The sequence below is a fragment of the Ylistrum balloti genome, unplaced genomic scaffold (genome assembly GCF_031769215.1).
Source record: "Ylistrum balloti isolate Yb309-2 unplaced genomic scaffold, AGI_CSIRO_Ybal_v1 Utg371148, whole genome shotgun sequence".
NCBI lineage: Eukaryota > Metazoa > Mollusca > Bivalvia > Pectinida > Pectinidae > Ylistrum > Ylistrum balloti.
This window is the reverse complement of record NW_026782629.1, coordinates 15664-304021: the sequence shown is the minus strand read 5'-3', so window position 1 is coordinate 304021 and position 288358 is coordinate 15664. Positions and strand designations below refer to the sequence as shown.

The 288358-nt window shown below is 34.2% G+C and overlaps 18 protein-coding genes and 1 pseudogene across 19 annotated transcripts; 7 read left to right on the top strand and 12 right to left on the bottom strand.

Moving 5' to 3' along the window:
• Window positions 1-4657: 4657 nt before the first annotated feature.
• Window positions 4658-48060, top strand: LOC132561121 (sodium- and chloride-dependent betaine transporter-like). Its single transcript, XM_060225851.1, has 17 exons — window positions 4658-4871; window positions 6489-6620; window positions 14791-15082; window positions 18029-18161; window positions 18663-18797; window positions 19518-19621; window positions 20084-20208; window positions 20397-20509; window positions 21807-21938; window positions 22701-22800; window positions 24250-24350; window positions 24945-25112; window positions 25916-26039; window positions 45641-45720; window positions 46776-46859; window positions 47524-47565; window positions 47950-48060. Exons 1-17 carry the CDS (start codon window positions 4658-4660, stop codon window positions 48058-48060), a joined length of 2190 nt encoding a protein of 729 aa, XP_060081834.1.
• On the top strand, window positions 48057-52161 carry LOC132561120 (uncharacterized protein DDB_G0271670-like). The gene is made up of 6 exons (XM_060225850.1): window positions 48057-48639; window positions 48925-49071; window positions 49450-49641; window positions 49881-50051; window positions 50865-50996; window positions 52058-52161. The coding sequence occupies exons 1-6, from the start codon at window positions 48057-48059 to the stop codon at window positions 52159-52161; spliced, it is 1329 nt and encodes a 442-aa protein (XP_060081833.1).
• Window positions 52162-57559: 5398 nt separating this feature from the next.
• LOC132561119 (uncharacterized) lies at window positions 57560-59266 on the bottom strand. The gene has a single exon (XM_060225849.1). The coding sequence runs from the start codon at window positions 59264-59266 to the stop codon at window positions 57560-57562; it is 1707 nt and encodes a 568-aa protein (XP_060081832.1).
• A 10358-nt stretch (window positions 59267-69624) lies between these two features.
• On the bottom strand, window positions 69625-82146 carry LOC132561118 (hemocyte protein-glutamine gamma-glutamyltransferase-like). Its single transcript, XM_060225847.1, has 15 exons — window positions 82113-82146; window positions 81757-82008; window positions 81388-81663; window positions 80467-80597; window positions 79742-79855; window positions 79308-79479; window positions 78194-78329; window positions 77951-78057; window positions 77197-77356; window positions 75239-75336; window positions 74814-74887; window positions 71424-71643; window positions 70812-70975; window positions 70421-70563; window positions 69625-69834 (listed from the first exon to the last, which is right to left on the bottom strand). Exons 1-15 carry the CDS (start codon window positions 82144-82146, stop codon window positions 69693-69695), a joined length of 2223 nt encoding a protein of 740 aa, XP_060081830.1. The 3' UTR covers window positions 69625-69692.
• Window positions 82147-95684: 13538 nt separating this feature from the next.
• On the bottom strand, window positions 95685-99191 carry LOC132561117 (sulfotransferase 1C4-like; annotated as a pseudogene).
• A 2821-nt stretch (window positions 99192-102012) lies between these two features.
• On the top strand, window positions 102013-104452 carry LOC132561106 (sulfotransferase 1A1-like). Its single transcript, XM_060225836.1, has 6 exons — window positions 102013-102043; window positions 102308-102508; window positions 102766-103083; window positions 103369-103469; window positions 103694-103874; window positions 104340-104452. Exons 1-6 carry the CDS (start codon window positions 102013-102015, stop codon window positions 104450-104452), a joined length of 945 nt encoding a protein of 314 aa, XP_060081819.1.
• Window positions 104453-106307: 1855 nt separating this feature from the next.
• Window positions 106308-113755, bottom strand: LOC132561124 (sulfotransferase 1A1-like). The gene is made up of 7 exons (XM_060225854.1): window positions 113716-113755; window positions 111457-111501; window positions 110755-110955; window positions 110035-110352; window positions 109392-109492; window positions 108474-108654; window positions 106308-107225 (listed from the first exon to the last, which is right to left on the bottom strand). Exons 2-7 carry the CDS (start codon window positions 111485-111487, stop codon window positions 107113-107115), a joined length of 945 nt encoding a protein of 314 aa, XP_060081837.1. The 5' UTR covers window positions 111488-111501; window positions 113716-113755; the 3' UTR covers window positions 106308-107112.
• Window positions 113756-116567: 2812 nt separating this feature from the next.
• LOC132561116 (protein-glutamine gamma-glutamyltransferase K-like) lies at window positions 116568-129925 on the bottom strand. Its single transcript, XM_060225846.1, has 12 exons — window positions 129802-129925; window positions 128767-129018; window positions 127903-128181; window positions 127030-127181; window positions 126239-126352; window positions 125431-125608; window positions 123061-123204; window positions 121123-121211; window positions 119003-119213; window positions 118233-118393; window positions 116927-117066; window positions 116568-116709 (listed from the first exon to the last, which is right to left on the bottom strand). The coding sequence occupies exons 1-12, from the start codon at window positions 129923-129925 to the stop codon at window positions 116568-116570; spliced, it is 1986 nt and encodes a 661-aa protein (XP_060081829.1).
• Window positions 129926-133838: 3913 nt separating this feature from the next.
• On the top strand, window positions 133839-142609 carry LOC132561129 (glycine cleavage system H protein, mitochondrial-like). Its single transcript, XM_060225860.1, has 5 exons — window positions 133839-133970; window positions 137632-137711; window positions 138211-138274; window positions 139066-139197; window positions 140273-142609. The coding sequence occupies exons 1-5, from the start codon at window positions 133844-133846 to the stop codon at window positions 140365-140367; spliced, it is 498 nt and encodes a 165-aa protein (XP_060081843.1). The 5' UTR covers window positions 133839-133843; the 3' UTR covers window positions 140368-142609.
• A 3656-nt stretch (window positions 142610-146265) lies between these two features.
• LOC132561114 (uncharacterized) lies at window positions 146266-167114 on the bottom strand. Its single transcript, XM_060225845.1, has 11 exons — window positions 166969-167114; window positions 165537-165686; window positions 158847-158980; window positions 158405-158532; window positions 157381-157578; window positions 152937-153026; window positions 152620-152712; window positions 148546-148671; window positions 147873-148004; window positions 147192-147308; window positions 146266-146379 (listed from the first exon to the last, which is right to left on the bottom strand). Exons 1-11 carry the CDS (start codon window positions 167112-167114, stop codon window positions 146266-146268), a joined length of 1428 nt encoding a protein of 475 aa, XP_060081828.1.
• Window positions 167115-187015: 19901 nt separating this feature from the next.
• Window positions 187016-188529, bottom strand: LOC132561113 (riboflavin transporter 2-like). The gene is made up of 2 exons (XM_060225844.1): window positions 187423-188529; window positions 187016-187213 (listed from the first exon to the last, which is right to left on the bottom strand). Exons 1-2 carry the CDS (start codon window positions 188527-188529, stop codon window positions 187016-187018), a joined length of 1305 nt encoding a protein of 434 aa, XP_060081827.1.
• Window positions 188530-190605: 2076 nt separating this feature from the next.
• Window positions 190606-206584, bottom strand: LOC132561112 (uncharacterized). Its single transcript, XM_060225843.1, has 16 exons — window positions 206540-206584; window positions 205944-205998; window positions 205034-205121; window positions 204054-204124; window positions 199654-199789; window positions 199288-199379; window positions 197948-198125; window positions 196818-197110; window positions 196151-196302; window positions 194448-194636; window positions 193998-194087; window positions 193427-193516; window positions 192722-192844; window positions 191907-192035; window positions 191364-191483; window positions 190606-190991 (listed from the first exon to the last, which is right to left on the bottom strand). Exons 1-16 carry the CDS (start codon window positions 206582-206584, stop codon window positions 190872-190874), a joined length of 1971 nt encoding a protein of 656 aa, XP_060081826.1. The 3' UTR covers window positions 190606-190871.
• Window positions 206585-213943: 7359 nt separating this feature from the next.
• Window positions 213944-216787, bottom strand: LOC132561111 (uncharacterized). The gene is made up of 5 exons (XM_060225842.1): window positions 216763-216787; window positions 215999-216167; window positions 215528-215820; window positions 214428-214579; window positions 213944-214021 (listed from the first exon to the last, which is right to left on the bottom strand). Exons 1-5 carry the CDS (start codon window positions 216785-216787, stop codon window positions 213944-213946), a joined length of 717 nt encoding a protein of 238 aa, XP_060081825.1.
• A 2092-nt stretch (window positions 216788-218879) lies between these two features.
• Window positions 218880-223945, bottom strand: LOC132561110 (uncharacterized). Its single transcript, XM_060225841.1, has 5 exons — window positions 223936-223945; window positions 223230-223398; window positions 222328-222620; window positions 220698-220849; window positions 218880-218951 (listed from the first exon to the last, which is right to left on the bottom strand). The coding sequence occupies exons 1-5, from the start codon at window positions 223943-223945 to the stop codon at window positions 218880-218882; spliced, it is 696 nt and encodes a 231-aa protein (XP_060081824.1).
• A 19664-nt stretch (window positions 223946-243609) lies between these two features.
• On the bottom strand, window positions 243610-245547 carry LOC132561128 (solute carrier family 52, riboflavin transporter, member 3-B-like). Its single transcript, XM_060225859.1, has 2 exons — window positions 244306-245547; window positions 243610-243807 (listed from the first exon to the last, which is right to left on the bottom strand). Exons 1-2 carry the CDS (start codon window positions 245545-245547, stop codon window positions 243610-243612), a joined length of 1440 nt encoding a protein of 479 aa, XP_060081842.1.
• A 4310-nt stretch (window positions 245548-249857) lies between these two features.
• Window positions 249858-287620, top strand: LOC132561126 (neuroguidin-like). 2 transcript variants are annotated; one of them, XM_060225855.1, is made up of 14 exons: window positions 249858-249876; window positions 252298-252411; window positions 275323-275483; window positions 278015-278152; window positions 280064-280148; window positions 280446-280498; window positions 280994-281096; window positions 282014-282138; window positions 282737-282792; window positions 284017-284065; window positions 284679-284780; window positions 285397-285435; window positions 285701-285719; window positions 287536-287620. In XM_060225855.1, exons 3-14 carry the CDS (start codon window positions 275361-275363, stop codon window positions 287565-287567), a joined length of 924 nt encoding a protein of 307 aa, XP_060081838.1. In that variant the 5' UTR covers window positions 249858-249876; window positions 252298-252411; window positions 275323-275360; the 3' UTR covers window positions 287568-287620. The 2 variants fall into 2 exon arrangements, with proteins under 2 accessions (XP_060081838.1, XP_060081839.1); XM_060225856.1 differs by lacking the exons at window positions 249858-249876; window positions 252298-252411 and adding an exon at window positions 274909-274971.
• LOC132561109 (uncharacterized protein K02A2.6-like) lies at window positions 254828-257050 on the top strand. Its single transcript, XM_060225840.1, has one exon. The coding sequence runs from the start codon at window positions 254828-254830 to the stop codon at window positions 257048-257050; it is 2223 nt and encodes a 740-aa protein (XP_060081823.1).
• LOC132561108 (uncharacterized protein K02A2.6-like) lies at window positions 257091-258080 on the top strand. The gene has a single exon (XM_060225839.1). It carries the CDS (start codon window positions 257091-257093, stop codon window positions 258078-258080), a length of 990 nt encoding a protein of 329 aa, XP_060081822.1.
• Window positions 265221-274173, bottom strand: LOC132561123 (caspase-7-like). The gene is made up of 6 exons (XM_060225853.1): window positions 274128-274173; window positions 273811-273853; window positions 272913-273175; window positions 272299-272489; window positions 270949-271081; window positions 265221-269021 (listed from the first exon to the last, which is right to left on the bottom strand). Exons 2-6 carry the CDS (start codon window positions 273840-273842, stop codon window positions 268792-268794), a joined length of 849 nt encoding a protein of 282 aa, XP_060081836.1. The 5' UTR covers window positions 273843-273853; window positions 274128-274173; the 3' UTR covers window positions 265221-268791.
• Window positions 287621-288358: the final 738 nt, after the last annotated feature.

Genomic DNA, 288358 nt, shown 5'->3' with positions numbered 1-288358 from the left:
GTTGGAAAAACTTGCTTCGCAATTGTTGTAAAATAAATAAAATACAAATGCATATTACTATCCTCTTTCATGTGTAATCATGATAACATGACGATGAAAGGGGTTGTGTGCAGTGGACTGTGGTAACAGCCTGTAAGAAAAAGGGGAGATAATCCATAAATTAATTATTAAATCGATACTACAGATGAAAGGGTCATTTTTGGTTATGATATCATACATGTGACTCACACAAATAACTGTACAAACAATCGATTTGCGCTAATTTCTCACAGTTGACAGCATTATGTTAGACTTCCGTGTCACGAGAATTAAAAAAAGCCTTAAATATTTTCTGGAAAATTATGTACAATGTATACGTGTTATCCCCAGCAGATATATTGCGTATTTTCTTGATCACGAACTAGCACTTTCAAATAAACCGTTCCTTGAAAGATACACACTGCACTGGTTTTAGTAACATGTATCTTAACACTGGCCACTCATTGTGAGAATGTACATCTTATTGTTGTTTTCCCGACTTACTCCAGAACAGATTCCCCCTTGTATCCAGTAATTTACTCCTTCTCTTGTAGTTGTGTATGAGGAATCCAATAAACCAAGATTTATATTTCCAAATTTCCTGATCATCTCAGATAATTTTGTGTTGAAATATCAATAAAGCTATTTTGTTGTTTGCTGACTTTTTAAGTAGAAAGTCCACAATTAATCTTGATATGAAAACATCCTTGCGTCTCTTATAATACTGAACAAAGATTTCCCTGGTAGCGCGAGATACAGCCACAAGTTCATTACACTAAAAACAAAGAAAAGTTAGGGTATAGGGGTTGCTAACTTGAGCCCCCTTCCCCTTTATCTTTTGTTTGTTGGAGCTGATGAGAAATATGCAGTAAGTCAGTTATCGCATGTTTTCACGTCTCTCGGAACTTTTTACACCTAGCTGTTGCAATAAATCCCTTGATCTTTACCATGCTCTGACAAAAATTTGTTTATCTGAAACCCGTATTTGATATTTAATCACAGGTAAAAGCCACTCAACCGTTGATGAAATTTGTACGGTATGGATATAGCGACCTGGTATGTAATCCCAGCTACAGCATTGTACAGAAAGGTCGTTACATGATATTCAAGTTACAGTGAAATGCTCGGATGTTTTAAATCCCGATTGACGACAAATCTTAATGCATGCTGTACACCTTCCACAATGCAAAAGTACGAGTAATAAATTACCTACTACCACAGTCCACTACACGCCTAATCCCCTTTCATATGTTATCAGGATTACATGACCGTGAGAGGCGCTGAAGGCATTGATAACACAACTGTAAGAAAGGGGGAGATAATCACTCAGCACTAATTAAATCATTAATACAGATATAGATGATACTTTTTACTACAAACAGCTGTTGTGCCTAATTCTAGAATTATGTTTCTTCCATTTTTCCTTATGCAACAACTGACACATTCTTTATCATGCCTTGAAAAAATACACTAAAGTGAATACTAGAATATCTGAAAGAGTGAAAAAAACCTAATTAATGAAAATGGTTCTAGTATTCTACACATGAAATAATTTCCCTCGCTTACAACAAACTCTAATTCCCCCACTTTTGTCTTATTCCACATTTGATTATTTCCCCCTTTTATCAAAAATATTAGATATTTTGTTTCTCTGACACCAGAGCTTCAGTTCTCCAATTATAAATCCAGACATTATTTCAAATATTTTCCTCGTTCTCCTGGGATATTCTGTGTTGAAATATCCATGATATTCATATTTAGCTGATTTCAAAGCAAATAATAATAATAATAATAATAATAACACAAATCCCCTCCGTAAGAAAAGGAAAATAATATCTTAAGTCCATTATAATGGCTATTGACAGACTGATATCAACACTGATCCAAAAGTTTGTGGTACCGAGAAATACTTGTATAAGTACAAGGAAAATATACTTAAACAATGAAAAGATAGGTTATATGGTTGTCAAGGTGAGTTAATCACTCCCTATTATATTTTTGGAGAACAACTGCGTCAAATAATGGTTGATTTCTCGCCACCCTGGACATATTACACCCTCGCTGACTTACTTTGTCCACCTCACCTCAAAAAAACAAAAAATGGGACTGAAAAAACCTAGTTAGCTCAATAACCTAACTCTTCATTGTTTTTCTGTATAATTTGTCTCTATTTGTATGCACATGTATTTCTCTATACCAGAGAACTCTTGGCGCAATATGGAAAACATTATTCATTAAACTGAATGCAAGGACTACATTTGTACTTCCATAGGGAGCGGATTAATGGATTTTTCACTTTAACTTAGCAAAATATATGAGTTGGTTGTATATTATAGAGACTATTCCGAAATAATCCGGAAAAAGCAAAGTTGAAGAAGAAACACAATATTGGATGCAAGTGGAAAATTTGTTTGGAACTAAAGACAAGAGAGAAAACAACAGTAAGATGTTCATCTTGAGCGAAATAGTTCAAGATGCGGGATATTAAAACCAGAGATGTGCGTTTTGTATATACGCCACTAAAACTATTTTCATACATGAAACATTTTTAGTTATTCAAGTATTTACAGTAAGGACATAGCCACTGGAGAATTTATACTTTCCTAGAAAAGAGCCGAAGGATGCTTGGTATTTACGGGATGGACGGAGTTTTAAAGTTATACTGACAACTGTGAGAAATATGTGAAAATAACGCCATGATAATGGCAGAAGATCCTTACTACGCCGGGATGCCTTGTCTTATTCTCTTTATACGTTTTCAGGAAATCTTTCTTTCATTCTTTTTTTTTTTTTGCCCAAGTTTTATTGACTTTTTGTTTGGATTATGATCATGTTGACAAGTTGGTATTTTTGTTGGTTTCTCATTGGTATGACTACATAAATATGTTGTATAGTTTTACGTTCACTTCCTCTGTATTATCCAATTTCCACTGCACACAGTCCCTTTTCTTGAATATTCAATCACGATTACCAATGAAAGAGTATTTCGTGTGCAATCGTCCTAGGTAGCAAGAGATTTATCAATCACACTTTTCCATGAAGTGAAATCGTATCTTCAGTTTACAAACTGTGGATTTCGTATCAAGAAACAAGCATAGAAACTATGTTTGTGTCTCCGTTTGAACATGAATTTCTTCCCATCATTTCCATGTATAAAAAAACTACAGATGAAGATAATATTATCTCAATGTGCACTGTCTACTGCCTGCTATATACGTATATTACTAATTCTTACTGTTCACGGCCTGCTGTGTACTGACCTCTACCCTGTGTTGTAGGTATAAGTACCTAAAACATTATATGTTTTTTTGATAAAGGTTGGCAGTCAGAGCAAAAAGTTTTAAAACGCTTACAAACTGCCAGTATATAGTGTATATTGTGTCCTTTCGTCATTATGCCGTTATGGCTAACAAATTGTACTGGGTCTCCCCATTTGGTAACCACAGGTATGACATTTTTCTTCTCAAGAAAAAATAGATTGGAACTTTAAAAAACGGAAGGTATTAGTTACCCTTTGGTTAATAGTTTATTTTCTTTACCGATTCATTGTGAAGACATGCTACTAAAAATCCATTCATTATAACTATAACATTGTTTAAACGTTCGTGTATATTTCATTCTTTTTCTGAGCTAATAGAGGGAAGAATGTCGTTTCCTTCATCACTCTCTAAAGCCAAGACATTCGACTCAATTATTAAGATGACTATATGGTTACACATCTAAAAACATACGGAACAGCATAAATTATCATAAGACTTATCATTATCATCTTTGATAATAAGCAAATGCTTATTTTCAGGATGGGCGTACTTAAGGTCGGCTTGTTAAATTTATATAAAAGGTAGGCACAATACTTCAAAATCAACATACAGTGTGACTTATTCAGGATGTATTTATAAAAAAAATCGTTCGAAACTTTGTTTTTCATAAAGAAAAAAAGTAATCTGTGGAACGACCACTGTTATATTCAAGGGTATGAGCAGTGTGTATGGTGCCAGTTGTATCAATAACACTTGAAATGAGCTGAACAAAATATCACAAATGGGGTATATGAAAGCAAAAGGAAATTCCGGTAGTGTTTGTATTGCCTGATTAAAAGTCATTAAAACGAAATTTTACGCTTTGCTAATCATCCATTGACACCGCAATGCCTGTTTTTTTTTTCAGGTCACGTCTAAGGTTATATTACTGTTTGGTCGTGTTAATATCTAATTTGTAATGTAGCGTTCGGAATGTGAACATCCATAGTAATGAGGTAACGTTTTACGCATAATGAATTCGGTATATGTCCTTTTATCATAATACGTTTCAGTTAGGAAAGAAATGTTGTTTACTAGTACGTAAAAGGTTTCAATGACAAACGGCGGGCTGATAAACAACATCTAGACGATCAATTACTTCACTAGAGTTAAAACTATACGATACATTAAATGCATTTTCTTGCCATACATGTGACCTTGTATCAAAGGATGTGTTTTGTTCCATTGAAATAATTGTAAAACAATCTGTGACATTGTTATTATTCAGGTCATGTTCTTCATGTCACTGAAAGTAACACAACCTGCTTATTTGGAGTCGTTTGTGATACTTCTGAGTATAAAGTCTTTCTGGATAACAACTGCGGTTTAGTCTAGTAAGTATGGAGCACTGTGAAGAGAATGGCATGTCCCCAACCAACACTGAGGATATTAGGATCGATTTGCTGCAAAGTCCACACAAGAAACCAATAAAAGAGCCTCCTGAGCGGATCTTCTGGACAAGGAAAAGCGAGTACCTCTTATCCCTTATAGGGTACACTATTGGATTAAGTAGCATGTGGAGGTTTCCATATTTGTGTATGAAAAATGGCGGAGGTAAGTACTATGATATCTCAATTTTGTGATATTAGCGACCAGTGTCATTGTCAGATGTAACATTCGTTTGATCCATTTTTATTTTGTTTTGGCATCTTTTATAATCACTTGATATTTTCTAAAAAGGCGAATATCCTAAGACTGACTTATAGATCCAACGTCGCTAAACATATTCCTGTTTCTGTTTGCCTTTTAATTTTTACGTTATCATCCAGGACTCAGCGAATGCGATATTCCAGAGTTACGAGATATCAGATTGTTGGTTCGAGATACCAGCACTTCGATGCAAGCTTTCACGAAAATTAAACTACTAGACCTGTTTGAAAACAGGCTTTGTATTTGTTCTATACTGATAATCATGATCACAAAACATCTACTGAGATGGCAGAAACATATATCTGTATAAAACATTAAACCTGTTCATATTAACATTCTAACAAATATGATAACAGGTTTTTAAATATATATTTGTTTTCCAAATGAAGTTGCATTTGTAAAAGTAAAATGCCAATTAAAAATGATATCACCCTAATTCTTCTTGCAATGGATTTACAACAAATATTTTTTTTCTCTAGATTTTATTCCAATGTATGTAAATGTAAATTATGGTATTAAGAGTCCAATAGCTCGCATTTCTTTCGTTTACAGGAGTGACTATGTACCAAAAGCTTCGTGTACACATCGTGCATAAATCTTGCGCACACAGTTACTATACAGTATCGTGCACACAACTGTGAGATAGGATTGCACATTTTGTTAAAAAAATGGTTTGCTAATATTACGGATTGAAATTTAAACGGAAAACTCGTGTAGTTATGAATAAATAGCACACACAGGAACATTAAAATTTACCGGTGATTATAATGTTATCATATCATTTTCAATTCGAAAGTTTTCGAAACATCTTTGGACCCTGTTTTTATTAATCTTATAAAACACAGTTTCATACCTCAGACAGTGGTGAGTGGTATGGCTCGGGCAACAAACTCTACCTGTCCATGTTGCCCGTTTAACAAACGTAACAGTTAAGATTGCCTAAGTAGATATGTTTTGTTTACAAAATAATCGGAAAAAATGGAGAAATACTGGAATGATGAAAAAAATCTTTTCTGACGGTATCATATTTTAGGTGTTTCATTGTAAAAAGAGACGTCAATGTGTATAGATTACGAGTCCCTGTACACTCAAGCTAGTCAAGTTTGTCTGTTGTATACAAAACACATTAAATTACAAGTGTGTTTAGCTATTTAGTCTGTATCTGATATATCTACACGTGTCTAACCTATGCATTGATAGCTTAGTGAGGAGATATACTTAGTTGTACATTTACATATTTAGAGATTCTAACGCATACTTATCTATAAGTTATTTCTGAATCTATATCAACCGCGATAGAATCGTGCGCACATCGTACAGACATCGTGGGTTCATCGTGTAAGGCTGTGCTTTCCCACAAATGTATCTATATTTTCTCATTTTGATTATTCATCGTTCCAAAATTGGTTTATGATGAATAATATGTTACCAATAAATTAACCATAATGTCGCTGTTTCACTAGACGGAGAATATTTGCAATCCATGAAAAAAGACACGTGCATAATTATTCTGTTTTACAGGGGCCTTCCTGATACCTTTCACAATTTTCATGATACTATGCGGTTTTCCATTATATTATCTGGAGTTGGCGTTGGGTCAATTTTCGGGGAAAAGTCCAATGGTTGTGTGGAATATTTGCCCACTATTCAAAGGTAAGTATTATATATGGTGTTTAGGTCACGATTTTATTCTTTGTAAAATTCTACTGATAACTGCTACACTATGTAGATACGTAGAAACATGCGAGGACAACGAAACACAATATAATATCGTTCTATATAAGTATAACTTGATTATCTGATATCTATTTTTCTACAACATTTCATAAGAAGGAAAGGCAATAAGTAACAAACCAAGATAAAGTGATGTAACTTGTTCTATTCTCAAACAGTGAGAATGTACATTGTAAATTGCTCTTCTGTACGGCGTTTTGAGTGCTTTGTTAATGAATTGTATCAGACAGTTAAATAATTACACACATATGCATGTTAGAAAATGTTACGCTCGTTAAAGTTTTTTTTTTACATACGTTTATCCATTAGATGTTGATATCTTTCGTAGTTATCGTGATATTCGTAGCACAACATAAAATCCTTTCGTTGGCAAGATGCTATATCATTATCTGAAAATAAGAATTTAACGTTTGGTAAACTAAATTATTCTCGCTTAACTCTTTCCGCTCCGCATGTTCCGTCCGGTTTCCGTACCGGATGTATTGTTTAGTCTCGCCCCCGGCAACATTCGGAATACCTCCCCTCGATTATCGCAAGCTCGGGTGAATGACGTGTATGAATATTTATCAAATCGGTTAATTTCTCCGCCGGAATCGAACGCATTACGTAGTGTTTAAAATTGACGTCTCCTTTTTAATTTTTGTATCGAATTAATGAATTCCCAAAACAACTGAGATTTATGTATGTATATATCAAACCATGTCATATTGACTAACAGATAATTACACTATGCAGAGTAATAGTGGTATACACAGATCGACATTATCCCCGCGTTATCAGTACACATGGTACAGTACAACATCAACGTGTTTTCTAATTACCTGAAAAATAGAGCATGTTCTTAGATTTAATCATTACATCTGTGGCACGGACATTGTCTGTGTTGTTTGGAAATCATTCAAAATAAATTCAGAACAATTAAAAGCATTTATAAGCTGTTTGATCATATCTCGTCGTCATTAGCTCAATGTTTTTTAAAGATCTATTGCAATTATTAGTTTGTCAGTCTCGGACATCTAAGCTATAGTATATATTAGTATATTTGAAGCTAAGAAAAATAAATAAAGATTCATTCAAAACGACACAAAATAACAGAGAACAAACACATAAGTCAAAGATTACTTACTTTCTGTAGATATTTTGTAGATTCCATTTTGTTGAAATGTCACTCTCCGCGTGTTATCTAGTTTGAAGGTAATTCAGATCGAAAGATATCATGCTTGATTGTCAAATCCAATACTCTGAATCCGGCTAAAAATTTATAGTCAGCATTGTAGTAGATAACAAGGAGATGTTTTGGTCTGATTGAATAGCTCGTTGGATCTCATGAGCTATGTTCTTTATATGCAACAAACATTTTTAAAGTCTTGTACCTTTTAAACAGCATCAACGCTACTGCAATTTACGAACTTTTTATCATCTTTATCTGTTTCATATCAGACTTACAAATGTGCTTATATCTAGGTCCGTACATACGTTAAACATTACTTAACAACTGAAAAAATATATTATACCTTATTTGTCCACACTTGAATATCTAAGTCATTTTTCATATTGGGATATAATGGAAGTTTTTAGTAGGGAAATGACACCTTTGACATTCAGACCATAGGCCCGGATATTTGCTTGTGTTGTTTACGTTCCAGATACAGGTACCTGTGTTCAGACTTACTGTACAGTACTTTAAAAAAAAACTGAGGTCATTGTAAGTACTAATAAAAAGAAAGATCAACATTTCATAACTCATTCATGTTTATTGACAAGCGATGATTTGGTAGCTTAGCAAAGGCAGCTCTCAAACCATGGAGAGCGAATCATGCTTTTCTTACAGACACGACTCTAGGTTCAGTTTAACACCTAAACAGTATTCACATGTGTCCTCAAATTTGCATTGAACTGCCCTGTTTTGCGAGAACACGTGTAGCCTCCGTGTGTCACTGTTACAAAGAAGACACTACTCGAAACACACACGTGTCTTTACAGATATGCTCGTTGTTACTGACGCTGCAATTATTAGCTGATTACAGTTATTTAAAGTTTTATGGCACGGTTCAGTAAAAATGTCTTTTCAACTTAATACAGAATTAGATATTTTACAACTTATTCAGTAAATCAAAAGTATGACAACCAAGAATACTTAAATATATATAAAGAGTGTAGGATAACGCCGGTGCGAGTGACCATCTTGAAAGTAGTTCCCCAAAATAGAACTGCACTCATACGTCAAAGGTTAGATGACCCAATAATCGGTCGAGGTGTTCCGATTGCCCCGAAAAGTGTACAAAAATGACCGCTCCGATGTACGTTTTTGGCGTATTGTATTTTCAGACTAATATTTCACAGGTTAGAGTCAGGAAACGTCTTGATTAAAATGTGGAGTTAAAATATATTTTCATTGTATTGTTAATGCTATTCCTCGTCGCGGAGATGTTTTATCATGCGGAAATTCATTTAATGTATCACGAGGTTGTATAGAGAATCTTCTGTCTTGCCGATTAAACTTTTTTCTACGTGGGAATATACAGTGAATTGATATCACATAGGGCACCCATTTGCCATCGCGTGTTTGAAAGATATCATCACCTTGTTATAACAATCCAACTACAATTGATAAAGGACAATGTTACACTGTTTACAGGAAGTTAACTTGCGTTATAAAATATTGCAACACTGTCGAATGTTCTCATCTGCACATATGTACTCTGTCAATATTTATGTCAACTGTCTGTCATGTATCCGCGTATGATGATGTGCAGTTGTAAATATTTCATACGTTTGTCGTTTGAGCAATCAAAATGAAGTCTTATTTGATGTTGGTGATTTTTCCAATTCAATGTCTATGTAAAAAGGCCTAACTAATGTATAAATGTGCAACAACTGCTTCATAAAGACCATTCAACCATACATCCATGGCCAATGCATAACCCAGCTCTCTTGTGCAGTAATCTTTTTTTGTGGGTATATAATGAAACTGTAAAAAAAAGTTATTCTTGAATTAGCATTCAAAATTTAAAAATTAAAGTTGGGAGAAGGGGTGGGGTGGAGTTGTTCTATAAGTTACAAGTATAATATGGTTATAATCAAATGAAATTCAAAGTTTTTCTTCCAATTGTACTATGCTTAATCTATATTATATATACCCAATTTTTTTTTCTTTTTCTGCTCTCATAGATCAGCATCTCATGATACACAGCATTCAAACATTAGTTTAGGATCTACATTGCTGCTCGGATACCAGGAGTGTCGATTTACAAATTCTTGATTTTTGAGAAGAAAAGTGTATTATTGCATTAAATTTCACCAAACTGGACAAATCAAACATTACATTCCATATACTGCCGACCAGATTCAGTGGTACGAGTATAAAGAGTATGATTTAATACAAAATTTCAATTTATAACATATTAGAACATACCGTGTGAGAAGTGAATGCAGTGTATTCTGAACTATCCTCATCCCTGTTTCAGACTTTATAATACAACATACTTAACTTTTTCATTCATTGAAAATGGGATTTCAGTGAAAAACCAATTTATTATCCAATTCACTGGATTAAACCAATCTTTAACAGAGCACGGTGAACCGAGACTTTATGATTTTGAAATATCCCAACATTAATGCACATGTACTTCCAAAAAACCAACATTTTCATTGTCTGAATAGTATTTATTTGCATTTACACCTGACTGCCCTTTACAATGTACTGAGGTTAACACTTAAATTTCATAAATGTGTATTCCTTTGGTGCAAACGGGCAAATACTGCATACAAATCTGTAATGAAATCTGAATGAACAAGATATACTAATGACCAGGAAAAAAAATCCTGCTGAATACTACACACAGGAATAATGCCGAGCCACTTCCTCCGATTCACCTAAAAACTGAGATAAAAATGCATATGTATGGACAATTGGGAATTATTGGACACAGTGTAAAAAGCCACAGTAAACAACGTTTCCATTGCTGTTTTCTTGAGATGTTTTATCTTAAACGTATTCAACGCCAAAACCAATGGATTTCATTGGTTGAAAAAAAAATGAATGATAATTTTTTTTACAGATAACCATTGAACCCTGCTACATTTTAAAATGACGCTATTGCTAAAAGTATTTGTATTCAAATTATTGTTTGTCATATTCTACATTCTACAAATGATTTTACAGTCAGGACAGAATCTTACAAATATTGCGGAACAATTATTTGATATTTACAAGAATTTTCGAACATTGAAAACTTTATCGATTCTTCCTGTGCTGGCAATAACACAATTATCTTGTGTTTTTAATTTCTGATTTATCCAGATTTACAAATTTGATGTGAGAGTTGTGACAGTAGTATAATATTTAATATAATTATCGACTGATTTTTCCTTTTTTAATTTTAATTTAAAACGGCAACATATTTCGAGAAAATTGTTTCAAATTAAATCTAACTTTGTGTATTTTTCATAGAACTCCTTTCATAAGGTGCGTTTCATATGAGAATGTGACTGTATAATATTCAATATGTTGACAGGCTAACATATTTTTCCATTTCGAATTTTCATTAAAAAGGCAACATATGTTTAGTTACTAATTTAAAAAGAAATGTTTTCAAATGAGAATTAACTTTGTGCTTTTTTCATAGAACTCCTTTCATCATCTTTTATAGAAATTGATGATGTTGAAATGCTAGATGACATATATCTACCATAAAGCACACTAGCTATCACGATTGCGACTCATGTTTCATTCTTTGAACAACAGATCAGTCAGGTACGATATCATATAATCAGCATTAGATCTTGTGTCAACATTACTACCTTGCAAACGACTGAGAAGACCTTGGAAAATTTTGAAAATACCACTGACAACAATCATATAGAACAGATTGTTTGAGACCAAACAGTGCCTGATGTTTGCATGTAAATATCAAGTAACAGACCGGATCTCGGGCCAAATGTTAAAAACCATCTTATTTGAACCCTCAAGAAAAAGTATCTGCTGATCCCATTTCCGATTCACAAAGGGACAAAATTCCGGATATTTCGAGAGGATCATCTCCAACATTGAGCCCAATTCATCAGAAATCCACATATTCAACAATAGATCGTATTCCTTAATAAGGAAATGTATCTCATACAAATAGTGGACATACAGATTCTGAAAAAAAGATGGAAAACTCTGATAAGTGGTAACTGAATTTTGAAGCATATAAATCCAAAGGGATTGGTGAACAATAATATCGACACTAATAAAGGAGCAATGAATTCAAACAACAGAGTAGATCATCTAAACATACATGAATACATGAATATCGTTCTATGTGTGATAGGAAAGGATGCCAGCAGTGCCTTAAGATTAAATCTTAGGAGTACAATTCATGTTTCGGGAAAGTAAAGTGGATTTCCAAAAGATATCAATGTGGCATTAAGTAGACTTTGTCTTCGTACGGAAGTTGACGTCGTACCATATAATTGTGTACAAGAGGACATAGAACAGGATGGAGATTGTAAATTTGTTAACACTATGTCTTCTTTCGTTTTGGGTAATGGTGCTATGGTATTCTCTCATTTCCAGAGAGATGGTATACATTGATCACTACCTGGAACATCATCATATATCAAGTGTATTCACAAGATTGCTCTGGTAATACGCTTAAAGTCCAAGATGCATTACTACAGAGATGTTGCAGATCATTCACCAACACATTATAGGAGACAAAGAAAACCTAGGAGGGATCAAATGCCCCATGGCTTCGGTTTCACTCCTAGAAGACTTGCAAGGAGGACCAACTTCAGTGTCACTTGTTGGAACTGAGGTCGCCCTGATCACTTCTCATATGACTGTGGCTGCGTTCAATGGGACACAGACACATCCTGTTTTATAGTTAATGGTCTTGTAAACACAATTGTAACAGGTTTAATGCAGTAACTTTAATATGTGGGTGTGTAAATAACACATAGAATTCAACCAAAGTTGTTTTTGTGAGCAAGATTAATAAAATAATGCTGTTACTGGCATACATCAGTAAGAAAATACTCCTGAACTCCTAGTCGACATGGGAAACAATCATTCCATAGTAATGATAATGTCACCAATATTATTCCAAAACTTATTATTCAAATCTTAATCAACGTAATGTTAATATTTCTGATACAATAATATCTAATATTTACACTAAAAGTCAGTCAGGTATTAAATACAAAAATACTTTGTTGATGCTAGAAATTGTGAAGTTGATGTTGAGCCATTTTTCCAACAGCAAGTGGGGTTTCTAATATAAATTTGTGTCAAAATATCCAAAATCATACATATTACTAGCTAGAATGTTCATCACATGCTACCAAAGATGCACGAAATCACACTAATTTAACAGGAATCTATCGAAATGTAATTTGTAGGTTTAGGTGAAACATTTTTGAGCGAGAATGCTAACTTATACTATAGAAATAAGAGCTCGTGTAAACAAAGCTTGCTGGGATCTCGTTGCTTATATGAATACGTTACCACATCCTGGATTGATGTTTGATGGCATGCTTCAGAAATTAGTCATTGAGAATTTAGATACAATTATTCTTGGTGATTTTGATATTGATATATTTCATTCGAACATAAATAGGAAATGGAATTATCAAAATTTTACCCTAATTGTTAAATCAAACGACTAGAGTAACTAAAATCATCGACGTTATTAGATCACATTTATTATAACAATATAGATTTCATTGAAAATGTTGATGTGCTGAAATTAGGTGAAAGTAATCATTATCCAGTATATATGTTTTTCTTAAAGCCCCAATATACGTAAAAATCACTATAAAAAAACAAACTTTATCTGATTTTCCCCGTAACATATGTAACAAAACAAATACTTTCCTTTAATTAAAGAAAATAAAACTGACTGTTTTCAATTTAAAGAAAAATTGAAAAAATCGGAAAATAAACAATGTGGGACCCACAATAATTCATACATTACCGCTCGTAGCGATGACATTGCGCATGCGCATATTCCGCGTGTGTAAACATGGCAGACACAGTACAGACGTTCACCAGTCGCCTTTTTTTTCCAATCATACATCAGGCCAGTTCTGAATTCTTACGTTATAATTGTGCGTCGTATCGTTTCTAAACTAATTATTCCTTCTAATAATTTCCCAAAAAACTGAATGTTTATCACAGGAAAACCTCAAGTCTACGACAAGACTTCGCAAACAATGTTTGTAAACAAAAACTTACCGTAGACATATCTGCATGTGATTCCTCTATAAGTAGAAACCTCAACTCTCGCGAGATCAGGTCATGAACTTTCCGACGTGGTTCGGCAACAATCGTAATTTCGATGGCGGCGTGATTAAAATGGAGGTGTGTTTACAAATAGCGAGTTTCAACTGCTGATATATCAATACTTTATGCACAAAGTCATGGTAACTATTGTTTGAATAACTTAATTTAAACTATATCTCGGAGAATATCTCAATAATTATGTGTGATTCTACACTAAATTTTTCGTGAATGTTACCTATATTGGGGCTTTAATTCAAGCTCCATGAATAAGACAAATAAATCATAATATTTTGATCACAATGTGATCACTTATCGATGTTTCAAGAAATTTGATAAAGATAAGTTTATCAGAAATTTATTTTTTCAAGTATCAACGATATCTTCAATTTAGGTAATGCTAATGACACCCGAATATTTTTTTAAAATCAAATTCATGAAATTAATTTGATATTCATGCCCGTTTGAAGATTAAGATAGTTAAAACAAATTAAGTAGCCTGAATGTTGTAATGCGGAGACTGGTAAAGCTCGTAAACTAAGGGATAAATATAACAAAATCAAAGATATATCATATATATATATTACCAGCTAATCCACACTAGATAACTAATTAACCTGAATGAATCCAGCTAGTGTCCATCCAAATCAACAGTCTTTTGAAAGGTAATAAAATTGTGTTTTCATATCAAAAGGATCTCAACACAAGTGAAAAAAAGTATGTATATTACAAGATTTTAAACGTTTGTTTTTCTTTCCTTTTTTCATTCAGTTGATTATGATTGCATCACAAGAATGATAGAAATATGACTCTTTATATTTTTAGGTATAGGCTTCACCATGGTAACACTGTCGCTGATAGTTACCTGGTACTACGGGACAGTGATTGCCTGGGTGCTGTACTATCTCGGCTATACATTTTCGTCTACTCTCCCTTGGTCCACATGTGATAATGAATGGAATACAGCACAGTGCGTAGTTGTAAGACATTCACAGCCGCTTGCACAAAACATCTCTTCATATAGCAATGACAGTAATACCACAAGTATGTATGAGGGCAGGTTGTCATCGCCTTCGAATATTACAACAGTAACAACTGCAGCATCGGAGTTTTGGAGGTATATTAGCTCTGTCATAGAATATGGACGTTACCTAATTATCAATTCATAATCAATTTAAAGACTGAAGCTAAGATTTTGTTATGAAATGTTGAAAAATGTCTAGCTATTCAAATTAAGAAAAATATCTTAAGCTAAGATAAAAAAGTGAAAAATTTCTAAAAATTCTTTTAATCATTGTAGTTTTGTTTCTCATATCACAATATATATCTTACCAATATTTTGATATTTTAATCACTGATTTATCAAGCGTTCCTCTGATTTGTTTTTATTAACTCAATAATAAATTGGTTTGTTAGAAGACCTATGTTCCTACAACCATTTTCTGTGCCGACAAATATTACTAAAACATGAAATTCCCTGTTTGGATTGTAACATGTTCTCAAATAACAACTTATGACAACATTTCAAATGTACATAATTTTATGCTATTTGTATTGGCCATTAAGCTTGAACTGTTTTATTCACTCCGAAACCGTAAAATCGTACTTTTTTTTCATATATTTATCTTGTGAAGTAAAACATCCTATGCCTCATATACTTTATTTCACATCGTAAAATTACATTGATATTTAATGTTTTGTAAATTATGTTTATAGCTTTGTTACTCCAAACTGATCGGACTATATAAAACACGTTTTCCATACCCAATATGTTCTTATATATATTCGATCTAATATTCAGTATAATAACAAATCGAAAGACGCATGCATTGGTGATTGTTTGCCATTGATTACGGATTCGTTCTTTTTGTCACGCAGCTAAATTTCCAAAAGGATGAATTATTATCATTATTACATTCTTAACAGCCCGTCAACACATAAAAGGTCATTAGGGCCATCAAACGGTGAAACACACAGCTATAAAAAGAAAAAAAAACATTAAACAAACCAAACGGTAAAAAAATGTTAAAAATCTTAAATAGGTATGTTAACACAAAAGATTAAAATGGTACGTGATAGTCTATTATATAGACCAACATCTTTCAGGTAATGAAGAATTTTACAAATCTCAACAGTTTCAAAAAGGGTTTTTAGACATGTAATGTTACGATAAAAAACATTCCCGAGTAGACAGAAGGTCAAAGCAGTCCAATAAAAAAAACCTATGCACTGAGGATTATCGTCGCCTTTCAACATATATGAATGTGTAAGGTGTGTATGACCTATCCGAAGACGGGCAAGGACAACTTCGTCTCGGTGGTTGTCTCTATAGCGTGAAGACCATCACCTATAACAGGCTTAACGGAGTGCAATTTGTTATTGGTATATGTATTCCATTCCTCCTGCCATTGAGTTTTCAAGATTTGTTAAATAAAATGGTTTAAAATCGGTAAAATGAAGTTTAAAAACAACAGGTGGTAGCGATAAAGCTTCCTTTGCGGTACGATCTGCTTTTTTATTGCCTGGTATTCCCATATGCCCAGGAACCCAGCAAAAAGCAATACGAAAGTTAAAGGCAAGATATAGTATTAATGTATAACGAATGAAAATATTTTCGATATTTCTGTTGCCAAGACTCTGTAGAACAGAAAGAGAGTCTGAATGGATAACAGCTCCAATTACTTTGTTTGTTTGAATATATTCAAGGGCGCGGTAGATAGCTAGTGCTTCCGCTGAGAATATTGAGGCGTTGTTCAGTAGCCGGCATCCATAGTTTTCATCTTGTGTAACCATGGAAACCTTATCATTATCAGTATATAAATGTAGAAATGTTTTATATTTCAACTGCAATTTTGAGAATGATGAAGGAAAGGTGTAAATGTCTGTGTCTGATTTAACCGTTTCATGAAGTGTAAAGTTAACTTCAGGTGAATTCATGAGCCAGGGTGGAATTTCTATCGTTCCAAATGACTGAATTTGGTCACTATCAATATTTGGGCTTTGGTAAAGAGTGGTTTTTGGTTTGTTTTGAAATAAGATTTTATATTTTGGATCAAATACAAGGGAAAAAGCAGGATTGGAAGGATTTAACTTTAGCTGAATGGTGTATTGCAAAGTCAATTTATTTCGACGGCTATAGAGTGATGGTTCGTTAGCCTCTACATTGAGGCTTGTTGTAGGTATGGTCTTAAAAGCTCCGAGAGCGAGCCTGAGACCTTGGTGATGAACAGTGTATAATAATTTCAAATATGAAGGTCTAGCAGATCCACACATGATGGAACCGTAGTCTTATTTTGATCTAATAATAGCTCTATAAGAGTCTTAGCAAACGTTTCTATCAGCTCCCCAATCAGGGAGACAGATTTGGACCGTCGTGTTGTTTCTGAATTTGACAAAAATGCATACAAACTCTTTTTTGATTGTGAAAATTTAAAACCATTTTCATCTGCCCAAATTTGTAATTGATACAAACATCGTTGAAGTTGTCTTTCGATGGTATTCATATGATTAGATCGATAGCATATAATAAAGTCATCAACATAAAGAGCGCCCTTCATTTAAGGGGATAATTCTTTGACAATACTGTTAATTTTAAGTCCAAAAAGTTTAACCGAAAGAATACTGCCTTGTGGTACACCCATTTCCAGCTGATGAACATCAGAAAGGGTCGACCCATTCCGGACTTGAAATGAAACACCGTTTAATAATTGCTAGGTATAGTGGCTGAACTACAATTATAATTCTAAAAAAATGATGTCCGCAAAACACGTTCTCCGTATTCTTTTATTACTGAAGATCAAATTGATTCAGAAAACGAAATAAGTTACAGTGAATTGAAACGATAAAAGTAGTGAAACATATTTATCAACTATCAATGAAACTTGATGCCGGAGTGACAATATTATCATTAACATGACCTCCAGTGATAGTTATCATGTCAGGTGTGTTATCACTATCTGGTGGATATGATTTTAACATAATCTACTATTTCAAATGACTGGACATGTCGTATTTCTAGTCTTCGTTGCCATAATTGTTTTTTTTAAATTATTACCTTCTCTAGGTACAAGGTGCTGAATATGTCGAATGGAATAGAGAACTGGGGTTCTTTGCAATGGCCGCTTGTTCTGGTACTGTTTTTGAGCACTGCTATGTGTTTTCTCTGTATAATTAAAGGCGTCCGATCCGTTGGAAAGGTAGGCACTTTACGTTTATTGATATGTTTTCGATAATACTTTTTTAAACGTTCGGGAACGTAGGTATCGATAATGCTTAATTTAGTTTTTTTCAATTCAAAGGAACAGAATTGACGAAAACCATGGAATGCTTTGAGAATAATCATAATGAAATATGTCATTTCCTTCCATTTTGATCACTTTTCATATGCATTGGATATTATTGCATATAACGATTGTATGAACCTTATTTTTGCGTAGAGTAGACTGTATAATTCAGTTATTCAAAGATTGCACAAAAGACACAAAAGTGAATAGCACCTTTTCATAATTTCGAGTGAGATACAGTAGAGCCAAACAATGAATTAAACTGCATCATACAGCTTTTTCGTCCTTATTGGACTCGTCGGTGATGCTAAGGGCCAAATATCTGAAGCCTAAGAGGTGACTAAGGAAAATTCAAAGTGATCAAAAGTAAAGCCAAACTGAAACGGTATTGAAATGTATTCTGTGTTCCAATAGGTAGTGTGGGTAACGGCCTTGATGCCATATGTCCTGCTTACTGTAATTTTGGTTCGAAGCGTCACACTAGAAGGTGCTGTTGACGGAATAATTTTTTACGTCAAACCTGATTTTCAAAGGCTTCTTCATTTTCAAGTGAGTATAAATTTTACTGTAGTTTTTTAAAAACTATATAGGGGTTTAAATGAAGTCAATACAATTTTAAAACAATGCTTTAAAATGGTGTTTATTTACAAACATTTTCCAATTTACTATAAATCACTTATCATCGGTAAGCAAATTAACATTGCTATTTTATGTATTGACATTAGATGTATCTTTCAGCTAGGGACAAAAAAAAAGATAAAAATAATGAAGAGAAGACATTTCGTCAAGTCATCGACTAACATTAGTGCAGAGGAATAGATGAAATAAAGTTGGATTCATAAAAATCCTTCAAAGTCATCTTTACGTCTCTTTATATCAAATAGTTCGCTTGGAGATCAAATTTCCCTATAAATATACCATAACAGTTGTAATTTATTTATATTCAAAATTCCTTATATCGATAAAACAAATTACCCGCAAAATATATACCATAGCAGTTTTAATTAAATTTAATTCAAAATTCCTTATATTGGTATTTCTGTCAGCTTGCATGTAATCGCCTAGTAATTCATTCCTTATGATGATATCTTAACTTTCAAAACTACTTTAATTGTTAGACCTACAAAGCCACTCCAGACGTATATGGCGTAGTTAAATACCGATGATAACGGGATTGTTTTTCCAATAGATTACTAATAACACTTGACAAATGAACAATAAATGATCTTCAAACTATTTACTTAGTTTAAAATTATTTTCTTATGATAGGTTTGGTGTGACGCGGCTTTACAAGTGTTTTACTCGCTTGGACCAGCATGGGGCGGGGTGCTTACAATGGCTAGTTTTAGTAGGTTCCAGAACAGATGCTTCAGGTAAATTAATCTTTTTAAATATGTCATAGCGTCCGAAATATTCAAGTGTGATTTGTCAGTTTTTGTGTTGAATGGTGAATTCTACATTGATTGAGTTAATATGGTGCTGTGCATATTGTTATATTGTTCACACAAGTGATTAACACCTTTTAACAGAACTTTAGTGTTAGATACAGCAGAGCCAAACAATGTATTAAACTGAATAATAAAGTTGTTATGTCCTACAGGGACTCGTCATTGACGCCAAGGGCCTTAATTTTTAAGCCCAGGAGACTACTATGGACAATCCAAAATAATCGAACATTAAATTCAAATCTAGATGGGGAGGTGCACTAGTCCATAATTAAAATAAATTTCGTAATTTTCATATATTAGATAATTTGAGAAGAGCGTTAAGTACAACTGTTTCTTTTCTTTGCATTTATATATAAATTTTGTCATAACAACAATGATGTTTTGCAGTGACGCAGTTCTATGTGTGTCCATGGACCTGATTACCGCATTTTATTGTGGGTTTGTTGTCTTCTCTATTGTCGGTTTTCTAGCGCATGAGTCAGGAATGAGGGTTGACGAGGTTATAGAGACAGGTAATTCGATAGGTTATGGATACGATGTATATACACATGGTGTGACATTTTGCAAATTATACTCACATTATATCGTCAAGTTTACACCATTTCGAGAAAAAATAAAGGAAATAGATAAATGCTAATGCACAAGACATATTTTGACGCCTTGTTGTATTTATTAATTGGCTACACTCTTCGTGTGACAGGACCTGGTCTAGTGTTCCTTACCTATCCGGAAGCCCTAACAAGACTCCCGCTTCCTCAGTTATGGTGTTTCCTCTTCTTCCTCACGGTTTGCTTTGTTGGCGTTGATAGTCAGGTAAACATGAGCTGATGAGGTATGCTTTGAGACGGAACCATTTGTAATGAAATTAGAATTGGATGTCACAGCAATAAATCAGTATTCCATCTGCATGTTTATAGATCCATCTTTTATTTCCATTGTAAAGCAATCTGGCATTTTTACCTAGCATATTCCATTGTTAAGCAATTTGGCATTTTGTAATCATCATGCAATATATCAATACACATATGATCTTTTATATGGTAAAGTAATAAGGAAATATGGCTTTTATTTATTTTTTGATATATATTTCTCTTTTCTAACTTCATGTATAAAATGTCACTTTCTAATATCACAGAATAAGTAATAATTTGATACTAAATGTATATACTTTTAATTGCTGTATATACTTTCCCATCAGCTAACGCACTGCCAGGTTGATGATGATGTTTTGTTTATATGTCTTGGTTGCTAAGACTATATATTTTCTTAGCTATTTCTAAAGTCAAAGAGGAGATGTTAAGAAATAAAATTTATCCTTTCCGTGAAGAATTTAATATCAGGTATATAAAGATAGATAAATGCTTTAGCATTGATTGTCGTAGGTTAAAGGCTAGTAACTGGATTTTTGTAATCCTGGGAACCTAGATATACATAGAGACATTGTTCTCATAATTATAAATTGTCTTGAATCTTTACACACGAATTTTTTGTTTTCACTTTCATAATAACATAAACAGATTGATGTTACCTAATATAATGTTTCTATTCATTGATCAATAGTGTGAAGAAATAACCATTACATGTATGTTACTATAACTGTCGAAAAGGGATAGTTATAAATAAATCGTCATGTCACAGGAAATCATATAAGACAGAAAATCATATACCACAGGAAGTCATGTAACACAGTAAGTCTTAAAACACAGGAAGTCGTCTTATAACACTGGAAGTCATACAACACAGGAAGTCTTAAAATACAGGAAGTCGTCTTATAACACTGGAAGTCATATAAAACAGGACGTCATATAATACAGGAAGTCTTATAACACCGGAAGTCATATAACACATGAGGTCATATAACACCGGAAGTCATATAGCACAGGAGGTCATATGATACAGGAAGTCTTATAACACAAGAAGTCTTATAACACTGGAAGTCTTGTAACACAGGAGGTCATATGATACATGAAGTCTCATTCTATATATTAAGATACTTCAGTTAAATGGGACGGTGTTTTTATCATTTCAATTAAAAAACTGGAAATATAATAACAGACATGTTACTCTTTATATGATTCAGAAGCAAGTGTGTTCATATGCTGTGTTGTAGTTTGGTATGCTTGAGACTGTAGTTAGTGGAATTGCCGATATGTTTCCTCACACTCTTGGTAAACGAAAGATCCTCATAGTGGGCTGTGCCTTCTTGTTTTACCTACTGAGTAGTTTGGTGTACGCGACACAGGTAAGTTTTCTAATCTTTATTTGAAGGAAACATAACAAACTGAACATTCTATCATGAAAGAATACATGTTGTCAGATTTGGAGTCATGTTTTAAATGTATATATACACTGTAATCACTTAAAGAGTTAGATAAATGTTATACCATTTTTGTGCTAACCTTTTGATTGCAAGCTAATATCGTCACATACCATGAACATGGTGATAAAAACAGCAAAATCTATTCATTATAGTGTAATTACGTGGAAATTTAATAGTCTACGAATTTTGAGGCTTAAAGTTCGACTCTCCGTTAGTTCGAATATACAACTTATTTTACTTCCCGTGGACACTGTGGTGAACAGGTATTGTTTTGCAATAATATCCCCGCTGAAAAAAATGCCCCAAAACTTTGAGAATTAAATACCGCCGACGTACACAGCAAATCATATAAATAAAAGAGACGGTGTTGCTTTTGAATCTTAAAGGTATATTCTGTAGTTGTAACCCTAAGTAAACAGGTTTCTTGAAGTGTATGATTTTCTTGAACCATCCTTACATTTCTCATTGGTTATGACAAATTTAGAATCACGATTATCAATATTCTACTAAGTAGATTCTTAAAAAATAATATGTAATCTAGCTTATTATAAAATGATATTAACTCCAAACTGTGTTTCCTATCCAAAATATCATGAAAGCTAATATATTAGCACGTGCATGTATTCTGAAGAATACAAGATCAATATTATAACTATTTCGGTATAACGTTTATATCGTTTACAGGCTGGAGTGTATATCTTCATGTTCATAGATTGGTATGCTTCCGCCTATTGCATTTTCTTGACGTCATTTTTGGAATGTGTGGTGATTGGGTGGTGTTATGGTAAGTCCTTGTTAGTTACTGTCATTTTCCAGCTAACAAAACGAAGGAATTTAAAGATAAACATATGAATGTAATGAAAATATAAAATCAAATATTTAGCAATGAACTATACTTTTCGTACGTATAAAGAAAAAATGAAGTTAATATCTTTGCAAACAATAGAAAATCAAACATGATAACATATTTCTATTAGTGAATTCCAATTAATGCTTCGGTGTCAAATCATTATCAAAATAAAAAAAACTTACAAAAGATTCATACGGAAATTCCCTGAACAAGTACAAAGGAAATAAGACCAGGTGTTCCGGAAGAGTAAGCATCTTCCGCTTTATCGGCGACACCCGTCATGTAAACCTCTGTCAATCCAAGTAAGTAAGGTCACGTTCTCAGATGATAATAAGATAAACCAATACGCAACCAACACCTTATGAGCATCAAACACGTCCATATCGCACAACGAAGTAGACTATTTCTCAATGAGGTCACTACGACGATCGTAAAACTTCGAAAATCGTGATAATGGGGACAGGTTTTGGATATCGACAATCACATTGTAAATCTTAGTCATGTTCCCATAGTGTAAACAGTCAACAGTCATTTCAAAGAGCACCAAGCATCTCCAGCTTCATATCGCTCAAAGAAATAAAATATTTCTCAATTCATTATGACCATAGAAACACCTCATCAACCTGCATTTCTCGGAATCCTGTTCTGTGAGTTGATCAGGTGTCGACTTCGAAAAATCGTGATATTGAAAACACGCCCTTGGATACTACATAAGAATTATTGCCATCCAGAGATTGAAAACTCGCAATAGGAAAATTGAAATCATTACTCTAACCATACTGGCAAGTAGAAAACTGTCCTTGTTGGTTCCGTTGTAGGAAACGGTCAGAAAAGAAATATATTATAAAAGATAAATAAGATAAATATCTTGTTATCTGAAGACAGGACGTCATCAATAAATCTGAAAGGAATATTGGAAAATGTTGCATTTGTGAACTTTTGAAAAATTCTCCAATAAATTCAGCTTTGTATGAAAACAAAAAACATTGCAGTCAATCACTGGCTGATTGAGTTTCTTTAAAGTTGTATTTTCGGTTATTTAAGTGATTAAACTAAATCAGCGTGCTTTGGTAAATTATCATGTCATCTGCTAAGGGGACGTACATACATTACGTACACCGTAAGCAAATTAAAACAAATTGATCGGAAGCTAATTGACGCAAACATCTATAGTCAATTATAGCACCTTAACGCGTTAACATGATATTCTTTAGGATACTTGTTAAACATTAAAAACTTTTCTATTGATTAGTAATTAATGAAGTCGCTGTGTAATTACATGTTCTTTTAACATTAATAACATTATAATAGTTTTCGCTATATGTCCAAAAAGTGATACATAGTGTCATTAATAATTCTGATGGATGTGACACAATTTTCCAGGAGCTGAGCGCTTTAGTCGTGACATCGAAGTTATGACTGGGATGCCAGTTCATGTAGTCATCCGTTGGTCCTGGTGCATATTTGTGCCAGTTGCTATGTCTGTAAGTAAAATTAATCACATTGTTTTGTTCTCAAGTCATTCATGATATCAAAATTGAAATGTTGCTAAAAGGAAATCATTACTAATACTGAAACCTTCCTCATATAAATTATGGTGTTTCCACTTCGTCTATTATACTCATCTTGTAAGCATTGAGACCTGCTGAACGATGATTCATTATTGAAGAAAAAATACTTCTTATAAAATATTTCTTCAGTAGCTGTTTATCCTTTACAGTACATATGCATTTTAGTATAAATATAGTTACACATACATAAGATATGATATTTAGTACATGGTATTCCCATGGGTCACTAGGCATTTATATCAGTCTTACATGATGGCAATGTATCACTTTTAAACAGACGCTTTCTGGTGTATATAAAGTTTCTAAACATACATTGCTAAAAAAATGCATATAGGGTTTGTTTGAAAGTATTGAATAATAAGTACAAATATTATAATTAATCGATTTTTCGGGGCACAAATCAATCAAAATCTGAAGTATACCTGGATCTGTATGTACATGATCAGATCAATACCTGCTATACATATGGTCCTTATTGAATGGTAATATTGATATTGGTAATTACAGATTGCGTTGGGAATGGCCATCACCAATATGACCAATCCTGTATATGAGGGTTACATTTATCCAGACTATATAGGATTGTTTGGTAATATTGTCGGATTGTTGCCTATCATACCTATCCCTGTCGTCATGGCAATAGAGATACTGAAAGCGCGGGGACCGCTGACGCAGGTAATTATCAGTAGTACGAGTTAAGTTTTTTTTTTTTTTTTTTTTTGCAACGTGACACATATTCCAAATAAAAGTAATCGTTTTTTACCTAGCGTTCATCCATGTTGAGATATTTGTGAATTAAACTATGTTATAATTTAACTTTTTTATCATCTATGAAGGTTTGTTGTGGGCTTTGTTATTGTGATAATTGATTTTACTCGTCAAGATGAAAAGCCGCTCAACAACACTGCCAAGAGATTAGATAATCATAAAACCATTCAAAGCTTACCAGAATTATCAACATTTTAAAAATTAGATACACTAATAGTATATTCACCAAATATTTTTATTCTAAAAAGTATTTTGTACAATCCTGACACAAACAGTGTTTTAGTCAGGATGCTAATTTAAAGATTGTACATATTAAAAATTGCCGATAAAGCAATGGAAAGTTATACAATTTGTGTATCAAATAACAAAAATCATAAGCAAACTTACTTTTTTTCATTTTCATGCATTTCCACATGTTAGTGAATTTGTGTTCTGATGATCCAGTTTATCTAATATATGTTTGTGCGAATTGATCTAAAAGGCAATATCACACGCAACACTGCCTAAATATTGAAGCACGATCAGGTAAACATCGTGGTTTCAGATCACATACTTTAATAATTAACGATAGAGTTGATATTATCGTTATAATTTGTGTTTTAATGAGAACAATGAATCATATCCCATCTAATCAGTAATAAAAATAAAAACATATGAGGTTCAAAAAGAATAGAAAACTGTATTTTATCATGTCCTTTTTTCAATTTCAGAGAATCAAGCTTCTTTTAAGACCGAACGCTGACTGGCTCCCCAATGACGAACAAGCCCGTGAAAGCTATACTATATACAAGTACAGCAATGCAATCGGACGTAATATTCGTATTGATCTCCTTGGTGATCATTTATAGACCCGAGTACTGATATATGATCTTTTCAATTTCAAACGAAGCTAGGCTTTCAAAATCGATATCAGGCCATGTATTTTTCATTTAGTCTGTGATTTAAAATCGTTATGATTAAAAAACTATCGTGCGGATAATGCCATTTCAGCCCATCAGCCCATGCTTCTATGTGTGCCCATAGAAGCTGCTAACAGCTAATACATTCCTGAAACAAGCATATATTTTCACATCACCTCTACAGTTTTACTTAAAAATATATGTTATATTACAACTGGCAAACTCGAATTCCAAAACAAGAACAAACGTAATATGGCATACATTAACAACTGTTAAAATTAAAATTCAGAAATGGTAACTTTGGAGAATATTTTATATACTGTTATATGGCAAAATAATTCTATCTTTATCATATGAAAATATATTTCAAGTCCTCACCTGATAAATAAGAAAGAAAATATAAAGTTGCCTTCTACTTGATACTCTCATTGTAATTAGATCTAATAACAGGAAATGTGTTCATTCGAATATTACATTACATTTTCTTACCTATATGGAAAATGTTACAATTACGAAAGATAATTACATATATCCCTGTAGCCTTTTGTTTGTTTTTAAGATATTGCATGTACATAGTTTTCTGATATACCAATAACTTGTGTTTTGCTCTTACAGTTTAATGAAATCATGTTTTGATCGTTTTGATGTACCTCGAGCAATATTAATCAAGTTTCTTCCCAAAAATAATGTCTGAATAGAATAGTCTTGTCTGTTTTATTCTTTGGCATCAATAAATGCTATATTGAAATCATTTATACCTCTAGTGACTTATAATGATAACCAATGTATTGACTTACAGAAAAGTTAACATAATTCTTAGACAACTTGTAAATTTGCTAGACTATTCTCACCTGGTTGATATTCCTGCCAGTAACCTATTGAGGATAATACACACACATCTTTTTCACTGTCCTCTCCACTAACCAAAGATAACTTCTTCTCAACTCCCTGTCTGAACTAAGTGATTCTATACCACATAATACATATTTCTTAATGGTTTACACACACTTGATGTAAATACAAACAACTCTACTCTCAGACTTATTAAGAGGTTAATCACTGATACAAGTTTCCTTGTCTTATTCTATCTTACCATAAACCTTGTCTCAGGTTTGCATCCACTCTCTATCCTTGCTTATCAGGCATATAATTGTGTATGAATGGAGAGTTAGTGTATGTGTGTATGTTCATCCTTAAATACATCTGGACCGAACCTTGGTAATGTCATTGTCGACAGAGACACCATTGCATACTCTCTCAGGAATCATTGTCCTGAAAATACTGCTGAAGAACGAAATTCAAAATTATTACAATACAGATATATAAAAAGTGTTGTGGAATTTTCTAAAATTGCCCATGTTAAGATATGATCAGCAGTAGAAATCGCATGTTGACATTGGACACATGTGCTTAATTTTGAGTGCATGTTGCGAAATGATTAAGGTAGGCAATTCGTACTACATACAATAATGTATAAGCTACAGACAGGCAAGCTGTATGGAGTATCTTGTGCATTCAGAGGTTACACCATCCATATGTTGAGTATTGTGCCTTTAGAATATTCATATTGTCACCAGAATAGTCATTTACTAGTTAACATTGTATTCAACAAATACACTTTTTTCGTGCAGATGTATTCTGAAATATTTACAAGCATAGAACATTAGATAAATGAATGAATAAACAAAGATTAACAATTAACTTCTTTATGTACCCATTTGTCAATTTTCGATAATTCCAAACGGTGTTGATTTAAATAATTATGATAAAAATACATAAACTTTATTTATTTTACAACAATTGCGAACTTCTTTATGTAATCACTCTGGTTGACGAGTAAGCGCGCGAGTCGGGCAGGTCGGGCACCCCTTACATATGCAATCATATCAATATTTATCACATGAAAATATCGACAAGGTTATTAATTATAAATAGAGTGTTTTGTTTCAGTATGACTTGAGTTGAGAGTCGCAATACTTCTATTTGAATTGAGAATCAGGCACAAGAGAAAGCCTACCAACGATCATAACTGAATTGTTTTTGTTTTCATAAAAGACTGAATTAATCGAAGAGTTTATCTAAACAGGTCACAAATACATTGGAAAATCCTTCAATTTCCCTTTCATGTATATTGATGATGTCTTTAAACAGCTAGAAATTTATACCACGAACCGGCACAATTTCATCATATTTAAATGTAGTTACCTTTTTTAAACATTTTTTGGACACGTAAAAGGAAATAAAACCAAAAACGACAAAGAAGCAAAAACACAGCAAATATGGAAATCAATAAGGCAACCATTTAAGGTTATGTATTCTAGTGCGTGTCACTATTCAATAGATCTGTTTGAGTGCACTACTAGTGCATTTGTTATATGGGACTGCAAGTCATAACTTGAACTGCGTAAAAAGAATTCAATGTTTCGATGCAAACGTGAATTCGATATCTTGAAAAGTACCTCAAAAATTAAACGGACAGTCTTTTTCCATAACTTAAGCTGAACGCTCTTTTGCATGGATGGATCCACAGCATCGGGTACATTTATAGATAAAGACCTATTTGCAAATGAAATCAATATACCAAATATACATGTTGTATTTTGGTCTGCTCATCTCTATGGTGAAGTATATACATCGTGAATGTTTAACAAGGCGGTTTTATTAACAATTATTTTTTACCTATTAAATAACGCATGCGTCAATATATTAGAGAGATACAATATTTTGTACAGCAATGACTGACTGTGCTTCGAAACATTGATGTCATTTATTAAAGTAGAATCAGTTTATTCCTAATGGATATAATTTTTACTAATCGGAAACAAAACTACTTTTTGAGTATCCATTAATAATGCCTTTTTTCCATTTTTAAAATATATTTTTTTCTAGAGCCTAACGCTGACATCGAGTAAGGACTGGAATACCAATATATCTAGTCATCCTTGGTCATCCTTTAGTCCTAGTGAATATTTACACCGGTTGCTACATCTGTAAAGGAAAAGCAATCACACTAATTAGTTCTATTCTCACTTTGGTTTTAACTAATTAGAAATATGTTTACATTGGTTTGAAACAGAGGTTTGTAAACAAATGCGTGCCATCATCATGTTGTGTTAATATAGGAAATATTTACTACTGGGTATAATGCACCAAATCGAGCTCTCAGAATACCAACCGAAATCAGTAATTTATAAACAAAAAAACTAGACAAACATTTGCCATCGATATTTTATGTTTTGTTTAAAAAAGATAATATTGCCTTTCTCACGCAAAGCACACACACAAACTGACAATCTAGTTATATTGCAACACTGGTTTTAAAGGCAGAAATATGTGTATGTAGAAATACCTGTTAGGAGCTGAGGATTAAGATTAATGTAGTCACAGTGATCACATTTATAATTCTATCGATTTCGTTTAAGCATCACATTGTGTTTGTCAGTTATGACAAAGAAGAGAAAAAAATACATTTGCTGTGAAAAGAAATCGCATTTAAAAATTTAGTCAAGAATTAAACTTCACGAATAACGATTAATTGTGGATTCTCGGATAACAAACATTTGGATCGATGGCCCGTTCTGCTTTTGTGCAAGTCTTAAAAAAAGGTATGGAGAACGAATAACTCAGAGACGTGTGACTTTCTTACAATAACCATAACTGAAGGGACATAGTATGAATGTTTCGTATGCAAAGATATGTGAGGTATATATGCTATATGTAAATATTCTTCTCACAAATTAGTATATCAGTAATTATTACATTATTACTTCAATTACATCAAATGCAACTAATTACTGGTCTTCAAAATAAATGAACGAATCCATTTACACATATTCTATTGTTTAAGACCGTGATCCCAATTCAAAACTCGAAACGAACACAAAGTTCGCTAAAAACGAAATATAAGAATGACAGTTGATAAGAGAGCAATAATAAAACTGGATGAGTGTAAAGGCTACCCTTTGTATGCTGCTCCATGAATTACTCATTTAAGAAATATCACGTTCTTAAAAGTACAATCGGGGTGATAGTTTTGTCTATTTCTGATGATACTATGGCGACAAAAAAGAATATCCCCTGTAGGCTTCATCATTATGGGTAGTGTACTGAATCTTTTACTCATGCTTTCGGTATCAACCAAGGGGATCGACAAATTGGGGCACGCCCATGATTATCGATTCAACTTAATTCAATACGTTTCTTTTGGAAAGCAGAACATTTGGCACTCACTGACAGAGGATTTCAAGATCAAAATAATTTGTCTAAAGTTTATAGCTGGTGCTCTAGTGATTGCTGATTTCTTAATATTAAAACGCATTCAATATTTATCAATTACTTTTAGGGCATCGCTATTGACAATGATATCTTTAATGCTCTTTAATCGCTTCACACAAGTAAAAATCAGGAAAGAGATGTTAAATTGTCAGAATTATGTTGATTGTAGATAGGAAGATCTTGCTGCCGATTCTAGAGGTTTATTAATGATGTTACGTTTGCATCCGTATATTTTCTCTTGTCCCTTTTTCTGCTGCTTATGCTGTCCATATTTGTTTGGAGGATTGAATGTTTCGAATGTAAAAAGAATAAAAAAACTCTACTTTAAATCCTAAAGTTATATCGTACATGAGCTATCTATTGTATAATTTTCTTCCTTGAAGACGTGAGTTAGCCATCATAGAGACACAGTTAGTTCTATTCCCCTCTGTTTGCTGACTTGTTTTTGTTTTCATACGAAGCTCAATTTATTAAAGAGCTTATCAACACAGGTCTTGTAAGGTCGTTTAATGCCACTTTCAGATACTTTCTGTGCTACATTAACTGCCTATTTGGATTGTTCCTTCAACAAAACCTAAATAGAAAGCGTTCTACCAAGCTAAGTCTAGTTTTTATTAAATTTGAGATTAGATTAAGATTTCGTTGACCTGTTGGTATTTCTTATTTTTTTGCTTTTTGTTTTATTTCGTTTTTTGTTTTTGATGCATAAAATAAATTAGATAAATAAAATAAAATAGATAAAATGCAAAACGAATAACGTCTGATTGTGATTCTGAAATGTGTCGAGTGTTTTGAGTATATCTAAGTAAATATTGTTTTAAACATGTAAATAATTTATGTCAACATTGATTTTTGTAAAACAAACCATATCTATAACATGCTTAACCTATCCCAAAGGACTTCTTACATACCGGCATGTACATGAAAATCAATAAACTACATGCTAATAGTGTTAGACCACCCTTAGTCGTACATGCTGAATGTTAGAGCACAAGACAAAAAAGTATAATTTGCCTTGCGGAAACGTTTTATTAATGACATTTTCTACGAATGGGACAATGAGATATCTGAAGTTAGCATCATTGCAGCATCGATCTTAGATATAAATACGCTCAGTATATCTGTTCACTATGTTATATGTTTTTGACAACGGTGGGTGTTGAGATGCATGGAGAAATCTATGGAGTAAATATCGACTCTAATGAAATGAATTGAACCTGACAACCTTCTAGTCAACACCAGGCTCATAAATGATGTTAGTGCATCTCATAAAGAAAAGTCACAGATCAATATCTAAACAAATGTTTTCGACACGCATAAAGAATAGTTTAATTAGTTAGATAATTGTTTTCAACATAGGTTGTTTTTTACGTGTCCGCGTGACTATCTTCACATCGCGTCACTACCAGAAACTATGCTCATTAGGCATGCAAGTTTACGACAATCAAAACTTTATTTAGAACTAATGGTAAAACAAAGCGTGCTATAATTGAAAAAAAGACCAGATAAATTCTAACCATTACAATCACATATATCAGCGGATATAGAGAAACAAAATATACTCACTTTTTGTTTTTGTTGAGTGATTTGATAGAGATTTGTTTAAGTGCAAAGAGAGAGAGAGAGAGAGAGAGAGAGAGAGAGAGAGAGAGAGAGAGAGAGAGAGAGAGAGAGAGAGAGAGAGAGAGAGAGAGAGAGAGAGAGAGAGAGAGAGAGAGAGAGAGAGAGAGAGAGAGAGAGAGAGAGAGAGAGAGAGAGAGAGAGAGAGAGAGAGAGATGGGCGGACGGATGGACGGACGGAGAGAGATATCTATTTTTAATGATGAAAACCACCAAACAACAGATCCTGTTACACTGGACATAGTGATAATAATGGTACCAGAGCTATATTGTTAAAGTGGCAATATAAACAAGACTCTAAATTCAAGCAGATGTTTTTTGCAAATGGTAAGACAGTAAGCAAATCAGTTTTGTGATTCCCAACAATAGATATCAGCAGTTTATTATTTAGATTTAGCACTGGTATTTGATGTTGTTTTAGATTTGTTTATTTAGAAAAACAAAATATTTTCAGTCTTTTTCATTCTTTATGAATAAATGTTTTATTGTATTATTAATAACTATATTTTGAAGACGTGTAATTCACAGCAGAAAAAAATGCTTTATAAAGACAAAAAAACATTCGTTTTTTATGTTTTTTTTCCGAGGAAACCGCAAGCATAATATCAGTATTAGATATAAAATTATTTTGTTGTTCTTAGGAATACTGGGAGTTTTAGAGTCTTGTTCTTGACTTCCTCATTTGGCATTGATGTCATTTAACACACTTTTCACGCCCTCATTTTGCTGAAATAGCATGTTAAGCAAAAGTTTGCGAATCTGAATATACATGTGTGAAGAAACAACGTTTAGAACAATGTTGAATTTCTCACTGCTATTGAAAAAAGGGCATTATCTTTAAAATGTCTTCTGTCTCTGGTATTTACACAATGATTTGCAAAAAGAACTATATATGTATCACGAACTAGGAACTTATCATAAACGTTTCCTACGTGTAGTGTATTTATACACAACTTCATCATTCGGCGAATTAAAATTTAGCAAATACTTGGAAATTGTACAAATGTGAGTTACACTTTCATATACAAAAATCCTGAATAAACTGCTAGAACTCGTCATTGATTCCCAGGACCAAAACAGAGTAATACAAAAAGACATAAATCAAAATTCAACTGGCCATAACTAGCAACTAAAATCATACTTTAAAAACTGGTTAAGGAAATAAATGTGAAATCTCAATCAAAACGTATAAACATACATGCACCCATGGATACTGACATAGATCCACTATTCTCCATACAAAATCAAATTTCTCCCCTATCCCATCTCTTACCCAATCAAAAAATATTACTTTTAATCTCGGGATAAAACAGACTGTATATCATAGTATATAGGATAGAATAGACAAATTAATTTCTCTCTTCTCCTTCTAAACCTTAAACAACCCGACCATACTACCTGTGTAGTGACTCTCACTTAAAGTTAATCTATCCTTGATATTGTCATCCTATCATAAGATAATCTACATCAACATGTCTTAACTTGCCTTAACCTTACAAAAACTAAACAAAATCAGCACGTTCATACAAATAACATATATATAATCATGGAAATAGTGAACAGACGTATGCAGTCGGAATGGACATTCGTAAAGTAATCAAGTAAATTAGTCGAACGATTGGATAGGATGGTACGAAAAAAAAAAAAGAAAAAAAAATCAAACGTGAATTAGAATTGCAACTGCCACGATCTCACCATTCATTATTTATCAAATTCCGGCGGACGGGACTTTAAACGGTGGCGTGTGTCATGACTAACGTTACTGGCTTGCAAATTATCACTCTGTGGCTTTCCGGAAAAGAACAGGGCTTAGGGATAATGTTCGGCCATGCAATTTTTTAAGCCTCTGTTGGTCTTAAAAATTACCCTGTCATGAACCATTTAGGCTCTGGACTTGATCATTTCTTTCCACTTCAGAACATATTTAAGATTTCTAGAGTTAAGAAAAGCAATTGTATTATCAGGCTCCAGAGCCGTCTTCTAAAACACACACCATAACAGATTGTTCAATCCCACTGAAAAGGATGCAGATCGCACCTTTATCCCGCCAGAACACTTACAGTCTTCGGTGAGACGTTTACCGGCAACAGGGCGAGTCGCGGAGACGGAAAACCATCAACCATCCAACTAACCAGAGGCAAAATTTGGAAACCTTTTTATCGATCATGAAAAAATGATAGAAAGAAATGTCACCATAATCAAGAAGTCCATTAGTCTCAGAGCTCAATAGCTTTCGAAATGTCCAGGTACCTGATGACTCGAACATTGTGCAAGACATTAGGGAAAAACATCAATAGAAATTTTAATTAGAGCAAAAGAGCCAAATAAATGATCAAACTGCATCATACAGTTATTTTCTCTTTCTAGTAGGGAGACAATGCTTATTTTCACATTCTGCGTATTTCTCACTTAGTGTTGGTACTTTGGTCTCGTTGTCAATTCAGTGAATATGTCATTCATACATGCATGTGGACTGCATGACTGAGCTGCCAAAGTGAAAACTTTTTCCATTTTGCGAAAATGCCATATTTGCTTTCTCCTGATACGTAATAGCTTCAATATATGACCTTGTGAAAATGATAAACAACATTAATAAAGCATGGTCTGTATTGCCACTCACTATGGCAACTACTAAAACATGCGTCACTTATGATAACTACCAGTGAAAATTGCCCAACTCATCTAAAACAATGCAATTCCCTTCCGCTTAGCATCTCTACCATGGATGGTGTCGCGGGTGGATGAAGCGCAGTTGACACGCAGATCAATACCTCCGTCAGTTCCCTAATCAACCAGTGTCGCATTAGTAGGTGTCAGTGAAGAGTGGAATTACAAACGTAAACGTGTAATATTGGTATTATACGTGAAGTCATCCAAGATATTTCCAAAATGGGGAAGACGGTGTCTTTGTCGGGTAAGTGTATTTTTTACACAATAGTTGCTGGAATCATCAAATCCATCTTGTCTGGAAAGGCTATTGTTATCTTTGATTTGATTACTTATTGTTTTTTGGTAATTATCAACCAGCAATGCCAAACATCTTAACATGTATTTGTTCATGTAGCCGAACGGCGCGTGTCAGTGATTGTATATCAATATTCTTTCATTTATTCATAAAATTTCAAAATGACTGAATATATTTTTTCTACATCAAATATTGTTACAAAGATATGTCTGTTCTATGATGAAGAATGTTTTCTTTATATTAGGGGATGCCACACATCTGGCGATTCTAAAGCCCTCTGATATTTAAAACATTTCGATCAAAACAATTATAAACAAGGACAAGCCCGTTCGATTTGTAAATATTTACCCATTGACTTTCTAAAATTGGTCTCTTTATTATCGATTTCATTTTATTGGTTGAAGTATCTAAACGTGGAACAGTGTTTTACAGTGTTTTTCCTGCTGATCAAATCGGACACAGGTGCGTCTGTTATACGCAATTTTACATTACAGATATGCACCCGATAATCCCATTTTAGTCGTTATTCATTAGGATTTTATTTTCTTTGTTTATAGAACTTAAACATGATATCCAAGAGTTCAACATGCTCTCTAAATAAATAAAATAAAATAAATAAATAGCATCCATGCCCAACAAACCATTTCCTCACTTTCAAACCGTGTTCAACCATCGCGACCCGACTACGTTTAATTTTTAATCGTCTACTCGTACCCAGCAGTATTATAAATATTATAATCAGCTTTTGAGGAGTTTTATTCAAATTATCAAAAGTTACTTAAAATGTTTTCCATATCCCAAATGCCATACATCCTTGCTTTATAGCACTGGTATTCAGTATCAATACTAATGTTCAGTGTTACCTTAATCTTTAATTCAGCAACATTTGATAGTCAGTTACATTTAACACATTAAAACTGAACCGACGTAAAGCATATGCAAGAATTGTTACAGATATCCCGAACTAATTGTCTAGCATAATCCTACTTCTTTTTTCAATACGTGAATTTATATTCTTGCTTAGTGGTAAAGAGTAGCTATCACCACAAAATGTATGATTATTTTTTTATTTGAACATATCTTGAGTATTTAACTTGTGGCATAAGTGGTAGCAAGCCTTAGTATTGGTGTGACGGAATTTTTCTTCGCACGTGCACTCTGTTATCACCAATACTTCAAAATGTTGTCCGTTGATAATATTAACAGTACACGTTACTTGTATAGCAATAAGAAAAACCTAGTTGTCCTCTAGCATTGAAAGTGTTTTCACAGCACAGCAATAATGATAGCAACTTGTATCAGTGACATCGTGTAGCTTCTCAAAAAACCAGTGGCATGAATAAAATTGCTGGATACCTAAAATTGAAACTGGAAACAAACACTTAAGCTGACGACACTTCAGAAACATATTTATATCGAGATATTGTTTTTTGGATTCACTTGTGATGTTTGTGTGTGACGGAAAACAGAACATGGTCTTCATGAAATACGCTACAACGCTTATAATAATGATCTGCCTATTTGTATATCCCTTCTGATTTGCTCTGATATTTGACATATTACGGCCTGAAATTTCTAAAAACCTTGTTTGGTCACACCGATTAAGGAAATACGTCTTCGTTCAAATGTACATATTTTACAACATTGGTTGTATTATTGTGTACGTGACCATTTGTGTTTATTAGCACTACTTTTTAACTTTCGATTTTAGTCGTTCACATTTCGCAGATGTCCCAAAAAACTTATGTTTTACTCCGTATAATCCGTATAGTGAGACAGTGTTCTAATTGATATCTCCTGTAATTGGTGTCACAAACTGTATATTGTACACAATAATTATTGTCTTTTTGATTAGTAATGTAGGTGTATCAATTTTTATCAACTAAAACTGCCGTTAATGTAGGAAATAATATGACTTCCTACAGGCATTGACATACAAACATGAATTAATAACTATTCTCTTTTGACATTAGAAAATTAAAGTGGGCGATGTTAATTTTCATCGGAAGTGATGCATGCATCCCTTTGAAGAACGACGAATATAGGTTTAAGCGTTCTCTACATTGATATTCGTATTATCGCTCTTTATTAGTATCAAATATTGATCGTTTGATAATGCTGAATATCTTATTCACCGAAAACACATTAAGTCAAAGATTGATAAAATGTAGTTTATGATATTGACTTAAATGGATGTAACGATAGCAGGTTACATTTCCTTTAACAACTTGATTTGACTGTTAATATATATGTCTTCATAGTGCCAAATACAGCACCATGCCAAATACTGTCAACGTAACGCTTTTTCTGTATACGACCAATTATACGTTTACAAAGTATTTCTTTAATGAGTTCACAAAATTGAATTAGCAATTTTTAACTCTTTATATCTCTGCATCAACAAAATGTTCTTGAGAAAAGGTTTGTTTGTATGAAAACCTAACGTAGGTAAATAGTTTGAAGATATTAATTCATGAAGAAGAAATATCAATTATTAGACATTAAATTATCAGCTCTCAATTTTTACTTTTCAGGATACGAAATGTTCATATAACAACTTTTCAAAAATTTATGAATCAAACCAAGAAAATGATTTATTCTTTAGAAAATATTATTTCAAATTCTTATGTTGTAAAATCAACAGCAGGTTTATAAGATTAATTTCATTGCATTTTTAAACTTCAGAATTAACTTCTACGACTGTGACGAATTGAAAATCTTTCTCTCCTTTGCATGACCTTCAGTGAAATCCAAATTTTCCACGACACTTTCCAGCTTTTATTTATCAAGTTTTGTTATGTGTAAATAGAAAGATCCTAAACATTAACAGTCACGCTGCTTCGGTTTGGAAGATATTTGAGTAAATAATTGACAAAATTGATGTGTTTCTTTTTCAAGTGATGTCCCGTTATAGTACCCACAATTCCATTATTAATTACCTATGTGACTAGAATCAAACTGGTTACCGAAGCGTGACATAAGCATTGTCCAATTAACTGTTGCTTACAAATGGTGTGAACAAGCAAGGGTCCCAATTCAAAAGGTTTTAGTTTGAGAAGTTACACATGGTTATGATGTTGGATGCCTTTTCGATCATATACATATGTTTTAAGACTGTCAGATATGGGCGGAGTGGTGTCGTTCCGTAAAATAAGATATTGATTGATTGATTGTTATAGTAAAAGTGGTAGAAAAAAATTAAAATCTGAAATAATGGTATATTTCTACAAATGAAATGTTGTGTTAATTAAATGTTACATACCAATTGATGAAATGATACTATTTTTTCACTTAGATATCTGTTTATTTCTTACTCATTATTATTATTTGCTTTTTATGTTTCATGAAAAACATCAATTCCTTTGACTAGGTCACAGGATATCTCTAAGTAATTGTATAGTCCTTTTTTACCGTGCAATTACTTTTGTTTAACTGTATATATATATTTTCATATTCCTTCTTTAATGACAAATGATGAAGGTAATTTTTGAAGTGACTTTTTCGCTTCATCATCAATAGTAAATCCCAGAAACAACAAGCCGTCTCTCTGTGGTTAGAGGATGAAAAGAACATACATATGGCATAAAGCATTGCGTTATCTAATGGAATGATAGATGGAATTAAAAAAAAATACAGCAAATTATACATGCATTTATCGGTTCGAGGCAGTTGATCATTCAACAAAGGAAATATCAGGGGTATACAAACGTTTACGTTTACACAAGCTGTGTTCCTCACTTATCAAACAATTTTATGATTTGAGACATGCACAATCAAGGACACAGTAACAGATATTTCACTATGCTGCCATTCTTAGCTGTATAAATAAAAACATGTTATAACATGTGTTTTGTTTTCAAGCCCGTTACTCTGTAGTGAACGAAGATACCATTTCACTATCTTTGTGATTACGTTTTAGCGAATTTTCGATTGTTATCGAAAATATCACATCAATATCATATTATATTATCATTAATTGTGTAATGTTTTATTCTTTATATTCATAGATGATCTTGTACAGATTTGAAAAACACAATCACTCGAGGTGAGAAAATTTGACATGAAAACGGCAGACCGAGTTCATAATTTTATAGTATTAGCATGGATTTGAATGGCTAATTGCTACTTTATACGGTCTTTATATTTATGAGTTTAAGAGAAAAAAATGTAGGTGACACCTGACTGATTACTACAACGACAATATCAAAATCGATATCTTCTGAGCAATAAGGCGATTTATCTAATGTTAAGAAGAATTATTTTATTCTGATATCTTGGCTTTGTAAATCAGTCTTAAAGAGAAATGCAATGCGTTGTGTTGCGTATAGCACAAATAAGTACCTGGTTAGAATGTGAATGTAGACAGCATGGCATTGTTCAATGTTTGTAACGATATCCTAGGTGAATTTGTATGCCTAGTTCTTATATAGCCGCTATCATGATATTGTCTTACTTTCAATATATGGGAGTCTACATAGGAAAAATAACATTATCAATGTCATACGACGGTTGTTGATTAATTGTGAGCATTGTATTGAAAAAGTTAAGCAAGGATGTCCTTTTATAGCTCTATTATTCCCCGACTACTTAAGGCTGTGTACATGAAGACTGATGTTATTTTGTCAGTTTACGTCGAAGAGGTAGCACATAAAACAAACAAGGTAAGTGACTTTTGCAAAATGGACAAAACTGCTGAAAGAGCAGTGATTCAATATTTGCATAAGAAAGATCTAGCACCTAAGGATATCCATACTTATATAGTACCAAACCCTAGAAAATGATAACTCTTCATTTGCTACACTGAAATGGTGGGGCGGAATTTAAGCGTGGCGGGTAGAGCCTTGGGAATGACGCCCGTCGGCTGATAATCCTTTTCCAATTGTGGTGAGATATGAATATGATGGGTACACGGCTACAAATTGATGAAAACTCACTTATTCATCCTTCACATTATTCGCCGCCGAACAGAGAAATCGGCGAATACATGTTATTTATGATAGTGACAGACAAGTTATTCTGTAAAACATTCAGAGAGATAAAATTGTGACAAGTTACTACGCGGCTGTTGATGTACTAAATCGACTTGACGTGTTTTAAGTTTTAGTTCCACATTCACCACTTTAGGTTTGGTATGGTTTTGGTCTCTGATAAGGTCATTGTTTGATGACTTACATGGAAATGCTATTTTACAATAGAAATGAAAGTCGTGTTACTAGTAAAAAAACCTATTCGTGTTTCTGGTTTACTTTTTTTATTTCGGGCATTATGATGATATGCGTTCTTTCTTTTCATTGGCGTAAGTCGACTACAGAATAATTTTTGACTAGTGAAAAATAACACTTTTATCAATGAGATATTTCTTTATATTTCATGAGCAAAGATGCAATTAAAACTCAATGCATAAGAGCTATGTGAAAGCGTTCCTTGCGTTTATCTGGAATACGTCATACAATACACACGTATGATGCTCTTCCTATTTCGGAATATTTTCTTCAGGACGTTAATAATTTAGTCGTTTAAAACTTTTCTCAGCTAACGTTACATGTTTTATTGTATTAGAAAAACGCTTGTATTTTGTATATTGGTAGTGTCAATAGAACAGTACAGACGTACTTATAACACCGTTCACAATACAAATGATGCACATTGTTTGTATTCTGTTTAATCTCTGGGTTTTTTTTGTAAGCAATGAATCTCGATTAGAGTCTCCTACGTTCATCATATACATATATCTTTCAATAAACATATGATGTCCTTAGTTTGTTGTCTGTCAGACCTTTGTTGTTCTTTTGTTACATTGAATATCGATATGATGTTTAATTATGTATTATTACTCCCTCGGGAACTAAGAGCGCTCGTCGGTCGTTCATGTCCTAACCTCATCGTTCTATTACATGTAACATTACACACTTAAGAATGAAGATTTTGACATTCTTATAATACTTATTTCTCTTGTCGTTAGAAATAAAAAAAATTCAATTCTAAAATGACATAGTGAAATATATATCCATGTTACATTCACAATGCCGGATTTCGTGTTACATATGCAATCCAGTCTTTCATATTTTTTGTGGTAAACATATACGTTTCGTTGAACGTATGTTGTACACTGATGTCAAGTATTCGATTCGTTTATAAAAAAGTTACACAATACCTAATAAATATTTGAAAGGTTTGGGGTTATATTTGTAACGCAAACTGTCGGTTGTCAGGTAAAACAACAGCGAATAAATCGATACGTGACATATTCTCTCTGGAAGTAAATGTAGTCAATAGAATGGAGACAGGCTTCTATCACAGAATGAGTTCGCTGTACATTAAACTTCTTGTATGACAATGCTCAAACAAAATTTCACTCACTTCTTAATCAAATTGCGTGACTGGGTTCATTGTTGTTAATTATCTACATTTCACATCATTACTGAATGCTTTGAAAACTACTAATCGTTATTGTGGTATACATATTCAACATCATATAGGATTATGATAAGATGTTTGAATGATAGGTCATCTTTTGTTTATTTTGACCATAGTTCCGTTTACACATGTTCAAACATCCCGGGTAGTAATTCAGACTAGTAAGTCACAGTATCATTTTCTTTGAGATAGCATGTGTTTGACACTGCTGGTGGACTTTTAGTTCCCAAAGTTTGCCATAACCTGACCCCGGTTGTTCAAGGTTAGTTAGAGATAACTAGTGATTAGTGAAAGATTAAAATTTGATGTCACTGAACAAATAAGAGAATACAAAGGCAAACTTAACAAAATATCAGTCTGACCTGTTGCAACAAATCTATAGCTGTAAAGAATCTTCCCAATGTTTAAAATTTTCATTAACCAATGGTTATCTATATCCAACCTTTGAACAACCGGGGCATGTTTGCCACGTTTCAATTTTTTCCAACAGTGGCACGGTTGAGAACATACACAAGTACTTTACGTTGTTAAAAATATCTAATATGTTTAATTATGGAGCTGTTACACCTCTAGGTCTTGATTTTGACTTTTCTTTGGATTTTTTCTCCGTCGCCTCCTATGCTTCAAGATTAAGACATTTCGCATCACTGACGATTACCGGAAAGACAAGATAGATGTATGATGCAGTTCAATTCATACTTTGGCTTAAGTGTATTTAGTTCTAAATATGTATTAAACAAGGCTATCATCTTTTGTATCTTTTGGGCAATCTACAATCACCGGAAAGCCGTAAACTATTTCATTGAACATGGTATTGTTATTTCATTGTAACGAATAATGTGATATAACACAATGTCCAGTGACATTAAGTCATTAAAGATAACCGATTGCGTGTTATATTTCAATAAACTGAAAACCTAATTAATGTTTTCAAGTCCAGAGGTTTGTCTCACAGTTTATGAGGTCATGCAATCTTTCATCGTGTTTATCTTCTGAAGAGTCCCCTTTGGTTTAGATGACATCAACAATAAGTTAAAGATTTGTATTGATTTTCGATATCTGGGGTATTATTCTTAGTCTCTGTCTACCTAGACAGCTCCACTGGACCGTACTAAAAACCCTCGACAACATCTAATTATAGTTGAAGTTGAGTGTTTGCCGTAAATAATTCACGTGTCGTTTATGAATATGTAAATCAACACATGACTTGTTGCTACAACGAAGTGATGTTTGGTGAAAAAAACTACTGTAGAAACTATGACGCAGGTGACGTTGGTTAATTACGAAGTATGCATTTATCACACTAAATTCAGTCATTCAAGTTACCCATTACAAAAATAATAAATGAGTACCCCTTTACATCATTTAACTGATGGAGAAATTAGATAAACATTGAACTTTTTAATTAAATAATACTTCCCTATATCTTTTTTTATTCGAGGGGTTATTTTAGTTGAGATCACAAGTTCACATTAGTGAATAAGCAAATGACTTTCTGTACTTAATATTTTGAAGAAAACGTATTCAAGAAATACTTCTTATGAAATAATTTGTGACACTAGTAATATCATCTTGAACACAATTTTTATCAAGAACTGTGTTAAATATAATCCATTTGTGCGAACTGTGTATCCTTAGTGATATATTTTATGTCCAAATATCGACAGATAAAAAGTGATATTAGTTCTAACAAAGTAATATCTGTCAATCATGATTAACAGGATGATAAGGTATGCTAAATCACTAATGAACACATAAAAGGTTATCAGATATGACACTTTAGAAGTACATGCGCCAATTAACAAATTACAGTAAAGTTTACGACCATGATCGTGTTAAGGTAACACCATCGAATCATTTACATTCCAATTAGTATTTCTTCTACATGATTAATTAATAATGTAGATAGACATCATGAATATTATCTGGTGAAGTTGTGTCAGCATATTAGTCATTATACAGATATTGCCTCTGGGGAGAGAAACGTGAATATGACAATGATACAATTAAAACAGTGTTTTAACACCAGTTCCAAGGGCATTATTGTCAATTTTTATTTGAAGTAAAACAATTTGATAGGTTACTAAACAGCCAAGGAAGCTTCTCAGCAATAGGTCCTATTTGTGTTGATGTTTGCAACGTTTTAATACACTAAATAGTGCACGTTCAGAAATATACGTGTACTTGACGCTATTCTAATATTATGTAATGTATGAACATTATCAAATTTATCTGACTGTGGGGCTGCTGCACCTCCCCGTCTAGATTTTGACTTTTCTTTTGATCGCTTTAGATTTTCCTTAGTCGCCTCTTAGGCTTTAACATATAGGCCCTTAGCATCACTGACGAGTCATAGAAGGATGAAGCAGCTGTATGATACCGTTTAATTCATTTTTTGGCTCACTTGTATCTACCTCTAATTTTTTATGTGTTTTTTGTAGAATATTTCATCTTATGTATGCACGTGAAACATACACTTATATGTTTTTCGTAAAATCTTTCGAGGGGAAAACATATTTATTTTTAAACCAAACAATATTTCTATTCAATATCAAAATCACTATTACACATACAAATTCCACATATGAGATGGGGAAACAAACATAAAACTAATATTTTTTTCTTTCCAAAATCTCATTTTTAAAATGTTCAGCTTTTCAATATCATTTATTGAATATTTTTTTATAGGCAAATTCAACACTGCAATTCATATGGATATTTAAAACGCGAAATAATACTCAAAACAGTATTGCAATTATTTCAGTGCGGTTGTCCCAAATAGTAGTTACACACCAGTAGTTCACAATTAGAGTAAGCACATTTGTGGTATTCTAAATGAGATCGTCTGCAGATAACAACGTTTTGATATCGATTATTTCAGGACACGGTTAGTAAACATGTTCATGTAGCGTGTCGACACTGAAATGTCAGTATACACATGCTAATACAAAGAACTTTTGTATCGCTCTCCTGGAGATTCTATGTGTTGATAGATAAATATTTTTATGCAAGGTCCCAATACCACGAGAAAACATTGATAATCGAAATATATGAGATAATAAAATGATACAGACATTTATGGCATCAAGGGATTCTATATGTTGATAAAAAGATACGTCATAACCTACACTGTTTTGACAGGTTGTTTACAGATTATAGAGCACAATTGCGTCAATGACAGTGATATACATCCACCAAGCATGTCAAAAAATTGTAACATTTCATTGATATCAACACAAAGATTGAAAAAATGAAATACTGTAGCATGCTAAAAGATCTCATGAAGAAAGCATACATATTTAATTGTAATTAAATGTGATATAACAAACCCAAAATGACTCGTGTTTATAACAGTTAAGTATATAATATACCATCATAGACGTATGGGATATGTTCTATACATATCTTTGGATAATGGTAAATTTCTTCTATTTCACAATCTTATTTCATGATATAATTCTAATATTTAAAACACAGTCTTTAATAGAGAAAATGAGAGAGAGAGAGAGAGAGAGAGAGAGAGAGAGAGAGAGAGAGAGAGAGAGAGAGAGAGAGAGAGAGAGAGAGAGAGAGAGAGAGAGAGAGAGAGAGAGAAACAAAAATAATCTGTTTGGAAGAAATATACTCAACATAAGAACAAGACAATTAATACATATGGATTGCTGGAAATGACAGTGTCCTGGAGAGGAACAAATCATAAAAATATATAGATAAGTACAGATTGGAAAGTGGAGAAACTGCATATAATACTCTCCAAAATATGTACGCATGTCAATAACCTTTCCATTAAAAGAAGAACACGTTATACATACTATTTTTCATATCAGCCGTACGTTTTGCTATTGTGTTTTTGTTGCTTATTGAATGCGTTAATATCAACCCCATCCTTGAAATCACTCCAAAAACAAGAAACAGGATGAAGAAGAATATAGATGGAATGGCACTGAAGCTAGAAGTTTAATATTATTAAAGAAATCAATATCATGGAACAGTACTAAACAATGATGAATTATTATGAATAGAATAAGATATATATTTATATACATTGCATAATGTAGCATTGTCTTGATGCATTATCAGATATCACGTCAAAATCAAAAACACACCAAACACATCTTACTACCTATCTAGTAGCCTTGTAACCTGTAATGTTTTCTCACTCTAGATGATTGTTCAGGAAAGACAAATTAAAATCACATCAGCTGCTGCACTACGTACCTGATAACATAGTAATCATGATTTTATTTTTCTCTTTGAAGCACTTTTAATACTGATATTGGCGGTGACAACAAACACCATACTGGCTACGGATTCCTCTGATGGCTGTGATTCTGGCAAGGTACGTTTCATTTATTCAAGATGAATGTGACGATACACCACATTGTACGTGTGTTTCATTTTTTGTTTTTATTTATTTTTGTTTTGTTTTTCTTACTATAGAGATAATCATCAGTTACGTGTCCAAAGTAACAGGAATGATTTGCATTCACACCAGAGACAGCAAGCAAAGAACATAGGCAATATAGACACAAATCTTTGTCATCATTAGAATGTTTTTTGTAGTGCTAATGCATATCTCTCAACTCTCTGGTTTTGCGTCTATTCTTGCATTCAAGAGTACTTTTCATATGCATTGTTTCATCGAAGCAGTATATCATGTTATCGTTATATTATATTATGTTATTAGTTTTTGCTTTGTTTTGGTGTGTTTGTTTGTTTTAGTTTTTATTATTGTTTTGTTTGTGGGTGGGGGTCTTCTAACTTGTTCTTATATCACTTTTTGTGTTGTTTTTCAGTTTTTTATTTTTGTTATACAGGTTCCTTGACATCTTACGATCCGACGTCAAAAAACGACAACGACACTTAAACTCTTACGTAAAATCTACAAGACCCCCCTCCCCCCTCCACCGAAAAAAAAAACAAAAACAAAAAAGATTCAATTGTATACTCAGGAATAAGGGGAAGCAACTGGAGCAAATTTTAAAAGAGGCCTTCATGCGATTCATCCCCGACCTACCGTTTTCTTTCTGCTGGCAGTGCACGCTACTGACACAATCCACAATTTTCACTTTACTTTTACTTAGATTTTGATATCATTGCAGAAGATGCAATGACTTTTCCATTCAAAAGAGAGTTGTAATAGTGTAGACCCAGCCGACGAACTCATTGTTCAAACTGACCACACTGATATGTACTGTGTACAAATCTGAATATATAAAATATAAAAGTGACTGGTATAACGCAAAACATTTAGAAATCTTATATCTATTTGTTTTACGTGTTTTGTATCCATCAGCGGTTATTAGCATCAATTAGATTATATAAAGACTACATATTAAATGCATGCATATCTATTTATAATTTCTAGATTATTCAATTGGCTTTTGTTCCAAGTATGCACTCATCGTATATCAAAACTTTTTCAGACTCTTTGCAAATCCACAGGAGAATGCCAAACAACTTGCGAAGAAGACGAAGGTAATAGTATGTATGGATTTACTGCTATGCAAATGTTCAGTGTTTTTATATTCACTATGAATTCTTAAAAAAGACAACAGAGATCCTAATTTTAGTTCAAAAGTCATGTTATTAAAAGAACATAGAACAGCGAGCATTTCTTGCTGCAGTTTGATAAATATTATTGGAAAGTTGTACTGTCCATGTGTGCGGTATGAAGCTATACGTATTTGCTGCTCGTTAGTTTTCATGCTGGCTAAGTTGTTATTTACCTTGTTCTCATTTGAGAATGTGACATTACTTACTTGAATTGACTAAGATTTACATGAGGGGTATCGTCGATGAAGCAGAAGATACTTATTCCTTCGGAACATCTGGTATTATTCTCATTGTACTTTTTCATGAGTATATGTGTAAACTTTCTTTTGTTTATATTTTGCCCTGGTTTTATGGAATTTGAGATTGGATTAAAATTACGTTGAATTGCTAGTATTTTTCTTAGTTTCCTTGTAAAATGTTCGCGTTTCCTCTTTTGCCATAACCGTTTTTCCTAGTTTATGTTTTTCTACACTTGGTTTGACCCAGAAGAGTTCCTTTGCTGAATGCAGTTATCCTTTACGTTTTGAAATCATAAATATTTCACAGTATTCAGTATATATCTATATGTATTACTATGTGTTGACAGCAATCAATAACAGACGACGACGAAATGCCGGACAAAATTCAGGTAACATCCAATTTATCTATAAAAACTATTAGTCCAATTAATTATCATATCGTCTCGTAAAATATCAATATTAGCAGTATTAATGTAAAGCAAGGAGCTACCTTTCATCATATTTACTATCAGCAGGAATAACGAGTCATTTTATATTGTTTAGCTTTTTTGGTATGTTTGAGTAATTCAGAGGATTCAACGGGAATTATATTTCCTAAGAAATGGTTTGATTTTGATGACAATGTGTGATATCGTATATCTTCTTTGATTGTTGGGACGCAGCCAGTTCCTACAGTACAGCTACAGAAAGCATTTCACCGACACTCACAGAATGTGTTACTTACGGCACAGAGAGTACTCTTTCATACTCAGAAATGACCATCTCCAACACAGGATATACAGTTTCAGTCACAGGAAGCACTGGATGGGCTCCATCAGTTACTTCATCGATACGATGTATATTTCCCCCAACAGAAAGCTATCCATCAACCAGAGCAAGTATGACCACCGTTCAAACATCTGATTCAATCACACCAAGTTCTTCTGGTATGTCAGGAAGTTCGTCCGCAATGCTATCAAGTTCTTATATGCAACAGAGCACTGTTTCCATGTCATCCAGCTCTTACATGTCAAGCAGTACTTCTTCAATGCCATCCAGCTCTTACATGTCAAGCAGTACTTCTTCAATGCCATCCAGCTCTTACATGTCAAGCAGTACTTCTTCAATGCCATCCAGCTCTTACATGTCAAGCAGTACTTCTTCAATGCCATCCAGCTCTTACATGTCAAGCAGTACTTCTTCAATGCCATCAAGTTCTTCGATGCCTGCAACAACTGCGACCATGTCAACTAGCTCTCGTACATTTCCAGCAAGTTCTAGTGCGATATCTCCAACACCTGCATCCACCGCAACGATATCTGCTACTACCACGGGAAGCACTGCTGCATTAGCACCAAGTACCGGGTCCACTTCAACTAGTGCAGCATCTACTCGAGGAGTCAATAGTTCTGTTGTTTCAACAGCTGGAAGTACTTCCTCTATCATAGCAACTACTACTCAACCATTTATGACCAAAAATCAAGGTAAATAGCACACGAAACTGAAAACGTTTAGAAGATATATTTTAATATATATATAGATTTCTGACAGATCTAGCTAGAAATGTTTTTTTAGTTTCCATGAAAGCAGTAGGTTAACCGATGTTGTAATGCCAATTACCTACAGTAGACTTGCTCAAATGATTAAATAAGGAAAATTATGTTTTGCCAATAATCTACTAGTTCGGAATCTCAGAAATTCAAACAATTCAGATGACATTCTTGTAAGATTTCTTATATATATATATATGTGTATATATTTTTTGTCAGAATTTCAATTCAAAATCCAAGGAACTTCAGTGTCAGACTTTATTGGAAACAGTAGCATGGAAGAAGCAAAAGATGCCGTGACGACGACGGTATCAAACAAGTTAAATATCAATAAAACAAGGATAGAGCACCTCACTCTTAAGGATGGTAGGTTTTATTATTGTGGGTTTTTAAATCATGAGGAAACGTTTACAAAAAAAATAATAATAAAGATAATCAGAAGAATCAGACAACTTCGATCCTGAAAAGATTTTTAGATATCAAGATATCTAAAGTCACGAATATGTTATATGCTAAAAGTATTTTTACTTTCCAAACTGTGATAGATTTATCAAAACAATATATTTTCTTACATATTACGTGATAACTGAGTCATTATGATAAGCAAATAAAGGTTTTGTCATCTTTCTCCGTTTATCGACTAAAAACCCATTAGCATGTGCAACAGAGAGGACAATCTTGACTTAATTCATTGTATTTCTTTCGTACAAAAATATATTACAATTATCTTCTGTTCAATATTAGGTTCCATCATAGTCACGTTTCAAATCACACCTGCCTCTTCATCGTCAGAACCGACGATAAGCGAGGTGGATACTCTACTCCGAAATCTTATACTCAGCGGTAACCTCACCCTTACTAACCCAAACGGAGAAGTCTTTACTGTGGACCGATCATATTTTGTGTCAAGAGTTGTCGATGCTGATGGCGATGATGGTAAGTTGTGATGCTGGCTCTAAAAATTTAGATTTTGTGTAGTGAACTTTGGGGTATTATAATATATTGATAACACTTAATATGAGCATATTTTGTATCTATCGATTTGTGAACTATACCTGTACTACCCGCATCAAATACAGATATGCACACATACATAATTATACACGTGTCATAAATTCATTCGTTATTTGTAACAGAGATCAATGCTCTACATTTTATGAATATTTTTTATACAGAAAGAAGACGTGACCTGGTGCCGGTTATAGTAGGGTCGGTAGTAGGGGTCTTTTGTTTGGCTCTGATCTTCATCGTCATCGTCGTTATCATCCTGAAAAAGAAAAAACCTACAAAACACAACTCTTTTGTCTCGCCATCATCAAGCAACGGCAGAAGGTCACAATCCCCTTGTAAGCTATAAGATTATTTCAATTCATTGTAATTGATATAACAGTAGTAGTCGTAGTAGTAATAGTAGTATCAGTAGTAAGTAGTAGTAGTAGTAGTAGCAGCAGCAGCAGCAGCAGCAGCAGCAGCAGCAGCAGTAGTAGTAGTAGTAGTAGTAGTAGTAGTAGAAGTAGTAGTAGTAGTAGTAGTAGTAGTAGTAGTAGTAGTAGTAGTAGTAGTAGTAGTAGTAGTAGTAGTAGTAGTAGTAGTAGTAGTAGTAGTGGTAGTGTAGTAGTAGTAACAGAAATAGTAACAGCAGTAGTAGTAGGAGGAGTAGTAGTAGTAATAGTAGTAAGTATAAGTAGTAGTAGTAGTAGTAGTAGTAGTAGTCGTAGTAGTAGTAGTAGTAGTGGTGGTAGCAGTAGTAGTAGTAGAAGTAGTGTAGTAGTGGTAACAGAAGTAGTAACAGCAGCAGCAGCAGCAGCAGCAGCAGCAGCAGCAGTAGTAGTAGTAGTAATAGTAGTTGTTGTAATAGCAGTAGCAGTAGTAATTGCAGTGATATCAGTTATAGTATAAGTAGTAGTAGTAATAGTAGCATTAGTAGTAGTAGAGTAGTAGTAGTAGTAGAAGTAGTAGTGGTGATAGTAGTAGCAGTAGTAGTAGTAGTAGTAGTAGAAGTAGTAGTAGAAGTAGTGGTAGAAGTGGTAGTAGTGATAGTAGTAGAAGTAATAGTAGTAGCAGTAGTACTAGTAGTATTTGTTATCGCTGTGGCTGTTGTTGTTGATGTTGTTGATGTTGTTGTCTGGACATCACATTAAATGTGACCATCATTTCAGATGGCAACGGGACAAACGACTCCCTTTTGCCGGATAAACCTGGTATTGATAAGCCATATAACGCTGGAACTCAACAGCCTGTGCCTGAAACAGCTCCCGGTACGAGTTCCCGTCCCGGATCTGAATCACAAAGTAATTACATTTTGATATCTTGCCTTTTTTTTTGCTCGATCTGATATACTATTGGTGTAATGAAACGTCACCCAAGAATGTAAAAAATAAGATACTCGATATAAATTTAAATATATTAGATTATTACAAAAACACGCCCCACTTCATCATGTAAATAAACATACGATATTAATTCGTGGAATGTCTACATAATCCCAGCTAGATCGATTTACAAACATTAGCTCGAGCATGCTTTAGCTTTTAGTAAGGTGAATAGAGTTAAATATTTGTGTTTATTTCAAATTCGTCAAGAAATGAGCCACGGAATTTAGATTCCAGCAGAAATTTTCAGTGAACAGCGCACATACCTGTGTATTTATCCAATACTTTAAATGGTTGATCCAGTCAGTGAATTATTCCACAATGTACTCTGTATGCACGGTGTTATTATCATATTGTCAAGGGGAATTCCCACTTACCCAAACTAACCTTAGAAAAGTATTTTGAAGCTGATGACATTAAACGCCTTTTCAAAAAGTTTCACAACAGTACAAACTATAAGGATTTTGTACAGAATATCCCTTTAATGGTGAATGCCTGGGTAGGATATTTTACTATGAAATGATAGGCAGATACGATAGCATGAAACAAATTGAAATATAATTTTTAAAAAATGTATTACGATTTTCAATTTCTTTGTATTATAAAGGAACGGACGTGTAAGAAGTGATGCTGGGAATGCCTAGGACCAACCACCGCTGAATAGACGACAGAATCAATCGAAGTATTTGAAAGCCTCAGGTCAAATGATTTCTTATACGCAGCAGAGACATAAATTTACTTTAATTAATTACCTTGATTTAATATCAGTAAGGAAACACACAACAATGTGTGCAAAATATTTTAAGTTTGATATAAAAATGGGCAATAAGCCTTTATTACAATATTACTGTTGCCTCTGACCAAAATCGTTCGTCGAGACTGATGAAATTGTCTAGACTGATTGTCCAGACTGACGACATTGTCCTGACTGATGAAATAGTCCAGGCTTATGAAATTGTTCAGACTAATGGTCCACACAGATGAAATGTTCGAGACTAATGAAATTGTCCAGACTGACGACATTGTCCTGACTGATGAAATTGACCAAACTGATGAAATTGTCCCGACTGATTGTCTAGACTAATGAAATCGTCGAGAATGATTGACCTGACTGCTGAAATTGTCCAGATTACAGATGAAATTGTCGAGACTAATGAAATTGTCCAGACTGATGACATTGTCCACCCTAATTGTCCTGACTGATGAAATAGACCAAACTGTTGAAATTGTCCCGACTGATTGTCCAAACTGATGAAATTACTCAGACTGATTGTCCAGACTGATGAAATTACCCAGATTAATGGTCCAGACTGATGAAATTGTCCAGATTTATTCTCCAGACTGATGAAATTGACAAAACTGATGACATTACCGAGACTGGTTGTCCAGACTGATGAAATTGTCAAATTTAATGGTCCAGACAGTTGAAATTGTCGAGACCAATGAAATTGACTAGACTAATGGAATTGTCCAGACTAGTTGTTCAGACCGATTGTCCAGACTAATGAAATTGACCATATTGATGAAATTGTCCACACTTATTGTCCAGACTGATGAATCTGACCAGACTGATGAAATAGTCGAGACTGATGAAATTGACCAGACTGATGATTTTAGCCAGACTGATTGTGAAGACTGATTGTCCAGACTGATGAAATAGTCGAGACTAATGAAATTGACCAGACTGATGAATTTACCCAGACTGATTGTGAAGACTGATTGTCTAGACTGATGAAATAGTCGAGACTAATGAAATTGACCAGACTGACGAATTTACCCAGACTGATTGTGAAGACTGATTGTCCAGACTGATGAAATAGTCGAGACTAATGAAATTGACCAGACTGATGATTTTAGCCAGACTGATTGTGAAGACTGATTGTCCAGTCTGATGAAATAGTCGAGACTAATAAAATTGACCAGACTGATGAATTTACCCAGACTGATTGTGAAGACTGATTGTCCAGTCTGATGAAATAGTCGAGACTAATAAAATTGACCAGACTGATGAATTTACCCAGACTGATTGTGAAGACTGATTGTCTAGACTGATGAAATAGTCGAGACTAATGAAATTGACCAGACTGACGAATTTACCCAGACTGATTGTCCAGACTGATGAAATAGTCGAGACTAATGAAATTGACCAGACTGATGATTTTAGCCAGACTGATTGTGAAGACTGATTGTCCAGACTGATGAAATAGTCGAGACTAATGAAATTGACCAGACTGATGAAATTACCCAGACTGATTGTGAAGACTGATTGTCCAGACTGATGAAATTACATAGACTGATTGTCCAGTCTGATGAAATTGGTCGGATTAATGGTCCAGACTGATGAAATTGTCCAGACTGATGAATTTGTCCACACTTATTGTCCAGACTGATGAAACTGAAATTCACCCTAGACTCTCTTCACTTCAAGACATTAAACATGAACAGAATATGCGATATTTGTCAGATGTAGTATTCTAGTGAATACTGTCACTACATTTGAAACGAAATAGGAATTTTCCTTATTGTAAGTTCGTTGATAACAGTATGAGATATCAGGCCATGCATGAGTTTGGGTTTCATTTGGTATTGATTAATGTCTTCTTATTAGGCATAATCATTGAAGGACTGCCAGCTATTGTATGTAAGGCGAGGTCAAGCGTTGAGTGTTTGCATTTTGTTTTTGTAAGGTTCATTGTGTTAAGGCAACTCTGAAACTGACTCTATAGTACTTCATGTACCATACTGAGGTATGCATATCCCCACAGGAGATTCAGATCGTACTGACAATAATCAAATCAATCGTTACAATATCACAACGCTTACCGTCATACAAACAAAAAATAACTGCCAGATTTATACAAAATATATTTCGGCCAGGAGACAGAACTCAAAACCTTCGTCAAGGGGACGAACGATCAATTAAGCTCAAAAGTGAGACTGCAGTGTCATGGCGGTTTTAGGGTAAATAGTTGTTTAAAAGAGAAAATACGATGTTAAGATATGGGTGATGTAATTTGCACCTCTGCTGGTCAGTGTCATATTTCAGGAATATCAATGAATGAAGGGCCTTAAGATGTGTTAAATATGTATTTATCTTTGTACTTATTTTACTAGCCACATGATTGTCATGTTACTCAGTAATTATATATAGGTAATATTTTTGTGTATTACACATGTTTGATATAGCCAATTGAGAAGTCATGTTTAGATAGTTAAATGAAGGAAGTGTGTTCGCAGTAATATCAAATAAACAAAAGACAAGCTACAATATTGACATTGACACAAATTCACTTTTGTACACTCCTTTTCTCACAATCATACATTCAAACACATGCCTTTACACATTCACGCCAACCAATTTTAACACAGTGTACAAAATACATAAGTTCGTATTATCTTAGGCTGACATTTGCCTTCTTCTTTCTAAGACTGAATCAATATATTAACCTCGATTAAATAGCTCTTTTTGTTTTTTTTTGTGATTTTTCCCCTGGCATCTACTTTCTAGTGGTTTATTCAAATACAATTCGCAAAGATGAGAAAATATAAAATTATGTATCCTTTCTGTAAAATCAAACTCCAACTTTCCTGACGAAAACTATCTGACTGAAACAAAATTCTATATCCTTAATCAATATTAAGAAGGGTTACTAAATTGTAAATGTAATCAATGCCCCAATTATTTAGTATCGGTTTTCAACTTTACAATTCAACTATGGTGGTTTATTTTCATCTCCTTAAGAATACCCTTTAAAACTCAAATAGCATAGAATTATAATTCTGCTGTTCATTGACAAACATATTCTCCCGATATCCAGATTGAAGAAATATTTCCGTCACATTCTATAATCTGTTGATCAACCTTGAAATGGAGACTGACGAACGTAACACATTATATATATCTCTATATATATCTAGCCCATGTTGATAGTGATTCAATTGTTTTTGTTGATTATAATCATGTGATAAAAAGCAACTGTGTTAATATATAGTTATGTACATGGATTGTTAACTCAAGACCAGTCGACAGACTTTGTAAATACATGTTCTATTGTAAAATCTTTTCCTTGTCTTTCTTATACATGTCTGATGTCCCGTTGATAACAAATTGCACATAGAATATTTTTGACGACGCATTTGTAAATGATGATTTTTATATGTACATTGTTAAATATATATCACATTTTATATATATCTTGTATCGTTTAATCTGTAGACATACCTATATGTATATGTTGATGTAATGGCCTTGCTTTCATGAATTGTTCGAAATTTAAGATGAAATTTTTCAAAAAATTTTTTAAAACATCAATATTGTTTTTATTAAACATTTTCAACATTCGAAAACTTCAGACAAATTGATACTATTTTCAATATAATGCTATGGGAGCATGCTATCGATCACAACAGACGGATTTGCAAAATTTATTTAAATTAAGAAATTAATTTTAAAATTCCAGGAGATAATGTGAGTTGTATCTGCTTTTATTTAAATAAATTAATAGTTCTTTCTTCCGCAATTTTGTTTTGTATTTTACTGTACTGTGATAACAATCTCTACCAGAATTGTCGTTCCTTAACAGTTACACCACACCTATGTAAATTGCAAAAGACCAATTGACCAACAATAGCTGACCTTGTCAGGGTCAAAGTTTGACGTCACAAGCAACATCAACAAAGGACACAGCTGTAGACTGTTTTCTATGTTATTGATCAACGTAAAATTAATATTTGGGGTTGTTGCGAGGCTATGTACCGCTAATATTGTAGTAGATAGCTATCAGTTATATCTTATGTCACGGTATATCAACATCAATCTCAATATCGGTAGTTGAAAAGTGAAAGTACAAATTCTAAACTTGACGGTTGGTGACTGTTTACTCAAAGAAAATCTTCCGCGTTTATAACCATATGAAGTTAATTAGTCATTTTCCAGATGAACAAACATCTGTTTTCAAAATCATAACACAAAAATAACAAAACAGGTAAATAATGAAATGCTTTGTTATTGGACACAAATACGTTTTCCAAAAAACGTTGAGTGGTTTACAGAGGTGTTATTTGGGTACACCAACGCACTCTTGGAGAGATTGCTTCCGTTATATTTATGATGATTACGCACAGGATCTTATGAAAGTCTACAAGTTTATATAAGCGAGATTATGATAATAAGAGATCTTACCCTGACTAATATATCACACGGAGTCTATATAGGTAAACGTAGTTTTACCTTATCCAATGCCTAAGTCTCTGAAACACATTTCTAATTAGGCCACAAACCAACTTTAGGTATAACACAGATAGTGTCTGGGTTTAAAAAAACTGTAGGAAAACCAGCAGGATGAATATCATACAACGGAGACTGGAAACGATACGTGTTTCAAAAAATGTAGTTGTATTACTATTTAATGGTACTGATTAAAATACTTTATCTCCCATGATAATTAACGGTGTTCGTTGATGTGTGTTTTGGTGTCAATAGGCCCATACGACCCTGAAACGTCACGGAAATGACGTCAGGAACAATAGATTGATTTCAAATATTAATGGCATCACGAATTTTGAAAAGAAAATTCAGCAAAATATCAATACGTAAACAAAATCCTAATCCAAACTTCAATTCACTAAAACTTCGTCAAATATGATAAAAAGAATGGTCTACACGGAGACGTCTAAGAAAGTACAAGGAAAATAAGACCAGGTGTTCAGGAAAAATAAGCGTCTTCTGCTTCATCGACGACACTTGCGATGTACGTCTTGATCAATCCAAGTGTCACGTTGTTAAGTAAGGTATTCGACAACGGAACCAACAAGAAAACTAACAATTACGAAACATGTATAGCTTCACATCGCACAAAGAAAAGGTGTCTGTGTTAGTGAGGTCACTTTGTCGAACATAGAACTTTTTCATTGAAACCAGCAGCAAATGATGATATGTACACCGATGATAACTCTACTGGTTCTGTTATATCATAATTATGCTCTGGCAAATACCCTTTTACTTCCTGCTATTCACGTCGCACGAAAAGCTATATATCACGATATTCTCTCACAAATTTCAAAACAGATCCTCACGTGATTGTATTCAACGAATTATAGGTATGTTAATCATATGACGTCATTTTGTGATCACACTGATCTACGATACGCCAATGCTTTTGCACGTTGCCCCATACAGGAAATCATTGAGATGAAAGTGTTCCAGTATTTAACCTTACACAATAAACATCTTTACTGCTTGATCATGTAGACACGATACTATTTTAGTATAATATCTGAACTGTAAATGACCATAGAACGATTTTTAAAAGTATTTATATTTAACCATTCTATCAACCTATTACCAGGATTAAATTCATATTAAGATATAAATATCTGATTAAATAACAATGGTTAAATAAAAGTGTATATTCGACTGCACTATATATGAAACAGTCAGTGAATTGTTTCACATGCCAGCTACACTGATGCCGGTTTATTTGTCAGTCAAATGATTCTCTACTATATACTATCTCTTTTAATTCTAAATTCATTGGTTCTTCATTTGGAATATCAATCTTTTCCTGACATGCCTTTTCCATTACTGCGTGATATTCAGAGAATTTTGGTACAACAAGTTTCCAGATTTCAGGTTCTGTTTGTGCTGCCAATGCTTTTTCAGGAGGCAAACCTGTCACTGAACATATTGTATTTCGCAGTTTTTGAAAAGCTTCAACGAAATTGTCATTGGCCGTGAATTGGTAAAGCAATACGCCAGTTCCAGGCCGATGACAGGTTTTGTTAGCTGAAGATGCCTCCTCACCATGTGTTTCGTTATATGTGTTGCTTTGACAGTCTCCTTTTGACTCTTTCTCTTTCACTGAATCAGTGTGACTGACTGTTTTGTGGATATTCTCGGTAACAGTATTAGAATCATTGTTTCTTTGATAAACGTTGTTTTGTCCAGAACTTTGAAGAGCTGTTTTTGTTGCGTTATATCTGCAAATATTTTGGAAAATAAGGATGGCTTTGTTCAATATTTGACGCCAGACCTCCATCCACATTATGACACACAGTTCGTCCCTACTGACTTCGTGGGGAAGTCCACTAGGATTCCATGAATACATAATAGGAATTCGGTAGGATTTCCCCCAAGTATTCCTATTTCTCATAAAAAAGGTAGGCATGAGACCAAGTCCAAAATTATCTTTCACATAATTAATTAGATTAAGACTACATTTTACAATGTCTGGAACACCACGACAAAGACCGTCGTATTCGTGAAATAGAACTGCTGTCTTGAACATGTATGATGAAAGAGAAATATTTTTGTTTTGTTTGTTGACATTCGTGCCATCTGTGAGAAGATACTTAAGTATCCTGTAGCACTGTTTGTGAATCGGATGTAGTTTTTGCACCAATACTACCTCTGACGCGGCGAAAGATGTTTGAAGGAAGGGAGTATTGGAATCGTGACCCGACGCCTTGTATATTAAATGAAAACCTTGACTAGTTACAACATCCGCCATATGACGAGGAAATCCTGATAGTGTGGTCGCGAGAGAAGCATTTTCAACACGCACGGCGGGCATGATATCAACGTCAACGGGTAATCGGTGCGCACCATCAAAGGGAATATCTGTTTGTGACAGGCCGTTGAAAACATCATCTCCGGTGTATTCACTGCGGAACCTTATCCATTCTAATTTCAAGGCAAGATGAAATGATCCACGAACTTTCATGGCCCCGTGCGGTGTGATGACTTTATAATCTTTGATTGTATTAAAAACCTCGGTTAACAATCTGTTGTATTCCGCCCTTAAGCCATCAGGATGAATACACCAAACATCTCCATAAAGTTGCATGGCTGTACGCTTCATGTTTTTCGGATGAGACTTCAGAAAAGCTATCATATACCCTGGATCACATCCTTCCTGGGCCTCGATTTTCACTACATCTTCATTGGAAAGAAAATCGAGACAAACCATGAAGTCAAATTCATTTGGAGAACGAATCTTCGTCTTTTCTACAAAACTACCGACGCTTAAAATTTCATTAACCGTGAGACATGGATCAAGTTCACCGATTTTAGCTACAAGATATTGAACAATATCTTTTGTAGCTCTGTACATGTGTTCTACAACAGAAATGTCCATATGAAGGTCACTGTATCTGTCATCAATGTACTGCAAGAAAGCTTGGAGGGCCATCTTGATTTGTTGTCCTTTTCTTTCAATGTACTCTGCCTACAAATATAAAACATACAGGAGAAATTTGATTTAGAAAATGTCAGATATTGTGCTATTTAATTAGATGTATTACCAGGAATATATTTATATAGATTGTATGTTTATATATATATATATATAAAGTAATTATTTCTAGGATTCTATTGTTAGTAAGTGTAGCGGAGACAGAACTTCATTCCTTTGAAACAAGGCATTTTTTGGTATGGATACTTGATCACTATCCATTAAACTTGTTGTTATGTATAACTGGTGTGTATGAATCAGATATGCTGTGTTTACATGCATTGTTTACATAAAAAAAAAACTGTTTATGATTATTTGTCACAATATGTGTAGATCGTGCAAGGCAGATTTTTCTAGAAAGCTTATTAGAATGACCTGGATGTTTCCGGAAGTTTGAAGTTTTACTGGTCTAGAATCATCAAGAAAGGAACTTTCTAGAAACCTGTAGAGTATATAAACCTGATGGAGCTAGCCTGAGCAGCCTTGAGTGAGCTTACTTTGAGACTTCAGTCTGTGAAGTGTGGACTTGTACAGTGATTTAGTGATAGTGCCTTTTGAAGTATTGACGCCTTGAGTGAGCTTACTTTGAGACTTCAGTCTGTATAGTGTGGACTTGTACAGTGATTTAGTGATAATACCTTTTGAAGTATTGACGCCTTGAGTGAGTTTACTTTGAGACTTCAGTCTGTGAAGTGTGGACTTGAACAGTGATTTAGTGATAATGCCTTTTGAGGTATTGACGCCTTGAGTGAGCTTACTTTGAGACTTCAGTCTGTGAAGTGTGGACTTGTACAGTGATTTAGTGATAGTGCCTTTTGAGGTATTGACGCCTTGAGTGAGCTTACTTTGAGACTTCAGTCTGTGAAGTGTGGACTTGTACAGTGATTTAGTGATAGTGCCTTTTGAGGTATTGACGCCTTGAGTGAGCTTACTTTGAGACTTCAGTCTGTGAAGTGTGGACTTGTACAGTGATTTAGTGATAGTGCCTTTTGAGGTATTGACGCCTTGAGTGAGCTTACTTTGAGACTTCAGTCTGTGAAGTGTGGACTTGTACAGTGATTTAGTGATAGTGCCTTTTGAAGTATTGACGCCTTGAGTGAGCTTACTTTGAGACTTCAGTCTGTGAAGTGTGGACTTGTACAGTGATTTAGTGATAGTGCCTTTTGGAGTATTGACGCCTTGAGTGAGCTTACTTTGAGACTTCAGTCTGTGAAGTGTGGACTTGTACAGTGATTTAGTGATAGTGCCTTTTGAGGTATTGACGCCTTGAGTGAGCTTACTTTGAGACTTCAGTCTGTGAAGTGTGGACTTGTACAGTGATTTAGTGATAGTACCTTTTGAAGTATTGACGCCTTGAGTGAGTTTACTTTGAGACTTCAGTCTGTGAAGTGTGGACTTGTACAGTGATTTAGTGATAGTGCCTTTTGAGGTATTGACGCCTTGAGTGAGCTTACTTTGAGACTTCAGTCTGTATAGTGTGGACTTGTACAGTGATTTAGTGATAGTACCTTTTGAGGTATTGACGCCTTGAGTGAGTTTACTTTGAGACTTCAGTCTGTATAGTGTGGACTTGTACAGTGATTTAGTGATAGTGCCTTTTGAGGTATTGACGCCTTGAGTGAGTTTACTTTGAGACTTCAGTCTGTGTAGTGTGGACTTGTACAGTGATTTAGTGATAGTACCTTTTGAAGTATTGACGCCTTGAGTGAGCTTACTTTGAGACTTCAGTCTGTGAAGTGTGGACTTGTACAGTGATTTAGTGATAGTGCCTTTTGAGGTATTGACGCCTTGAGTGAGTTTACTTTGAGACTTCAGTCTGTGAAGTGTGGACTTGAACAGTGATTTAGTGATAGTGCCTTTTGAAGTATTGACGCCTTGAGTGAGCTTACTTTGAGACTTCAGTCTGTGAAGTGTGGACTTGTACAGTGATTTAGTGATAGTGCCTTTTGGAGTATTGACGCCTTGAGTGAGCTTATTTACTTCAGTCTGTGAAGTGTGGACTTGTACAGTGATTTAGTGATAGTGCCTTTTGAGGTATTGACGCCTTGAGTGAGCTTACTTTGAGACTTCAGTCTGTGAAGTGTGGACTTGTACAGTGATTTAGTGATAGTGCCTTTTGAAGTATTGACGCCTTGAGTGAGCTTACTTTGAGACTTCAGTCTGTATAGTGTGGACTTGTACAGTGATTTAGTGATAGTGCCTTTTGGACTTCCACTTATATATATTCAGGGAGGAAACAATTGTTGGATTATTCTTCGGTTTTCTGGACAATCTATTGCGAATTCTTCTGGATTTTGGGGATTTTCACCAAAAGATAAGTTCTGACTTTTGATTAATTAGTAGCTAGTTCTGTTTAACATCGCAATATTTGTAAATTTTACTGTATAAAATTTATTTGTAGTTATTAAATTATTGCATTTTAACCTAGTTGTTGAGTACGAAAGTACGAAAAACATCAAAGATGTAGTTAGAAGATCGCTAAATGTTATCGAATTTCTTGATCATAAGCAGAAGTAGAAGACAGTATGGTATAAAGTAATTTGAAAAAACCGCCATTCTGTAACCTTCCGGTATGACATTAAAAAACCTGGTTGCGATGGAATTTGTTGCATTGAAGTAACCTTTCAAGCATATTTGATTGCATATTGTACTGAATATTCACGTTTGCATTGTAGTCACTAGAATATGTTTTTAAAACAAACTCGGCTAGCAACCTTTGCCATCGAGTATTCAAACACCCATTCCATAATTTTTACATTCCTTCCTCTCTTTACGTTTATAATACACTAAGTAACTTCTTGATACATTGAATGGAAATGTAATCACCAGACTTTAGATTTATTCTTCTTTATAACAGTCAGGATTGAATTTTAAATAATGTTTTTTCCTTGTATCGATCATACTATATTAAGTGTCCTTGCATTCACTACAAATATTAAATCATTGATTTTCTTACCTGTCACTGTCTTGCATGTACTGAATATACAGCTTACAAGTCATTTTATTTAAAGTTTATAGAATCCAAAAACATGAAAATGATCATGGGGTTTTTCTTATCACTTCCTTTCAGGCTACTTTCGATTTGCCTTTAGTTTAGCCACGAAATTAAGCGAAGGAGTTAAATGCGTACACTATTCTTGTTATATTGTTAGACTGATCCATTTATGCTACTTGTAAACTTGGTATCAGTGGGTTGATTACCTATTCTTGCTTCACTGCACACACGTGTACACGTATGGGAGTAAAGTTATCCTATTACCATAATGGGAACTTATTTGTATTCTATATTTACCCCCAAATGCACTCGTTTTACCGCTACCATATCTAAGTCGGCCTTTACACCACTATAATGCTTACATAACCTTCATTCAGTAAAGTTTATCGAACATTTTCTTTGTGCGAGACAGATTCTAAATTGAAGTTTCGAACTTAATATAGATGCTTAATAAAAAAAAAATGTCGAACCATCACGTATGATCAATAATTCATATAACTCATAATTGGAATGGTGATTGCTTTTCATACCTACCTCTTCTACCAAATAGATATGTCAAATTACATTTGATCGACGGGAAATAATATTAACGGATATCAGTAAAGAGTAAGAACGAAGGTATGCTGTTTGGTTATTTCATTTTGGGTTGATGTATAAGGTGTGTGTGTATATATATATATATATATATATATATATATGTGTGTGTGTGTGTGGGTGTGTGTGTGTGTGTGTGTGTTTGTGTGTGATAGGGTATTATTGTGTTATATTTCTAAACACAAACACTACACTCAGATTTATATATGTAAATATATATGTATGTACATGCTGCTATTCATATCATTAAAATAATACAGTCGAACCTCGTTATCTCGAAATAGTTCAACTGGAAGATCCCGTTTCTCGATTTCTTTATAACTCACAGGTCTTCTCTGATTTTTCCTTCAACACTTCGTTTTTGTGTATTTGTTTTGTCATTGTTTGTTGTTCTTGGGCGATGTTCACTACTTACATGTCTAAACTGCAATTGTATTTAAAATAAATATAAAAGGCATTTTTCTATACTGTTGAAAATATTATCCCAAGCGAATTATACGAGACAAATTTTGATAACTTTTCAGGCCTAACTAATTGTATTCTACACAATCAATTCAGTATAAAGATATAAATCATTGTTAGGCTCAGTGTGATTACTCACATACACAATAACTGCCTGTGTTATATCTTTAAGATATCTGCTTTTATTCTAAACGCGACCCTTAACATCAATAAACATTATGATACCTCGTGTACCCTATAATCCCATGTACGATATCATACCCATTGTAACTAAAACTTAATGATCCGTAATTCGTTTAATAGACATCATATCTGGAATCATCAAATAGCTAATCTGTCGACTGTAGTATTTTATAAATACTACTGAATGTGTTTGTTTCAAAATGATTTATTCCAGGTTCTATCAGTATTGATCTCTGAAAGATACATGGATGTTATTTGTCAGAATTGTTTTATGTTGTGTTTTAAGCGTCGCAAATATTTTAACAGTAAACTACGTTATATATATACTACAGTATGTATAGAATACGGACTACGAGTGTTAGTATTAAATGTGTAACGTATATTGCACAAAACTTATAACTACAGGTGAGACAAATCGTTTCAGGATTACAACGTGTAAATGTTAATCAATGATCTTGTATATTTGGAGAGAAATTCACATGTTTATTTAACATCGAACCAGATTTCATTAGTTATAACGATACGGTACAGCAAGTCTGATGAATTTGTATTCCCATGTATCATATTTCATTTTAACAAAACGTGCCCTTGAAATTGCAGTGAATTGAAGATGGAACGAGCAGATCAAACACAGGTATGTTACTTGCTTTCAGACTTCAGTAATCGACCGTGCTTTGTTATCATTTTTCATTTCATGATGTTCCTAAATTTATTTTCCGACATTTGCTAACTGGTAAGGTACATCGACAGATAAGTTGATAAAAGTGCGCGGAGTTTAACTTAAATCGTAAGTTATTAATTTACTTATCTGTTTAACTATAACGGTTATTTATTATCATATAATTGATAAATTATTACAGGTAGTATGATTTTCATTTCCAAAATTAGCAGAAAAATACGTGAACCAGAAATAGTAAAACTCTGTTACCAGTAGTACAATTACTCCATAGAAAATACGTGAACCAGAAATAGTAAAACTCTGTTACCAGTAGTACAATTACTCCATAGAAAATACGTGAACCAGAAATAGTAAAACTCTGTTACAAGTAGTACAATTACTCCATAGTTAATAGGATGTACATGACTACTTTGGTAGATGAATTATATTTACAATATATATTTTAAAAGACACGAAGCCATCTCGTAGAAATGATCTCAATCACATTTTGATTTCTTGGTAAAAGTATATATTGACATACATTTGCTATAGTGAGCATGATGTCGTTAAACGTATGTTGCTGTGTAACCGGTGAAAAATATCTTTAAAGACATAGGTCACTTAATCATGTCATGCTCACTTTTTCACATAATCGATTTGTTTTCAAGTGAATTCACGCAACTACAATGTACATGTAATTTGTTTATATATACATATGTATATATATATATATTCTTAGCTAGGCGATTTGGTGCCGTATATCGTGAGTTCGAGGCCGGGATAGGGCACGAAACAAAACCCTGTTTATTGTGTTACATTGTCAAACATAAATTGATCAGTGTCATAAGAAATTGATCAGTGTCATAAGAAATGAAAACTCATTTAAGAATGTATGAAAGTCAGACGTCCAAGATATTGCTTCATTCTATATTTGTCCTATGTCCTAAAATTAATTTTTCAAAGATAGCAATGGTTTTCTATATGTTTCAAAATACAAAAAGACAGGACCACTTACTCTTTTTTACCTAATTTTTCCCTTGAAAAATAAAGAAATAATCTGAAAGATCAGGGCCCTAAAATTCAAGAAGATGCATTGAACAAGCACCATTTTTAGTATTTCAAATCTGTTTTTCCGTTGTGATAATTCATGCATATGTTTTGTTAAATTCTGCCCAAATCGTCCAGATTTATATCTAGGAGGAACACATTCTGGTATCCTAGCAATGACAAAATATTGAAATTGCAAAAAATCACAAAAGTAGTCAAGAGGCAAATATCTAAAAAAATATCATATAAAGCGCTCCTCATTTTGAGTAAAATCTCAACTGTTAGTAATAGATTATATTTATCATATATCACCGTGAAATTACGCTGTAATTTATGTCTTATTGAACTACTTACTGAGGGTCAAGCATACCTTTTACGCATTCTTAAGATTATATAGGTGTGCCTTTTGTATAATCTTTCAGTGATGGTCATTATCAATGGAAGACACTTTACACTACCAACGATTTGTAACAAGGTATTTTTATGATCATATTTGTCTTTACAGGACGTTTTCCCAGTGTATTCGACCAAATACAGACGATTTATATTCCTGGTGCCGCTATTTTTATTTGTGTTTTGGATTTCAATACAGGCTAGTCCGAACGTCATAGCTCATGGAATGTCAACAAGGCAAGGCCTGTCTATTAATACGCCAAGTAGTACCAACGTGTCTATTCGACATCCCACTGACACAATACATATCAATCACTCCGATAATACAGTGTGGCCGGAGAAATTCGTTAAATATGTATCACTATTGAAAGTTGATGATGACAGCCCCGAGCCAATGAAATATCTGCTACGACATTCCTATAGCGAAGTGCTTGCTAATTCAGGCACAAAGTATATCGTATATGACTGCAGTACTGCAAGGAAAGGACGGTGTGGAGGGTGGTCGGATAGGTTGTCTGGAATCATCTCTACATTCATAATTTCACTGATTACGAATCGTCATTTCATGATTAATCATGACATTCCGTGCAGACTAGAACGATACGTATTACCACATAAGTTAGACTGGCGAATGAATGAAAGCAGGATAGCACATAAAACGTCTAAGTATTATTTTTATAATTGTGACGAGCGCATAAGAGAGCTGTTTCGACATGGTGATCTGAATAAATATTTTTCAGCTGATGTCAGCTATATTCGTATAAATTGGGATTACACGGTGGATTTCAGACTACGAACGGGGATCAAACGTCTGTTACCATGGTTATTGAAATTTAACGTAGCTGACCTACAGAAAGCTATTCTTGAATTCCTGTTTCAGCAATCATTTGAGATAAAACATATTTTGAAGGACGCTACCAAAAGAAGTGTCAAAGGGAAAACAGTCTGTGCACATTTCAGAATTGGGGAAAATCCATCACTTCCTCACGATCGGCCTAGAACTAATGAAAATACTCTTATCGAAATTTGGAATGTTTTAAAAGATTTTGATGTAAAGGGATATACCATATTTATCCTGACAGACTCACAATCTGTTAAAAGAACAGCTCGTAGTAGGTTGGAACATTTCGTGTATGATACTCACAAAATAAGCCACATTGACAACTCGAGGAATGACTGCGAGGGGTTCCGATATATGGTCCTTGACTTTTATATCCTGGTTGATTCCTTGTGTGATGTCATGATAGTAGGGCAAAGTGGTTTTAGTATCAAGGCGGCGTTCATGAGGAATTCTTCAAATGGAATGTATTGTATGAGACGGAACTCGGTAATACCTTGTTCAAGATACACTTTACAAGATGTTTATCCCAACTGGTTCAGACCTTTTCTTGATCATACGCTCCCGGAATATCAGTTGTTAGTGTGATATTTTTCTGTTTTGCATCCCAACACCTGACATGTTCTGATCACATGTATAAAGACTTTGGAAATTTTCAAAAACTTTACAATAGCCCCAAAGTCGTGATTTCATCATTATTTTTGCCACAATACTGTCTTCTTCTCAATACATATCTGTACATATCTATTTAATGATTTTGAAAAGCCAATTTAAAAAAGGTATATTTGGTTTCTTATTCAATTATGACTGCGACTGAAAAAACACGTCATCAAATAACACACAATTGTTTTTAACTTGTTTTCAACCCAACCTAACCAATAAGTCACACAGAAAAAAATAAATGCTTATTTCTTATAAAATTACGATCACCTATGTTACACACTAATTAATCAGACACGTGGTATTTGAGTTACGTTTTATTCAGTACTGTGGTTACACAAAGTTCCTGATTAAGTCCGTCCCCAACTCCCTCTTTTATCCAGCACTGACTTGCCTAGCTCCCTTGCTCAAGTCTCCAATTACTCTTCCGCTACTCTCCAACTACTCTCTTCCACTTGCTATTATATTAATATTAATAATACCCAAACACTCAATTTTAGCCAACCCTCCATTGGATTTCAATAACTCAACCCACGTGAAATATCAAGGCACGTGTCCCCTCACGTATTCTTATCCCCAGTATCTCGTTATACTTTAGCATCCAGCATTCTATCTACTTTGATCAGTGATCCCTCTCGCTACAGTGGCTAAGAGGCACACCCTAGATATCTCAGGACTACCAGACTGTCTGTCCGTCACAGGTCGTTAACCCTGGTCCAGTGCCGGACATTTGACACCAGGCCCCACTTGTATAAAACATCTCAACTTGAGATTTCCTCAAGTCGGGATTTTCCTCAGCAAATATCTCCTCAAAAACGGCTTTTATAAAATTTTCTCAAGGAACAGGAGGAAGTCATCGGCTAGGATGTCCTAAAATTCCTTGAGGAATTTTCATACAAGATATTTTCAAGGAGATATTAGCTGAGGAAAATCTCGACTTGAGGAAATCTCAAGCTGAGATGTTTTATACAAGTGGGGCCTGTTATTATTGCGCCCTGAGGTACTTTAAATCTCTGCTCTAAATTACACTTATACTACCCATCTGGTTATACCTATTTGTTAAGTGATTATGTTTTCTGCTTTTTTATATCTCCTGTTGAGAACAATATTGTTTCGATTGGCAATAATCGTAATTATCACTAGAGCCTTAAAAGTGGACATTAACCCACTTTAAAAAATATATAATTCCCAACAATTATATTTAGCACGAGTAAAAACAGACACAGAACATTTTGATATAAAAATCTTTATTAAAGAAAATGTGTTATAGTGAAATCTAAAATACACCGGTTATTGGTAAAAGTTAAAACATAATTGCATCTGAATGTTTACTTGAATATACGTCAGTTATACACAAATGGCACGAGGTTTTAGTATACCTATTCTAAATATTGTTAAAAAATTTAAGTATATTGCTATTGTATCTAATCAAAAAATTTATCAGAAACATACTGTTTTATTACGATTTTCACAATAAATATTTAAAATGAAGATATTCGAGGTATTTCCAGTAAGTGAAAACAATGTTTTGATAATCTCAGTCATGTTTATACCACTGTATATTAATGGCAGGAAAAATATAACTTTCTGTTCATGCGCATTGAAGCACACTAGCGGATCAATAGCTCTTGTAGAGATTATACAAAATATAGCACTTTACAATAAAATGGAAACTTTCTAAAGCCTTGGATATAACACATTAAGGAGTTGTCTCCCTTATGACCCCATATGTGTTATCTTTGATAATTATAAGTTTTATTAAACTGGTAAAAATGCTCTTCTTCATTTGATTGAGATACATGCTTTCTTTTGTGTTCAGGCGAACAAAATTGTTCTGTATACCTTCAATGAAAAATGCACGTTACATCGGAGTTTAAGCTCTAAGATATTTCTATGCATATCAATCCCCATTAATTAGCGAAAATGCTAATATTTTGTTGATATAGCTTTTGTTTTGCAGGATTTCCAAATATTCTTAACCACTACCAATATATCATTGTCAATCCTGGTGAAAAATCTTATGATATGATTCTTAGACAATGAAAAATCGTTTTTTTTTTCCAAAACAGATGTTCACACATACATTGTGTTCATATGTCATGTTATCAGCCAAACGTTCATGTTAAATCTTTCAAAAAATAATTCACATGTAGGTAAAACGTCAATAATAGTTTACATAACATAATCATAATATATCCAATTAAAGTTATTATTAAATACAAAAATATATGTGCTCAAGTTAATCATAATATCATTAGATGTTCTACAAAACTACATTAGTTCTAAATATATCGCTTAAGAAAAAATATGGTGAAAATACATAATGGCACATTTGAATAAAATCTTAACAAAAAAAAAAAAACGCTCCGTTATTCCAAAGACACACGAATAATCTGCACAATGTCAATAAACAAAAACTACAAAGAACTAATTATAGAAACAAAGTTAAGCAAATACAAATATATGTGTCCGCAAATTGTGCTATATATGCAGTGTGTTTCAATTCGTAATAATGGTTTTCCTAGTAATGTTTGATAACAATGGATATATCACATCACTCCACGATTTCTATCACTTCATTTCCGTAAATGACCGGAAGCTCCTCCGTTTCAAGGGTTGCCAGTATCTGTCCCATTCCCGGGCGAAGAGCCTTCAATTCAATGTCTTTCGTCCACGTTGACATTGGCTGGATGTCACTGAAATCAACGGAATTCAAAAAGGTTTAATAGATCTCATTTGATATGCATCAATAATAAATTATGTAATCTTACAGACATTCAACGGGTTGTCTCATTCAATTTGAATCTTATAATAAGCCGTAAAAGTAAAACGATTAGATAGTAATATTTCATTTAAATATAAATTGATAACAATTCATCCTATTGATCATTTTCTTGCATATTTAACCACTATTCCGTGACAAACATTTTCAAAAATGGTCCTATATGGTTCCACAAGGACAATCACATAACCACGCAATTGTTGGGTCCCAATTATGTCATGTTTTAAAACGTCATTTCCTTTGGGCTGAGTAGGATTTGTGTTACAATTACGGTTTGATGCATGACCAAACGATAATGAAATTCATATAACGAATTCATGATATCGATGAAAATGCCATCTGATACACTCGTGTCTCATTTGTGCTACGAATTAAATTTTCCCTACCACGTGAATGAACTGCTAAATAGAGAAAAGACCATCCAACCCCGGAAATAACCGGCGATACTGTAGGTATTGGTATTCGATTACATCTAAACCCAGCTCTTATTCTACACTTACTTCTGTTTTTCCTCTTTGTAGTCATCGAATTTTTCAGTATCGAAACTGAGGAAGCACCCAGTGAGCTTCAAAGGAAGAGGGTTCTTAACTGTCAATTTCATTTTGACGATATCTCCAACTTTGCATGTCTTTCCTCCTTTGACCTTGATTTAACACGTTAACAGAAATATCATTACTAATATTCTACATAAAATATGGTATAAAACAAAAACAAAACAAAAAAGAGTGAAATTTTTATTAGATATCAACATCCATTAATAATTGTTTGGAAATTATAGCAAAAAGGATTGCAAAATAGATCACAAAGAATTCTTTCTCTAAGTTTGTACCTCTCTTTTTATTTCAAGGAACAGCGTTAGACGATGAACAGAAAAATAAATATATTTCTTACGTGTATTTCCACGATGGAGTCATTTCGGAGAGAGAAGATTCTAAATTCTGGGAAAGAATTTCTAGACTTGGCAACGGTAACTACTGTTGAAACCTGAAATTCACTTTCCTCCATAAGTTTGTCTTTGTAATCATCCCATGTAATCTTCATTTCGAATTTTTGCTCTGAAAATAGGAATTTTCATTAATAATTACCAAATGTTAGAATTCAAAATTAAGGGAAACATTTTAGAAATAACGATTAATTTTCGTACAGTATAATAAGTGAGAGCATAACCAAAAATAATGTTCCCTTAAAAATATTCAAACGATGAAACAATGATTCTTTACACAATACATAAAAAATATTTCATATTTTCAGAAATTTATCATTTTTATCAAATCTAAGATATGTTATTTCATCAAGGTGTCATTTTCTGAATGCCTTAAAATAATATTGTTTACTTTATTTTACGCAAAAGGAGCTTAAACTATTTTAAAAGGAATTTGCATTATTTTAACTTAATCTGTTATTTGCATTTATCTGTATATCATATTTCATTATCCAATTTCAAATCCATTATTAAATCATGATATTTTCCTTCAGTTATTATCAGCATAGAGCAGGAAATACCTTCGTCGGGATTAAGAAAGAAATCCCACTTGTCTAGGATTTTTACAGGAATAGTTGTGGCTCCTGTGTAGTCCATGGAACTGATCTTGCATCTCATGTGGCTAATTTTCATTCTTTTTTCCTTGTCGTCTTTTGTATTTTTCACAACTATGACAACATCTAAGTCCTCACCGACCAAAACCTCATCTTTCTTCTTTTTCCCGATGGTTATTGTGACTTCCTGTGGCAAATATTCATACTTATCAGGATGATAATCGCCAAACATTGTTTTAGGAAAAATTGAATACGAGGGTTGATTGATAAGTTGTGGGCCTGATATTTAAGGTCATGAACTTTGAAGGAAATATTTTGTTATTTTTCAACATAATCCCCTTCAGTATCTATACACTTTTGCCAGCGATGTGTAATGGACTCGATGCTACTTTGAAAGTCCCTTTCTTTACAGTTCAGAAAGACCCCCAATGTATATATGACGTCGTTATCTGGCTGAAACTGGGTTCCTGAAGTGACCTTTTCAATTTTGGTAATAGATGGAATTCTGATTGAGCAGGATCAGGCGAATAAGGCGGATGTTTAATCAATCTCAAGCCACAATTGTTAATGGCAATCATGACAATGACAGATTTGTGAACTGAGACATTGTTCTGGTAGAACAATACACCTATACTGCATTTTCTGGAGCGCTTAGGTTTAATATTTTTCATGATTGTCTAGCAAGTGATGCAAAATATGTGTCATTGATTGTTTGTCCCTTTTGCAGATAATCTACCATTAGAATACCATCAGCATCCCAGAAAACCAAGACCATTGTCTTGCCAGCTGATGAAGCAGTATTTGCCCTCTTTCGCGGGTGTGAACCATGGTGTTTCCATTGATGAGACTGTTGTTTGGCTTTTGGGGTGAAATGATGGGCCTACGATTTATCAATAGTTACAAACTGCAGGAAGTAAGCAGGAACTGCTTCTCAAAGGTTCGTCTGGTGTGGTTCTGATCAACTGTCAGAGGTATTGGTACCCAACAGACTGAGAGCTTCTTTCGTAAGAATACGATGTACCCTTTACTTTGAAATCCGAACTATACTAATTATATCTCTCTTTATAACGCTGTCAGCCATAACAATTTCATGGACTTTATTTGCCATTTCTGGGGGTTGAAACAGTGACTGGCTTTAAGGACAGGCGTCATTCCGAAGGCTCTGCCTGTCACGCTTAAGTTCCGCCACCCGGCTTTTTACTGTAGCATATGAAGGGACATCGTTCACTAGTGTTGTAACCATATCAGTATGGATAGGTGCTAGACGTATGTAAATATTGAATCACTGCTCTTTCAGCGATTTCGCTCATTTTGCAAGTCATTTCCCTTGTTTATTTAGAGTGATTACTCTTCGACATAAACTGATCAAATAACACTAGTCTTCGGGTACATAGCCGTTAAGAATCATGGTGTATTAGAGCTGAAAAAGGACATTCCTGCTTAACTTCTTCAATACAAGGCTCACAATTTACCAATCAGCACACCTACCTTTATTATGTGCCATATATATCAAAAGTAATTGGTTTTTGCCATTCCAGAATTATTACAAACAATACCTTAGTTTTATTATAGTTATTTCATGGTGTCTGTATGAACTGTACGTTCGAACTACCAGATATCAGACGATGGGAAACAGTAAGACATTGCTCACATTCTGGCTGGTGTTTTATATATACTAAACAAAAAAGAGTAAGACTACTTTATTCTGTGATTAATCAATTAACCCCTTCACAAATCCTTACCAATCATGTACGAATAAAGTAATTGATCAATTCTGTTAAAACTGCAGTCATGGTTCATTATAAAACTTTGCGTTCAGTTGCTTTTATTCGACTGTAAAGGATGTTGGGGTCAATTTCAAAGGTAACACCATTAGTAACGGGTATGGCCACCGTTTGCGAAGTAAACAGCGTTGCAGCGTCGTCGCATGGAACTCGTAAACCGGCGGATAATTCGAGGAGAGATGTTGTTCCATTCAGCGATCAAGGCTTGGGCCAGCTCCTGCAAGTTGGACGGCTGATTTTGACGTTCTCTCACGCGTCGCCCAAGAACGTCCCAGACATGCTCAATCGGTGACAAATCAAGTGATTTAGATGGCCAATCTAACACCTGTACATTATTCTGCTGCAAGAAAGTTCTGCTGACGCGACTGGTGTGCATGCACTGGTGCATTATCCGGTAGAAAAATGGCGCCAACGCCAAGGCGTCTTAAGAATGGCAGAACCACTGGTCTTAAAATTTCGTCCCGATATCGAATGCCGGTTAAATTGCCATTTAACACAACAACCCTGGTACGAGGCCCCGCAAAAGCGGTCCCGTTCTGCGACGCAGCAGTTCGCAAAAAGCTCCTCTAGTCGCCTCCACACTCTGCGCCTTCCGTCACCGTGTTGCAGACAAAACCTTGACTCATCTGAAAACAGAACATTATTCCATTGTCGTAAAGTCCAACGACGGTGAACACGGGTCCAGTTACGCCGATTATTATGGTGACGTCGCAACAAATTGGGTCCAGTTTAGGGACGCCGCGCTTTCAATTGGTAGGCCCTCAACCTGTTGCGGACTGTTTGGGGAGACACACGACGCCCAAACAATGTCCTTGTAGTCTCTACTGCGGTTACGAATCGATTGCACAAGTGTATCAATTGTATGCGACGGTCATCCCTTGCGGTCGTTTTACGGGGTCGGCCGCTTCGGGGACGATCGGATGTTGACCCAATTTGGTTTAAACGACTTACCAACTGGCAAGTTGTCTTAACACTGCAACCAAAATGCCGTGCAACTCGACGGCGAAACTCCCAAACGTGGATCATTCCTACAGCCCTTTCTCTCTGTAATTGTGATCTTAGGAACAGTTGTCAGTTTGAATGTTTATGAAATTCAAGCGAAGATACAAGTTAGTCGCAGAAAACCTCGTGCAGCTCTTTCGCTAATACAGACATTCATGCGTGAATGATTATGGTAACCCCCTTGGATTTTGTAATGTAAAACATTACCATTTTCTAATATTGCACAAACGTCATTTTGTTTTCACTCATTTACAGGTGTTCGCCAAGGAAACACGTTAACATTTCTTTTTTGTTGAGTATATATATATATTGGTACTTGCTACATGTATTACAAACGTATGGAAAGTTAAACAAGTCTGTATATTTATTTATTTACCAACTTTTTTCCTCCTGCGAGAAAATATATTCAATACTAAATAATAATTATTTGCATGTAAGTGCTTGTGCGACAGAATTAGTCGATTATTAAAATCTGTAACTATATCTCCATTTTAAACAAAATATCTTTATTGATAATTCGAAAGTTTCTATCTAATTTGAGTATTTTTGAGAAATCAATGGAACCTCGTACCTGATCCACTTCTATCAATTCAGTTCCAGCATGTCTCATTGCTCTCGTCACTGCTGTCCTCTCTTCCAGGGAGCCTGTAGCAATATATAGACATGTACGATGATGGATGCGATATGTTTATCTATAGATCGTTTTCATATTCTTATCCAGACTTCAGTATCTAGTGTTCATGTTTGACTTTAAGTTTTACAATAGAATTGTCTTTGACCCGAATACAGAATTTACAAGAAAACAGGAGGTATACCTCTCAGCTGAAAATAAAATAGAGTTATACTGAAGAACATTATATCTAATTAATGCATCATTAGTAATTTTAAAAAGTTTTAATAAGTTACATGTATATAAAACCATTGAATATATTATAAAAATCTAAGCTTTAATGTATTCATCTGCATTTCGGTCAGTTCGGCTTTACTTATAATTACCTTCCTTGTGTTTGTATAGATCTGTAATATCCAGTCTGCTTCTGTAATATTCAATAGGCTTTCCGTCTGGCGGTTTGGTGCTGATATACTCTCCAACACTAGGAAAAATCAACAGTCGCTGTACTGCATGATGCATTAGTTTTTTTGGTTTTGTTTTCAAATACGATTGATATGAAACTATTCAAAGACAACATTTATTTTATACTTACGTAATCGGATATATTCTATTGGGAAACCTTTAAGGACTTCATTGTATGAGGACCAATGCATTGGCCTGTATTTGTTTCGTCACTCAAAAACATTGTTTTAATATTATATATTATATTTCTGGTTCTAAGTGTCCATGCTGTAGTAGATGGATTTATCGAATAATTGATTGAGGGTTCTATGTGTTTCTTTTCTTTAATTTGGTTCCGCTGCGATCTATTCCCCCTAATAAGATTTATTCTAAAATGCTGGTGTAATAGTGCATGGCGCATATTTGATAAGTTTCCCGATCTTATCACCGATATACTCATAAATCGACAATCCGTTATCACGACCATCATTTTGATGTACACCAGGAATCTGTATAAACAAGAGATATTTCACACAAATAAATCGACGGTTTGACTGGACAGAGGATAGAGCGTCGACAAGTTATCAGTGGTTGAAATGACCGTTTTGAATTGCAAAGAATATTTGAGAGATGTTACGAACAAAAATCTTCGTTGCTGAATTTCGTTGATATTACGATAAATCGTCTGTCATAGACTCATTTTTTAAAATGGGGATGGTATGCTTGTTTGTATCAACCGAGTGTTAAAACATTCATGGTCTTTTTTACGGAATACGTATAAAAGCAGACATACTATCCCCCAAGTAGACTAGAGCCCTTTAAATTGAAGCGTGACCTTTAATTTGTACGCCTATCTCATTCAGGGTATACATGTCACATACTTGCATTGGAAATCAATGTCATTTATTATAACAAAAAATCGTATATGAAAAAAGGTTCAAAAATGAGATAATGAGGTTTTGTAATTTTAAGTGTTTACCACTTAAAATACGACCACGTACAAGCGTTTCTGTAGATACCAATCTATACATCCCTATTATATCATCTGGTTAGCTTTTAGTAATATATAAGTAAAGTATCTACTTACATGTGAATTTGATCAGTGATATGTGAAAAGTGATCATCGATAGCACAGGGGGCATGTAACATTGTTTGTGGGGTAGGAGGTGGTGTATGTTGTTCTATAACTAGTACTTTCAATACGAGTCATCCTTTCCCAAAAACAATGTTACATGTCATTGTGATTTAAAGAGTACTTCCTAAATACACCAACATAAGGATCGTCTTTATACCTTTAACATTATATAAAGCTTTTATCTCATCACATCACAGGTGTTGTAAATTATCTGTATTTTTCGTGATATTAACAGATACTATGTATATGTAGACTTCATCTTTAGTAAGTTCAATAACGTCAAGTGTTTTTTGTTTTTTTTTACATCTATGTCATTGTAAATGTAATTGCTATCTAAAGCACTACAAAGCGATGACCTGAGTGAATTTTAAATTGCTATTGCTCGAAACCTTAACTATTCACAACTAAATTTAGAAATAGCAAATAAGCTCTTGAAGTAACCTTTAACCCATCAGGTTTTCTTCATTGACTGAAGTTCTGAATACGACTTTTGACGAAACAATTAGAAAACACAAAGCCTTAAGTTCATTTGTGGAATTGTTCTTAAAATAATTTCCTGCTTCATTGTTTCAATGACACACTCCGATAAAACAATCGCCAGAAAAAAAATGAATGGAGTTTTAATATCGTCCTTCTTTCTATCGGTACTCCAATTCTCTATACATATAATATAATTATATGAGATTTTACCAGTAGGATTCAACACATAGAATAGCAACCGTTCTAGCCAATGAGTGATAAAACACTGCTGTATTGATCACTTACTGATTTTTCTCTGTTTTAATCTTTTTATATCCATTCAAACTATGCTTGTAATAGATGATGTCGGCGTTTACTTCAGCAAAGACAAAGCCCGTGTCCATTGGCATGTAAGTAAGGCCTTCCCTCACTGCCCGAAGAGGGGCTGGTCCACATTGAAACAATCCTGTTGGACAAAAAACAAATCATACACCAGCAATTCCAATACCGTTAGATCATAATCGATAACATTTAAATAGTATGATAAAATATTCTTCCTTTTTCATATCTGAAAATGTTTTTTCAATTTATTTCAATATCAAAAATTATTTTTGTGTGATATAAATACATTGTTGTAATTAGTTTAATTATAAAGACCATTTATTTGTCCTCTAGAGAAAAGATACAATGCAAAACACACAATGATGGCATGATAGAAAAATGTTTTTTTTTTGCCATGCAAATTATTTCATCTCTTACATATCCAGCAGAAAACACGATGTCCATGTAACCGGCTCGGGACGGTCATTTTGGTATACCCATTATCATTATTTCTTTCGGGTTACAATGTACATGCAACATTTGCGTTGGTGTTGCAAACAAAAAAAAAAGACACGTTTACGTTTTTTATTGTTATTTTTGTATAATTCCATCCCCATTTCCATGCCCAATAAAAAACAAAACCAAAAAATACGAATCGTGTTTCGTGCACGCCACAACACATTTTGATGATATTGGGTACCCAGCCTGTACAGATATAAAACTAATCATGTCATCATACCTTCGCTTGTTTCCTGGGGCGTAGCATCAAAGATTTGCCAGCCGTTAAATTTGTCTTTTATCAGATCCGGTCTGGTCATCCATGCTTCATTCCAGACATGGAAATTCCTTTTCATTGAATTAAAAAAAAAAATCAAACAGCGAAAACATTCTACAGCAACGTCATTTTTTTGCGCTATTGTATATATTATTTATGATGGCAAGCACGTCGCAGAGTAGAAAGAAAGGTTCCTTCATTACTTACCAAATACTGTCATTTCTCAGTGAGGTGATCTCATCATCATCTCCAATGAGCTTTTCTATCGCATTGGTTTTGTCAGCGTCATGAGCAGAAGAATAATTTGTGACACTTCTGCAAGGTATTCCGACGGCTCTGGCGACTGTTTAACAACATAAAGTACATATCACTATATAGGCTGAATATTTAAAGGATGTAAAAATATACACAAATGAATAAAATGTTAACTGCAATTTTATAATTGGTAGCATAAAAGCCGAATAATTTAATAAAACGGTCTCATTCAACAGTTGCGCCCTCTAGGACTCGTTATTTAATCATAACATTTACCTAAGAGATAAACGAATTGCATGCTATGTAACTTCTGCTTGGTGAAATAGTTTCATATTCATCACTACTGATCATGCATTTCAACTTCTGACTTACATGTTATCACCCCGGAGTTTCTTTTTTTGTATATCTCAGTAATGATATAAGCTGTATAGCAGCAGCGTTAAAATTTGGGCTCATAAATATGGCGGAAAGAAAAATAATACTGTATTACATCGGGAAAGTGTTGCATCTATTTCAATTTCGCCCTTTGCTTCCTTGAACAGAGAGAACGATTTGAGATGGGATCTACAGTTTGCTACACTTGCATAATCTTTTCATATAACACACAGAGAAAGAAATGACCTACGTGAAGAATTATTATGTTATGGTACAAGGGCGAAAGTATTCTGATACACACTTATAGATTTTCTATTACTTCAATATATATTCTAATCATTCAATAATCGTGTATACATGTACGTGGAAGATTTTTTTTAAATACTGTAGATGTCTTTTTTTCTATATACTATATATTGCAATATGTGTGATCTATTTTTCACTACTTTTTTAATAATGAATGATAGTATGATATAATTATTAAACTCCGTAAATTTCAAAGCCTTACATATTAATCATTGACGTGAGACATCTAACCGTGTGCAATGAAGAGTAATCATTTCATAAATATCTCACCTATAAGAATAAACTTAAGACAATAAGCAATATCTGTGCTAGATACAACCTTCTTTTGTTCAGAATCTTTGTGAGACACATATTATGTTAATTGTATATCAACAAAAGTTGATACCTGTGACTGCGACAGCAGAAAAAACCCAGCACTGGCCGTATTTTACTGGGCCTTTATCTCGGAATTGTCTCAGGATGGATGTTGACCCTTTCCAAACTGTTGGACGAGTTCCGCCCGGGTAGTCTTTAGCCCAACGACCAATGATCGCACCGTCATTGTCATTACCATTAAGCTATAACAGATCTAAAACGTTAGGGAAACCGGAATTTCCATTGAAATCAATAAAATGGTGTCTGTATTTATCAGGTAAAACCAATGATATCAACGTTCTCGATTTAATTCGCTGCTTCTAAATGATTTTGAAATATCAATCTACTTCCTCAGGATAGAACTCATATCACTTACAACGTACATAATGCATTGGTATTATAAAGAAAACCTGATTTAAAAAAAATAACCAGTAATAGAAATATTATTATTGTGCATTTTCTTACCACTGACGAAATGGCTCTGACTACTTTGATGGGGTTACCCATATCTTGGTTGACGACTCCACCGAAATACTTTCTAATTAACCTCAAGGAGATTTGTAAAATATCTTCATCAAACTGAAATATAATGTTCAAATTTGACTTAATTAAATATCAGCATAAGCTTGTCTTGAAATACATCATTTCTTAGAGACCAAATAATGTGATTTTCGATGCAGTAAACCAGAGGAATCTTCAAATATCATGACAGTGTGTACAGTTGAAATTGCTTAACCCAGCTGTGTTGCATTTAATGATATTTTCCAAATAATTGATTGTGTCCAAAACAATAGCAAAACACAACTAGACATTTCCTATGGTTCTTTTCCTTTCTACAATATCCTTTCAACAACACCCGTTATCATCTAGAGATATGCTTGTTATATTATTTTCTAATGACGTCATCCTATATTGTTATCTTCAAATCGCTCAAATTCTATATGTTTACATGGAGGAAGACTCGTGTTCATTTTATAAGAATGTATCCGCGGTTTAGAATTTTCCATTCAAACTAATATCGATAAGTTCCGAAAGAAGTCATCCTTAGTATTATACTGTTTTACTAGATTATACATTATATCTTCTACTTCATATATAATGAATATGACTTCTAATTGTTTATATTATTTGTCAAAACTCTTGCAGAGTCTTCTCTATCGCATATAGAAATCAGTGACTGCCGAACCCACCTGTGCAAATCGCCAGGGTTTCGCTCTTTGATAGCCTGTATAGACACATCCTGACGGGTTCAAAACGTACTCACTCACAGGCTTAATATCCGACAGGTGGTCCGGGTCTTCCGGAAAATAAACAGGGTCCTCTGTACCACAAAACAACTGTTATTGTATTAATACAGTCTCATGGAAATTATAAGTGAACAAGTAAAAGTGAATTACACCAAGGAGATATACATTCCTTGATGTTTAACCAACGACAGCGTTTTAACTGTGTTTTTATTCCTTTAAATAACACTCTTAAGCCGAAAATTTTCATTATGTTTCTTGTACTTTGATATAAACCCATAGCATGCTTCCTAATTTGCCGTACAATCAAAAGTATCTCTTCCATTGAAATCAATTTCTGTAAAAATATCTTGAAGGAAATTAGATTTCTATCTGTCATCGGGGTCTACATTTTAAATAACAAAACTCTGTAACGTGGTAGTCAATCTGTTTATACTTTGTGTGATGGTCTAGTGTTATGTTTCCACTATCAGATCTCAGATCAGATCAATTGGACCAAGTTATGTGACAAATCGTTAGAGAAAATGTTGCGGTGGCTCTCATGAAAAGACTAAAAATATTTAAGCACCTTAACTTGATCAACAGTTTGTTATTGGTTATCTCCGTGACTAATTTATAATTATTTTCATGAAAACATCTTTTTGCATTTTTTCAAAAAATAAAACAGGGAGGAGGGGTTGCGTGTAATATTATGCTAATGGAAAGTTCTCATTTATAGAAATCTATATTTAAACAAATTAAAGGAAAAGTGCTTAATGTAACGAGCTTTTGTTCGAAGATCGCATTTCTAAAAAGAAAAAATATGCATCAATCATAAATATCTAATATTTCTAACATTTATAGGCATAATAATTAAAAAAAACTGACCTTTGCACCAGGCGTTGAACAGTATGAAGATATCTTGGTCATGTTTGTAATGGAGCTTCTTTGTTTCTCCTCTTTTGTCTTTTGAGATGGTATACACATGCAGGTCCCAGTCTCCGACCACACAACTTGGGGGCGTCAGCACTTCTATCTCAAGTGTCTTAGCGGGCATCTTGTTAGTAACTCGGGCTTGCCACTTTCCACTGTTGTCAAACTTTTTTCCTTCTTCGTCCATAAGTATTGTTGCTTCAGTGCCCCGCAAAACAGACGGATCCACCCCTTTCAACATCATATACAGCCTTTCAACATGCTTTTAACTACAATGTAATTCACTATGTATAGGTAAGATGTATATAAATACGTAATATTTACCAAGTGTGAAGCGTAGTTGGAGGTCGTGTATTTTTGCTTCGTACTCTCGGTCAAAGGTGATGTTGATGCTGAAAACATGACCACGTCTTACCACAAGGGCAGCTGGTTCATCTTTTCCTTCAAACGTCCTTTCTTTGATACATTTGTAGTCAATCGTGTGGTGGTCGGAAGCGTTCTTGATGGTTTTTAGATCTATTGATTCTACATGAAACTCGCGACTGACTTCCTCATCCTCAGCATTGTCCTCTTCATCTTGAAAAGTTCACAAAATATACAATATTTAGGTAAACTTGTCAACTACATGCAACAGTAGATATACGTATCATACAACTTTACTAAACCGAGAAGAGACTTACGTTTAAAAATAAGAAAATAATAATGTACATGCATGTCTTTATTAAAACACATCATCGAAACCACTTATCAATTGCAGAAATGATGATTCGAATTTTTTGTGATAAAGTTAGCACAAAGGCGATCGTCTGTGATAAATAGAAAATAACATATATATCAAATGAATTATTATCTGCACCTTTTCTGAGAACAATATTACCATATGTATTGTCTCCTTACATACCGGTATTGACTTCGCCAAAGAGAGTTTCGTCGTCCAAAAACTTTTTATAGCGGTTGTACGGTTTGTAATCTGCGAATAAAACAAAATCAAATCAGTATTGCTTGGCCACAAGTACCAATCACAGCATTGGTAAATTGATTTATATTAATTGATCAATATGTTATGTTTAAACATGTTCAAGAAAGTTTTTCTGGACAAATTTGAATATATTTTACAATATTTTCTTAGCCTAAGGTAAAAATATTATCTTGTAATGTGAGAAAATAATTCTGGGGATTCAATCAAAGGTTACACATACCACATATATCTATGTCGTATCTATCAATGTAAAGTTCCCGGAAGCGTTTTATTTCCAATAAAACTGAGTATTTAATCTTGTGTGGTCCATATCGCCGAGACTCCCTGTTGCGACGTGGAGGCGAAACTACTCGGCGCCTTCTTCTGATCATCTTCGGTCAGGAAGTGCTGCTGAAAATTGAACATTTTAAAATTAAACTTATTTATGTTGTTTGAATCAAATAATAATAAAATTCAGCATGTTATCGATTTTTGGAATGCAACCTACATAAAACGAAGAATTGATATATCACAATGGTACAAACATAAGTATGATATAGGATTACACATTAGCGCTGCATAAATTTATCATAAATCTGTATCGTTGGATGGAACATTGACCAACATATAGTTTAGCTAAAAAAGCAAAATCATTTAGAAAGATTTTGATATAGTTTTGTTGTCGTTTGTATTTGAGAGTGAATTACTTCAATGAATTGACAAAGATTTTAACGTAGGTGTTGTTGATGAAGCAGAAAACACTTTATACCTAGTATCAAAATTAACTTTATTGTATTCTATACTTTTACCGAATCCATTTCATAATTATCTTAATTATTCAAACAAAATAAATATTTATATCTTCAGTTACAAAATACAATTATATGATGTTACGATTTTGGTAAATTCGGTTACTTTTAACTACCTAATTCAAGTTGTCAATTCCATGTTACCAGTGTTTATAAAATAACATTAATTACATCCAAACATAGAGATAAGCATCGAGAATCTGTGTTCGATATATTTTCTACGTCGTTAGAATCATTTTATAGATAGGTGGTAGTAAGGTCATTCTAGAAGACTTTCTTATGAACAGGTACATCAAGCGTTCGGTATATTGTTATAACTGTTTACAGTGCGTATTTGCTGTATTAGATGAAAGTCGTCGTCACTGTTTGCGGAGGCAGGAATGGATACAGGAATTATAGATTATCAGCAGATAAGTAAGGGATATAACAAGTAAGTTATTTTTGTTTTTGGGAATTAAGTAAAACAGTATGTTAATTTGAAAACAAAAGGACTTTCACCAAATTATTGAGACAGGAAAGGATTGTGATACTCTGAGAAGAAAGATCTTCAGGGAATGGTGGATAGAAAATCTACGGAGTTTTGGACGGTTGAGTTGAAGAGAAGTTCTCTCTTAGTTGAGCAGTATATTGCATTATTTTAATTTTTACCAGGATTTCATACAATTACAACAGGAGGTGAAACAACATAGATGTGGTTTGTTTCAGTCATTATGCAGATAACTGGTCACGAATTTTTCATCTTAGCTTTCTAAAGACTCACTAAAATGATACATATCTAGACTCGTTTCATAAATTCACATGATTGAAAGTCGTGAAATTTATCACAAAGTCAGTCTTTTATTCAGTGAATATGCCCATTTATTAATATTTTTTAAGTGTCAGTTGGATTTTTTCTTGGCGTGCGTCATACAGAATTTTTTTGTGATGTCATAACATGGACAACGTCATTTGGTCCTCAGTTTATTTTTGTCCACCATATCTTTAACCCTGTGAAAAGTGTTCTGATTTATGGGATAGAAAGCATCATTATTTGTTTTTCATTCAAAATAACATTTTATGAAACTCGTCTGGAAGTTTCTGTTTGCTTGACTTGATATGAAATAATTCAAGACACGTATGTTTTTATTGTCCCAATTTGTTGAAGCAGGTTCGTAGTGTATATTTCCTGTAATATAAAAGACTTGTTTGGTATCATAACATTCATTTTAGACTATTATGCAGACCCGACAAAACTGTCGGTTCGGTCTATTTAAAGTGTATGAATGCTAGCCAGACGACAGGTATTGAATAGGTTGAAGCCAACGATCCGTGCAATATATCAGTGTTATTGAGCGTGATCGACTTGGCACTATAGTTTATGGATGCTAGCCAGACGACAGGTATTGAATTGAGTAATTAAAGAAAATATTAAATTTTGTTCTTATTTCAGTTTCATTGTATATTAAGTAACCACTCTGAAATATATTTCAACCTGTCACAATAATCTGTCTTCAAATGACGGACTATTTGCTTGCATGTCGTCAGACGATATGATGACAAGAAACGTGAACTGCTTCGCAGTTGAATTTGTCTCAAGACCAACTCAATTCATCATTCAATTAAATCGACATAAGCAAGATTCAATCCTTTGATATATAATTTCTGATATAAAGCATATCATTATTACATACACCGGTGTTATTAAATCTACAACAGACAGAGGAGACGACGACGTCAACAGTGATAGTATTGATACTGCTGACATGGTAACTGTATGCTAGTTGGCTCGATCGGGATCTGCAGTCTTCCACTTACAGAATAACACTTTAATTATCTATCTAGTTATGATTCGATATCACTTACCTCTCTTCAGTAACGAAACAAAAATCCTGTATTGTGCTTGTTTGTAGACAGAAATAACGTCGTGCCAAGTCGATCACGCTCAATAACACTGATATATTGCACGGATCGTTGTCTTCAACCTATTCAATACCTGTTGTCTGGCTAGCATTCATAAACTATAAATAGACCGAACCGACAGTATGTGCTTTACTGTTTACAAACACAGCTAAGCAACGTCGGTCATGGCCAAATTCACGCAAGATCCGGTGAATGAGGTATTGTGGAAAGTATTTTACCGGCTTGGTTGGAGATATAATCAAGGTTTTGAATTCAGCCAGACTACAACGTTTTGTCGGGTCTGCATAATAGTCTACCATGAATGATACCAAACAAGTCTTTTATATTACAGGAAATATACACTACGAACCTGCTTCAACAAATTGGGACAATAGAAACATACGTGTCTTGAATTAGTTCATATCAAGACAAGTAAACAGAAACTTCCAGACGAGTTTCATAAAATGTTATTTGGAATGAAAAACAAAATAATGATGCTCTCTATCCCATAAATCAGAACACTTTTCACAGGGTTTAAGATATGGTGGACAAAAACAAACTGAGGCGGCCATTTTCAACCCAGGACGTAATGTCATTGTCCATGTTATGACATCACAAAAAGTTTCTGTATGACGCACGCCAAGAAAAAATCCAACTGACTTTTACAAAATATTAATAAATGGGCATATTCATTGAATAAAAGACTGACTTTGTGATAAATTTCACGACTTTCAATCATGTGAATTTATGAAACGAGTCTAGATATGTATCATTTTAGTGAGTCTTTAGAGAGCTAAGATGAAAAATGCGTGACCAGTTATTTGCATTATGACTGAAACAAACCACATATTGTGTTGTTTCACCTCCTGTTGTGTAATTGTATGAAATCCCGGTGAAAAAATAATAATGCAATATACTGCTCAGCTAGGGAGAACTCCATAGCTTGAGAGTCAGACTAGTAAGACAGGGGTCCCTTGTTCGAATTCTAGTGTAGGCTTCGAAATAAATAATGACCTCTGTTACATTGGCACCCATGTAGGAACGCTGGAACATAACTTTGCGTTAATTTCAAACTTGCATCGCTATAACCCCTTGAAGGGGGAGTATGTAACCCTGGTAAAATACTAGAAGCAAGACGCCGCTCGGCTAGAGAGAACTTCTCTTTACCTCAACAGCTTGAGCATCAGACAAGTAAGGCGGGGATCCCGGGTTCGAATCCAAGTGGAAGCATTGAAATAAATAATGACCTCTGTTACGTATACAATATAATTTTCCTATGTGTGGGTCATTTCTCTTTGCAGTATGTTTCACAAATCCCCGTTAATAATAGGAATATTGTGTTTAGTTCACCGTCTTAGGTTTTATAAGATACAATATTTAAAGGTAAAATATCGAGCCTACATAAATTACAATAGCCACTTTTTATGGTGTACGAGTGGTGTGCTTACACGACTGAACAAATATTGATCTTAACGACACATGTGGGTAGCAAGTTTCTATGTCAGAAAACAACATTATGTTTACTCGATAGGCATGACTGGTCATTTTAGAAACCGTACGTAAGGCGTAATACCTTATATACCGCGTCGTTCCTGCCGTAAATGATTACATATATTTCTCAATTGCTTCTAATGCTCAGCTTAGCATAATCATGTATACGCTGATTTGACCACATCTAATAAACAAGCACATATTAGAAAAGTGAAGTGTCAATGCTGCTTCCATATTGCTAGTACCTATCACTCCGTATGCGTATATATACAGCTGTGTGATGGTATGCCCCAGTTGCAACGTCTTCGTTTTTAATCAAATACACGTCAGGACAGAGTCATCAAGCTTACCTTCACTTTGTAGAAAAGCCTCGATCAAAGATTGAAGTTTGAAGACACAAATGGCGTCGATGCACGTAGATATCTGTAGAAAACCCTGGAACAGTGTGCAGATAGTTGACTCCAGGCTTTCAGTACCCGTCCTCTGTTAAATGCAAAAACTATATATAGAATGACTCCCCGTTGTAAGCGCGTTACTATTTACAAGAACAACATAGCAACATCGACCGAGGCCAGGTTCAAGATCGGGTAAATTTAATAGTGTACACAGTATTTGACTGACAGTGATGACTACAGAAAAGACGTAATCATAAATGGGTTGAATTCAGTCTTGCCTTGGGTTGATTTATACAACGCGTTATAAAGTCACTCACCTACTTCAAATCACACGTTGGAATGTCATTTCACAGATATAACTAATAGTTTACGTGGTAGGTTGCTGCTATGATGCCAGTAAAATGCATATGTTATATAGGGACATTAAATGCATTTGTCAATATCATATAAAGATTGCACTTCCGATCCAACTATAGAACGAGGTCCCTGGTAGAAGACCTTAAAACAAATTAAAATATCTAGGATTACTTTTCATTTATTCCTAAACAATTGATCAACTCTGACTAAATATATAGCATGTTTCATTTATGATTTTGATACTTAAAATTCTTCCTTACTCGGCTTTGTTGGATGCGGACGTAAATACATACCATACATACCATAAACATGTTATATAAATATATATCAAATGTCAACAATTATGTGTTCAATTGTTGCGTTGCAGTGCAAAGAAATAACCTCAAACTGCCTGTCTCGTCTACGTTTACATGAAATTTGGCACTTGGTCAATCTTTTTACTTGGATCGTTGACGACTAAATAAACACAAAATAATGACCTGAAACCAGTGTATCTGTAAAATTGTAAAAATGTGATGTTGGGATATGAAAACATAAACCATGCCATGTCTTCTTAAATGTAACAAGCTCTTAAGTTGTGTATAAAACAGGATAAGTCTGGGTTTCACATCATTGACTATATAATATTGATAAATGTACGTGAACGTAAAACTTGTCTGCGACTTGATAATTTTAAAGGTAATGGTGATTAAATACATCATTAATGGTAAAATTCAGTTCAATGTTCGGTTTGAATAGACTGTGTTTAAGGAAACAAAGTAATTTATTACATATGTATATCAATTATTACATTAATTTCATTATCAGTAATATATAAACGATTTCATTAGTTATCTAAGTGAAGAGTTTTTACTATCGATATTTAAGTTGACTGTCTGCAAACCTACAACTTCAACATAACACAACAGCACAGCACAACACACAGCACAGCATTGCCCTGCAAAGCACAGCACTGTACAGCACAGAAAAGCAGAATACAGCACTGCACGGTACGACACGGCACTCCACTGCATAGCACATCACAGCACAGCACAGCACAATACAACACAATGCACTGCACTGCACAACACAGCACAGAAAAGCACAGCATTCCACTGCACTGAACAGAAAGACACGGTACGGCACAACACAACAAACATCACAGCACTGCACTGCATAGCACATCACAGCACAGCACAGCACAGCACAGCACAACACAATGCACTGCTCTGCACAACACAATGCACTGCACTGCGTTGCACTACATTTCACTGCACTGCACAACACAGCACAGAGCACAGTACAGAAAAGCACAGCACTCCACTGCACTGAACGGAAAGACACGGTATGGCACAGGGCAACACAACACACAGCACTGCACTGCACAGCTCTACATTTGCTCAGCTCAACACAACACAACATAAGATAAAAAGAGGTTTAAACATGCCCGATGCCACCTGTTGTATAAAAACAATATTGTTAAGAATTCAGTAATCTAGTTCTTCATTGCTGGACAGCTCTTTCAGATTGATATTGCGATAAATAACAGAATGATAGTATCTAATCATATATACAATGTGACATCATACTCGTGGCAGTATGGTTTTAAATGATGACTACGCATGGTAATAGATATCTCGTATAAGAGTGTTCATATATGATTCTGTGAAACGCTACATAGTATTTATCTATTTACTTATCTATTTTAAGGAATGGGTATTAGGTTGTTAGTTATCTATTAAAACAGAACAAAAACAAACGTACAAACATGTAATCGATAAAAAGAAATCGTACACACACAGACAAAAGACAGAAAAGAAATTTACGGAGCCCGTATACTGACATGCTATATACTTATTTCATTTCGGTTTTTTTTTCGAAGTATTGTTTCGTTTTATCGAAATAACATTTCATTTTATTCGAAATAATATTTCGTTTTGTCGAAATATTATTTCGTTTTATCGAAATATTAATTCGTTTTAACGAAATAGTATTTCGAAAAAACGAAATAATATTTCGTTAAAACGAAATAAAATAAGTAAAGAGCATGTTAATAAACGGGCTCCGTAGAATTCACTCATCTTGATTTTTTATTTACGTTGTATCTGTCATAGGATTTTAAACAGGTTAACACGTAAATATTATGCATGACCGTCGTTAATTAAATTTCGATCGTCAATACCTATAGAATATTATATACAAAAGACGTAATGTCTCCATGGTATTACTCATTCAAGCGTGAAATAAATTCAAATAAAATATGTACTGCACACTGTCAAGATAAATCTAAGCCAGACACTGCTGGAAATTAATGAACATGGGCTATATGTACTAATTTTAACGGTATGAATAATTCTGAATGAAGAATTCTGCCTCGAGAGACTTAGATTTAACTTAAGTGACCAATTTTGTAGTTGATGTTATTTCGTCTTTTTGGAATCTGCATGTAAAGAAAAATCCCTTGTCAATAAACCACGAGATTCCGGGACAAATGACACATGAGAGGAATATGTCTTATTCTGAAACAAAACCAATAAGAAGGATAATTTCCACAAAGAAATAAGGCAATAGTTGAAATGTCAGATTCCATACTAAACTAAAAGAAAAAACGTTATTGAAAATACATCGTACATAACTTCGTTGGTTTGCCTGATAAACGATACTTTTAATAGGTACCATCGCCGTGTATCCCTTTATGAAGTTGTATTTCTTTACAAAATTATACATACAAGTACAATGAAAATATGATATTGGCAAATATCTGAACAAGTGATTTGATGTTGGAACATGTTGATGTAATTACCTTAAAACAAATGCTAGACTGCAGAATCCATCGACGTCATCAGCCAGGACCACCTCTCACTGGACGTTTCGACTCCTATCCTTGGACGTCCTCAAGGTGGCCAGTCGACAGTGATCGGCCAAATCACTGCCCGTCGATGGATGGCTTCCAGCTCAAATCTTCTCTTCTCCACCAAAGCCAGCTGGACGACTTCTCTGCTGTTGTTGATAGTCGTTGAACAGCTGCCCTTCGGTCTCTTCCCTGGATGCCTAGTGTAGAAAACATCCTCCACATGGACTGTGCAGGGAACCCTCTGCACCCCATTTCTACTGGCAAGACCCACACACTCCATCCTTTTGCTCTCACGTCGTCTGCAAGATCGGCGTACTTCCCTTTCTTCCGCTCATGAGCCTCTTGGCATCGATCCTCCCAGGGGACAGTTAGCTCAATCATTACCATTTTCTTCCCTTGCTGTGACCATAGCAGGATATCTGGACGAAGGTTGGTTTGGACGACCTCTGGGAAAACTTTGTCCTAAGTCAACCCGCATCTCCCAACTGTTTGCTCCATCCAGTATCCCTCCTTGGTGCACTGCTTTCTTATTGGTTGTCTCTCCAGATCTTACAAAGTTGATGTACGGTTGATGTTTGGTACATTTCCTCTTTCTCTGCCTTTCCTTCTCAAGGGTGTCTGCTAGCTCTCGCAGTACCTTGTTGTGTCTCCATGTATATCTCCCCTGGGTCAGAGCGGTGTTGCACGATGACAATACATGGGCCAGGTTACCCGGTTGGTCACACAGTGGGCAGTCGGGGTTTTCCGTCATCCCCCATCGGTGGAGATTGGTAGGTGTTGGTAGGACATCATACACTGATCGCAGGAGGAACTGGATTCTACATGGTTCCAACTTCCAGATATCTGCCCATGTAAGACGTCTTTCCGTTGTCTCCCATTGTTTGCTTTTATGACAGGTATGAAATATATTTTTCTATTAATCTCGCTAACTCCTATATATCTGAGTCATATTACTAGAAAATATCTTCGTCATCAACATCGATGTTTAGGCTTAACGTACTCAGTACGCATAGCCTATTGCGACGGCCTTTCAGACAAAATTTACCGATCCTGGCCTTCTCATTGGCTGAAATATCGAAAAGAGTTGGAGCCGTCTAGCGGCAATTTTCTGCGTAAATAATGCCGCGATCTTGCAAATCCCTATTTTAAAAGCATTCAAAATTAGTTTATTTTTTAGATAACAATACGATTACTATACATTTCAAAAAAGAAGCACAGTGTGGTTGAACTATTGATAAATTTTAACAATATATTTTACGGAATTTTCGACATGACGTAAGCGTACAGAACACTGTACGTGCGAGTTGATAAGAAGCTAGTCTGGGGGCTTGGTTTGAATTATCAGCTAACAGCACTTATAAACAAACAAAACTTACAAACAGAACATCAATTTTGCTTTAATCCTTGTCGTTATGGCAAGATCGTCTTAATATATAGCATCACTTTACCTCATTACACGTCACCGAATTGGACTGTTCGTCCCACGCGCACACCCGTCGATATGACACTTTTTCAGGTTTTTCACACCCATCGCCATGACACTTTTTCAAGTTTTTGAAGATAAAAAGTTTGCGCTTCGTAGGCAAGGTACATTTGGTGCTCATGATTTATGAATAATATATTTTTAATACTGTACTGATCATGATGTTGACTCTGTTATAACTTATATTTTTTGTCTTTTAGTTTTATTTGATGAAGGTTGATTGTGTATCAAAGTTCCTTGAAATGAAAATATTCCTTCAAACAAAGCGCGTATCAAAAAAACAAAATATTCATGTTTATAATTATCAATTAACTAGAACGAAATATTTCCATAACATATTTATTCATTTAGCGTGTCATGGTGACACTATCTAATTCATTGATAATCAGAAATAGTAGTAGCTATAGTGAAAATATTGTAAATTTTGTATATATATGGAAGTCTGATTTAATCTCAAAGAATTATGTCTTTATAGACATAATTACTGGAAGAAAAGTCTAACCATGATACTTCAAGGAAGATAGGCATGTAAATACATTTAATGTAATTACTTACACTTTAATCTATCTGAAATGCTGTGTACACCTTATCTACTTTCCTCAACTACAAATATAATTATAATAAGTAATGACTATTACTTTGCAAAACATTCAAAATAAAGAAGTAGGTATAAAGTCCTTTCGATTCGTCTAAATCCTCATATTGATAGGATAGTAATTGCAACATCTTGGGTATTTCAAAGATTTTATTTAGTCAACTTCATCATAGAGCTATTTATCATTTGGCTTGTTGGCGATGAATATATGGTTGTGTGTATTTTGTTATTTTTTTTACCTATTTTGATTTATTCACATTATTGTCGTTAAATTTAAAATAAGAATTAAAGAAGATATAAAATCGCTTAAAATTAAGAAAAATAGCCTCTGGTTCTCTTATTTTAGTAATTTTTTCATTCCAAAGTGTAGGAGTGTGGGGAAAGGAATATAGCTTTGCGGTTATTTGTGAACATTTTTCAATACGTTTAGCCTTTCAGTACCGTTCACCATCAATCATACTGATGGATTGGTCTGATGAGGGAGTGACTCACAGATCTGGAACTCCGACTAATTAAAGTTTGACTTTCAGTGAAATGTATTAAAAACATGAACTATTCATTGGATCTTTGGTTTAAAAGAAGAATGTTAACCGCCTCGTCTCCAAAACATGAAGTTATTCGGGTTATCAACTTAAGTCACGGCTGAGCAACGGTCAATCTTTCATAGCAAATCAAAACAGTGGAAATAATTAGCCTTCTAATATCGTTTCAATAATTAAAAATTGATTGCTAAAACAATACTGTGTATGCTGGTTGATTGTTGCGACATTTTTCAATTCTGTAGGTATGTCGTTTTTTTTTTTTTTAATTTCCCGTTAATTTTATTTAGATCCGTGATATGCTTCTTGGTCGCGCGGTAAAAAAGCGATGGAATTGATTGTCTGAATCTTTCTCACTACAACTATCTATCGATCCTTTCCATCCATTGGATAAAAGAGTTAACTTAATTATGAATAAATTTTTTTGATATTTTTTTCAGTATTTTGATCAGAGGATACAAATTTGTATTGATTATGACTGTCATACATTAAAATATTAGTGCTATATTTTGATCCCGAAGTTGCAATGTCGTTTGTCCCTAACGGTTGTCAATATAAAAACGATTCCTTTAAGTTATCTATGTATTTATTTTTTCATAATTAGTTTTATTTATGATTTCGTGTACCAAAATGTAATCGGTTCCATCAACCCAGACATACTAGACAGCAAGTAAGTGCATGAGTGGTGACAGACCCAGAGTAAACTCGTCAATAAACTTGCAGTTGTCCCCCTTACATCACAAATATGAGTATGCCAAAAACAAATTCAATTAAAGCAATTTCCTTATAATTCATACTTTAGGCATTAGTAATGTTCTGCAGAAAAGAATGACGTCGTCTTGTTACATATTCAGATTTAACGTTGAACAGGTCTCTTTGAAGATATACCAAAATCCCTATCCCTGCTTTGAGGACCTAATTTACAGACGTTTTTCTTAATGTGTAATTCATTTGAAACCTCAATATTTCTTTTCGTATATATATGAATTACTGAACATACACAAAAAGTAGTAAATTCGTCTTTACAGGCAATGCAATAAAATGGAAGTATAGTTTGTTGTGACGTCACATCCATTAATGATTAAATGTGGTGATAGTGCTGAAGATCACGCTTCAGTCAGGAGAGCACTTATATATTCCTTATCCGTATGCTTAAAAAACTACATATGATTTCCCATTAAAATACTTCAGAAAACTTGAAAACTACGAGCACAAAAAAGAAATATCATGATATTTATCATTTTTTTGCTCGAGCAAAAATATATTTCTCTATTTACCGAATGGTGTCCGAAACGGATTATGATTTCAAAAATAAAAATACGCCTGATAGGAAACATTCAAACATCTGAAAGAATCAATAATACGGTAGCATCGTAATTGATTGATTTCGTTAGAAATGAAACATAAATTACAACGTTGAAAATGTAGTATTTATTTGTATTTATAGAGAGGAGAATCAACGCCTGAAGAACAGGAGATTTTACACCGCACCATAAATGTAATGATGTATACATTTCGAAGAATGATTTTAAGACGGCGATTCATTTCAAGTATCCCTACTATCCAAGTAAATATAAAGATTGCAGTAATCAATTGTGAAAACGTGTTGATTTTCACTTTTTTTAATGTGTGTCCTTGTGTGTCGCACTTATCCTATCTAGGTTTCTTTTGATATCCAAACACAATGTATTCATTCGTTTGATAATATTAAGATTTCATTTAACCATGGGTTGACTTCAGCAGGTTACAGCGCCATTTTTTCATGTGATGTTGGTTCAAAAGAGACAGACAAAATTGTCTGGTGTTAAATTGTATGTGTTATCATCTTTTTATTGTATATCATTGTACAACAATGTAATGTCATTGTAAAAAGGCTCTATTGATATCCTTAACACAATAAATTGTACTGCAGCGGAGTCCCGCGGGTAAAAGTAAGGTTTAAATAAGTAATATTAACTAATTAACATGTTAAACACTATATATAATCTCTCGTAGATCGTGAAACTATTTAAAACTACGAAATGTAGATTTATTCTCCGCGTCAACAATCATTAGTCACATTATTTGCTTACAACAAGTTGTGTATTAGAAACAAACAAGCAAATAAACAAACAAACGGAAAACCGGAACTTCACTGAATCGAGACAATTCAATCACATTTAGAAATGAATGTCTGATGATATTGTACCATTTTCTCTAAGTAATTTGTCTTGCACGAATTTTGTTGATTTATTGTGGGTGAAATTAAATCATGATTTTCTTGTGTGGGTGGATATGTGTGTGTGTGTATGTATTTGTTTTTGTTTTTTTGTTTTGTTTTTGTTTTGATTTTTTTTGTTTTTGTTTTCCGTTTTGTTCTTTTTTTTCTGTCAAACAGTGATATCCTTATCTAATACACTAGGAAATCAACAACCTATACTTATCAGACTCTTTAAGAAACTGAGGTTTAATGTTTTTGATATTCAATAGAGTTAAATAGCCTGTGCATTAGCCCTCATGCCTCACTTTCCGACACTCATAGGGATATACAAGCTATGTAAATATTGTTTTCTGATAAATCTTCGTTGAAAAAAACTCTATTTAAAGTAGTTTTAAGCAGAAAGCAAGACTATTAATAAGATATCTGGAATGACGATAAATGGTTCTTTTATTATTTGCTCAAATCGCAGAACACGTTATACATTGAATATTGATCTATCATAAATAATGGCTGGGATGTTAAAACAGTTCATTCATTAAAAAACAACCAACGAACTACTTGGCATGAATTGTACCAACATGTGAAAAAAACCAACGCTAACTTTGGTAACTGACTAAGCTAATTGTTTTCTTTAAACGTTTTAGTTTTTTTAGTGGAAATAGGTTGTCGGCTCTCATCCTTATACCACAAACAGTACAACAACATGTCTTTAGATTACTTCGAAAAGTAGAACTTGAAAGAACTATTCTTCATTCTTTCGGCGAAAACTTCGTCAAATTGTTCACTTTGTGCCACTGTCATCGTGTTCTTCCAGTCGCCAATCTCACCTAAATAGACACAACATAGCATGTACATTTCACTGAGTTACTGCCATTTACATACTCTTCAAGATACAAGGACCGCTTCTCTTTTAAAAAGCTGTTTATCTTCAGAACAAAAACTGTTTGGAAACTGCGTTGCCACCATTCGAAAACGTTTGTTTCCTCAATCAAGCAAAGATTACCAATTGGTTTTACTGTTGACATATAGGAATTGTGTAAAGTCAACTCTGCATTGTTGAATTTTAACTTTATTTAATAACTTAATAACAACACATAAACTCAAACCCCCGTTCCAAACAAAATCTTTGGATTACCTTTTCGATAATGACCCTGCATGGCGTCCTCCTCAAATTCAAACTTGCCAATGTCTTTGACGTCTTCATTTGCTTTTTTCATTGCCTCGAAGCTACACATTTCCGCAACTTTTGCGATAAACGCATTCTCACAATCGGTGCCGAGGAATTCCGAGAGACGTTTTATAACAAGAACAGGGTTCTGAAAAAAAAACCTGATTACGTTTTGAAATCAAAGCAATGGAATTCACAACCTTATTTTAATATCAATTTAATACACCGAACATTCCGAATTATAGAATAGGAGTTCGTATAAAGTAACCAATTGGTGATTAGAGTGTGACGTTTCGACGACTACACGGTTACCTTTATCACATGACCAGTGTGGAGCGTACTAGCACTAACGTACGTAGTGTCCGAGATGGTACGGAATCGATTTGTTCTCTACCTAAGGTAGGAAACTCATAATCGAGATTGATATTATGGCTGGGGCAAACTGTATATAATGCCATAACTTTGCAGAGTTATCGTACCTTTTTCAATTCTTCATAATAGATAAGATGCATATCTATCTCCTTATTGTTTAGAGCTTCCTCTGCCTCCAGTGTATAATCAAACCAGTTTACCCTCACTCTTACATTGAATGAAAATACATATACATATATACGTGTTCCCGGTAACCGAATATCACAATTAGTTCAATGGGAAAAAACATAAACAGAAGATGGAAGTTATTAAGTGGATTACCTTTCTAAAATTACACACAAGTGAATAACACGTTTCAATATAGGATATGGATTCAAAAATGGTTACAAACATATGAAGTATTACATTAATCTACATACTACAAATTTGCTTGGTGTATATGTGTAGACCTAGAACTCATTTTTGATAAACAATTGTTAAAGTGTCAGGGGTTGGGCGTGATATCTAAATCTATGTCGTCAATTTTCAACCTTTTAACAATTTAAAAAGAACTTTAAATATATCTGTATATCATAAATTGTTTTAGTAACCATCACAAAGACATACGTGGGCGCAAGGTAAACGTGGAACTCGTGGAGCAGAGTCTTTCATAAGTGATAAATACGTCATAAGTCTCCTGCTAAAGCCTACTGTATATATGAATAAAAAAAAGTATCCGGCAACAGATGTAATGATTTAGTGATTAATGTCTATAACCCTTGGTTAATAAAACAATCATTGAGAACCGTAAACAGTAAGTATTAGTTATTCAAAGTATATCTGCTTTTCTGTCCCGTACCTAAAAGTTGTAAACATCATAAAGAAGTCTTCAAATGTTCCTTCAAATGGCCTTACTAATGATTTCTGTAGAAAGTAATATGATGAAACAACCACATCCTTCGGGTTTCGTTGGACAAAAATGACCTTAAGTTTTTTTCTCTTTAACCTCTTTTGGCAGAAGATGAAATGGAAAATGTGTATTCAGTGTTCTCCGTGATGGAATTTCGTCAAATTCTTACGGGTTATTTACTTCCAACATAGCTGTCTACTTTGGACGTGTGAGATATTCAAGCTTTCCAGTTGTCAACATGTTCGTTATTTCCCAGACCCAGTGAGTACCTATAAACAACACAAATTACAATAAAATGTCAATGAAAGGAAAAGGCAATAATTTTTAATTTGTACTTTTAAAACTATGACAACATGTCACTTGAAGATAAACTCCTCTGTTGTTTTATTGACCCCAAGTAAAACATAATTCAACACAGACTGAGTTCAAACGTAATGAGATTAGGTTTTTTTTTCATAGTGGTACCTATAAGCTTAAAAGTATCTTTGATATATATCTTTGGCAATTTCTCTTTCCAAGCTTAAAGTTTTAAAATATTGAATACTAGAAGACGGTCTAATAAAGAGTTTAAGTCTTTTTTACTTCATGTTTTGGTCGCTATGGGGTTTTAAACTCGTCAAATCAATTGACAAGTTAGCATTTTTACACTGTTTTGTTATGATATCGAAATATCATTCCTTTTCAAGAAAGACTAAAATCTAATTTTGAAAACATTTTACACATTTTCTGAATTAAAATGAAGTATAGCAGCATTATGATTTATTTGTTTGTTTTATTTTTATTGTTTTAAAATAACTTTCTAAAATGCTACCTGTCAAAAATCATTATCATAACAAAAGTACAATACAGAATTATTTTTTTACTTCATACAGGAATACATCCTTATATGAGTAATGTCACTAAATACTCACCTGACCTCATGTAAGAACATAGAAAAATATCGTCATCCCGACATTTCATATCGCGGATTTTTTTCACAATTTCTCTCATATCTGGAACGTGTCCACATGTGATTATCTCTACAGGGACAACCATACCCTCAACGTTCACCACTTCCTGGATATTTCCTTTCAGGTCAGGAATTAGGACGATATCTTCCTTCTTAACTTCACCTGTTAATGAAAAAAAATATTTATTTGTCGGTGAAATATGAGAATTTAAAACATTTTTATCTTTGAAATAGGATGAAATGTCAATTTCGTAATACTGATATCATCACTTCAAATTTACCTCGTGTATATTTATCAGTTTTTTTTCGAATTTGGTATATTACATTTCTGAAATCAGTTACTACGTTAAGCGGTCCATTCAAAATGACATCGACCTGTTGTAAAGCGTACCGTTAAAGCACTCTGAGAATAATGAACGAAGTGATACTTGTTATTATTGCGTTTGGAATCTTTTTTCCGCCTATTATCCAATGAATGCACTCTTGTATATTTTTGCTTATATCCCACCAATGAAAGAGAAGTCATAAACTAGAAACTAACGCAACAAAATGGCTGCCTCCGTTTGATTTTGTCCGCCATATCATAACTGTTAAGATGTAACTTAACCTAGTGATGTGGTAATAAAGAACATTGTATCTTATAAGATACTTTATGAAATTCGTCTTGAGGGTATAATCAACGCTCGCCATATCACATAAAAATTAAAAGTCGTTTCATAAAATGTTACATGAAATGAAAACTCATTTGAGATTCAATATATCATCATATGAAACGGACATACAGTATCTACATCATTACAGTCTTCACTTACCTGGTGTGAATCTTGGTTTGACTTGTTCCATTTTCCTGTAAAAGTTTACTTGTACATGATTAACCATGCCAACATTACTCTTGTACAATTTAAAGTTTAATTTATATCAATCCTGTATCAAAATATATAACGGTTTCCATATAAACGTCACTTATGATTGAACATAGCTCATTTGATAAAAAAACTATTTTTACTGGGTATAGAGAACATTAATAGTGGGGATGGGGATGGGAGATCGGGTGGGGGATGGGGGTGAGGTGCGGTATGGGGAATGGGAGATGGGGGTGGGTTGCTCTGAAATTTCTCTTTCTCTACTCGGGAAGAAATAAGAGGTCTTTCCTTTGGCTACACATGCAAGTTCATCAGAAGAGTAAAATGTAAATATAAAACAGAACATTTTGTTCCTCTGTTCAATCTAACTCGTCAGGCAATACCGTTGATATATTTGTTGCCGAAGTGTGTAATATGCACGTGAAGGTGTATTGAATTCGGAGTACCGATATTGTTTTGTTTTTCTACAACAAGATTTCACAAATGTTTGTCAAGTCTTTACATGTGAAATTCAAATGATTTACCTATCATACTAATTTCCGCATTACACGATAGATGTTTTACATGCATTATACATTTATAGAGAGTTCGTCATTTACTTCAAAATTTACAATATCTAAAGACTTGTATACTATACACACAAATGAGTAACACAATTTATTCTATCTAGTAGTAAAGGTTAAATATTGCCAACAATAAACGCAGAATAATGCGGGTCTATCTGATTATACGAAAATTACCTCAATTAACCCCCGATAAATATCGCTGATCAATCTAAGAATGCTCAACACAATATAAACACAGTATCACGATATCAACAGCCCTCTTTTACCGTGACACTGTTTCATTGTCACCTTCATGTCTCTTCCTCGACACACTACGGTAACCGAATCACCCTTCTGCTGTAACAGAGTAATACAAACCTCCGGTACATTCTGTATCAACACAGAGTATACTAGCCTGTCACCCTGTTTGAGCGGCAGTGCAATACACCGTGACTTTGCATACAATTAAAATGATAAATCTTACAAAGCTGGGCTCAAACTTAATCATAATGATCACCGCAAATGGCCTTTTCTATTTGTTGTTTTTGTTGTTCCACTGATGCAGCCGCAAATTATACTCCCAGGCAGAATGGAATCAATCAATCAATCAATCAGAACTGTCCTTATTCACACCTTCAAAAGGCTTAAAAGTATAATAATCAATTCAAAATGCATCATACAGCTATTTCGTTCTTTTAAAATTTGTCAGTGATTTTAAGGGCCTATTTTTATTAACATAGGATGCAAATGTGGAAAATCTTAAGTTACAGATAATTGTCAAAATCATGATGGGGAAAAATACGAACCCTATAAAACAAAAATAATCACATTGTATACCACAAAATGCACGTTCCATGCTAGTTTGGTGTGATCTTGTCTCCATGCACCCACCTTGTTGCCATTAGTATCGCTGCAATGTATTATTATAGGTAGTATTCTGGTATCATTTAACTGGGTTATGTGAACTTACAATACGTATGTGTCGACCTGAAGCTTGATACATAATGTATCCTACTTCCTGCAAAACTAGTTTTTGATATGTAGACACAGATTCGAGACTGTCCATAATTAACCTCCATCTTTGTACGAAAATCATTCCTACATGAACGTAGTAATGATCTTAACTTTACAAAGAGTATTAATTATATGTTGACATAATGGACAAATATATATCGGGCTGCAAACACATATTTTCAACCTTACCGTTGGGAGTGTTACGTAATGTGTCGTATTACAGTTAGACACGTGTACTTACACATAATCACTGCCAATCAAAATCACATATCGTATCAGCTCACATGTCCCGTCCCCGTATGATATCGTCGTCTGTTGACATAACCTAGCTGAATGATACCAGAACTCCATTCTATATGTGAATTTCAGCGAGGGACTTCGGTACAAGGTAAGTTCAGATCAACCTAACACTAAAACGTATGCTTTTTTCGTATTCAACGACAATCTTCAGATATTTATAGTTAATTATAAGCAATTTCTCTACTCTAAAATCGTGGATTCATTTGTGATCTTTGTAGTGAATGCTGAACTGTTCTGAAATATATACAGTGTTATGATGGAAATCAGAATATTTTTTCGAATATTGCGAGTAGAAAATACGCATTTTTAATTGCTATGTTTTTCCTTTGAATATTTCATAAATATACACTTAAAAAAAAGAATCAGTTAAATCACAGTGTAGAAAAAATATCTATTAAGCTTTTAACGAAATGGGTTCAGTATTCAGAACAGTGATAACGACATGATATCCACGTTACCAATAAATCAGTCTACAACATTTCCTGACGACTATGATTAAACAGATGACTGAAATACTATACATTATATTTGCATTTTACTTACTGATGAACATGTAGTGTAATTTATGGGAAAATATCCTGGCTTATTTAGAGTAGAGATTAACAGGAGTTCTTCTTACACAGTTAGAGAGTCTCTTAAATCAAATCATCTATGAACATGTGATAATAATGATATAATGCGATGTAACCATGTAAATGGTTATATATCTACACTTTTATATATCAGATTACTTATCCTTATAGAGCTGCTCTCATGGATCAGTTCCTACCCGAAAACCTTATCTCAAAATAAAAGACCACGTAACAATAGCATAAAAAATAAAGTTATGTTAAATGGACTAGATAAATGACATATTCTATCTAAAATGATAATGGTACTTAAAACTGTTGGAGGGTAACGTTTACATGGTTAATCATATTACAGACAACATTTGGAAGCAAAATGGCAGACTTTAAACCACGATACACGCCAGGTAAGTGAAGACTGTAAAGGTTTCATCATAGTTTCGTTACACAAATGAGTAACACCTCAGTAAAATACTTTCAAATACAATAAAGATATAGTCTTTGTGATTGTAATAACGTGTCCTACTGCCAGGCAAAAAAGGATATAAGGTTACGTGGACAACATTTAATAAGAAAATGTCAATTTTTCTTTGAATTTAACACCATCCCAAATAAGGATATCATCAAATATATTTTACTGGCAAAAACATAATAGATGATCTCGCTTACAGGTGAAGTTAAGGAAGAAGAAATTGTTCGAATTCCTGACATGAAAGGAAATGTCAAGGAAGTGATGGAAGTTGAGGGGATGATTGTCCCTGTACAAGCGATCAAAAGTGGACATATCCCAGATATGAGGGAGAACGTTAAAAAGATTCGCGACATGAAATGTCGAGATGACGATATTTTTCTTTGTGCCTACATGAGATCAGGTGAGAATGTTGTGTTTGAAACTGTAAGAGCTTGAATGTTTTTGACAACATTAGAATATTATTGCGCTGCCCGAACACATTCTCAGTTTCTAAACTGTGCTGACTTGTAAGCTTTGCTTTCTTTGTTCGTTTTTTCTTCATTTTCTTCATATTTCTTCTTCGATGCTTTCTCCATGTAACGGCAACTTTCAAGATTCTTTTTTAAACAATTTTTTTTAATTTGCAAAACATTTTATTTAAGTTTGTGTTGTTTATAGGTACTCATTGGGTCTGGGAAATCACAAACATGTTGACAACTGGAAAGCTTGAATATCTAACACGTCCAAAGGAGACAGCCATGATGGAATTCAATTACCCGGAAGATTTTGATAAAATTCCATCACGGAGAACACTGAATACACATCTGCCACTTCGTCTACTGCCAAAAGAGGTTAAAGAGAAAAAGCTTAAGGTCATTTTCGTCCAACGAAACCCGAAGGATGTGGTTGTTTCATCATATTACTTTCTGCAGAAATCAAAAATGATGCCTTTTCAAGGAACATTTGAAGAATTTCTGATGGTATTTTCAACTTTAGGTATGGAGTAAAAAAACTATATCGTTGATAAACAATTTATGTATTAATAGTGATGTTTTGTTTTGTAATATTTTGATATATTTAATATTAAAAGAATTAAAAGTTAAAGACTTCAATCAATAAAACATTACGTCTTTTGCTGGATACTTCTGAAATAAACATTTTACATAAATCTTTACTTAAATAAGTGATTCGGGTGTTTTTTTTTAATTCAGTAGAGGGCCTAGTAATATTACTTTGAAATATTAATTTTTGCTCTTAAATACATGTTTTTATTGGACATAGGGGTGATGGTAAACTGGTTTGATTATACACTGGAGGCAGAGGAAGCTCTAAAAGATAAGGAAATAGATATGCATCTTATCTACTATGAAGAATTGAAAAAGGTACGATAACTCTGCAAAGTTATGTCTGTTTGCTTTTGTACCAGTTAGACTAGCAATGGCGATCCTTTTTCTTGAGCAAACAAAAGGTCAAGATTGAACGTTTTCGTTTGTTACAGACGATGGAAAACATACACTTTAGATAAAATATACATATACTCTCTTAACAATTAAATTTACATTTGATATGGGTATTTTTCACTGACTGTATATATCAATTTTTTTAGAATCCTGTGCCTGCTATAAAAAGTCTCTCGGAATTCCTCGGCACCGATTGTGATGATGAGTATATAGCAAAAGTAGCGGAAATGTGTAGTTTCAAAGGAATGAAAAAGGCGAATGAAGACGTTAAAGATATTGGCGACTTCAAGTTTGAGAAGGCCCTCATGCAGGGACATTATAGGAAAGGTAATTAGAGAACTTGATTTGAATGTTCAAATTCAATTTAATCCCACTTAGTACCTAAAGTAAACTTGACAGCTGAATTTTACGGGGTAAATTGCACAACCCAATCTAGCTTTTGAGATTTTAAAAATTTTCTTTTTGATCAATTTTATTTTTTGTTTTTCTCAGTTGTCTCCATGATTTTGAAAAGTCAATTATCATCAATGAATCTTCGAAGGACGAAAAAGCAATATGATGAAGATTTGTTATCTTACTTTATTGTTTCTAAATTTGTATTAGAAAGTGCTTTTCCTTACTAGTGAATTGTTGTTTGGTTATGGAAAAGACATTTCTGAAAGATTTCAAATACAAATACAATTTTCAATCACACGTTTTGAGATATAAGAAGATTAGCAGTTCTTGTATCTCAAAGAATATGTTCATGGAAATACCTTAGTGAAATGTACAGACTATGTTGTGTCTATTTAGGTGAGATTGGTGACTGGAAGAACATGATGACAGTGGCACAAAGTGAACAATTTGACGAAGTTTTCTCCGATAGAATGAAGAACAGTTCTTTCAAGTTCGCCTTTTCGAAGTAATTTAAAGACATACTGTTGTGGTATAAGGTTGAGAGCCGACAACCCATTTCAACGGAGATCAAAAACTAACAGTTTAAAGGAAACAAATAAGCTTTGATAATAATTTGATTTGTAAATTTGACACTAGAGAGCATATCCATATCAGGCATTGGTTGACATTATCAAAGGTTAGTGTATGTTTACTTCACAAGTTGATAGGATTTCTGCCAAGTAATTTGTTGTTTGTTTTTTATGAATCAATTCCAGCCAACAGTCATGATAGATTAATATTCAATAGGCAACGTGCTGTTTATCCGATTGAGCAAATAATTATAGAGCCAATCATTGTCATTTCGTAAATATCACTGATAGCCTTGCTTTTTGTTTACAGCTGTTAAATAATGTCTTTTTAACCATAATCTATCTGAAACAATAGCATAGCTTGTATATCCATTCGAATGTGGAAAAGTGAGACTGGTAGATAGCGGATGCGTGAATGGCGTTAGTAGGTATATGTGGATGGCGGGTGTAGGGTAAGTGGGCACGATGGTAGGTTATAATTGGATGTAAGTGATAAGGTTATTATGTTTGCCGATTCCAGGGTCGTTAATGGTTGGCGGTGGTCAGATGGTTGTGTTTGGCTAGGTGTGGATGGCGTTGGTATGGTATGTGTAATATATGCGATGTCGCAATTGCTGCGCTTTCAAAGCGCAGGTAGCATGCTGGAATATAGCGTAAATAGTGCATGTATACGTGTTAATAGGCGTTTTTCAATGCATTATGAAAATAAAGACGAATGTCCGCTTACAAATGTTGATTATACATATTCTGAATGCTTTAATTAAAATATGATATTTATAATATTAAACTTTATCCTCTGATTGTAACGTTTTTTTTCCAGATTTTCGCAGCGTTGATATATACATTATTTGTGTGTATTAATTCCAGTATGTTACTCAGATATTATCTTTTGTAAATCGAGATTAAAGAGAGGACGTGGTTACACTTGTAATGAGTCGAATGTTATGTAATGTAAACGTAATCGAAATGTTCTGGCATGACTCCATTGCCTCGTTGTATGCCGGTCATCAGCTGTACGGCTACAAGGTCTTTATTAAGAATATTAATTCAATATCATTTTCAAGTAAATTTATTTTACTCACAACCACATAATAATGTCTGGGAAAACATTAGATAAAATGAGAATCAACATGTATTTGCCATTGATTTCTGTAACTGATTTAGTTGAACATTGATGCACTTGTAATGCACGTATAAATACATTATTCTATGGCGTATCACAAAGGATTGCAACTTCCGGGTGGTGTACCGTTGTAATTCACATCTGTCTTTTTTTAAAACGAGATCAATTTATTGTTTGAATTTTATTGAGATGTTGGATTGATGCATATCAATTTGACGTACTTCACATCGCAGTTTTTTATCATTAATCGCATATCGCCGAAATACTTCCCCGTATCCGTTTTAGACTGGATCCGATATGATTCGTGATCAGAATTATTACACCTGTTTTGCAGTTTAATGAGAGACCTAATTTCAGTATAGTGCTCCGTTTTGCTTTACCATTTCAATGAGTGTACAATGATTACCTTCCTTTATTCATAAGAAACATTCTTGTATAAATTGCGGAGAATGGAAACATTCTTCATCGCTGACTTGAACTTGTACTTCTGTCTTTTATACATTTTGAAGTTGAATTAACTCTTCGTCTAGTGTAGTCTTTCCAACAGAATAAAATGCAAAATACCTTAGTGGTAATCACTGGCTATACAATTACACTCAAAGAATGATGTTAAAAAGAAAAGTGATAAGATTTTGTCATTGTCATTTATTTCATACAAATCGTACATTTGTATATAAACACATTCAGAAAATACAAGTCGTTAGTCTACTGAATAAAGTTTAACAATTCAAAACTGGTTGTTTTTTGTAATTTCTAACCATAGTAAATGTAATGAAAATAATAAGTGATGACACACCTTTATCTGCATCATCATGTAATCTCACGCACACAACATCGAAATCATATTGTACCTTACAAAATTCTTCAAAATTAAGAATAGTTACACCGTGAAAATTTGCTATGTAATACATAAATGCATATACGAGGTTTTGTTCATAGATATCTATGCATACATAACACAAAGAAGAAAATATATATTTATAAAATATAACGAGGTTTGATCAATTCAGCTGACATCAACCACTCTTGTTGACCCAGAGGAAAGCGTGCGATTGGCTTACTTGGAAAGGGAAAAAAAAGTACCCGAGGAAAACCCATGTGGTCGGGCAGGTGACTCCCATAATTTTTCACCTCTTTTCGGAGATTCGAACACCGGACGCTTACACGAAGGTGAAAGACAAGTGTGTTACCACTGCGCTACCCGACCACCTACATTGTAACAACTTTCCAACTCTGTTCTGACTGTTCAGTTGGATAAAACTGTACTTTTTTAACAGTTATAAAAACTTATTGACAGTCACGTTATCTTTCATTTGGTCTTCTATCATCTATCAGTGGTCTGATAATTCAGCTACAAGATATGTTTCCATATCGAAAAGCAAAACCTCACTAATTAACCTAGGTGTTAAATCTTTTTCGGTTCCACATATATCGTTGTTTTTTTTACATATGATAATGACAAATGACTGTTTGAAAATTACTCTGAAAAGTCAAACTTGAAAGAGCTGTCTTTCATCCTCTCAGCAAATATTTTGTCGAACTGTTCACTCTGTGCCACCGTCAACGTGTTCTTCCAGTCCCCAATTTGGCCTTAACACAGAAAAGTAAAATTGTTAAAAATGTGAACATTTATCGATATAACAACGTAATACATCTTCGTGATCAAGAAATCAATATGATAACAAGACCATTCAAGAAAAAACACTTTATTTAAATACAGGCTCTTGATGTAATGGATCCCACGCTCATCTTTACGATTTTTCTTTTTTGTTGCATGGGATGTCTTTCAATTTTTTCGGTATAATTTTAAACGTTTATAAACGTATTTTTCATATCATAGTGAAATCTCATTATATCGACCACTGACTCTACTGACATACTTTCATTTCCGCCAAGATCCGTTTGAACCAAAATAATTAACTTTTAACTTTATAAAACAAGCGACGGGCAAAAAATGTACGCATGTTTTATGCATTATGCTGTACAGTATACGAACGATAGAAACACTTTGGCGATTTCAGTTTTCGATTAAGGTATTCAATGTAAGAGGTTATGACTAATTTTAAGATATATGTTTCCAAAAAGTCTTCAGTCATATTTATTTCAAACGTTAATCTATCTGTTTAAGATCATGGTATGAAACTATATGTACATGCATTGCATTTATAAAGAGCAGTCATCTATTCCTTGAACACCGGATCTATGTACACGCCCACCCCCGCAAACACTGATCAACTCTACATTTACTAATATCATCTGAACGATCATCTAGGTAATAAAAGTAAATGTTAAAAACACTACACCGATTCAAACAATACATTATCTAGTCATGCTTTGATTGTAACTATCAAATCATTAATGTTCTCTCTGGGTCCAAATTCCATCGTAAGTATACCAGGCTCATTTTGTTGTTGAATACAGTTTCTCATTTAAGAACGTGACATTACTTACTTGAATTAACCAAGGTTTTTATGGCGGGTGTCGTCGATGAAGCAAAAAACGGTTACCTTCCGTAACAACTTGAGTTATTCTCCTCTCACTTTTTAAGGTGTCTCCATGCAAAAATCTTTCTTTTGTTTATATTTTGCAGTAGTTTTATGGAATTTGAGTTTGAATTATGATTATGTTGGCATGTTGGTATTTTCTTTTTATTTCACAATTACGAAGATTGTAAGTCTATTGTAACCGAATCACAACGAATGAACAAACATTATGCATGCTTGATCAATGCCATCATGTTTTGTATAGTTGTGTGGACGATGTACACATGGTGTTTCTGATAAATTATCCCGTAATGTTGAAACTTAGCATTATGTTGTCATTAAGTTATGCGTTTACCTTTCCGATAATGCCCCTTCATCATATCTTCCTCAAACATGAATTTGTCCATTTCTTTGACGTCCTCATTTGCTTTTTTCATTCCTTTGAAAGTGCACATTTCTGCCACCTTTGTGATGTATTCATCATCACAGTTCGTGCCGAGGAATTCCGAAAGCCGTTTTATTGCAAGGACAGGGTTCTGAAACACACATTATATCACAGTGCAATGACCAAATTAAAAATGATAGAAACATTAAAGATAATTTGTTAGAAATGAGACATTTATTTCAACGTGAGTGTCTGTACTGAATAGATAGTATTAATTTGACATCGTCCTTGAAGTGTGTTACGTTATGAAATGGATGTACAAGTGGTCAGATTACGAAATGAAAAGATCATTTAATGCATTCCCTATAAACGGAATAAGTGACTGGGCTTCTGTTTCATCTTCCTAATGTCCCCCGACAGTCCAAGATGCCGTTTGACCTACTAAAGTATGCCATCTGTAGCCTTAGAGGGAGTGTTTCTATGAATCTAGACGGTTGTCACTTCTTTTGAACTTCAAATATCAATGATATTAGCTTAAATGTTAAGAAATAACCAATAGTGATTGATTTAGTTGCTTGAATCCTGAAAAAAGTCCACACCCGCCCCTTTCTCCTTAGCGCCGTGTCGTACCAGGTCTAGTCGTGTCGTGTCGAGTCTAGTCGTGGCGTATCAAATCAAGTCAAGTCGAATCAGTTAAATCGAATCAAAGAAAATCATGTCATGTAAAATCAAATCAAATCTGCACAAGTCAAAATCAAATCAGATTAAATCCAACCACTAATGATTTTCTTTTCTATGGAGATTTAGTAAACGTGACCTCGTTTTTCCTGTCGGTCATCATTATCAATACTGCAATATCCGGTTCCTGTAAAAGCATAGCATTTATACCTTCTTTAGTTCTTCATAGTAGACCACATGGATATCAAGCGTCTTATCTTTTTGGACTTTCTCTGCCTCCAGGGTATAGTCAAACCAGTTAACCATTAAACCTGCAGCAATATACGGACAATTATTCATATTTCCTTTACAATATTTATCGACAGAATTGAATGATCCTATGTCAGTTTCGTGATTGATTCCAAACGTCGGAAATTTTGTTAGCCCTACCTACTTCTGGTCTATGATACCAAATACAGTTTCAACATAACATTCTATACAGTTATTTTAAAACAATTATTATCTATTAAAAGCATGTCATCATAACTGATCTTGACCGGATGAACCTTCGTTTGCTAAAATTCGATGAAATGCGTGAATTATTATTGATGCATCTAGAAGTTTACGCAAGAGAAGCATTGAAATTGTTGATGCTATTGGCCATAACCAAGAAAAGGTCATAAAAAGTGATTCGTGGTGAATCATAAAGTGACAACTCTGGATATTAAAGGATATAAAGTCTAATATATAAATATTATGTTTATTAATTATATTGAATCATATCCTACTTTCGGTCTAGCATGACTATCTTGCTTCCCACAAAGAATATACATAATGTTTCCAAGCAAGCATGCATTGTATATATGCCTCTTACCAACTGTTGTAAAAAGCATAAAGAAATCATCAAACGATCCCTTGAATGCCGCATCTTTTGCTTTCTTCAAGAAATGATATAATGAAACGATGACGTCCTTTGGGTTTCTTTGGATGAAAATGACTTTAAGTTTTTTTGCCTTAACATCTGTCGGCAGAAGACGAAGGGGCCAGTGTGTATTTAAGGTTCTCCGTGAAGGAATAGCGTCAAATTCTTCAGGGTAATTGAATTCTAACATGGCTGCCTCCTTCGGTTGTTTAAGATATTCAGGTTTTCCTGTAGTTAGCATGTTTGTGATTTCCCAGACCCAGTGAGTACCTGTAACATTTGGATAACATTATGTAAGGTCACAAAGACGATATAAATATATATATATAGAGATGTTGTGATGTTTTGTTTATATACTAAAGTCAGACATAAAACTTTAATTCACGTTCAAACCCACGATAAAAAAAACTTATGACAAATTTACCCTACACATTTCTATTTTGAAATTTCTCTACAAAATGAATTGCTTATAAGCGGGAAAGAATATAGTTGGTTTTGCTATTAAGCAAGGGTTGTGTTTTTCTCTTATATCATACGCACGCTACCAACTGTTGAGATATACAAAATATTGCATGACATGGTGTTTGAATCCTATTATAAAATCAAAACAAAGTCTCAAGCTCACGAATATTTGTAATTACAACTTATTTTTATCAAAATATTATCACTAACCTGATCTAGCGTAGGCACATAGAAAAATATCGTCATCCCGACATTTCATGTCGCGAACTTTCTTCACGTTCTCCCTGATATCAGGAATGTGTCCACTTTTTATCATATGAATAGGTATCATTAAACCTTCTACTCTCATCATTTCCTTTACAGTTCCGTCCTTTCCCGGAATTCGTATAATTTCGTCCTCCTTTATTTCACCTGTAGTACAAACGATCACATATTTCAAATTCCGACTCGTTTGGCAATAAATTGTTCAGAACAATTCAAAATTTATCATATTTCAGTAAAATTGAGCCTCATTTTCTCGAAGTCGGTGGGATTGTGGGAAGAGTTATCCGAGTTTACAATTTAAATGATTTCGGGTGTTAGGTGTGACATTTGGCCGAAACTGACGAAATACTTCGAATAAAGCGAAGTCTTCGATGTATAGGTGTTCGAGATGACGAGGTACGAAAGTGTTTCGTTTTCTTTATCCTAGAAATGTATCAGATCAAATTAAAATACAGAGAAAAGTTTTATCATTGCTCGTGTTTTCGTTTTAACTTTGCTTCATATCATGAATATAATTTCCGATACCGTGTGTTTATAATGTTAGGAAGTTACTGTAGTTTACATACAGGTCGATTTGTATGCATTCTATATATATATATATATATATATATATATAATTCATCTATTGAAGTCACGTCTTATACTCACCTGGTGTGTATCTTGGTGTTACGTTTGCCATTTTCACAGTTTCTCCTATAAATTAAACATGGATAATTATAATAAGATTGTTATTATCCAAAAGTTTGATTGACAATGTAAAAGTTAATTATGAATGTGCATGGTAGTACTGTGCCATCTGGCAGTAAATGCATTTGAAACAAGAAGCTGCCAACAACTACGATTTATTAAGGTTATTAACCTTTTGACCTTTTGCGGTCAATGCTTCTGCATCGCTAATCTGGTATTCTATGTTTTTCCCCTAAAATTATCATTTCACATCGTTGCTATCCATCCCTGCCAGCCAAATACGATTCTAGTACTTTCGGTTATTAAGAAGTTGTTTAAAAGTTTTAACAAATTGTAACTTTGAATATCAACCAAGTCTCTCTCTCTCTCTCTCTCTCTCTCTCTCTCTCTCTCTCTCTCTCTCTCTCTCTCTCTCTCTCTCTCTCATCTTTTGTTGGGCTTTATTACAGGAACATTCCAGCCAAATATCAAACTTTCATACATTTTTGGTTAATCCAAAGGCGTACTTTAAAGATTTTAACAATCATGACCTCTGTGACCTTAAATAAAGTTAAAGGTCATTTATGTTTATTTGCTTTATAGGAACCTACCAACCAAATACTGCTATTCTTGGCCTTCTAGTCATTCAGAAGAAGGTGTTTGAAGATCTTAACAATTCGAAGTCATTTCTTATTGTAAACTTCGTTTGCCTTCATCCAAAGAACTTTTCAAACACATATCGTGATTTCAGGCCTACTCGGTATTGAAAAGAAACTCTATGAATGTTTAAACACATTGAACACCAGTAACGTTGAGGATATGATCCTTCCATATGATTATCGTGTTTCTAGGCCTTTTGGTTACATTGAGAAGAAGTTATTTAAACACACACGTTGACGGCGGTCAGACGAACGGATGACGGACGCCGCACCATGGCATAAATTCGCTTGGGCCTTTGTTTCAAGTTAGGCAAAGGCTATTGCACTTAATCCCGAGCACCAATTGGCTAAATATCATGACTCCGAGTCATCCGGAACTTGAGCGGACGATTCTTAAAGTCTTTAACACAGCTGAATCCGTGTTCTTTTCACATATATGAAAGGTCGTTTAAAAGAGGAATGCTTATAGAACTACATGCATGGTATCTGCTGGCAAAATATATCAGCACTGGGATTATTGTGGTTTTCTCAAAGAAATATCCAAATTAAAAATCCCTTTGGGCAGTGTGCCCGGCCGGACGTCCACAACCTATAACCAACGTTGTGTGATTGTTTTTTTTTTTTTTTTTCAAACCTACTTGAGGTTTGCTATGGATGTTGTCACAACGTTGCAACAAGGTTATTACGCAAACTTTACAACTTAAATGTTTGACTTAGTTTTCAGAAAAATAAAAATATTCATAAAAATATGAATTGTTTCATATGTTTATATCTTAAGATTAATCTTTTGTCAAAATGAAGCTATCAAATGTGTGACATAGATTAGATATAATCAACAATGTTTCATTATGGAATAATTTCGAGTGGTTGATTGGTACAGTAGATTGTGCACCAATCCTTCAGCTCGTCGACCAAAGTTTGATTCCCCGACTGGACAAGAAAAAGTAATCTTCCTTAGGGTTTTCCTCTGCCTACATAATCATAACCATCACCCCACCACATCCCCTTCGCAATTATTCATACCAACATGATATATGATTGTTGTGAAGTAAGACAATTCTGAAATCTTCAGGTTAAATTGCGTCATTATCTATTCATTATAAGTAAAACTAAATGTTTTCAAATTAAATAAATCAACAAGTTAATTAACCAATTTAATAAAGATTAGTTATCCTTAATATTTTATGTTATAATACTTTAATGACAGTAAGGGGAAAACAGCAATGTACTACTGAAAACCAGGCATGTGAGAATTCGGCATTACGAGATATTTTCACATAAACGGAGCTTGTTACTGTTAATGCACTTAATGTCACTAGGGAAGCGTACGCATTTGACAAGCCTGAAATGTGAAAGACTGATGTAATGTTCTAAATAATGAACTCGTTTTGTTCTAGCGGAGTCTGTGACGCCAGTATTTGGTGTCAGTGCACAGCGTTCGGTAACCTAGTGTATATAAAACTGTGAGAAATACTAATCTACCTGCCCCTTATCTCTGTAATCTAGTCAGCCCTGTAAGAAAATGGATAAAAGTAAGATCAAGTTGACTGAAAACACACATTGTGAGTTGTTACGGTCCTACCTGAGTGTTCTTAATATTAACCTTTACGCTGGTCCTCGAATCACACGCTGTACTTACAATGTATAGGGCCCACTCAGCTGTTCAGATAAAGGTCAAGTAAACAGACGATTCCATCACGCAGGGGAGCAGGGGAGGCAGGTATTAAAGCTTCGTGTAGTATATGTGTGATATTCACAACGTTTATCACGCTTTACATTGTAACATTCAAGGTATTTAAACTGGAAAGAAGTACTCATCTGCTGAAAATCAGCTGTTTGTAGGTAAAAAGTATTTCTTCTCGAGTTACAGAAATAACGGAAAACGTTTTCTTGACTTAGCCTTGAATACTATATCTATATATCTTATTTATTTATTAGTATTTGAATTCTGATGTATAAATGAGATTTTATTTATAAAATGCGTCGCAACTGAGAAGTATTACAGTTGCCGAAAACCTGTGCTCGGTTTTCGGAGAGGTAGCACAGTCACGTTTACCCATGCCAATTTTCAAATCATTTTGATGCTAAAAGGTATATGAAATTATTGATTGTACGACAGCAATTAAATGACCAATGTCACAGTAGAATTGAAAAAAAGACTTAGTAATTCGAATTATCATTTAAAAGTAGTATATATATATATATATATCCTATGTGATGATGTCTTATACCTGCATGTATATACAGTAGACAAGTACATGCATATATGCAGCAATTAGTAACATACAAAAAGTTACAAAATGATGTTCACAATTTTCCTAGTTACGAATGAGATGCCAAGTAAAATTATCGACTTAATTTCCTTAGTATCCTATCCAAACAGTCGTCCACCAAAATGCTTCCAAGTAAAGAACGGCTGACCTTTACAAAAATTACCCGAAATACAAATTATATAGCTGATCATTTTTCGGCTCATACACTAGACATGTCTAGTATGGCTCTCTATAACATATATTTTCACTCATCACATGTTCTAAAGTCTAGTGCAGGAGGCAGAGGAAACTCGAGTTATGAAGCTTAATAAACATGATTAAAATTGTCTCTAATACTGTTCTGATCGAGATAACGAAGACCCCCTACATCTGATCAATAAGGTACATGACAAACTGCGATTGATTGTGTCATTGTTTACATCGTTCTTTTGGCGTAAATAAATATGAGATTTCAAGTAGTGATAAACATATGAACATATTCTAAACCTATACACGGAATAGTACTTACAAACAGAAATATTTCTTGATGATATCAAAAATGCCACTGTGACATTTGCTACAGGTACATGTGTTCGTACATGGTTTTCAAGAATGCACGGGTATACCTACCTGACAACTTGGGGCTAATTCCATAGGATTAAACTATAGACATGCCGTTGTCCAGACAATACAGTAAAGATTCGAGAACGGAAAGAAAGTTTCAGCGTATAATCATCCTTTGAATTTGAGGGCATTTTGGAGAGCTAAAACATTCTGACCTTATTTACTGGTTACGACTCAGCGGACAAATTAATGTTCCTAGACTGAGGTCGCTATTATTGACCGAAGCCACGCATAGTGCATATTATGATATGAACTCAATATTTTATATATTTATAGTTAAATCTAAAAGACAAAAGAAACTACCCCATAACATTTCGTGATATAACTACTAAATAAATACATAATGTGTAATAAGAAAATAGAAATTATGCGTATTGCCGGTAAGTATTGACTAGAATGATTCAGTTGAAAATTCTAAGAATCGTATTTCTAAATGATGTTATTGTTTGTTATTCCATCCTTAGCATGTAACGATTGGCGTAAGAGACGACAGAAAGCGTCTTAATGATACGATGCATGATTTGCATATAAAAGAGCAACTCAAATTTAACTTGTGGCGGAAAATTGCACACTTTTATTGTTAAAGTGGCCAACGGAAATTTATTTCTCATGAAAGTTACATATTTAATTCAGAACAATTATTAAAGAAATATAGGCAGTGGACGGAGCTTCCTGATTTACATATGACGTCATTTTGTAAACAATGTAACGCCTCGTGATCTTCAGCATGCTTAAGAAAATAAACTATTTAATCATATTACCTACATATCAAAACGTGTGCGAATATGGTAAAACATACTTACTCACAAACTTTAAATATATACCGTAAAGCCAGTTATTTTAGTAAGGATGATATTTTCGCCATTTCGCAGTACATTAACGTGACTACGAAAATGTAATTTTTGACATAATGAGACACAGGTGTATTATATTTAATTTTACATCCAGATGGAGAAAATCTAATTCATAAGAATATAATTCGTTCGTTCAAACAAAAAATCCGCAAAAATTTCACCCGTGAAAATTACTAGCTATACGTTATACCTCTACAATCAACCTGGTATGTCCGGAATGTGACCTATGTTAATGTTTGCTTCAAATGAAGTTGACACCGCGCATTTGTGGGAGTTGTCTTAGATTCGAGTGTCACTTATGGTTCCGTTGAGCCATCTACTTGGTTCAGTGAAATATTATAACGTGTCTGCATAATAAATCGTTACAGATGTTGTAGCAGGTCTTTGTATGGTCATTGTCACTCTTGAGTATCACTCATACACCACATATGTTGTAGCAGGTCTTTGTATGGTCATTTTCACTCTCGAGTATCACTCATACACTACATACGTTTTAGCAGGTCTTTGTATGGTCATTTTCACTCTCGAGTACCACTCATACACCACATATATTGTAGCAGGTCTTTGTATGGTTTTTTAAACTCTGGAGTATCACCCATACACCACATATGTTGTAACAAGTGTATGTTTGGTGTATCTTTACACACGAGTATCACACATACACGACATTTGTTTGATGATATGCACATGCTGTGTAACGAGTGTCATTCATACACCTGTAGCTTTGTTACACCAAATATTCCTGGTATTTCCTTGCAATCGAACGACACGAACAAGGTTCCTGTGCCTGATTTATTTGCTGTCACTGGGAGCGTCATCTGCCACCGATCATGTGGTTTTATGTTCCTACAAACAAACTTGTTCATGTTGAAAATATTCTACAGCAATGCAAACAGAGGAACATCTACAAAGAAGAGTAGTCGCAACACTTTATGATATCTCATATATTAATTCGGCATTTCCCTCTTAATCAAATTTCAAACTTAATCTCTCCTTTTTCTAAAAATAAACATTATCGAGTAATCATCAAAACATATATAATATGTATCAAATAGTTACATACGGCTGCGGTAGAGGTGGATATGTTCCGAACAGATTTCCTTCTATATAAACCACACAGAACGTCAACCACGTGTCATGGAAGGGATTCCGAAGGGTCAAATGCACATCTGTCGGCTCATTTAATTTACAGTGACTTTGTGTCTGAAATGCGGTTTAAACAGAAAAAATGTCATTACAGAAGTTCGTTTTCTATCGTATCGGAGGTGGTAAAAACAGACGATGATCAGGTAAGTGGTTAGAAGTGACGAATGTCAACAATGACTTCGCAAAGGAAGACATCCTAGAGGGATCTTGGACCCCACCATAATTTGATTTGTATTTGTTCTTTCAAAACTATCATTTTCACTTCTCTTCTCTTCTTCCCTCTTATTTGCTTTTAATTTTGTGAATCTGAGAACTTCCGTGAAAACATAGCAATAATGATTTCAATTGTAACATCAACAGTCATTTTTTTTTACTTTTCTGAAAGGGCACAACAAAGGAAAAACGGAAACCTACACATTGGAGAAAAATTCATCCAGTACATCTCAAGGGACAGCAATAACAAACTTGCAATGTCAAATAAAAATGACGATCATTCTACCGGTTTGTTCTTAAAAGGGCATATCTAGGGACCATGGTAAACATATACTAAAAATATATTAATTTTGAGATCGATTCATGCCCTTCTTCGGAAGAAATCGCTATTACCAACTTTCATTGTCACGATCCAAGATGGCAGCCTGTCAGCCATTTTGTCTTTCTGATCAGACCGAAAATCTGATTTTTTTTTTTTTTTTTTTTTAGGTTTTTAAGAAATAACGATAGTAAAATTTAAGAGTTATAATCCATGATGGCAAACTGTCAGCAATTTTCCTTTTTCGATAAATCCCAAAATCTAAAGAGTACAACAAAAGACCAAGGAGTCCTTGAATATAAAATTTGAGAAAGATTCAAACTCTGTAGAGATAGCGATAACAAACTACTACCGTCAAATTAAAGATGGCTGTCTGACGGTCATGACTTTTTCTTTCGCACAACTAAGGTCCATGGGAACCAACAAATAAAATTTCAGAAAGCTCTAAACGGATATACATCATGTTTTGCGCAATATGCACGGCATCTTATAAAGCCAACTGAGAGAATGGAATAGGAAAATAGCACTGGAGTAAAATATTTTACAAAAGGTGCTTGAATATATTGTCTGTTCCACGATCACTAAAATTGATGTACTATTTATTTATTCATTTAATTATATATTTATTTATCAATTTGTAAAAAGCATTTTACTGCTACTGATTTCATGAAATATATATATCAATACTGACCTGTATTCCGACGGTAGGGGGCGTTAAACTGTAGTCAAGACTGGCTACTACAATACCGCCTGTCTCTTTTACGTTCGCTGTTGCCTCGACTTCAAATATCAATAGAGGTTTCAGACTAAGGTCGTAGTCTGCCGGTGAAACCCTTAGCTGGTAACTTAATACTAGAATAAAATATATAATATCAATAGGAATATTCTGAGACAGCAAACATTGTATAATGGGTGTACATACATGCATATTTCAGTTTGTAAGGTAATCTCTAGCTGACTTTGAAACCCCAATCAACTGAAATTCTGAACATTGCCAAATATATAGCATTTAAGTTTTTTTTGTAAAAGTTTCAACTTTAGTTGTTATGTAGTTTTCAGTTGGTAAAGTCAAATGAAAATTAAACAATTTCAAAGTACACAACGCTTTTTCCTATTGTTTCATCATGATTTTATAACATTACATTTATTGAAAAAAACAAACTCTTAATAATTAATGGAGATGAATATTTTCAGTTTGGCAAATGCTACTTGTAGTAAAAACGAAGACATGTACTTTTCTTAACGAAATTATTTTTTTGAAAACTTTCTTGTCAAAAATTCCTCTCTGAATTTAAATTTCATTTTGACTATCTGACCTTCACCCACACTTTACACAGAATATTGAAGAGAACATACCACATTCCACCAAGTGACATCAAAGTCCTACAGTGAAATGCATCATGACCTCTTCATATTAGCAAGAGTTATACATATTAACCACTACGAATAAGCATACATTACCTTGTCTATATTTAAGGTGAAGGCCGCTGTAGACAACTTTCTTCAGGGGTGTGGTGTCCCCACCCGTGTACACATGGCTGGACACAGTGATTACTAGATTACCGATAGTCAGCTCTTCATTTTGTCTACTGATGTTGGTCAATTTGATTGTAAAATAGACATCGTAGCCTACCATCTCTGCGTGATCCGACAGGATCTCCATCACAATGTCCTGAAGACAGAAATTTAAACGCCATAATTTCAAAAGATCATAATAGTTCTATGTGAAATTATAAATGTCGAAAATGAAAATTGTATTCTAGTGCCAACGACTTACTTTTCATCAAAACAATAAATGGAAGCAAAATTTACCTGCATTCAAACCGTAAATGAAACGGTACAATATATTAATATTAATAAAACAATATCAATATTATATATCATGTCGGAAATTCAATGCTTAAGCAATGTATTGGGTGATGTTATAATGAATCATTATATCTGTGATGTGTTCGAGCACTCGGGCTTGCATTGTTGCCTCTGTTGATACATATGTTCATAATGTTGCCAATTTTTGACAGTAAGAATTGCGGACTGATGTTGGAAAAAAATAAATGTTATTGATCAGGACAATAGGTTGCATGTTTAGAAGACAGAGTCAACATAATGCATAAATTATTTCATGTGTTGTTCATGTCTTGTTGCGACACTCTTCCAAGACTTTCTGGGAAATTGAAGATGGCATCAAAGACCAGCTGAACCTACCACAACCTGACAACAGAACCTTTACATAAGCTCTGTTCTCAAGAGCCTTAACAAGTTAAAATAACACTACGACTCATTTGTCATTATTTGACAGTTTTGTTCCTTGGTGTGTTTTTAAGGCAAAGAGCTATGCTTCGCTTAAATGTTCATAACAATATGTCAGCGTATACGCTATTAAGTATCACCAGAGTATGGTTGGACGAAAACCGCCAAGACGGAATATTTGGACAGTTCTTCTGCACGATTCTACTTACGGTCAGGGATGTATCCTAAAGTAAGCGAAAGCAAGACAGACAGCATGAATATCTGTTTTGATTTTTTTTGTATAGCCGAGTTTTAGGTGATGTGACGATATGAAATATTGTCGCAAGTAAAAAGTAATTCGATTTCAATCTTTAATTACACAGCACATGAAGTAAGGGACATAACTCTGATACAATTCTAACATTATTTAGGTAAACTGATGAGTATATCTTAAATTCGAATGTGCTCTTATAATGTATCATATATACCTATTATGTCTACTTGAAAGAATAAATTCGTTCTGTATTTATCCTTACCACATTCCGTTCATTTCATTTTTCATTAAAAGTATGGTTACACAAACAATTTTATCGTCATTAAGTTTGTTTCTATAATGTAGCATGCAATATATGATAACATACTGTGTGTTTATAAACCAAAATATACTTTAAATAATACAGTCATGATGGGTGGAGCATTTCATGAACAAAGGTGACAAAAAGGGCAAGGTAGGTAAATTGATGGCTAATTGAAAGCATAATGACGAACATTATTAGAGTTATGTTCATAAGGAAGGTCTCTTTTCTTTTCTTGCATTTGTGTAGATTAATTCTAAATATAGATAATTTTACTAATTTTACATTTTACTGTTTTGTTGATGATATGTCGTACAAAGATGACTTCAATTATGTTGAAACTCTAACGAATGATTCTTATCAATATGGTGTCATTGGTGCCATAGCATATAGCGCTCTTGCCACATACCTGTCATGGCGCATACCTGTCTTGGCACATACTTGTCATGGCATATACCGCTCTTGGCACATACCTGTCATGGCACATACCTGTCTTGGCACACACCTGTCATGGCATATACCGCTCTTGGCACATACCTGTCATGGCACATACCTGTCTTGGCACATACCTGCCATGTTAAATACTTGTCATGGCACATACCCGTCTTGGCACACACCTGTCATGGCATATACCGCTCTTGGCACATACCTGTCATGGCACATACCTGTCTTGGCACATACCTGTCACGGCACATACCCGTCTTGGCACACACCTGTCATGGCACATACCTGTCTTGGCACATACCTGCCATGTTAAATACTTGTCATGGCACATACCTGTTTTGCAACCTCAGTGGTCTCCGACAGACGTTGTACTTTCATACTACGTAAAGCAGTCCTCATGACAATCTCCGACTCTTCACTGCCTGATTTGTTAAAAAATTAAATAACATTCTGCAAAGAGGCAAATATTGCATAGTAGCTACTTATAACGATGAAAGGGAAAATCACCCACCTGTTCCGACTGAATGAAAACGAACAAATAATTTGCAGATGTCGAGGAATTCTATTTTGCAAAATAATATAGAACTAGAAAAATTAATAATCTGTCCCAGGACTTGTGCGAAAAAAATATATCATTGTTCAGCGTCAATCGCGAAATACACAGCTAGGTTTTACGCTGGGAGAAACAGGTAAAAAAGAGTCATTCGCTACTTCAGAAGTAGTCTAGGCAGATCAGCGGCTTGAAAGTGGATTCAACTATCGGAATGCTGAGTTCAGACACGGGGCATAAGCTAGTTAGTTAGCAGTGATATAGAGGAGATATACAGTTATGTTTATGAAGAAATATGAGTCATTGTTGCCAGAATGCATGGAAAAACTAGACACAGCTGGATCTTTCCTGAAGAATTAGGCTGCAGAGGAATCACTGCATAGGATGTTCAGAGAATGTTCTCTGCTATAAGGGGGGAGTGAAGGGACGGTCAGAGAACAGTACAGAAAATATCTGCTTGGTAAAGATAAAGAGGGCATCCAGTAGTAGAAGGCCCCACATAGAACCCCATATTGGAAAGAACGGAATTAGGGGGTCGAAATACACAAGGATATCAAGGCACGACCTCACCTGATTTCAATAAGAAAAATCGCTAATAAATAAACATACAAGCGTCGTAGCATACTTTATTTCATATTCTTTGATCTTACGCTAAATCAAGACTTAAAGTTAATGGTTAAAAAGAAGTTATACAGCATTACCTGCCGGGTACTTGTATAGGTGTGTCAGGTCGTATCTTTTAGATGTCGTGTCCTCTCCAGTGTACGGACGTCCATCCGGGTATTTTGTGCTTATCTTTTTACCGGCACTAAAATGTTGAACTTGTAGTAAGTGAACGAAATTCTGTATCTTTACAAAGACAGCACAAAATGACATGTACTTTCGTCTGATGGTTTGTTTAGATTAAGGTAGAATTATATCATTTTCAGCGTTGAATTGGATGTTTGTTTACAAATCACAAGTTTAAAAACACGATGTCTTAGAAATTTCCGTGAATAATCAATTTTGAATTTCAAACTAAACATGAATAGTATTGAAAATGAAATAGTGATTCAGTTCAGACATATAAACATGGTGTTATTTGAATTAAGAAATAAATGTACATCAAATAACTACTAGAAACCTCTAATTCTACCATCCACTCCACTCTTAATTTCAAAAACTCGTGACCTAATCTTACAATGTCTGCAACCAATCAAATGACAAACAATGAACCTTTGATTTAGTCATGGCTTTTTCTAAGAATGCAGATTATGTCTTTCGAAGATGCCATAATATATCTTACATGTGTCCGATATTGTTTACGTACATGTACCTGATATTGTTACTATATTTACATACATATTTGAATTTTCTTTGATCTTCACCCAGTTTACTCCAGCACGTCTCTGCCAAATTGTCCTACCCGCATTAATTTCGGCGAATATGAAGGCCGTGTCGTAAGAAAGGTCACACAAGCCTTTCCTTACGGCTGTCACGGGAGATGGACCACACACGTATATGTCTGTATGTAATGAAAATCGATACAGACAATCAAATTACACTATGGAATCTTATTTTCGTTATAGCAATATATTAGGACAATCGCTTAGACTTAGATTGTATTTATCACAGTGCCAGGTCATCTGTTTTTTTTATGTATTTGTGTGCAGTTATAGAATCCTGCAAAAAAGGAGTACGTACTACCAGTCAAATTTGTATTCCGACAATGCTATACTTACGTCCCGAAGGTTCCTGTGGAGTGGGATCAAGTACCTGCCAACCACTCAAATTATCTGGCTTTTCCGGGAGGTCAGGCCTCTTCATCCATACTTCATTCCACACATGGAAATCCCTTCCATCAATTAATAGAAAAGTTTTGCTTACTTCGACAGAACAAATTCATTTTGTACAACTATATGCCAGAAAACAATGTGCATCGATCAATTCTATACAAATGTACTATTTTTCTCTATATCACAAAACACGAAATGTGAATTATACATTGTTATTCGTTTTATACATATGATACTACAAAATGTTTACTGATAAATGATACTGCAATATGATCGAATACATCAGTTGTGTTGCTGTTTACAGTCATTGTTTAGAAGAGAAAAATAATCAACATTCAAATGTTTCATGTTACGCAAACATTCTATGAAGCTGTATTTGATGATATTGTTGTTGGTTCGGTTGCAAGCATACCAGGTGCTACCCATAATTAATCCAAAGGAAATCGATGTTCCAACGTTACTCGTGCCCATACAGTAACCAAACCAAAAATCGGTGCTTTATACGACGTTTAGTGGTCATTTTGATTGTATATCTTGGGACATAGAATAAGTTCTCTTGCGTATACAAATGTATCTCTAAAACGTTTGCATAACTTCCAACAAACACATGAATTATCATCATATATGTAAATCGTTAGACTTGAAATACTTGAAAACTAATTTGGTAGATAACTCCTCTTGATTTTAGGAACTGACAATAAACAAACCAGTTCGCTTCTTGATCTGAGAAAAGTTTATATCTATCTATTGTAAGAAGTACAGCACCTAAATTTCCTCCTTATTATCAAGGAAGTTATTTCTCTCTTAAAGCAGAAAGTTACAAAACACTGTTTTCTAAAATCTTTGAATTACAAAGTTTGAGTTTCTAGGCAGTTCTTAGTTAGACGCCCCCATCCCTTCCCCGAGTATAAATGATAAGAGTAATCAGTATTTCGTGTTTGACAGGAGCAAAACGAGTGTAGCAACAAAATTTTCTTCATTTCAAAATAAGTTTCATTCGTGTAGATAGAAACGCTAAAACAATCACTATGCATTCCATAGTACCAATCGTCTACTAAAAATGACAGCGCCCCGTCTAGTGCCACACCCAAAATTCTTTTGACTGCAATCCTCCTTCGGAATTTGTTATTATTTGCTTTGTTTAGTTTTTATTATTGTATTCTCATTTTTTTTTTTTTTACTTAACATTGAATCTTTTCTTTTACAGTAGGCTTTTCTCACCACAGCGCATGCGTGTCGACCACCTTCTCAACGCCAGTATATGGGTCGATAGTGTATCCCTTGTCGATGGACAGATTCCGGTCTGGGTCGTGAGCAGAAACAAAGTTTGTGACACTCCGACACGGCAATCCAAGTGCTCTACAAACTAATTTGATGTCATTCTTATTTCAAATAAAGGTGTAATGAGACAATGTCTTTGTTTATGTAACGATCAGTATTCAAGACCACAGAGCACTTCAAAATGATTATGAAAATCGAGAAACCTGGTCAAGAAACGGGTATGTTGCATCCTCAGTACAAGAAAGAAATAACACGAACGTTTCTACATGCTGAACGAATACATCCTGGCAAAAGTCCCACCCAATCCATATATATGTAACCAATCTCTAAGATCTCAAATGTAAAGAGCACATGAACAACACCTGTAAAAGTGCCGGCTCTACACTTCTTACACTGAAATCTCAAACCCTGCTCAAAAGAATGCTAAAGAACAGCAGACATGTTTAGGGGATGTCAGATCAATAATAGAATATGGAGAAATTACATAGGACTCCTAAACAACCAAAGAGATAGCAAAATCAGAAAGTTTTCAAAAGACTACAAATCTAGAGAAGAAGGAAGCATGATGAAAATGTTACAAGTAACAAACCGTCCTTAACTCTAAACAAGAAGAGTACAGCAAAGTCTAAGATTTGTAGACACTAGCCATGTCACCTGAGCAATTACTTACTTTCCACAAACAAAAATGTAGAATCAAGGCAAAAACATAGAATTATGAAACATCCAATATTGTTACATCAGCAAATCAGAAGTAATTCCACCAGCCAAAACAGAACAGTACAGCAATTAACTGATACCATCTAGATGACGGTGTTGCCTCAAACGCCTCAGATAGAGCCATACAAACTCATATTATGGAAGAGAACAATCATGTTTGCATTCCAACCTTTGACCTCTTGAATTGTTCAATGTGTTTTCTGTAAAAGCCATATAATTTGTCTGCTGCATAAAAATTATGAGCAACAAGAGCAACAGTTCCGGCTATAGTAACTTCTAGATGTTTTTAGCTTCTTCCGTTTATGTATCATAACTAACCTGTTGTGTAGACACCAGAAAACACCCACGGCTGCCCGTACTTGACCGGTGTACCGTTTTGCTCACTATACATTCTCAGTATCCGGGGACTGCCTATCCACACCGTTGGCCTGATGCCATCAGCAAACGTCCCTCGGTATCTTCCTGTCATCACACCTGTTCCGTCCACATTATTTATCTGGTATTGAAAGGAAGTTGTCATGAAGTGTGTATTTCAACTGTGATCACTAAAAGTGTCGTTTAATATTACAATCAAATTTACATTCTAGAACAATTCATAATTTGGAACATCTTAACAGTTGTATGGACATGTACCAGTAGCGGGATAATAACGAGGCATGTGTAGAATGCAAATCTGAGGTACCAGCTGAGCTGGGAGTATCCAAAATTACAGGGTTATAACTGCGTAAACATACTTTTGGGGCTTGGTTAATTCTGGGTCGTGAGTGTCCTTGGAGACGTTTATAGTTAAAGTGGATTAATCTTTCTTACGAAATGATATAATGATTGATTTTCCACTAAAAAGAACAAAGAAAATACCGGACTCCTAATCTTAATTGAAACTCAAATTTAATGAAACTAGAGGAAAATTGACGGGAGAAAGATTTACATGGAGATTAATGAACTACACAAGTCGGAGACGGGTAACTAATCTTTTACCATAGGTTCTGTAATCTTCAACTTTGTGAGACCTCTAGACACAAGGTCGGGTTCGGAAAGGTGACCCGTTATATCAGCCTCTATACTCAACTCTGGACACCAAGTAGGGTTCGGATAGGTGACCTTTTACCCCACACCCTATACTCACCACCTTCGTAAGACCTCTGCACACCAGTATAGGGTCGGATAACTGACTTGTAACCTGAAAATTGAACGCCTTTCTCAACAGATGAAGGCTTATCTTCAGGATGTCCTCGTCAAACTGAAAAGATATGAATTGGATGATGTAACCCGAATTCTGTTCGGTGATGTTCAGTGATTAAATTTATTATTTTTATTTATTTCTTACGCACATGCATACACTGTCTATTGAAAACTTTAAGAATTAATCGACTAGTTTCACTGATGTATTCTGAACCAATACCATGTTATTTCTGAACTATAGGAGTTGCAACTGGTAGAAAGTCGAGTGCAGTGCTGAACCTGCAAGCATCCCTGAAATAATGATATCGATTTTAGAAGACAAAAATGCCGTCAGTGGTGTTCCTATCGGTATGTAATTAGAGGACAATCTAACGACGTCAGTGGGGACCAAAACCTGCAAAGATTGTCCAATTAACGTTATACTGATCCTGCTTGGATAGATGTTAAGCTCAGGAAAACTCCTTGGCAATGAAATTGCGTCCCGTCTCTATCATGCATCGTGCATACGAAAAGTAAAAAGTTTTATCACTCTATAAGTGTTTACTTATATAACTGTGACCATTTTTCATGAATAGACCAGTCACACTTTTGAGCAGATGTTCGTCGTTTAATCTAACTTGGTGGTGGGTTCAACAAAACACCTTCAGACATGCGCAATATATATAGCATCATTCATATAACATATAATGACGGCCCCGGTACGTATATAACATTTATCAACGTCACTCAGCTTACCTGTCCAAAGTTCCATGGTTTGGCTATGATCTTGTCTTCTCTTCCAATGAAAATAATACCACAGTCATTGAAGCCATACTCATCAATAGGTTCGGTGTGTCCTCTCACCCCATCTTCTGGGCAGATAACTCTGTCGATATACACCTGATCCGCTGCCATCGAAATCAAGTTTATTTTAACATGAATTGTACCAAATCGTTAACAGTATACTTTGCTATCTCTGATTTTACTTATAAACTTTACAAAGAGCACTTAATACTTTAAGTAGATATTTTACATAGGGACTACGATTTTGACTCTTAGCTCACATCCTGATTCGGTTAAATGTCAACGTTCTGTCACTGCTTAGGTACTTCCTTTCAGCAAAACTTAGAAAAAAAAGTAAAATACTGCCTAATCATACTTCTGTATTACAATCAATAAGATTGCTTATTGATGGTAAGGATACCGACCTTCTCCGTTTATATTGGATTGTTAAACTTCACATGAATCTAAAGTTCTAAAGTTAGAGAAAGTTTCTGTTGAAATACGAAATTGAACTTATTTAGTGCTTTATTTCGCAACAATTGCGAAACCAGTCAGTTACCCATCTTATAATAAACAATCTGCTTGGCCTAGATAGAAGGAATCTCACTGTTGGGGGAAACTGGAGAATACTAGGAAAATCCATGTGGTCGGGAAATGACCCCATGCTTTTCTTTTTGAAACTCTACCAAGCTTCATCTCAGGAACCTACCGGTCAACTACCGTGATCATAGGTATTTTGGTTGTTCACAATAATTTATACAGTAATTTAACAAATTTGATCCCTGTTATTCATTAAAGAATATGTTCTATATATTGATAAATTTAACAAATACATTATGAACATACGGGGATTCCAAGGGTTGAACAGGATGATGAAATCACTGGGGTATTCATATCTCAGCTCTCGCTTAGCAGGTACATAGGTTCCTAATGTTGTAGAAAATATACTTAGTATCCATTCTCCGACTGTACATGTAGGGGGCGTGGTCACTTCCAGTACCATCGATTTGTTGGAAGATCTGATGACGTACATTCGCCAGCCGTGTGTTTTTCGGTGTTTATCGTATTCGTCTTTGACATCCAGTAACACCCATGTACCGTCCCCGGGGGTCGGTCGATCACCTCCTGTTATAGATAATAGTCTTTATATCATATAATGTTTATCATGTTGAAGAGAATGGAACACATCTTTCTATCGTACTTTACTCGATGGATTTAACATTAACGATCAAAGTTACACCGTTTACATGAAAGCATGCATTGTCTGTGCATTATATGGTTCAAGGATGATGTCCGTCTTCAGTGTAAGTCGGCTGTAGTGTTTCATGTCGTGTTCTTCACAAAGGTCAAACCATGTAATGATATAGAATATTAAATTACGTGTATAATATCTTGGAAAACGTGCGGAAACTAGACTGGTTCCAATAAGTACATCTTATGAACATGAAAACCGCGATGACAAACGCGGCGTTTACAAATATTTACCTGTATACAGCCCACGTACGATAACCATCCCATGATATTGACTATGACATTATTATACCGATAAAACATGTCTAGTAGACAACAACGATTTTTGTACATTTAGATTAAAATGTTTTAGTATTACCATAAACTTTCATAAATTTGGTAAAAACTACTTTGCTCCTTTGAAACACTAAACGAACCATCACACCACTTAACATCACGACCAATTGCAACTATGCTTACCTGTGGAGAAACTCAGTTGTAAATCGTGCTTGCCTCTGTTGAATGTTTCATTAAGGTTCACACAAATCAGGAACGGTTGACCACGCCGTACAATTAAGTCCGGTTCCGATTCATTCGACTCCGTCTTTTTTAACACAAACTTGTCTGTATGATGTTCCTGTAGAGTTCTATCCAGGTACAGATCTATCCCTGTGACGTATAAATTGTCCTTGAGGTCTGTCTCGCGGGCATGATCCTCGAACGGACGTGGGTCTGCAACATATTATAAAAGTATTGTATAACATATACCGTTGTGTGTTTTGTGGACAGGAGGTAAAAAATATGACATATCAACAACACTGTTTTACAATGATTCAACCTATATCAACCTAAGATAGGTCTCATGAGCTTCCTAGACCAAACATCGAACCTCGTTTTCTCGAACTCGTATAACTCGATGTCCTGATTTAATTCGAATCATTTCGTCGCTCACTGCCTACAAAACATTCGAACTCGCTTAAATCGAATACTCGGTTATCTCGAAGTTTTTTCCATGGACCCGCCGAGTTTAAGATAACGAGGTTCGACTGAACGTAATATCGGAATCGTTCTAAACTCCCAGAGAATTACCTCCCTTGGTTTCGCTCTAACGATAACGGTATATATATCAAACAAGAAGTGTTTAATACACGAAGAGAAATATGGATATAATCAAAAAGTGATGATATTACAATTATTGGTAAACGTAAACTAAATGTTTGGCAGGTATACTTTTTATAAATAAGTAAGTACATTCATTTGAAAACATGAGTGTCTGAGTCTTTAAAGCTAGATGAAACTGCTGCATGATACAATTTACTTGACATTATCATATACTGTATCTATTTCTGAATTGTACAGTAATTTGAATCACTTTGTTCGCTTGGTTCTCCAGACAACTCTGGTGATTTCTTTCGTTGGTAATATTCTCATAGATATCTACATCTATAATCTGGTCACTATGTTCGTTAAGAATATCTAAAACCATTTTGATTTTTCATCTTCAAATATACATACGTCCCTTCCTCATGAGTCTCATATCTCTCTCCCAAGGGTATTCTGTGGTTCGTTTTGGACCGTATCGTAGGGCGTTCAATCGGACCTTCGGGGAAGTCCGTGGAGTGATGTCGGGCGGGGGCATATCCGGCCACCGAAACCCAAGGTCTTCCTTCCTAAATGGCCGGGTCTTTTTTCCCCTTAGGTCGTGTGAGTTCTGGGGATAATAAGAAATATTAGTACGTTAGATTTTCTCTACTGAACATTTGTCGGTTAAGATACTTTGTACAATTGAATGATTTGCTCTAATACTGGTTTGCCTCGGGGATTCACACAAATTCCTTTTGTTCACATCGGATGGAATTTTAAAAGACATACTGTACATATTACTTCATAATGTTCATTGTTAGATTGTTTTCTTTGTTTCTTTCTCAATCAAAATAACACAGCAGACTTTATTTCTTTATAGCTCTGACAAAAACGGTGTTCCGAATGTGTATTTCTGTTATTCCTGAAATCAAAACAGCATTAATACAATTTAACACAAGTGAACAGATTCCGTTTTCGAAAATACCTTGTCGATGAAAAATAGAACTGCAATATATTCAAAACATGCGAGCTATATGATGCTAATTTTTCATCCGTTCTCAAAACAAAAGTTCTGTTATGTTTTGTTTTCCATCATACTATCACAACAAAATTGTAAGGAAATATTAAGGTCTGGGCGCCCCGTGGATCCAATGTTAATTGATTTCAGCACACATTCTATGAGTTGGCGTCAATAAAGATTAAACGGAGTCATTTTAGCTTGGTATATTTTCCATGAACGAAATCGGTTAATCGTCTAATGACAATATGTATATTATCTATGTGGTATGTTTAGCAAAATACAACAATAGTTTAAACTTGGGTTCAATGTAGTACATATATGTAGGTGACGAGATGAGTAGGTCGCGAATTAATAACACTGTATGTTTACATTGGATGAAATGCGACAAGTGGAATCCATATCGTCATCGCTCGGAATAATGTGTTGGGATATCTACAATGCATAACACTGGAATGTGATCTGAAGAGTTTTCACTCTCATCTACGACATTGGATTCCCTGAACATACAGGACAGAACATATATTGCGGGTCTATACAATTACTTTGAACGTTTACGTATGCCATATTGTTTCCGGTAACGTGGACCATTATTTTTTACTTTAAAGCCCTCATTTATCAAGATCCTCTTTTTTTTAAATGTGATAGTCATTATTCATTCCGGTGCCTCCGCAAGGATTCGATCCCTGTACTCCTGACTGACTTGTCTAACTCTCAACCGATCGAGCAAGCCGAACGGTATATTGCGGCTAGTATTTTACCAGGGTTACATACTCCAACTCCAGGAAATAACTCGTCCTCGAGTTTCCAAGGGTTACAGCGATGCTGGTGTGGCATGGCTAAGTCAATAGTTATTTCCGAGTCCCTATATGGGCGACAATATATAACAGAGGTCATTATCTATTTCAATGTCTTCGCTAGGATTCGAACCCGTAACCTCTGGCGTACTAGTCTAACGCTCAACCGATCGTGCTAAAGAGAATTTTTTTCTTGCCAAGCGGTATATTTCGATTAGTATTTACCATGGTTACGTAGATACACAGATGTAAGAATTTCTAATGTGTCCATGGTTTCATTCAAACATCCAAATGTCTTTAGGGTGCCGACATGTATGTCAAAAAGACATATATATAGTTGCATTCTGATTCCTGAATCTCAATGCCAACAGTTTAAAGACTATCAATTGTAATTTCCTGAATGTTAAATTTGACTTACATGTATACAGGACACAGACTCTGTCTGAAATGTAACATCTGTGAAATATTGGCAATTTTTTTTAACTTTATGAATCAAAGTTGACTATTGAAAAGTTCACTACCAGTCAAGGTTAAATGTCGATATCACATTTTACATTTTTACTAAAAAATACGTTTTTATGATTTTATGACTCATGATGATCAAAATTAATCAAGAAAGTTCATAAACACTCACATTTATGTCCACATTCTATTTCTAAATAAAAACATTTTGCCTGAATAAAATTACTCAAAGCTAATTTATATTGAACGTAGTCACCATATAGTAGGAAGATATAAAAGATGAAAACAATCACAAGGTAGAGGCCATCCATTACACAACACACACAAATAGTTATAATCGCTATTTAATTCACAGGTTTGATTCCGTATGTAAGCAGCCGAATTCTTAATCAAAATTACCTCCCCTTGCAGGGTGCTTTCCGAAGTGTCATTTCTCTAGTTCAACATGTTATACTGATTCGTGAAGATATGGACGTTTATATAATAAACTAGGGTTGATGTACAAAGTATGTACAAGGTATATACCGTGTATGACTATGAACGATACAACCCAGTGATAAAGTCACGTCAAATATCGTTTACCAATATGGTATCATACGGTACGGATTCGTCTGTTTTACGAATACATGTTAATGAAATTACATAACCATTGTTTTCAAATGCACGATGGTTTACACTGATACTTTAATCCTGCACTTAGATAGCGTATGAACAATATTTGATGTATATTAATAAGATGTAAGTAATTAAATAGCTGATTCATGATTTGTTTGAAAGAAGTATACAACTGACTGTCTAAGATTCTTCAACTCGTTCAAATCACGATTTATATGATAAAAAACATGGTCTTTTGTTTCAATAATACTTATAAACATACTTACATACATGTCAGCTCTTCTTCTGCCAAAATTCAAATATGTTAAGTTTATAATTGTCATTAATCGATATGGTTAATTTGTTTAATCCTTGTCATATTGACACACCAGTATTTGTGCACGGGAATAAAACATATCACAGGGGCCTACCAATCAGCCTCATCGAGTACAGTACATACACAAGTTAGTAGAGATACCAGAACGATATATAGATTTGATATCTACTCTCGGTTGAAACGTCGTGGGCTCTGAATTGTATTTATTTATGTATATCTATTTATTATTTTTTTTTATTATTTATTTATAAAACGGGTTCCTATTTTAATAACTGACTGCCCGTTATTTGCCTAACTACATAACCCGTGTTAATTGATATACTACCCTCAAGTGCCTGTGTATGGCGTAGATAGGGCACAACAATTTAATCAATGGTCGCCACGCTCTATACATACAGGTAGATATATAATACCGATTGTGTTATTATGAATACAGACAACGTGAACTCAGTAATGTTCTGTATGAGCAGTGTTTTGTAGTCACAGAGAGGTATATATATATATAATATTTACTGTACAATATCATCAAGTTCGTGTGTGTTAATTAGGTGCACGTAGATATCTAGCTTAATAACACATATATATATATATATATGTATATATATAAACCCATTAATTTCTGTCTTTTAATCGAACCGTCCCCTACTTACTAGACTCCAAGTCATTAGGGGAATGGTATTTATTTGAGACATACCAGTAAATAACATTATTCTTGTGAGTACAGTGTGGTTTCCCTCATGGAACAATTCTTGTTAAGATAAAAGACTCCCTTTCACTTTCTAGATAATTGTGTATCAAACAGGAATTAAACTCAAATGCGTTTTATAAAACACTAGCTCAATCACGGACTTCGAATATTCTAATCCAGTAGCTTAATATTTCATTCAAGTTTCAATTAGTGTGAACGGTTTTCGTGTCGATTTATAACACAAACATAACAAACGTAAAAAGTAGATCGTAAGGCATAATGCATTTTGTAGTTACGTCCCATGTAAACATACTATAAATCCATGGCATGTTTAAAAAGAAAGTTCAAAAATTGAACTCTTATTGAACTCTTATTGAACTTTTATTTAAATTAGATACTTACATAAACGGGACGAATAGCAGAATTTCTTTAAAAATATTATTTCCTATATAATTTTGCTCTTTGAAACTGAGAACATTTGATAAGGATTTTAGTTATTTTTAGTCAAGGCCGGGTATCTTGGTCCGGTTCCGGAAACGACATATGAGTTTTCACTTCGACCTAGCGTATTTTCAAAGATGGCTGCTCGAGTGTTGAGGCGTGCGATACACCAGCAGGTTTATCTGCAAAAATTGTTATCTAGCAATATACGCATATGTCGTTCAAATGTAAGACTGATCAGCACGGCTAACAGACTATTATCAGGTTAGTAATTGCTTAAAACTGTCGCAAAGTTCACTTTTCATAACTGTTCGCAACGTTGTTATGACTGTGAGCGTGATAACCTTGTGCAGATGTACTATTAAGGTTATTTATAGTAGAGAATAGGGCCTACTTTTCACATGCGACAATCTTCCTATCAATGCGGTTATATGTACTGTGCATAGGTTTTCACGGTTGACTTCACGTTTTTAACAACTGTCACCTATTTTTTTAGCATTGTTCAACTAGTATAGAGTGCTACCGACTATACATGTCTACTTAAATCAATAGTTTTGTATTTTTCGTTAGAAAAGTAGGTTAACAAATTATTATTTTATTTTCACAAGAACAGGGAATTGACCAGTAGACCCTTGAACATTTATATATGTATATTTAATTGGGGTGAAGGGACACTAAATTTGTTCAAATGAATAACCTTGACCCACGTTCAAGATCATATGCCAAAGGGCTTCGTGCGTTAAGGAGCCTTGCAATGGGGTTGTACGTTTTATGTTGCAGGAAAGAGAGCTCTTTATATAGATAATGAAAATTAAGCCACAATGGCAAGAAGGAACGAGACTACCCACTCAAAAAATTCCTGATAATTGCATGGGAGACATGTAAATTTTCAAATGTAGGATTAAAATCATTTCTGTGGTATTTTGTTTCAATTTTTGACTGGGAGTTTTTACAGATATGTGTAATATGAGCATTTTAAGTGTAAATATAAAAATCTGTCAAAAAACATAAATAATGAAAAAATATAAGTACAAACTGTATATATATTATTTTGTATTTTTTTTTATTGATAAAATATTTGTAAAGTAGTTAGTGATTTCTTTAAGATTGTTTCTTTATGCTGTTCATGATCAAGAACCCTACAAGAACAAATTTACGTGAAAATAAAGTTCAAGAAATACCAGTTCTTGGTATTTTTCACCAAACATTGAACAAACTTTTTTTCTGATGGTGATTATTGGAAAGGTTTATTACTAAGTATGGGTATGATACTTGGATATAAGAAAATAAAACATGTGAAAATGCTAAATTTTCATTTGATTTAACAAGCTTAATTAAACTGCATAGCAACCAGAAAATGAAAATGTTCCAAAATGACAGAAATCTTTCATTTTACCGTCGTCTAGTATTGACGTTTTTAAGACTTTAAGTTTTGATAGAGAAATTTTCCAGGATAGTTTTCATGATGAAAAAGAAGGAGTATGTGCGCATTATTTTTTACAATATTCACCGCAAAAAAAAAAGTTTTTCCAAGATCAAGAAACCAGCTGAAATTTTTATTTTTGGGTCCTAAAAACTGGGGAAAGTGAATTTCAAATCTGTGATGATCTGCTTGAAAAATCTACCCAACAGTTCCAAAGTTACATTCATGAGAATTACCTTAGCAACTGAACACTATGAAATTGTTTACCCTATTTACCAAATGTCACTGTCAACTATGCCACCAAGACATCTGACAAATACAATTTTTAGAGCTTTTAGTTTCTTGTTTTCAATAACCAATAAACTTAGGTCTAGGATTGTGGTACTTTTATAGTAGCATATTCAATTGAGTGATGTATAAAAATTTAAAATCCTTCTGATGTTTGAAGTGAAGACATCCTTGGAGAAAAGAACTTAATTTTTTAAAAATGATATAACCACGTTTTGGAGGGGCCTAGATACAAATGTTTTAAATACTTTTCCCTTTCTGCATTCCAGCCCAAAATACTGGGAAATTTTGCAAATTCTTAAAAAGTCATTCTTATCTTGTAGGAATAAATGAATATTTCCAAATAGATCTGGTCTGAAGCATTCTTGGGTGAAGAGGAATTAATCTTGTATAGTCTTGGTCCCCGGGGATGGGAAGGGTGGATCCCAATAGGGAAAGTACATATATATATATATATAGAAATCCTTTAAAAAACTTTATCTCCAAATTTGGCTTGAAGCATGCTTGTCAGAAAAGGAATCAATTACGAATACAGGGTTTTCCATAAGAGCCGGTCGCCGGCCAATTTGACCTGGCTACTTTGATCATTTGGCCACCTACACCAATCCAGTTCTGTAATAATGTTCTGTACACGACTACACGTACACGGCAGGCCAGCTTCCTACTTTCACTACACAGCCTACTACTAACAAAATTATGGAAAACCCTGTGAATAAATGGTGGATCTTAGTCCTGTAGGGAAGGAAAGATTGGACCCAAAAGGGGAAATAGAGAAAATTTTAAAAATCATTCTCCTTTTGTAGGAATGCCTGGATTCTGTCCCAATTTAGTCTGAGACATGCTTGGTTGAAAGTAATCAATTTTATATGAACAGTGGGCTGTGGCCCACTGGGGCTGGAGGGATGGGGCCTAATAGATGAAAGACAGCAAACTCCTTAAAATCCTTCTGATGTTTGAAGTGAAGACATCCTTGGAGAAAAGAACTTAATTTTTTAAAAATGATATAACCACGTTTTGGAGGAGGGTCGAGTCTATTACAGGGAAATAGATACAAATGTTTTAAATACTTTTCCCTTTCTGAAGATAAATCAATTCCAGCAAACATAACCAGATGAGTGATACTGGCCCTATGTGCCTCTTGTTATAGCTATGTCTTCCTCATTATTTCTAGAGTACAACCAGATGTGTTATCCTTATAATTCATACCTTTTGTAATCCCCATGATGCCTTGTTGTGCATTTTTGACTTGGGTACTAATCACTATCACTATTTCTAAAGAAGTACTTGAAAAATCAGTACATTTTCCTATATACGTGTACCTTATTGACCAGGTTCCATGTTCTTATCATGATAGAGGAAGGAAGGAAAAAATGAAGAAAAAAGATAAAATTAAGATAATATGATAATTCAGTAATGATCGGAGAAGTCCCAGTTGAAAATTATTTTTCCTATTTGTTCATGGCAATTATAGTAGTACATGTTCTTGTATATATATTTTTCAACAAATTTATGTAAAATATCAGTATGTGTGTATATATACATTTGTAACAGAGTTTAAACTGAATAGTCAGATATTCAATAAAAGATGACTCATTCTTGAGGTATTTACTGCAGTACATTATTTCAGATGACCAATGGAACTGTTGGACTTTTTTCTGATACACAGGTATCATAGTAATACTGCCTATATACATATATCACAGAATACATAATATATATATTTACAAAACACTGTAATTCAGTGAAATCTTCAGTGTGTATGCACAAGTTGTAATCAACAATACTTTCCGTAGAACTATATATGTAATGATATTGTTTATTGTCTCTCTGGTTATTTTACCTGGTGAAATGTTGATGTGCTTACATGTGTAGAAATACTTTCCATGTCAGAATGAAATGTTGATGTGCCTACATGTGTACAAATACTTTCCATGGCAGAATGAAATGTTGAAGTGCCTACATGTGTACAAATACTTTCCATGGCAGAATGAAATGTTGATGTGCCTACATGTGTACAAATACTTTCCATGTCAGAATGAAATGTTGATGTGCCTACATGTGTACAAGTACTTTCCATGTCAGAATGAAATGTTGATGTGCCTACATGTGTACAAATACTTTCCATGGCAGAATGAAATGTTGATGTGCCTACATGTGTACAAATACTTTTCGTATCATAAATACAGTCCCATTTTTTATTGCTTTTCTTTTCAGACAAACTTTTCTCTGACAAGCATGAATGGGTAACAGTAAATAACAATGTTGGAACGGTTGGAATATCGGACTATGCCCAGGTAATTATAATACACTGTAAGCTTAATCCTTGTAATATAATCCCCCACATCTCAACCATCCACTACAAATACGGCAGTACTGGAATCAGTTTCAGCAGAAAACTAGACAACTTTTCTAACACTTGAGAGTTCATATCAATGGAGCTGCACAAATGATATATGTAGTGGTAACTGTCCCTTGAAGTTTTGAATCTGTGTGCTACATTTTTTTATTCCAACCTTTTTCAATACAGATTTTTAATGCAGCTTTGCAAATATCTGGGTAGCCCTTCGTAAATTTGTTGGTTATTTTTCATTAAAAGTTTTATAATATCATTGAACTTCCATCTGACAGTGTATAATATCTGGTTATAACTAAGTTCAATGATTTTTCAATTTATGTGTGGGGTATATTGTGTAAACATTGGTGTGTAACAATGTCTGTGCAATCTAGTCACATCTTATCTTGTCACATAGTCACATATCCCTTCCAATTTTCAACAATATCTTCTATTTTCAGGATAAATTAGGAGAAGTAGTTTTTGCACAGCTTCCCGAAGAGGGTACAGAATTGGAGAAAGATGGTAATCTTTAACATTAATATAACTTGTAACTTTTCTGTATTTTACAACCTAAAACAAGCTGTTTCCCTACAAGATGTTTCCCAATTTATGCAAGTTCAGCTACATGTAGCACAGGGCAGCTATAAGATTAAGAGAAACCGTCCCACCAAACTCCAGATTATGTATTAATTACATAACTTAATTAATTATCATTCAATGTCTGGCATTTCTTTTATGTATATATATGCGTTTATATTATGAAGATGCGGAGGAAGGGAGATAACTCTTGCATAGCTCTGGAAACTGTCCATTCTCCATCAGTTTTACATTTATTACTACTATTATTTCATATTTGAAACACATTGTGTGTATGTAGATTTGATGATTTTTTATATTAATTAAAATTGTTTAAATGTATCTATTGCTTTCACTTTTGCTTATACATATGTACAAGATGTATATTAATTCTGTGCTAAATTTTATGCTTAGCTAAATGCTTAATTTAAAGTACAGAAAGAATATATTCTTATGTATATGTCATATGTTATGCAACACATATTTTGCTTGCTTAATATATCAACAGATTCAAATAATTTAGATACGTTAGACCCGAGAAAAACAACATTGCACTGACAAGATTGAAAAAACCCATATATTTGTGCTTAGAGGATTAGATTACAAAGTCAAGAAAAGGGTATAAATGATTTGCTAAAATAATATTTCTAGGTACAAAAAATTGAAAAAAACATTGTAAGAATTTGGATTTTTCTTATGATACTTACATACAATATGTCTTAATTTATATTTACCAGATGAGATAGGTGTATTGGAGAGTGTGAAGGCGGCTAGCGAGATCTACACACCTGTATCTGGTGTTGTGGTCTCTAGTAATCAAGCAGTAGAGGACGATCCAACCCTTGTTAACAAGTCATGCTACAATGAAGGTAAGCCAAACAGTATGGAAATGACCGATACAGTAAGACTTCCTGTCAATTACGTATCCAAAAATTACATGGTAGAAATGTCATAATTTGATGACGGCTTTCAAAAAAATGAAAAAAAGTTGGGTCAGCAAAATATTGGGATAAAGGGCAATGGCTTTCAAAATTTATCAACCTCTGAATAACTAAACATAGCCTGCTTTAGAAAAGCTACAGCTAGGACTTGAAAATTTAACAAATTAATTTCAGATTGAATTTTGTCTTACTTCTGGTCAAGACATCAGTGGAGTACATCCTTAACTTGTGTATTATCATCGCCTTGTGGTTGTGTATATCCTTGTGGAAGTGGTTTGTGTCCTGATTATGGCGAACATAGTGAAAACCTCTGTTTGAAAGAAATTCAGTCATTCAGCACTTGTGCATCCCCGGTAACATGTGTCATAATGTTACGTCCAGAGCATTAAAACTACAGAAATTTATCTCTTATTACGAGTATGTTATAGATATTTTACAACATCATGTTTGAGGTGCATATATCAGATCGGTTTTCGACTGTTCAATGTACATTTGCACAACAATGATGCTAAAGATTACCAATGTATTGGTGTGGCAAGTTAAAGATACGACCAAGACATTAGATGAATATGTTGGCCAACCATTGAAAATGTTGTTTGAAATGACAGAATTTATTGGGAGACAAATCCAATATTACAAATCATTGAATATTTGACCATTTTTACTGAATTGGCAGTTGAAGATCAACCACTGTCAAAACGTTGGGCTGTAATTTGACCAGTTTTTGCTAAAGTATAATTGATTGGTTGATGGGGTTTAGTGTCCATCGTCACGTCCTCGTGAATAACTTTCAATAACGAGTTAAAATAGGAATTGTGATGTAAACATTTTATAATATTACAAATTATTATTTAAAATATTTCGGAAGTTATATCCTTGACTGAGGAATTTTCAATTACTTTTATTAATGTTTTGAAGATCTACTAAAAAGGAATGGAAGTAAGATATATTTTATGACTCCAAATTCTGACTCATATATATTATCAGTTCTTTCTACTTACAGGTTGGCTGTTCAAACTGGAGTTAACAAACAGTTCAGAGCTAGAGGGATTGATGTCTGAAGAGGATTATAACACCTTCTTAAAGACACTAGAATGAGTGTGACAAATGATTGTTGATCTGCCTCCCACTGTATAGCTATTTCCCCGGGTGTTAGATTTTACTGTTGTCATTTTATGCAGGATTTTTGTTGTGTATGAACTGTGAAGGAATGAGTGCTTTCAGAATAATTATTCTAAGTAAATTTTAACTTTAAAGAATAAGAAACATCCACATGAAACAGAATCTGTTATGTAATCAACACATGTATTTATAAATATATCAGAATTATCCCTATCAAATTTATTTGATTTTGTTCTACAGATCTGAAATCATTTATAATTCAAATAATATGGTCAGGCTAATTTCTGGAAACTTGCAGTTGTGTAATTGAATAATATTTCTCTGGTTTGATATGTAAACATGAAAATTAAGCAGTGCAAATAGTTTTCTGGGGCTATCTGCTTATTTTCATAAGAAAAATATGTTCTTTCTTACTTCTTGGAATATATTGGGAGGGTTGTGATTGAAACAAATAACTGAAATTTTTAAATCAAATTAAGACATGTTTGAATAAATGCAGTCATTTGACCTGAAATCACAATCTGCCAAGAATTTGTTCAGATTTAACATATTTGTATGTAATTATATATACATAGTAATTTTCTAAATAGTGACTGTAAGAAAGTAAAAAAAAAATTGCATTTTGTCTTACTTCTAGCATTTGAAAAGATATCAGGTGAGAATTTTACTTAAAATATTAACTAGAAAAGACAATGGTTCATATAAAAACTTTATGATCAGATTTGAAAACATCTACATGTATATCCACAAATACTCAGGAAATGTAGATATTACACTCTTTGATGCAGTTGTTTGAATCTCAGGAAGTACACTAAAGATAAGAATATTTCTTTGCTTAAATGTTGAATCTCAGAAGTCTTCTTCAGTAAAAAACAATAACTAAAACCTTATCTATTTGTAGAAATCACAATATCAGGTCATGTGAACTGGATTGAAATAATTCACATAAAAAATGCTGTACATATTTGAAATTAACATCAATCACCTGCCTTTAGCCTATTAGAGCTTAACTTAAGCATTAGAACATTTTTTGTGACTAGGGTCTAATCATTTTATTAACATGTTAAACCTTAAATGCTGGCCACTTATCTTGGTTCCTAATGCTTATCTCTGGAACATTGAGTTTGAAATGAATGGTCAATTCCTACCTTTGTGACATACATAATTCCCTTCATTTGTCAGTGGTGTTCATACATGTTTATATGTAGGTTAGTACACAATAGAAAGAGACACAAAGAATTCAGAGTTTATTGGTACATGTTTGACAAGCAAATCTAAAAACTGTAAATTTTATTTCTGTATGTTAGTTGCCACCCGTACAATGATAAAGATAGATGTATGATAACATTCTGAAGAACCTATGGAAACCTTAAACTTACCAAGGCCATGGAGGTTTGATCTCCAGATCAGACATGAAAAGTTGATTCAGAACTTTAATAAAATTAATAGTGTTTAATCTTGCCTCTTTAAAGAAAAGAGTCCATGATGTAAAAGTTGTTTATCTTTTGGGATTCTTTATCACTATTGTTGACATAGAAGCTGTGTTGGAGGAAAACTGGTTCTAGAGAATTTGTAACAAGTGAACCAAATTCTGATAACTTACTGCTTGTGGAGGCCACGGTCATCCATCTGCATTCCTTATCATCTCACTTTTCAGTCTCCGTATTTATCATAGTAGAATTCCGATGTAATATTACATCAAGATATGGACTTGTTTTTTCTGTATGAAACTGAGGTAACAGATGTACTTGTAGAAAGTTTTTTTTTTTAAAGATATTGGAATATGATACCAAAGCTATACACAAGATGAATGCATATATTGGACTGTGACATTGTGAGGTCACCATAGTCTTGGCTTTAAATCACAAGATTTAGAAAACTGTCTCCTGCTTGTGTTATTGAAGTTTAGCTGAAGTATATGTACAATTTCTGCTGAGATAGGGTTAAACCCTGTTTGGAATCTAAAAGATATATTTCATGAAAGAGAGGGTAATGAAGTTAGCATTTTAACTGTTGATTGTTGCATTTGTTCATATGTTTGCATGCTATAGTTAGCATTTACTGTTGAATTGAAGAAATAATATAATCTTCCCACTGATTTGCTGATAACCAATACCTTGGTTACAAACGAAGGATGTATGAAGGTACTGTGTGTCCAAATTGTCCATTATGTCTTTCAGAGATTTCATGTGTAATAAAACCTTATTTGAATACATAATCATTTTTTGTTGTTGACAAACATTAGGTAACTTGTTAAAACCGAAACCTGTGTAATGCAGGAATTCCTAACATTGGTAGACATTTAGTTAAGTCTGAAGTGCATGAATAGGTTTAAGTTAAATTGAAATGTAGGATGACCCATTATGCTCATAGAAGAAGTTTTTGAAGGACTATTGACTATAAGTTTTTATTGTATCATTCTCAGTTAATAGTTACAGATGTAAGCGGCCGAGATAATCTGTACACGTTTAGATGTGTCTCATGAAATAAGGAGCAACAGATTATATTAAAAGAATAAAGTATCTTTATTGATCTAAAATTACAAATACTACAACAATTAAGAAAAAGGTGGAATGACTCAACAACACATTTTTTAAAGAAAATATAAAATTGAAGTAAATACAAGAGGTCCATACGGCCTGTATCGCACACCTGGCTTTGACTAAAATTGCTTCATCCAATGTAAAGGAAAAAGAATTATTATGTATATATCGATTTCTTTCTTGGTCCCACCTTCCTGCCATCATAGGATCATCAAAACTGCGTATAAAAAGTCTCCTTCATCCAAGAATGCTTCAGATATTAATTTGGATAGAATCCTGGCACTCCTACAGAAGCAGGATTATAAAGGGTTTTGCTTTATTTACCCCATAGAGCCTCGCAACGTTTGTCACAGGGGACAAGAATGACCATTTATCCAAAACTGATTTCCTTTTACCCAACGAGACTTCATACAAATTTTGGCAAACTCCAAACATTCCTACAGGCGGAGTAGGGTTTGCTCTATTTCTCCCCGTGGGCCACGCAATTGCAAATTGATTCCTACATACATATGAATGCTTTAGACCAAATTTGGACAAAATCCAATCATTCTTACTGGAGTAGGATTTTAAAGAATTTGCTCTTTTCCCGTTATTGGGCCCACTCCTCCAGCCCCAGGGGGCCAAGACCTACCATTTATACAAAATTTATTCCCCTTAAGTTAAGAATGCTTTAGTCTAAATTTGGACAAAATCCGAACATTCCTGCAAGAGGAGTATGGATATAAAGAATTTACTCTTTTTCCCCATATCGGGAGCCTCCTCTCAAACCACAGGGGGTCTCGAGACCCATCGTTTATACAAAACAACTTGGCAGAATCCAATCATTCCAACAGGAGGTGTAGGATTTCGAAATTTCCCCTTCTTGGTCCCGTCTCTCAGGCCCCTTGGGGTTGAAACCCAATATTTATACAAAACTTTTTATCTTTTCTAAAAGGATGCTTCTGACAAAATTTGGTCAAAATCGTCTAAGTCGTTGATGATAAGCAGCGATTTTCAGTAAACAGTTGACGGACGGACGACGGAGGCTGCAGTATAGCGTAGCTTACGTGACCCTTCGGGCCATGTGAGCTAAAAATGTCTGCATACGGTTGAGTGTATTACAAAGCACTTGGTGGTAATAAATTGGTAATTAGTAAATAATGGTAAGTGTTCCACTTAAAATCAATTATATGTATATATATACAGGTTATTTACCCAGCACCAGTCCAGGGCCTTCAAAAACAGCTACACCAGTTGATATTTACCAGTACAAATAGCCATACTACGCTAAACTTACATTGTTATAGAAATCATTTACATTGTAGTCCTATAAAAATCCTGACCTATCATACTTTTCATACCGATATACTCCTCAAGTGAAATTTTGAATAGTGCCATTAAAATGTAATTTTAGGATATTTTTAAATGATAAAGAAATATTGGAATTGGATAGAATATGTCATGGTGTTTGATTTCAACTGAACAGAAAAAAAAAATTTCTAAGGTATTTGTGATCTCGGGAGATTTTAATCACAACATCTATCTTTTCTAATATAGATACATCTATGCACTAGTAGTAACCAACGTTTTTTATTTTTAATTTACGGAAATCAAATTCAAATGTAGTCTAGGTCTAGATTACTTACTTTTTCATAAATTAGACATCACTGGATAATTTGAATTTTTATGCACTTGTATATATGGTTCCCCAACCGAATAAACAAACAAATTTGACTACTGCAAATAACGTTGCAGAATTTTAAAGAAAATTGAAAACGCTGTGTACTGATAAAACATACGTTCAAATTCGAAGTTATGAGCCTAGTATACTTACCGTAGCTCTCTTTTGATTGTTATATTCGTCTTGCTCTGAACAGATTGGAAGGGAGGCAATCCATGAGACATTAATGCGCTTTGCATTCTGTTTCATTGGGAGAAATATACATTGGAATTAACTTCACTGAAAAAGATAAATAAGTTTGTAAAAAGGAAACTATTTTCGTCCCATAATACAACCATATGATTTTTTATGAAACAAATCCAATAGTTAGGCAGATACTGTTTGAGTATAGGCTCTGTTTTGATGTGTATATTATGAAAATCTATTAACAGAAGTTACTAAGTATAGATTTGCTGCGGATCTGCATGTATAAGGAAAGCCGACATACTTTTCAGTGATTGGAATTAGTTTACTTATTAAACTTTATAAATATTTTACATTTTCTTTATTGAAGACCTGTTGCATATATGTTTTTTTTCATTATGTACAATTTCAGCACTACTTTGTGAAATTGTAGACACTTCATAACCTCATTAGATTTGTTGTAACGAGATAAATACCTGTATTAATCAAAACCACATTGTATTACCTGTACATTGTAATATTATTTTTACTTGGCGTAATGTATTTTTTATGTATACATATCATTTTAATGTATTTTATTGTTGAATTACTCGAGCAAATGTTATTTTATTCATAAGGTAGTAATCTCAGGATACATATGAAATAGGTACTTTCTTAAACCAAGATTATCAATAATATTTTGAACTTTTATCTGAAGTGTATTCCTGTAGCTTTTTAAGATAAGCTACATATATTTTGGACGTTAGAACAGTGTGCATTGATATAAGTAGTGACCTAATGGAGACATTTATAGCTAGTTAACTGGATTTCACATTTAAACTTTAAAATTTTTTTCTAATTTTCACATTTCTAGTTATTTTGAAATTTGGCTAATGAGATCATTTTCACACATCTAGTAATTTCAAAATTAGAGCATATTATCATATTTTCATTCCTCTTCTAATATCATAAGTAAAAAACATGACTTATTTTACATCTCTAGTAATTTCAGCATCTGATCATGTGACGTTATTTTCACATCTCTAGTAATTTCAAAATGTTTGTATACCTCTGTATGATGGCATTTCAAAACCTCTATCATTTTTGAAAGCTAAACATATAAATTCTTTTTTGCAACTCTAATAATTTCAACATCTGAACATGTGACGATATTTTCACACATCTAGTAACTTTTAAAAAAATGATAGGACAAGTGAGATACATTGGAGGCAAATATTTTCGGCCTTTTTTCTTCACAACCGCATGTTTTGTCCGTTGTTGTCCAATTATTTCTGCCCTACGGTCTGAAATAGCATTTAATCATGATGTACGGTTTTGGCAGATTATGGCTTCGATCACTATGAAAATATAATTCTGGCAAAACAGCCCCCTTAATTTTGCATTTTAATGTGTAAAACATGCACTTTTAAGTATAAATGGAAAGCTCGGGGTACATTTGGATTACTAAGGCTGGAAAACGTTTTCATTCCGATTGAAATCGTCAGAAAATCAAGCAGGTTTCTCTGCATAGAACAGGCCAAGAATTTGGTCTCCTACTGCAGCGCACTTCTGTGTATTTCTCCACATTGTTGAAAATGCGTCGTAGTCTTCCAATGAAAATTCCTGAAATAAATGGAAAAGATTTTTGCTTAAAGATTTAGGTATAATTGACCATAAAGATAAGTACATGTTTGTAGAAAATTCGAGAATACAACAACAGGAAATAACTACGTATACAGAAAAGAAAAGAATGGTATCTTATATTGTCTTTCATCACATAAACTTTAAGTCAATTTGTTACCAGGATCTTGTGTTTTGTTACCCTGTAAATTACCCATTGCAGTTTTACAGTGGTAAAAGACGTTAAAAACAACCTGGCTGGCTGTCTCGAATGATGGTGGTTACCCAAATTCTAATATGAAATTAGATTACGAGAATTTGTCCAAATAAGTTAATTAGGAATCCTGGCAGAAGACGAATGGCTGTTCTTTCATGGCAGACCTTTATTCTTGTCTAAGATACTTATTTGTCTACAGTGATGTCATGTTCTGTGAACCTTGCTTTTCTGGTATGGCTCGATTCAATTGTTGATTTAATTTGTAGTGTCGACAGGATGGCCAGTGTCTCATTTATAATCGTGCTAGTTATTCTATCTTATGCTGGTATAGACCTAATACTTCCCGTATAGTTTGCGTTCCCTTTGCTCTGTAAATGTCTCAGCTTAGTCTGTTCTTTGAGTTAATAATATTAAAACATTACTTATTTGATTCTTGACACCTAATAATGTTATAACCATACTGTTTTATATTTACATGAAAATTTAAATACAAAAGAACACAGAACGTGCTATTCGCAATTAATATAAATAACAATCAATAACCAAGAACCATTTTGCCTCAATATCACGTGATGAATCAATATTGTTGGACAAACACCTTTATATAATCTTCTCTCCGTGTTACTAGCCGATCTAACTCCAGCGTTGTCGTTTTGATGAATAAATCTGTCTTATTCTCCGTATCTATCCGAATGAAGCCAGCTTCTTCCATCGTCTAAGCAACAAAAAAATTGATAACAACACTCCTGATATTGTAGATTGTACAATTTTTGCGAACATATAATATCATGTGATTGTCTTTCTAAATTAAGTTGTACAAATTTGTAGTTTGTTTACAATTGCATTGTATTTTTTATATCTCATGTTTATCATTTGTAGTTTTACAGTAGAGACCCACAAACAAGAAAACGTTACTTTATAATCTAGAAGAAATCTTGTAAAATATTATCAACTTGCAAATATCATATGTCGTTCTGTGTTTAGGTAATGTACAAAACCTCTCTACGGCAAGTTTCTTTGTCATTTACAGATAATCCCATTGTTCTTTCATTCCCATCACCAACACATGGAGCTGTCAGGCTGTCGGTAATACAACTTTGCATTTATTGGACTTTTGCCATTAACAAAAAAGCCTTACAATGCGTTTTCAATTTTGTTAAAATGCTGATTATAATCTCGGTGAAAAATGCGTTCTTATTTCTTATCTTTTCTCTTCCTTTTTCTCCATTATCAGTTTAATCTTCTCCATAAAACTGAGAGGGTCGACGACTATGCTTACCGAGCAATATTCTCGCTGTGATAGTATGCTGTATCCAAACGTCTTGACGTAGTCTTTGAACTGTTGTGTATGTTCCCCCTCACTACAGCAATAATCTGATACAAGTACTTGGCCTCCAGGCTTCAGGAAAGTCTGCATAGTGACAATAAAACATGAAATACTAGGCCAACAGGCTGTTGGAGCGTCGCCAATTATACTGAAACCACAGACTAGGGGACTAAATTTTAAAACCTAGAAGTGGCTGAGGAAAATTAATATTGATCGAAAAAATGTCAAAATCAAGGCGATGATTTGCACAATCTGCACTATGGAATAATTTTTATGTCTTGTTATCTCATGAGAACATAATAATAATATTTGAATGAAAATACATCAATTTTCGTAACAAATTTCACGTTTAATTAACTCTCTTATGTGTCATTAATTCTACGAACCTATCACTAATTATTAAGATTTCGTTCTCAATATTAATATACAAAGTCGATCATTACAGATATCTTATTTACATGTAATATATCTATCTAAACAAATTAACAGTGCATGCTTATTTTTACCTACTTACATTTCCATTACCTAATTCATTATATATTCTAGTAAGATATAACACAATGTGGTTGAATATTACCGTTTATCTATCGGAGTGTGATGGAGAGCAAATCATGCATAAATATACCTTAAATTTTCGGAAGAGCTGGAGTTTGCTAGCTATGTGAAGAATTGTATCTCTACTGAAGATGACGTCAAAGTAATCTGGTGGATACTCTCTTCGCGTAGCATCAGCTACTTCAAAGTCCACGTCCTAAAGGTAAGCGAGACAAGAAAACAGATGGAATGTCGCTGATTGACAGAAGTGTTAAGAAGATTTCCATGTAGAAGATTACTTTTGAAATGTTTGCCTATCCATTTGGCCGTTTTAAAGTATGGTATTAACAAAATGAAACATTTTAAAGCCTTAAGCCTGCCTAGAAGGACACATTATTGACAGATGAATGTTGGCTGTTTCTAGTGTCTATAGTTGTTATGACGGTAGGGGCACCTCGCGTTAGGCTACAGTGCATAAAACATAAAAAATATTAGTTTCTCTTTATTTATTTATTTATCTCTTCTGAGATGCCACGCCTTTTCCCTTTGGTTATCAATACAGAATTGGATTTTATGTCTGTACACAACACATATCATGACAGATAAATCAGCAGCGTACAAGGTGAAGTGGTGAAGTCGTTCATCAAGTTTACTACTGGCATAAGATTTGCGGGAAAACGTTACTTTTTTAAGTGTAGTAATTATATTGCCACAATTGTGGTTTATTACTGCCAACACAGGTAGAATAATGATGATACACACGGCTCCGATCTAAAACTGTTCACGTCGCGGAAATATCCTTGGAAACAATGGACTCAGACATTTAACAAAACAGAAGACGTCGGGATTGACTATATTTGTAGTTTGTGTTATATATGAGAATTTGGACTAGAGACATCAGGAACTGTTTGTCTCAAGAACTTATTAATAACTAATGTCGTGTTTAGTCGGTGCCAATAATGCTATTAACAATCATTATACACTCCCTTTAAAGCGAAATGCAAAATTTACGGACGAAATACGATAGTAAACCGTTCCAAATTACTTCAGTAACACGTTAATTCTAATGTTACAAGATATTTAAATACATTGTATCAAGTGGTACTGCACAATCTAATAAGTACGTTTCAGATAAGATACCAGGTATTTCGACAACATTTATATAACCCATACTTTAATGCATTTGGTTATCTGACGGAAGGAAAATACATCGCTGGTAGGATCCGTATACAAAACGATACGCGTCCGCTTCCATAGGAATGTAAAGGATACATTGTACTTAATGAGTACAAATACTGTTTTTCCATCGTTAAATTAGATATGTGTTATCACATTTACATGTGATTTACGTCATCAAGAAGAAAAAATAATCCTCGCTCCAAGAGATCATTGACTTTTAGGGCATACCAGTATAGTATACCATTAGAAAGTACACGACACATTCTAGCACGTCAATTATTAATGTTACAGGCCGCTGATACAACGTTGATGCACCGGTTCTACACTGATTTCTCCTAAACGTGTGAATACCTGGTGCTGAGCACAACCGAAATCAATGGAATGTTTAAATATTTAAATTTAATTGCTTCATAACTTTCCGGAACATGTGATTTTTTTCCAGGAGGGCGATATAAATGCCCTGGTATATGAGATGATACACGCATTGATTTATCTTAGATGGTCGCATCTTAAACGATCGATACTTCCCAAAAATACCAAGGTTTCTATAGCGTAGGTTTCCTTGGAAGAGATATGTGAAAATATTATTTCTGTTAAAGTGTCACGATAGGTATGATTTTATAAAACAAGAATTTATTGTCTATCACGTTTTTATGAAATCCGTCACTTTGAGCTTCAGTCAGATTTTTTTTTATCTGTACAGATGTTTAACATTAATGATGAAATTTCAGTTTTCCTCGGGACAGGTAAATCAGAACTGTTTTATCTTTCATCTAGGTTTTTCACAGGCCATTTATTTTGTGTCTATCGATTTACCAGGATTCCTTATCTTGATATTTCATCAATAAAGATCCATATTCCACACACAATCATATCTATAAATACCATAAGTTAATAATTCATGGATTCCATATTGAAAATTTGATCTATATGTATTTTTTCATATTTATGAGTCTGGCAATCACACGATCAATGATAATTTCAACCTATATTTTATTTCACATTTTCAACTTATCATGTAAAATCATTATTTTGCGGGATGGGAGCTGGTGTTAATGAGGAGTGAGGGTGGGGGCGTGTCACTGGATCTTAGGTTAGTAGTCACCCACAAAATGTTCTGGAAACAATAAACTGTTTAATAACATGACATAAAATGACACAAAGTTTTTGAAATTTTAGTATTAGTGAAGTATTTATCCACCAAATCATGGTAATTCACTGTATTTTCGAAGAAAAAACAAACCAAAACAAACAAACAAAAAATAACACCAGGGATCTTATGGTATTGCAGTTTTCCTGAAGGAATATAGCTACTGTGTAATGATCCGAATAATAGAAACATCAGAAAAGCTACATGTCCTTACGTTGTTTATGTCATTGATATATAGGTATTTACACTGTTATTCTCTTTCTTTCCTCAATTGCTCTTCAAACAATTAAAAGGTGAGAGTTTGATTCCGTAAAAACCAATACTTGACAAGAGTCTGTAAAAATGACAAATCCCGGTGCCTTTTTATTCTAACAAACACTGAGAACAGTCTTGCCTTCTTGACAAATTATGCAACTGCATGTTACGGCACTCGGATTATTTGTTAATTTGATTCACATGTCTCCAATAATTCAGACAAAACATTTGAAATGTCTTGCAAATGCATTTTTAATTAACATATTTTTTTTACAACAATGTTTCAGAAGGTCAGTTATTTGCTCAACAGGAGGTCAATAGGCCTTAACGGTTAGATGAATAGAGAGACCGACATATGATAAATTGGTAACACCAGTAGTAGTAGTTGGAGCAATTTGTAACTGTTTAAACCAATTCAATGGCGGAGTAAAATCAAACTCAATCTATTGAACGAAATGTAGCATGATTAAAATATCTAATGATTAAATTTAACAAGAAACAGTTTCCCGTTAACGTTTAAAGAATTAAATATACAGATGACAGTATACTAATTTTAAGATGTGATTTAGTTTACTTAGGGGGGAGAAAGGGTAATGCTTTTCCTGTAAAACCAGGTGTGTGCAATCATTGTGCATATGGCGAATGTGAGTTTTTTACCAATAAAAGATGGTTCTCAATGGAGCATACTGCAATTCATGTATATGTGTATTATCTTCCTTTAGTTCTTATTTTGTCCTTGTTCTATTAATAGATTATGTTTATGTTGCAATGCTGATATTTTCTGGATTTACTTTATTCATTACCAGCATGTTTAAGGACTTTATTGTTAACAAAATTTTGAAATCATAGATCACATATCTATGAATTGTTGTCAGTTATGTATTGTGTTTTGCTTCTGTTGTTTAAATGTAAAATATGTACATTTTTTTATGTATTGGGTTTTGCTTGGTGAGGGGAATGTTTTGCACGAATGCATAAACACATGTTTCTCCTTATACATACATATGTATGAGTAATGGGTGCTAAACACTCTAATAGTTCACTCCTAGTGTAAAGATATGATTTAAGAATGAATGGTGGAAAGAGTAAAGGTGGCAAAAAGAAAAAGAAAATAATTGAAAGAGATATCCTAAAAGTGGTTCTATGATGTAAAGAAGATGAATCCAGGGTCCGAACATTGCCATCATTGGAGAAAACTCAGAGGGATTCTCAGCAAGTCTCAGCTTAATCCAAATAAATGTTTTAAAAGTTTACTCACGGTGTGAAAACCTAAAAACCGATTTTGTGGGTATGTCAGATATCAGAATTCCCCATAAGACCAGATTTTGAACTTAAATTTTTCTTTAATAAGTAGCAAAAGACATCAGGATGATATCACCTTGAAATTCAGAAAACAAAAATTTAAATAAAAAATGTAAATACACATATAAGGTGTTTCACAGCATTTTATGTAATAGAAAATATTCTGCATTAACATTGGCAACATAATATCATGTATACAGTTTTCAGTGTTAAATTTACATAAGCCAGATTTCAGAGAGAGATTTTTTTAAAATGTGAAGTCGTATTGAAATTTCTTACCGTTTCTGTGATGTTCAGTTCCTTCGCTCGCTCCTTAGCAATATCAATCATATTCGATGACAGGTCCATGGCGATGACTTTGACCCCAAACTCCTAATTATGGAAAATATACAGTAGGAAGAGGGTATTACAATTGCATTTAATTCAGGCACAATTAGAGATTACTAATATTAATGAAAAAATATAAAATGACCAATGTACCAATCAAACTAACAGAACATATTCAAATTATCCGAGCCGTAGATACTAGATATTTATTTATATCAATTTAAGTATTTATACTTCTCGGAGCTAATGCTAACACTAAAATGTTCTACCTTGGCCATGTAAAATGCATTGCCGCCGATTCCACATCCAACATCTAGCACTTTCTGTCCGGGACGTAGGCACAGTTTCTTTAGGAATTCCTTGCAAATATACGATATAATACAGATATATAAACGAAACCATTATCACGAATAAAAACAAAATGTAAAATAAGGCAAAATATGAACAGACCTTTCGGAAAATTACAGGACAAGTATATACCAAACACCAGGTATTTTCGAATGGATTGATTCTGCGGCTCCATTGGTGTTATATGTAAAGGAAATCTAGGTAAACTGAAGTAAATATTGCGTTCTCAAATGAAATAAATGAATAAAAACATGTATGTATTGTTATAATTCAAAATCAATAAACAGAGAGCAAGTTATGAATAAAAGAAATGATAACGAGCTAAATAATGAGAATTAGACAAGACATTCTGTAAAGTTTATGGTCTGTTTCAGGTCAGTGTTAACCTGCTTGGTAATAGCAAAAGCATTAACACACATTATACATATCATAGCTCACTAGGGATAAGGACATTTTCAATGAGAACATGATGCCGACAATAGCATCATTCGTTATCACGTGAGCACTTTTTGTGTCAGATCTCGACATTTCTCATGGACAGCATTACCTAGGGATAAAAGCCTTCAATATATAACTAACTGCGACATGGAATTATAACTCAGAAATGAAAAGTTCATGATTAAAATCACCATGCTTATCGGATGTTTGTGATTATTGCAATATCCATATTCGCTACTTTTTAAATGCAAAACGAGGTAAACGGCCGATGTTGTAAAAAATAAATTTTTTATTACTGTTATATACACATTGACTCTGGTGTGTCATTGATTATTTTTTATACCATATTTGTTGGTATTCATTATATATATATTGTTAAACTGTCAATGCATTATCAATGGTAGGCTTACAATATTGAAATATCGCGTCATTTGAAGCGATATGTATACTAACTTGTCAGTACAATGTTAAAAATGACTACATGGTATATAACTCAAGGATTCACTGAAAACCTCAGACTCTTATCACCTGCACGACAGTCTAAATTTGCTATCCTATACTGCCACCCGTCAAAAATACGTTAATATTCTTCCATATTGTAAGATATATTAAGTAGAGCAAAATCACTTCACATCAAGTAGCTAAAACTATTGGGTTTTGAATTATTTATTATGTCGGTGTATGTCCGCGTAGATTGTCAATCAATACATTTACGGCGTTTAAGGGTTTTAATCCCTTTCTAAACTGAGAATATTGATATACTTAGGTATCACTGTATGATATGACACTATTATCGTGTGGAAACGCTCGAAAAGTTAACAAAGGCTACTGTACAGTATTGTCGTTCACGGCAAGAGAACGTTATAAATAGCGGTAACGAACATTTCAGTTCTGTTGTTATAAAGATAAAGTCAAAACAAAGCATAGACGGATGGTAGTAAAACTTGAAGTTCTCGCTTGTACACAGTTCAATGTAGATTTGTTGAATCGTATTTCGTATGCTGCTTGAAAAATACATGACTCATAGATTTCCTGTTTGACCATATGTTCGAGAGAATGTGCATATACCTTTCAGACTGATTGATATTCGGTTGAATGAAAAATGATATAAAACCGAGGAAAGTAAAATGAAATATAAAACGTTTTGCTTTTAAGGTCAACGTAAATGACATATTGATTTTCTTATGTAAAAAGATATCAGTTCAAGACCTTAAATCTTCGAAAATCTGACAAAAATGGTAGAAGACTTTTCGAGATTATTGTTCTGCAATATCCAACTATTGAAACATTGCCATGAAACATATTTGATTTCAAGGACACAACAAAGGATGAATTGTCCTAATTCATTTCGTGTACTGATCTCCATTTATCCTTCAGCACTGGTTGGGGAAATATATACAAACCTGAAGTGCTGAGTGCTATCATACTCTTCATCGATATCAGCATTTGTTTTTAAGAGGAAAATAAAGATGATGTGTCTGATATCTGGATTGTGCATGATCAGATATCTATATTTGTACAACGATATAGGGGTGTTTTAATCAATAGACGGTGATAAGCTTTTGAGGTTTTCATTGTTTCACCTACAAATTGATAAGATTTCATTTGAACGTGGTGAAAATTGCAGCAATAAACTAACGTGTGACTTGTTAATGTCAATTTACATCTTGTTGACGGATAAATAAATTGTTGTTTGTAATATTGTCTAGAACGTAAACAGATAGTGGCCTGTTGTAAAACAAAAATCAAGAAAATACAAACATGGCCACATAATCATAATCCAAACACAATTTCCATAAAACTAGGGTAAACTATGTAGAAAAGAAAGATTTAGACGGAGGCTCCTGAAAAAAAAGAAAAATATCACTTGTTCCGGAAGAGTAAGCGTCTTCTGCTTCATCGACGACACCCGCTTTGTAGTATGTTCATTTTTTTGCAGAACTGACATTTAAGTTCTAAATCATATGTTTTGTAAATGTATGCAAATTCAATATATATATTTGATATTATTAGATACATGACCCTCACAAAATGTTTCTGATTTTGGCATTTCTTTCCATTAATTTTTGTGTTCCTCAATCGTCTCCTAGGTTTTTGCAGGACTTTAGTGTCACTGACAAGTCCAGGAAGAACAGAGCAACTGCGTGATACATTTAAATTCATTATCTGACTCTTCTGTGTCCAATTCTATTTGCATTGTGTGAAGTGATCTTGTGAGCGTTTTGTACTATCTTGTAGTGTCTCATAAGTAAAAAAAAATAAACATTTTCATTCAAATATTGACACACTGATGAAATGATTTATTGTCTATTGTGAGTTCGAAAGTCTTTGGTCATGTTTGATCATGAAACATATATCTAAATCCCTGAAATATTTGACCATTTTCTAAGAAATGATTTTTATATCATCTAAAAAGGAGATTTTAACTGATGTTTCTATCCAGAAAATTTCTATAGATTAATTAATAAATGTGCAGGGAACAAACAGAACACTTTTTCACTCTTTTCAACTAGACTAAATGTTAGGGAACTTTTTCTGTAATCAAAAGTTTGAAGTTAGCTACGATTTCATTTTAGTACCTTTTCAAGTGTCAACACTTGCATGTATACAGGTCAGGTAGACGGACGGATTATATAGATAAAATATCTAAGTAAAGGATATATATGTATTTTGATGTCTTAATGAATCTACATGCAAGGACAGCAAAAGGTTTAACGTTTCATATATTGACATACTTATAACAGATATATATGTTAATGATGCTGTGCAATCGCGATGAAAATATCTTTATATGTGCAATACCAGCTAACAGCAATATTCCTTTATTCATTAACAATAGTTGATCACGATCATATATTTGGATGTCAGATTCCCTCTATTATTATATGGGAAAGTGTATGGAAAAGTATTCCGTGATTTGCAAATGTCAGGAATGTTTGAAAAATCATTTTGATTTAAAACAAAACCATGAAAACTATGAAGTTTGCGTAAATAGTAGTAAATGTATAAGTATTCAAGTGTATGTTTGAAATTATTTTGTCATTCATAATTTTCTAAATATATGAACTTTTATCACGTGATTGTCATATTATCAATACACCAATATAGTATTTTTGTGTATGCAGTATGGCCAGTGGGGCATTATATGATGACAGCCAAATGACAAATGTCAACCTCTTGAGCTAATGCATGATGGTGTTATCATAAATAGCTAGTAAAAAGAAAGTTATTAAGTAGAGATTCCTCAAACAAATGGCATGGAGAAGCTTGTTTTCAGTCATAAGTAATAATGAAAAATAATATTATAAAACTTTCGTTTTAATTTCCTGTGAGTTATAATATCCAACTCGTTAATTTTTTCTAGCATGTCTTAAAATAAAGACATCTTAAGACTCCTTTTTAAGAAATGGAAAAAATGTAATATCCTATTGGGGTATTTATTTATTTTAATATAAAAGCGCTGTAAGGAAATCAACAGGTACCTGGAACTTATATTGTGGTCTCAAATTAAAGACAAAAATACACAAAAAGTTTGTGATATTAGAGTTAATTCAATATCGTTTAGAGGTCGAAATATTAATTGTTCAGTCTAAATCATTTTTGTTCCAAAAAATGCACTATTGATTGATGATTCTTAATATTTTTAATACCCCTCCTCCTCTCTCTTAGTAAATGAACTATATCCATGCACTTTTGTTTTCCATGGGTGTTGATTCGATCGCCAATGATATTTTGCAAATTGACAATATACAGCTTTCACGTACTAGCTTGATAGAGTTGGTCTCTGACGTGCAATTTGGAAAATGAATACTGTAGGTGAGCATATCAGCATTGTTGCAAAAATAATAAGTCAGTGACTGATAGTTCCCTTGTTTATCGCTGTATTGGCTAGGAGATACATTGTATACAGAAATGTTCTATATCTACCTTTGTTGCAGTCAGTCCACCGGCGCTAACAAATGTCCTTCCAAATATACTTTCCAGTTGGCGTATCCTTGTCTTAGTATACAGCTGATTATTGAGTATTTCATGCAATGTTGTAAATGTCATGTCCTTATTCAGCTTCCTTTTAACCTTTTGAAATAGCCAAACCATTTTTCTGTCTGCTTCATTTTCTCGTTGTGGCTTAAATAAAAATGCGTCAAATGTGTAAATGAAAACTCAATTCATATCACTGTAATTTTTAAGATATTTGAAAACTACAATACATTTTTATGAGTTTTGCTTTATATTGGACTTTGTTATTTCCAATATTCTTTTTACAAGGAGAATACCTGTGATGGACACCTTGTTATACTTCAAAATTATGAGTAACATAGGACTCATCAGGAATGCAAAATGTCTTTGAATACAGGTTGGCTAGATACAAACATACCAATAGAACCTTTATCTGGAACCGTTGAGGATATTCCATGTTGAATAATTTTCCTGGAGTCTATTACTTTGGTAGAAAACAAATATTTCACCATAAATCTAATCCTTAGTTTTAGAAATGCTACAATGTATCTTCTAGACTTCCATGAAATGTCTCTAAAAATAATGACTGAATTTCAATTCTAATTATTATCATTGATAAATCTCCTTACATTTAATATGCTGTGTTTTGTGTCTATTACCAAATTACTCTAATTCTGGCCTGTCTTTATGCAAACGTCTTTACTAGCAGCCATTGTTTCGTCATTTGTTTGCGCGGGAAAACTAAGTCGTTTTCTCACAACTTGTTATGACACCATTGTCACAAAGAAATGACACAACAATTAATACCTACTCACAAGAATACTTCATTGCTCTGCTCTTTTGTCTGATTCTTGGCATTCAACATTAAACGAATAAATACTATACAACTGCAAAGTTTTGTTTATCATATGGTAAGGTGCAACAGGACAAATCTTTCGGCTAAAGGTATGTATCCATTGTTGTCTTTTATTCTAAATTCTGTTATGATACATACTGTGTATGTCCTGGTGATAGGTCTAATAAGGACTACCTCCAGACCGAACCCTTCGTCTGGCTGACTTCCAGGACTAGTAATAGATGTAATTCTCCACAGATCGTCCATGCCCTGTTGTTCATTGTTCTCTGGTGACAAATACGATAAAAGGTTATTCAACAATACCATCGCAATTCAAGAGTGAGTGCAAATCTAGAAAAAGAAACTTTAATTTTTTTGTTTAACTACTCTAAATGCTGCCAGGCAACAGTTTATAACCCAGTTAAACATTAAGTACATATTATCTTGTAATGAATGCTTGTACGTTGTAAGTTGTAAGACGCACCCAGACTAGATTTTTTTGTCCGGTTCAGGATGTTAGTTGATCAAAGTGTAGACAGGGATATGTAGACTGACGGATAAAGATCGTAAAGTTTAAGAAGTGACGTTATGTCCATAATACCTTTCCCTGAGGTGATGGTCTGTAAAAAGCAAACGTATGCATTTTCTCGAACCAGTGACAATGAATGTTTCAGAGACTTTAGCTGATCTTCGTTGGAAAGGCTTATACGGTGATCATAAATAAGCAGGTCTCCACTGAAGAAAAGAAATTAACACTGTTTAAAAATTGACCGGTTGTCATGTTGTTTATATTGTCAATATAAATGCATTTTTGCTAACACGACTTTGCAAAATTACATGTTTATATTTACAGTATTATCTTAAAATACGAACCTATCGCTTTACATCATAAAGGCTTCGACATTGTATATTTAGTTACTGGAAAGGATTCCTGACAATGGTAAGCATTTGAATGTTTCCCGTAAAGATGCAATGTGTTATCTGAGGCGACTTGCAACGCGTTGACGAAATGGGGGTCAACACGGTGCCAAATGACTTCATATTATTGTCTTCTAATCTAGAATGTAGTTACACTCCTGTGAATGCAAACCATATTAAAGCTGACTTATGGGAATCCCAATATCGTGTTTAAAATACTAAATATAAAATTTATAAAATGATATACTTTTATGTCACTACAAACGCCGATATTATCCAAAGATGACATGATATCGGCTCGCCAATAATTCAATCATTTTTCCCGTGGGCTCAAAACAACCTATCTCAACAAAAATGGGGTGCATGATTATTTTTCTCGTAGTCTGCTGGGCTCCTTATAAATTATTGTTATCTATTCTTTACTTAATAAAGGGTAATCCCCCAGTCGCAACCCTCGGGCGAAACAAGGAAATCTCACATCGTTGATACGTGGATACGCCTGTCAAGGTTAAGAGTATAAAAGTCCTTACTGTCACCCATTTAAAAAGAATGTCAATCACATGGAAATATGTACGAGTTATTTACTTCCTGCAGAACCCATAGCATTCATTACTTTATTTGTACGAACGCACAATACCAAGGCCATAATAGCAGCACTGTCAATGACGTATTTGGGAAACAAAAACATAGTCGGAAATCATAAAACTTAAAATATCCCCAAACTCCAAATTAGTAAAGCAGATCCTGGTCGTTTCCATGAACCAGAGTATAGTGAGACAAACTTGCATGACTGTTAAGGGTTTAGCGATCTTTTACCTTGGGTAACAGCAGGTGCCTATTCACAATCGATACTTAACATTATGTTGTTTTCTCAAAAATTAGACAAAAGTTTAAAATATTGACTATTAAACGGATTTAGACTTCCTATTATTGTTACTGAACACTGTGACTTACATCTATCACTGTTGGAACACTTTAGATTTATCTGCACAGACATATTAACGAACAATTTGGACATCGAATTACAAAACAAGCTATGAATTGCATTTCAAATAATTAAATTTCTTAATCTTATTATAAGAAAATGTTTGATGTGTTTATTTTTCTAATCGTTACATTTCAATTCTTAGAAAAAACAGAAAACATCAAGAATATACCAATATGTCAACATAATCGTAATCAAAACTCAAATGCCGTAAAGCAAGAGCAAATTATGATTAAAAGAAAGATTTACAGGGATACTCCTATAATGTACAAGGAGAATGAAATAAGGTGTTCCAGAAGAGTAAGCGTCTTCTGCTTCATCTGCGTTATAAGTTCGTTTTTAACCAATAAAAACAAACATTGCTAATCAGTAGTAGTACATAGACCTTAATAGGCGTATATTGATAGATATATGAAATTTTAATCATTTAACCAGTGACAGCATCACAAAATTATTCTTTATTATTCATTTTTCTTCATTTTACAGGAATAACTAAGAAATCAATAATTGAGGTGACGTCAGAAAGATATGATTAATTTTCTAAAAATAGTATCCTGGGGCCAATATTTTAAAAAAAAGTGTTGATTTCAATGTGAATATGATCAACTGAGTAGATGTGTGATGAAAATTTTAATATCACAATAGCCTGGTACACATTGTCGAAAACAGCTTAAGTTAGGCTAGTATTATAAAGGGAGGCCTTCTCCATATAGACGGCACAAATTAATCCTTAACCGTATGAACTATGTGTTGTGAAGTATGATCATGTTAATACTGATTAGAATCAAGGAATATCTATATCACGATAACAGACAATAGTGTTAATGTGTTCCTTTGTGTGATGATGCACTTTTATCTTGTTATACGGCTCACTATAATAATGATAATTGCATTTGCTTTATTTACACGAGAGTTGATTAACGGATTAAACATAAGGCTATTGGTACCATTAATTAATGTTGGTGGTAGGATTCGATAGTCAGACGATCTAGTTTATCACACTACATGTCATATACCATTCCATTGTGTCCACAATACAATTACAAGATATAATCACAAATTCATCAAATACTGGTTATAATGAGATAATTTCCTAATTTGTCTTGAAGACCGAACGGAAGCGATTTTGATAGAAACACAAGCTGGAATTGTCTTCCGTTATGGCTGGGTACAGTGACAACACCCACACACCTTGCTAAACAGATCGTACTAACACAATAATTTAGCCTCCACGGACAACATGAATGGTATTCTCTACAGATGTTAAAGCTGTAAATTAAACACAGAGGTTACACTTGTATTCTGTGTATATCATCTACACGATACACGTGTCATGTACTTACTGCAGGCATCTAATGACACATGACCCACACCAACAGATAATGAGCTTATAAATCGTACCCGTCTACCAGCAGTACTTTGTACATACAAATTACATATACAGTAAGTGCAAGTAAATCCAATTGTCTTTGGTGAAGTCACATGTTAAAATCGTGCATCTACACTGAAGCCATTTCTTAATGTTTTCAACTGACAATATATCTCAAAACTAAGTTCCGTCGGTGAAGCCCGCTGTTAAAATCAGCTGTCGTTGTTGAAACCCATTCTGAAAATTTCGTCAGTAAATTCATGAGTCACAATAAGTACCAAGTTGTTCAAAGATTGGTAAGAAATAACTATTGTTTTTTAAAACAAATTTGAAACATTAGTGAAACAAAAAATGGAAACATTTTTTTTTATCATTACACAGCTGCAGATTTGTTAAGACCGCCCTGATTAATTTATATTGATTTAATTTTAGTAATACTTTTGCTTTTAATATAATTGTTTAGTAAAACAATTTAATTTTTAATAAACATTGTTTAATCCTAACTAACCTTTGAGCAACCGAGTCCAGGCGTCGTCAAATAAGTTATGTGTCAAACCAAGTGCTGTCGGTTGAACATTGAGTTGGCAATATGATGAGTCAACATCTAGTCTTGACATTGAGGTATAACTGTGTATCAACCTTAGATATTATAGAAATGCTTTAATACATAGTACAAATAAATTTCATAAGATGGTATGCAGTTCGTGTGCTGAAGGATTTGTCTATGTTGCGTGACACAATCTGAGAGACTGAACCCATCGGTCTGACCTTAAGTCTATTAGACCGTTAAGCTCTTTGAAGATCAATGACCTTCTGTAATGTACAACAATGATTAATTAATTAGGTAAATACTAATACGTTTTACCAATATCACCGACAAGATCAATTACCGCTCTGTCGTTCGATTACTGTAATAACATAATGTAAGTATTTCATTTGCAATACAAAAACATCAAGAAAGTACCAACATGTCAACATAATCTCATCCAAACTCAAATTAAAAAGAAACAAGAAGAAAGTATGAACAAATGTGAATGTACAACAACAGAACCAACCGGCAACAACGTGCAACTAACACGTCCAGCTTCGTATCGCACAAATATATAGAATATTTCTCAATTAGAACACTATGATGACCATAAAACTTTCCCATAATTTTCATCAACCTGCATCTTTTGAAACCTAGTGTTACGAAGTTGTCCTTAAGTTGATGACAATTACAGATCAAAGACACCAAACATATCCTTAAGCCGTACTTAATAAGATCAACGCATTAGAATACTGAAAAATGAAATTAGCATGTGTCTTTTTCTTATTTTTGTTAGTCTTTATCCACAACATTCAGGTCATAAGTTATCATAATTATAACAATATCAGCGGTGTCTGTTGACTTGGATTAAAAACCAAAATACGACTATGTTAGCGAAAAATGATAACAATTATATGAATTATTACCCAACCAAAGAAGTCAAATAGTCAGTGAAGTACAGGGTAAATAATGTTCGTGAGAAACTGTATATGGATACGAGGCAAGTTATATCCAAAGTATTATATTGGAGACATCGTAGCGATCTTATAGCGTTACACGGTAAACCTTATTCCATATAACACTCAGTCAATAAATGTCTGAACATAATCGTCACTACAACACACACGTAATTGTAACCATTTCTTTAGATGTACTTACAATAATTTGAACACGTTTACAAGCATGCTTTGTCTATTGAAATGAATTTTAATTTTCGGGGAGCTATTAACATTAGTATAGAAGAGGACAATCTACTAATACAATAGTATAGAAATACTTATTGATGAATACCAAGCTAGAGCTTACTGAAAAAAGTGGCTCCCTTTAAAATACATATCTGTTCGTCATGTGTATACGTTTACCACTTAGTTTAAGTACCTCTGGTATAAAGTAACGCATTGGATTTTTCATGTATGGATATTATTCTGTGTCTATAAAGTGTAATAAAATCCATTTTCTTACTTATCACGTTTTACTTTATCTTAAAATTACCCAACACTCATGCAATTAATCAATGTAACTAAGTTTTATCAAAGTTCCATTTAATTACTTTACCAGAGAAGTTAAAATGGCAATTAAGGAATTGACTAAACAAAAAATAATCAATTACATAAGAGAAAGTGACTGATTTATATGTAGAGACAGAAATGTATATTGTTTTTCTTTATATTAACTTTTAACCAACCCCGACAATAATAAACACGTCGATTCCCTCAGGGCAAACTGATAATCACCAGCTGCAAATAGGCTGTCATGGTTTAGTGCATGAATTTGTGATACGTAGGTATAACGTAAAAACTTACGCCTCACTTATTGCTAATAAATCCTCAATGCTACACATATCATGACATCATCGTTTTCTGTGTTGTTTTGTTATATGTTTTTGTCATGCATGTGTGTGACACTCGCAGGTGAAAACGCTTTGCAGATAATCGAACCCACTGGTAACAGTACGGAGGTTATTAACTTCATGCAGTGGTTTTATATACTAAAGATGTAATTACAGTGCAGACAGATTCATCATGCTCTGAATTACCTTATTAAATTGAAATGCTATTATTTCACCTTGCAAAAATTATGGCTCTTTTAAAGTTATTTCTTTTCATTTCAAAAATGATTAATGATATTATTACTTCGCCGAATTTGCTACATGATTGAATATTATTGAATTATACTACCTCGCAGCTTTAACAATGTAAGTTTTAGTACATAATAAATAAAAATGCATTATTCTGACTTTTGGACATTCTAATCATCATGAAACTTTACAAAAATAAATATGTCTATATAAAGTAGCAAAGGCATGCCTAATTACAAGTAATAAAATCCCCTAGTAAATCTATATGAACGGACGACTCGCTGTCATCACTTGAGTGAGCCAGCTATCGACATAGCAGTTGGACTGTAATCCAGATGCGCAGTCATATTTCACAGTTTTTATACCAAAATAATTGGAGAAAACATCCAATCGTTATAAATTACACCTGACAGATGGAGAACATCTATCGAATTTAATCAAGACGCTGGCACGCTGAAACATGCTGGTATGATTTATTTTTTATCCAGAGTACCCGCATCGGTGCTTTCGTCAAGTTCAAACAAAACTAGCCGATATTGTGTACTTTTTCGGGACGAATTCGTAAATTCGGCAAAAGGATAAATGTGAATGTAGTTCATTACAAAATGCATTGTGGTGCCTGGACCAAAGCAACCATGAATGAGCTAATATCTATTTTTCTGGATGTAATCTAAGGAAACAACAATGATGATTTAAGTTTGTTGGTGTTTAAAATAGGAGTTGTGTGATAAGAAGCATCACTACAGGTATTGAAATACAACTGAACTTGTACTCGGCAAGTTAAAGATCCGACATATAACTTCAAATACATTGCCCATCACGATGCTTTCTATCTCTGTTCCACTTATTTTACAGTTTTAGTTGTATGTACTGGTAAAGCAATTCACCGAAAACCTCTGTTTTAAGTCTTTCGATACGTATTTCATATCCTATTTTTTCTTTGGAAAACTCCGAATGCATCTCCTACGTTGAAAGCACACATCAGTGTCAAGGTACATGATAACAAAATCCTAATTCTAAATATAGAAAATTATAAATTAAAGAAATGTTCTTGGAAAACAACAAGAAATTTTTTTTTAAAAAATCCCTGGAGATGATTGTCTCTGCCTTCAATGATGAGCCTTGCAATACACAGTCAATTCAAAGAATTGTTGCATTCCCAAAATGAAAAAGGAGCAGTGACTACAAAGAAATCGTAATGTTCGGAAACAATCTGCTTACCATTGAATCGATTGCGGATTGTAAACAGAATATGAAAAGTTGAAGGAAGCAAACGCGTTTTAATATCTTTTCTGTGGCTAAATATTAGTTAGATAATTAAAACTCATCGCATTTAATGGTTCCACGGTAACATTCGTTTTTTGTTTGCCTTCCAAAATCATGCATATGCATTCTTATTATTGATATTCATACCTGTTTTCAGCAAGCAGATTTTTCGTTGAGTCTTCTTCGAGGACAGGTGGGAAATTTCCTAATCGTGTAACGTTTTTGTGATTACCTTGCTTTCCTAGATCAATAGTGATGACTTGTGCGGCCCTCACCGCTACCTCGGAGGCGCAAAGTCTGTAAATAGGTTAACAATTACTAAGTGTAAAAAGATATTACTAAAACATAAACTTGTAGAGTTCCACTGACAGTACAGAAGGTTTAGAGTCATTGTTGCTAATTTCATGCTATAGGAATTATGTTTGAAATTAGGTTTTTGCACCTTAATTGCAAGTAACGGGATTACCGACACCTCGTTAACAACGGAGATCTATTTTTAGTGCTTTTATTCACGCACACTCTCCAGTGCATTGCCTATCTAACAGAATAAATAACTCATTCGATGTCATAAACGAAGCTAATTTGTGCCTTGTAATGAATAAATCTCACGTTTAACAAAATTATATCATAAAAGATCAAGGAAGACGATGAATTAAAAAGAATTCTCTCTGGATCTCGAACTGTGACTTGCAATGTCATTGCAGTTACGGAACAATATACCGATCCAAAAACTGCTTGATAAGCAGTTACCATGGTAAACGGCCTTTCAAAAGCAGGTCAATATCGGTGTAAAAAATCATTAATATGGAGCTATTTTGATGAGCACTATTTTGATTGTTAATTATTGCTTAAGATAAATACGTTGAATACTGTAACGGACAGGATATTGACTGAATGATACTGACAACCGAATATTTCAGGTTTCAATTCCATTGACTATCAGTGTGAAAGTGCCAGATTTTCCTCATTACGTATAGTAATTTTTGTCAATTGTTTTGTCCCGCATAACATCATTCGTGTATTGTAATGTACATAATACATACGAAATACATGATATCCCGTAATTCTTAATACCCCCAACTAACGTTTATAGAATACGAAGATGTAATCAGTTACCGTGACTTTCAATGAAGATATTGTGTAATTCTAATATAATGTTGATTTTTTTTTTTCGTTTATTTAAACCTAAAATCACGTAAGACCTATTCTTTATAGAACCAAATATCTACGTGTTAACTCGTAAGAAACATGCGAAAGATTAAAATATCTCGCTTAATGTGCAAAATATACTGAAATCTCGGAGAAATGATATAAAATGTTGTTAATTATCGATTTTCCTTCGAGTTTGCAACCCATAGTACCGCCTGAGGGTGAAAAGTACTATAGCATGTCAAACACGACAGGATATCACGGCGTGCAACCTTTGACGTCATCAAATGTATATCCTCTGTCATTATTTAAATAAAATTAATCGATGTTGGACACGTTATGTTTAATTAAATTTTCAAAAATCGATATTTGCCTTATATGGAAATACCAATACATGAAAATAGAAAGCGATGTCGGAGAATTGTGGTACCTTGCCGTGTTTCCAACGAGAATAACTCTTCTCCTGTCACATGCTGGAAGGTGTGACGTCACATCCTTTAGAAGCGTACGTAATACTTCATCGGTGTCTCTTGATTGAATTGTTCCGTCTTCTATCTTGTTGTTTATTGTCGCCATAGATCTATTTCTAATTTTCCAGTCCTGTAATAAATGGACTGACATTTTATAGTTATTTCTTAATATAACGTACATCTCAACATGGTGCTTGTGTGATTGAATAGAACAGAAAATGTAGTTCATTTGCATTGATGAAATGTATACCCCTGTTCACATCACTAGCTGTTCTATTGTTCATATGCAAAAAATATATATGTAGAACAAATCATTTTTATGCCAACATAGAGCTGTCCTTTGACCATGGCTACGAATTTTGTTTATCATTCAATGCACATTTGAAATAAATCTAACCAACAATATGATATGAGAATGGGATTTGTTTGGATATTTTACTCGCTGAACAATGCGAATATTTAACGAATGGATTTATAGTTCTATTTTCATTCTAGTTAATCAAAACTAATGCAAAACCTTCAAGTAGTACACATCAAATACTCAAAACTGACAAGGACGATTAAGTGATCATCCTTATCATAGAAACAGAAGTATGTAACAGACTCATAGCTCTGATTTAATCTTATTTTAAGTTGTAATATTTTTAAAAATAGAGATACAGGATAGTGATCGGCAAAGACAGATTTCTCTCTTATTTTGAACAGATAATTTCTTTTTTCATAGATGGAACTTTGCTTGTCTCATCCAGGTTTTGCAATAAGGCCATTCCTTTGCATAACAATAGCGTTGCGTTTACAATACCAAGGAAGGCTTCCGGGTTTCAAAATTTAATTTAACTTTAATATATCTGATTCAGTTGTGCGTCTCTTGTACAATCATTGAGATATTACAAAATCAGACACAAAAGAAGGTTAAGAAAAAATAAACATTCTCTTCCTTGTGGATAAATTGGAAGGAGATCGCAACCTTCGAATAACGATTATTTCTTTGCAACACTATGCAATCATCATACTCGAACAGAGGTCCTCCCATTCAACCCGAAAAGTGTGAAATGTATAAAACATGTTGAATATTTTACAAAAAGCACATGTACAACTTGATAGTTACATACAGTAGAGAGTTAAACAATGAAGTTAGACTTAGCAACATGCTTGCTAGTGTACAAAACTCTTCAAATTTTCCAAATAAGTATATCTGGAGAATTAAAAGAAGAGATTATAATGAAAGCAAACGCAACTCCATTAATGTTTATATATTACTCACTGTACACACCCCAGTTAGATTCCTTAATCACGATAATTCCTTGTCACGTTACTCAAAATGATATTTGTACATAACATTAAGTAACAAGGCCGAATAAGGTCAATAACACAGCAAAATTCCACATTTATCAACTCAGTCATAGGTACCACGACTAGAATGACTTTTGTTAAAAACAGGAACGTTCATCAATCAATCATCTTCATTCTACTTTGCAATACTTGCTATTAGACTTTGCCGGTCAACTGACAAAAGACACCCGTTCAGTACATTTGATAATATGTATTATTTGCGAAGAGAGGATGTGAAAATTGTGCGTTTTTATAGTCATGAATACAAACTAAATACACGCCGGGAGTAGTGACGACTCCTGTGTATTGGCCAGGGGACATTAATCTAAAGCCTACTTCACAGGGACGGACGCTCAAGTACAGGCTGAAGGTATGGAAGTGTCAAGGCAGATTTTAGGGATAAAATCATTCTTTGAATAGATAATCATGCAGTGTGGACAGCAAGTATTATTCTGACTCCCAACCTGTAGTGACGTCATACTCCATATTGAACTAATGTTTTGTGCCACTGTCAAATCACCCTAAGGAGACTCTATAATCCATGGACACCATCTTAATATGATCAGGCTTGTTGTGAAGACGTAAAACTCCAAACAAATAACGATGATATTTTTAAAATACCCATAGGTAACGGAAAGGTATTTTTTCTTAAATATGCAAATGAATATTGACTTGGAAGCAATCAGCTGTGATATCAACCGTAAACGATAAAGATGGAAAAGTTCATAATCAAATGTCGACGGAAGACAATGTTTGTGTCTGGCAGGGCGATATATTATTCATATTTAATTGTCTTCATCTTACTTTTGAAACCAATCAGTTATTCAAACGTGTGTGTTTCCATACCGGTAACACAGTATAACCACAAGTCAGTAAGCATGACTGGTTCAGCACCACTGTTTGTGGGTATTGCAAGAGGCCTACCAATGTTTGAAGGCTATTCGAAAAAAGAATTTCATCAGAATTTCATTATGGGAAAAAGTATGAATACTTTGCAATTGGAGTATTCATTTTTATCAAGAAATATAGATGTTTTGCAATAATCAGATTAAAAATAGATCTCAGACGCATTGCTTACACATTCAATAACAACTTTACTATAACAACACTGCAAGCTGCACAGATACCAACTGTATATTATCATGAAATTTACGATAACGAATTATTTAACAGAAATATACCATAAAATAAGTGTAATATGACTGGAAGGTTATTATGATGAACTCCATTCAAGTAGATGCATTTCGTTAAGTAATAGTGTACAATATTATCAGTTCAGAGTGTTATCAGTTTGACTTAATACAATATATTTTCTATGTGAATTAATTTTGATTGTTCATATCCACCTATTGTAAATCGAATTATCAGTACATATTTATCAATATCTGAAATGTTTGATATACATATCACTTTGTACTTACCGACATGGCTCCGTCATATTCTACAGTGTTGGTAGGATTTGCCGCGGAAACATTGTAACCAGCACATCCCTGCTTCAATTACCACAGTCAGCGAATACCAGAGCGCGCAATAATGGCAAGTCACTGATCATTGTGTCCATTCACCAACGACACAATAGATAATATACAAACAAGGTGTAAACCATCTAGCAGCTCACGTGACAACCAGTAGACTAGAAACGATTGAAATGCCAATTTTTGATATTTTTAACGTTGAGATAAAGAAAGTACACAGTGTCATATTAGGGTCGATATGGCTACAATACACTACCCACGACGTCTACTCTCATCACGGTACTGTAATAAAGTACTGTAAGTTGGGCTGTGTGGAGCGTGATCTTAGAGTTACAAGTTAATGTGACGCCTCGCTAGCAACAAGAACTGTGGAAAGGTACGTCGGAGCCAGCGGGCATGCCAAGACAATATGGACAGAAGCTAATTTCTGATTGAAAGCAGTAATCAATTAAATTACTTCCTCGTGTACATGTAATAGCAAACACATATCGAGAAGCAATATATTTTGTCCGATATTGTGATACTCCAATTTATTCTTTGGTATTTTATTCTTGATATCAGTGTTCCATATTACAAAACATATATGCTTTTATAGTGCTGAAAATGAGAGTAAGATTAAGTTTGGTAACCGTAGTTCAACCTAGTATTAACATCGGTTTACACAAAGAGATAAAATACATGCTAAAACTACTGGTCCTGTGATTACTCTGCAGGTATAAACGGCATCAAGTTTATAGCTTAATGAAAGCATGATGTCTTGATTCATGAGAATGTTTAATAGTTTAATATACTATCTATTAAAGCAAGCTTACGACTGCTACACTATTTGTATTATAAGATATATTTATCACAGACGCTCCTGTGTATGCCATGTCAAACAAATAACATGAACATAGATATGAACGAGACAATGTACGCACAGTGAGCTGCGAGATGTATGTTAATGAAGATATTTCCACTAAATTGGAATTAACCAATGTGTTGTGTTTCTTTAAATGTCCATGATAATCTTTTTATGCGGTCCCAGTAAACATTTGTTTATTCAATACGTCAATATTGCAAGCTCAACAACTGAATCGAAATCAAATGTGATATGATATAGAAACGACGTTACATCATGAATAAATATGGTAAAACAAAATGAATGCTTCCGTTAAGTTTTCTCCTCTACATTTTGATTTTCAAAACCAATTTGGGTTATGTGATAAGAATTATCATGCTCTGCTATAATATTTAATGATAAAAAACTCTTAAACCTTTTTCATATTTTTTCTAATGTGAAGTCATTTTTGATTCATTATTTATGAGGTATGAGTTTGAAATAAAGAACACATGCTAAATAAGTGACAGATATATTGATTTGTTTTACGCATTGCGTTTGTGATAAACCAAGCAATACTATATGTTGTTTTGTAAAGGTAGTAGTATTGTGAAGGCCGTATATATTGATAGTGTTGTACCATGTAATTACATTACAGCATCAAAAAATAAGGATATTTAACTTTTTTTATAACAAAAATTATTCATGACTCGACTTGTTTCGACCTTGTTTCTCTTTGATTAATCTTCATCATAAATTGATTCTTTGCTCATATTTGGAACAGCTCATTCGGATTTATTAATGATAGGTGTGTCTTCACCTTTTCCTTAACCTTACAATTCTTCATCCTTCTTTAAACAGTTTGCATGTGAATGAAAACAAGACGGAGTCCATAAGAACAACAGTATTAGACAAAAATCGGTACACTGTATTTCATATATCTCATGATCATGAGACCACGCCTATAATGCAATTTGTTTTCATAAAAAAATATCGGAATACAGATTACATAAATGTATATAATTCATTATTTGGCTATGCATTAACTAATTCTAAATTTGCATCGAAATGTGCTATTTGCTTTTGAGCCTTTTTGTATAATGATGAACGTAATTGTTGATCCTACATGGTGTGACGTCGTATTGAATAAAGACACAAATTCCCTTGTGGTTTCCGCTATTGTTAACGATAATATGAAGGCGTTTCCAAACAATAGCCGTTCTTCTTTTGGTCACAGTATTTTTTTCTAATCTTTCATATATTACCCATATATTGCCCCACCATCACAACAAATTAAAAAAGGGGGATAAAGATGAAGTATTTGTTGTTATTTTGAATTAATATACGTAATTGACATATATGATACCAATAACAGGTTGCATGTATAATGTAACATGTTTTACGAAATCTGTATTTACTGTAGTTCATGCAGAAAACTAATATATTCTCGGGTAAAATAGCTGCATACGCACCACTTATTTTGAACAACAAACACGAAAATGTTCCTAACACATCAAAGTGACCCTAGTGTATACTACATGTCAAATGGTTTCTCCCTTCACCTGTTCTTCTCCTGTCTGATTCTGCCTAAGTATGGGGGCTGACAGATTCTTCAATAGCGTATTCCGTTATTATAGCTTGTTGCGAGCCACTGCGCCATTCATGCCATTGGGGACCTTATGTTCTATCGTTTAACGTCACGACAACGTCTGCGTGATTCCTAGACGTTGCACAGCCTAAATCGTTTTAAATATTTGAATCGGTCGTAACAATTTAGCCACTTCCATATCTTATGTTTTGTTGCATGCTAAAATAGTTTGTATTTTTATAATCATCCATAGAACATTGTAGGTCATTATTATCATATATTACAATCAATAAAGTTAAATTACTATTGCTAGTGTTCCAATTCTGTGGTCCACGTATCAATTTGCTTAATAACACGGTACAATACAGCAAATATTGATTTAATAATCCCTCACTTTACACTGATTTGACTAATCACAGACTTACTTCTATCAGTGAAAACATGTTTTCGTGACGATTTTTTCAACTCACTTTCACTTCACTTGAGAGTACTGTAATAATTCAAACCAAAGCAATTGGGGTAATTGCAGATCGGATGTAGTTTATCCCTGGTATTCTGTTAAGGAAATATCAGAGTGTCTAATAAAAAGGTTTACTTTATATTTCCTGGCATGATCGTACGTGAAGGAGCAAAACACCATTATTGTATTAACACCTCCTACCGCCCCCTCCCTTTTCATGGATTATGCTTTACCGTCTATAACACCAAGGCAACTTAACACTGGCAACTTAACACAGATAGGTATACTGACTCCATTGCAACGCTAAGGATCTTGATTTTTTCTTTTTTGATGTTACTTCTCATGTCTGTTTTCAACTGTCTTTGTTGTTACAAGGACGTAAAACCTTAAAGCAATTATTAACTCTTTGAATGTTTTATAAAATTTTATGAGAGAATGTTTGTAATAGTATACGTATGTTTGGAACATCGTGTTCGTTATATGGCGCACTAGATATCATAAATGAATATTTGCATATCAACGCCTGCTCAGAAATAAAAACTAAAATTGACACGATATTGATATTCAAATTCAAGGATAATCAAATCGATGATTTTGTTGTTGTTGTTGAATATGACCATAGAGATGAGTATTATGTGAGAATTATTGTCACGTCACAACAATGCAGAACTAGAAAATGATTCTGGTTACAATTACATCGACAGTAATTATTTCATGTAAATACAACTGTTTCATGTTGCAATATCGCAAAGTTGACTTGAGTGTTCTCATTCAGAGCCATTGAATATTTTTGCTTGTTACGACGAAAGAATGATTTATTTTACAGTAGTAAACTGACAGTGGAGAACATGTGCTGCCGTTGATATTGATATGGCTAGGCGCCACCTTAGCCTCTAACAGCTGTGAGAGTACAGACGCCTCGAGACACTTCAGATTCGATCACCTTCAGATATTTACTGGTAGCCTGGCTCTGGTACCTGTCATCGTCTCATCTACTTGTGTGATATAACTAGGAATATTACTGTGCCAGTATAACATATCAAAACAGCATTGATTTTTAGCGTGAATAGAAACACATATATCAAAATATTATCAGTTTGTGAAATACTGTACGAAAGAGTAACAGTTTTTTAGTCGATTGTCAGAACAGGAGATGATGTTTGATCTACATTAGGCCCGCGAACATCTACATTAATAATGGAAATGCATGATAATTGGGTGAATCGGCTGCCAATATACGTAAGTCAGTGTGTTTAGAACAACTTCCTAATGAAACAAGCACTATTATATTCAACAATAAAATAATGGTTAGTTAAGCGATCAACTATGATTATAAAACACGTGATAAACGCATATTTGTCATTTGAATACATAGCATGTCAGAGTTAAAGCTGTACCCGGAAGGAACATTTGCTGAACTACATTCCCATTATATTTCTATATATAAGACAGTCGTCATTTAGTATAAGTCTATCATAGCTGTCATCTTTATATCCAGTGATGCTTAGAAAATACCTTCTATCTACATTACATAAAAAAACTACCAGACATTTTCAAACCAATTGTATTTTCTAAATAGGATACAATGTCGTATGTTTATGAATCTAACTTTACAGTCGTTGACTAAACCATGTCATGTCCGTAAATTCATAATTGTACCGGGCAGAAAATATTCAGGTACATGATACATAATACAATGTGTAAATGAAGTGGAATTAACCATTGCACATTCAACTATCGCTCTGATGTATCGGGATATTGCTCCAAACGTTTGTAAAACAACACACAAGAACCTTTAAATACAAAGTGGTTTGACGTGTTAACGCCTAAATCGACCAAAATGTGACCAACAACGAACTTAAAGGAGGAATTTTATGTTTCGATGAATTCGGAAAGGTGAGCAATGAGATATAACTATATACCTATTATCAGAAAAAATATCAGATGTAACTTAAATCCTATCCTTGGAAACTGGTACGAGCGTGTACTGATACCGAAAATCAAACGGCACCAAAATGATAAGTGCTTATGCTTTCAACGCTGAATTTAGCAATAAAATATTGATGAGTTCTTCATCGGTGGCAGTAACACAGATGGTAAGACATTACTCTAACGTTAGTCAAATTTTCATTGGGTCGTGCGTTCGATCTCAGCTACTGATACCGTGATGTTATCTTGTTTTCAATACACATTTTAATGAACTAATTCTAGTGGCGAGTGTTTTTTTTTAATTCAATAATTTATATTCAGATGCATTACGGCAACTACTGGCCAACTATCTTTGGTGACAGCCCATGAATTACATGATAGGGGTAGTGACATATAGTCCTATTAGAAAATGTTGGGGACAATGCTCATTGTATCTACAGGATTGCAAGGTCACAGACAAAGGAGTAATCCGGCCACTGAATTTATCTTTTGTTTTGCTTTTTCTTGTACATTTCCCAGCAATATTATGACAAGGTGACTCCGAAAGCACGTTGACGTGTCGACATTAGTCATGTATTTTTAGACCGACCTAGCCGTTGAACTCTAGGTCGTTTCTCCAGTAGACCCAAACAATGATCAACACTGCATTATAAAGAGGGCCTCATCACTATTGGGTCTTAGATTTGAAGCCTAAGAGACACGAGGAATCCTTGCTATCTGTAATGTTACATTCCACAATCAGGTCTTGTCCTCTTATACAGTCTGAAGTCAGGTGAAGTATATCATTCAAGATATGTTTAATGTAACAACAATGTCAGGCTCTACTCTCGATATGTTGCTGCTGTTAACAACAAGGTCTAGTAATGCAGTCAGCTATCATCGTTAGGTGGGGTCGAACGATAAACAGTCCAAGCATGCTATGGTACTCACATAAAAAGGTCATGTTAGAAATGAAATAACTCCGAATAGTTCACTTCAGCAAAAAATAGGCGTTGTGTCATAGTGAAATATTCTACCTAGGAATGATGTTATGGTAATCCAACTATGTTGGGTGATGATATGGTAATCTAACTATGTCAGGTGATGATATGGTATACAAACTATACTAGGTGATGATATGGTAATTAGTATATACTATAGAAACGGTGCTGCAGGAGAAGACATATACACAAGAGGTATTTCGCTGAACAATCAGCGCCGATAGACTGCAAAATCAAGCAATTCAAATCGCCTAAAGGAACTACAAAGAAGGTAAATGTGTCATGACATTTTCGCCTAGCAGTAAATCCGGCAAAAAACAATATCGATAACCCGTTGTTCGTGAAAATGTCTATTTTCTTAATCTATCGCCCTGTCCATAGCAAGACGTATTGCGAGGTAGGGTATCCTTGTAGTAACTGGTAGCTGCTTCAATGAACGGCATATGGAAGGCCCGTCGCATGCTGTCAAATACAAATATCTTGCCCAATGCAACTACCACGACAGCATTGAACGTTCGTGATCTCATCTTCCTGAAATAAACAAAAACTATTCCGAGCAGGGATCAAACGTACGTGCACACTGCATATCTCCACATGAGGTTGAATAAGTCGATGGTCTATCCACAGAGCTATTGCAGACCCAATAACGTTAGAAGTTAAAAATATGTGGGAGATAAAGAAGCATCATGTCAGGGTGCCATGCTACAATAATAGCGTTTCCTTCAACAAATAAACACTCGTTTTACTGTACGCTTATGTGAAACAACATATATATGTGACACAGTGATGCAGTAATTAAACACGTTAGCCGTCATGCTAGTTACAGTTACCAAGGTGCGCTGGTTAAAAAAGACAAATTAAACGCAAGCTGAATTGCTACAGTAGAATTCCTATGTTCGGTTAAATACTTCTTTAACTATCCTCGGTAAACATGACACGGCAGTAACGGGATTAATGTTTCAATTAAAAATCCTAACAATGTTGAACAAGACAGTAGGCAGCTACAAGTATAAAAAATTGCTTTTTCTAATACCAAATATGGAGATAATATTAATCTCTCTTTTAATCAGTTTTTGTTATTATTCTGGATACTAGAAAGTTCAGTCCATCTGTTTGTTTCTATCAGTAGTGAATTTTACACGAAAGACTATACATTAAACACATGTATGGATAAATAAAGACTATGGTTGGTTCAAGCATAAATCTTAAAAAAAGAACTGCTCAATTTTTTCTATATAGTTGATAGATGTGTGGACTTTATTTTAATTATTATTTTTTATTAAAAACATATGATATATATAACTGCAAAATAATAGAAGTGTGTTAAAGTTCATCGATGGTTAAACAGACATTTGATGATGTAATTTAGCTCACTTGACCTTTTAGATTTCAGATATTGCAATTGTATTGTCGCCTTATTTCCCCACGAATGTCTCTTAATCCGTGAAGGCATGCGACCGTTTCCGTAACACTGCTGTCTCAAGATCTCAGGTCGAAATAAAAGTCCACGTCCTGAGGGTTCATTGCTACCACGCAAATATCGAACGCCCCCGGAGAACAACAAGACGCGTCTTATGGGGGTGCATGACATTTGATAATATGGCATGAATGTGAAATGAACGAGATCTGATGCCTTTGTGTATGTCACCGACGCCCTCCAATCTTTCAAAACAAACAAAGCAGATTTTATATTTCCTACGCTATATTATTCAGTTTTTTGTGTGTGTAAACTTTTATCACATATTAGTAACATATTCATTATGTTTGTACAATACATCATTGAGATTCTAGACACAAATTTGGATGAAGTAAATTGACTCGTTTATCATTTCTCTGAAATATATGATGTTTGATGTGTTCGCTGTACGTTTTTATACCTAGTAGTGTCGTCACTACTGCTTCACCTCGCCGTAAATATACATGACAATCGTCACGATACAGAGTTTTATGCGATGTGGGCTGCTAACGACTATGGGGAACTTGTACGGTCGTCAAATTACCTCAATGCGAGATATTCTATTTATTTGAGCGATATGTAGCTGCACGTGTTTGATAGTCCTTAGTATTCTTCGATATTCTGTTGTTGTATACCTCGTTCTCATTTAGGAACGCGATATTTAAAAAAAAAACAACATATCCAGTTTTCCCTTCTTTGGAGTTCCATATATATGGATCGCGGGTTTGGTATTCGTTTCAGTTCCCTGTGAAGCAGAAGACGTTTACCCTTCCGGAACACCCAGTCTTACTTATATCTTCTTTTGTTCATATTTGCCAATATTACATAGAAGTTCTGTTTGATATGTTGATATCTATTGTTTAAAACCAGTTACAATACTGTCAACGACAAACTATACTATGTAATGTGAAGACACTGATAAGCATTTGAATCTAAAATAGGATAAAAAGGGACGAATTTGCTGTCAATTAATGTATTCTATTTACCCTCAGATAGGCTATAACAAGTATTGGGGAAAGGATGTCAATTACACACTATACATATAGTCATTTGATTAGATCAAATTTTCCCGTCTTGAAGCAATTCTGTTTATTTTATGGAAAAAAAATAAATACCAACATGTCACATAAGTTTTAACGTAGACATCGGAGAAATGAAATAATATATTTTAACAAATGGCTACATCTCTATCTGTTGGTAAGTTTTTTTTTCAGTTGTTCGCTGACATTTACCGCAGTTATCAAAATAATATCATTACCAAACACTTAAATATCGAATCAACTGCAACATCTATACACCATCGCATAATGAAGTAAATATGTAAAAATGGACAATTCTCGATAGGGAAAATGAAATCTCGCTCATCATACAACTTGAGTGGAAAGCAACAACTGTAAGGTATATTATATAGAAGATATAATTGAGCTATTATAATCAATGTATATATAACGCTGTATTTAAAATGAAGTTCTTTGTTCCCCGTTCTAATTAGATCATCGCATCCACATCAGACTCTACCAGAATGTTTCCCGCAAGAAATACAATCGTTCTCAGGAGTTCATCTTCTGTGAAACATCTCGAAACATTTTAGTTCACGACCGTACTCTGATATCATCGTTCGCATTACTTGGAAAAAGTTTCTATCTGTTTGAGATGTGATATCGTCTTTCACAGTGTGGTGATGTCCAGTACTCTAACAGAAGAAATAGTAATCAAGAGTTGATCGAAATCTCTATTGATTTTTTGTTTAAATCCACATTTCCTTCAGAGCGCTTTTAAGGTACGCAGCTTAGCAATAGGACAATAACAAATGTTAACATAATGTTTATATATACTGTCATGATTTAACGTGACGTTAATGATTAAAAGTCTTTAAACAATATAAAAACAACATCAATATGCTAAGGAGATAAAAGAATAGAACGTAAAGAATAATTTAAGTATACAGCAAAGTATAAACAAAGGTGTATGTTATAAAGGTAAGTCATTTATCTGGATTTATCACGGATATCTATTCTACGATAGTAAATAACGGCTACAATAAGCAGAGTTATCATCTCCTTTAGAAGGATTAAAAGCTCTGACAAGGAAGTGTTAATTGTTCAGAGATTTTTGTATTTTTGTGATGTCTAGAGCGAAATAGGGCGAGAAGAGCGTTGGCTTGTTTTATGTTATAACAGGTTCCCTAAACATTGGCACATTCTTGCGATATCGATTCGGGATTCTAAGGAACAAATAAAGAGAAGAAGTATATGTAGCACTATGGAATCATGACTTGAACAGAACGTTGATATTATCCTTCAAAGAATGGATACCAGCAATCCCAGAATGATTCTCAGCCACAGACCATTTATGTTTTATTTCAAAGAGATGGCGATCTGAAAGAATACCATTCCTCAGAATACGTGCATTAAGCATTGTAGTCTCCGTTCAATACATTTGAATACGGGAACACATTATGCTGACGTGTGAGATTTTTCAGATATAATTTGATTTGGTTTGAATTGTTTAAATCACATGAAGGATGTCGCCATATTTTTTTATAATTTAATCAAATGAACTGCAGATCTGTTTTTAATTTCCTTTGGTCTCAGATGATACAACTATAAAATGCGACGCAGACAGCATATAAAGATGGGATATTATATGATTGTTTTATTAGTAGTATTGAATTATCAACAAGGGAACTGTATTATAGAGAAAACTGCTATCGCTGATATTTGCTACGGATAACTTCTTTCTCATAGTACATGTTTTTCAATGGCGGAAAATTGGAAAGCTATCCAATTTGAAGTTATTCTATCGCACATTCTTCGATTGGCTATGGAGCTGAATATTATGACAATAGTCAGATATTTAAACGATCATTTAAAACACATGCTTAGGTTATTTAAGTTTTCTTTATTTTTCTGCTTTCACGTCAGACTTGCTAATTGTATTGACTTTTTATTGTCACGAGATCTGAAGGAAAATGTGGTGATGATATTTCTGATCTCAAGTTATACATTTTTTATCATTTTCGTGAGATTTTATTTTCTTGTCTCTTCGCGAGTAGGCTCCGTCGCGAAGCGAATGAACACGCGAATATTGAATCCATAGGTGCTTCGAGAAATAGCGCATGCTCGAAAATTTAGGCCAAACTATGATATTGTTTCTAACGCTTCTTAATAACCAGGTCACGTAGGAAAAGGAAACGTAACTTGCCATCCATGAATTAACAAAGTGAGGTGAAATTCCCATGTCACTATCATTTACACCACAAAAATGTTAGATATAACAACCTTGATGTTTTCCCGAGTTTTTCATTCCCGTAAGGATTCACACATTTCTTTTCTGACAAAGCGTAATAAGATCGATGATAGTTATCCCGAAAGCTCGCCACTGAGAATAGCAGGATAGTTTGACAAAAGAAATGTATTATTGTACTTCCTGGTTAAGTTAGGGTAAACGCGTTATAGGGGACCATCAGTGAATTCCTACAGGCTCCATATAAGCTGTTTCCGTGATTATTTGATATTATTATATCACTACAGATGTAAATATGTATTTAAAGATCATCTAAACATGTAAGTGATGGTTCCATTGTTGTCTACCTTGTTTTGATTTGGGAACGTGACATTACTTTGTTGGATTGACCAATATATTGATAACAGGTGTCGTTTTTGAAAAAGAAGACTCTTATCCTTCCAGAACACCTGGTCTTATTTTCTTATTTTTCAGGAATGTAAAGATTTATATAGCCTTTGTTCCATTAGATTAAGATTCTAATGACATATCGATATTTTCTTACTTTTTTTCTTAAATGAAAACATTTGATCTGAAATGTTTACAATATTAATTATTATCTCCAATAGCTATTCGAAGTATCCAAGTAGAGGTTTTAGTATGGTTGCTAAACTCAGGCTCAGCCTTGTTATACAACGAAGACATTTGGCTTAGCGATTTGGTCGGGGAGGGGGGAGGGGGTTCACGAAAATTATATGAATTTAAAACTACACTTTCACTAAACATACTCCTGGGTAACATACACAAGTGATCAGTGTGTATGCGTTATCTCTCAATAATTACTAATTGATTCTTGCCTTTCACCAGCTTCCCGATTAATAATTTACATGCATGTTATATATCAATCCTATGACATTTGCGATTGGTTGTTCCTCAGTATTTGGGAACATATGCACGAGACGTTAAGCTTGTATGGCACATTATGTCAGATTGATGGCATATACCATTAATGTACTGCAAATGAAGAAAAAAAAACAATTAAAGTAAACGTTATAAATAAAAAACATATGGTGTCAAGAAACACGTTGTCTACCATTATACTACAGAAAAATGTGATTGTATATTTTGTGCTGACATCAACGTCGCTTGATTGTTTGAAAATCATATTTTCTCAGTCCATTTAGAAAAGGCATCCTGATATTTTTTTACTTCTAATCTCGTCTTCGCTGTCTCCAGGGTGAGTGCTGAATTGTAACAGAGGCTTACGTGGCTGGCCACTGTAGTGCTTAATGCTGTCTGGCCTGTACCTCGAGAACCAAGTAGTGCGATGATGCTGTGTGTATACAAGAGAGTTATTAAGCAATTGATGGTCACACAACAGATATATTACATTCAAAAAGTACATCTGATCAATGGTAGCCGTCACACAGCCACGTGTTTTAGCGTAAAATGTATTGAAAAGGGTTTTACAGGCAACATATCTCTATTTGTGCCCTCATGGCGTGTTAAGTTGGACAATTATCACATGTAAAGTCTGGGTCATGACCGATAAAAAGTGTGTTTTGCACAGTATTGAAAAAAAAACAAACACATAAACAAACAAAAATGTTGCTTTGATAACATTAGATTTTCACTTACACTTGTGTCAAATGTTGGCCGGTAATAACGGTTATGTGGACACACTTTTAGACAGACTCCAAAATACTTCACCGTGGTTTCCCTTTAAGACAGACTCCAAAATACTTCACCTTGATGTCCCTTTAAGACAGACTCCAAAATACTTAACCGCGGTTTCCCTTTAAGACAGACTCCAAAATACTTAACCGTGATGTCCCTTTGAGACAGACCCCAAAATACTCAACCGTGATGTCCCTTGAAGACAGATTCTAAAATCCAAAATACTTCACCGCGGTTTCCCTTTAAGATAGATTGCAAAATACTTCACCGCGGTTTCCCTTTAAGACAGACTCCAAAATACTTAACCGTGATGTCCCTTTGAGACAGACCCCAAAATACTCAACCGTGATGTCCCTTTAAGACAGATTCTAAAATCCAAAATACTTCACCGCGGTTTCCCTTTAAGATAGGTTGCAAAATACTTCACCACGGTTTCCCTTTAAGACAGACTCCAAAATACTTCACCTTAATGTCCCTTTAAGACAGACTCCAAAATACTTCACCGCGGTTTCCCTTTAAGACAGACTCCAAAATACTTCACCGCGGTTTCCCTTTAAGACAGACTCCAAAATACTTAACCGTGATATCCCTTTGAGACAGACCCAAAAATACTTAACCGTGATGTCCCTTTAAGACAGATTCTAAAATCCAAAATATTTTTCACCGCGGTTTCCCTTTAAGACAGACTCCAAAATACTTCACCGCGGTTTCCCTTTAAGACAGACTCCAAAATACTTAACCGTGATGTCCCTTTGAGACAGACCCAAAAATACTTAACCGTGATGTCCCTTTAAGACAGATTCTAAAATCCAAAATACTTCACCGCGGTTTCCCTTTAAGACAGACTCCAAAATACTTCACCGTGGTGTCCCTTTAAGACAGACTCCAAAATACTTCACCGCGGTTTCCCTTTAAGACAGACTCCAAAATACTTAACCGTGATGTCCCTTTGAGACAGACCCCAAAATACTTAACCGTGATGTCCCTTTAAGACAGATTCTAAAATCCAAAATACTTCACCGCGGTTTCCCTTTAAGACAGATTGCAAAATACTTCACCGCGGTTTCCCTTTAAGACAGACTCCAAAATACTAACCGTGATGTCCCTTTAAGGCAGACTCCAAAATACTTAACCGTGATGTCCCTTTGAGACAGACCCCAAAATACTTAACCGTGATGTCCCTTTGAGACAGATTCCAAACTCCAAAATACTTCACCGCGGTTTCCTTTAAGACAAACTCCAAAATACTTCACCGTAAGGTCCCTTTAAGACAGACTCCAAAATACTTCACCGTAAGGTACATTTAAGACAGATTCCAAAATACTTCCAATTGCAATTATACAATCAGAATAAATTAACGTCCAAGGTTACGGTAAGATATTTTTAGCTTTATTTCTGTTTCGAATTTGACTAGAAAATTGGGTTGGAGTAAATTCTACTGATCACCCGTTGGCCTATTTACATCAACAAAATCACCCACGCACGCATTCACAGCTATTTTATCACGTAACACGCAAAGCGTTGTCTTAATGCAGATTAATTCACTTCAAATACTGTGTTCATAACGAGTGACAGAGTAAAAGATACATTTATGGTGTTTCAAATTTCGAACGCCGTACATATCACAGCGAAAAAACGTATATTTAAACTGCGTGTAATGTCGTTTTTATTTACAATTTGATGCAGTAGTGCTGCACCCACACAAATAGCTATATATCCATATCAGAAATGTCGTCAGGCGCTGTTCCTCACACTGAATAGTTCAAAGCTGTCAATATCGTAAATGAGATATTCTGGTTGTCTCTGGTGTTTTTCAAACTGTGCTACAAATATTTTTGTGTTTGTGATGCGATGACGTCACTTGTTACGAATTTAACTAATTGACCACACTCCCTTCAAATTCCCGCTTTATGTTCAGTTTTACATATCCCTTGTCCAGGTGAAAGGCTTTACATTTTAATCATTGTTTGTCGTGTGGATTTAGAAATCCGCCCGTCACGAAAATGTCGTAGCATCCATAGTTTAATTTAACAACTATCGTAATCTTTAGTAACACATCGAAAATTCAATATTTACGATTTGCTTTGAAAACGTAGCTATTTTGTCACTTGTATATATATATATATATATATATATATATGTTCTTCTCTGTACAAATATTTCAGATATTGTAATATCATTTTGTGGTATGCTAACACAGAAGTGAAAATACCGTTGCTGCTAAGTATGTACATCTGGATCACATCATTTCAATTTCTGTATAAAATGGCGATGGTATATTTCGCAGAAAGACTTTCATATAACAATTTACGACATAAATGCGTTGCTATTCAATGAATATACCCATGTCTCCTTTTTGCTTATTAGATAATCAAATGACGTCATAGATTCAAAGACGGCTTTGTCACGTGACAATGAAAACCATAGATATAGAGCGGACATGATTTCGAGTTTTTAAAAATAAATGCCTGGAAAACGCATCCTGTGATAAAAAGATTTCATTTGCTTTTATTCGATATGTGATTTATGAAACTCGTCACGAATTTTTCATTTTATCTTACCAATGACTCCATAAAATGATAAAAAAAATCTTTTTCATAAATTCACGAGTCAAATGGAAACTCGTGCAAGGTCCTATATCTGTCTACTCTAATAAATCGGACGAACACGATCTTTTGATTATATTTTTTATCATGGCCTATTTTCAAAACAGAAACAATTCTGAAGAAATGTTGCCGATTAATTCTATCAGCCCGGCTAAGTAGGAGCATTTTAAGTCTCTTTTGTTATCCCATTGACTATATATACACTTTTCATACCTTTGTTGAAGATCATTTAATACACATGCGACCAATTAATCAAGATATGACACTTCTTCATTTTAAAGTATGGAAATGCCTTTTGGTGCAAAACATTATTTCAATGTTTGGAAATCTGAAAATTTTAATTTAATCCTGTTTAGTTTAATCTATTTGATGAATTGATAGTTGCATTTAGTCCAGGGGAGACAATTGTGTATCATTAATTTAACATCATTTAGATGTTTAGGAAAGCGAAAAATGTCATTCAAATTGTAAATGAAATCAATATATGCTGAACAGATATTCAGACTCAGTCAAAGGGAGACAATCGTGTCTCAAAAAGTTTTATAGGGGCGATAAAAAAGTCAAGTAATTTCAGGATATAGTGCATGACAACTCTTTATATCCTTTAATCAGGTTTAATATGTTTATGTATTTATATGTGAATAACAAGCTTTTTATGAAGATTTCTCTTGGCTAATTTATGTTTAAATGCTAAATTTTGCCATGTACGGTTTAATTTCGAAAGAAATATGGTATGTGAGTAACCATAACAACGAAAACAAGGCCGAGTGTTTATTGTGAAAACGTTATAATATGCTATCAAATCTACTGTTAGGTTGTTATATACATATTCATGTTATTGAATCACCAGCAGAATTTTTTTCCTGTGTATACATTTTTTGAAAATTGTAGTGAAATCCTGGTGATTTTGTCTTCCTTGGTTGGAACTGACGTGACATGATACAGCTCTGTTCTAACTGTGAACCGATACAGACGACTGTACTACCTGTTGGTCAGCAGATGCGAGCTACCCTAGAGCGTTCAGTGTGTTATACACACTGAATTTTTCTACAAAATCAACGATTTAATACATCTGAAAAATACAGCTATGAAAATACATTACTAGAACAATAACCAATTAATAAACCTACACATTGTTGAAAATTTAGTTACACGTTAGCACCTTTATAAATCTTCATAAACACATTTCAATTTGGTTGTAAAAGTATATTTGACGCCATAAGATGATTGACAGCTCATGCTATTTACATTTGACCAAAACAACTTACTTTCATTTGCTGATATGTTTACTTGAATTTAGATGAAAGGTGTGTCTCTGGATACTGTTATTTGGTGGTTCATTTTTATTTATCTGGTTCCCAATTTGAGAACGTGACATTACTAGCTTGAATTGACAAAGATTTCTATCGCGAGTGATAAAGCAGAAGATATCTGCCCTTCCGATTTTATATTCTTAGTACCTTTTTTAATGTCTTGGTGTCAATGTCTTTTTTGTTACCAATCGCCTTAGTTTTGAATTTGAATTTAAATTTTAAGTTCTGTTTACCTGTCAGTATTTCGTTTCTGGTGTCTGTAAGATGTAGCTCCTATGCTTCACGTAAAAAGTATCTAATCCGTAATCAATACCATATATTGATGAAAATTCTGAATAAAAAGAAAATTAATAAAAAAAGAAGTATCTAATCCGTTCATTAAAGCTGTGGTTAATATCTATAACAATACTACGTGGTACAAACTTCGGCACATTTAAACATCATGACCAGTACAGATTTATAAATAGATGCAATCATTGAGATATTCTACACAAGCGATGTTAATATATGTGAAGATAATGATTTATTTATATCTCATTAATAGGAAAACAAATATGTCTTAAAAATGAGTGTCGATTATTTTTTTCTGACCAACGTGAATTGAGACATATTTTTGTTTTTTTCTAGATCCCCCGGTAAAACATGTCATCATGATAATATGGACAGTCCAGATATGAACAAACCGAAGCTCGTTTCCATGCGAGGAGAGATTTTATTACAAGTCAACACGTAAGGGAATGAGTGAATAGTAAAATTTTGTTTTAGGCTTCAATTTGGTGACCTGTGAATTGCTGCTTGAATATAACATAGACTATTACATGTAATATCGTAAAACACAAATGCCGATACATATATTAAATACTTGTTGTTTACTTATATGAATAGGAGACTCTATCAATGATACAGAGCTATATATAACATGACACGTACAAACAGAGGTCTGAATCATGAATAAACATTGCGAACCAAGCTGAGGTGAAATATCGATTATACAAGGTGAAATGCTATGTCTGTTTGATATATATAAGATGTATATGCACATCTTTTTTTCTAAATTTAAATCCGATTTATGACTTCTCGCATGTGATAGTGTATGTATTGCAAAGCTCATTCATGATGATACATTAATTAAGTTAGTAGTGTTTATTAAGAACAGACAGGTGCGCTTTCAAATAATGTCATAACATTGACCAGGACATAACTTATGATAGCACCGATAAGTGATCCTATCTGCGTTACGGCTCCACACCACATCAAGGCGGTCTTGCCTTCCTGTCTGAGGACTGAGGCAATCGACACTTTTGAGAACGTCATCAGGGATCCCATAACCACCCATGCCGATATCTGAAGAGAAATTGTATTAACAATATTTTATAAATTACCTGTCCGAAATAGTCCACTAATTAATTATTAGGTTAAGAGAGATTATCATGAAATAGAGACGAAAGAGACCAAATCACTAGACAATTCATAATCTTTTGTAATCAAATTAAACAATCCGTCTTGTTACACAAGCATCATTTGTAGACCATTGAACCATTAACAATACATACCATGAGTGGTGGACCGACAGGTTCATCATACATCCATGGTGTTGGACTTTGACTAGCCATCAGTATGATGTAAACTGATATGCCTGTTCCCATGGTAACGAAGGATGCGATAAGAATTGTAGATGTAACCGGAAGAAGAAGGGCCATGAAACATACTACAGGATTAGCAATTTTAGAGAGCGTCACTGTCAGGTGGTAGGCATCGTTTCCGTATGGTAAACAGGAATAAGACTGAATTCCAGATAGAATACCATTAGTGAGACTATTAATTACGGTGATGAGAGATAGATAGAATGCAATTTGTGCAGGACTTATATTATTTGACCGCTTCTTTACGGATGATTCTGCTTTGTTGTTGAATTCATAAAGTTCCGTTCCAGTGCAAGCTTTTTGTGTCAAATGTTCCTTTTTACAATAAGGGAGATAATTCAGCAGTGTGAACGCCAGCCCGCATACCAACATCATTCCACACAAAAAGAAACAGAAATACTCCACGGGAAATGATACATCTTGATAGATAGATTGTACATGATAACTGGAAATGTTTGTCGTTTCGTTTACAATAGATAGATTCTGACAGCTCACTTTGCCAACTCCTTGTCCGAGGGCTACTAAACTTGGCAATAGGCCACTGAGTCCTTCTCCGATATACAAAGCCGTCATGTAGTTAACATGAAATAATGCCATATACGGTAGAAATAGCACAGATGAAGTACAATCAACGACTGAAAGAGAAAAGTCTAGAGCAAATAAAGCAACACTGTGCTCTTCACCAAATACATAAGCTGTAGTATCCCAGAAAAAAGCTAACAGCACACAAGCTAGAGTCCCTATTAAAAGAATGCTGTATATTAAGATTTTTTCATTGACCTTGTTCTTGCAGCACAAGTATCCCAAAGTGACAAGGAGTGGACCAATGTTTGCCAGTTGGATTATCACTGTCAAGTACGACGGTAGTTTCCACCTTTCTGGTAAGTTTGGAACCATTATTGGTAATTCGACCCACAAACCATTGACCGCTACCCATGATCCCATACCGAACAATATCACAATGATGTACACGATAACATTGACCTTGCTGTCGCTGCAACAAGTAATTTTGACCATTTTGAAAGTCGTCTTCTTCGTCTGAAAACATAGAATAGTGCTATGAGTCACTAAGGTTCTAATAATGATTGAAGAATTGTTTTTTTATCTGTTTTTCTCACTTTCCTAGTATCTTTCAATTATCATTTCAAATTGGCAAAAACGGCTCTTTTCATTACATATTTAATTGCTGCTATTAGGTTTTATCCCCATTTATAATTCAGCTGGTTGATGTGGATTTGCTTTACGATACAGTTTACTGGAAAACACTTTCTTACAAATACGTTTCTTCATAAAATGGATTTAAGAGATTCATGTTAATGAAAGTTATAGCGAAGATTTATGGTCGATCTCATTATGAAATGTTCTGTTTATTTATGTGATATTAAGCAGGAAGTATTTGATGCTCGTTGGTTTGACAGTTGGTTCCGGTGATATATACCTTGTTCTCCTTTGAGAACGTGACATTACATGACCACGATTTACATGGCGGAAGTCGTCGATGAAGCAGAAGACGCTTACTTGGCAAAACAACTTATTTTTACTGATAACTACGATAATAAAGGAACAGTGAGGATTTATTTTCTTACGTGCTTTATACTCGAGGAGAGTAAAGATACTAAAATTTATCTTCATGTTCTCCCCATCGCAAGACCATTTCTGTAATGTCTGATTCTTTTCCGTTTGTGTTTGACCAAAACACTCATGCATATATAACTCTGGCCGGACGTTAAACTATGAACACAGTTACACAAGGTATACAACTTCTCAGAATTACTCAATGGAATCACTGTTAAATCAGATTAACTTACCGTTGATGGAGGATCTTACAATTCAGCAACAAATTAACGAGTTCATCCAATCTTATTCATATTATACATTCCTGTATCAGTCCCATTAAATTGTGTATATCCGGTTATCAGCGTTACTGTATATACCACAGTGTGTATAGTTGTCAATAGTTTTGCCCAGTGTTGTAGGTATGTGTCTGGGTTCACCGATTTATCACTGTTTAGATAACACGATTAAGATAAACTTTATGCAACTTAACTTGAACGGGATGTTATTAAATGACATGCCTGCTGAGAGAATTGATACTTCCGCTTAAGATTTACATCTGTAGTAACGAGAGAGAAAAACTGATCATTTTCTGATTTCCGATCTGGTGGGTATGTACGATGGGTATAGCCAACAAATTTCGTTAAAGACAAGATATCATCAACATCTTAAAGTAAAATGAAAGGATGTTTATGTCTTGTTTTGATCAGCTATTCGATGAATTCAATCTCATATAAAAACAAAAACAAGTCAGGTAAGAGAAAGCATAATTTAGTCCCATAGTCTGTTGGAAGATCTTACCATTAAACTCGTTGAAGCTTTTTTTCCACCAGAAATTGGATAATTTTATATGATGTCGTCCTTCATTAATTTCATCTTCAATATTTTTCACTTATTTTTGAATCGCTTTTTATCTTTCCCAGAAAAGAAAGCTCTCATAAAATAAAAAGGTTTGAAATATGTTATGGTTTAATAGCAGATGGGTATTGGAGATTGGTCTCAAGCTGATTAAAATCTATAAACCGTTAATTCCACTTCTTCAGTAAAGAGCATTACATTAAGACTGAAACCTGATTTTGAAATACACAGATTAAAAGTTTAACTTGATGGAATGAAAGTAAGAAATCTGATAAAGGTTTGGTTGAACAACTTCGTGAACCCACAAAAACATTGTTTTAATGGTGTGGAAAAGTTAACAATTCAAATATAAACGAAGGGGGTCCGTATCCTTACAAACATGAACGTCCTACAAAGTAAATATATGCCAGTGCAGACTTAGCAATGTACAGAGAAACAACCGCGTCGTAATGTAGATATCTATCAATTGTAAATGGTAAGATTTATTTTAAATTTCGTGATGCTGTATTTAAACCTTTAGTGAAGAAAACAATAGATTATTAGCTTTAGTTTATAAAATTCATAATTTAACAAAATGATATAGATATCATACCATGGCCATTGATTATGACGTACACACACACACAAGCTAATATTTTCTTTATTTTGTTGGTATAACCACGTATTGAATTACAGCAAAAATAATATATATTGTTCTTTTATTTGTCTTTATGCAATAATAGACAACATGTTAGAAAATATAAGTCCATAATGTTCCATTTTTTATCAAATATTTCTCATCGTCATTTTCATCAAACAATTACACGATTAATAATGTTACAAGGACATCGGCGATACATCGAGAGTGTCGTTGAAATCAAACACTAAAAGGAAAATGTTGACTGTGATTTGACGGTTGTAAGCGATATGAAAACAATGTGCAGTTATTATTTTATATACGATGGATATTATTGAGAAGTTTTTTGTTTTTCTGCGTAGAAAAACATCCAAGCGTTACCACTTTTAAGTTTATTGACCACTTTTCTCCTCACAGTTAGTGTGTCTAAACATTCAGCATTTGACCGCTCCTGCAACAGATGTAAAATATTTGATTTGTATTTGCCTGAATTTCCCGAAATATCATTCAGATATGGACGTCATAACAATTTTAGCTGTGAACCATTGTATGTGTATGACTATCTTATGTAACGTACGTGTAAAAGTGACTAAAGGCGCGAGAACCACTATTGGAGTAAGGAATTGATAGATGGCATCGTTTGAAATTCCATGACGTCAATTCAAAATGACAATAACATTTTTTATGAACCACTATCAAAAAAACTTCATGGTCATAAAATTGGTGTTAAAACGGGCCAGAAGTACAAACACAAAGTGTTAATTTATAAGGTGCTTATCCTGCTCTTCTATACAGCATATGACCAGGAAAGTGATTTGCTTACCTTCACAAGAAGTAATTCACTTTCAAGAGCCCGTAAGATGTCATCAGTTTTATCTACTGCTGTTACCTTGACAAATCCCACCTCTTTAATCATATCAAGAATTGCCCCTGTTGAAAGCACCTGTAACGTACGTTTACAAATTAAAAACTACATCTGATAGCTTATTCACCTCATGATGTTAACAATTTCAGTTTCTTTTCAAACTCTGCAGTTAATTAAATATTTAATTATTTTGATGAAATATACGCGAAAGTAAACGCGAGTCCGTCTCGAATCCAAGATAGTTATGATATTAACCAGTTTAGACTACCTTTTTATCATAATCAGGTATCAGAAAAATAAGACAAAACAAAAAACACACCAACATAATCGTAATCCTCTCTCAAATTCAATAATACTGGTGCAAAATAATAACAAATGAAATATGTACACGGAGAACCAGTTAAATAAGAGCAGGTGTTGCTTAACGTTAAGCGTCTTCTGCTTCATCCATACTGATGATATCATTTGAAAGTTGTGAATACATTTTATCGATAAACCTACCTTCCTCGGGACATTGCTATTGTGATCAAGTTCCTCGTCAAAGACATCTGTTTCTATATCTATGTCTTCGATTTCCTCGTCAATACAGTATTCTGACATCAATAGCCTACCTCCTGGTTTCATGGCGTCCTGGAGCAAAGAAAACATATCTGGTACACCTTTCAGTAGTATACATAACACTTTGATTTCAAGAAAAGAACACTGCTATTAAATGGCTACGTTCTTTTATCGATTATATAAGGTGATGAATTATACAAGTAATTTTATAATACGAAATGATGTTCTACTCAATTAAGTTTTTGCTCTTTATTTAACCAACAAGCCAAACATGTATCTATCCAAACGTTTCCTTCTAAAAATGGTCGAACTGATTCCATATCTGCGTGTGCGACCTTTCGATATTTTTTGTATGAGTATTTACTTCGGGATTTTTTCTGTTGTTTGGAAAGGGTATATGATTTTACCCACGGCCTTCCAGTCGCGTCTCGTACTGAATCAATGTTACATCTTGAGACCTCCCTCAACAAATTTTTATTTTTACTCCATAGAATCAGAACATGAGGATTTACTCCTGATCCGATCCTTTATAGTATCGAAGAGAGCATTCATGCCTCAAAGACATTTTCTTGATCCGGATGACTTTGCTTTGTTTACCAAATTGTTGAATCATAATAGGATAAGATGAAACCTACGTAAGAACTCATTGGAGTAATTCAATTCAAAATTGCTTTAAATAGGTCCATATTAGCAAATGAAACATGAAATGACCAAGACCAAGAGTTGATCTAAAGCACAACTACACATTTCAAACTTACATGTAATCTCCGTAACAAAGACAATTTATCCGTAATATTTCCGATGGCGTCACGGCTGTATATGCCGTCAAACGATTCTGGATTATGTATTCGCCTTTCAATTGACGCGACCTCAAATTTTATCTGGGAGAAAAAAACATGATATTATTTGTCGATAAAAAACTACATATATATCCTATGTTGATTTTGATATCTCACATGTTAATTTATTTACAATTTTGAAGTCTTTAACACATTACTATTACGACATTTTGTATATTTCTGAAATCTACTGATAGAAATTAATCTGCCTTAGGTGTAAATCAATGTCAACTTGCATTACACTACCACTCAACAAAACACCCAGACACAGACACGTAAGCAATTAAGGATGACTTATATCACCAAATAAGTCCCGTTAACTGGTAGTACATATGTAACTTATACATTTACATAAGCTCATGTATCCTTCTGCTTTGCAATCTTCCAATCCTCACGAATTCAAGATCTACACCACTAAATCGCATAGTCAGAAACAGTAGATTTACAATGTTGCGACATAACTCTTCAAAGCAAGAAATCGAATGTATGATTTTAACTCACTCACCTAATCGATGTTGTGCTTGAAATTCCATTTATCATCAAACCATCAAATGTTAACATTACATTGTCGTAATTTGTCGATATTGTTTCACAAGTCTTACACGAAGGTACATATACACGAACCTGTGTCACACCCTCCTCCTTTGCCCGTTCGCGACCGATCTGTACTGAAGTTGAAGACGGGTCGCTAGCGACAACATTTACACCATACGTCTGGTTTGGTAAAAGGGTAAAATGAATATATCTGACTTTAGCCAAACTTCTTACCAAATAATTTTGGCAAAATCTTACTCAAATGCAACACAAAAATCTTAGTTTAAGAAAAAAAATGATATGTATTCTTTCTATTTATTCAGATTTTAGAGATATAAGTATGCATTCAAACTTTGAAGCTTGAAAAGAAATCGACAATGATTAATATAGCGTATAACTGACATATAGCTCAACGTATTGAAATATTCTCAAGTATATTTAAACTTTGCTGATTTGTACCGTTATGCCGAGCTGTCTTGATGTATCGCAGTAGTCCGCATTATGTTACATAATGAACACATATGTGCTAGATATTACTGTTTCTATATTTGTTTCACATTATATTCCGAATGGTTTTGACATGGTACTGGATAATAAGATAAAATAAATATCTGGATTGTAATTATTTGCTGTTAACATACAGAATGTAGTATCAGCTCACCTTTGCGATATGTATACTGAAACCTCCGATTCCACAACTGAAATCCAGCACCTTTTGACTTGCACGAAGTTTGAGCATTTCAGCTGTCATCTGTAAAACATTTATATCTATACCATTTCTAATCCAATAAGATGCTGTTCATGTAATGACGCCGATATATTCGAAATTGGAAAAAACGAAAAGAATAAGCAAATAAGAACTAAACTTAACTATGGATAGCGAGAGGAAGTTCAAGGGAAATGATTGGTGCTTATATTGAAGGATATTACACGGAAATGTAATGTTACACACTAAGATCTAAGAGAGAGATAAATACACCGTGCAACGTAACAATTTAAAAGTACAATTGTACAAGTGTTGCTTATATACTGTAATACTGTCATATATCTTCATATCGTTGTCAAAATGAAAACCATCAAAATAAACAAAAATTGAGAAACAAAATCGAACCTTAGCAATATGAAGTCCTCCAGTTCTTATAAAACCTCTGCCGACCAATTCCTCCCGACGTAGAATGTGAGAAGTTTCTAACTGTCTTTGTTCCTTCAGTTCAGGGAGAGGAGCAAAATTCTTCGCCGTGTCATATCCTCGCCTCACCTTCTGTATCAGCCATACGAGCTGATTCTCATTGTTTTTCATCTGCAAGGCCAATGAATTGTACAGAAATAATAATCATATTTCTTCCTTGAAGAAACATTTATTGCTGAACACTTATATCTATGTAACAATCATTTAGAAAATTCATGTGTTACAACACTTTTATCTTCATCAGACACGTATTGTATAGAGTTACACAGTATAGGAGATTATAATGAAATAGCACAATTACTTCACTGTATCTTATGTACATTAAGGGGAATGTAGTGTGACGAGATGGAAAGTTGAAACAAAATTGTTCTGCTGCTATAATAGTTGAATGTAATTCCACCAAATGCATCATTTCAGTTTTTAAAAACGCGTTTTCGTTGACTGATACGACGAACTTTTTCCAGATTAAGTAGTTCATGGTTGGCTTTGCTATATTCTCCTTTCTATATCAAATTCTATTTGGGTTGGAATTTGTTACGTTATAGAATTTCTGCATATTTCTCAAATTGTTGTTTTGCATATTAAATAGCGACAACAACACAAATGTTGGTAAATAAATGATTATTTCATCCGCAGAATAACATTTTCATTGTGGTAGAAGCAAGTCACACAAACTCGTGATTGTTGTAAATTTTACAGCTCCGAGTTTATGTTACCTCTATTTATCCCAAGCAATTCGTTTGGTGAATCAATTGTATCTATACTGACGTGATGATGTACGAAATATCACTTGTCATCAATATTGACGGTATAACTTTTGTAGTTTTGACAGAAATGTGGTTTCTAATCACTGTGTTGTGAATGTAAATGACCAGACGGCATCTCTTGGTAAATCGGCTATTGACAACTCACCACAAAGGTGATTTTGTGACAATACGTCACAACAGTCATCGTAGTGGACATTGGTCAAGCAATGTAAACGGACGCGTCTTTAATCTGTTGATGCCTAATCTAGGTTACTAGAATTTACCAGTGATAAGTGAAAATTTCGAATTGCTGCTACTGAACAAACATGAGAACATGATGCAAAAATCAGACTCAAAATATTTTAATCCGACCTGTCACAACAAATTTGCAGCAATGTGATGATAAAGAATGTTTGCAATTTTATCGAATTCATGTTTATAACTTTTCACTAATTACTGCTTATCTCTAACCAGCCTTTGACCGACTGTGGATTGATCGTCTACTATACCTGCCGTTCACGACTTGCTTTATATACGATATATTCTCATTGTGAATTATCATTACATAAATGCGGCAATTTCCCTTTCAAATAAGGCGAGGTTTCAACAATTGTGCATCTTTTCTATGTTTTTTTCGGATTTACTCAAATCTTAATTTAATAATATTCTGTTAGCAATTTTGCTTATGGCGTCGTCTTGGCAAGAGTAACGTCAAAGAACGTGCTTGTCGAGCTATTTTGAACACTGGTTCATTTTACTTCGAGATTACAGAACATATCATCTATATTTAACTGTGTACAAATATTTTATAAACAATCACACAAATATTGTGTTGTTATATTCTGTTTTTGATTGACAAATAGGCATTGTACCGCTCACCTTGATATATGTATCGACCGATTTGGAGAAGACCTTTTCAAAACCGTAAAATCCTCGACCATCTTCTGTAGGAATAGTGACACTAGTGAACAAAGACTCGTATACTAGCGGATCTCTGTAGTAAGTAGGATTGATAGTTCTCACCTTGCTGCCTGGAATTCACCAAACATTTATTTCATTACATAGAAAATACAGAAAAATTCGGATACTGCACGGAAATTCTGCTTAGTTAGTATTAGTTTTTAAATTAAAGAGGTTTATTCCTCAGCAAGAGAAATAAGAGTGCGATTCATTATTTATGCATACATATTTTGAGGTGCAAAAGTATTTATATTTCAGGTTTTTGTAATGATATACAAACGATTTATAACATACAGAGGTAAAGGGTAAGAAAATGAATCATTGCACTGTTTTATTTACAAACACACATTTCGTTATAAAACAAGAATAAGCAATGCATGGGAGGCAATTCTTACTCAAATCTGTTAAGTAAATGGCGCGCGTATAAAGGTCTGTGATATTTCAATCGTGTCATGAAAATGCATAATATACATTTAAGTAAAAATGAATTAATAATAATACCACAACAGCATTTATTCGTATGGTCGTTTTACTGTTTATGATAAACAGGAGGATTGTAATGTCTAGAAAAAGAAAAACAACGTACCTGATTGCTGAAGACATGATTCTCTACAAAACATGTATCCGTCCGTACGTAACCACGAAAGTGTGTTTTGTAAGAAATATGTAAGCTGGTCATTATCCAGATACATATATAGCCAGTTAGAAAACACTATGTCCCAGTCATCACTCTTCAATTCCATGTCCATCACGTCAGCAGCGAGGTAATCAATATTTGTCATGTTTTTGTTAATTTCCCGGTTCTTCTCAATGAAATTCTCCATGAAATCTACCGCCAGCACTTTCCTTGCCTTCTGTGCCAGTTGAGTTGTAAATCGTCTACAAGGGTAAGTTACATTATACAGCTGTTATATTGTTGATATTTATGCTGATATTTGTTGATGTGATATCAGTTCAACATTAAGGAAAAATAGATATGAAGTATCTTGTTGTATTAAATATCGTATAATGTTAATTCACACCTGGAAAGAAACTGGTAAAATCATCTTTTCAGACTCGCTATATCTTAATAGTGTTTATATAACTAAAGTAGGATACCAATTCCCGAACATACTCCATAAACCATTGAGTAGAAAAAACTGATTTTATATCCATAGAAATAAAAAAAAATATGAATATTTTCTAAGACGTAGACTGCCGGAGGAATCAATTTATGTAAAATACCAGGTTTAGTGTTGAGTGAATGTGTAGAACTTTCATTATTAATGTATACAAATGACATATTCTATAAGTTTTGAAGATTATTGTGATGGGAGACGTGTTTTATAGACAATTTATGACGTTATCAGAAGAAAAGTAAACTTAAACGAGTAAAACAGATATCAATGGTTTGTTATAACCATAATGCGAATTCATTCTGATGTGTAACTCTTGATGAAGCAGATCATTATTCATCTGTCTCGTGTAAAACTGATATTAGACCTTATTTGGAAATGACCTTTATGTTTATGGAATGCTTTTTTAAGACATTAGTATTCATTTTTAAAGCTATATAGTAGGAACAACCTAAGATATTTACCCTGTGTCAGTTCCACAACATGCATACCATCGTACTTGTTAAAATATGATAACCTAAGATATTAACCCTTGCCCAGCTCCAAGCTCGACAACATCCATACCATTACTTGGAAAGATAGGATAACCTTACATATTTACCCTATACCTGCTCCAAGCTCGACAACATCCATACCATCGTACTTGGGCAGATACGATAATATCTCGGGCAGTTCATCTTTACTAAGTTCCTCTGCGTCGTTATCAAGCATCATTTCTTGCATAGATGCATCCTTTGAGTGTTCAATCCAGTAGTCTTTCATAGACGGTGTAGATCCATCTATAAAATTGTACTCTGACTTAATAGTATTTCCTTAAGACGTGAAAAAAACATTTTACATTAATCACCCTCACATTCTCAAGACCTTCTTTCACCATTGCATTTTACCAAACAGATAGTGGGTTTTAATCTTAAAGTTCGGTCAAAATTTCCTTCTTCCAATTTGACATACCAAACATTGCAACATTGAATATATATTTGTATTCAGTGAAAATAGATATTAGCATTCAATATATATACATTTGCATTGAAAATAAATAGTATTAGAAAAGTAAGTTTAATAACATATATTTTCATATTTAATATTTTGAATCCAATAAGACCCAGATCAAGTGCAAACAACAAGGATTGTGATTGTCTCCCTTTTGTGTTGTCGGTAAAAAACAAAAGATCCAAATGTATTGATTTTATGTAAGAGAATGCCCTATAGGAGATGGACAAGGCAGGTCAAAACTTCCTTACTCTATCGTAAATTCTGATCTATCCTTATGATCAGTAGGTGTTATATAAGTGTATTCAATACAGATGTCTGGATTGATGAGGTCACAATGTTTACAACGCGGCGGGTTTAGTGAACGGGTTGACGAGTATCGGATACGGTATAAAACACGTGTTCCAGCTTTCTGATACTGTCTTATCAATGCATATACGTGGTAAATGTATTTCCTGTATGTTTACCTTATAACAAGGTAACACTCTACGTAAATACGATTTTCCAATCCACTAAACCTGGGAGTAGTGTTATCCACTTTTACAGCACATAATTAATAAATTGCATAACGATAAGGCATTACACATCCCCGTACCACATTTTCACGCCTTTGTTTAAATAAACCATGTCTTGAGTTAATCTGTCTTTTTTAATAAAATAAAACAATTGGTTTTGACAATATGTGTTAATACATGACTGCATTACATTTACGTTTTAGTACATCCTTTACAGCTGTTGATCCGTATACATATCACGTGACACAAAATGCAATGATCTCAAACCACCACCATGATATGCTTAAGGTACCTTTGTGTGAGATATGCAACTCGAAAGAAATTATCAAAGGTTGCAAATGAAAATCGGTGGGTTTTTCAACAATACAGTGATGGAAAACAATATGAAAGGTGACGTAATTTATTAAATATTTATAACAAATAACTATATTCATACCTATTTCCTTTGTCTCCGCGTCAGATGAGTCCTCAGGCAGATTTTCACTCTGAGGTACATCAGTTGTTGTGTTTGTTTCTAATGGATCATTTCTATGAAAACAAACCATATCTCTAATCAATTGCAAATCTAGTAGATCATAGAGCGTCTTGTTTCTTAAGTATTAATTCAGTAAGAAATAAAACTTTTAGCACATTTGATATATCAATATGTCTTTAATCATTTAGTAACGTCATCTTCTATCTTAAAAATTATCCATGTTTACACCAAATATGTTTGTAAATATTAATATGAAAAGCGTTGAATCGGTAATGTATAACAGGTAGTTATATATCTTTTATATATGTATGGGGTCGTATAACCTACCCTGTTTGTATCTGTAGGCATGGGTCTGTTCCGTAAACCAATAACTCTCTGACTACTGTCAAATCTCCCTTTGTATCAACGCCATTTGGAGGTGTGTACCTTGTCCCACTTACAGCGTCGACCACGCCTCCTTCACCTTTAACAATAAAACTAGACATATTAATATGAAATCATATGCACTTAAAGCCCCAATATACGTAACATTCACCAAAAATCACACACAATTATTGAGATATTCTCTAAGATGTAGTTAAAATAAAGTTATTCAAACAATAGTTACCATGACTTTGTGCATAATGTATTGATATATGAGCAGTTGAAACTCGCTATTTGTAAACACACCTCCATTTTAAACACGCCGCCATCGAAATTACGATTGTTGCCGAACCACGTCGGACCTGATCTCGCGAGAGTTGAGGTTTCTACTTATAGAGGAAGCACATGCAGATATGTCTACGGTACGGTTTTGTTTACAAACATTGTTTGAGAAGTCTTGTCGTAGACTTGAGGTATTCCTGTGATAAACATTAAGTTTTGGGGAAATTATTAGAAGGAATGATTAGTTTAGAAACGATACGACGCACAATTATAACGTAAGAATTCAGAACTGGCCTGATGTGTGATTGGAAAAAAGGAAGCGACTGGTGAACGTCTGTACTGTGTCTGCCATGTTTACACACACGGAATATGCGCATGCGCAATGTCATCGCTACGAGCGGTAATGTATGAATTATTGTGGGTCCCACATTGTTTATTTTCCGATTTTTTCAATTTTTATTTAAATTGAAAACAGTCAGTTTTATTTTCTTTAATTAAAGGAAAGTATTTATTTTGTTACATATATTACGGGGAAAATAAGATAAAGTTTGTTTTTTATAGTGATTTTTACGTATATTGGGACTTTAAATACACAAGCAATGTGAAAAAAAGATCTTACGAAGTATCGAATTGAAATGGCAATATTTGTATTGAATAATGTGGAAAGAGATTACACGTATATTACATAAATAATCTATATTAAAGGAAAAGTGTACAATTCCAAACCCCAAAACAATATGAACGCACTTCATGAGCGTAAGTCATTCACTTTGCTTTAAGGGGCACCCCAGCCCCTGTAGACGTGTCATAAAGGACAAACATTTCATCAACTGTCAGAACTTCAAACTTACATGCAGGCTTTTTTTTACTGAATGTTGATTTCTCTTTCTCAAGAGTCGTTTTTTCCGCAATGAAATCTGAACAATTATTAATATTTGTTTATTTACTATTATTTCCGGCCGCTGATATATTCAAACTACTTAAGGAATTTTACTAGGAATAAACGGTTTATTTTATATAGATTCATTGTAAAATATTTCTGTTGGTATATCATTTTTGTTTTGGTGTATTGATTAAGACGTATGTTTCGAAGAATATGTATTTCTAAAATAAACATCCATTAAACATATGTAAATCACGCACTATCCAGTAAAAGGAAGTAATTAATCCACACAAAGTTATAATACTGCTAGGTGAACGTGTCATCTGTGAATTGCTGAAATAGACTAACTTACTTATTACATAAACATATTTAAATGAATAAATCTAATATTTATCATACGGTCAACCTGACTTAAAGAACATAAATACAAACTATATAGGATGATAAGTATTCCTTATGTCATGTTGATGTATTGTGATATCAGGACATTTATTGCACCCATTTGTAATTCAAATGTCGATAGCACTTACAGAATTAACACAATATATAGATAAATGTGAAAAATTCATGCCTTGCATACCAACATCGTAAGATCGGTCTCGTATGTATATAAAACTCAAATATGTATGTGACATAGCAGTGTTTATAACTGTAGCAATGCGCTATCTGACGAGGTCGCGTCCTTGACATTTAAATCAAATGATAACAACACTTAAATACACGCCTGTATGTTTACACTTCTATTGGTGGTAGTGATATATCACTACACTATCGTTCTATATTTCTCATAGTGCGAACTATCATCTCTAAAAGCGGCGAAAGTCAGATATGATAAATAATATTGAAAATTAGAAGTTTGTAAATTCAAACAAAGAAGAACAAGAGAATAACGATATGTCAACATAATCATAATCCGAACTCAAATGCAAGAAAACTATTACCAAAATATGAACAAAAGAAAGATTTACACAGAGACTTCTGAAAATGTTCAAGGAGAACAAGAGCCAGTTTATACCTAAGAATAGGAATATTATTAACATACATAATAATACATATAAACGTATGATATACTAAGATTGATATTATTTGTATTACTTGTGTCTGAGTCGTCCATAGGAACCTGGAAGATTTAAAGGGAACAGTACTGTGCCATATGAAACCATGGTATGTCTTATTACGAGCCAGAATTTTAAAATCGGCAATTAAGTTTGATATCTGATACAGTGTTAATTGAAGACTGAAGTATACCACACCATAAAAAGTCAATATATTTACAGGCAAACCGAAATTAACGTCAGTATTGATTCCTAACAACTGTGGTTACCGCAAATATGGTTCTACTTTTACCAAATTGCTTGTTAATAAAGGTATATATATATATACTAGAGGAATTACTTCTCAATTTATCTAAGATAAACTTTTTTTTTCAATTACTGAAAGCTTATTGTTGCAAAACAACTTAATACATCTTACATGACACACTGTAATATAAATGGACTTACCTTTTTATGTAAGAAATCAAATATATACTAAATGTTAACAAAATTGTTTTCTTGCATCGCCATCACTGTAATAATGTCAGTCAACTGTAGAACATTGACGGTAGTGTATAAAAGGAAAATGTATATCCGGTTGTGTAGGTGTGTCTCCGGAAATAGCACATTGAGTATTATCACAAACATAAGTGTAAGATGAAGTACTTTTATTACATTGCATTGTTTACCTCCTTTCAATAACTATAACGTGTTCATTATGTTGTTGTTAACGTATCGGTGATATTTCATAATTTCTTACTGGTATGCATCAACTTTTTAATGAGCTGGTGAAAATTATGGAATAGAGGCGTTAGATCAATATATTTTATATCAATGATCTGAGGAAATGTGATAATTTTGTATGTCATTGACACCGTCTAAACCTAAAACGTGCTGGTTCTCAACATCCTAGTCTACACGAAGAAATGGTAGCTGGTTATCAACGTGATAATTTCTACAAACTGCATTTCATTTTTTTATTATTTCTGTAAGAGACGGTCTGTTTTTCTCATACAATATCATGTTGATCAAATATAGTTAACATCATTTACGTATACATCATCCCAGATCTTCTCTAAATGAGTTTTTTCTACAGAGTTTGCCAACGGAGAATGACTAATGAGAGTTTGCAAACTGAGCAGAAATGATGGGAGTTTGTGAACGGAGTATGGCTAATGGGAGTTTGTCAACGGAGTATGGCTAATGGGAGTTTGTCAACGGATTATGACTAATGCGAGTTTGCCAACTATGAATGATGGCAGTTTGTCAAAAGATTACGACTGATGGGAGTTTGTAAACGGAATGTGACTAATGGAATAAGAAATGGACCTAAGAATGGTTTTCATGTCAACAAATAACGGAACGTAAAGGTTATATTTCAGAAGAGTAACACATAATAGTTGGTATCGGGTTTATTAACGATCACAGTAAATAGTATGCAACACATGGAGTTTTGACTAATTTACAAACGTTGACATTTTGGCTCACTTCTTTCTTAAGTATATGAAATTCTAGGTACAGCAATTTATCAACAAACATGGCCGACTGGATCGACTGACGGATTTTAAATGATTAATGTTACTCTGGTTTAATATCTAAAAAGTCAAAATGAGAATTATGTTCCACAAACTTTTTTTCTCTTTTTGGAACATATTCTTTTCCCGATCGATCTTAAGTTAGCATTATGTAGGTATAACAGGCGGCCATCTTTAATCTTGGCATTTTTAGTTTCATCTCTACCCAACTTGTCACACAATACAGGAAAACATTGTTCAGATTTTATGTATAATTGTCCAATAGTACTCTTTTATCAGACAATGAAAATAGTGATCATGTTTCTGTCACAATCATATTTACATAAATAAATGGTCTTTGAACAGCAACTATTCTTTAGTTGTTCTTGTTAGTACAATGTGATACAACAAAAGAAACTTCTGTCTCTAAGCATGTTACCTCAAGTTTATATATAATATCTAGCAAGTATTATATTTGATGGAAACATTCATGTAGAGTCGTCTTCACATGTAATGTATTCAGAAGAAGGGTACATAGCCAGAAATCAATATAAACAAAAACTGCGAATGAAATAGGTAATGTAGCGTCTTAAAGGAATATGTATTCTGCATGAGAAATGTGCAATTGGTAGATGTAAATGTTATGCTAACCTTGGTTGGTAACAATCTCTGACCAGGTCATCTGGATTCGCTTCAAATAGCGACATATCCTCAGACAGGTTCTGTAAACAGTTCACATCAATAGTAAATAACAGTAACAAAGATGTGCAAATTGTAAGTCTCAACAAGATTACAGAATTTCTCTTCTTGAACTGCTACGTGCATCAATTACCTGTTGAATTAAAAAACGCTGCTCTGACATTTTACAAGTTTTACCCTTCTTGCTGGACAGATGATACTGGTATTTAAATATTTTCTGGCACATCAAATAACGGATGTGTTAGTAATATAAACTTGAAAAAACAGACTCTAACTGGAACTGAATAACTATAACAGAAACAATTTTCTGTTCACTAGCTGTTTTTTCATAAGCTGCACTTAGTGATATATAATCTTAACAATATACTCTGGACTACAAAGATGGTGATGAAATTATGCCAACAAAAGAGAAGCGATTCCAATGCTACTCGAAATATTTGCCCATATCCCCCTCCACATCTAAGCCTTTAGCTCCTTCATTACATCTTATTTAAATGAAACATAGCATAGCATTTAACTGTTGTTGAAATAGGAATTTATCAATTACATACTAATTTAACATATATATATATGTTTCTTTGTGTTTGAAATGAATTGTATCGTTGACCATTCAACGAAATCCATCTTTGTTATTAGAGAGCTGCAATAAAAAGAGTAAATTGATCGACACTGATGGCATAAGATCTCTCGAGACTCTGCCATCCTCAACCAAAGGTTATAGAAATTGCTTATACATTCCTTCGTTACGAAGCTTGAGATGCACATTGGATGACTTGTGAAAATATAGATTTACCAATAATTTTTTTTTATTTGGTTATATCCAGTATACAATTGAGTATATTAGATTAATAAAGTTAAAATTACATTATGCATTTCCAGGTTTTATTAATGAAGTTATGTAATGTTATTTCATGCCGGTCTAAATCATTTACCTTGTGCTCTCAGTGTGGTTCGATTCTGGACACTCCATAAGTAGAACGTGGTGAGCCATGTTAACACTGGGAAGGGGATCATACTCAACTATAAGACCAAAACAGTAGCATAGATTAAAATAAAAATCAACTCGAAGTATATAAAAACCTAAAAGGAAAATCTGTTTATTTTCAAGTTAAATTCAACAGACATGTCACATGTAATTTCAAAGCATTCAGTACTTGACGACATTTAATAAGTAATATATCATATCATATGTTTTAAAGAAAAACATGATTGTCCATCGTCAATACAGAAACTAATGCCATGTATTTCACTAATATATTGTGCGTGGAGAGAAAATAATCGCGAAAATACAAACGGTTCATGTAAAAGATGGAAAGTTGGCAGAAATTATCAAATTATCATTTATGTATGTCAATGATATAGTGGCTTGCAAATTATGCGGACAACAAGGTAGCAATGTAACAGCCCACTTTCTGACACAATGTAATCAGTTAAACGAAACAACAGATTTATTATTTGACAATGTTGTTAATATCCTTGGAACTACAAACTATGTTGTTTTCGTAGAACTGGACGGAACAAGTATGGCAAAAGTAATACTGCGCAGTCGTGAACTTATTAATGTTGAAGATGATATCTGGGAACAGTTCATGAATATGAATAGTATCAGCATAGCAGCTATGGTTAAATTCCTACTTGAACACATATAATGTATTTTAAAAAAAGGACAATGATAAAAGGCTGAATAGCAATATATTTTGTATATGGTGTCCATTTTCTCAGTACTTGTTTGATCTTTATATGTTTGTAATCTTCATATATATAAAGGAAATAAAGATATCTATCTGTCTATTCCTTGCAACAGAAACTTTTGGGAATTTTTAACCATTAATCGATTCTTACCGTTATAGGACTCATTAAGGGGGATTAGGTAATCTGTACATCGATACTGATCGTCCTGAAATATAAAAATTGTTCTAAATATGCATTAATCTTCATAGTGATGATAAGTGAATAACACCTTCTAATACAAACTTAGAATTATGTATACAACAATTTCGTCTTTTTTTGGCTAGTAGGTGATGGTAAGGGCCTGAATTTATTGGAAACATAAGAGGTCATAGGAGCATAGATGTACAATATTCGAAACGATTTTCATGAACCAGATGTGATAATGCATTTATCTAAAATATCAATAATATTCATAGATTGTTTTTGAAACTACAATATTTATGTGGATAAGTTAAGAATATTACTTTAAATGTTATTTCAATATTGTGGCGAACCGAACTTTACATCAAGTGTGCGATTGGCAGTGTTCTACAGAACCCCCACTGTTATACCAAGTGTGAAATTGGCGGTGATCCACCGCACCTTTACATTAAGTGTGAGATGATGTACCTCCAAACCTCCTCTCTAATATCAAGTGTGAGATTGATGGTGTTTTACCGCACCTTTGTATCAAGTGTCACATTGATTGTGTTTCTCCTCACCCCTACCTTTATATTAAGTGTCAGATTGAGGATGTCCCTCCAAACCCTCATCTTTATATCAACTAGGAGATTGATTTTATTTCTCCGAACCTCCACCATTACATTAAGTGTCACATTGATGGTGTCCCTCCGAACCCCACTATTACATCAAGTGTCACATTGATCCTCATGTTATGTCAATTTTCAGTTCTTTTAATTATTTTGTTTTCTGTATAGGGAGTACACAAAAATGTGCAAGATAAATTATTTCAACATGATTAAGACATGTTGGACGACCGCCTACTACATATATATACTTACTCCGATAAACTCTGCTCCAGTATCTATATGATCTTGTATTTTCTTTACTATACACCTAAGGTATGCTGTTTTAACATTTCCCTGTCATTCGCCAAAATGTTGATCGTTTGTGTGTTCGTATAAGGTCGAGGTAAATCCTTACACACCCGATAAACTGCATTAGTTACGTCAAATTACTGCAAGCTTTTAAAACATCCTATATCGTATACCTTGGGTCATTTGTTTACAATCTTTCTATAAATAGACACACGCAGATATCAATTGTATCTATATTTCTCTTACCAGGTCGATATGATATCCATTTTATCATGGTACGTAGTACATATAAATGACTTTGTTCATACACAAGACTGAAAAACAGTAAAATCAATTAATAAGATATAATTAAAAGGAAATGAAGTTTATATACACATAAGTATGTTACCTTGTTTAAGATCACATTGTTGTTTACGTCCGTCTGATATTCAACATCCGAGGAAAGCCACTGGAAGGGTGAAGCGAAAGTTACCAAATTCGCAACGAACATTGTTTTCATCATAATGTTTGATAAAGTTGACATGTCTAAGGCCTTTCTGTTCGTATTCTACATGTAACTTAAATGATGAATACCTGTGTGTTATATATAAATGTTTGGTCAGTAGTGTAACTTACAACACGGTCGTTACTTATCGCGGTTGTATGTCAATCTATAAATAAATTTTCCGTAATTAAAGGGATTTCCTGAATGAACATCAAGCAGTCGGAATCAGTACAACCTGTGTGCTAGCACTACAGTGTGTCTTGTTTAAGTGATGACGAGTCATTTAAAATATAGAACGCGCTGCTATATTTAGCCCTACTGAACAATGCGGGCTGTTTCGGGTAGTACTGAACAGTTCGGACTGTTTCGGGTACTACTGAACAGTAGTTGGTTGTTTAAAGCTGTTAATAGTGTAATTCATAAGTGCTGTGCATTTGAATTTCAAAGTCAAATGACTTAAAAATAAAACGTCTGAACAACTTATAGAGGCAAATCACCTTGTTTGCTCTGTAATGGAACAATAGTTTAATTCACAGCATATATGGTGGATGCGTTTCTACCACTATTAGTAACACTTTAACTCTGTCTCTAAAATGACAAATGTGAATATTAATAATAATATAATAAATGTGAATACTGACATTAAATTATAGTTTTAAAGACTAAATTCGTCGTTGTGATAATATGCGGTTTCCTTTTTTCAGGACAGAACTTATAGACGGAGATATTTCTTTCGATTCCTCTTTTAGGTAAGACCTAATATGTTTTTTGAATTTTTTAAGAAGAAGAAATCTAATGGTCATGTCCGTCGGAAATACATCCTCGAGTCTTTAAATCAATGACACTTCTGACTCTCCGACTTGTCGATGTTTGCTATACCTGTTATAAAGTTACCAACATGGACAGTTTTATACTAAGAGGTATGATAACGTGAAGATTGACATTTCCTTTTAAGAACATTTTATTTCTCCGCAAAATAATCCTCCCTCCCCAACCTAGTATGTTTATATACTGTGTGGTATTCGCTACTCTTAAGACTTGCCATATATATATATATATACATGGATGCATTGCATTTCATTTCTCATATATATATATATATATATGAGAAATGAAATGGGTTGTGTTTGAAGCCCATTGAAAGAACGTGGCATAACTTTATCTGACTTTCATTTACATGATGAGCGTTGTTGCTGAAACAAAAAGTGATAACCCTTCCAAAACACTTGATCTTCTTCTTATCCTTCCCTTAAATCTTACCCTTGTTCATTCCTAGAAAACAACTATATAAATCCTGTTGTTTGGTATTCCCAAATTTCCTGTCGATTGCAAAGTATAACATAAAGACTGTACCTTTTAACTTTGATCTTTTGACTTTGACCTTAATGCTGAACCTTTAGTAATATAATGTGAGTTATTACTTAACTCCATTAATTTTGATTTATTATATCATAACAAATTATATCAGTTACGAAAGAGAAATTCTTATCTAGACTTGATCTCTGAAACTTTACCATCGACTTTTAACATCATTTTTGTCAACTTCAATAGAATTTGACCTTTATTCTACCCACAATGACCTTCACAGCTAATAAAATGACCAATCAATTTATTTTGATTTATTTAACATAAAATCAGGTGACAAACCATTCAATTGTAGCAAAATTTGCTATATGACAAAACAGTTTTGAAAAGAAAATTTAAGTGCGTGAAAAGAAACTACATAACGAATTTATTGCACCAAGGACCCATTTAAATATATATATATATATATATTTATTTATATTTTATATTTACTCCATGTTTTTAGTAAGAAATGATAACTGAAGCCAACAAGTAAACATAACAATAATTTTTAATCAAGAATTTGCAACATTAAGCAGCAGTAAAATATGAGTTAATAATAATGAGTTCAGAGAGTGCCTGCGTGCACTAGCGATCACCATATTTCCTTCAGTTTTTACTTATTGACTGTCAGATTATGAATTATTGTAACAGAGCAGTTGCTGAATACTTGAGGTACACTGTTTTGTGTGGTGGACATAATGTTAGAAACATTTTGAACATTAGACTGAGCAGGTGTGAACTCATTCAGTATATCATTCAGATCAACTCCAACTAATTCACTACAAAGGTTGTTAGAAATGGGCAATAATTCCTTAAGTGGGGCTGAACACCTAACAGAGGTGACCGTGTACCAGTGCTAGGGCCAGGCAAGGACATATCTTTAGAACCAGGTACAATATTCTCAGATAAAGTTTGTCCCATCTGAATTTTTTCCTCATCACTGACACGTTGGTACGTAGTAAGGGACTGGACACTTTTGTGTCCTGTTACAGACATTATTTGCGCAGCTCGATACCTATTTTTTGAGAGAACAGTGGCTCCAGTAGCTCTGATAGAGTGATTAGTGTACACCTGTGATAAGTCACATGACTTGCTAAGATCTGTCATAAAGGATTTTATTTTTCTCCCCCACTGCAGCATTACAATACCAAATTTCATCTGTGTCCAAAAAACTGTCTTTTGGTCTTTGCCAGAGCCTGAAAAGAGAAAAATAAGTACAACATCAATACATGAAAAAAAAAATGTTGCGAGAGGCATGTTTTCTTCAAATTAGACAAAAATGACTGCATGATTAATTTATGAAATAATAAATATGTTTATCTGAATGGATTGAATGCGAAAAAGTTAAGACTGAATCTCTCAATTTTTACATTTCTACATCAAGATTTATTTTTTCCATGTGTGTGAAATTTTTGAACTTTAATAGTAAAATAACAGATTATCATAATAATTAAACTTGCCTGTCATTTTCTGGGTTTAATCTGCTGAATACTTCAGGAATGAGGTCACTGGACAGTACAAAAGACCCTGGTATTTCTGGCATAACGCCTGCTGTCGATTGCTTGTCATTTTCCCTGTGATTTTTTGTAAGCTCATCGACTGCTTTCTTTACGTATCTCAATTATTTGCATCCGTTGTCACTTTAAATGTTGTTTTCGTCATGTTTTGCATGTTTTCATTCCCCCTTCGGCAGAAATACAATCTGATATCAAACTGTACTTTATTGAAAAGTCCAGTAGGTGTTAAAGTGGAGAGACGCATAGTGGTGTAGATTTTCTCTCTGTCGGCTTCAATTATCACAGGATAGTGAGAAACGTCACCTTTTCCAAGGCGTTTCAGTTCCGCCAATGAAGCTTTAAAATTTATATTGGAGTCAAAGAATTGAGGATCCTTTAATGTCATATTTTTTGTTGAAAGGTGGATTTCTAATATACCTATTCAGGCCGTATATATGCTTTCCAAGGATGTGGCCTTGTAATGTCCCATCACATTTCCTGGCATCCATGTAAAAATGGCCAAGACATTCGTCCAGTCGGACTACATCGTAATCTTCAAAATCTGGGTTTTGCTGCTTTTCCACCAAATAATCTTTGAACACTTTAGCGGCCAACTTATTAGCTTTTAACGTCTTATCAGCGTTAAATGCCAGGCGTTTTTTTTCCTTGTCTGCAGTTGTCGTCTGCCCGAACCGCCCAGCCATTTTTGATCCGAGTCAAATAGGTGCTTCATGTAGGGGAAACAACTCGTACTAGATAATAGCAACTTCTAGGATTCACTCTAGCCAATATTCCGACACGGAACAGAATATGAATATCGCCAATCTGTGATTTGAAATTACGAAGTGACGCCTTTCAGAGATAATGGATGGCGGCCATTGCCCCCTATATATTCAGCTGCCCCCTATGATTTATAGAGGGCAAGCAAATCGTCCAATCAGATCAATGCATTCTAGTCCGAGGTGCAATAATACGTCATACCTTTACCCAAATATTTCTTGAAGGATTAGAAACATATAACTCAAAAAATCTTCAAGTTCAAAAGTATCGTATTATCTTTCGCCTGTGCATCTGGAATATTTTACTTTTTCAGTTTTGCCACGGGCTATAAGTGTTGGCAGTCACTGGTGATTCTTTGAGCCACGAACCAGGTCAATATGTATTCAGGGAGGTATCTTCAAATGGAGTATTATAATTAATTGATCAACGTGAACATTTATTTATCTTTAAAGTCTTGACATAGTCTTTATATAATTGATCTATACATCATCATATTTGAATGATGTTTCAATTCGAATAAGCCCATTTTCTAAAATTGTCTCTTCAGTGTACAAACACTGATGTTAACCTGAGCAGAATGAGCTATAAGTTTCATGATTTCCTTGTTGTTATATACGATATTTTTTCTCCATTTTGCAATAAATGAATAACAGTAAGACACGTGAAAGAATCATGGATAAAAGGAAATGTAACTTGAAAAAGTAATAACGAGGTAATTCAAGTCGTAATAACTAAATAAATCAAGTTGTAATGACGAGATAATTCATGTCGTGATAACGAGATAACTTCAGTCGTCCTAACAAAATTACTGAATTCGCAATAATGTTTTAACGAAATATTGTAAAGCGTAATAACGTGATAAATTTAATTTTTCTTGTGGTACTATAGGGCTTTCGTACATCAGTATATATTTCATCCCCTGTTAAACGAGTTTGTGGGGATTTTAACTTTGCCTCTGTCCATCCGTCCGTGCATGGGTATTTTTCCAGACTAGAACACTAAAACCTTTCAGGATTGCACGGTACAGTTATCAAGCCAGTGCTCAAATAGTGACTTTTGCAATGGAGAAGTTTTCTATTTTTCTTTCTTAAATGAAACAAATAGGACAAATCACAAATTTCAGTTGCAAGAAGCATAAGACCAAAACCGTAGGAGATAGCAACCTGAAACTGTGTTCACATATCAAACTAGTATTCTGGTAATGCTTCTTGCTATAGTGTCATTCTCATTCTTTATAACTTCTTTTGGTTACCATGGAAATAAGCAAATCTACCAATTTTACTAATTCCGGAGTAAGGTGTCAAAACTAAAGATTATCATCCTATCACTTTAGTGGTACCTTTTGCGGTGGAGGGGTTATCATTTTTCCTGTTATCATAGAAACATATAAGAAACAGAAGTTTCTAGAGCATGATAACAAATTTGTGCGAGAAATAATTGAAAATGTGTAAACTTCGTACAAGCTAGCAAGCTCTAGGTACATTTTGCTACTGTATATGAACTTTCATTTCGGATATTCTTTCTTTTATGATGTCAGTCAAAATACTTTTAATTATCGGTAAAGTATCAATTTCAGAGATAACTCTCATATCTATATATATTTCCAGTAATTAAACACATAACAAATGTTATTGATTAATCATTTTATTGGCAAATTATGCCAAAACATACTCAAAATTATAAGAGTAAAATATTGTCCACATCGAAATATCAGAAATATTGGTGTAGTGGAGCTTATACTTGTTACTTTGATTATTAACGTATATATATATGTGTGTGTATAAATGGTTTTCTTTCTTTCAGATATGTGGCCGCGGGGAATGATAACAATATTTATGTTACCTTGTGCAAGCATAACTTGACATTTCACCAAAAAAACTCATTCCTAGCTTCTTCGTCTAAACTGTCCACTGAGGTTTTTCTTCTTTTTTAATATATTCCCGATTATATTTTCTTACAAACTCCCTGTATACGGGGTAAGTATGATGATTATGGTGTACCTTGGCAGACTGAAGGGTATTCTGACAATGGAGGTAAGTTCCAAAAGAATGTATATATGTAAAATTATGGTAAAGCACAACCCTCCAAACCCTTTGAGCGCACATCGCCTTCACAAAAGTATGATGCTACTGTGCATAGAATAGCACATTTAAAATGGTCGAAAAATAGTACGGATTGAAAACGAATCGGTGAATATAAATTTCATTTTTAACGTGACAGTTATCGAAACACCACTGGACCCAGCTTTAATAGGGTCTCTTTAGAGTATAGTTTCATACATCAGAGATTTGCTTGTAAAATGTCCCGGACAACAGAAATTACCTGTATATTTGTTTGTACATGTCATGACCGTTCTGGAGACGTCTCCGGCGTCACTAAAACAACATTTCAGATTTACTTGCGTATATATATTCTTTCTCTCTAAAATGATTGAAAAAAAAATTGAAAAAAGCAGGAATGTAAATAAAATTACAAACAAAATGTGTTTCCATTTATAAACACATTCCCTCACAGGTCTACTTCAGTTTCTATAAGATACCTTGGTGATTGTAACTAGAAACATTTCAATTCGAAAGCCGTATATATCCTTAAGTAAGTAGTTGTTATGTAGTTCATGACATCCCTGTTAAAATTCGTGTATGAAACATTTTGTTGTGAACGAGTATGAGCGTGCCTTTCATACCTATAGCTTAATGCCTAGAAGTTAGTTCTTCGCAGCTCCTTGGTTTACGTTTTCGATACAAAATAGGAATTACTTTCAGAAGAAAACTGCACGTACAAAACTTGATGGCTATATTACCTGTGAACGCCTTTGAATAATAAATACATGTAGCTGATTAGCAAAAACAATGCCGTTTTACCGCCTATGTTGCGAAATCGTAACTTTCGCTTGGTAATGTGTATTAATGCAAACAGAACTATGATCCTAAAATCTTGACATGTTAGTGAAACAAATTCTATGGCAACTTAGTGCTCCAAAGTGCTGCTGGCGTCTCGCCTTACTTTCTGTAGGAGCCATGTGATCTGATTGGAATTATTCATCACCTAAAACAAAGGAAAGTACTCAATGAAAAATTATGTAGAAAATGGACGTGTCGATGGCTTTTGTGAATTGATGTTTCGTATGGATAAACATGACATCGAAATCATTTCTAATGTAGATCAAACAGTGTAAAGGCTCGTACCTGGCTGTTTGAATGATGTTTTCTTTAAGTGAAAATATTTCTGTTTATGAATCATACATCTAATTGAGTAATCTGTAAAAGAGGTTTATGATTACATACCTCGTGCGCTCCATTGAATTTATGATGTCATTAACTAAACAAAATAACACATCCTTAAATAACTCTGCCAGTCACCCTCTGGTACAGCATTAATGTGCTTTATTGACGAGTATGTCGTCATATATAAACATAAAACTTAATTGTTTCCACCTTTAAGAATGCATTACCTTACGATATATTTCCACAGGCCTTGAAGCAATAACGTTGAAACCATAGACTGCCTGTTTGTCCTCCGTAGGTACAGTGACTGAGTTAAATAGCGCTTCATAATCATTCGGTTCACGGTAGTAAGTAGTGGCTTTCCTGAGGGAGATGTTACCTAAACATATCATTTCAGTAGAATTCCTTTAAATGATGTTCTTCGTTGATCAAGTTTTTTGTTGACTACTAATGAAATATGTACGATTGGACAGGATGGTTGACCCTTTGTTTGACATTAAATGGTAAAAAACACTTCTAATACTCAGGGTTATTATTACTATTCTATGTCTTATTCTCAGATGTATTGTTAATATTTTATGCCTAAAGGAAGAAAAGATACGAGGGGATATTCTCTCTTCAAGTTTATAATTCACTTGCAGATCAGACTTTTAAAAAATGTACCTCCCTTTATTTTTTTTATTTTGGTTTTCTCTGTTAGTCTTGTGACTTGTCAAGTCTTTTATACCAACTTTACTTAAGATAGAAATAAGATCAGATGAAATATAAAACAGCATGCGATTTAAAGTTGTGACTGGTCTTAGCCTCTGAGCTGACAAAACTATCATATAATCAAATGATTATCAATGTACCTTAAGTGGTTTGAGTTATGGCCCAGGCAAACAGTTACCAAAACGCACTTGAGACCTTGAGGTGAAGGTCACATGAAAACTAATTTCGGTGCAAACAAGTATGCATGTGTAATCATGATGTGTAACCTTTAATGATTCAAAAGATATGGCCATGACAAAAAATACTTGAAATTACTTTATTTGCTATTTGGCCTTCAGGTGACGAACGTACTAACCTAATTACACTGACCTATGGACAGTTCAGATTATTCTAACTTGCAAAGAACGTACTGGAAATTTTGAACTCATTTGACTTTTGGCTCTCTACATTTGTTGAAAGCTGTGATACATTCAAATAAGCCTTCTTGTGATATAGATTGACTTTTAAATAAAAATACATGTAAAACAAATTTAAGTTTATTGATATACGCATGGTTTTAGATATGCTCTGGGATAGCTTAAAAGTGAATTTCGTTTAGGCGGATAAATCAACATACCTGATCCATGTACACAGGACTCTCTTAGGAACACGTGCCCATTGAGTGAAAGCCAATACAACAACTTTGCCAGTAGACATCGAGTGGATTCATTGTCAAGGTACATAAAAAACCAGTTGGTGAAAATTAAGTCAGCACTATTTGGGGACATCTTAAGGTTCATGACGTCATCGACAACATAATCTATGTTGTCAAGGCAGCTGTTGGACTTCTGGTTTTTCTTTATGAATTTATCAACAAAGTCAACCGCAGTTACGTGTCTCGCTTTCTGTGCCAGGTGTGTTGTGAAACGACTATAGAGTGTAAGAGGATGCGTTTTTACAACATAAAATTAAACTTGTACTTGAATTTGTTAACTTGTAATTAGGAGAACAGTTTTAAATGTCGTATACCACAATTACCGAAATAGTGATAGGATTGAGATTTTTTGTGATTGCAAAAGGTATCTGTAATATTTTTTGAAAGTCTTACCCTATTCCTGCACCGAGTTCTAAAACTTCCAGCCCTTCTATTTCAGGTAAATATGAAATTATTTCCGAAACATCTCCGTCAGAAAGTTCATTAGATAGAGTGTTAAGCATCATTCCCTGGGGTGATGCATCTTGAAACTGCCATTCGCTCTGTAGTAATGCTCGATCGTCTACAAACAAATTATCAACTCTTAGATATAACATTATTCGTTGGTTTTCTTTGTCTTTCATTCATTACTCATTGCATGTTGACACAGCTACAAAAGTTTTTAAAGCTTTTTCCACTTTTTCTATATTTTTAAACCGTAGGCAGTATTGAATGTAACACTGGGCAAGCTGTATTATACACTCAATCTGATAATTGTTTGCGTGATGTAAGACAAATTAAGCGATGGATAACTCAAACAGAATACAATCTAGCGAAATTGTTAATTATATATGCCATACCACAATACACATAGATTCAATATTGTAATGTGAACTGCCACAACTTAACAACACTTGGGATACATATCTATATGCTGTAAGATATACACTGCATAAATGATGATGAATGCCATAAATTGCTTGTGTAATACGTCGATTGTATAACTTTACAACGAAAAAAGTATCTCGCAACAGCTTTACTCAATATATATTCAACGTTAATCTTAATGAGAGACTGATACAAACTTGCTAACACATTTTGTTTTAATTCATAAAGTAGCACAGTTAAGGTTAAAAAAAGTATGTGTATGATGTAATTACTGATGTAAATATACATACCTGATGCGGATTGTAAAGTGTCCATAGTATCAACACACCATACAGGTCCAAAATTGACGGGGAGTCAAATTGATAGCTCTAATCTAATGCAAAAAGTCTGAAATGTTCTGTTCTGATAAAAACAACTTGTGGGGCGTACAAGTACGTAGGTGATATATGTTTGTCAGGCGTTGTTACCTTGGGTTATTCATACAAACAGTCGAGACAGAATACCTCGTAATCCCTTTATGACTTTAGTAAGAACAAGTGTGGTGGAAAATTAACATATTATAACTATATTTATACATATTACCTCGAGCATTCTAAAATTAGTAGGCGCATCTTATTCTTTTTTATATCCACTACAACTTGAAACATAACCTTCGTGTCGAGACGTGCCTGATTACTATACCATATAAACTGTACATATTACTCCAAAACATCGCTCTCTTAAAATTATCCGGTATTCCATGTCACTAGTTTTTGGACTCCTCTATAGAATACAATGTACTCTGCTTTCTGCATTAAATACCTAAAACGTTATACACCATACTCCATACCTGGTGATTGGGGAATATGATGTTTTTTATCTCATAATCATAGTTAGAATTACAGGTATAACTGCTCGCTGATTTTCTACAGTTAATAACGCTATGAAGTGGTGCAAATGCGGGCAATGCAGCAGCCTTATTTTTGGTGTTTTTTTTATTTTAAAAACTCACTTATTCAGGAATATTTCGAGCATAAACAGAGCTAAATATACATGTATCTATTTTTACTCTTTTTATTACAAGTTCGAGGACATATGAATTCATGGAATATGAGTGTTATCCCCAAAACATTAATTTAATTCGAATGAATGATATCCCGTGCGCAGCATGTTTTACCTCCATTATAACAAAGCTTAGCATCGCATTAATGTCCATTAACAGGTCTATGTTGCCTTCTTCTATACATCTTTCAATAATCCGTTGACAAACCCACAGGAACTGACTGATCTGGCTGTCTTGCTTTTGTTTTTATACAGGTCTGGTAAATTCTCAAAGAGTTTATTAAAAGCAGGTAATAAGGAACTCTAATTTCACTGCTAGATACGTTGATGTCTTGAGCCTTAATACTTAAACAAAGGATCATACCAATTGTGATGATTCCGATTTCCGTGTTATGAACTTTACATTCTGGGTTGTAATATTAACGGTGATTCCTTGCAGCAATATATTCGATATTCAATCACTTGTTCCCAGTATCACCACAATTCTCAGCATTTGACAGATTTCAGGTTATTAAAGATTAGGAAGACAATGAGAGAATTTTTATTTGAATTCCTGATCTCACTGAAAGATATTCTATAGCTCTATGTGTTTAATACTCGCTGGCATGCAGGTCCTTTTCTCTATCATAAACCTTGTTGTGATGATTAAGGAACGTGACATAACTCACTAGGAAGTATTTACTGAGAACTTGTCATCGATAAAACAGAGGACGCTCATCTGTGCGGAACACTTTGTTTTTTTTCTGTTTAATGGTACCCTTATGCATTTTCCTCTTCGGCACATTTTGATATCCTTTTCTCGAGTTTAAATGAAATTTACATCATGTCGACGTTTTCTTGCTTTTGTACCCATTTCTGACAAACAAAACTTGTTTTATTCAACCGACATCAATGATGCTAAAGTAAAGCATTCAAAGAATACCAATGGTCAAGTTAAACAACTTTCATCAAATTTGATGATCATTTTATTTTATATTCATACGGTATTGATATTCATATTTCAACAAATTTACAATATATTCATATCTAAAAATATATCAACAATTGATTCAGTCATATTACTTATTTCAAAATATCGAGACATTTCTATTACTGAAAGAGATGTTAACATTCATTCAGCGATCGAGATGACAAATGCAGTTAGCTATCTATAGCCTGAAATGTTTGATGTTTGAAGAACGTTATGTGTTATACCATGATCGGGAAAGTTCTTCCTCGAAATAGCATGTAACATACATTGTAGCATAACACTTATATGATGTTGAAGATTATGGAATGTGTGTATTTTGCCAAATGATTTCCTCAAATCTCGGTTGTATTTCATATGAAATATACACTAAATATGAAAGAACAAATTGCTCAGATATTACAATCTAGCTTCGTTCTCTCGCCTCACTTTCTGTAGGAGCCATGCAATCTGGTTTTTGTTCTTCATTACCTGGAAGGAAGGAAACAACACATTTATTATGTAAAAGTATTGTGAATTTGTAATATCACAGTTTCAACATTTTTTGTTTGTTCAATGGTATCTTAACAGTCAAATGATGCACTACATAATGATTATATCCATTTCATATGAAACTCCTGATCAGTAAAGGGAAACATTTATGACGAGTTTCATTTGCGGTCATCTGTGAGAAAAACACCATATCTGACTGAAACATACGTTTATTTCGCACTTTTGTCACTCCTTCATTCTGGTTTTGCTGGTGTAACTATACAAGAAATTAACATGTTGAGATACAAAACTCCCGTCCCTCCTTATATTTCCAGCGATTATTAAAATCGTTATCATTTGTTCAAATTGTATCGAATGTCCAATTACATGTAACAAGTTTGGTAAGAGCCTATATATCTCAGTGTAAAAGACGAACAAATGTATTGGCTAAATTTGCAACATATTGAATGGAAAATAATAGTCAATATACTGTACATGTTAACCTTGTGGAGTTAGTACAAACATACAGCATTATTTTTACATTTCGAAGAGATGTAAACGACAAAATCGTTGCTGATCCGTCAGCGGTCATGTGTTCAATATACCTGAATAGGAGCTGCATCTCGTCTACTTGGATAAATCCTAACTCTAACTTTATCTTACATGCATTACTGGTACATCATTCACGGTTAAGAACGTCTTTATGTAAGATGAAAAGGATTAAATCTCAAAAAACGTTTCAAATTGTTCAGATGGAGCTCTCTTTTTTAAAGATAATAACGCTCTACAGGTTTTCCGTAAGAGGCGGTAAACCTTTGGCTCTTTTCAACTTCGTTTTTCTTCATAGGAACATACTTTATTTCTCCTCGCCTTAGTACTAAACATTTGCCGAAACAATAAGTGAATGGTTCTGTTGACGTCCAAGACACTCCAAATTATCTTAAATTTGTTTCTCATCTAACTGCTTGTGTGTACATTGTTGCTCGGAAATCTACCTGATTCATACCATATACCTTTATGTTCGACCTCGTAACAGGTGTCAATAAAACATTATGTTACAATACTTCAGATTTGTGACACAAAGTCGTGCTTGTTTCTTATATAATATGATCGCCGAAAGATTTACTGTTGTGTACAAAATCATCTATCATTTATGATAAGAAGTAACAACTTTCACTGCAAATCTCGGTATAGAGCATTGTCTAGATGTGTCGGGAATAGTATATACATGGCACAAGGTATCATGACCTCCACAAGATCATCCATGTCAGGTACCAACTTCTCAAATATCAACATGACTTGTATTGTATGACAGGAACAACTTGCTATGTTAATTTGAATGATTAGATTACAAGTGACAAGACAAATAACAATAAAGAAGAAACCCGCGACAGGTACGGTGTAATCAGCAATTAATTAGGTTTACACATATATCTCTTTCCACGAGAGGTTTCAAGCGTAAATGCTTCATCGTTATCTCGAAAATGTGAATTTGTCGCATATTTTCACTGTGAGGGGCCCGATGTGACAGAATGGTTATTTTATTATTAATATCTAACCCTGGTTGCAAGTTCAAGGCTACGTGTCGCAGTCGCCACGTGCTGGCCGCAGATTGATAGTTTTTCTCCGGGAACTCAAGCTCACTTGACATGTACTTAAATGACCATGGTGGCTGTTTACAGGACGCAAAGCAATAATAGGCAGTTGAGCAAAAAATCTAAACGTAGAATTGAAAATCATTATTACCTTGATGTAAGAGTCTAATGACTTCGACTTATCTATACGAAAACAATATTCCTTCGCTCCACCACTGGTAGTCGTACTGATGGTGCGAAACAGTTCTTCATACTGGCGTGCTTCCCGATAGTAAGTCGTATTTTCTCCAAATGACAAATCACCTGAAATACAGAAGTCCAATCGTTCATCGTTTTCATTTGTTGATACAGCCTTAATAACGATAGTTAATGTCTATCTCAAGCTGCCTACATACAGTATATTTCTACAACCCCTAAAGTGACCACGAGCAACGTTTATACATATAAAAGCAAAATATATTACTCACTATTCATTGATAATCACCTACTGTTTGATAAAGATCTTAAAATGCAAGTAATGATATCATATTTTCCTTTAATTCTACTTCTGGCCGATATGTCTTCCAGATTGTTCCATGTGGACATGTTCAGTCAAAAATGAAAGCGAGTACACGCTGTTCCACCTGTACACCCTATAGCTTTGCTGAATATATTGTTGTTAAAATTAGTAAGGAAATAATTTTAAAGAACATTATTTGCGTAATTTTCTTTTAACTATGACACAAAGATGGACCAGACAACAGTGAAATATGTAATATGTAGGAGCATAGGAACGACGCAACCTGGCTTTTCACAACGTCAGGTTACAACAGACTTTTGAAATCTCAAACCGTGGTGTAAGGAATGTGGAATCGCTTCCATACTAAGGGTAACTCTTTCAGACGTCATACTAGAGGTCGTTCATTAGCTACAACGCGGCGCCGTGATCATCTTTTGCTCAACAAGGCACGGCAGCATAGGTTCCAAACTGCCACAACTTTATTGAAATGATTTCGTAAATTATTCTTGTACCCGAGTATCCATTTAGACAGACAGAAATATAACAGACCTATAAAGGTAATATTTTTCTCTATATACTTTATACGGTTCAGAATATACATATGTACTTAACATTATTCTAAAATTATATATGAAAATCACGAAATTTATTTAATTATCAGGCAAGTGCAGTTCCACGTTTAGAAAGACGAAATGGTTTTATGATGCAGTTTGGCGCTAGTGTGCCTAGCTTTAAATTTCTATTAAAATGTGTTATTCATTTGTTTGCCAATTTGTACAGTCTTTGTGCTGCAGTTACATTCCATGTTTGGAAATGGGGTACCTTATTACAAAACTATATTGAAAGGTTATATTCACTTGTGTGCCGTTTGTATAATACTTAAATTTTGCAAGCTTAAACATTGGAAGTGAACTTAAGTTCGCGAACTTTAGTGTTACCTTGGATACCACATTTTAATTTATTCAAATAGTGGCGTAATTCAGAGTATATTTAAGAAAATTGCTACCACAGACCATTCGATATCATGAACGTTTTTAAATTACGGGTTAATGAGCCTCCCCATCAACATTTTGACTTTCATTTGGGCTATTTTAGATTTCCTTCTATCGCCTTCAAACAGTTAAGGTCACTAACATACGTCCAAGAAGGAGGAACTGGCTGTATAACGAGTTAAATGCGTCACTTGCCAATGCTTTATCTTGTTCTAAATTTGATTTGATATTTGGTATTCGCTTTTGAGTATTTTGTTAAATACTTCCATTGCACATAAACTTATAATTACCTGATCCATAAAGACAGGACTCTCGAATAAATACGTAGCCTTCAGAAGGAACCCATTTCAGTATATTGTTCAGCAGACGTGTTGTGTCATTGTCGTCCAGGTACATAAATAGCCAGTTGGTAAAGACGAACCCAACACTATTCGGCTCCAGCTTGATATTCATAGCATCGTCGACGATGTAGTCTATATTTGTAAACATGCTGTTTACTTCTTTGTTTTTCTTAATGAACTTATCAACAAAGTCTACAGCTAACACGTGGTCAGCTGTCTTCGCAAGACTTCCCGTAAAACGCCTTTTAAATGAAAATAGAATGTAGCCTTTATTAGATTCAACCATTTCTTTCAGTACAGTAATACAGTAATGGTTGCATAAGATTGTTGTTAGGACAGTACAATGTACATTTATATCACTATAACTGAATACGCATTAGCCAGTTGTTTCTATCACTATTAAATATCTACATTGTAGCAACAACGCTCGTATAATGCATTTTGAAATGTTATTCTATACTTGTTTTACAAAGGATTGCCAAATAATCATGATTGTGATTCGGTTGATAGAACAACACGTATGAAACCTGCTCGATAAACGTGTTTTATTTATTTCCAAACTGAATGGTATGAATGCAATGATAATACATCAACCCTTTTCCAATCCTCCACTTCACTCTGATATATAAATATAAATATAAATTTCATTTATTTTACAAAAAATGCGAAACAAGGGGAGGAAACCAGAGTACCCGGAGAAACCCATGTGGCCGAGTAGGTGACCCCAAAATTTTCACGTCCGTGCCAGGAATTGAACTCCGGCTCCTATGTGAAAGGCGAGGATGTTACTGTCGCGCCATCCGACCACCCACTCTGGTATATTTAAAGACTGTGATGACTGGAAGACTTACCCGATTCCCGAGCCGAGTTCTACAACATCAAGACCTTGTAAGGTAGGGAGATACGACAATATTTCTGATGTGTCTTCCTCATGCAGCAACGGTGCTTTTGAATTTAACATCATTCCTTGGTAAGAGGCATCTTGTTGCTCCCAAGTCTTTCGCAACACTGAACGTTTACCTAAAAACAAAGAATGAACATAAAACATAGTGAAAACATGTTTTATAGAATTTGTTTTACTTAACTCTGATTTCATGTACCGCAGTGTACTTAATACATTTCATTGTTGATGAAATAACAAAATTCAAAATAAAATGTGTGGGGATAAATCATGACAGATAAACAAAAGAAAAACCAAAGTAATGACTGAAAGTACGAATCCTGTATCTGTATATCATAAGTAAGTGGGAGATAAGCATTTTAGTTTCGATCCTTAAAATAATACCTTCAAATTTGACAAGCTGGGTTGATATAACTAAAACTGCGATCAGAAACAAAGGAATTTTTAGGATATTGTTTACAATTTTTGAAACCTTTTAGATGGAATGGTCGTTTATTCGTGTTAATCATTATATCATTCAAGAATCTGTATTTTTTTACAACAAAATTCCAAAGAAAGAAGACCTAGCTTAATATATAATACTCCTGATATGTTGCAAAAAACCCATAAATTTCTGTATTCATAAAACAACTTAAAAACAAAAGTCATCAACTTACCATTATCCATTTTGAGAAAACACGAAGGCTTTCTATGCAGTATATATATAAGTTGATTTTAAATCTGATCAATATCTATTTGACGGCCGTCTTATAAATAACAGTGTAAAGTCCTACAGTTAGTATATATATAGTCGCGTGTTGTCACATGTGTTTCAATGTCATCCAATGTCAATTTTGTTTCAAGTTGCATTAGCATATAAGGCAAAAATATAATTGCATATGACACATAGAATCAGCATATGGTGTCAGAGAACAGACACTCTAACTTAAAAAAAATCAATATTACAACTTAATGATATATCAAAAATATAGTATAGTAAAATATGATATAGCAGCGATGAATCGCGGTATGGACACCTGTTATCAAAACAAGTTCTATATGTAACGGGGAACGTTACAAAACATATGTATGTGCATCCTCTTTCGTAATGGAACTAAATAACATTTCATAAAAAGTTTCAAGCAATCAGAGGCCAAGAAATGACGGTCAATTTCATGAGTAGGTAAAAAAGAAATCGTTGCAGTAGATATGCATACGCACAAATTTAAACAAAATGGGTAATACTGAAATTTTAGTCAATATCAGGCAAGGGCAGGGTGGCAATCTTTTTAAAATCAATAAATCAAATTTCATCATCTCCAAACAACGAACCATTAGAAGCCAGAAAATGACGGTTAGTTTGTTGAATAATATACTGAAGTTTCTGTAGTGTTCGTAGAACCTAAATATAGAAACATGGTCATTTTTCATTCAAATCGGACATGTAAATTATGACCAAGCAGAAGCCAGTAATTGCCGGCCATTTTGTTGAATAAGGAAACCGCAGTTGTGGCAATGTCCGTAGTCATAATACAACTTTTTGTCTAATTTCATCGACATCAAAAATGGAGGAGATGTCAAGGTCATGCTGGACCTCGGTAATCCTTTGTCTGGAGATGCGACAAAAAAAGTGAATTTTCTACATATTCTTATAACTTTTTCATTCATCTTTTTGGATGGCGTCCGATATAAGTGGATATTTGATCAGTTTGTAACATCTGACGTTTGAAATTCACAATGGAAATGTGTAATTTGGCATCTGGAGTTAGGACAATGGCCTAAGACCCCACATAGTGACTACTGTTAATGGCGTACTAGATACTGTACCTATACCTACCTGGATTACTGTATCTGTGATATATATGGATACTATGTTTTAAGGAAATCATGGCCGGTAAAAAACAAAGCTCGAGAGGCTCAGCAGTTAAGACTAGGGGGTCTGACAAGAATATCGAGGACAGTCTTGATGAGATCTCGGCCGTACTATCTACCCTCATTACAAAAAGTGACTTTTACTCCAAGATAAAGAACTCAAGGAAAGCAACAGAGAGGAAAACAGGTAGTTAGTGGATGAATTGAGAGGTAGAGTTTTCGAATTGGAAATGGAAAACGAAAATCTTTGTCAGACAATTGGTAACTTGAAAACACAAGTCAGTGGTTTACAGTGTGTAAAGGAGGATATGGATGCACGTTATAACGACTTGAACAACTCGGTCGACAGAATTCACTCCGAATCTATGGTATCAAGGACAATTCTGCATCGGAGTCGCTTGAGGAATGTGTAGACAAAATCGTGAATTTTGTGTCTTCAAAACTTGATGTTCGGATTACTAGTGGTTATATTGACATCGCTCACCATCTTGGAAAATTCGCTAGAGATAGACCCCGGAACGTCATCGTCAAATTTACTCTTAGACGGAAAAGAAATGAAATAAATCCGGATGTAGTTAAAGAAGACTGGTTACACCATCTTCGAAGATCTCACCAAGATCAACCAGCAGATCCTAAAGGACACCTACAAACTTCAGTGTTTAAAAACACTCGTATAGCGTGGACGGCAAGCTCTTTGCAATTATGAATGATGGAAGAAAAAGAAGACTTTTTATGCATGCCTCTCGCGGACACCTTTCTTTCGCGGACACCTTTCTTAAGAAGGATTCCAATTTCTTATAATTGTATATATGTATGTGTGACAGATAGCAATATCGGTGACGATCTTGGCACGCAGATGCCACCAGGAATTTTACGATATTCTTACTGAAACGGTTGAAGACTTTGCGATTAAAAAATCATTTTCTGTGGTGATTTATCTTGGTCCTGAGGACATCCTTTAGAAAGCGATTCAGGTTATGGAAGAACAAGATGAAGCAAACATAAGTGAGTTAGAAGCTAAAAAGTCAATCAGGGAAAAGAAAATCAAAGGCAGCATAATTAGATCACGTGCGAAGTGGGGGGTTGGGAATGGTCTAATCTCTTGGGTCAAAACATTAGATAACAAAGCCAGTGCTATAATTAATCAGGGTGGTAATCTGTCTTCTTTTTTTAAATAAAAAGGGATTTTCGATAAGGGGACCCGATCATCCCCTATATCTATATTCTGTGACGACAGTTTGGCAATTGAACTAAGAAACAATGAGAAAATTAAGGGTATCGGTGTCGATGTCTCCCCTATACTTCTGTCACAGTATGCAGATGACACTTCACTGGCACTTGATGGGTCAGAAAGGTCACTGAAGGAATCAATAACAGAACCTAACTTTTATGCACGAATATCAGGATTAAAAATTAATATTTCAAAAACTCAAGTGCTGTGGATTGGCAGCAAAAACTTCAGCATAGACCTATTCATTCCTGAACTTAATTTACAATGTGGTAGGGATCATTTCACACTTCTTGGTATTGAATTTCATGTAAACTAACCTCACATACCAAAACTGAACTTTGACCAAAAAATACTTGCAAAACTTAAATCACTTATTAGTACCTGGAAAAGACAATTATTAACCACTATTGGTAAAATAAACATAATTAAATCACTTTTGGTTTCACAACTTAACCATCTATTTATCTCGCTGCCAAACCCTGATGTCAAGTTTCTCTCTAAATTAAACTCATTGCTATATGAATTTAATTGGAGCAGTAAAACTGACAACGTAAAAGAAGATGTTATCCAGGATTACATTGATGGAGGTTTAAAATGGTTAATGTAAGAACCTTTATATATTCTTTTATGATTGGGTGGATTAGAAGACTTTTCCAGTCTACTTCAAAGTGGCAAGTAATTCTAAAGACCTGATGGCCAATTGTGGTACTGAATACATACAACGCTGACAAAATAAATGTGCAAACAAGTTTTGGTATGTTGTTTTTAAAGCATATGAAAATCTAACAACAATTAAACAATCAAATAACTATTGATAAGAAATCTTTTTTTTATTAAGGACTGGCTAGGAAAGTGTGTCATTGTTGTGAATGATCTGATAAAAGATATTAATTCTGGAACATTCTAAATGCTGTAAGGCATTTTAACCCTGATCCAGATTTTCCTTAGATAAAATTAGAATATCCTTTTATCCCCTTAAACTTGGAACATTTCTTTAAACAGCGTAAAGGTTCGAAATATTTTCATAGTATTTTAATAAAGAGCAATGTTATTCCATCAGGTCAGAAAAAATGGAATGAAGTCTTTGATTTTAGTGAATTTATATGGCACCAAATTTTTAAGCTACCCTTTCTGATAACGACAAATATAAAGTTCCAAAAATTCCAGGTTAGAAGTAATCACCACATTCTTACAACTAATTATTTTCTTTTTAAAACTCGATTAGCTATATCTCCTCTGTGTATACTATGCAACTCTGAGATTGAAACTATAACTCACATTTTATGGGAATGCAAAGAGGTTCAAAATCTTCTTAGTAGCTTTGAAGTTCTGTTAGATGCACTTATCATCCCATTTAACTTTAATAAAAGTATCCTGCTTATTTGGTTTCTTAATACAAAAATATAAATAGTAAAATTGAAAAATTAAAATGAATTATCAAATTGATCGTTTCCTGGTGATGAATCCCATACCATGCGATATTTCAGATAGCACATATGTGATATCTAAAATATCGCATGGTTCTCTCCGATTGGTCCACACCTCATTATGGAGGTGGTGCCTATTTCCAAGTGGGCGAGACAGATCAACAAAGACATAGGAAAGATTTCGAACAAATCTTTAAAACATAAAAAAATATATATATATAAAAACAAGAGAGATTTTGTTAAATCGATATGCGTCGCTTTGACTTTAGTTAATACATTCAAACAGTTCTGTAAAAAAAAATAAAAGTACAACGCATTACTTACTCGAGAACAGAGATCAGCACATGAACACTGTATAGCCCTACATTGAATAAATTCATGCTTGTCGACGGCCTATGATAATATTTTATCATCGAGATCGCCGAAAACACCGGCGTCGATGTTTCTTAAGTCTTTTCTATACGTTGTCCAGCTCCGACATCTCTGACATCTACTAATGAAATGAATTATTACTGTGACAGAAAATGGGATGGGTAAGAAAATAGCGGGAAAATCATCGACTTGACACTTGACACTAATTGGCTACTAATAGGTTCTAGCTCCGCCCCTTGGCACGTGGATGAGAAAACCTCGGTGGTCATTGGATAAAACAGATACATAACTGACACTCGTAATGTATCCTTCGGACTCGTGTGATATATCCGATACATTACTCGTGGCCATTATGTATCTTTTACATAAACAGGTAGAAGTACGAATATATGAATCCAAAAATGTAATGTGAAACGCGTGCATACGCACCCATTCTCATATACATAACTCAGTGAAATCGATGCTTACATTAATACAAATATTGTACTGATATTTATATCTTTACGAAAAACATGTCCCGTCAACATTACGTTTAAATAAAACGCAATAAATACGTACTCTTGAACATTTTATATTGATATAACATCGATAGCACTGATGTTGGTTACGGAAAGGTGAATGCCGCATAAGTTTAAACGCACAGCACCCTAAGAGCGTTAACCGTAAGATAAAACAAATTAAAACTGGTACTTATACATTGTTTATGTACATGTATATCAGTAAATGTATTTTAGATCATCAACAAAGGTATCAATGACAAACTTGTTTTTATCAATCAACATCGACGTGGTAGTTTACGATTGTTTTTCCTTTGGTTTCAAGCAGCCAAGTGCAAAAAGAGTAAACAAAACACTATACAATAGAGAAAGAGAGAGACAGACATTGTTTCTATAATTATAGTTACATTCAAAAACTTACTGAGTTTATTACAATAGACTAGATCACAGTTTGAGAGCATGATACAAATACTTTCCCAAGTTACATAAGTCTTTTACATTAGGAGTTTTAAGTAAATATACTAATTTGAAAACGGAGGGATTACTCCTATAGTATGGTTTAATATATTTACGACGCAAATTCTTATAAACAGGACATTTAAGTACAAAATGGAATTCATCCTCAAAGTCGGAATTACAAAGTTTGCAAGTGCGCTGTTCCACAGGAATATTTGTATACCTTCCTGTCTCTACATTTAAACAATGAACAGATAAACGTATTTTGGTGATAAGTTTCTTATACTTAATAGGAATAGGCTTACACAGGTACAGTTGTAGTGAGACTTTGTCAACCAAATGTTTATAATGTTTATAAAATACATATTTGGAGGACGAATTTAAACGACTGTTGGAGTTGATCAGACAATCTTTGTTTAGCAACAGCTTAAAAAGATTTTATATTAACAGACTCCTGTTTTAACCGGTGGTCATACATACCAAGAGAACATAACTCGTTCTTAACAAGTGACACCCAACTCTTACAGTTTGGGCTAGATATACATTTGTTATACATATAATCGTAGCAATTTCGTAATATACAGTTATCTGATTTCATGAGTTTACACCAATATTTAAATATTCTCAATTTACGTGAATAAGATAAAAGGAATCTTCCAAGTTCAAGATACACCATGTCATTAGCCGTTGATCGTTCAACTCCTAAAATGTTCTTACAAAAACCTAAATGTAGCTTTTCAATATCTGGTGCGGTATGGAAGCCCCATATTTCGCATCCATAATTTGAGACAATGTTGACATAAGCATCAAATAATGAACAATAGGTTGTATAGTTGAGTTGCATTGACACAGTATTCTTTTAAGTCCAAATAAAGCTTTACGACTTTTAGCGGCGAGGTGCTTTTGTGTCACATTAAATTTGCCATTATAGTTTAAAACAAGTCCAAGGTAGCAAAACCTATCAACAATTTCAATAAGATTTCCTTGGTAAAACCAACGTTCGCATTCTTTTATGTTTCCTCCGTTTCTAAAGACTACAATTTTTGTTTTAGCCGTGTTTACAGTTAAGTATAAGCAGATTGTGTATTTAGCATGTCCTGGAGGCTTTCAATGGCTTCGGAAAAAAGAACCATGTCGTCCGCATACATGAGTAGGAAGAGAGATAACTTTTGCAATTCAATAGGCGTAACACCACTATTTAAAAACTCAAATTCGCAATCATTTACGTATAGAGAAACAACTAAAGGGGAGATAATTTCCCCTTGTAAGACTCCCATATTGTTGTTGAAAAAATGTGATAATTTAGCAATATGTAAGACACTTGATTTTATGATGGTATATAAAGACTTTAAACAACATTAAAAATCTTACCACGAATGCCAAGTTTTGAAATTTTCAACCACAAATGAGACCTGTTGACGCAATCAAAAGCTTTTTGAAAATCCACAAAGCAACAATATAGTCTTTTACGTGAGGACGCTAATGTCTTTGTAAAAAGTGTATGTAAAGCAAAGATTGCGTCAACAGTTCCCATTCCTGGTCGAAAACCAAACTGAGCATCTGTTAAAACGTCATCATTTTCGGCCCACTTTAGTAGTCTTGTATTTAATACAGATGTAAATAACTTAGTCATACAACTTAATAAACTAATTTCTCTAAAATTACAAGGATTGGAAGAGTCACCTTTCTTGTAAACAGGTACAATTAAAAGCATTACTCAATATTTTCGGGAAATACCCTATAGTGAAAATTGCATTAAAAATAGTGGTAAGAGAAGGCAATAAATTGTCACAAAATTCAATGAAATATTCATTCAAAACACCATCAGAGCCATGGCTTTTTTCTTTGTTCAACTTGGCAATAACTGTTTTGACTTCCGTGGAATTATACAGTTTTCAAGTTCATGAAAAACAATATCATCAGTTAATACGTTATCACCACTAGCTAAACCCTTGAAATACTCATAAAAACTATCTAAAGATACATTTAAAGATTTACTCTTTTTTTTCTTATTGAAGTGAGCATAATAACATTTTGGATTATATCTTCGCAGGTACTCAACCATGTCGCCTTCAGCACGCTTATAAGTCTTTTTTAATCTATTTTCAGTTATTTTGTATATACGTTTACACGACACAAGTTTGGTGTGGTTTGCAGCAGTTTTGCACATGTTAAAACATTTCAATGCATCTATATACTTTTTATACAAGTTTTTACATGTACAATCATACCAGGGTTTGTCCTCTGAAGCATCATTAATGTTTGTACATTTTTTACAACAGTTTTACTTGGTTGGCGTACTTTATGGAATTCCGCCATTAAACCAGTGATGTTGTCAACGAACAATTTTCTGTGCCTTCTGCACATGACAAGTCAGAATTAGAAGTCACAAAATACGACTGACCGATCACACTCAGTCACTCGGAACGAAACCAGGGAAATTATGTTTGACACTAAAAGGCAATTTTGGTGTAATTTAGAGAGATGGACCACAAAAGATATTCAACACAAACACAGTATTCGACTTAACAGTGTTCGAATCATCCATGTTTAATTTACTAAGATAAAAAGAGAAAAAATTGGGACCGAACGAAACATTCGACTTATCGATGTATTCCATTCAAGCGTGTTCGACACACGTATGTTTCACTGTAATTATGGGGTTGCTGCACCTCCCCATCTAGATTTTGACTTTATATGTGATTACTTTGGAATTTTCCTTAGTCGCCTCCGAGGCTTCAAATTTTATACGAAAGCTGGTCTTTATCCAAGACGCTGCTGATGCAATAACCGTCTCAGTTGAGCTGGTGTTAAATAAAGGTAAGGTATTGGCGATTTTCACATATGTTGCTCCTACTTTATAGCATATTACACCCTTGTAAAGTTTCTTTTTCCGCAAGTATAGATGGACATCGATTTTGTAACTCTAGTACGGGGAATGCGTGTCATAGTAATGAATGAGAATGCACAAAAATTACTTCTCTTGGTCACCACCACAAAAGTTGTATATGCCTGTTATAAAATATAAAAAGACTGACTAGGAATACTTCGATCAGAACAAGAAATGGCAGCAGAATACTCACGATCAATTTGTAAGCAATGAGAAGGTCACAACACTTGATTTGTACATCGACGTCATCGAACTGCAGGAATGTCTCGATCAAAAAAAAATAATTCGAACCAATCTGGAAATAGAAAGAGAGCATAACACTTTTGAGTCGATTATCGACAAAAAGAGTCTTCGAAATGTACATTGTGTGATACAAAACCTCAGATAACTGTAAAACGATATCTGGTAGAATTCCAAACAGTTTTCTTGTCCTTCCATTTTATGTGACACCGTGAAAGGTAGTCTTAAACCCACTCAACAAAACGTCATCACCTGCATGGTTGCATGTCCCAGATCATTACAGTGTTCATATATTGATTCTACACAAAATATCCCCCAAGTGAATCTCTCCAGGTAGGCGTTAATTACATGTCGGATGCCGAATATGTCGATATCTCTAATATCAAAGATTATAATGATGGTATCACTTTTCAAATTTAGAATGAGATTCAGTAGAGTCAAATTACGAATTAAACTGTACCAACAGCTATTTCGACCTTCTCGGACTCATAAGTAATGCCAGGGACCAAAGGAGGAGTGCCAATTTGGGCCTTCTGGCGGCCATGACCGATATTTTTTATTTCTTGTGTAGGAATTCCTTGGGGTTAGGCGGTCATGATATGACATAAAATTAAGGTCAGATCTGAGCCATTCATTAGTTATGGGGGGGGGGGGGGGGGGGGTAATGTGGGGGTAAAATTCATAAACAGCTCCATTATGACAAACCTACATTATATTTTTGGATTTTTTCTTCTTAATTTTCATGTAATAATCCATATCAAAACATTCATTAGTAAAATTGATTGAAAAAAATATTCCATTGTTGAAAAGTAGGTCATGGTAATTAAGCTCATTAATTGCTAATTATATTAAAGATGAACTTAATTTTCTGCCTTAATGTACATAAAAACAATACCTTTATCATGTACCATGTTTTAATAAGAAATATTTTTGCATACTTTAAAGAAAACAAAGAAGAGGCGGTGCTTTGAATTTTAGTTCGACAACTTTGACCATATGTCTGTATCTAGTGGTTTTACCGAAGTATTAACACTAATGAAAGATATCAATCTTAACCTCTAGTGTTGCATTTCACTCCACTATACATACAATGGTCGTACACATAGTTAGTTACTCATTGTCACTGTCAGACTCAGACCAGTCCTCAATCATCATTGCGTCATCAGCACAGCTGAGGTAGCTTGATGAGGCAGTTGGGTGTGCTATCCTAGGCTGGTGTCGCTCATAAGAAAGGTACCAGAGAACAGATGCAATATGGGCACAGCAGCCCACTACCCTGGCACCAACCTTACACTGGCAATACCAACCAGATATAGGAGTCAAACCAGGGGAATACTCAATCCACAGGTTGTACAGTTTCGAAGCAACATGTCTGGAACGAATCTGAACTTTAATTAAGCCAGGCTTTTCCCTGCATGCCATTAATTCATACTGGCCATCTTCAGACAAGTGCTCCATGGTATATGACTTTGCCTGCTTCAACTGATATACTCCCATGGTAAGATCTCTCAACTCCGGTTCTGTCAGCTGAGGAAAGTCAGGCAAACTGGCCTCATCAAGCTTGACCCATATGGCTCTTTTCCTAGCCAAACCTTCTTTTTCAACTTGAATTTGCAATTTATTGGGACATTTTGACAGAGCCAACATTCGCTCAGCAATGATGAGGTCATTGGGAGAATCAGAGGCAAGTGGGGGGCGAAAAGCATTACAAATTGCACACACAATTCTCACAAAATCACCTACAACTGGAATGAGAGTGTTGGGCAAAACATGTCCCAAGGTCTTCCACTGCTTAATCCGCCCATTTGCCGACTCCACGTATTAATTGTATATATAAGGGTATATGAACTGTCTGAGACAAGGTGCACATGTATACTCACCGGGTAGACACAAAGATCCTTAACAAGGTATATGTCAGGGGATGGCATTATATCCCGCCATTTTAGCTTAAAGCTCAACCAGCCGTACCAAACTGGTTTAGATATCTCTACATTTATCAAGCAATTTATTTTAAACAGTTCTTAATGCAGTACAATTTAACATTTATTTATTAGATATTTATTATCTAATATAATTACATAAGACAACTCTGATATCAACCAAAAGTTGTCAAAAGTGTGAACCCGCCCCCTCCCATTAATTAATTCTCCATTTTCTATAAAGTATTCAAAAATAAATCTTACTAAAGCATGACACATGATAAAGGTATTGTTTTTATGTGCATTAAGGCAGAAAATTAAGTTCATCTTTAATATAATTAGCAATTAATGAGCTTAATTACCATGACCTACTTTTCAACAATGGAATATTTTTTTCAATCAATTTTACTAATGAATGTTTTGATATGGATTATTACATGAAAATTAAGAAGAAAAAATCCAAAAATATAATGTAGGTTTGTCATAATGGAGCTGTTTATGAATTTTACCCCCCACTTTACCCCCCCCCCCCCATAACTAATGAATGGCTCAGATCTGACCTTAATTTTATGTCATATCATGACCGCCTAACCCCAAGGAATTCCTACACAAGAAATAAAAAATATCGGTCATGGCCGCCAGAAGGCCCAAATTGGCACTCCTCCTTTGTATCCTATCAGGCGACTGAGCAAAATCAAATGTGAACGAAGGAAAGGTCAAAATCTAGATGGGAGGTACACTATCCCCAAAATTCGATGTTTCGTTGTTTTCATATACACTGTTATCTCAAATTTCAGACGAACGTCAATAACTTGTATATATTCTGGACTCTGTCATTAACCAAATTAATTAAAACATGGTTGATATTGCTTAGATTTGGGAACTTGAATCCCTATGCATTGTCAACCATGTGGAATTTCGAAGTGTATAAAGGCCACGAGAAATGTCCATTTAATATACATAAAGAGATAAGTCAAATCTAACTCACATAAAATGAGCTGTGTGTAGGGTTACTCATAAATTGAGTTTTGATAGAGACTTCAATTATTACACAAAGAAACACTATGTGTGACTTTGAAGTGGCTTCAAAATATGGTGTGTCCTACAGTTTCGGTTCAAGTGGTTTCCAACAAAATTAAACTGATGGCATTGATATGGATTAATAATTATCTAATAATCCACTAGGTCAATTGATTTCAAGGTTAGATTGCAACCCCTGGAATAACATGGGTGCAGTCCAATACTTACACCTCTGATTCTAATTACTTACACTTCCCAGTTCATGTTTCTGTGATTATCGAACCATTTCTTTTTCCCTAATGAATATCAAACCACATGTTTATGAACACAAGACAAAAAACGTTCCATTTCTATGAAAGTCGGCCTTGAGGGTCATAGAAAAAGCTTCCATTTTTAATTTGAAATAAATTTTATGTAGCAATGATTTATCGCTTATATATGCAAAGACAATGTAATGTATAATGTACCCGGTAATACAACATAAGCGGGCTGTGTATACAGTTAACCCTGACAAACGTGTCTCGTTTATTGTTGTTTTAAGTCCCTCTTAACAGTCAGGATCATTTAGAACGTTCGAAGTTTGGATGGTGAAGTACTTCAAAAAATTTTTTGTTTTCAGCATGAGACAAAGTTTTAAATAATGAGAACTATACTTCCAATTTTCCAGCAGCCATTACAAAATTGTGTGAAGACAATCGTATTTTAGCAATTGCTAATATAATTATAATTATAATAATAAATACCAAGTCCTTGTGGCTAAGTCCATCATATTATGATTGAGTTATATTAACCTGATACCTACAACCATGCTACCATTACTTATAAACATATCTATGGATCACATACAATAATTTGAACAAGAGAAACTAAATCATTGCCTCTGTAACATATATTTAAATTGTAAATTTCCTTCAATGATATTTTAGTACAGCCACTGCTAAATTTTAATGAAATGTAATGCGATTTTCATTTGTATCGATGAGATGTATATGCTATGAAATAAAAAAAATATGACCATAAATAAATCTTTTTTTAATTGGACTGTAACCTGATCTACATAGAAAAACCTACTTTAACCTAGGTAAATACCAGATACAAGCTAAATTAGACACATGAAAAACAACTTTCTCAACAATATATCAATACTTCCGATGTCAACTAATAATTCAGATATTGAGGCCAGTGTATTACCTGTTGATGATCTCTGTATGCCGACACGTGTACCTGTTACCTGATACATTATAGATGCTGTCCGAAGTTCTGCATGTTTAGGCCGATTACTGCATACTGGGGTCATCAATGGTTTGTGACACCTTGTGTTAAACATCCGTCACAGCTCTACCTGTATTTACCCATCCATGACATACGTACGTGTTGTGTCCCGATCTAGCAAGATTTTATTTCCTTCACAAAGTGAACTGAATGTGTTATTGCAAAGTATGAGAAAAAGTATATGAGAGTGTATACTCCCATTTGGTCAAACGTAGTAATACACATTTTATGTTTAATGTGTGACGTCACCAAAAGTACACAAATAGAAACTCGCGGTCGATTTGCTACCTCGTGAAACTGTCCGTTCCAATCCTCCTTCTTGGATAACATTTCAGTCAAAATGGCTCACTGTTGTCCTGTGACCCGGCAAGACTGATTCCACATAGCGGCACTGCGTCCTGTTCGATCCGCACAACTACTTGTTTTTATATCAAAGCGCAACAACATCATCGTTTTTAGTGGTGAAATACCATTCAAATATCTTTTAATCATTAATATTGAAAGTTAAATATATGCAAATCATCACCGATTTTTTCTAGTGCCTGTTTTTATTGATAATTAGTGGAGAACTATTTTCCGTTAACCTAGTCTGACGACGTCATCCCTCCGATAAGCGGGAAATTTAAACAACATTTTTGTTGACACACAGGAATTGAAATATAAACAACACTGTTACCAGAATGGGTATACACTTAGTATGAATCCCATCCGGATGGAAGATAAAAGGAATGACGCCCGTTGGTATACAGTGGATATGAATCCCCCTGTCAGCATTATAACGCCAAGCTAATCCAAAAGAGATGTAATTTAACTGTTTAAGCTAAAGTGATCGCTCATATCGGTTTACAGGACACCGAGGAAAGGAGATACCCCATATACAATATATATTCTGTACGTGTATGTCCGATAAGTAGGATTTGCTTATGTTTGATACATTCTGATCATGTAGGGACGTCTCTACATTTATTAACCTCGATATTCAAGTGGTTACGAATACTATCACTCTCCGCACCTATTGAACATGTCATAGCAACAAAAACAAAACAAACAAGAGGCCCAAGAGGCCTTAACGGTCACCTGAGGAATATATGTCAATAATCTGGGGATTTTAAAATGTTGCAAAAATGTAACAACACTTGTGCAGGACCATGTGTAAAACATCTGAACCAAGTTTGAACATGACCCACCCAATGGTTCTTGAGAGGAAGTCCATAATGTCTTAGCCACACAGAGGCCAGGGTGGCCATCTTGGATTTTGAATCACCCAAAAAAGTTAAAACACTTGCCAGGACCTTGTGTAGAGCATTCGTATCAAGTTTCCCCTATTGTGGCCACGCCCTTTTTCTTCGCAAACTTGGGGATGTTTTGTGCCAAGTTTGGTCAAAATCCATCCACTGGTTCTTGAGAAGTAGTCATTTAATGAAGGTTTTTTTTACATGTGGCCCCTTTTCCACCCCTTATGGGCCCCAAAGGGGACATTATCACTTTTTTCAACATAATTCCATAAGTCCTTCACTAAGGGATGCTGTCTACCAAATTTGGGTGAAATCGGTCAAAGTTGAATTTTTTACCCTTTTGAACGCCCCCTTGTGGGACGTTTTTGACCCGATTTTATTTTCATTCTCAAACTTTGTAGACCTTGCCATAAGGACCCTAAATATCAAATATGAATTTAATCTGACAGTTGGTTCATGAGAAGAAGATTTTTAAAGATTTACCTAATTTTACCCCCTTTTTCTCCCTCCTGCGGCTCCTAATGGGGTCACACCCTTTTTCTTCGCAAACTTGAAGCGGCTTCCCATGGGGATGCTTTGTGCCATGTTTGGTCAAAATCCATCCATGGTTCTTGAGAAGAAGTCATTTAAGGAAGGTTTTTACATATGGCCCCTTTTACACCCCTTATGGGATCCAAAGGGGACATTATCACTTTTTTCAAAATAATTTCATATGTCCTTCACTAAGGGATGCTGTCTACCAAATCTGGTTGAAATCGGTCAAAGTTGAATTTTTGACCCTTTTGAACGCCCCCTTGTGGGACGTTTTTGACCCGATTTTATTTTCATTCGCAAACTTTGTAGACCTTGCCATAAGGACCCTAAATATCAAATATGAATTTAATCTGACTTTTGGTTCATGAGAAGAAGATTTTTAAAGATTTACCTAATTTTACCCCCTTTTTCTCCCTCCTGCCTTCGGCTCAGGCGACCTAAAAACTTACCAATCACAGGCTGATCAAAACAAAGGAGCAACACCCAACTTCATTACAATATACTGTTATGCAATCTCGAAATTGTTTAATGTGTATCAAAGGATCAATATATACTTTTCATCTTGTCCACAAGATGTTGCACATGGATCCTTCTATTTTGCATTGACAAATCCCCGAGATGCACAGAGTGATAGTGATTGTAACACCTGGAGTATCGAGGATGGTAACGTTGATAAGTATGTATATAAAAAGATTTAGTCATTAAGTTTTTTCGCACCTCTCACGTCGCACTACGCTGTAGTCAAATTGTGTATTATAATCTTCTAATACACACAAAATAAATGACACAGTTTATATGTTTATTATTCAATTCAAATTCATACATCACATCAATGCTTCACTACAGACTCTCTACACCTAAACAACAACAATACACGTCATCCCGAAGTCAGATATACTATATTCCTATAAAATCTCATAAAAAATGATACAATCTGTAAACAAATCATACTGCTTGTGTAAATTAATAGTACCATTCTTTAAATGAAAATAAATTTTAAATATAAAATTCAACACATTGGATACATTAGTTTAGCGAGATCAAAATAACGATATGCACTCATGAATATCATGACCCAAAATAAATATGTATGTATCTGATTAAAAATAGATGCAATCCAATAACTAGGTAAAGTAACAACAGATCTGTACGCTCTTCCTTTGAGATATTAGCAATTGAAAAATCAAATCTGAAAGCAATCAGTACAAAAGGAAGCACCGTGTGTAAACCAGTTGATATAAGAACTTGAAAAGATACTACTATTATATAGCAGAAATAAAACAGCACATTTACGTAAGCATGCTGTCATTGATTTACAAATCAAAGCGTAAGCTTCTTCTATGGTTATTTGATATTTTGTAGACAGAAAGAAATATAAATTAATCTCAGATACTAAATACATAAACAAAGCAATTAAACCACTGAAGGTTTTAAAATATTATAAAATTAAATAAAACATGGTCCTTACATCAATGATAAATATCATTTATGGAATGTACTCCACTATATCCATAATACATAACACATGATCATCTTTCTAGTTCTACGGCAGTGTATAATCATGGATTTAATTATTGTGAAACAATGTTAGGAGACAGTTGGATTTTCAGACACAGGACTTTCCATTTTCCCAGTCCCATCTAGTTGGTGGCATTAATTATGGAAATCCTATACTATCCTATCAGAACACTGGTTAGACTCGAGAACGATATTCAAAAACAAATCAGCTTACATTGTAGAATCATCACATTCACCGACAATTTTAAAGCACTGATGACATAGGTCTTAAGTACCCCGCCTCTCTTTCTCTCTCTCCCTTCCCCTCCCTCTCCCTCCCCATCCCCTCTCCCTCCCCATCCCCTCTCTCTCTCTCTCTCTCCCTCTCTCTCTCTCTCTCTCTCTCTCTCTCTCTCTCTCTCTCTCTCTCCCCCCACCAACACACGTATTAACAAACTTTTTTGGGGGTACAAGAAGAAAAACACGCGAAACAACAAGCATATTTCACTCCTTGAATATGAGATTCGGGCATCACAGTCTGAACGATGAGATTATTTATTTGGCAAGCAAGATCAAAGATTTTGTGTTTTTCACATAATCATCTTCCATGATTGTTGATACCCCTTCATCTCACTTATAAAGGGATGAACGACTATTTTTCTCTGGCTTTCCTGACATTTCTATATTATCCCCACAAGTTTTTTTTATCAACAAACTTTTTATCATTGATGAGATGCAAAGAATATATATGTTTGTGTTTCCTGCAGCTCCTACATCAGATATTAAACATTTTGACAGGCTGAAGTTTTGTGTTGATCTGTCAGCAAAAATGTCTAATGTCTGGTTTATTGCAGTCAGGGGAAAGTCAAAGCAAGCAAAGGTCCATTGGAAAAATAATGGCTTATCTGTTTTATATATTCAACAATAACAGCCAGTCTTCGACAGTATTTGACTGAATAACTAAGATGTCTTGGAATAATCTTAATATCATTTGGGGAAGTTTTAGCTAATACAGTATTTACATACACTATATACTAACAAGGGAAGTTTACGAAAAATCAACAAAGGGGGAATAACTCAGAAATGCGACACTCCGGCATCTCTACACATACATGTGTACGAAAGTATGGTGACAATAGACCAAGGACTCACAAATTTATGGCCCTGACAAGGAAAGTTTACAACGGACGGACGTACGGACGAACGAACAGACAACGCCATACCATAATACGTCCCGTATAAAAACCAAAAACAAAGGAATCAAATTACACATATAGGATGATCCAGTGATATTAGGAATGGACAGATCTATATATCTCAAACTTGTTGGTGGGGAACTTACATCAAAAACTTATGTAGACACACCAAGATAACCAATAATAATCTAACTGCAAAAAAGTAAACCAATAAGTATATCATAGATATCAACTTCAATTGAAAATAAATCACAATATTCTAAATAGTTTTCAGTAAAATGATACAATTCAAATCCTTCAATTCTAACCGATTTTTTGGTCAAGACATTTTTTTAATTTACACAGGCAAAATTAATAAAGCATAATGTTTACCCACAAAACTTCACAGAAAATAAATTCTTTTCCATATAAGATCAAAATATGTTTAATGTTCCAAGGAGGCCTAGGAATATGATTTCTTTCCAGTGACAAACAAATGAAATTCTTCAAAATGGCAAAAAAATTGTCCTACCTTCAATTTTGTTTAAGAAGTTGTAATGATTATTTTATTCACGGAAATAATTTCTTAATGAATTTATCACCACTGAAAACATATTTGTGCATAAAGGATGATACTTGATAACTATTAGACATAAATCAGAGTCAAACTTAATTTTGGGGATACTTTTAAATAACCAATATTTATATAAAGATATATTACTTATCATCATGTTTCCTTGGTATTAATATTATTGTAATATTTTTTAATATTACACATGAAAAATCAGCTTTAGGTAATGAAACCATGCCACACACTCATAGATCATATTGTGATGTGACGATGGAGACTACAGATATAAACTAAAACCATTTTGAGTTTGACAGAGAAGAGTCTGTTTTCTATAAGATTTGCCTGATTAATTGATCATGGGATAACAAAACTCCTCAATTCTAATCCATTTGCATGTGATTTAAGAAACCTATTGAAGTTTTTCTTCTTTTTTTTTCATTTATGTCATTTTAGTATTTTAGTGCATTAGAGTTTGGCTATAAAATTCACAAACATTCATACCGTACTCATTTCCCAATCCACATATCTACAAGAAACTCTTTTAGATACCATACTTGTTACAGTACATTCAACTTATTTACATATTCACTGTAATTGGGCATGGTGTTGCTATTTTCAGAATATACATATCACATATATTTTTGCTGTATTTGGTATTTACAGACAAAAAGTATAAATTCATTGAGAATTAATTTCTGATTTATTTACTATAATAAAAATCCTAAATAAGAGTTTAAATAAGGGAATTAGTTTATAGTAATGAACAAGGTATTTGACCAAAATTCACAAAATTGCTATTATATTCATTAAAGTTTGAAAACATTTCCACACTGAGGAATTATTTTGGTGTACATCATTAGACACGATTTAGTGTCATGTCATGATCAGTATTCAGTAAACTAACAACAAACTGTATAAGTTTTGATAGTCTGGATTTTCAATAAAAATTGCAGAATAAATAGAATACAGTCAGTGTCTGCATTTTGGGTTAGGACAGAAAGAACAAACTGGCTCACAATAGCCTTAATTAACCATCAATAAATTAAGTTAATATTTTAAGACACTGACTATATATTACCTCTGTATCAGTAACTGTATACTATTCCTGTAAATCAAATCCATTGTACCGGTAGGTACATTTTACAGGTCAAATACACAACTCCAGAATCTTTAAATTCATTGTACAAAATTTTTGAAAGTCTGAGAAAAAGTCTGAAAATATTTCTCTAAATTTTAAATTAATGAAGATTCTAAACATGGATGTTATTTAGTATTTATCATTTCAATTTAGTTACATGAAAAATTGGACATACTGATCATCATCTTTGATCACAGATCTGCTTGATGTGTGTAGACAAAATTTTTTTCTGCTACATTAGAATTAAACGAACAAGTAAACCGAACTATCTACAATACACAACATATGATGGCTGCCTATCACAAAATGGCTTCATAGTATGACCATAAAGAAGCCAGGAAAAAAAGGAACCTCATGAAAATTAAACATTATATTCTCCTTACGGATCCAAATTTTTTATAAAACACATTCTTCAATCTATCATCACCTTGGCTTGTTAATCAGTATTTTCTCCTTAAGGATCGCAAACGTGATCACTGATATGTGTATAAATATACATTTATTATGAGGAGAGTTGTCAATTATTTAATCAACCATTACCTTTAATCCTTATTTTATAATCATATCCCTTAAGATCCACCTGCTGACCAACATTTAAGGTTAATTGGATAGTGTTCTTCAAGGAAAATTATTGAAAATGAAGTGTGACCGGACTGCCAAATGCTACAATACTTTTCTTTTCATTATATGTGTGTGTGTGTGTGTGTGTGTGTGTGTGTGTGTGTGTGTGTGAAAACAAACCACAGATCAACTTTGAACTTACAGCGGAACTCTTTTTTGTGATTATCTGTTTCTATAAGAAGTGTTTAACTTAATCTTTATGCATATAATAACTAGCTAGTTTTTAAATCTGTTTAAATGAGAAGTATAAAATCTTCATGCATCTAATGCAATTTCTATATGAATGCAAGCTTATTAAGGCACAAAATAATTTTACATCAGTATTTGCCACTAAAATACATATACGATGTTTTCCTATATTTGTTATTTTCGAAAACCTCGAGTTCATGAACATGCTGGAGCACTTTCAAAAATCATAATCACATTGACTAATATATATGTTACAATAGCACCAACAACTGATCCCATCTGAGTCACAGCCCCACACCAAAACAAAGCTTTCTTTCCTTCTCTCCTGAAGAGCGTTGCTATGGAAACCTTTGAAAAGGTCATCAGTGATGTAAAAAGGACCCAGGCCAAAACCTGAAACAAAACGATAAAAAAAATTTCAATAAAATACTTCAGAACACATAATGAAAACTCTTAGACTTAGTTTATGCAGTTTCTTGATTCATCTTCCATCTTCACTTTTCACACCTGCCACACATATTTAATTTTGAAGTGACGAAACATCATCTGTATTTTACCAAGTTCATTGATTGGACAGAATTACTTTCTCAATTTACTTGAACATGGCGTTTAACACTATAAATAACTGTTGGAATCAGTGATTTGATATGCTGTAATCAACAAGTTTATTTATTATTTATGAAATTTATAAAATCTGTCATATCCGTTTAAGTTTGGAGCTATATTTCTTTGCGGAACAATTACTTTGATAAATGTCATAATTTTTAAAACAAAATTCAGCGAATATCAACATCAGGTAAACAGATATTGAACAATAAAACTGATGAAGTTCAGATGGTCTGATTTTCAATCAATCATGCAGGACACAGGATATCTCAAAAAATAACTTACCACTATGGCTGCTCCAGTTTCACTATCTTGGAACAATGGTGTGGGACTTTTGACAGCTGTCACCAATATAAAACCTGCCAAGCATGTTCCTAAGACAGTGAACACATTGATGACAACACAGGTGGCAACTGGCAGTAAAAAGGCTATAAAACAAGCCAAAGGATTTGCTATACTTGATAATGTAACAGCTAAATGGTAAGCATTGTTGCCATAGGGGAGACAGGAATAGGTCTGGACAGAAGGCAACACACCGTTACTAAAAGCGTTGATCCATGCAGTGAGAACCAGGTAATAAAAATACATTTCCTTACGGAGTGACTGAACAGGCAAAGTGTAAGAACCATCTGGGCAAATAGTAAGACAGGGCTTCTTCTTACTGCTCAGGACCAGTTCAGAATTGGAATGACCTACATTTGTGGGATTGTTGTCGCTGTTCTCCTGAGTGTGATCACTGGACAGTTCAATATGACCGTCACTGGTGCTGCTAAGACTACTGGCTTCTTCTTTGTTTTCCATGACGTATTCAATCACGTGCTCTCGCTTGCAGATAGGAAGTTTATTCAGCGAGGTAAAAGCTAATCCACTCATTATCATCATTGCAAAAAGAAAAAAGAAGAAATCCTTCACTGGAAATGAAGGTTCATGATATATTGCTTGAATTTCGTAATAAGAAATATTTGTTGTCATGTTCACAACTGAAACATTTTCGCATGTCATTTTCCCCACTCCCTGTCCAAGGGCAACTATACTAGGAATTAATCCACTCAAACCCTCTCCAATGAAATACCCCGTCATATACTCGACTCGAAACAATGACATGAATGGCAAGAACAATACCGATGATGTACAGTCAACACAAGCAAGGAAAAATTGCAAAATCAGCAATGCTGTGCTATGCTCCTCTCCCACAATGTATGAAGTAGTCTGCCAAAAATACGCTAGAAGTAGGCAAGCTATTGTACCAACTGTGAGAATAACGTACACAATAACCTTCTCATTCAAGGAATCCTTGGAACATGTATATGCCAATATAACAAGAATTGGTCCAATATTGGCTAGCTGGATGATCACAGTCAAATAGGAAGGCAATTTCCAGCCCTCTGGTAGATGTGGAACCATCACTGGAAGCTCTACCCATAATCCATTTACAGCAACCCAAGATCCGACACCAAACATGGCAACAACAAAATACACAAAAATATTGATTTCTCCACATCTCAACAGATTCTTTCCTTTCCCCATATTGAACGGCTTTGGTCTTGTTGTACTGCAACATACAATGTATATAAATTAAAAGGTCTATTAACCTGCATATACTAGTACAATTGTATAGGGAAAATTAATAAATGTTAAAATGATATGCAATTATAATTACAATTAAAACGCCAAAAAATATTAAGAGCTTTTTTTTCCATTTCATTTTTTTCATGAATAATTCAATTTTAATTAATCAAATGATCTCGTACCATACACCATTATACGTTATCATAATAGCAATAATAATTAATGTATAGAGTATGTGTAAATGATTGGGACCATGTTCGATGAACTAGCCATGGCTTTGTTTTTTTTATTCGGTTCAACCACAAATCAAATTAGGCTAGGTCTTTTTTCCGTTTAGGTAAATTATACACGTACAAAATACTGATTAATGTTTACTTAAGGTCTCGTTTTACGGCTAGTCATTTATCTTTAGCGTACATATATTGTCCTTACATATAGTTGTAAAGGAGTTGGTCAGAGTGGCTTGTGTTTAGAGCTTTAAACACTCTCTAGATTTGTCACTCTGCTGATGGCGCATACTTCTTTGGTTCAGTTGGTAGAGCTTTGGATTATCATGCTGAATACCTGAGTTCAACTCCTGTGTGGGCACTCAGCAGGAATGTGAATATTTTTACCTTTTCTATTGTAACACAACATGGCATATACATATTTCTCCCATCCAGGAATTAACTCAGGTCTTCGGGGTGATAATCGCCCCATTCCAGCAATTGAGCATACAAGCCACACAGACCTATTCCCATAACACTTCTCCACCTGTTTTTCTTCAGATTTCCTAAATCTCAACCCAAGACTCAAAATACCTCAACTTGTGAGATTTTGTTGGGTGCCACTGTAAAAGAGCTGTAAGGCTAGTATAGCGTATTGAATCAGTACAATTCAGAAATAGTTTTAACTTCAGTTTGGAAGCGATTGCAATTATTTTCTGTGTGAATTGATATTAAATTAATTTTCATATTTGAGATTCTCATTGTCATTAATCAGATTATGAGTTTAAAGTAGTATTTTTGTAAACTCCTGTATAGTCAGTATAGGTAATGTTTACAAAAGAGATTATAATAGGCAGCGTAGGTAACAGGTATATACTAAAATACGGAAATAGATTTCAACTTGCTTAGCACTTCCGGTCACAAACCGGAAGTGGTCGATTGTAAACAACAACACGTGTTGTCTGTCAGGTCACTCAGGTCTCATCAATATGCTTAATTTATTAACTGTATGTTGTATATTTTTCTTTTATATTTTTATGGTTCAGATATCTCTTGGTATTTTAAATAATAATTTGTTCATGGAAATTTTATAAGGTTAATTTAACTTTTGGCTTTGTATTTTTCAATTTTCAATTGATTGTACCAATATTATTCTTATAAAATTGTAAAAAAAAAAGGGGGGGGTGTCACTCTATACCCTGACCACGGACAAATAAAGACGAAAGAAACTTAACCTCTGACTGTCTGTTTTCTCAACAGTATCTGCCGTATACATCTACCTCATAATCAGCGACCACGCCGCAATTAGGATCATAAAAATATAATGTGGCAGACAGACTGTCCAGGTTTCCGCACCAACAATTATATTATCAAGTTGTTATTAATAAAGTACGTTTTTGATTAAAGTTATGGAAAGTAGTAGTTTTGTAAGTCGTGTTCAGTAAAGTAATTAATAAGTGTAATTAGTTTAGTCTGCGTTAATTGTCCTGTGTCACTGTCTACATTTGTGTTGTCAATTGTGAAGTGCCATGTGCTTGTGTTTATGTCCTTTGTCCTGGCACCTGTGACCTTCTACATTAACCTCTACCTGTCATGTGACCACATTCCTCAAACCTGTTTAACACCTGGTACATGCAGTCGGGACAGTTACTGCCCAGACTAAGCACCTGGACACATCAAGCATATTCCATATCAGGTTGACTAGATCAGATATCATATTTAACCATTACCTAAGCAAGTAGGGAATGGAAGCATTGTCGCCTTGGTAGAGGTGTTATTTTGTCAGAACTCAATAAACCTGTGAACTTGAGATGCTCAGTTGAGTCGTACCTCATCCCAAATCCCCACCCGTTTCATTGGTGCCCAACATGGGGCCCTAGAACATTACTTAGCCATGCCCCACCAGCATCGCTGTAACCCCTGGAAACTCGAGGACAAGTTATTTCCTGGAGGGGGAGTATGTAACCCTGGTAAAGTGCTATCCGCAATATACCACTCGGCTCGAGAGAACTTCTCTTTGGCTTGATTGGTTGAGCATCTGACTAGTAAACCAGCGTTCCCTGGTTCGATTCCTAGCGGAGGCATTGAAATAAATAATGACCTCTGTTGCATTGGCGCCTAACGTGGGACAGAGGCGCTGGAGTTCAGTCCCGCAGTAAGTGACTGAGTAAAAGATGAAATCATGAACTTAAACCAGCTTTTATTACAAGTAGAATAATTGATCCGTATCTGAAAGGAATCTATCTTGCACCTATATTGTGTTATCATAGACGCAAGTTTAGCTGACAGCAACTGTTAGCTTGATCAGTGATCGTTACCACTGCAAACGCTGCTGAGAAAGGTTATAAAGACACAGTATTTCCCGTCTTATCCTACTTTCTAACTTTATTGATGTGTGATTCCTGTCACCGATATGACATCTTGTAAGGTGACGCGTAAACTTGCTTGCTCATCGGAGACCTGGGGTTATGACTACCACGTGTGTATGTTAACGTCAAGGTAATATCGGAAGTGCAAGCTTCAAACCGAAAGTAGGAAACACCCAGTGCGTTATAAACATTCCACCTAGTTACTTCGGACTATTGCGACTATTTGACATCGTGTAATCCATCCAGGACGACAGTAACGTCAGAAATACCATATTAGACTTGAATCTTTCCATCTAAATGTATGCAAACCATTATGTTTGCTGTAGCAGTTTATTTTTGTGAATTCAACTTTTTTTCTACACTGGTTAGTTGTAACGGGACCGATAGCATTTTTCATACCTGGTGTTATTTAGGGGTTCAGCTCTGAAGTGTGTGTCTTACCCTCTACTTTATTAACAGGCTGGTATTTATTCTCACTCTCATCTTATGTTTACATGTTCAGTGTTATATATTTGATCTCGTTTTAAATGTTCAGTGTGAATGTGTATTGGTTAACTTCCAGTGTGCCAATCATTTTATATTACAACTTCATTTGACTGCATGTATATATATGCGTTCCATTTCAGCCAGTCTAATTAGTGATTGCAAGCACTGTGACCTGCAGTACAGTGTATCACTTGGTAGGGTTATCTAACCTGAAGTTTAGTACTCATCAGAAAACCATAATGGACCCTTACCTGGTAAGGGGAGGTAATCATTAAGGTGCTCCTTCAGGACAATGGGCGGTAATTCCTACAATTTTGTTTTCCTTGTTTTTCTCTCATATTCCATTTGCATTTTATTTTGTTTCAACCGTGTCATTTTTTTTACATCATTCTTGAGTTGGTTACATTTGTTTTTCTTCTCTTCACAGCTAATGACTCGGATTGGACTTTGTTTTCGTATTTGTTTTTTCATTGTTGTCTGAAAACATTTTAACCATCAACCTAGCTACTGGGAGTCAAGGGCAGGTGTTGAGGACGGTAATCCTGCTATATCTAAGGAAGAATCTATGAAGGAATTCTTTTATAAACTTGGAGTAAATCTGAAGACTACCAATAAGGAAGAACTACAGTCGAGGATTGTTACTGAAACAGGAAGGTGTACTAACTGCTGGTGACCCCGATCCCCCACCCCCATACATCAAGGAAGAATATAGTAGCAATGCTAGTGATGATTCTAAAGAGGAAAACCCCACTGTGCAGGTAAACCTAAATCAGAAATCATGGATTGCTTAGTTCAACGGAACCAATTAGAATGCCTATACCGTCTGACGACATCAACTCCTTAGCCTTGTACAGGAGAAACACAAGGAACAAGACATAATGGATACCCTCCATTCATCCCACCAATATAAAGCGGCTAGTGTTTGCTGGGATTAAGGGCAGGCCTTCTGTTTACATGTGCTTGACCTCGTGCAGAAGCAGTGCACTCTACCCCATTCGCTGAATAAGATGCATCACGGATTTGGCCTTGTTAAGAATGGGGATCATCGAAGCGTTACCATACATCCTAACCAACAGGTAGTGGTGACAGGATATGTCGACAAGCCTCGGCCATAACCGAAGTCTTGTGCCTTGTTACAGTCCTGTAGGGATTCAGCCTGGGAGCCTGACCTCAACATTTACCGTACTGTTGTCAACTACCACTATAGAGAGATGGGACCAGTGCCGGTAAGTATATCTTATCTCTCGATGCAGACCGTCACTATAGCGCCAGGTGCAGTGTTGTGTGAACTACAGCCTGTAAACATTGAGAAGTTAGAGCCTCCAGCAGACTTAGTGAAAGACAACTCAACTTTGACAACTTTGTCAACAAGATTGACTTTACCCAGGGTACCAAGGTCATTTCGTACTTTGATGATATTCTCTCCCATGGTGATACAGATATTGGAAATAGTTAAAGCATAGATTTTGTGCTCAAGCAAACTTTTTTATAATTCAAATTTTTACAAATCATATAAAATAATACAAATGTCAAATATAAACATTAAATATAGCTTTGACTTGAAGTCTTTTCAAAATTGTTTTTAAATCTTTGGCAAAATCAGCTTTATTTATCAGTTTTAAACTTAAACAAGACATAAAGCTTGAGCACAAAATTCATGCTTGAGCATTAGAATGGTTTCATGAATACGGGCTATATTACATATTATATTATTATATTATATCAATATTATATTATATATATATATATATATAGGCTATAAGCCTATATAGGCTATAAGCCTGTTGTCCAATTCCTTTTGTTAATACATGTATACTGTACTTTCTTTTGTAAATTCAATTATTGTATTGTATATGTATTGACAATAAAATATTTTGAAATAAGAAATTAATACTGGCCCTAAAAGATGTAAGAGGAATCGGAACTCGACACAGAAAGCATGGGAATGAGGAGAAAGACAAGAGTCAGCAATACAGATGTTAAGGCAAGCCCTGACTACACCACCTATTCTTGGTTATGCGGACTACGGTCTTCCATTCGAGTTACACACTGATGCATCTCAAGATGGACAGGGTGCCATTCTGTACCAGGAAAAAGAAGGTAATAGAAGATTATCGCCTATGCCAGCAGGGGTCTTATCAAAGCTGAACGTAACTTCCCTGTGCACCATCTGGAATTCTTGGCCTTGAAGTAGGCAGTTTCCAAAAAATTTAAGGACTACTTGTATGGAGCCAGGAAATTTACTGTACTGACCAACAACAATCTGTCAATGTACGTGCTAACCACAGCTAAACTAGATGCCACCGGATATAGTTGGTTTGCTGAACTATCGACATATAACTTCGACATACAGTATCAACCCTAAGCCAGCAATGTAGACACTGACACTTTGTCTCACTTGCCTGCAACGGAGTCTGAGCCTGGAATGGAGCCTATAGCTGTGATACCATCAAAGCTCTATGCGCATCCATCACTACAGAGCCTATCATCGGAAGCTGCAGTCTGTCTGCAATGATGCTGTAAATGCCTTAGAGCAATCCAATGAGCTGAGTTGGACTTTTGTGACTGATGTAAGTGACAGGAGCAGGATCCCATACTATTGGCTTGGATGTCAGCAGTGAAGAGAGGAGTTAAGCCTAAATGGAAGGATATTCCTCAGACACAGGAGAATGCAGCACTGTTGTTCAAGAACTTCTCCAGTTTTCATTTTAAGCATGGAGTCCTACATTGGGTAAAACTCTAGAGGGAACGCAGTCGGTGTCCGTTTACCAGGAGCGTGCCCTCCAGGAACTACATACTGATGCTGGACACCCACGAAGGAACCGAACCATGAGTCTGGTTAGGGATCATTTCTATTGGCCGAATATGTTCACTCATATAGAGAAATGGATTAGGAATTGTCTAAGATGTCTCTGGTGGAAGTCACCCCAGTGGACAGAACCCCCATGGTCAGCATTACATCTAGACAATCCATGGAATTAGTCTGCATGGACTATTTGTCATTGGAAACTTCAGTTGGAGGATATCAACACATTCTTGTAGTCACCGACCATTTCTCCAGGTATGCTGAAGCTTTTCCTACGAAGAATCAGACAGCCAAAACTACTGAAGATGTTTTTTTCCGAAACTTCATGGTCCACTATGGCTTCCCCCAGCGACTCCATTCCGATCAAGGTGCGAACTTTGTCCGAAAAGTTATTACAGAATTGTGTGCTTTGACTTGGATTGAAAAGTCTAAGACCTCCCCCTATCACCCTATGGGAAACGGCAAGACTGAATGATTTATTCATACCCCGTTGAACATGCTGGGGACTCTGGATATCGGCGTGACGATTTACCCAAATACACCCAAATATACCCAAATACACCAAAATCTTTCCCAAAATATACCCAAATACAGCCAAATCATAACCAAATATACCCTAGTATACCCAAATACATCCAAATAAAGTTGTTGAGCCTGAATGGAAACAGAAAGCGGTGTTCTTAGAGAAGCTAATTACTTGTGGTTGCCTGGTCAACCAGCAGACTTTGGTCCGAGTTAATAATTGCCTGTTGGACATTCTGTTAAATAATGAGTAGTTGCCTGTTATATATTTTTTTATATATATGATATCAAATGACTATTTTCTGCTTGTATTCTGCAGGGGAATGCCGGGAAATCATTCAACCTTGAGGGGGTGTATGTGGCAGAGACAGTCTGTCCAGGATTCCACACCAGCAATTATATCATCAAGTTGTTAACAATAAAGATTACTTCAGTAAGTTGGTTTTTTAATTAAAGTTATGGAAAGTAGAAGTTTTGTAAGTCGTGTTCAGTAAAGTAATTAATAAGTGTTATTAGTTTAGTCTGCATTAATTGTCTCATAAGTCCAGTCCTGTGCCATTCTCTATATTTGTGTTGTCAGTTGTGAAGTGCCATGTGCTTGTGTTCATGTCCTATGTCCTGTCACCTTTTACATGTGACCACATTCCTCAAACCAGTTTAACACCTGGTACATGCAGCTGGGGCAGTTACCACCCAGACTACTCACCTGGACACATCCAGCATATTCCATATCAGGTCAACTAGATCAGATAGCATTGATAGAGCTGTCCTACGACCACTTTTTATTTGTTATCTTTATTAATGATTTACCAGAAATTACAGATTCACCATCTCCCCTCTTCACAGACGACACCAAATTATACAGAGAAACTGAGGACAAGCAGGATATTGAGATTCTATAGGAAGATATTAACAAACTCAAAGATTGATCTTCAAGATGGCTTCTCAAATTTCATCCAAATAAATGTAAAAGTGATTTCTATTGAATAACAAAATAACTCTATTAGAAAGTACTCAATGCTTGACGCACTGGGAAAGAGAATAGAGCTAGAGAGCACAACATGTGAAAAAGATATTGGTGTAAACATAGATGAAGATCTAAATTTTAGGACACTTATTCAGTTAAATGTTAACAAAGCCAACAGTATAGTTGGTCTTATCAGATGAACTTTTACGTTTCCGGATGAAAATATGTTCAAACTTTTGTTTAAATCACTTGTTAGACTGCATTTAGAATATGCCTCCAGTGTATGGGATCCCTATATGAGCAAATATATTGATCTAATTGAATTGAGGCGTTCTACCATGATGACACCTGGCTTTAAAATCATGACACATACAGAGCACCTGCAGAGACTAAATTTGCCAACCCTGAAGCACTCGCATGCGAGGAGACCTAATACACGCGTTCAAGATTGTAAAAAAAACTTGTATGATCCCAGAGTGACTAGGAATATGTTTCAGCGCGATATTGGTAGTAGAACGAGAGGGCATATGCATAAACTTTTTGATAAACACTCCCACTTTGATATATACGGAAGTAAGTCTCCCTCATCAGGGACCTGCATCCATAATATTGTCACGTAGTCTATTTTAGGAATGTTTTAGCAAGTGTATATCTGTATGGATACGTCGTGAGTTATCTTATCGAGTGCCTGTGTTATTGTTTAACTTGGGACATGTGCGCGTACCGCTGTCAAGGTGAGTCGATCAACCGGTCGAGGACGAGTTATTTCCTGATTTCGGGTTTTTCCGCTTACCTGATGTGATATATACGTCTCTGCTGATACTTGCTACACAAGATGCTTGATGCACAGGATACCGCATGAGACAAGAGAGGTTACGAAACAAATGAGGTCAGACGATTAACACGATCGGGCAGGATCGGACAGAATAGTTATGTTTGTAATGTATGACGTATGACTGGAACTCTCCGGTCTCGAGAGGTAATAAGAGGAATTTGGCTAGCAGTCAGCATGGCGTCACGTTTTGAATATACAACATGGTGTCAGAACCTGAATCGGACAACATCGTCCACATGATAAAGGATCAACAGTATATTTCAATGTAAAAAGTTGAAAGAGACATAGAAGAATACAGAGAAATCAAAATGGATACAGGAAACACACAAGGAACGCCAAAAATGGATTGGGATGCGCCCGACCTCGTGGTGGCATGGGAAACATTTAAAAACCACGTTGACTTTTGGTTTAAAGGACCACTTTCAAAGAAAAACGAGGAAGAAAGATGCAACTACCTCATGATTTGGGTAGGAAACAAAGGTAGGGACATATATACCACATGGACACTGACAAATGATGAAAAAAAATCACTCACGGCATTAACTGAAAAGTTTGAAGCACATGTTCGTCCAAAAACAAACAAGATATTCTCTAGATACAAGTTCCAGTGTAGAACACAACGAGAAGGGGAAACATTTGAACAGTTTCTTACAGATTTACATTTGTTGGCCAGAGACTGTGCGTATCAGGAGAAAGATAATATGATTCGTGATGCAATTGTATTTGGCACGCTGGATCACAAAGTCCGAGAGAAATGTATCAACGAGGGTTCAGATTTAACCTTAGATACTGCAGTAAATTTTGCAAGAACTTGTGAGTTGTCAAAAACTCAGTTACAGAAAATGGAAAAATCGGTAAACGCGATCAAGAAAGACCAGAGTCAAAAGTGTAAACCGAATGCGTCGTCAGCGAAGTACTCGAACGCGCCGCCCAGATACAAGGGAGATCACTAACCGCAATGGTGACAAAACGTGCAGAAAGTGTGCGAGACAACATCCACCAAGGAATTGCCCTGCATTCGGAAAAAAATGCATGAAATGTGGCAAAATGAACCACTTCGCTACTGCATGTTTAGCAAAAGGTAAGAACAATCCTCAGAAAAACTGTAATGTGGTTGAAATTGATACAGAAGATGAACTTTTCGTCGGAATGATAAGTGAAAGTCTGGATGTAAACAATGTCGAGAATTCAGAGTGGGTAGAAACTGTAGTTGTCAACGAACACCCAGTAACATTTCAGTTAGATACAGAGGCCAAATGTAATGTGTTGTCGAGGAGACTGTATGAAAAGTTGAGCAACAAGCAACTACAGCCATGTAAAACACCGCTACGTTCATATTCAGGGCATCAGATAAAGTGTATCGGAACAACACATATGATGTGTTCCTATAAAAACAAGCCTGAACAGAAAGTACAGTTCTATGTTGTTGACATGAACGCTCAAGCAGTATTAGGAGCTTCTACTTGCCAGGAACTAGGTCTCATTAAACGGATACACTCAATACAAACTTCAGCAGGAAAAGTACCCGCAGGGATTGATGAAGGATTCGAGGACCTATTCTCAGGACTAGGATGCTTGCCAGGAGAGCACTCCATTAAGCTTGATAAATCTGTTACGCCAGTAGTACACCCCCCAAGGAGAGTACCTATATCGCTCAGAGATAAAGTCAAAGATGAACTGGACCGCATGGAGAACCTGGGAGTTATAGTAAAACAGGAAGAACCCACTGAATGGGTTAACTCCCTTGTGACAGTCCTGAAACCTAATGGGAAACTGAGGTTATGTATTGACCCGTGTGATCTGAATAGAGCTATACAACGAGAACATTTTCCACTCAAAACTATTGAGGAGGTGGTTTCAAGGATGCCCGGAGCTAAGATTTTCAGTAAATTAGATCTTACTTCAGGATTTTGGCAGTTAAAATTGGACGAGTACAGCTCAAAGTTGTGTACCTTTAACTCTCCAATTGGAAAGTACCGGTTCACCCGGCTGCCCTTTGGAGTCAAGTCAGCCCCCGAAGTATTTCAACGGGTAATAACAGAAATGGTATCAGACCTTGAAGGGACAGAAGCCATAGTTGATGATATATTGGTATGGGGAACCACCAAAGAGGAACATGATCACAGGCTACAGAGAGTGCTGGAACGGGCACGTGAGTACAATGTAAAACTTGGCCAAGACAAGTGTGTAATAGGTCAGACAGAGGTCACCTATGTGGGACATTTATTGACTAAGAATGGGGTGAAACCTGACCCCGAGAAGGTGAGAGCAGTACAAAATATGGAGAAACCAATCAATGTAAAAGAGCTCCAAACCCTAATGGGTTTCGTGCAGTACCTACATAAGTTTTTACCAAGACTAGCAGAGGTCAGTGCACCACTACGAAGTCTTCTTGAGAAAAAGACTGAATGGCATTGGGAGAAACAACAGGAAGAAGCGTTTCAAACTCTAATACAGATGGTTTCAGCTGCACCTGTACTACAGTTCTATGATAGCAGTAAACCACTTACCCTCTCAGTGGATGCCAGTAGCAAAGGGCTAGGTGCTGTTCTGGTACAAGAGGAAAAACCGGTCGCATATGCCTCGAGGGCACTCACCACTACACAGCAAAAATACTCACAAATAGAAAAAGAAACGTTGGCAATTCTGTTTGGTTGCGAGAAATTTCATGAATACGTGTATGGGCGACAAGTTACCGTGGAGTCAGACCACAGACCCCTACAGGCAATATTCAAAAAACCAATTCTACAAACACCTCCGAGGTTACAGAGATTGTTATTAGCTATGCAACGTTATGATGTGGAAGTCGTTTACAAGCCAGGAAAGCTCATGTTTTTAGCAGACCATCTGAGTCGTGCATACTTGAAAGAAACAAAAGAAGTTTTGGTTCCAGACTTACAGGTTAATGAAATTCATCTGACTGCATATTTACCTGTTTCACCAGAAAAATACAAACAACTCAAAGAGGCTACAGCTACAGATGATGAGTTACAGAAGTTACAGGATATTGTTCTGTACGGATGGCCAGACAACAAGGTGGACGTACCAGCTGAGCTACGTTCATATTGGACCTTTCGCGATGAAATATCGTGCATTGATGGGCTTATGTACAAATCTCATAAACTCGTAGTGCCCAGGTCTATGAAAAAAGAAATGTTGGACCTTATTCACTCTTCTCATCTTGGTGTAGTGAAATGTAAGAACAGAGCAAGGGACATACTGTTCTGGCTAGGCATGTCACGAGAAATTGAGGACCGAGTCAACTCGTGAGATATGTGCCAAGCATAATAACGCAAACCATAAGGAGCCAATGATCGCGACAGAGTTGCCCATTAGGCCATGGTCTAAAATAGGTGTGGACCTGTTTGACTACAATAATGAATCGTACCTACTGACCGTGGATTATTTTTCAAAATGGCCAGAAATTGTGAGACTTGAATCTACTACCGCAAAGTGTGTCATCAGTCACATGAAAAGTCAAATGGCAAAGTATGGTATACCTGATTTAGTAATCAGTGACAATGGACCCCAATTTGCTAGCTTTGAATTTAAACAGTTCTCACAGCAGTACCAGTTTGAACATGCTACTTCAAGTCCACATTATCCACAGTCAAATGGGCAAGCTGAGAGAACGGTTCAAACCGTCAAACGCTTACTGAAGAAATCAAATGACCCATATCTGGCCTTATTAGAATATCGGAACTCTAATATTGATGAAGTTGGACTTTCACCAGCTCAAATGTTCCTTGGAAGAAGATTGAAAACTACAATACCGACGTCATTACCATTACTCAAGGCTGAAGCATTTGATAAGGTGCGGGAACAACTGGTAAAACGCCAGAAAAAACAACAACAAAGTTATGATCGACATGCCAGTGGAGGTCTACAACCACTGAGCCCTGGAGACCAGGTCCTGTTACAACAACATCCAAATACATGTAGATCTGAATGGAAACATGGAACAGTAATTGAGAAACATAAGACCCCAAGGTCCTATGTAATCCGATCAGGAAATCGGGCATACCGGCGAAACCGCAGACATCTACGACCAACCAGGTCAAAGGCAGACTTGGACCAAGAACCAGCTGACCTTAATTTACATTGCTGGCCGCCCAGTAATCAACCGTCCAAGCAAACTTTGGCTACAAAAACATCCATCCAGGATAGCAATATGTCACAGGAAACCCGTCAGGCCATGCAAAACCAACTTCCACCTACATCAGTTTTGGATAGTCCACGCCTATCCAGTTCTGGAAGGATTATCAAAACGCCAGCAAGATTCAAAGACTTTGTTCAATAGATTTTGTGTTAACGAGTTTCAAGTTTAAAAGACAACTAGTTCAGTTAGTGTTTTAGTTTTGAAAGACTGGTTCAGTTAGGTTTCATACAAGACTCAATGTTCTTTTTCAGGTTAATAGTGAAATTATCTCATTGACATGGTTAATTGACTTTATATTACTCATAACATGTACATTAGTGTTTATTATAACTTCATGAGTAAATTTAGTAACTATCAATTCAATATTATGATAACAGTAAAGAAACAAATTTTACTTAAAATTCTTTACTTAAAAATGTGTATTTTCAGTTGATCAGAATAATGCTTTGGAAATGATCCAACTATTTTTCTATGAAAGGAAAGATGTAATGTATGACGTAATGTATGACTGGAACTCTCCGGTCTCGAGAGGTAATAAGAGGAATTTGGCTAGCAGTCAGCATGGCGTCACGTTTTGAATATACAACAATGTTTTAATGATTTTAACGAATTTTCAAACAACGTTAAATATCTCGAAATTTTTTATTTTTCAGAGTTCGTTCTTACTGTAGCTAATTTATAATTTTAAAGAGATTTTAAATATATTAAAAACAATATCAGTGCATTAATACCATCATATGTTAAACATTATGAACAATTTATAAGGAAAAATGAAGACGCATTACATAAAACACTCATGTCTGTATTGGCCGGAAAAAACCGAAAGACGATTTACAGGATCGGGCAGAATCTGACGGTTTATATGTAGAATCTGGGCATTAAATTGTTTTTATTGTAATAATTGTGGTGTTAAATGACCTTAGTTAGAATATTATAATTTCTTATTGATAAAAAAATGGCCAAAAAAGCTATTATGTTCTTTTCACATAACGTGATGTGCCGCACAGGACCGAAAGACGATTTACAGGATCGGATAGAATCGGGCAAAATCGAGTGGTGTAAAGGTAGAATTTGGGCATTAAATTGCTTTTAGTGTAATAATTGTGGTGTTAAATGATCTTAGTTATAATATTATAGTTTCACATTGATCAAAAACGGTCAAAAAATACTATTTCATATAATGCGAGTTTAAAATTCTATACGAATAAAAGAGGTCGGATTGTGATGGGAAATTCCACATAGCATGTATGTCCTAAAAAAAATAATTAATAATAAATAATTTGCAATATCTATATGTATGGTGCATTCCGCCTTGCAGGGATAAATCTAGACAATTTTTGTTTTACCACTTTTTACTTAACCAATTAATGTAATTATGAAAACCAAATATTGTAATTATGAAAACCCATTAGTGTAATTATGAAAACTCATTAGTGTAATTATGAAAAAGAAATATCAATCTAACTGTTACATTTTATTCATTTAATCTTCATGTATGTCATATAGATGGCTGTAACTCTTGCTTCTTTCCAAACATTTGGTATCTCTCCTCCTTCTAATGACTGATTAAAGATAATTTTCAGTGGCCTAATAATGACATCTTTTACTTCCTTTAGCAGCCTTGGGTGTAAATTGTCAGGACCCTGCGGTTTGTTTTAATTAAGATCCTTGATATTCTTCTCGATTTCTTCTTCTGTAACTTCCTGGTCCTCAAAACTTATCTTTATTGTCTTTCCTGGAAGTTTTGGAATCTCTGGCTCATTGGTGAATACACTTGTGAAGTATAGTCAACCAGCGTCTCTGCTTTTTCTTGGTCACTCTTTGCGACGTACTTAACTTTGTTGTTTTCCATGACATGAAGCTCCGCAATCCCAGATTTAGTCTTAGTTTTTGAATTTGCATACTTCCAGAAAGTCTTTGGGTTTGAATTCATCTTCTCAGCTGTTTCTTTCCATATCTTTCTTTGCATTTCGCACTAGTTTTTTCACTTTGTTCCTAGCTTTGGTGTAAAGTAGTCTAAATGTCATCAGCTTATACAGACCAAAGATCAGGTAAACCTGGTAAATTTTTTCATAGCTTACTTTTAATGTAATAAAATTATCAGCATTTATTGACATTATTCAATATTTCAAGATAAATAAAACTTCCGAGTCATGGACATCTTTTCATATTTCAATTTAGATGTGTAAAAACTGCTTCTGGCTTTTATCTTAAATTTTTTTAAGCACAATTTACCATCAACAACATCTATATGCTGCTAAAACTGCTCAGTTTCACTATTAACATCACAGTGACAGCAGAACCTTTATCTTTGTACCTGTCAGAAGATTTTTTTATTTATTCCTTGACCAAATCACATGGGCCAGTTTCAAAATGGAGCTAAATAACGCAGAAGACTGAGGTTTAAACACAGCACCCTCTGAACTGTAATGCCTGGTCATTGACAATCAACCAGTTCCACTATAGATGGTTCTATTATGCAAAACATTTCTAGAGCCTTATTGAAAGAAAGTGTAAAGAAAGATATACATATATGTAGTTATTATGAAATACTGTTACTGAGACAGACAAACAAATATATACATTGTTACAATACTATACATTCTATCACATTCGTTTATACATCTTGGATTAGCGCGGAAGGAAGTTTGTTACCGAACTGTTTTGCGGCAATGTTTACTTCCGTCGACTCACACACGTGTTTTTGACCGATGGCATCGGGAGGTTCCCCAGCCCTGAAGGAAAAAGAAAAAGTATACATGTTTGCATAAACTTACCATTTGACGGAAGTAAACATTGCCGCAAAGCAGTTCGGTCTTTGTCGTAATATCACAAGATGACTAAGTTGTAATAACAAGATAACAAAGTCGTAATTATGAGATAGTTAAGTCGTAAATACGAGATAACGTAATCGGAATTACGACAGAGTATGTCGTAAATACGAGATAACTAAGTCGTAATTACTAGATAATTATGTCGTAATATCGAGATAACTAAGTTGTAATTACGAGATGTTTTGTCGTAATTACGAGATGTTTAGTCGTAATTACGACATGCTAAGTCGTAATTACGACTTTAAAAAAATTTAACTCATGAAAAAATTGGCACTAACCGGCTCCCGTAAATGTATATATACATAAGTTAAGTTTCGTTACGTGTAATGATATAAGTATAGAGGTTTGCAATCTGCGTCAATTGTAAATCACATTAAAATACTGCGTAGGTATTGCTGTAGATCTGCATGGCCAGGGTAATCACATATAGGTTTTTGTTGGATTCCATTTTCAAAGAAATTTAATGCAGTTCTGTGTCTTTAGTTACATGGTACAGGTATGTATGGTGTTTGCATACCATTTTATTCATAATTTGAAAGTGCATGACTTTCACTACATGGTCCATCACGGTATGGTCTATCACGGTATGGTCTATCACTGTATGGTCTATCACTCTGTGGTCTATCACTGTATGGCCTCTGTCACTGTGTGGCCTATCACTGTATGGTCTGTATAGTCTATCACTGTGTGGCCTATCACTGTATGATCTGTATAGTCTATCACTGTATGGTCTATCACTGTGTAGTCTATATGGTCTATCACGGTATGGTCTATCACTGTGTGATCTATATGGTCTATCACTGTGTGGTCTATATGGTCTATCACTGTGTGGTCTATATGGTCTATCACTGTATGGTCTGTATAGTCTATCTGTATAGTCTATCACTGTGTGGCCTATCACTGTATGATCTGTATAGTCTATATGGTCTATCACTGTGTGGTCTATATGGTCTATCACTGTGTGGTCTATATGGTCTATCACTGTGTGGTCTATATGGTCTATCACTGTGTGGTCTAACTGTATGGTCTATCACTGTGTGGTCTATATGGTCTATCACTGTGTGGTCTAACTGTATGGTCTATCACTGTGTGGTCTATCACTGTGTGGTCTATCACTGTGTGACTATCACTGTGTGGTCTATCACTGTATGGTCTATCACTGTGTGGTCTATCACTGTGACTATCACTATGTGGTCTATCAGTGTTGTGGTCTATCACTGTATGGTCTATCACTGTGTGGTTTATATGGTCTATCACTGTGTGGTCTAACTGTATGGTCTATCACTGTGTGGTCTATCACTATATGGTCTAACTGTATGGTCTATATGGTCTATCACTGTATGGTCTATATGGTCTATCACTGTGTATAGTCTATCACTGTATGGTCTGTATAGTCTATCACTGTATTGTCTGTATAGTCTATCACTGTGTGGTCTATCACTGTATATCACTGTGTGTATCTATCACTGTATGGTCTATAGTCTACTGTATGTCTGTATGTCTATCACTGTCTATCTCTATATGGTCTATCACAGTGTGGTCTATCACTGTATGGTCTGTATAGTCTATCACTGTGTGGTCTATCACTGTATGGTCTGTATAGTCTATCACTGTATGGTCTGTATAGTCTATCACTGTATGGTCTGTATAGTCTATCACTGTGTGGTCTATCACTGTATGGTCTGTATAGTCTATCACTGTATGGTCTGTATAGTCTATCACTGTATGGTCTGTATAGTCTATCACTGTATGATCTGTATAGTCTATCACTGTGTGATCTATCACTGTATGGTCTGTATAGTCTATCACAGTTTGGTCTATCACTGTATGGTCTGTATGGTCTATCACTGTATGGTCTGTATAGTCTATCACTGTGTGGTCTATCACTGTATGGTCTGTATAGTCTATCACTGTGTGGTCTATCACTGTATAGTCTATCACAGTGTGGTCTATCACTGTATTGTCTGTATAGTCTATCATTGTGTGATCTATCACTGTATGGTCTGTATAGTCTATCACAGTTTGGTCTATCACTGTATGGTCTGTATAGTCTATCACTGTATGGTCTATCACTATGTGGTCTATCACTGTATGGTCTATCACTGTATGGCCTCTGTCACTGTGTGGCCTATCACTGTATGGTCTGTATAGTCTATCACTGTGTGGTCTGTATAGTCTATCACAGTGTGGTCTATCACTGTATGGTCTGTATAGTCTATCACTGTGTGGTCTATCACTGTATGGTCTGTATAGTCTATCACTGTATGGTCTGTATAGTCTATCACTGTGTGGTCTATCACTGTATGGTCTGTATAGTCTATCACTGTGTGGTCTATCACTGTGTGATCTATCACTGTATGGTCTGTATAGTCTATCACTGTATGGTCTGTATAGTCTATCACTGTGTGGTCTATCACTGTATGGTCTGTATAGTCTATCACTGTGTGGTCTATCACTGTATGGTCTGTATAGTCTATCACTGTGTGGTCTATCACTGTATAGTCTATCACTGTGTGATCTATCACTGTATGGTCTGTATAGTCTATCACAGTTTGGTCTATCACTGTATGGTCTGTATAGTCTATCACTGTATGGTCTATCACTGTATGGTCTGTATAGTCTATCACTGTATGGTCTATCACTATGTGGTCTATCACTGTTGTGGTCTATCACTGTATGGCCTCTGTCACTGTGTGGCCTATCACTGTATGGTCTGTATAGTCTATCACTGTGTGGTCTATCACTGTATGGTCTGTATAGTCTATCACTGTATGGTCTGTATAGTCTATCACTGTATTGTCTGTATAGTCTATCACTGTGTGGTCTATCACTGTATGGTCTATCACTGTATGGCCTCTGTCACTGTGTGGTCTATCACTGTATGGTCTGTATAGTCTATCACTGTGTGATCTATCACTGTATGGTCTGTATAGTCTATCACTGTATGGTCTGTATAGTCTATCACTGTGTGGTCTATCACTGTATGGTCTATCTATCACTGTGTGTCTATCACTGTATGGGTGGTCTATCACTGTATGTGTGATCTATCACTGTCTATCACAGTTTGGTCTATCACTGTATGGTCTGTATAGTCTATCACTGTGTGGTCTATCACTGTATGGTCTGTATAGTCTATCACTGTGTGGTCTGTATAGTCTATCACTGTGTGGTCTATCACTGTATGGTCTGTATAGTCTATCACTGTGTGGTCTATCACTGTATTGTCTGTATAGTCTATCACTGTGTGATCTATCACTGTATGGTCTGTATAGTCTATCACTGTATGGTCTATCACTATGTGGTCTATCACTGTTGTGGTCTATCACTGTATGGTCTATCACTGTATGGTCTGTATAGTCTATCACTGTATTGTCTGTATAGTCTATCACTGTGTGGTCTATCACTGCATGGTCTATCACTGTGTGGTCTATATGGTCTATCACAGTGTGGTCTATCACTGTATGGTCTGTATAGTCTATCACTGTGTGGTCTATCACTGTATGGTCTGTATAGTCTATCACTGTATGGTCTATCTATCACTGTGTGGTCTATCATGTATGGTCTGTATATCTATCACAGTATGGTATCACTGTGTGGTCTGTATAGTCTATCACTGTGTGGTCTATCACTGTATGGTCTATCACTGTATGGCCTCTGTCACTGTGTGGTCTATCACTGTATGGTCTGTATAGTCTATCACTGTGTGATCTATCACTGTATGGTCTGTATAGTCTATCACTGTGTGGTCTATCACTGTATTGTCTGTATAGTCTATCACTGTGTGATCTATCACTGTATGGTCTGTATAGTCTATCACTGTATGGTCTGTATAGTCTATCACTGTATGGTCTGTATAGTCTATCACTGTATGGTCTGTATAGTCTATCACTGTGTGGTCTATCACTGTATGGTCTATCACTGTATGGCCTGGTGGGCTATCACTGTATTGTCTGTATAGTCTATCATTGTGTGATCTATCACTGTATGGTCTGTATAGTCTATCACAGTTTGGGCTATCACTGTATGGTCTCTATAGTCTATCACTGTGTGGTCTATCACTGTATGTATAGTCTATCATGTATGGTGGTCTATCACTGTGTATGGTCTATCACTGTCTATCACTGTATGGTCTATCACTATGTGGTCTATCACTGTTGTGGTCTATCACTGTTTGGTCTATCACTGTATGGTCTATCACTGTGTGGTCTATCACTGTATGGTCTATCACTGTTCTATCACTGTTCTATCACTGTATGGTCTGTATAGTCTATCACTGTATGAAAGATATATCAGTGTTAATACAAATCTTCTGTGGTTTGTTGACGCAGGTAGCTACCCTTAGGATCATATCTAAATAAATTTAAATCAAATGTCTCTTTTATTCTTACATCGACATGTTATGAAGTCATAATTAACTATAGAACATCATAATAATGAGAGAAAACACTTCTGTATATATAATTTGTTTACTTGCATCAACCATACTTCATATGTACATTATACAGTAACAAAGTATTACAAAATACTACTCGGCAGGTAAGAATCATCAACCTTCTTTAAATTCATAAATCAAATGAACAATTCACGTGAATGTAAATCAATTAAGATTAACTGTTGTTATGTTATAACTACAAAAAATGTAAGGATTTAAAGCACTGTTATTTATATACATATATATATATAATTTTAATTCATTTGATGCCTTCAAATAAGTATGTTAATCATCCCAGTTCATACTTCTTTTCCTTCTCTTTTTGGTTATAGAATGATGAAACAAATTATGCATGTTTTCTATATTCATAAAGTGTTCAATATGTTCCTCCATACAATTTGCTGAGCTAGTAACAGAATACAAAGTCTGTTAATCCTTTTAAAAAGCTTTTAAATCCTATTGATGGATTTAGATTCAAAATTATCACACTTTTTGTACAGTGGAATGATTAAAAGCATTTGAAGGTGAAAAATACCAGCTTACAAGTCATTACCGGATATCAACAAGACTCTTCCTTGATATTACATGGGTTATGCTCACTTTCCCTCTCTATATAAAGGTGGCCTTTACAGACAGGTTTGACTGTAAGTAGGTAAGTGATAAATATTTCCAAACCCATATTGACTCTGCCACATACATATAGGAACATTTTATTTGAAACACCTTGACCAAATAAGGACCAGTATTCCTTGTAAAAGTTTTACAAAAATATAATTAGTGTCATTTTTATGATCACTTTAATAGTCTTAGGTATGAACCATGAGTTGCCTGGAATATAACATTACTGGTGATGTACTATGTTAAAATATCAACCTCTGTGTGAATAGGACTAACAGGCTTAATGATGAATGGAATGTTTCTTTTGGTACTGAAATATTGGCAAGTATGGACTTCAGTATAAATATTGCAAAAAGCTTTACTCCAACTGCTAGGGTTATATTGTATTATCTTATTTCCCTGGGCATTTTGCAGAATAAACTTTGCATATCATAAAATCATATATTTTTGTAGGGCTCAAATGTCATAGATTTAGAATAACATGCATTTTTGTTGGAACTTTGATTTCATAATTAAAACTTATTCACAAAATCTAATGATACTATAAATTATGCCAATTTCTACCTGTTCAGAATTTCTTTAAGACATAAATTTGTGATTAAGATTTACCATAAATTCAATAAAAAAAATTCTCCACGAAAATTGATAATTTCACCATAATAATTCAGATGGATTTTCTAGGCACTTAGTGAAAAAAAAACTACATAATACACGACAAAACAACAGAAATGTACACATTCAAAATTCATAAGTCATTTGTGATAGTCTTAATGAAAAAAAAATAACATTAAAATGATTATTTCTATATCATACTTGAAACAAAATTATCACTGTTATGCTAGCAACCAACTTGTTGGTTTGTCTACAAACTTTCGTAATTAAATCAAATGTCAACAACCTCCGATATCTGTCCATGACCTCCATAATCAAGAATGACAGGGTGTTTTAAATGGTCATTGATTCTATTGTATAGGTCTCACATCTATATATATGACTGTTTAGTTGATGGTCTATGTAATGTTTGAACCTTATTTCCACTATATTAGTTCCAAAATTGAATTTTATGCTCTAAAAAAAATCAAAGAAATATCGGATGATTCTAGCCTTTTTCCAATTGAGCAGGTCATGATATGGCCAATATCAGGTTGACCTGGCAAACTCAGGTGAGATAGCGACAATGTTAAGATTCACTACGCATTTCTCAATTGACCTGTAACACAGTATCAGCATACATATCGCAGTAAATATACTATAATTGTGTGACATCCTAAACAACAATAATATATTCAGCAGGAGAATAATGTTAAATTGATAACCAACTAACAAAGAGTCAGAAATTGTCTTCCCCACAGTACATAATAATATTTTCGATAAGTTTTTTTTTTTTCGTTTTTGAGGAAGGCCACAACACTTTGAAAATAGAATTTATAATAAAAAAAACATGATTATCAATTTCATGACTTCTGAAAAAAATTCAATTTTGGTAGAATTGTCAAAGATTGACATATGCCACTGCAAGGATACAAATGGCAAATGCATGAGGTGCTGACAAACTCTTAGCACAAGTCCCTGGCAGATGTATGCGGTGCTGACAAACTCTAAACACAAGTCCCTGGCAGATGTATGCGGTGCTGACAAATACTTAACACAAGTCCGTGGCAGATGTATGTGGCACTGACAAACACTTAACACAAGTCCGTGGCAGATGTATGCGGTGCTGACAAACTCTTAACACAAGTCCCTGGCAGATGTATGCGGTGCTGACAAACTCTAAACACAAGTCCCTGGCAGATGTATGCGGTGCTGACAAACTCTTAACACAAGTCCGTTGCAGATGTATGCGGTGCTGACAAACTCTAAACACAAGTCCCTGGTAGATATATGCAGTGCTGACATGCACTTAACACAAGTACAGTAGTCTATGACTATTTTTATACTTCCATATTTATGTGCACATGTTCAAGCTCAATAAAACTCATTACCTGCCACTGATGAATGCTTCTAAGATAAAAAATCCTGTCTGTACAAAATTATATATCAAAATTAGAATGAATATGGAACAATTAACATACAATAGATACAAAGGACCAGACAAATCTGTAGGAAGAATTAAAACTGTTTAATAGTTGACATGTTTCGGCATACTAGGTATACTGTCCTCTGAGGTCCTATAGGTATGTTTATACATCTCATTTTGTTTCATATAAAACAATAAGACTTTATTTATTTACATTCTTTATCACAAATTCTATACACAGATGACATCTGTTTGTTTTGTGTTCAAATTCAAAATGTGTTTCTAGTGGTCAGCATTATTTTTATATGAGAATTGCTTCAAAACTAAAGAGCTCCTGAGGAAAATCTCTATAAAGATCTCAATGTAGAGAGACAAAAAAAAGAACTTTTTTTTTTTGATAATCTGCATTAGGAACTGCATGCATTTTGCATTTGTCCATGTTGTCAATGTATTCAAGTGGTGCCACCCACTGCTTCTGGCACAATATTGATGTTTGGTTGAAAATACAAAAAAATCAATCAATCATTTACTTTGAAATACTAAACATATATATTATGATGGACCATCAATGCTAAATTCTAATATAGTCTCTTTGTAAAGATGATAAGATGCATAGTTTCAATACCAAAGCATAGAAAATTCATTCAACAGTATTTGATTTCAATATTCAAAAATAAAATGCTGCCGATTTATAAGATAATGCATAGATTTTTTAATGATACAGGTTTGTAAAAATAGATGTTGTATATCTGTTGTGGTTTGGCCCGCTAGGTCTTTGGTCATGATTAAATAAATATATTGATAGAATATTGGTTTTTCCATTATGTTTCTTACAAGCAAAATCAGTATTTCTTTATTGATAAAGATACTTATATATTCCAGCACTTTTAATCTAAAGGCAAACATGCAATTTGTAAGGTGTTTTAAACGGTCAACAAAGCAGAGTTTGTTTCATTGTGGTCTGGGAATGGTTTCGGTCGGTTTTGGTCTGAAGTGATAACGTTTTGTTAGTAGTGATGTTACCAGTGGAGTTTCTGCTTCATGTTTATAAACCATTAATTTATTGATTCTAGTCATCAGTTTTAATATATCCATGTCTTCTGATCCCTTCAAAACATGTGTGTTGAATGCCTCCACAACTGACGAGATGTATGGTGACATTTTACCCAGTTTCCACTGCCCTGTTTAAAAAAAACAAGACAAATATCATTAATTGTTAGTGTACTGTATTCCAGTACATGTTGCTTCTTTTTCCTGGATTTCGTCTTGTCTGCAATTAGTTAAATCAGTTCTTGTGTTGGGGTTCCACTATCCAGCTCTAAACACAAAAAATACTTGAAAAATAAGACCTTGTCAATGCATAAGTGTTACCTTTTTTGGATGATATCACAAAGGAACTGCAAGCTGACTTCCATTCCGGCATGTTTATATATGAAGTAAACTGTGTTTGCAGTGATTGTTGTCATCTGACTAAATTTATCAAGGTTAATTTATTAATTCTAGTCATCAGTTTCAATATATCTATGTCTTCTGATCCCTGTAAAACATGTGTGTTGAATGCCTTCACAACTGACGAGACGTATGGTGACGTTTTATCCTGTTTCCATTATTTTTTACGTTTTACCCTGTTTCCATAAATTAACCTTGATAAATTTAATCAGATTACAACAATCAGTGCAAACACAGTTTACTTCATATATAAACATGCCATGTATCACCTATGAGCACCCAGCTACCTAAATTCAGTATTGTTAACTGTTTGTTTTTGGTAGAAACAAAATAAATGTTATAACCTGACAGCAGTGTGAGTAGTGTATTTTCGATGTATCAATTAGCATAAAGTCTAAACATTACATTGATCCATTAAACATGTATATGTGGCGTTCTGTACATCATGCCATCTTCATCTTCCATGTTTCATTGCTTGGTGTTGTCCATGAATGAATTCAGTACAGCCAATCAGTTCCACAGCCATTTATTTTGAAGTATGAACTTAATATTATAGAATGGTCTTAAATGTCAATATTAACTTAATAAAAAATGAATGTCAAAAGAATGCAGAATGTGCTGTAAATGTTCATCAAGGTCTTAATTTTTTCACATAAAAACATTCATTTTCACCCGTAGTTAATCGCACCAACTTGCTCAAAGTTTATAGGTCAAAGGGCACAATGAACAAATAAAGTTAAACAGTAGTGAATGTTTCACAAATTCAGAAAACATTTGTAGAGAAATGTTAAAGCTTTGTGACATGATTTCAATACATGAAAATTACTTTAAGACAGCTGTATGGATTAAACTGAAGTAATATTTAAGATATATGATTACAATTATAATTACATAATAAGCAGTTTTATTGTAAACACACACTATATGAAGACCAAAAGTAGTTAAATGACTAACAAAATTTGCAGAGTTAGAAAACAAATCACATAACTGTCTCTCGATATGGATAACTTGAAAGACAACTATTGCATCAAAAATTATTCATCCTTTCTTTTCATGAAATAGCATATGTTAAGATTCAAGATGGTCAGCCAACCATTTGATTTTCACCTATCACTTCAAAATAGTTCACATAAAAACAAGGGGCACAAAAAATCATACATCGCCACTGGTGTTTATTGTGTTGACCATGAGTTATCTCCCTTATGGGAACTCTTGTATGTTTTCTGTTATTGTATTGACTCGGGCTGAGTAAAGATCGGTTCACCGAACTGTTAGACCTTCGTCCTATTAATTATTGGCGCATAACAAAGGTGATAAACTTTTGAATAGAAGACCATGGATGAATGTTGCATTGAACCAGTCAAACTGCCCAACCAGTTGATGAAAGTGGCTTAAAAATAAAACTTTTCTTTTTGCTAAAGTCAATAGCCCTATTTGTATGCGTACAAAATTCGGAGAAAAAAAAAAACATTTTCAACTGGTTGCCTAGAACAGTAAGGAAGCAATGATTTTTCTGACTAGTTGATACTTAAGATTTTATATAGTATACGTGTTAGTCTATTAGCAAGGGGAGAGAGAATAACTGATGGACGAGTTTTTTTGCGATGAGAAAGGAGTAGGTTTCTTTCTACCAAATAATGAAATAATCCAGAGCCTTACCATGATCATGGTCAGAAGAATATTGAGTGACAAAGTGACACTCCCGTGGAATTTTTCTAGTTTCCAGTTTTACTTGTGGCCTTGATCCTTCACCACCCTCTGATGCATGTATTTCTTCATAGTTGTTGTTGCCCTGTAAATATAAACATGTAACATAAACATTTTACTAAAGAAAACATTATTTTGATAACAATTCAATGAAAACTTTAATATGTAATCACATGTTATTAAAAAAAAACAACCTGTATATGTTAATATGTCAACCGATATAAAGGACATCTTAATCTTCAATAAAAATCATTGGGAGATTATCAAAAATACTTCAATTTATCAAAATAAAAAATTCTATGTATAACTATCTCAAAAGTAAATGTGGACAACAAAGAGTAACCACAACCTTTGAATATTAAATTCATGAGAGGTACTTTCCAGGAAACACTGATACCCAGTAATAATTTCTCAACATTAAATGCTTCACAGCCATGTTTGTTCCTTCAATCCATTAACTCATATAACATAAGAAAAATGTCTTCTTTAAATAATAGTGCTGTGATTACTAAAAAAACTTTTAATTTCAGTTGTTGTAACAGTTACGAATTAGGACCAACTAATTATAAACCATAAACAACGTATAAAAACAAATTTCCCTCTAAATAAAAAAGAAGACTTTTCATTCAGGAAAAAATCACCTCTCAAAGAGGAATTTTCCATTTAGGATAAATAGCAATATAAATACTAAGTTACCATGATGAAAAGGCTTTTCAATATTAAATGAAACAATGCTTGATGTAGGACCAAGAATTAGATTATATCCAGCTCACTAAAGAAAGCATTGTATCAGTTCTTTCATCCTCTGATAAGAGGTAGTTTTATCTTTTTAAAATTTTGATGGACATTGTCGTGTTGAGTTTGTGCATGGATCAAATCATCTGTGGACAGGGTCCTGACTTGATACAAACATGAAATATATAAATTTCCATTCAATATACCATTAACAAAATATTCATGATAATGGCTTACAGTAGTAAAGAAAAACAGCTCCTCCATAGGGAAAGTTTGATAACAAGATTTTTAAGATGGCAGACATGGCAGCCATCTTGAATGTCAAAATTCCTCATATTTAATGTATATCTTTGAACCATCCTCTACTCATTTGTGTAGCAATGAGAAGAATATGAACTATGAACTTAATAACATAATCATTCTTCCCTATAAAATACCTTCAGGAACAGACTATTTGATCACCAAAATAACCAAGATATTAAGTTAAACACTTTTCATTTGTACTGACACCAGATTATAAATAATCAATCATTCATTAAAAGTTCATTATAGAGCTGCTAAGTTTACCATGATGAAATAGATCTTTGGTTTTACTGCCAAACTCCTGCACTTGTCTCCTGTGAATGGTGCCTGAATTTGTTTCAGTTCACATCGTTCATCCTTTCCATTTTTACCAGGGCAAATGATAATGCCAGGCTCCCCAAATGACATTACCACACAAAGAAAACAGCCATAGTTTGTGTAATCCAGTTTAGCTTCTAAAAGTATACAAATTTTTATCATTTTAGCATAGAATTTCAGTATCCTACCATTATACATTTAGCCTGGCTACTGATGCATTTGTTCCAATATCAGAAGCTTTGCTCATGTCATCAACAAATAAAACCGGCTTAAAACTTTGATGCTACCAAAATATCAATGAGATTTTACCATTACTAGTACACTAATGAACCTGTCTGGCAATGAAGAAATTCTGTTTGGGTGTCAATTAGTTGTTATTTTCAACAAAATATATATTTCTTTTTATAAATACTACTGATATTTAATCAGATTCTTATATAACCATATTTAATATGGAAACTCTAGCAGTGTTGAATGCTTCTGTTTTAACTTTATCATAATTTAATCTAGGAAATCACAAGAAATGGAAATCCCAATAATTTAATAAAGTTTAAGATTACTGTTCTCTATTTCTGCAATCATTTCCTGTTTGGTCAAATTTAGCCGCGTAGCAATATCCTTGGATTTAAATCCCAAGCTCAACAACAATTTTTGAACTTCTGCAAGATCTTTGCCAGAATTTTCACGCTTTGTAGGTCTAGCATTAAGTCCATCTCCTTGAAAATCGTCATTGTTAATTATCAAGGCTCTTCCAACATGACTAACATCTTCTGGGTATGTCTTTGAATTAAACTCTTCTCTTGTTTGTGTGGGTTGATGATCACTACAAAACAAATTAATCTATGTTTATTATTTCCACAATTAAAAAAATATATTTCAGGATGAAACAAACAAGAGGCCCAAGGGGCTGCATGGTTCACCTGGCTAATTAAGCTATTCAGCCATTCAATTAAGAATTTCAAATATAACAAATAATTTTTGATATGATTTCTCTATTGAGTTTCGTTTTTGTGGTCAAACAGACGTCACTAGTCATAAAAATTGCTTCAAACCAAACTTAGACAATATCCTTGTATAGAAGAGGTTAAACATTCAGATAACCAATTAATGTCTGAAATATCGCCCATCACTACCCTACCATATGACAAAATGAAAAATCAAAGATGTGGTTTTCTCAACCTGAAGAAGAATTATTTAAGTTTAACCATAATTTCTCCTTTTGCCTCTCAGTCCCATAGAAGGAGGGTTCTCTTTAACTTCTCGTTGAGAATGTACGTTTAGTACTCCTACTCTATGTAGGTGCTTAATTAGACCAAATTCCATGCTGTAGTTCTTGAGAAAAATGGAAGAGTTGATGACAGACGGCTGACAACGGCCATAAACTCACATACTTTCTGATGGGAAACGTGAAAATAGTAAAGTTTGCTATTTGTAAGAATAACTAGTACATGTACATACCCCTGTGCTGAATCATCATGGATATTGGACATTTTTGTTGTTTCTAAAAAAAACAAGATAATTTAGGTTAATATTTCGGATAAACACTATATTTTGTAGTTTACAAAAATAAAAAATTACGTTAATATTTCGGATAAATACAATGTACCATATGACGTGCCGAGATGTACAGTACATACACATGTAGCTTATACAGATACAGAAAGCCACATCACCATCCAAATCACAATTAACCGTTATATCTAGTGACAAATATACCTATATACAATATATATTATAAATCCAAAAAGTATAACTGCTGAAATGATGATACTTACAACTGTTCGTTAAGTACTTTCTGTTTCGTTAAAGCAGGTATTTCAAGTGTTAACGAGTTCCGGGTTCAAGCATTTGTGTCATTCGCAGCGTACTACTAATGTCAGGAATTCCTGCCAATGAATGGCAGGAAAGTCAGGAAATCGCAGGAATGCATGTTAGTGGATTAAGTTTGTGTTTTATTAATTAAAATAAACAATTCTAAGTTAATTAAAGTATTTTACATGTTATTTTAATGTTTTACAGATTTTATTATATTTTAGATTGCACTTTGAGAACTAATGTGCAAGTCGTGATAAGTAGGCCTACTACTATAGTAAGTAATGGCGGCCGTCGATATTCATGGTAATATCGACACTTTATTGAAATGATTTTTGATGATCAAATATTTGAATTGATGTCAATGCAGGTGATCCTAGGAAGATGATATGGGGTTTATATAGATTTATTTGAATTTAATTATGTTTTCGTATTGTTTACCAAGATATAGATCTACAGCCAGTAGGCTACGGCAGTACGGTAATCCTGTCATTCATGACAATCGACTCGATCGACTGACCAAAGTTACGACAGGAACTTGAAAATGCCACGTTTTCCTCAAGTGAAGACACAAGAAAAAAACATTGTGGTCACCATATATGAATTTTCAACCTGATTTATCAAATGTGAAATAAGGAGCTAAATTTGAAAAAATAGTATTCCGGATAAACAACCGTAATCCGTTTTTAATGTGTTATAAAGCTAGTACGATTTCCGTTTTTACCGGATACCACGTGCAGAAGGTTTCTCGCTTCAGACACAACACAGACATGCAGCTACACTGTTGTAGCTGATCTTACTAGAGACGTAATTATTGGCAGTTTCTGTAAATGTTGTCTAATATAATTTGAGCGAGTGTGACATAAGGAGTGCATCTCTTAAACAAATGCTTGCAGTTAACATAGCTGAATAAGAAAAGGCAGTACTTATAGTTTAAAGGACTTGAGTTTGGTCATTGTATCAAGGTCTTGCATTTGGAACTTAACGTCCTTGTTCCGGAGGTCCGCTGCCATGGGATCTACGTTTATACTGAACTCAGATATGAAAATTGTATCAATGTGATTCACTTTACCTTACTTATACTATTGAAAGTCTCTGGGTACATGTGCATTATACTTAAGTTAAGGATACTATCTTCTGACTTTTCAATCTTTTCAGTGACTGAATAATTTTGGAGACTGCCTAAGGATTTCGCCATGGATGACATTGAGAAGGCGATTGGTTTTTTAACAGATGTAGAAAAAGGAACCTCTGCTGTCTGTCAACAGATCCAGTTGTTGTTAGATAAAGCCGAAAAGGGGGAACTTTGTACATCAAAGGTTTGTTTACTTTTAATTTAAGACATATCATTGAAAGATGCTATGGTTCAACAAGTCAAAACTGTAAATGCACTAATTTTAGTGATGAAATGTAATTTTATTGCTTTTCACGATGTACATGCTATTCTAAAACATGATAATGTTATCTTTAGTTTTAGTGTATTGATTATATATAAATTAGTCGTTGTGGTAATTCACTAAAAAAAAGGAATACAATGTGATGATTGGCTATTCAAATCACCCTTTGTCTGTATTCAGGGATGGCAACATGATTAAAAAAAATAGATAAATAAACAAGATGTATTTATGAAACATTCTGCCCCTATTTGCAAAAAATTCTGAAGTGAGGCGTTAAAAGTGTACTGTGTATGGCATGAGCTAACTGCATGCACACTTTCTGAAACACTTATGTTTTCATTTCATTACAAATGAATATCACCTAATTAATAAAAGATTTCGTTAAATCTTTGAAATCAAATTATGACACAATGAAATATTTTGACTTATGAATGACCTGTACAAGCAAGGAAAAAGTTCTGCAATGAATTTTCCTATTGCTTTGTGTCCATCAATAGAGAGTCATTGAAGGAAACAGAGTTCAGAAATGACAGGAAAAGAAGCTACGAAAAGCCTTATACTTGTAATGACAACTCATCATAAATATATATTTGTAACCAGGTTGCACATGGGTCTAAGAAAATGACGACTAGGACAACCAGGTCGGGTTTGTTCATTTATTGAGATTTAAAAGCCGCAATCCATATAATACAAGTAGTATCGGTATAAGTCGTATAAAGATTGAACCTGCAATACATAATTAAAAATACATGTCTTAACATAATGATAACAATACAAACCTACATCACTATCTATAGCACTATCTTATACATAGATTTACTTGTCAGTGGTAAATAACATACATTTGTACAATAAAACAAAAACAAGTATTACCCCTATACATCTCTTACCACAAGGGGAGATAATCCACTTGCCCAACTATAAAAAACACACATACAGATATATAGAAATTATCAAGATAGTGGATATGATCCATATCTACATTACATTGATCAAATATACAATTTACAACACGAATACTATGGAACAATAGAATTCACAGGCCGGCTGTTAATAGTACATAATCACATTTCACATATAAATTAAAGTACAATTGCCAAAATGTAAATTACACTAAAATAAGCCATTGTGCTTACCTCGACTATGGGTTGAGGATCATACGCCTTAACCCGATCTACTAGGATCAGTACAAAAAGGGTTTAGTTGCTGTATTCATCACATTATTACTGAAAGATCAAATAAAACATCTATCAGCAACTAATGCCAACAATAATATAAAAACACATTATCTGGTTTACTATTAGATAAATATACATTATTCCTATCCAATATTTTAATTAGAGTTACAATATTCTCTAAACCAAATTACATCAATATTTAAGTCATAAATTCAGTTACAAATTGAATTCAAGTACAGATCATAAGTTCATACATTCATTAATAAATTGAATCAAATAACTCTATACTTTAGAATATATTACATTGATAAAACAACAGATAGAGACTCACCATTTATAAAATTTGGGTTAAATCATATGTACCGAGAGATGAGAAACACACCTATCTCTAGCCAAAGCTCCTTTCCTTCTGCCCAAAACAATTTGGACAAAGAACTTTCCCTCCAAAACTATAGCCAATAAAATAAAAGGTCAGTTTAACAGTTCATATCAAAGGTCGCGTTAGTTATGAGCATTACTCACAAATACCATGCAGAAAAGACATGGACAGTACATGTAACACTGGACAATACATATAGACAGGTAGGTCACACGACCATACCTATATATCAAATATATATACACAGGTACTCTCTACAGGTAAGTGGGTAGCACTTTCCACCTGTATACTAACACCAGTACATGTACAAATATACCACCTGACCTGCATGTGCACTTATATAAAATACGTCAAATAATTAAAAAGAACATAATTATTTCATGTTATACAAATACCGTAAGTAAACTGAAAATAAAATACATTATTAAATTTGGTGAAATAGTTCACCTGGCCACATATTGAGGACTCATTCAAGGACTGAAACTCCATTCAAGAATTGAAAGTCTGCTACATTGTGTCCGAGGCAAAATACAATGTCAATCTGAACTCACACTCATGCACAGAATGTACTTCATACTGAAATAATGAGCATAATAGCAAATTGTTCAATAGGTGCACACGTTGGAGAGATGAATGGCATTATCCATCTCTCCATCCATCTGTCCACCCGTTCTAAACTTTTATTTGTTTTGAGATCTCCTCCAACAGTTTTCTTATTAATACTTGGTAGGATTAATCACCATGACATGAAGTTGTGTTTTCCTGAACAGCAGTTTGATTTGACTGTGTTTGAAAGTGTTATTGCCCTTTGTTTCCTTTTGATTTTTCCCACAGGATATCTTCTGATGAGTATTAGATCTGTATAACCATCGTAATTGCATTCCCTTTTACCACAGGGGCTGAGTTTCCTGGAGATGAAGTATCAGATGTTGCTAAGTTACCTTATCAACCTGACCTACATCCTGTTACAGAAGAGCAGAGGACAGTCGATTCAGACTGATCCTGCCATCTTCAGACTCACCGAGATACGCACGGTCTGTTCAATGCTTCTTGTCAAGATAAATACCACATACGTTTCAACATTAGATTAATATAAGACATATAGTATATGCACTACATGTGTATATATGTACAACCACATTGTACTTCTTAAAGATCTCTCTTTAAAGACACATGACACAGTTTGCAGAATAATAATGTTTAACTTTCAAAAATATGCTATGAACATGATCATGTATGGTCATTTTTAGCCTTTTCTTGTCTTTTGACATTTTGATGAGACATCTGTAGTTCCTTTACTAGTAAATATGAAAGGTCTGTCCTTAAACAATTCTTGCATTTACTATTCTTCGAGACGTACTGGATTGATCTTTCTTGTATTTTGTAAGTAGGTTGTCCTTGGTCCATATATGTGCCTTTTTAGCCTACCTTCATCAGGTGATGGGCTATTCAAATCGCTCTACGTTTGTCATATGTCGCCTGTCTGTCCATTGGTAAATAAATATTGTTATGGCTATTTCTTGAGAAGTTCAAAATAGATATTTCTCAACTGTCATATGTAGGTCACCCTCGGTACCTAGTTGTTCCTATTTCATTTTTGGGACTTATTATAAAAATAAAATGGTGAACAGTCAGTCATGTTCAATTTTGATAATAAAAGTTTGTTGTTGCTATTTCTTGAAAAGTACTGGATAAGTCCTAATCAAAATTTCAAATCTAGCTTCCCCTTACATCCATACTTTTGCCTTTTCTGATTTTGGGACCGATAAGAGAACAAATGGTTGACAAGTGGCTATTTTGGATTTTGACAATGAAAAATAATTATTGCTATTTCTTGAGGTCTAAAGTATTGGATAGACCATCATCAAATTTTATATGTTTATTCCATTTTGTCCCTAGTTGTACCCTTCTGATTTAAGAACTGATCAGAAAAATGGAATTGCAAAAAGTGGACTATTATGGGTTCCTCAAGATTATTATGATTACTTTTTCTTAGAGGAATTTTCAACTTCCATGTAATTAAGAGCAAAAGCAGAGGAAAGAAAAGAGAAAAAAAAATTTAAAGAGCAAATAAAGATCAAATGATGAAACATGCCAAGATCCCTTTTGGATCTCTTGTTAGTTTTGTGGGTGACAGACAGCGATCTTGGATTTTGACAATGAAAGCTTGTTACATATACATGCATATGCAAAAGGGCAGACATGATCATCTCAGAATTTGATAATGAAAGTTTGTTAGCACCATTTCTTAAAGAGTAGCAGATGGATCTTTCTCAAATATCATGTGAAAGATCCCCATTTGTCTCTTGTTGTGCCCTTTATATTTTGATCAGAAAAAAACAAATGGCTGGTTAATGGTCATTCAGGACTTTACTATGAATATTTGTTATCACTGTTTCTTGAGATAGGTAAAACTAATAAGAGCAGGTAGAGACAGGTAGAGGTTTATTGAATGTAGGATAATGAGTTCCTAGGCCCCACCATCTATACCCAAAGGTATGCAGGGTGATTGAAGGATAAAAAAGGAAATGTTAGAGGCATAGAGGTGGATCACATCAGTTGAAGAGGCTGTGTTCTTTAATATATTGTTGTCAACCAATTTCACCCTTGCTGGCTTCTCACAGATATACAAATATAAATCAAAGAACCCAGTCTCTTCGCCTGTTGTGATTCACCTCTATGTCTCAAATATTTCTTGAGATGTAACAAATGAATCCTGTTAAAGTTGTTAGTAGATTCCTCTTGGTCCCTAGAAGTATCTTTTAAATTATAGGCCGGTCAGAAAAAAATTCTTTGATACATTTTCTTACAAGAATGGATCAGCGGAGTAGTTAAAAATACAGCGCTCATTTGCATTAGTTCAGCATTCTAAAGAAAAATTTCTTGGAATATGACTTTCTTATATTTCATTCTACACTCTAAACAACAGTCCATTTTTAATACAGGTGCTGGAGAAATTGCGACCAATTGACCAGAAACTAAAATACCAAATTGATAAGCTCATCAGAACTGTCATTACTGGAGACACAGGTAAGTTTCTCAAAGGAACAGTCAGATAATGAAAATGTGGTAACGAGTATGACACAATATGGTAATGACTTGTTCCGATGTTTTACTGAAAAAGTTAGTAGCTGATTGCTTTAGTGTGAGTAGTTACATCACATAAGACATCTACATATTGATGACAAATATTGCAAAACTTAACAAAATTTTTTCAACAATCCTTAGAAGTATTTATGAGTGATCTCTTAATGTACTTTATTGTCTGGTAAAACTTCTCTAACAGTAGTACTGTAATCAACAGTGAATGTTTGTTATTTTTGACAGGTTTGGCTGATCCACTGAGATTCAAGGCCAATCCAGACAATCTCATTAACAAGGTAAATAGAATTAATTAATTAGTAATTAGACTGCTACAGATAAGTTACACTTTGAATCAGGTCAGTTTATCGGTAACTTGTATGACAAAACGAAATGGTAAAAAATATATGAAAAAAAAAGTTCTGTTTGTCTACTTCGTGAAAAATTGTTATAAAATGTATTGTTTAAAAACATATATCAAACTACAATGAAAATTGCCTAATCGATATCCTGCGTTTTTACTCCTTAGACAATACCCAATATGAATTATACTTCAGAAATCATTACACCTTTAGACGTTCGCTAGAAATCTTGTCTCCAGATATAAGTGCCAGGTGAAGTGCTGTATCACATCCAGCCCACTTGTCATGAGTTTTCACCGTTAATTCCATATAGTGCTGTGATTAGGACCAATTGAATATTCACTGTCAGATTAAATAGATTCCAACAGTTCAATGATACTCATATATAGAATGCTTTTATGTATGAGGGTTGTTTTCTCCACTTTTCATTAGTTGGAAGGTGAAGATTCAGAAGAAGACTCTAACTCTGATGAAGAGGAGAAGGAAAGAAAACCTCGTGCTTATGTACCACCAAAGCTTGCAGCTGTTCATTACGGTATATTTATGTTTCCAATCATATGATCTGTTAAAACTCTTAATGTTTCTAGATCATCTTTGTACTCACATGACAGAAGATATGTAGCAAAAGTCACATGACAGTTTAATATTAAAATGTCACTACATTGGCTCATTGTCATATTGTTTAACTTAAATGCTTATTTAGGACAACCAGCAGTAAAATCATGAAAATGAATGGCCGTGAATTAAAATGATTTTCATAATTGTTATTTGTTGTTTTATTAAAAATAACTTTAAACCTTGTTGGCCTTTTATCCTGTATCTTGGTTTGAAAGTCTAAGAAAAACTACCAAGATTAATCATTGGGAATTAGACCAATTTTCATAGCCAAAGTTTGTTGCTTTTTGAAAATAATGACTTGATATCTTGCGGCTACTGAAGTCTTAATCTTCAAGTACGACAATGTATACAGCTATAACACGTCTTGTTAAGATATTGTGAGATTCAGTGTCAAGGACAATTGATCCCCTTGATTAGTCGATTTGAAGGAGTTTGTGTTTAATTGATGAAACACTCATGAGAAGCTCTGCAGAATGTTAGAATTCCATGACTTGGTCATCTTAACATGAAGCAATGCTTTTAAGTAACTGATCAACTGTCACATTGCTGTCTAGACGAAAACACAAGACAGCTGATGGAATTGAAAGTTAGCTGGTGTAGTTCTCTGCATGTTGTATCATGTACTGTTGATTAGGCATTAACAGACATTCTGGTCTATGAACAGGTTACTACTGTGAATTGTTTGCTACTAGAATAACACATACTGTATGGACAAGGAGACGTTTTTGTTCTGGGAAGTGGATTTTTGAGGTCTGCTTCACTTTATCAGATAGTTTATATATATATATTTTTATCCCACTTTCTATGCAAAACATATTACTTATCTACATATAGATGGTGATGAGACAATAGAGGAAAAGAAGCAGCGCCACCTGGAGAAAGCTCAGAGGCGTGCAGCAAGTAGTAGTTTAGTAAGGGAGCTGGCACATCAGCTGACAGATGCACCAGAGGAAATACAGGTAAGATTGTTTTTTAAACAGCTATCTCTACGTAGATAAAGTTAAGACTGTTTTGTAATAAGAATTTCTATATAAAGGCAAGATTGATTTTTAATCAGCTTTCTCTATAGAAATGAAGTAAAGACTGTTTTGTAATAAGAATTTCTATATAAAGGTAAGATTGTTTTTTAAACAGCTATCTCTACGGAGATAAAGTTAAGACTGTTTTGTAATAAGAATTTCTATATAAAGGCAAGATTGATTTTTAATCAGAATATTTGTACAGAAATACAAGTAAGCTTGTTTTTTTATTAGAATATCTTTATCGAAATACAAGTAAGATTGTTTTAGTATCAGAATATAAAGAAATGCAGGTATGATTGTTTTGTTATAAGATGTCTGTAGAAATATGTTGTTGTCTTGTATTTAGACAAAAAAGAATATTTCGGACAAAAGAGTTGACTGTGAAAATTTTATCATTCATTTACTGTAGGAATGTTTTTTCTATGATATTTCTTATTTTTGGTCATGTCAATTTTATATGATGAATTACAGTTTCTATTAATATGATATGAACACATCATTCCTTTTGGTGAAACTTCTTTTCATAATTCCACAGGAATCTCGTGATCTGCACAGATTAAAAGCTGATAAGAGGGCCAAGGAAATCAAAGAGTAAGTGAAACATGTTATGACACAGTTGTATTCAACAATGACAATATCAAAACACATCACTTGATGATATAACACAGGTTACATGCAATCATAGGTAACAAATGATAGTTTGGTCAGTAACAAAAGGACAGACAGATAACAAATGACAGTTTGGTCTGTAACAAAAGGACAGAGAAATAACAAATTATAGTTTGATCAGTAACAAAAGGACAGACAGACAACAAATGATAGTTTAGTCAGTAACAAAAGGACAGACAGACAACAAATGATAGTTTAGTCAGTAACAAAAGGACAGACAGATAACAAATTATAGTTTAGTCAGTAACAAAACGACAGACAAATAACAAATTATAGTTTGATCAGTAACAAAAGGACAGACAAATAACAAATTATAGTTTGATCAGTAACAGACAACAAATGATAGTTTAGTCAGTAACAAAAGGACAGACAGATAACAAATTATAGTTTGATCAGTAACAAAAGGACAGACAGATAACAAATTATTATTTGATCAGTAACAAATTATAGTTTAGTCAGTAACAAAAGGACAGACAGATAACAAATGATACTTTAGTCAGTAACAAAAGGACAGACAGATAACAAATTATAGTTTAGTCAGTAACAAAAGGACAGACAGATAACAAATGATAGTTTAGTCAGTAACAAAAGGACAGACAGATAACAAATGATAGTTTGGTCAGTAACAAAAGGACAGACAGATAACAAATGATAGTTTAGTCAGTAACAAAAGGACAGACAGATAACAAATTATAGTTTAGTCAGTAACAAAAGGACAGACAAATAACAAATTAGAGTTTGATCAGTAACAAAAGGACAGGCAGACAACAAATGATAGTTTAGTCAGTAACAAAAGGACAGACAGATAACAAATTATAGTTTAGTCAGTAACAAAAGGACAGACAGATAACAAATTATAGTTTAGTCAGTAACAAAAGGACAGACAAATAACAAATGATAGTTGGATCAGTAACAAAAGGACAGATAGAGAATCATTTTTATGACAGATTCATGACAAAATAAAAAAAAACTCATATTCAAATTGTTTTTGGTTATAAAACTGACTTCTGATCAGATTTACAAATGAACTATTTTGTGATAATTAGGTTGATATAGTGTAGTCCTCTTCCTCTTTGATAACCATTATAGCTTACACTCACAGTCAATATATCTATCATAATAAAATAATATTTCATTTTATTTCAGATATGAAGAACAATTTTTCACTCGAGTGTCTGTATCGAAAAAGGAAAGGGTGTGTATTTCAGTAACGATTTGAATTGTGACCTTTTCAGCAAATTTATTCACAAGTTGATCTGGGGTTTTTTAAGCACTTTGTTAAAAGAGGTATCATTTTAAAATTCAAATTCTTAGTAGATGTCATAAAAAATTTTTTATCAAAAATGTGATATTGTAATTTGTCTCTATAGCAAGGTATGGAGATTCAGGAATGGTATTTTTTGCAAATTCATAAGGCATTTTAATTAAAGTGATTGCATTATTTGATATGTGAAACACTATAAGATAAACTTTCCTTCATATATTGGTACCATCACTTGTTGACACCTACATCAGCTGTCTTCAATAAAATGATTGTTTGGAACAGACTGTAACATGTTACATGATACAGATTACATGCTGCAAGACACAGGGTATCTGTGCATATAACATAAAACATAAGTCTATTGGTACATATCTCTCTGGTGTATAAATGTGAAAGATTGGATTAAGATGGTGTATTTAAATCAGCTTACAAAATGTTAAAACGGAGATATGATAAAATATTCACTACATGTTTTGTAAAGGAAAAAAGATTTTCTTAATTGTCGTTCAAATTTTGAACTGAAAGGTATATTCATACTTTTCAGAATGCATCACGAAGATTAAGCACCATGTCTTCCTTGAACAGTCTGACACAGTTTGATGACATCAGTGCATTGATGGGAGATAAAGATGATTTCACACATCAGGTATCTATTTTGTGTACAGTAAACTTTAATTCACATGCAAATCACTTACACAGTGTTTGCAGTCAAACCCAAAACACAAAACTTAATCATCGTAAATTAAAATATTGATAATAATGATAATTAATACATATTTTCATAGTACAACTTTGTTGATCAGTAATTCAAATTTATCTAACATGCCAGGTGTACATACAATGTAAAACTTACGAATATTTGGTAAATCTGTTAATTTCAGTGTTCAGAATGATTTCTTCTCTTGAGTGTTAACACTAAGATGGCAATCACTAATTCAATGACTGCTTCCCATATGAAAACATAAAGGCTTTTAAATAATTGTGTTTGACCTTTGGATTGTTTTCAGTTGGGCTGAAATTGTGAAAGAAAGTTGGATTACAATAATATGTTTGTACCAATTTGTTTTAAAATAAAAATAGGTAAAGCGAACATATTTTAAGCACATTGACTTAATGTTATGATTGGCTATAAATTATGGGAATATTTCATTACACTAAATTGCATGTTATTATACACTGTAATAAATCAAATTTTATTCAATTATTAAAATTATTACAGAAACAGAATATATCTTTAATTACAAAAAATATTTTTTTTTTAGGATGGTCCCTCAAGAAAGAAGCAGAAATTAAGTGGCAAGGTACATTTATCTTCGTATATTCGTCTGTTGAATGTACAAAACATTTATAAAGAAAATTTTCTGAATTCTATAATCACAGGGACATATTTAGTGTTCTCTTTGATGACAATTTTGAAAAACATCCCTGATGAAAACAATGCATATTCTTATACTGTGTTATCCTAATTGTCAACCATTATACCCTGAATGTACAATAAATACATAGGCTGAACATTTACTGTGTAGATAACATTGTAATAACTAACTTTTATTGATTGTTTTACAGGGCAAGAAAGGAAAGAAAGGTATTTATTTAAATGGTCATTAAATTTATTGAAGTAGAATGCTTTGAAAATCCAAACCAAAACTTTATTTTGAAGTTTGAGTTTGGACGCATAACTCTATGACATATTTACAAAATATTGGTGTGATATTTTCCTGAATTTTGCTTTGTTGCAAGTTATATTTTAACCAATTAAGGAATTTTTCTGAAATTTTCAGTATTCAAAGCAAATATAAATCTTAGAGCAAATAATTTCCATGTGAATTAGGTGTCTAATTTAGCCAAAAGCTGCATAGTCTTTTCAATATACATCATGGTCTGGCTGAATGTTTTTGAAAAAAAAAAAACTGAACTTTTTATAGGTTGCATCAATATGTGATATACCCATGCATATCAAAGGCTTCAAATGGATTAGTTTGTATCAATAATTATTGAGACAGTAATGTGGAGTTTATGAATAATAGAATTGAATATAAGGCCAAAATAGAAATATACTTGGTTTGGCATAATCTGCTGAACCCAGAAAAATTGCACTGACTCAAAACATTTTACCGCCAAATGACAATGAAATTTTCTTCATTTGAAAACTGAAATATCAACTGTTTTTAATACTTCTTTTCGGAGGCAATTTTACAAATTTAAAAATTACATCTTTCAAATGCTTGAATGAGACTACAAGAGTGATTGATTCAAGCACCTTTGTGAGTTACAGTGTTTTGGCAGACTGAAAATGTTGGCCTAAAAAGCAGTCTACATGATGTTATATGACAGAACTGATAAACCTGTTCCTTTCTGTGTCCTATGTTTTCCATAATTGTAAAGAAATTTAAACATTAGTAAATGAAATGCCTCCTCCAATGGACCCCTAACCTGTATGGAAACTTCTGCATGCAATACTGTCCGGTTTTGAAACCAGTACTTTTTTTGTTTTTTTTTAATGGACATTAATATATTCATGAAATAATTAAGTGACCCAATGAACACATCCAGAAATAATTCTAATGAGTGTTTTAGACTCATTGTCATAGCAATACCATGTACATTTAATAATATACATTTGTTGTAAAATAGTTGGGGGAGTGATCTGGACTCTTCCTACTTACCCATTCTGAACACTCCTTGGTCAGGTTACAACACACCAAGATCATTTTATTGGTGGCCTAATTGAACATATTCAATTTAACTCAGTGTCATTATTTGCAGAATCAATTTAAGTAGATGTATTATTGAAGAGAGAACTTTTTTTTTGTGTTGCATTTGACTCTGTTAGAACCTGTATTTAGAGATTTTGACAATACCATGACAAACATTATGTATTCATAAAAACAGACATAAATCCATCAAAAAGAATAGATTACAGTTTCACTTTTTCTTTTGTTTCGAGTTTGATTTTTACAGGAAGGACCAAGATAGTTGGAAATTCAATATGTCCACCATTTCGGAAAACACATTTTAAACTTCTTTTCAATAACCACCAGTGTGGATTCAGCTCAAACTTGCTTGAAATTATCCCAATATGACCTGGATCAATTGCTGTGGTATTTTGGGGGTTGGTCAGAAATCCAGTACAGCTGCCATGGACACATTTAAAGCTTCTTTTCCAGTTGCACTGGTACCATTGAGCTGAAAATTGGTAGCAGAGTTGAGAAACTGAAATAAACTGAATCATTGTTTTGATTACCTTTACTGCAAGGACACCGTAAATGTTTGAATCTAACAGCTGGCAATCTTCAGATCTATACCAGTAATATCATTATAATTGGGGTTTGCCTGTTATATATGGACTTTTACAGTAAAATTTATTATTCCTCATAAAGAATTGTTCATTTGTATTTCAGGTGGTTTCAAGAAGAAAAAACGAAAGTTTTAAAGACCCATTATGGAAAGTTAAATTGTATTTGTCAATAAACAGATTAATTATTCTATTGCTGTTTTGATTTTATGTTAACTTGAGGTAAAATGTACATCTGCAGACCAAACTATGTATCAACACCAAAAGTTAATGTCACCTGAGACAAACTCTCTTTTCAAGCATTGTGCGTCTGTAAACATGTCATAATTTTGACTTCTCAAAAAGCACTGAACCAATTTCAATAAAAAAATGTGTAGATGGCCAAAGATGAACAAAAATTGTGGATAATATGGTCCCCTCTCCCAGGAGCCAGATGGGCGGGCCAAAAACGGGTTGAATTGACGAAAGTTTCAAAAATCTTCTTTTCAACACCCAGATATGGTATAAGCAATTGCTTTTTATGGATCAAAGAGTCTTAAGTTTGTATACCAAAGTTGTGAACTTCATGACCTCAGGGTCTCGCATTTCCCCTCTAGGGAGGGGGTAAAGTTTATTATAGTTTTTAGGAAAAGTACATGTTTATTTTCCATTTTATATTATTCAACTTTTTGACAGTTTGATGGTATTCCTATATTGGGGAGGGTTCACCTTTCCAACCACGTGGGTTTTGCTTTTCCCTTGCCTCTCTCTTTCCGCTCACAGTAAGAAACCCGGTGATTCCATGTGAGCCAATGAGAGTGGTTAATATAAGCTGATAGCTTGCTCACTATTGTTAACGTAAAAAAATAGTTTATACATAAGCATTTAGTTGCAGCCTTCTTCAATCTGGAAAATGCTTATGGTACAGCATGAGAATACAGCATTTTGAA

Excerpts from the sequence above, each read along its gene's own strand:
- LOC132561121 (XM_060225851.1), top strand. The coding sequence starts at position 4,658 with ATGGAGCACTGTGAAGAGAATGGCATGTCCCCAACCAACACTGAGGAT. Across the intron at positions 20,510-21,806 it reads TTGTTGGCGTTGATAGTCAG|TTTGGTATGCTTGAGACTGT; the intron begins GTAAACATGAGC and ends GCTGTGTTGTAG. Across the intron at positions 46,860-47,523 it reads AACTTGCGAAGAAGACGAAG|CAATCAATAACAGACGACGA; the intron begins GTAATAGTATGT and ends ATGTGTTGACAG.
- LOC132561120 (XM_060225850.1), top strand. The coding sequence starts at position 48,057 with ATGACCACCGTTCAAACATCTGATTCAATCACACCAAGTTCTTCTGGT. Across the intron at positions 50,052-50,864 it reads CAGAAGGTCACAATCCCCTT|ATGGCAACGGGACAAACGAC; the intron begins GTAAGCTATAAG and ends CCATCATTTCAG. Across the intron at positions 50,997-52,057 it reads TCCCGGATCTGAATCACAAA|ATGAAATGTTCGAGACTAAT; the intron begins GTAATTACATTT and ends TGGTCCACACAG.
- LOC132561119 (XM_060225849.1), bottom strand. The coding sequence starts at position 59,266 with ATGGCCCTCCAAGCTTTCTTGCAGTACATTGATGACAGATACAGTGAC.
- LOC132561118 (XM_060225847.1), bottom strand. The coding sequence starts at position 82,146 with ATGCATGTACATTATTATTTTCTTATTTTTAAAC. Across the intron at positions 82,009-82,112 it reads TTATTTTCTTATTTTTAAAC|ATGAAGAGGACAATGCTGAG; the intron begins GTAAGTCTCTTC and ends GAACTTTTCAAG. Across the intron at positions 77,357-77,950 it reads GCCCCAGGAAACAAGCGAAG|GATTGTTTCAATGTGGACCA; the intron begins GTATGATGACAT and ends TTTGTCCAACAG.
- LOC132561106 (XM_060225836.1), top strand. The coding sequence starts at position 102,013 with ATGGCAGACTTTAAACCACGATACACGCCAG. Across the intron at positions 103,084-103,368 it reads GATGGTATTTTCAACTTTAG|GGGTGATGGTAAACTGGTTT; the intron begins GTATGGAGTAAA and ends TATTGGACATAG. Across the intron at positions 103,875-104,339 it reads GCAGGGACATTATAGGAAAG|GTGAGATTGGTGACTGGAAG; the intron begins GTAATTAGAGAA and ends GTGTCTATTTAG.
- LOC132561124 (XM_060225854.1), bottom strand. The coding sequence starts at position 111,487 with ATGGCAAACGTAACACCAAGATACACACCAG. Across the intron at positions 110,956-111,456 it reads AACACCAAGATACACACCAG|GTGAAATAAAGGAGGACGAA; the intron begins GTGAGTATAAGA and ends TTTGTACTACAG. Across the intron at positions 110,353-110,754 it reads ATGTGCCTACGCTAGATCAG|GTACTCACTGGGTCTGGGAA; the intron begins GTTAGTGATAAT and ends CAAATGTTACAG.
- LOC132561116 (XM_060225846.1), bottom strand. The coding sequence starts at position 129,925 with ATGCCCCCGCCCGACATCACTCCACGGACTTCCCCGAAGGTCCGATTG. Across the intron at positions 126,353-127,029 it reads AACCATGGAACTTTGGACAG|TTTGACGAGGACATCCTGAA; the intron begins GTAAGCTGAGTG and ends ATATCTTTTCAG. Across the intron at positions 123,205-125,430 it reads TTCTGGTGTCTACACAACAG|TAAGCAAAACTTTTCTATTA; the intron begins GTTAGTTATGAT and ends GTTCTGTCGAAG.
- LOC132561129 (XM_060225860.1), top strand. The coding sequence starts at position 133,844 with ATGGCTGCTCGAGTGTTGAGGCGTGCGATACACCAGCAGGTTTATCTG. Across the intron at positions 133,971-137,631 it reads GGCTAACAGACTATTATCAG|ACAAACTTTTCTCTGACAAG; the intron begins GTTAGTAATTGC and ends TTTTCTTTTCAG. Across the intron at positions 138,275-139,065 it reads TACAGAATTGGAGAAAGATG|ATGAGATAGGTGTATTGGAG; the intron begins GTAATCTTTAAC and ends TATATTTACCAG.
- LOC132561114 (XM_060225845.1), bottom strand. The coding sequence starts at position 167,114 with ATGGCGACAATAAACAACAAGATAGAAGACGGAACAATTCAATCAAGA. Across the intron at positions 158,533-158,846 it reads GACCATCACCTCAGGGAAAG|AGAACAATGAACAACAGGGC; the intron begins GTATTATGGACA and ends ATTTGTCACCAG. Across the intron at positions 153,027-157,380 it reads GTGGACTGACTGCAACAAAG|GAATTCCTAAAGAAACTGTG; the intron begins GTAGATATAGAA and ends TATATTTGCAAG.
- LOC132561113 (XM_060225844.1), bottom strand. The coding sequence starts at position 188,529 with ATGGTCAAAATTACTTGTTGCAGCGACAGCAAGGTCAATGTTATCGTG. Across the intron at positions 187,214-187,422 it reads CTGTCGGTCCACCACTCATG|ATATCGGCATGGGTGGTTAT; the intron begins GTATGTATTGTT and ends ATTTCTCTTCAG.
- LOC132561112 (XM_060225843.1), bottom strand. The coding sequence starts at position 206,584 with ATGAGGGTTTGGAGGGACATCCTCAATCTGACACTTAATATAAAG. Across the intron at positions 193,517-193,997 it reads TCAGTATACATATCGCAAAG|ACGTATGGTGTAAATGTTGT; the intron begins GTGAGCTGATAC and ends TTACCAAACCAG. Across the intron at positions 192,036-192,721 it reads CTTTGTTACGGAGATTACAT|GACGCCATGAAACCAGGAGG; the intron begins GTAAGTTTGAAA and ends TCTTTGCTCCAG.
- LOC132561111 (XM_060225842.1), bottom strand. The coding sequence starts at position 216,787 with ATGGACACTTTACAATCCGCATCAG. Across the intron at positions 215,821-215,998 it reads GAACTCGGTGCAGGAATAGG|TCGTTTCACAACACACCTGG; the intron begins GTAAGACTTTCA and ends TACACTCTATAG. Across the intron at positions 214,022-214,427 it reads CTGTGGAAATATATCGTAAG|GTGATGAATAATTCCAATCA; the intron begins GTAATGCATTCT and ends CCTTTGTTTTAG.
- LOC132561110 (XM_060225841.1), bottom strand. Across the intron at positions 222,621-223,229 it reads GAACTCGGCTCGGGAATCGG|GCGTTTTACGGGAAGTCTTG; the intron begins GTAAGTCTTCCA and ends TTCATTTAAAAG. Across the intron at positions 218,952-220,697 it reads CATTAGACTCTTACATCAAG|GTAATGAAGAACAAAAACCA; the intron begins GTAATAATGATT and ends CCTTCCTTCCAG.
- LOC132561128 (XM_060225859.1), bottom strand. The coding sequence starts at position 245,547 with ATGGGGAAAGGAAAGAATCTGTTGAGATGTGGAGAAATCAATATTTTT. Across the intron at positions 243,808-244,305 it reads AAACTGGAGCAGCCATAGTG|GTTTTGGCCTGGGTCCTTTT; the intron begins GTAAGTTATTTT and ends GTTTTGTTTCAG.
- LOC132561109 (XM_060225840.1), top strand. The coding sequence starts at position 254,828 with ATGAACCACTTCGCTACTGCATGTTTAGCAAAAGGTAAGAACAATCCT.
- LOC132561108 (XM_060225839.1), top strand. The coding sequence starts at position 257,091 with ATGATCGCGACAGAGTTGCCCATTAGGCCATGGTCTAAAATAGGTGTG.
- LOC132561123 (XM_060225853.1), bottom strand. The coding sequence starts at position 273,842 with ATGTCCAATATCCATGATGATTCAGCACAGGG. Across the intron at positions 272,490-272,912 it reads GATTGCAGAAATAGAGAACA|AAGCTAAACTGGATTACACA; the intron begins GTAATCTTAAAC and ends GTATACTTTTAG. Across the intron at positions 269,022-270,948 it reads TTCTTCTGACCATGATCATG|GGCAGTGGAAACTGGGTAAA; the intron begins GTAAGGCTCTGG and ends TTTTTTAAACAG.
- LOC132561126 (XM_060225855.1), top strand. The coding sequence starts at position 275,361 with ATGGATGACATTGAGAAGGCGATTGGTTTTTTAACAGATGTAGAAAAA. Across the intron at positions 280,499-280,993 it reads CAGACAATCTCATTAACAAG|TTGGAAGGTGAAGATTCAGA; the intron begins GTAAATAGAATT and ends ACTTTTCATTAG. Across the intron at positions 281,097-282,013 it reads GCTTGCAGCTGTTCATTACG|ATGGTGATGAGACAATAGAG; the intron begins GTATATTTATGT and ends ATCTACATATAG.